This window comes from Ylistrum balloti, unplaced genomic scaffold (assembly GCF_031769215.1).
Source record: "Ylistrum balloti isolate Yb309-2 unplaced genomic scaffold, AGI_CSIRO_Ybal_v1 Utg370078, whole genome shotgun sequence".
Taxonomy (NCBI): domain Eukaryota; kingdom Metazoa; phylum Mollusca; class Bivalvia; order Pectinida; family Pectinidae; genus Ylistrum; species Ylistrum balloti.
The window spans coordinates 1,165,691-1,454,048 of record NW_026782116.1 but is presented as its reverse complement, the minus strand read 5'-3'; the positions used below and the strand labels follow the sequence as shown (position 1 = coordinate 1,454,048).

Below are 288,358 nucleotides of genomic sequence, written 5' to 3'. Positions count from 1 at the left end.
TTGACCCTGAAAAGTTCAAAAGTATCTCTCTTTAAAACTTTAACAACATACATACACTTTAGCAGTATTCAAGAGAATATTTATTTTCTAACAATGTAAGACAATATATCAAAATGCACAATGTCTGTACAGTGCAATTTCATTTATCAATCTTGTAGTAGAGAGAGAGAGACACACACACACGTGTAAATGGTGTCTTAAGTAATGAACACGACATATACTTAATAACAAATTAAAAACCAACATACAACTGTTTTGTCATCCTAGGTCAGATAGAATGAAATTTTTAAAACCTGACAGGAAAGCTTTGAAAATCTTAATAAAGGCAAATAAATGTTTGATTAAATGGAAAAGTGTGTACTTTAATATTGCACGTTATTTTCTTAAATATATATAAGAAACTAAACGTCATTGTGTCATGAACGGGAACTATTATCTTGATGTTCCATGTCCCATATATCAGAATGCATTCAAAGTGTGAATTTTAAGACAAAAAAGTCAATTTATCAACGCAGTGCCCCCGAGAAGAAAACCCTAAGCCACAGGCTTACCCAATAAAATGTTTCCGGATATAGACAAACAACTACTACCTGTTGGTAAAGACAATAGAACCACGGCGTTGGATCTTCAGGCAGAACCAATGTACCATTTAGATAAACATTTGAAAAAAGAGGTTTTTGTTTATCCAATTCATACACATACAAATGCATGTATGAGGTCACGTCTTGGTTCGGAATTCCACCACAGACATACATAAACAATATCAACAACGTATTTGATGATGGTATTTACATGTGTTGTGAATAATCAGTTCAATGACTCATACGAACATTTTTTAGCACATTGAAAGGTATCGAACATAGAACAGCAAACTTCCCTACCGTGCTTAGTAAGTTCTTTTTAAAATTTTTAGTATAAAGCATACCATGCTCGAAATCAATATAAACATTTTTTACTGGAGAAAGACTTTTATTAATCATCTTTTTGTTGATGATAACTTCCTGAAGATTGTTAAATCACTGCACTATGTATATCATTTGCGCCGGTACTTGATATATGAAGCATACTCAGCGAAATAATAAAAATGAAATTATTCCTGTACGTTGTTATCACATCATATTCATATTATCCAACAGTTCAATTATTAAACGGTAACGCCAAATATTTACATACTTATACTCACCTATGGAAACTGACAAAACTTTGTTAAGTACATGCTTGCAGTATACAATGGATACAGAGGAGGTGATACCTGAGTATAGTATGCGTGTCTCTTTAACATATCTCATTGTTTAAAAGTCAAACAACACAGACAAAGCTATTGTCTTCCCTTAAATCCCTCATAATAATTCTCTCTTTGTTTCAAAACATAGCATTAAAAAACATCTGTTATATTCACTGTGGAACGACAAATAGAATGGAATTGTGTTTCGGTGTTGTGGATATAAGCAAAACAGGTGTGATCTATATGCTACAGCGGGGCTGTTGGAATCCTAAAATCACATGCCTCGCCATTCAAGGCAGATGGAGTATAATTCAGGACCGAGCACAAAACTTGTGATTTTGAAGCAAGAGCTTTAGATGTGTTTAGCGTCGTTTCAGGAAAAGAAATGGATTATGAAGTATGAGATATCTTAAGACTGATACTCTTCATTCTATTGATAAAGTCTAGACAAAAAAACAGTTCGTTCCGACATTGCTTTGATAGTCCAAATGTTTCAGGGAAGGTTAGGAGCTGTTCAGAGGCTAGAGGATCGACATCGCAAATATTACTGCGTGATGAACGATGTGGCAAAATACAAACAAGAAAATGCCGTAGGTTATATCAGGAAGGAGAAACAGGACTTTGGTATACAGAGAGAAAAATCAATGGCTAAAGTAAGAAAAAAAATTGCCAAAAGAGTTGCTTTGCAAAAATGTCTTCAGGAAAATCGTGTTGATAGTTCAACGCTTCGGATTCGGCCAATATATGGACATTACAATGGCCGATCGTTACAGTCGTTTAGTAAGGAAATCGACACATTTTTAGCCGAGAGACACCCAAAGATCAGAAAGAAGAAAATGTGTGAATCATTGTTGGAGGAGGGACAGGACAAGGGCAAGATTCTGGGTTCGGACACAATGAAAGATAAAGTTAAAGATTACATGACAGAGAGCTGGGGTGTCAAATACGCTGAAGCGAAAGAAAAGAAGATAGATTATTTTGACGAGGAATTAGTTGAACAACGACGTAAACGAGAACGTGCGGCAAGGAATTTACCGCCAATATTCAGTTTGTACAAAATATCATTAAAACCACTGGAACATTGTAGACGCGATTCGTACGTGCATGGGTCGTTACACCGTGATCACAATATGACTGAACAGCACCAAAGAAATCCACAAATTTCGCAATCGGAACCAGACTTCAGGAAACTAACGCGAAGAGAGAGACTTGAACAGCTGGCACAGAAAATTGCCTGCACGAAGCCCGCTTGCGCCGGTTACCAAGGGGATAGAACGAATCGATCAAACTATGGATTAGTATCATTGCCAACAATCAATCAAAATTCGTTTCTGGTAGCCCAAGTTGCCCCATAGAACAAAGACTTCTGATGTCTTGAAAGCAGCATGTGCGACAGGTGATGGAAACAAGAACCTGGTGAATATGGTGAATGATTCACATTAATTATGATTCCAAAGTGCTGTTCTCTTATGGTATAGAGATGTGATAGTGCATTCTGATTTGTTTCAGTTTATGGGCCAATGGGATTACAGGTGATAAAGAGGACCATCGGCCCGATCACACATCACATTATATATAACATTTGATACTTATTATTTGGTAATGGTTCTTATTGTCGACTGTCTTTTAATGTTAACCTTGATGGAAACATTGGACTACTTTTTCGTACTTGTATAAACTACAGTAGTTTAAATCAAATGGCGATATCACTGTTAATGAATCATTATTTTATTAAGAATTAAACTAATATAATTAACGATAAGATAGGTGTTAAATCTATCATCTAAAGCATTAGACGCTAATTGAAGGTCATAGCATATCGTTCAGTTTATCAAAAATGAAGATAACATCGGGATTTACAATTATCTTACAAACATGTTAATTGGTCGATCAATCTGTTCTGATATTAAATGTTTAAACCGTTTACATGATATAATTATGAAAAGAAAAATATGTCATTGAACTGATAATAGTATTATCAAAGACGCTTAATTATATACCAGTTCATAAAAGTAATATTCTGAAATAAGTGTAAAACAATGAAAAATAAATTATATTCCTAATATTGTTTCAACTACAAAGATTTCAGGCGTTATAACGATTGGTCAAATTCCTTTATTAAGGAAAAATCCGATGTATGTGTATTTCAAACGGGAAGTGCACTTGTGTGCCCTAATCAAATGGTTTTCAAGGGGTCAAGCCGATTTGATGGAGGGACATGTAAGTTCAGTTCATTCTTTCGGACTGACTTTGGTACACTTAACATAGAGTGTGTTTGGTTAAGTTACACACTTAACTTCATTCAAAACAACTGGTGTTATTTTTTTTATATCTGTTGTATTTTAAAAGTTTATTGTTTATTATTTACAAACCGAAAGAACCATTATATATGAATTTAGTAACAGATACATTACACATCGTATACCGAATCATGAACTGTAATTCATCAAATATAGAACAGCTGTTTTGTCCTTTCGGGAATCTTTACAGATTATAGGCAGCATAAAAGTGGAAATCTATAATGGTTTGGTTTTCTTTTAATCACTTCACTTAGTACTTAAATCCTGTTTGAAATAACCATTGTATCTTATCTAAATTCTAATTAAAATTTGGTATTCACTTGACTTGTGTGTCATTTGTAGAATCATCAATAAGTTGTCTTCCCATGCCATCATACAAGAATGATGTTTTTCAGAACATCGTCTTTGACTGGCTTAACAAGTGTTGTAGTAATTTCTCAAAGAAAGGGTTCGTAAGAAGTAAAATACCGTATCGACGTTATTTAAATCATAACCATAATATTGTATGATTTTACATATTATGGAGCCATGCCATGAACACTAAGAATGCATTGTAATTAAATCACTTATACGTGACTTGAGAGAGCATTCCTAATATATATTTGAGAAAGAAAATGGTATGTTCATCTCGTATGATAACTTCAAACGGATTTTAAATTATATTTAATGTCCTCTAGTGATGTCATTTCACTGACATGTCACGCGTACAGTATCACATGATCTTTATAATATCCATTGTAAGTAAAAGCTAGACATCGTCCCTAACTCGAAATATCTGACCGGTCTGTCCATAGTGGTCAGTAATTACTGTGCTTTCGTATTTATTACTCAGGATTTAGTCGCCTGAATCTGGCGAACTGGAAAATAGTTATTTTATGTATATCGATGGGCTGCTGAATTCTTTTCACAATCACTACATGACCTTTGTTACACCATCGTGTTAAGCGAGCTGTTTAATTCCTCTTGTTAATGAATAATCCAATTAGATGTAGTTGATAATGTATAATGCTTATTCCATATGATGGTGGATAGAAAAACAACCCAGTCTGTTTTTGAGTATTCATACATTAAATAATAATGTTTTTATTTCTGGAATATATCATCCAAATTGTTTCATCCAAAAATGCACTATTTGAATCTTACACTCTCCTGCCGTCGACCTTGATGATTTTTTTTTTTTTTTATATGAATTTTCCATATCAAATTGCCAATTGTGTATATAGTTGATAAAGTCTCCTAAATGTATTATATTTTCTTTTGTCCTAATTTTGTTGTAAGCATTAATATTCCTATCAGGACGCTGATACCAAGAATTCTGCATTAACATCGTCAATTAGAACAGAATGCATACCCACACCTGACAAGCTGTACAACCAGTGTTGTCACCCAATAAAAGAGCATCATATTAACTTAATAACCGCCATTCATACGGACTAGCAATAAGAAAGTTAATTTGATATATGCTTATTGAGAAGGTTGAGCAATTATGGAGGACACAACATCAATAAAGTGACAAGATATTGGAAAACATATCCGTTACATTGAAAGTTTGTGGTGTTACCTCAGTGCAAATGTCTTGTATTCGACCAATGCGTGTGCATTATTAAAAAAATGTCAGAAGTAATTATTGTATGTGGTACTAAATATTCGTTTGACCTTTTGGAGACCACTTCTTCGAAAATATGCTTTGATGCATTTCATCAATTCACGAATAACAGCATTCTCGAGCAAGGTAATAAATATGGTTTTGTTAATCACAGAATGCAATGCAATTTGATGAAATTAAAATATATCCATTACATGTGTACATATACTGCTTTCATAACTTACAGCACATTTGAATAAATTTGATTTTAATTTAACCTCATGGGTGAGAATATCTTGAAATAGATAGAAGTAAACATTTTACATTATTGTTGAAGCTTCATTTAGTGACAAAAGTGACACATAGGTTCTCACGCATCATAATGAAGGTGTGTGTAGCTTTATAAACCGGGAGCGATCCATCCTTGACAGTCAGAAGCTGAGAGAACTCCAACGTTCCATGATGAGGTCATTGGCTACAGTATCATTCTTTGGTATGCTGGTGCTTGCTTTGTGTGAAAGCGAACAGACTAATCTCCAGGGAGCTGGGCCAATACCACAAGATTCTTCAGAAATGTAAGCCTTTATATTAAAAAAATACTGTTTCGGCGGTTTAAAAACGTTCAAGATTCATCCTTTTTTATGTTTATAATATATTTATTAATGCTTTTTCATTTATGTATTCATCTATCTATCAACTTTACTTGCTTACCATGAATATTTCAAGTCTGCTCATATTAATCGAATTAATTAACGCACAGAGATTTGAGGCATATAGAGCGCTTTAATTGCTTTCTAGAAAAGGTTTGCTTTCGAGGTTTGAGGGTATACTCAAACGTTGAAAACAGGAAAGTTACGTTATAAAATAATACCGAAAATATCGATGCTGCTTTCGGAATTGTGTGATACTTACAGTGGGATGTAATTACATATTCAATCCCTTCTACCTGTATAATACTTGTCTGCCATTGCAATTTATGCTTGTTAATTAGATACAGCCCCTCGCGCACTTTGGCAGTTACATGGTTACTGTTTAAAGAGAAAGTTTCAACGAAAATCAAACAAATAAAATGCGTTTGTTAACAACTGATGATATTATACTTTAAAGTATATTCAAAGAAAATATAACGTAAATATATTTCAATGCGTTCATCCAAAGTTAACCGTTGACTGAGAGATCCGGCTATCAATTTTGAACATTGCTTCAAACATACGATACAAAAGATTACTTTCGACGCAAACTTTGCTAGAGACGGATGTAGAGTCTGTCTTTGCTGTGTTGTTGTTAATCGAATGCACCAAGAGAAAAATTTAAATGGTGAAAAAATTGTGTAAATTAGAGAACAATGTTCATAGTGATATCATTGAAAAATGTGTGTGAAGGATAGGGACGTGTCTTAATTTACTTTAGAAAAAGCTTGTGTTCTGAATGATTGATACTCGGAATAATATGCCGTAATCTTAACGTAGAGTATATATTTTTGCTTGTTCGTTCTGTCTTGTTATCATATTTCGAAAGGTTCCAGACAATGAGGCAAACGGATCTTTTCATGGTGTTATGTATCACTAAATTGTAAGCATAAACAAATAGAAAACATGTATATCATACAAATTTGAATTGAAATAGGATTTTTTTTTATCATCCAGAATCCCTCCTGGACTTGATGACCCAATCACAGAATCCGATAATGACGATGATAAACGATCAAAGGCCTTGGGGCTTACAGCCAGACGACAAGTCAAAAATATCCAAGATGAACAAAGGTAATGAGAAAACTATAAATAATCCCAAGCGGTGTGATTTATCCATAAAAGAACTGTTTCACTTCTGATGAAGGTGTGGTATGCATTCTGTAGACCTATTCTCAGATAGTCCACATATCTCTACAATGTTTTAAGGTATCGCCACTCAGGACTTATTGCATCCTTTCATAATAGTAAGCATGTTACACTTCTTTTAAATATAACAAGAAGGGCTTTTGTTTTTTCTTGCAAGAAGTCGTCAAATGATGAACAAATGATGAACTCGTAACACATGGTTTCAAAATACACAGGTTGATGGAAATTATGGGGATAACTTTAAAGTCGTCATGGTGATCTCATTGAAACATGTTCTATTTCTTTGTGCGATATGAAGCTGGCCGTGTCTGATGATCGTTAGTTTGCCTGTTGGGTCCATTGGGATCTCTAAATTAAAATGTCTTCATTGTCATCAGTGTAAAAATCGAACGAAGGAGAAAATACTCTGTCATTTTGTTGTGGTTTTAGGAAAATGATAAAAGCGTGTATAAATTTTATCGTAATACAACGCAAAAGTATGTCTATATATATTCAAATCAAGCTCCCTGTCAATTTTAAAGACAATCCAAGGTCTCATGAAGCAGTTAACGTGACGCTACCCAAAATGGAACGCTACCAATAATGGAACACCTCAAATATACGATGCAGAATCTTTGTTTGCAGTGCAAGTGATTATTAACAATTCTTAGCAAGAAATAAAGTATTTATTACTTATTATGTCATTTCTAACTGGACCATATCTTATATGTTGCTTATCATCTCTATTTGAAATTTTAGAAATAAAAATGATACCATGCGACACCACAAATATTGTATCTTGTTTTAAAACGATGAAAAATATTACCGAGATTAACATTTTACAGATAGGAGATTGCAATTAATAAGAAAGTGAGTGAACTTTTTTTATAAAATAAAGAAAAATATTCCACGGTATGTCAGTTACTTCTATAAACAAACATAATGTAAGACTTGTTATATTTCGGGTAGCCTTACCAGTATAAAAGCGTTGCTGAACCTGGCATGCCTTGCTGCGTTCTATTAATAGACACGTGCGCTACTAACATGTAACCCAAGCATGAAACTGAAGGTATGTGTTAATGAAATACAAAGGTAGAAAATTTGCACAACTTTCTTCAAAAAGTGTTCCAATTTGTGTAGCATCACTAAACGATATACACAGAATTGCAGGATTTTGATTAAAGATAACTTGTCCAAAAATAATCAGTTGTTTCGATTCTATCGATATTTAAAGTTGATATTTTATATGTAGTCAAATCAAGAAACAAAAACACGAAACTTTATTCATCTGTTTATTTATTTACTTTTAGGTCGGAAGTTGATGGATTGGACAACAAAAGATCCAATACAGTCAACGATAAACGATCTCAAGATTTGGAGTTAAGAATCAGAGGACTTGTTAAAAATATTCTTGATCAACAAAGGTATGAGTATATTGTGTGATATTTTCTTACACATATTTCCTGTTTATTCGACACAATAATGTCTAGTTTTGGTGGGCAAAAATATGACAACAGTAATTAACAGAGGGCGAAAGATCAGTATAGTTGAAAAAATCATGAGTTTTAGCTCTAGTCAAAATTATTTTCGTGATTGGGAATAGTCGGAAGAGTTTGAACAGTTCGATAGAAATACATAATCATTTATATCATGAAAGTATAAAATAAGTCATCAAAGCTCATACCTCTATATATCAAATAAAATCAGCAAATACACCCCCGGAAAGTAAGAAATAATCATTGAAAGTTACGTAAAAAAACAGGAGTGAAAATGATCTATCAAAGAGGGAATATGAGGATGAGGAGGAGGAGGAAAAAATCACACCGGAGAAAAGAGGCAACCGACGTGAGAAACAAAGACGCGAAAAACAGCAACGCAAGAAACAACGGAAACAAGAAGGACCCGCACAAAACTCCCTAGAACACTTCTCAGTAAAGAGTTTGGAAGAAGCCAAGGATCTGGACATAAAGGGCGAAGAGAACCCGACACAAGTTACTCAACAGCAGATCAGAGACACCGTCGATGTCCACCAGATGTTCCGGATGAAGGAGGAAGGGTCAGATATCTGGAAAATAGTATGTGATTTACTGTTGTTTCCAGACGATTTTCCAATTCATTTCTTCACTTTTCCTTTGTTTGCTTGTTCTTTGCTTATTTGTATAACAAACTCGCAGTACCATATGCACACAGTGCCTTGTAACCTTGTAATAGAATTATCTATTTGTTCAACCAATTCAAAAATACATATCAATGAAGAAAAAGATATAGTTCTATGAACGGAAAATATCTTATTTCGTTTTCACGGGATTTTATGAGAATGAGAGATTAAGGATGGCAAATAAGTGTATTTCATCAGTTTAAGGAAGCGTATTCTATGGCAAGAAGGACCTCACCCAAAGATCCCCTTAATGCACTACATGCATATTCAAATCTTCCACTTACTTGCATCAGATGCTTTTAATTCAAAATTCAAAGTCTTTTACTACAAACATGGCCTACAAGCATGAGCATCGTCTTCTCTTATGATACTTTAACTTCTAGTACTACTTTATTCACATCTTTATATCCTTTCATTGTTATTCTTTATAAGTTGATGAGATTCTTTCTAGATATGGAACCCGCTCATTTTTTAGCATTTTTGAGCAGTCTCTCTCGGAAATGCGTTGCAATTTGTATTTTCATTTATTAAGAAATAGATAAGATTTCTGTTAATATCAAAGTGGTGAAGTAATTCGAGTGTAAGAGAGGAAGTAAATACAATATCTCCCATTAATTCTTTCCGCAGTAAATATGACCTATCCAGATGTATTGATAAAACCAGTATTCCTGAAATGAAATATAATTATTTGGTTCTCTTACTGAAAACGTCCGCGACCATGGATATATCTATTCCTGTGTAAGAGTTTGGCTGATCAGGCAAGCCGAGCGCTGAACAGCAAACTTTTTACACACGGTTGAGATGTCCCTGTCAACGGAACAGAGTCAGGTATGATTATATTAAAAAAACATATAAAGAGGCTCTATCTATCAAACATATTTTCTGTCGTATTTTATAGTACACGTATGTCGCTGATGATCATCAGGTATCAGCGTGTTTGTAACAGATATTGTTTATGTTTATAGAACTGGGATGATTCACTTGCTCGTCTTGCACAGGCCTTGGCGAACAAATGTGTCTTCAAGCACACCAATCTATACTTGTAAGTAACTGTTACCACTTCTATGACTTTTTCACAGTTTTATATCTACTTGATAAAAAACATATGATACACAATACAGTCTGGGTAAAAAAGAGATATGACCGATCGAACCACTCGCACCAAATGATTATTTCTTTGCCAATATGTTTCGTTCCAACATTGGCATATTTGGTGTATGTGCAATTTTAAGCTTGTTTGTTCTATTTTGAACTTCAGAATATAATGTAAGTCTTTTATGAACTGCAACAGATATATCTAAATGAAAACGGAGAATGTTCGTCATCAGAATTCATGTACAAAATACTTCCATCATATCATGTATGTATTTTCTTAATGGTAATAAATCAGTAATATCCGGATCGAATCTAAATTTATATGTTTTTAGTGGCAATGGCACTAGGGTTGGACAGAACCTCGCCATAGTAAAGGGAAGTAACCATTCCATAGAGAAGGTCGTACAGCTGTTCTATAATGAAAAGAGTTTATATGATATAGATGGACACTCCACAGTAGACTACAGCTTGGTGGGACATTACTTACAGGTAAGATTTTTTTTCTTCGACTTAGTACATATTTATAGGAACGTTTTGTAAGGCCAATATAACTTTTGGTGGAAAATCTGGTACTTGCCCGAATTAACCCGTATCGCCTTCCAGTTTGTATTATTAGTTTGTTTTGTCCTTCCCGTTTGCATATCTTTTTTTCATTTGGTGTTTCGTTCATCTCTGACGGCTTTGACATACTGGATATAATATAACAGTAACTCTCATTTGTTACAGTTGGTGTACTGGGATACTGTTAAGGTGGGATGTGGTGTCACGTTTTGTGACCAGCTTTTCCTGCCTGACACTGGAGACACGTGGTACAACACGTGGTACTGGGCTTGTGATTACTGGCCGTCGTAAGTTAGGAGTTCGAATTTGATGCATCACTTTCACCAAATTACACTTACACCCTCCCTCCGCTACTTCTGTTTGAAACACCATACTCCCACTTCCACATTACACATTCGTGTATGATATATAACGGTAGCATTATTCACCAAACAAAAGTATTCGAGATTAAAGCAAGGACGCTATTTATCTTCGAAAGAACAATATGCGTATAGCTAGGATTTATACGTTTACTAGTAATACACGTGATATTTAACCCGGATTACTTTCAAAATTAATTATACAACGTTTCATCACTGAAAACTGTTTGAAACACAGACGTGTAACAGGTGTAACATTTTGAGATGTTCTAACACACACACACTCGCATATGGACGACCTCATGGAGGCAAATACAAAAGAAAATCAGCAGAGGAGATTATTTTGAGTATGGTTGTTCTCGAAATCTTAAAGCAGTATATTTGCGAAGTAAGTTTCTACACTCACAAGAGAATTCAACCCAATTACAATTGAAAGCAAGTACCATTATAGTGATATTTCATATCATTTAAACAAGCAGCGCCATGAGTCATTCTTTTGACTGTAAAACAACAATGCTAGAAATAAGATTAAACATACCGGAGTTGCCCTCCTACAAATTCAGAAGCAATCACTACGTAGTATACACAAAATCGATAAAATATTATATCAGCAAATAGCAGGCTACAAAAACGTTATCTTACAAGACAACACGTATGTATCAAACCATAGTTTGAACAATGATGTATCCTAATCTATCAATTGCTCCTTTTTCAATTCAGTCTTCATGCCAATATCCCCCCGTACCATGTAGGAAACCCGTGCTCGGAATGTGTCGTTCCATCTGGCAAGGGAATTGGTTGGATGTGTGTGGATAACACCTGTGGTAGGTCATCATTGTAACAACAAAGGCTTACTGCAGATAAAACAACGATAGTTATGAAACTATTTCTTAAATGCTGCCGAAATGTATATGGAATGAATATGGTTTTCCAACGAAGTCCCAACGTTTGGGTCCTCTGAATTACGATAACAGAAAAACAAACATGTGTGCTATGAAACTATTCTTGGTAAACAAATTATGTATTCACCTGTTTTATACGAAATTACATTAGAGAAAAAATGTGTGTGTATATATATATATATCCCAGCAGCTGAGTGTCAAATTGTTTATTAAAAGACGTAATCGGTCACATGGTCCAGGCTATTTACAGTTCGCTACTTCTATATAAAGTATGCCTTTATTTTGCGATTGCCCAACCTTGTCATTGATGTAGATCACATAGATATCGTAAGGATTATAGAATACATAGGTAAGTCTTACGAACTGAAAACACCTGTGATCAACTGAATTTGTAGCCGATGCACTAGGCTATTCCACATGGGCACAATAGTCAAGGGATGCCTGAATAAAATATTGTTTAGTGGCCACAGTCATTAACATAAACAATTGTTATTTTGATAAAAATACTTATTTAATATAATTGCTCATTTTGATCATTATTGTTTGGAAAAAATTACAATTTATGAAATTTCGGGAAGAATTGGTCAAACAATGCGAAGACAAAGACTAACTCTTTGTCAGAGAAATATCCACTGTTATAACTTAAAATTGCAAAAACAAGCATTCCTGATAAAGTAGGCGGGGAGGTAGTGCATGTAACGTTCTAATAGAGGAAATCGGTGATAAATAATGCCGAACAATATAGACTTCGGCTTCGGTTATGAGCAATACCCAATAAGGAATGAATATCATTATCTAAAAGCTTCTCACTACAATCCTTTTCCATGTTATACCGTCAATCCGGACATTTTAAAATTTTTGTTCTCGATTTTTTTTCAGAGGAATGTAACATTGGCGATCCTGGCTGCAGTAAGTAACACAAACGGACAACCTTAAATACATTTCCTGAATAATTCGATTGTGCTCTTGTTGTGTGAAAAAGAAAATGAAAAACAATACTATGGCATGCATGTATATTGATTATGTTAAATATATTGCCTTTTTTTCCACTAATTTTGAATACATACAAAAATATATCTGAATTACCTTTATCCTCGGCGTGCTGTAGAACTCCGGTTTCTCTCCCAACAGACGAACCAGAACCATGTACCAAATTTGACCCTGACGTCCAGTCCAAGGCCATGTGTGACAAGGTGAAAAAACACAAGTTCTGTGAGAAAGGATCGAGAGGATACAGGTTTGCCAAGTTATACTGCAGGACAACGTGTCAGTAAGTTCAACCTGTTTTTTATCTACACCGTTTGTAATATGAATTAAGTTCTTTTTTCACTGAAATCACTGGAATTGTACTTAAGATTGAAATTAATACATCTCAATAAGCCTAGCCAATGAACAGAGCTTATATCACACTACTGTCACTTGGTCTTTGTAATTTCATTGATATCAAACTTTAATGTCATCGAGTAAAATCCACTCGGTATCAAATATCAGGTTTTTTCTGTCTTTTACTTTATGTATGAACATGTTATCTCAACTCTTTTGTATTTTTCAGTGTAGCATGGATTGACTTGTTTACAACATTAAACTCTATCAGAAATTATAAACAAAAACAAAAATTACAGATAAATAAGTGTCCTCTCTTTATTTGATTTGAAGATATTTTATCGTTTTAGGTTTTGTCGAGGTATCCCTGAATCGATGGGAGGCGGAAATTGATTTAGTAAAAAAAACTAGCCAGAAAAGACCGGACAATGAACTTTGTGTGCTTAGATTAGAAAACAGCTGAAACCTATCGTCACTGTGTTGATGTAACCGTGAATGATACATCAAACGACCTGCTTGGATCTGTCTTTGCCTCTTTGTAAAACTGACAATTTCACTGCGAACATTTAATTATGGTTTTACATAGCCACTAATCCAGAACGAATTCGTATGTTCTTTTAAATGTTCTCATTACAAAATAAACGTAGCTATGCGACATATGTATGATTTGTTGTTTATATTATTATTTTGTTATTTTGCATCGCACAATTGGTGTTTGTGTATATTGAAATCGACGGAATGGATATTCTGTGATACAATATCGGAAAGCTTACTTGTGTTTTTGTTATTTAGCCTATGGAATGTAACATGAAAATCAATGCTTACTTATATGTAATGAATGAACCTATCTTATACAGCCTGTGTTAACATCAGCATCAGATGAAATGACATCAAAATAATGTGATAAAAAAGTCTTCAGTTCATTTTTATTTCAAATGTGACCGATTGTTTTATCCACATTGTAATAGCGACTGAAGAAATTCGATTTTTTTTCTTATTTATTTTGGTCAACCTCAAATTCTTGATATACGTACTTATGACCGACACTACACGGAAAAGGGGGGGAAACAGCATCCCTTCGGATGCCAAATGAATATCAACATTCTAGTGACGTCATTCCGTAAGGGATTTTTATCAAATTTTATACAAAGGCCAATTACTGCAATTTATCGGATGAGTTCGTGTTTCAGAATCACCGTTCCGTTTATCAAACGTTTATTGTAACATGTATACTTGTACAGTCTGTAACTGAACGGCAATATATTTGTTAGAATGTTGCCTTTTCTCAATATTCAGCGTGTAAGTAATGACCATACAAGGTTTTCTTTCTACTTTACTTGCCTGTGTTTTCAGGCACATTTATCTACGCCGATGTCTTTCTTCTCCATTTTCCAGAGCTCTCTTTTACGTATCATTCTCACATCGTTCAGATCTCCAAATCTTCACTTTTCGTCCTCGCGTCTTGTATTTGATGAAAGACCTTCAACATCTTTCAACTAATCTCTTTAAAAATGGATGACGTGATCACTATGAAATGAAGGGGTTTTTTTCTTTCCTAAATAATTTTTTTTTATTCACACGATTTAGGAAGAGCTTTTTGCTTTAGAATTCCAAACGGTTGCTATGGTTTTCTTGATACATCTGTATTTGACAACCGCGTGATAGTATAGTGTTTTATGCCCATGATTTTATCCATTTCGATACAACAACGTATTTCACTGACTTTTTTTTTATATTATTGTTGAATGTGCGAAGAAAAGATTATAATGTACGTATTTATCCATCGGGATTCCAATGTCTTTTTCAGATACCCTTTTTTCGAGATTATTACATTCTTCACGAAAGCAAGAGATCCCGGAGATATCTTTACACCCATCACCGATTGGTCGTTATTTGTTCTATAAAAATTGGACCTTTCCACTTCCTTTCTCATCTTAATAATATGCATGTAAAAAAAATCTGTTACAAAATACCGATAACAATCTTTATCTGCCGAATCCAAGATGGTCGCCTAATTTGTTTTTCTAATCATTCCCAAAATCAAAGGAACACAGCTATGGACCAAGAGGAATCTACACATATGAAAATTGGAAAAAGATCCATCCATTTCTTCTCAAGAAAAGCCGATAACAAACTTTCATTATCAAAATCCCAGATGACCGCCTATCAGTCTTTTTATTTCTAAACAGTCCCAAAGCTAGATACCAAGTGGAGCCTACAAATGAAATCTAAGAACAATCCGTCTAACACTTCTCAAGAAACAGCGAGAACAAACTTTCATCGTCGAAATCCAAGATTCTGATCAGTTCCAAAATCAAGAGTTCAACAAGGGATCAAAAGCAGCCTAAATATGAAATTTGAGAACAATCCAATCAGTACTTCTCCAAAGATAACAAATGACGTCTCTCAATACCGAGATGGCACAACAAGGGACCAAGAGGTCCCTTTATGTGGATTTAAAAAAAGATCCAACTCCTTTTATAGAAATAGCCAAAACAAACCATTACTGTGAAAATTCAAGATGACCGCCGTCGGCCATCTGGTGATTTTCATAACGGTCCAAAGATAATGTACAACAAAGGACCAAGGGTCCCAACTTATGAGATTTGGCTTTTTCAGAAAGAAATAGCGATAAGGGGTCCTTATATGTGGATTTAAAATAAAAGATTAAACTACTTTTACGCAGAGAATTACTGTCGATATCCCTGGCCATCCGTCGGCCATGTGGTTTTTTGGTTGTTTTTCCCCTTGAATCAGTCCGAAAATGGAACAATACACAACTAGTGAACCTTCATACATTGGTGTATCACAAGAAACAGCGGTAACAAGCTGACAGACAACGGACCAATTACGCAAGACGATTTGAAAAGCATTGATGACTACGAACAGGAATATCCACAAGTATTTGACGTTGTTCTAAAATGGTAAGACACAGAAAATTACAGAATTTATTCAATAATGGGACTAATGCACCTCCCTATCCGGATTTTTGACATTTCTATCATTGTTATGAGCTCTCATATTACTGTATTTAACTCTAATTTTGTATCCAAAAATGTTATTCATAAGTGTCTTTTTACAGTCATCGCATTTCATGTAAATATAATTGTCCTCGTTTTAGTAAGTGACTATTTCATTTATCTAATCATATCAGGGACAAACATATACTATCCTCGTCCGTGATCACCGTCTTTCTCGCTTTGGACAGCTCAGCTGGGCCTTTGCTATGAGCTCTCTAATTTGAAGGTAGAAAAGTACATATTTCCCGCTATTGTAAACATAACCAAACGTTATCGCGACATGAGCATATATCTAGAGCAGTGCAATGAATTACTGTCCTGAGATAGCAGTATTACAGTCGGCTCTGTTGCTGACAAATAAACAGGTATGATGTTTACCTGTACAGCTGATGTAGTTGTACTTTTCACAATTCAAAAACATTTTGAGACCGAATTGTATTTTGTCGATGTGCAGTAACTGTCCTTTCGTCATGAAGTAACTTTCAAACGAAGCAAACATACACTTTTCATCGCTAGCATAAAACACACTTCCAAGTGCCTGTATCTGTTGTTACTGAGAATAAGATTACTTACTGAATAAAGTCATTTCATGATGAGTGAGTGCTCTACACTAAACAATGGAATCTTATAGTCACTTTCAGTCACAACAGTGGCCCTAAAATGTTCTATAGTTTTACAGGTGATTATGTGCGATGGTAGTACAGTCGAGTCTTTTATGGTAGCTTGTGCAAATGAGCTTTTACATATACCGGTGTTATAAGTGAGCAATTTGGTGGATTTACCGTGCTGCATATGTACATATAAACAGTATTAAACTGGAATATAGAGAGCCAACGGGTATGACAACTAGACAGTTAAATTTTTTGTAAAGTACTAAATATTGGTTTCATCTGTGTTTGAGAGCGGTTGCCATTCCAAGTTCCTCTGTCATTTTGGATACGCTGCTGTATCTGCTGTAGTCATTGCACACAAAGCACGTGCACATCGCTGTATCCCTTTAAGCTTCTAGACTGTCTGTATCGTTTTTCTGGTACAGATCCTTTTCAACAGAAGCATAGTCGAATATAGTTTGAACAAGTGAAATGTAGGCCGAATCTTTAAGGGTTGAGAAGATTACTTTCAGTTCCTGGGAATGAATCTAAAGTATCTATTTGAATGAAATTTTGTTGATGTGTGCACGTGTGGTCCACTTTAAACTAGCACTGAATGTAACTCCAAGATAAGGGTTGTCCTGCACCTGTTTGAGAATATGGTTTTCTAGTGTTAAAAGTGATATTGGTGCAGGGAATTTCTACTAGAGACTGATATGAGATAGCACTTCAAGCATTAAATCCCATGCCCCAGCATTTTATCCAGACTTCAATTGGCTTAAGACCACGTTGGAGGCTGAACTGGTCATTATTGCTCTTTATAGGCTTGTGTAACAGACAGTCATCCACAAAAAGATGAATTTTGAGAAGAAAACACAGTTAAGTAAGTCAATGATGTGACAGAGGAAAAGGAGGGGCCCAAGTGTAGTCCCCTGAGGGACACTGGAGTCCACAGTACATGATGATAGGGCTTGTCAGTCAATGAGGTTCCTGCTTTCTCTGTGTCAGGAATGATCTAAAGGTCCCTGAGATTCCATAGTTTTGTAAGGTAGCCATCATTTGTGTGGCACAGCTTCAAGTACCTGGCTAAAGTACCTTATACACATTTTGTGTTCCATTTTGCAGTAACCAGATCTACTGTCTTGTAGACTCAACCCATTCATGTTTTGAATACATACATGTGCCATGCAGTAATCAAAACCTTCAGTAAGAATCGACAAAATAGAATTGTGTACATTAGATAATACCTTGAAACTAGTGAGCAGGAATCCTTTCCATTAAAAATTAAGATATTTTGAACAAATCTCAGTTTGTTAGTTGCTTACAGCTTGAATATTATTTCATTTGTAGATTGGAATCAAAGGAAAAGTGAAGACTTCAAAGACTGATGTTGGACTATGTGTGTCTATTCTGCATGGGGCAATTCAAGAGATCTGTAGTGGTCTGGAAGAGGACAGAGAACAACAAGAAGAGGTAACATCTACCTGTACCAGCTGGGACCGGATACATAACATAATATGAGGGATAGACCTAGCCACTACTTATATTTCTTTGAAGTGTATTGAATTCAAGTCAGCTTGCCATGCTGTGTTTATTCACTATTTTTCTCCTGATGTAGACAACTAGTCTTTTTAAAATGAACAGTAGTGAAAAGCTGAGAAATTTTCCAATTGAACATGCCAACATTTATGATGAATGATTATTTCTTTTAGCTTCTAGTGTTTCAAAAAACAAAACAAAAAACACACATTTTCAATCATGTTATATTTGTTCTCAGCTGAAATAGTATTTGTATCATTTTTGTGATGAAATGATCTGCAGATTCTCTGCTATATTATAGTTGATTTAGAAGTTACATTTGGATAGAAAAAAGAGTGAAATTTAGCTGGTAAATCTTTAAACATTCTCATCTCAGACCTGTACGAAATAATCAGATTTGAACAAAAGTGTGATTTGTGTGTATCAGTTAGATGTGTGAATGTTACACATTGTTATTTAACAGACAGTAAACTTACAACAATACATTGCTGGATTCTGTTATGCATCGTACGTAAATGCCAAAGGAATGTTTCTCTTTTTTGTACAACAGGAAACATGGAGTCGACATTTATACAATATCCTTCTATACAAAGTGATAACAACACACTACAAAGAACTCCACCCAGAAGAAGATAGAGGATTGAGTCCAGGAAAACTGGTCGATAAAATTGAGGCCCTGTGTTCAGTACTACCACCCGTCAACAAGACAGTGTTTATTGAAGTGGTAAAACGTTGTGGTTGGTTTCAGCTGTTCTTTGATGTGAGTAGTAATTCCTATGTTACCTACCCATACACATTGTATTTACCAGTAACAGAACTTCATTGTAAAGAAGTGAAATCCAGACCATTTAGTCAGCAGTCATCAGAAGTTAGTGCAGTAGCCTATTCTTGTTTGTCCCTCGCTTGAAATGCAGTTACTTATGTAGTTGTATCATTACCTTTTGAGAAACTCTAGATTGATCTTTTTTTGATATTATTTAAAAGATTCCTGGCTGTTGTCTGATGAAATAATATGGTGGAAAAGCACCATCATGATTTTTTTAATATTTTTTTGAGAAGTACCTTATTGAACAATCCATAAAATTGGTATGGAGGTTTCTTGATGGCACTTTAGGTATGCTTGTCAAATTTTGATAACAAAAACAAAGTGATGCAACAGACAGCCATCTTGGGCTTGTCATCTGAAAGTAATTGTTGTTGATCAGAAAGTACTTGAGGGATCTTCCTTCCATTTCATGCGAAAGTTCCTGAAGTTAATGAATAATGTTTTCATTTGATCCATGTACTGGTCAATACAACAAATAAGATTTTACACTGTAAGAGTAAAGAAGTGAAAAGAACACATATGTAATTATCTTAGGTCCCATTAAGATGGACTTCAAAATCTCTGGGTTTTTTTTGTTCTATTCTAAGACCATTTGGTTGTTACATAATGTTCTTTTTCAGCTTATCTATTTTTATCAGTGGTAGTACTGGGTTTCTTTTAAATACACCTATATATGGTTTGATACAGTAAAACATTGGACTTGATATGTCTACTTGAAATATTCATAAACTTTTATAAAATGTTTAATTTTTTCTGTGTAGATGGTAATACCATTTGCAGAAACAAAACTCTAACCTTAATCACCATGTACTTTTTAAGGAACTACACAATGAAAGAATTAAATACATTTGTACTATTCTATACAATGTTCTACCATTGGATTTTTTCAGAGCTTGATTTCTATCCAGGAACAAGTTGCCAGGTCTCTGCTATATGACACTGTCAGCCATATTTGTGAGGACCAAATTGATGGTGATGACCTACTGTGGGGAAAACTGTTTGTTGACTATTTTGTTAGTATCCTCATCACTTCACTAAGACCTGATGAAAGTAGCTATAACAACAAAGACAAAACTAGCCAATCAGAAAGCATTCAAGATGTAACAATGTCCACCCGATCAGAAAGATCAAATGAAGTTGAACTTTCCAATACCAATGGAGACATTGGTATGACTGGAGGACTGGATGAAATATGTAACTCTGGAAATACCATTGCTAGTGCTTTTACACTTACAGAAATGTGTTATGCATTCAAACAGATCATGATGGTTGATAGACAAAAAGCTGAAAAAATCAAAGACCATGGTAACGAAGAGCGAACGCTTTCAGAGTTGTGTCAGTGGTTGATTCTAGGTATTTGTTTCTGTCCCAAATCTCCAGAAATGTTCAGTCAGATTTCAGAATGGATGAAATTTAATTCTTTTGGCATTGATATTGAGGATGATTCTAGGGTTCCAAATTTACCATCGAAAGCATTTGGGAGATACAGTAGTACTATAGTACTAGAAAGTGACACTGGATTAAATTCTACATTGAGAGATGCTCCAAGTAGTAAATTTCCATGGAAACGTTGGGTTGATGAGATAAAAACTATTGTTTCTTCGGAAACAGTTCTGAATGTATCAAAAGACAAAGACAAGAATCTTCAAGTTGATGCAACTGTCTCATTGTGTAACTATGTTCCTTTGGTCTCAAGCAGACTAAGTTCTGGAAAGATGAGTTCCAGCTTTATGTCCCTAAGGTGTTCTCTAATGAGGTTCTTGAGAATGGTTGTCAAGGTACTCACAGGTATCACAGAATGTTCCTATGGACAAAATGTTATTCTGGATCCAGAAGAAAACTTGTCATTTAGTGAAGATCTGAAGTTTATTATAGGACATCTCTGTGAAGTACTGCAGATTTCCTATTCAGATGGCAACAAACAATGCTGTTTTGAGAAAGACTGGTCATTGTCAGCTATTTTGTGGAGGATAGAGAATAGACAGCCTGATTACACCGGTAACACTGATATAAAAGTTTTCTCAAGTGAAATACAGTAAAACCTGTATTAAGGGTAACATGTCTATAAAGGCTGCTTTTTTGGTTCCCTATGTAATGCAACCATTAGTTATTGAACCTCAATATTAAGGCCACTTAGGAATAAATGCCACTTTTTTCTGTTCCCTGGATTGGCTTTACAGTTCTGTTTTTATTTACAACAAGCTGATCTGTATTGATATTATCATGCAGATTGATGACCTGATTAAAGGGATAGATGGAGAGAAAATAATTTTTGGTAAATTGTTTTGATAAATTTTAGATATCCGGGGTCCATAAAATGAAAACAGACCAAATAGTAACAAATCAAAGTATTCAATAGATGTTTGTTACATTTTTCATTTACGTTTAAAATAGCTATTTGAAATAGAATTAATACCCACCATTATTCATAATTTCAATTATGCAGGACTAGTCCTTGAGCTCTTTTTGAATTTTTTTTTTTATTTTTTTTTTGCAAAATTTGCTACATATTTTCATTGACTTCAAGCACCATGAGTTGTTCATATATCAAATATTTTTGTATGTACAGTTGGAGTGTGATAGACATTGCTATTTTGGACATAACATTCAACTGCCGATCAGTGTTAAACATTTTAGTTCTCAACCTTTAAAGTATTTTCTCTCTTTTTTACTGAATTGAAGTTTTCCTTAATTTTAATTTGCAATCTATGTTTCCAGACTTTAAGTTAATCAATACACTTTCATTTTCTATACAAATTTCAGGGATTCTTCATATGAATGTCTACAAACTATATCATTATTTCTAAATAAAATTTCAGATGGTTTGTTAAAACTTGTGACAACTTTTGATGCTGAAGTTTGGTCAAATTCAAGGTAAGTGTGTTAATATGTACTTACGCAAAATATATGTTTGTATGAACCTCATGAATCTGTGCTCCTTATATTATAGTGATAAAAAATGGTAGACAGGCTGTTGTTATTACAAACAAACATTTATTGATATTAATAGCCATATCACTGATGTGTAAGCGTAAAACATGCTAGTGTATCTATTTTCAGTGAAAAACCTGAATTCGAGATCAGTTTTGTTAAAAGCATAACTGCTAGAAAGTTACAATGTATTTTGTTTTATTGATGAAATATTTAATTGAGACACTATATTATAGCAGTAATTGTGTTTTGACAGTTTGATAAAAACTATACAAGAAGACATGGCTGCACTCCTAACAACTGATATAATGGAAAAGTTTTATGAGCTAGTGGCAAAAATTGCAGACAGTATGGATCCAGAATCACTGTGGCAGCTTAAACAGGTAAAGCTTATGAAACCATTACTTAAAGTGCAGTAAATAGGCTGGAGATATAGTGTTATCTTGTCTAACTATCCCATCCAGCCTGTTCCCAGTTATTGTCATTTTTTGTAAACCTCTCTACAGATTTGGCCCATATGTACTCCATAATGTCATCATGATCTACACTTTGTCATATTCTGGATGATCTTCAGTCAAGGTTAAAGGTTCAAAGGTCACATTTGACAACTGCAGCAAATTCATCAAACAATTTTACTACTTATTGTATATGCATCGGAAGGTTTGATGGGGGAGGGGCACATATCTTACAGATAGTTATGCTTGAGAATCATTTGCTACATAGAAGGCTATTCTAAGCCTTATCCTCTCCAAGTGACTGAGTAACAATGTAACAGTTGAATTTAAGGTCAAAGTAGTTTTGACTTCAATTGTAGCTAGAAGGAAAGGGGGGATAATCAGGATTAGATTGGGACTACTCTTTTAGAATATACAGAGAACTTGTAGCTACAAGGAAAGGGGGGATAATTGGGGTTAGATTGGTTCTACTCTTCTAGAATATACAGAGAACTTGTAGCTACAAGGAAAGGGGGGTAATCGGGGTTAGATTGGTACTACTCTTCTAGAATATACCGAGAACTTGTAGCTACAAGGAAAGGGGGGATAATCAGGGTTAGATTAGTACTACTCTTCTAGAATATACCGAGAAATTTTCAAATAAAATGAAATGTATTTGTCACTGAAACTTCTATGTTTCCCTCCAGCACTATGATGATATTGCACAAGAATAGAAATTTAATAATAACAACAATTATTTCAGGTCTTCTAATTTTACAAAAAATATGTACTACTTAAGCTTTAATGAAAGAAATTTACATGTGAAATACGACAAAAAGGATGCAAGCATTATTTTTATGTTAACTTTTATTATGATAGTTAATGTTAAGGGAGATGTATAGCTTCATAAGGAAAGAAAATCATTCTACTGTTACAGTTGGTGCTGGCTGGTTTTAGTAGTCTCCCTTTGACTGTTCAAGATGAACACATTGCCACAGTGTACTCAACTTATAGACATTGGCCTCATCCTCAAGGCAATCAGTTGGATGGAATTGTAACAACAACACTTAACAAACTCACCATGGAAAACCGTGAAAATGAGAAGGTATTAGTGACATGAATTTCTGTGTATGTATCATGGGAGAAAATCCTTTCTCTGTATTTCCTGTATTTCTTCGTTATAAACATTATCGAGATGTGTTGAGTAGTGTGCTGATGAGGAATTTAAATGATCTAGCTACGTTGGCATTAAGGTATACTGGAACCTCCACACTAGAACCTTTAGGACTTTACTTACAGTTTTCATAATTTTATTTTTCACAAATGATAAAGCTTATGTCATATAAGTAATTTATAAAAACAATGGTCTGTTTCATGACTTTGGTAAAAGCAAAAAATGTTCACTTCTGCTTCAAATTTTTGGTAAAACCGTAAAAGTTTAAATCATTTTGAATACTTTAAATGAATATGTTTTTAAGGTTATCATGTTTTAGTGTTTTTTGTGCTATAGATATTGCACTAAAATAGAATCTTATTTATTGCAGGTTTCGTATCTCGTTAATGTCACAATTAGTATGAATGCATAAATTCATCATTGTTTTCAAAATGGACATTGGGTTAAAATTTCATTGTTCTATAATAAGAACATTTACAATAATAGTGCCGTGTATAAAAGTTTCGAAAAAAAAAAAGAAATAAACTATTGTAAAATTATATGTTTAGTAAAACCAGTAATGTCAAATAGCCAATCATTCATTTATCTTTTTTTTGTCAAAGATCTTCAACAACATTTATAAACTGTGTGCTTGTGTTTGAAGGTTATACTGGAGCTATGTCAGCTCGCCCTGCAGGATGTTGAGCTTGTAATCAAAGGCATTGTAAGCCGGGCTAGTAGCAGTGCACAACAAGCAGAGATAGCTATCAAGGTTTGTACAATGACAAAGCTGAGTGTCATGGTGAGCATTACTACCTATGTGAGATCTCTAGGCTTCCTTACTTGAAACTAGCAACTTTTTGTCTGCAGTTAAAAAAAGTGTAAATGTGAATTTTTATGACTTAAAATATTTTGCTAATAACGTACCAAATATTTTCAGAGTGGAACACTCATCATATGTTTTAAAGTGATAGATTTGAATGAAGTAAGAAAATTAAGCACCCTCATTTCGTTTGTTGATGACTTTTCCAATGAAAAACTGATGTGTTTCTGCGTTTAAGAAGTTTCATTCTAACAGATTCTTATACAAGAGAGGTGAAATAAGATATGAATTGCCTATGACTTTTGCATTTATTGCATTTATTTGATGGGTTTTATGTCCACTATTACAGCCTTTTGGCCTATCAGCAGACCAGAACTTTTATATGTGAAAGTTTTCCTTATATACAGGTCCTAACAAGGATGTCCAATATGGCCTCAGGAAAGACAGAGGGCTGTAGTGTATGTGATAATTTTCATCAGTTCATTCTATGTAATAAGCTGTCTCCTAAGGAACGTCGTAATGCCTTGTACTTCATACAGATGGCAATCCAGGTAAGGTTTCTTACAGATATATCAGAACGTATAAGGTGCCAAGATTGTTAGGTGTGTTGTCTGTAGTCTATTGTCCTTAAGTAACTCATGCTATCAGTGCTCACAGTATTTCTTAATCTTTATTATCCCCTGTGAAATGTGTAAATGGGGGATATTTGGGCTCCGTCCGTCTGTCTGTCCAAGGGCTTTGTTGTACCTTTTGTTATTAACGACATTTCATTTTTTATATTTTTTCTGTTACTTTGAGAACATACTCAAAAAACACAAATATATATATATTTATATATATAATGTTTGTGCCCTAGTTGTGCCTTTTCTTATTGCGGACATTTTATTTTTCTGTTACCATCAAATTTTTCATTTTCTTGTGACTCCTTGTATTACTCTGGAGCTTATAGAGTGTTGCATAAATTTGTTTATGAACAATACCAAGCTCTATTCAAATACCAACAGTCAAACATACAGGATCTACATCAAGATATGTAAACTCTTACCATTAGGTTGAGATCTAAGATAATTATATATATATATAACATTGACGTTGAGGAGATGCAAGGAAATTGATAATTGACAAAAGAGGACGTTACGTTTTGCACTAGCATTTTCATTGTATTAGATCCTCAAGGGATAAAAGCAGTACATAATTGAGTGACATCACAAATTGTTATACAGGTATGTATATGTTTTACACCAACAGCTGGGTTTGGGGGATAATACCATGCTTTGGGGCTCCTTGTCAGTATTTTTTATATAAAATCTTCCTTAGTTCCTATATATGTCACAGGTGTATGTTCAGTTGTAAAGCTATAAGAAACACAATACAGCTATGACATACATTATAGCTGTGGTGTCAATACTTCTTCTTTCCATCCAACTGGATCTATCTGTTGTGCTTTTGGTGTCGGCTATTTCCTGTGAACCATTACATACATCTCAATAACAAAGAAGCAAATAGTCAGGGCGATGGGTTATTGATTATCAGTATCTTTCAGTAGCTTTATAGCTTTCTCCTGGATAACAAAGAGGCCAAGTTTTATGATATTTTACCTGTAACACACTGGAAAGAAGGAATTTTAACTTTCGGATAAACATGAAAGTCACATAAAATAAAGAAGGTCTTCAAAATCGTTTCCTTTAAAGCTGCTGAAAAGGGAATGGACACAGGCCAACTGTGCCTCTTGCTTCTCTCCTGAGATCACTGCCTTTGAAAGAGTGAGAGGTCTTAGGTTGACTTATGAACCTTCTTAATGTAGATAGATTGCAGGGTTGTTATGGGACAGTGATAGTTACACAGAACCAAATATACATTCAATATTAGTTAAATGCATACAGTTTGTTTTATTTGAAATATGACATGTGCAATATATGTTTAGGGGATTTGAATATACCATCCTTATTCATATTTTTTTTGCCGCAGAAACCATTCAACAGTGAAGACATTATGAGGACACCACTGCTGAATTGTAACAAGTTCATCCAGAAAACTGTTCTACCATTCCTCAATGTTTCATCTCTTAGTAACCAAAATCAAGGCATGGATACCATTTTTGCATTAGAGATTTTCATTAGTATTATTGAAGCAATGAAACATCATAAGGCCTTTCTGACTAGCTTAGTGAGGTCCTTAGCAACCGAATCTGCGCCTTGGTTACTGAGTGTGGCTGAACTATGGCAGCATAGTGTGGCTCTTTGGGAATCGGATGAAGATGCAGGAGTGAGGTTGAAGTTGAAAGAAAATTTGGTGAAGTTTTCAGCTCTACTTAAGTTGATGAATGCTTCTGGTGAACTGTGCACTTATGGTAAGCGAAAGTACATTTCCTTCATTGGCTTCAATTTAACTTTAAAATGATTTCTTCTGAAGAAACAGATTTTTTAAAACAGATTTTTTAAAAGGTGACAGTAATACAGTGATATGAACCGTTAACACAATAGCAAAAATTCTTTTTGCAAAAACTTATCATTGTAGTACCAGTTCAGTTAAGATCGAATTGGAAAGGGGCCATGGTTTAGTCTAGGTATTGGAATGATAAAATATGATGTAATTTTAATGGACTGTACAGAAATTTTCCAAGAAATATTTCAATTTCTAATAATTATTACAAAAGACTTGTGTTACAACGCATGTAAAGCATGATATTTGATTTATCCACATGTTTATTGATAAGGACTTAGACAATTCCTTTACTGACTCTCATAATCAACTGTTTTACAGGCCCTGAGACAAGTGTGTGGCTCCACAGTCATCTAGAACAACTGGACTGGTCAGTTCAACTCCATATGGCAGAAATACTAGGTCCAGTAACATACACACAGGTCAGATCCAAATTCATTCCTTCATTGTATGGTGTAAGTGTAATCTTGAATGCTCAATGGATTGCTGAGTGAAATGCCATGTGTAGCTGACTTCTGAAGAAGGAAGTGTGATACATTGTTGGAGATAGTATAAATATTGTTTTAGTGAATTTTTTTCCTTTGTTTTTGATATGCAAAAAGATTTTTAACCAATATATACTAATAGAAATGTAGATCAAGTGCCTTTAAATACCACAACATGTATAGATCGTGCAGATTCTCTATTTATTTACCGGTATATACTTTTTACACTGATCAAACTGAAATATACATGAAGGAGTGACAGGCAGGTCCTGATGAAAGAGCTTTTGTAGATGTAGAGAAGGGGTCCTTTAACATGTGTCAGATCCTTTGTATACTCAGTGTTAATACAAGTCTGGATCAAAGTAATTAAAACTTGAAATCTAGAAATTACGAAAATTATCTGGATCCATGCATCATGCATAATAATCTTAAGTTCTAAATACTTTTGATATTTTGATATTTCTATATGGTCTTAGCACTGTCAGCTTGATATCTCTATTATTCTTTGAAATTATACTCAAGGTTTAAAACCTAGAATAACAAACTAAAGGTAGACACAGCACCTGTTAAGGATTTTGGTATGCCATTGCTTTCATTTTCCAAGTGTAATGGTAAATTGTTTTCATTTTCTCTTTGAAAGGTTATGAAAAATAGATACAATAAAATTGTAATGCAAGTATATATAAATAGATCTAATTTATTCGTTATTAATAATCTGGACCGTGATGCTACTGGCATTGTTTTCTCATGCTGAAGGTCCAAGTCTTGGAGATATAAAAGATACATACACAGTGTATCAAAATGCTTGATTTGGCTTTCAACAGAAACTCGAGTTTTTTGACAAGTGTTGAATTTATTATCCACTCAGTGTTACTTAATTCTGCTATATGTGATTTGCCGTTTCACATCAGCAGTTCTTTTGCTGCAGTTTTAACTTCTATATGGTGTCTGTTTTTGCAGGAATGTGAGCTGGAGGAACTCTGTCTAGCACTGATAAACAATTCAGGTAATAATATAGCTTGCTTGGTGAGAACAGATTTGTTTGAGCAGTCTATGATAGACATCTTATCATAGCCTAAATCATATAATAGATATAAAAGACAATAAATATATTGTACTTACGCAATCCTTTGGAAGACATCCAATAGTCACATAGTACATCTATGTGAGAGTTCAGATTAATGACAGGAAGAGAGATAACATCCTTATTTTTGAAAAAAATGTTGTTAGCTGTTGACTTCATTAGTCATTGAAACTATAGATATTTGATTATATTTAATGAACAGATGTAGGTATACTTAGTTAACTTTGACAGGTGACAGAGTTTACCTGGATCTGCTGCGAGCAGCTGCTGTTAGTGAACCAATGATGCATTCTGTGGCCCAGATGTTTACAAAAGCAGACTCAGGCCTGGTTCTGGTATATGAGGATATGGTAGTGACATTAGCACAGGTATGGTATCTCTCAGTTTCATGTGTTCATAATAAAAGATGGTTTCTGTTTGGCAAAATGAGCTTAGACCATGTCTTTCATCAGCTTTTCTAAGAACAGAGCCAGTGAACCATATTTTTTTGAAGAATGTTGTCAACTTTATTACAGGATCCAGTGTATCTAAATTAGAATAAAAAAAAAAAAGATAATAAAAAATTCAGTGAACCTCCAGTCAGTTTGAATTGGCAGATAGTTCCAACACATGATTTTTTTCAATAAAAACAATAATTTTATGTCTAATGATAGTTCCAACCCCTTCTAGTTTGTTTCACTTCCATTCTGAATTGTTCAAACATATCGCTAGACCACCCGTCTTGCTATTGACAAAGTCATTGGCGTTGCAATAATCCCTCCATGTTGTCTCTTCATATCAACATTACACACAGTATGTAGCAAGCTGTAAATGACCATCGTTAGCAATTGATAGCGTCATATTACACACATACATGTCACTTAATTAGCACTGATGTGTAGTGATTTATTTCATGCCGTAACATTTTGCACACTCTAGCTGACACAACTCAAACTGTGTATTACAAGCTAAGTGATTGGTAGATATATACAGACCATGGGATGTAGGTATATGTTTTGTCAAAGAACAATTTTTTTTTCACTTCATAAGAAAATCACATCAAGATGGCCGCAATAATGATTGTAAGATTTATTTACAGTAATCCATAGTCATATAAAGTCTCCATCCACACTCTGCGTACCAATAATTCAATGCTAACTTCCATCAATTTACAAGCAGAAAATTATTGACAGCACTATTCTAGAGTGATTTTCATCAAGGTTTCACACTTTTAAAGTACTGAAATATCTTCTCGGGTCATGGTCAAGGTCCTTTTTTAGAAAATCATATTCGACACTAGCAGCTTCATTCCTTACAGGATTTTGATCAAATCATACTTACAAATGACCATAACACATTATTACACAATGGTGATGGAACTGAATTGTCAGATTTTCATACTTGTTATTCAGTTGTTACATAAAAATGCAGTTTCAAACTAATTGTATGTTTTTTTTTATTTTTCAAAAATAAGATGAAACAGCACCATCTTTATAAATAATTTCAGTGTTATAGCATGCAGGAGCCAGAAGGGTACATGTGTTGCTTTAGCGAACTCTGTATGCTTGTTTTACCTGTTTTACTAAAACATCAGATAATGCATCTTTTTTTTGAGAAAGAAAACGGAAATTAAGATGATCATCTTCAAAATGAAAATACCTAAATCAGTTGTAAGGATTTAGTATGAAAGAACAGTATTATGTAAAATGTCGGCAGTTTTATTCACCTGAACATTTAATATTTTTCCATTTATTTCATTCAGTTTGACAACATACTGTGAAATTGAAATTTTAACTATACTTAATCAATTGCGTTTAAAATGTGTTTTTGCCAAAGATGCTACCACACTGTGTGTTTGAAGAGTGGAAGAGAGTTACACAGTTAATACAAAGACTTTTTGATCAGGAACATCCAACTCTCCAGCACAACAATAGATATGGACTAGAGAACTTTGGGAAGCACTCAGAAGGTACAGGTTAATATACAGTACATTGTAAGGTATTCATTTGTATTCATTTGTGATAAACCTATTCTTATTTTAAAAACTTGATCAATTTTTTACAGATTGTAAGTCAATATGTATTGATGCTAATGAATCAGTTCAGTCGTAGCGTTGTTGATAAATATATTGTACATATATATATATACTTTTACCATTGCGTGCTAATACATAGCAGAAATAATTTCAACTGAACAGTTAAAGAGTTCAGTCAGTGATCAAGATTGATAATTAATTAGTACCACAATCTTTACTCCCTAGCTGTGTTGCAGTCATTGAATCTTTCTCAATTGTTGCATGATGTCATGGTGGTCCTTCAATATACTACGCTAACAACAAATATGGCTGGCTTGTTACACTGCACCAAATGTTACGTGGCAGTTCTTAAGGTAAGAATCATTTTTTTACACTTGAATCACCTTGTCTGTTAATTTGTTACTCTGTCTGTAACTATCCCCGAAATCTTGTCCTTTGCTGCATCAGTTACAACAATGATAATATTGATTGTCTCATATTGTTGTCATGGTAACCAAAAGTGCAGTCTCTGCTTAGTAAAAATTTATTGTCAACAAGAAAATAAAAAGTTCCAGGCATGGTATCGAGAGAATGTGAATACAACATTATTAAATGACCACTTATGGTATATGACAACACTGTTATGAGGGGTTTTGCAGTAAAATTGTAATATGAAGAAATGTTATTAAACAGACATTTTATAGTTAGAAGTTGGCTTTTGATCTTTTATTAAATGATAAATAGATAAGTTATCCTCTTAAGTAAAGGTAACACTGTCGGTGATGTCAGATTTACTCTTATTGATGTCCAACAGGAGTATGTCCTTGTTAAGGAGAGCACCCTATCTGCATCAGAACATCTATTACTGCTCACAGAAGTGTTTTGTCATGTGTGCAATGCAACTTATTGGATGCCAATGGAGACTCTCGATCCCTTGGACGTTCTTCAACTCGACATGGTGTGTTCTCTAGAACTGGTCAAACGTGAACTGGATATGAATGCATTTACGACTCTCTTTACGCACAGCATCAAGCATGTCACCCAAAATTTACAAACTGTCCAAAATGCAGACACAAAGAGTATGCTGGATAAGAAGATCACAGCATTATTACAATGATAAAACCCGTCCTTTGATCATATCCAAGTTAGTGACACATTTAGTGTGTCAATTATCTCTCTTTAAAGGGTAAAGTTGACATGTATTTGAACTATTTCATTTCAGGAGGAAATGAGGAATTTGAAGATTGAAGCAAAATTGATTCTTAAGTGTCCGATTAAAATATTGCAATAATTTGTGGAATTTGTCATAATTAAAGATTCTAATGATCTGTTTTATACATACATCCATCATATGTTTCAGTCTTGTGTTGTGGCATTTTAAAATTCAGACACAGGACTTCCTGTTGACTTTTTTCATCTTGAAATTTTGTTTAAAAAGGCACAAAAAATATATTGAGTTGATTGTGTAAGTTATGTTTAAACAGGTATAGCTACACAAGGTACTGATGTTGGATCAAAATCATAATTAATATGCCTGGTATATAGCATTTCTTATAATGGGGCAATTAATGATAGTCTATTAGTCTGTGGAATGTAGAACCTGCATGCATCAGCCGTGACAAAGATCTCTTGTGCTACTTTCTGAGTCTGTTTATGACAGTAACCAGTTTCTGGTAGTCATTTAGCTCATTGTACACCTGTGCTGACACTCGTATATACAAATGTCCTTGTACACAGAACATCTGGGTCTGTATGTCATACTGGGCATACAGATCATTAACCAATCGGCCAGCATCTTCCTGTAAACCAAAATACAAAAGTGTTGTATGTGAAATACGTACATGTATAAAAGAAATTGAATTAGTTATAGTCCAATTGTGCAAAAAAGATGTAAATGTTATTAAAAGTTAGTGTTGTACACAAGGCACACTAGTGAAACCAAATTTATTTGTAGTAAGTTGAAATTCAATAGTTAGGAAAATCATAGTAGTCTGTTTAACCAAATGTTTAATTTTAAGTAAAAAAAGTACAGTAATCTCCTTTGCACAATTTGAATTAAACATCTAGTTGTTTTATAAGACTTCCAGGTTAATATCGCAACCAAAAAACTCGGCAAACGCTTCCGCTCAACAAAGTTGGATAGTCATGTCAAATACATAGTAGTTACTAGTTCCATTAAACCAGAATTTTTTTTATATATGCATTATACATATGTATCTCATGTGCAGTTACATGTAACAAAGACATGTTGTGTATGTAATGAAGACAAAGTGTTTGAAAATACATTCTATATCATTGCTGGTTAGGAGAGATAAGAATGACATTACAGTAGAATTATTATGAATTGATGACAGCTGATTTTTACAGTGCTGTGAAGTGCAAAGGATTGTATGTCACATTCCAAGTCATTGACATGACCTACTTTGTGTAGAGACAGCTGGTTACACATGAAATAGTTAGTGACAATTGTTGTTTGATCTGGTATACTCACGGAACAGTTACCGACATCGTTAGTATGTTTAATTTTAATCTTGTGTAAAATAGAACAGTTACCGACAACAATAGTATGTTTGATGAGGAGTTGACTGGCAAGTTTTTACAGTCACATAGATGATAAAACGTGTTACTGACCGAATTGTTTCCATAGGCCTTGAGCTGCGGTAGTCTGACCATCCTAACACATGGCGCCTCCAATGACTTTGGAATAGGCAATGTGTGCGTTTCCCAGCTAGAGGTAATGAGGTCGACTGCTTCTTTCAGTAACGCAGTGTTATATTCCATAACCGTTTCCTTATTTGAAACAAAGTTACATAGGCTGAATATAGCATACATTTTATTAACGATTTTTCTGTGATGAAAATATCAGGGGGAAAAATTGATAATTTTTGTCAATTTGTTGTTTTCGCAGCAGATGAATATGATTAACCAAAAAAGTAAGTTTTAAGACATAAGTAAGTACAACAAGCATCTGATGCAGTTGTGAAGACTGTATTTTTGAATTAGGTGTCCATTAATTACCATTCCTCCGATGTCTTTATAAAACTGGAGGGCGTGTTGTACGGTTATATACGGTGTATCATCCCGGTATCCCTGCATGAAAAATTCATTGGTCATATCTTGTTCGTAGTTGTGTGACGTCACTAATGGCCTGACCAGTTGGCGATAAGATTTCTTTACATACAGGAAGCCACACCCTCTTGGTGTGAACGCCCACTTGTGGAAGTTCCCTGTAATGTAAGATATGGAGATAAATTTTCCGAAAGTGTTCACAGATTAGTCTTTCCAATTTATATTCTTATCTTTCATTTTATTTTCATTATTCTTTATTGTTTTGATATCAGAAATACCGACTGTACCACTCTTGTTGGCCCTTTTGACGTCTGTTCGGACACTCGAAATCGGACGTTTCAATGAAAGATGAGTGCTTTTCCTCTGCGCCATCCAACTACTTTGTGATCAGGACACTATCATCAAATTGCTCAACGTCCGTGGTCTTTCGTCAGTAAACAATACTTTATATTGCTATTACTTGACAAGTACTGAATGGATCCCTTTGGTCCCAAGTTGTGTCGGTTTGATTTTGGGACTGACCCGAAAAAACAAAACATCTTTCTGATAAAACGTACCACAGTAAAAATCCGGGTCCAAACTCTTCATGTCCAAAGCCACCTGCCCAGGCGCGTTGGCGCCATCTACAAGTACCATTACGTTCATATCCTTACACAGTTTGACAATCTTGTGTACGGGAAACTTCAGCGCAGTCTGACTTGTTATGTGATCTAGAAGGATGACCAATAAAAGTGATGTACATAGCAGTGGTTTGAAGATTCAGCTGTTATGTAGGCATAAGGTTTAACACAAACAATACTCCAGGTTCTGTTTTCTCAAAACAATCGATTAAAGAATGTCCTTTTCATATTGTTCGTGATCATATCTATGACTATTAAAGTTTTTCCCCATACTTCAATATATTTTTCATGACTTGCATTAGGACAAGAGATTCTAGATTTCATGCTAAACGACATATTCTTCTTATGTATGAATGTGGTTTGAGTGGCCGCAATCTATAAGCTTTGAATACATCTTAAAAGTCCCTTACTCTAGGTAATAAAAACGTTCAAATCTATAATAACTTATAAATACATACCTACAACGACTAGTTTTATATCTGGGTGCTCCATTATGAATTTGCGATGCTCTTCAACTAAATCGTCTTCACTTTCGATAGGAAATGATATTTTCATAGTGTGCGCTTTCATACCTGGAAAATATGACTGACTGTGCAAATTGAAAAGCTGTAAAATATGAACTGCTTGGACACAAGTATGGGTATTCCTGTTTATAAAAGGCACTAAACATGCCAGTTCAGCTATCATTGTTTCAATGATAAGGCAACACAACACTATTATATGTAATTAAATATACGTTCTCAACAGTTATTTTGGAATAATTTCTTCAGGTTGGTAATGCCATTAGAATAGAAGTTCTTAAAACACAACCAGTAGGAGATAAAAGTGTGACGTTTCGATTACACGGTCACCTTCATCAGACCGGACTATATAGTGCAGCTGAAAAAGTTGGTCGATTCCGTACCATCCCGTGCCTTACGTACTTCAGTGTCTAGTACGCTCCACACTGGTAATTTGTCTGATGAAGGTGACCGTGTAGTCATCGAAACGCCACAGTCTTATCGTCTACTGGTCGTGTTATAAGAATTTCTATTCTATGTTCCCAACAGTTCTTTTTTTAATCGGTGATCGAAGGCATGATAAATGTTATAGAAGAGGTATGGATCATTTAAGTCATGCAATCGAAAATGGACCAATCAATCATATGGAAATACGGTCATGTATAACAGATGTATGTATGTTGGTAGTTAGTTCGAAGTGTATGCCATAATAACAGTGTAATGGTACTAATCTGATAATCATTACTGTTGTGGTTACCAACTCCAGGAAAGAAATGAAACAAAAGCCTTCATATCGTAACTTTACAAAGTCTGATTCTGAAAATTCCTCGCTCTCATGGTAATGGCTTTTCCATACGAAAAACGGTGTCCAGCATTGACTAGTGGTATAAATTCCACCAAGTCAATCACTAGTGTAATGGAATTTGCATGTTTTCATTATATAAGAGAATTATATATATATCAGTAAAACGCCATTCAGGTTGCTTTCAATGATGTATACACACAAACAACATCTGACTTTACTGCATGGATATATATAGAGGATTGTATACATTAAAATAACCTTTTAGATTGGTTGATAGTTGGCGGCATGTGTTCTGTACTGCTCCGAATGAGTTGTTTGTAAACATCAAGGCATCCTCATGTGTAAACGGAAAGGTCTTCAGGACAGAGTTAAAACCTGAGGTACAAGAGTTAATCAAATTTTCGCTGTTGCGAGGATCGAATGATATCGTAAAAAGCAGATGCATCATGTACCACGAAAAGAAAATTTCAGAAAACAGTAGTTTGTATCGTGACTTCCGTGAAAAATATTCCCTGTGTGTTCTCAACCTTTTTGTACAACCATCGAAAGAAAACATTTATAGTGTACGTTCTGAGAATACCAATGCGTGGACACCTCATTCATCTTAAATGTAATACTGTGTTGTGCTTAGAACGTTTTGTATCTGGAAGTTCTGACTTTGTAGTAACTAATCAAAATCAAGAAAAAGGCAAAAGTATAAGCTTTAAGTATAAGTTTTAACTGAACTTTTAAACTAACACTTAATTTACGAAAGATGAGCAAAATGTCAAAAGAATCAAGGAAAGCTTTCATCTTAAAGAACAAGAAACTAATGTTTTCTCATGATATCCTGATTAGGGTAATAAAGCTGTGTGTTCATCACAATATGATTACCTGTTGTTGCATTCTGGACAAAGACGAAGTCCTCAGGATCAGCATTGATAAACCTTGCTGCACAGTCTCTTGCTGCAATCCACATGTTTTTTAACTTCCTTCTCATCCAGTCGTCAGGGTGATCGTCGATTTCGTCAATGTATCTAGTAAACCATTTCATTTACAACACGGTTACAATGTTTACCAAATGGGATGGTTAGAATTTATCTCTAGTCTGAAAAGGACGTGTATGCGTGTACTACGTCGCAAGCAATATGAGAATCACATAATTGTTCAATTGAGAATTTTACGGTGTTAACATCTGGTTGCTGATTTGGTACTTACTATTGTTTTATGAAAAAATTTCACGATTTTTTTTCAAAGATTTAACAAAGGACACAAAAGTGAATAGCGCCTTTTCCTGATTTAGAGTGAGATACAGTAGAGCCAAACAATGAATTAAACTGCATCATACAGCTGTTTCGTCTTTCCAGGACTCGTCAGTGATGCTAAGACCTAAAAACCATATTGCGCCCAAATATGACCTTTATACCTTGTAGTTCGTACTGGCATACCTTAAATGAATTTCCCGAACTCGTCTTGGAATACTTCCTCTTGCAGCATTGTTAAGAAAGGTAGAGCCTTTCCTCAGTGAGAATTCTGCCTCTCTGATAGGATGACCGAATTCCGTTACAACAGGTGATGAATAATCAGATGTGCTAAAAAAATTATGCCAAAGTTATTAACATCAAGTACAGACAATACACGTGGAATTTATACTGCGGTGGTATTTCTTAACTCGAATCTTATATTAGTATTCAATTAATTCAAAATAAATGTGTTGGTAAAATTTACAAACAACATTGCCTTTATTAGAACACCAATATACATAAAGTTTTGTCTAATATGAGCGATCACATGGGAGTACTATTTTGTCATCATTTGTTTACTGTTTACAATACTACATAAGAATGCAAAGCAACATAACGATCAGAAAAGTGTACACCTTGTGATTGTTTCATTATAAATGTCTATGTCTTAGGTGAAAACCTCTGGTGTCAAGAAACAAAATTTCGTTGAAATAAAATATATTTACATCTTTATTGGAATTAACGTCAAACATTTAATTTTTGTATTTTGATGCTATCTGGGAATCCTAATCAACGAAATTTTTTTTTTTTTGTTTTTAAGTTCTGCTATAAGCATCTTGATTACATCTTTCAATACAAAATCAGATTGAATTACAGTAAAGCAAAATTTAACTGCATCATACAGCAGTTTCGTTCAGCTAGGACTAGTCAGTGGTGCTGGAGTCTAAAATGTGAACACCTAGAGTACGGGGTATTGCACTAGCCCCTAAAAAATCAGCATTTTGTATGAAGATTCTAAAACTGGCTTCTAATCCAGGATTGTCGGTATCTCTCATTATCATTGGAAATATTTACAAAAGTTGGGGTGTCAATCTTACTCTCGCATCTGTGTAATGGCCTCCAGAAGTTTGTCGTAGTCAGCTGCCGTATTGTAGACATTGGCAGAGAGTCGCACGTACAGATTGCAATCAACGTACAGTGTTGCCGTCTGTATGTTCCATCGGCTGTATATTTCAGACATCAGTCTAACCGATTCACTCTGGAAATGTCATGCGAACTAAGTTTATATCTGGGATTGATTGGAAAACACGAATCGATTGTGTTCTCATAAAATGACAGGTCTTTTTTCTCTTTCTTTTGTTCCCAAAATACATAAATGAATAACAATTCAATTTTAATTCATTACTTATAGTATGGTTCTGATCATGAACTAAACTACAACATGTAGTTGTTTTGTTCTTTGATTCGGACGAGAACTCATCAATAACACTAGGGTCTTTCTAGGAGATTCTAAATGGACTAAACAAATGGTTAAATAAGGAGGGAAGGAGTCCACTAACCCCGTAAATCATTTTCGCAAATTTCCAAATGTATGAAATTGATAGAAGATTGCACCATGTTCTCCCCATATCAAATCCAGTGGAAATCCATCGGTTTAGGTAGATGTTGGTGTGATAATTAAGTACTTGTGTATCCATATGTAAACCATGTTCTGGTGGTGAAGAAGTGACGTTGTTTAATTGATCGGACCTACAACTCGGTACCAAGAGGTCTGATGTGATTGGATTGCACTTGTATCATCAACTGACAACTGAAGTGGTTAGGTTATTACTAATATCTGCTGAGAACAACGAAGTTTGGATACCTAATGGATATCTACTGTTGACAAAAATTTATAATTAATTATCTACTTTTTATATAAATGCATGGCCATGGCTGGATTATCTGATGGAGACATGAGTGAACAATACTAGAGTCTAAGTTTTTACGGATGAGGCTAGCCCAATTTTTTTTTCTTGTGAAACATATTACAGTCAGTTTCCTCTATTTACGTATATCAAACTTTGTCCCTTTATCAAGTTTCCGAGTGGGATCACATTAATGAAAAGTAACCATTGCTACCAGAAGGAAATTGATATAAAGATATCGGCTGTCACTTAGATAATGAAGACCAAAACATATTAATGAAGTATCTAAAATGAAAAGTTTGACCGCAGATTTGACTGAATTATCAATATCATAAAAATGAAATGTCGGAATCGCACTTTTTCAGAAACTAGAATTAATATTGTCGGTGTATTGATTTGAAGTACAATTTGCGGTATTTTTATTTCAGCGATCTATGATCAAAATATAAGTGAAAATTATTGTACATCATTTTCTACTTTTATGTATTGATTATGAACCAATTTTTATTTTATTGTCTTTTATATTTCCAAAGATTTGGTCCCTAGAATCCCAGAAGAACCTAAACATCTATGTTGTAATATGGTTTAGTATTTGTTAGAGACATCTTAAACTGCAGTAAATTACTGTAGACGGGATGTATCCGGTCAACTTCGGTAGTTTGACCATTCTCATATATGGGGACTCCATCTTTCGGGGGACCGGAAGTTTAGCTGTTCCCCATTCCGCCACCATCTTACTTGCAGCCTGGTCCAGTAACTGGGAGCAGTAACGTGTGATCGCATCCTGAGAAAGAAGAAAATTCAGAAAGGTCATGAATCAAAAGTAAAACCGACAGCGTTAAAAACGCACTGCAGCTAGTCATGTTGAAATTTACGGAAGTTGACAAAATGTCAATTCTTATCAGGTAAAGGTTAGTGTAGCGAGACAAACCCCACTCAAAACATTTAAGAATTAAGAAACAGATACCTTGAATATAAAATTGGTATAGAAATGTAGCATTCTTCTTGTGATTTCTGTGATTTATTCTATTCAAACTTGTGGCAAAACGAGAAAAACTAATAAAAAAAAATAGAATCCAACTCGCGTTATGGATTAACATTTTTTCAGTTTTCATTCAAAAACATGCTCTTTTTGTATAGAATTAAATTATATACCATTCCACCGATGTCGTTGTAGAATTTCAAAGCTTCTGGTAAACAGAAATATGGGCAGTCATCACGTGTTCCTTGCATGAAGAACTGTAGATCCAGACTTTTGCTATAATTGGTTGATGTAACTAATGGAGACACCCATGTCTGGTGGTCCTTCTTAATATACAGTAAAGCGCATCCACGGGGTGTGTAAAGCCATTTGTGGAAATTTCCTATTGATAAACAAATATGAATAGCTGTTACACGTACAAAGTTTACAAACTTTATCATGCAGGAGAATATAGAAGTTGCCGTAAAAGTCTTCTTAGATCATAAAAAGTCAAACAATTAAATAGCACCTTTCAGCACAAATTTAATATTAGTTACAGAATAGCGAAATAATGACTTAAACTGCATCGTCTTTCCATAACCCGTCATTGATACTAAAGGTCCAAATAGTTACAACGGAGGTGATGACCGAAGAAAATCTTGATTAGTCGTCCAAGTACAATATATAGCGAGACTACCTTTATATAAATACAGTTGTTATAGATGTTTATATATAAGTCAATAAAAATAAATGAAAGATAAACTATGCCACAATATTCATATACAAATGTAATTGGTACGGATGAGTCTACAGAAGGACAACAGGTAGATTTGACTCGATATTTTTTTTTATTTATATATTTACTTAAGCAGGGCATTTTGGAGTGCTACTTCTTAGGAAAGGTGTCCTACACCATAGTTTTTTTTTTAAAATAAAATTGAAGATGTGGAACTCTAAAACGTTTTACCTGTATAAAAATCTGGATCAATATCCTTCATGTCAATGGGAACCTGTCCCGGTGCATGTGCACCGTCAATCATGGTCAGAACGTTATGGTCCCGACATGCTTCAATGATCCTCTTAATAGGAAGGTGTAGTGCAGTAATGCTTGTGATATGATCTGTGAAACAAACATAAATATTAATAGTACAGTTGGGTTTTTTTTTTTACAAAAGTACACATCGGCAATGAATAAAATAAAATGTTATTATTGCATTTGCCAGTAACTAATATATGCTTGTATTTGTTAATTTTTTTAAATTAAACATATTTTTTGCAAAAATTATTACAACAGGATTAGGTACAAGTTATAACAACTTATGAGACACCCTGCCCCAATATATAACAAAATATAGTTAGACAACGCAATAGCCATATGGCAACAAATACACTAACTACATATTTTAGGAGAGAGAGAGAGAGAGAGAGAGAGAGAGAGAGAGAGGAGGAGGAGGAGGAGGAGGAGGATTGAGGGGGTAGTTTAGGCATATTAACCATAAAGTAACTTACCAACTACAGCAATTTTAATATTTGGGTGCTGGCTGAGGAAAGTGTTGTATTGTTGTACAATTTCGTCTTCTGATTGGATAGGGAAGCAGATATCCATCACAAGTAATTGTCCTCCTACAGGGGAATGTTATCCGAGGTCAACAACGTCATTGTGTTTATAAACAACTTTAGGTACATGTAGACAAAGTATAACATATGTGTTTGTTTTTAGCACTTATTTACATCCTTCATCTAAAAATGATAATTGATGTTTGAGAGGAATATATCATATATCAGTCAGGGATCGATACAGTACAGATATCATGAAATCCTAACTCATTCTCTTTATGATTCAAGATTTTTTTACCAATTTTTTACATTACATAATCCGGCACCTGTGTTGCTGACTGATCGCTCAAACCTTTATATTATGTCTAGATCGAATCAGGATCAATGTCTAGCAATATTGACTCTATCAATACATAAATGGCTATACCACAACCGCCCGTGGAAATATGGTGGGCTGTATTTCTTATTGCTGCATATGTGTTGCTTGTGACCAGAATTGCCTCAGTTTCCTTCAGCTTGAGTGCCTTTAATACTGTGTTGATACCTTGTAGAGGGAAGAAAATGTGTATTCTTTTAAATCATCAACATATCATTACAAAACTAAAAGATTGTTTCGCCAATTATATATTTCCAGTCCTCTTATACTGTTCTTCAGGGGACAAACATTTCAGCTGAGAATTTTTGTTCAGTTTAGAAATCCAAGCGATACATAACATTTAGATTAACTCTTAACATCTTTGTATAAGACGCCTCCATTGGCTAATATTTCATTATACATGTGAGGAATCACTTGAATAATTTATTTTCTTTTTATAGATGTACCCGTAGTTGCATTTTGGACCAGCACAATGTCGTCAACGTCTGAGTTGACGAGTGATGCAGCCAAGTCCCTCGCCGCCATCCACAGCCCCTTGCTCTTTCTCTGGAACCAGTCATCTGGATGTTCGTCTGTCACGTACAAATACCTGAAACACACTTATATTTTCTAAGCTCACTGAGGCTATTCCGTGTTGTGAATGACAACTAGTCTGTTCGAATATAGTGAATCTTTTGTCATTGTTATATGATATCTTATTTCGTTCCCACGTCTTATACTGCATGACGCATAGTCAATGTATATTTTGTCCATTTTAATTGTAATTCTATGTTATTCTTCGATCCTGTCAGTTGTCTCCTGTTCACACGTACGTCTATCTACTATATATTGATTATAATTCTGTTATTCTTCGATCCTGTCAGTTGTCTCCTGTTCACACGTACGTCTATCTACTATATATTGATTATAATTCTGTTATTCTTCGATCCTGTCAGTTGTCTCCTGTTCACACGTACGTCTATCTACTATATATTGATTATAATTCTGTTATTCTTCGATCCTGTCAGTTGTCTCCTGTTCACACGTACGTCTATCTACTATATATTGATTATAATTCTATGTTGTTCTTCGATCCTGTCAGTTGTCTCCTGTTCACACGTACGTCTATCTACTATATATTGATTATAATTCTATGTTGTTCTTCGATCCTGTCAGTTGTCTCCTGTTTACACGTACGTCTATCTACTATATATTGATTATAATGCTATGTTATTCTTCGATCCTGTCAGTTGTCTCCTGTTCACACGTACGTCTATCTACTATATATTGATTATAATTCTATGTTATTCTTCGATCCTGTCAGTTGTCTCCTGTTCACACGTACGTCTATCTACTATATATTGATTATAATTCTGTTATTCTTCGATCCTGTCAGTTGTCTCCTGTTCACACGTACGTCTATCTACTATATATTGATTATAATTCTGTTATTCTTCGATCCTGTCAGTTGTCTCCTGTTCACACGTACGTCTATCTACTATATATTGATTATAATTCTATGTTGTTCTTCGATCCTGTCAGTTGTCTCCTGTTCACACGTACGTCTATCTACTATATATTGATTATAATTCTATGTTGTTCTTCGATCCTGTCAGTTGTCTCCTGTTCACACGTACGTCTATCTACTATATATTGATTATAATTCTATGTTGTTCTTCGATCCTGTCAGTTGTCTCCTGTTCACACGTACGTCTATCTACTATATATTGATTATAATTCTATGTTGTTCTTCGATCCTGTCAGTTGTCTCCTGTTCACACGTACGTCTATCTACTATATATTGATTATAATTCTGTTATTCTTCGATCCTGTCAGTTGCCTCCTGTTCACACGTACGTCTATCTACTATATATTGATTATAATTCTGTTATTCTTCGATATTGTCTCCTGTTCATACGTCTATCTACTATATATTGATTATAATTCTATGTTGTTCTTCGATCCTGTCACTTGTCTCCTGTTCACACGTACGTCTATCTACTATATATTGATTATAATTCTGTTATTCTTCGATCCTGTCAGTTGTCTCCTGTTCACACATACGTCTATCTACTATATATTGATTATAATTCTATGTTGTTCTTCGATCCTGTCACTTGTCTCCTGTTCACACGTACGTCTATCTACTATATATTGATTATAATTCTATGTTGTTCTTCGATCCTGTCACTTGTCTCCTGTTCACACGTACGTCTATCTACTATATATTGATTATAATTCTATGTTGTTCTTCGATCCTGTCAGTTGTCTCCTGTTCACACGTACGTCTATCTACTATATATTGATTATAATTCTGTTATTCTTCGATCCTGTCAGTTGTCTCCTGTTCACACGTACGTCTATCTACTATATACTGATTATAATTCTGTTATTCTTCGATCCTGTCAGTTGTCTCCTGTTCACACGTACGTCTATCTACTATATATTGATTATAATTCTGTTATTCTTCGATCCTGTCAGTTGTCTCCTGTTCACACATACGTCTATCTACTATATATTGATTATAATTCTGTTATTCTTCTATCCTGTCAGTTGTCTCCTGTTCACACGTACGTCTATCTACTATATATTGATTATAATTCTGTTATTCTTCGATCCTGTCAGTTGTCTCCTGTTCACACGTACGTCTATCTACTATATATTGATTATAATTCTATGTTGTTCTTCGATCCTGTCAGTTGTCTCCTGTTCACACGTACGTCTATCTACTATATATTGATTATAATTCTGTTATTCTTCGATCCTGTCAGTTGTCTCCTGTTCACACGTACGTCTATCTACTATATATTGATTATAATTCTATGTTGTTCTTCGATCCTGTCAGTTGTCTCCTGTTCACACGTACGTCTATCTACTATATATTGATTATAATTCTGTTATTCTTCGATCCTGTCAGTTGTCTCCTGTTCACACGTACGTCTATCTACTATATATTGATTATAATTCTGTTATTCTTCGATCCTGTCAGTTGTCTCCTGTTCACACGTACGTCTATCTACTATATATTGATTATAATTCTGTTATTCTTCGATCCTGTCAGTTGTCTCCTGTTCACACGTACGTCTATCTACTATATATTGATTATAATTCTGTTATTCTTCGATCCTGTCAGTTGTCTCCTGTTCACACGTACGTCTATCTACTATATATTGATTATAATTCTGTTATTCTTCGATCCTGTCAGTTGTCTCCTGTTCACACGTACGTCTATCTACTATATATTGATTATAATTCTGTTATTCTTCGATCCTGTCAGTTGTCTCCTGTTCACACGTACGTCTATCTACTATATATTGATTATAATTCTGTTATTCTTCGATCCTGTCAGTTGTCTCCTGTTCACACGTACGTCTATCTACTATATATTGATTATAATTCTATGTTGTTCTTCGATCCTGTCAGTTGTCTCCTGTTCACACGTACGTCTATCTACTATATATTGATTATAATTCTGTTATTCTTCGATCCTGTCAGTTGTCTCCTGTTTACACGTACTTATATCTACTATGTGTTGATTATAATTCTATATTGTTCTAAATGTGAGCTAATTCTTAAAACGAGATATTGAGAACAATAACAACATTTATATATAAAAGATTATTTAACGCAATGGGGACAATAAGCACAGTTCATATCCCCCACCCACCAACCCTCCACCTCCTCCTGGCCTGCAGAGCCTAGGCACAATGAAAAACTTTAAAACAGTTCGTCATTTTATGTTAATTATCAAAACAACAGGAGCTTATAACTAACAAAGATTAGACAACTCATTTCCAACGAATAGTAATTACTTTTTCTGGAGTTCCTTGACGCGTCGAGGCACCATTCCATATGAACCATGATTAAGGAAAGTCGCACCTTTTCTCATGCAGAATTCTTTCTCTCTGATGACTTGTCCAAATTGTATACTTTCCATGCTGAAACTATCACGTTTTCACGTGTGTAATATACTTTGTCGAATGTTGTGAAAACATCAATAAAGTAAATATTTTTGTCAGATTTTTTTTCTTTACTTCATTTTCGGTTGTTGATCATACATTTGTTTTTAATTACATCAACAATATCGCAAATAAACGCATACATCTGAGAGACTTTCATGTGTAACTCTGGCGCTCTGCCTCCTTTTAATATAGATCTTTATTTGTCATTGCATTCACGGTTACAGCTCACAAAATTAACATTTACTTTTTCCGCACTCTAACCTCCTTCTCATCGTTTTCGAGAGAAAAAGATTCTGCATTCCATCGAAGAAGAACATTATCCTCATAGAATAAGAAAACAATTCATTCCAAGAACACTCTTGTTTACTTTTAATTTGTATTTCTTTATATATCTTCCCAGCAGTAAATCCAATTAATTTTCATATGCTATATATTAGTCATGCGCCAGATCAATATTATATAGTTCTTCACTACGATAAGTGGAATATATCTATAAACATTTCTATCAGTAATTCTTTAATTATCAAATACCTGCAGAAATGCACAATGTTTACATCCCATGTTATATACTGTATATTTAAACAAGTATGGTTATCTTTCAATATCAAACTATTTCAGTAGCACAGTATATATACATTACAACAAGAGGCCCATGGGCCTTAACGGTCATCTGACAAAAAGCAAGCCAAACCTAGAAAGTGGGTTGAGGTCATTCATTTGAACAAACTTGGTAGCCTCTCCTCCAAGCATCTTACAGGCCCAATATCAGCACTCATGGACTTTTGCTTGTTGAGAAGAAGTCGTTTGTATATTTTAACATATTTGACCCCTGTGACCTTGAAAGTGGGTTGAGGTCATTCATTTGAATAAACTTGGTAGCCTTTCCTCCCAGCATGCTACAGACCCAATATCGGCACTCATAGACTTTTGCTTATTGAGATGAAGTCCTTTGTATATTTTAACATATTTGACCCCTGTGACCTTGAAAGTGGGCCAAGGTCATTCATTTGAACAAACTTTGTAGGGCTCCATGCCAGCATGCTATGGGCTAAGTATTAGCCCCCTAGGCCTTCTAGTATTTGAGAAGAAGTTATTTAAAGATTTTGACATATTTGACCCCTGCGACCTTGAAAGTTGTTCAAGGTCATTCATTTAAATAAACTTGGTAGCCTTTCCTCCCAGCATGCTACAGACCCAATATCGGCACTCATAGACTTTTGCTTATTGAGATGAAGTCCTTTGTATATTTTAACATATTTGACCCCTGTGACCTTGAAAGTGGGCCAAGGTCATTCATTTGAACAAACTTTGTAGGGCTCCATGCCAGCATGCTATGGGCCAAGTATTAGCCCCCTAGGCCTTCTAGTATTTGAGAAGAAGTTATTTAAAGATTTTGACATATTTGACCCCTGTGACCTTGAAAGTTGTTCAAGGTCATTCATTTAAACAGACTTGATAGCCCTTCATCCCAGCATGCCACAGGCACAATATCAGCAATCTGAGCCTTTTGGTTATTGAGAAGAAGTTGTTTAAAGATTTTAACATATTTGACCCCTGTGACCTTTAAAGTGGGTCAAGGTCATTCATTTGAACAAACTTGGTAGAGCTCCATGCCAGTATCCTCTGTGCCATGTATTAGCCCCCTAGACCTTCTAGTATTTGAGAAGAAGTCGTTTGAATGAAAAGTTTACGGACGGCGCACGGCCGGCGCACGGCGGACGACGACGGACGAAGCATGATGACTATAGGTCATCGGACCCTTCGGGTCAGATGACCTAAAAATGTGAAATAAATCCCCTGTAGTACCACCTGGAAGTATTTCTATTATAAAAAAATGTTATTTTGTGTGTTTTTCACGTTGTCAATTCATTTCTATTGAAAAATTCATCTTTGCTTGAATTTACTTGTTCCGTATACTGTTTACATACGTATAATTCAAATGATCTTAAAGCTTTGTGGTTGTCATAAAGACACTTACTTCGACACAATGGTCGTTGTTTCTCTGTGTGATTGCCCTGGTACATTAGTGCAGCACCACGGTTGTTATCAATAGGAACACATTTATACATGGTACAACACATGTGTATATAAAATTATCTTGTCGGAAGGATAAATACGTGTAGATAAACTAACCTTGGTGGAGAGGTACAAACTAGCCACAAACGACAGAAGTCGGTCAATCAATGCACAAAGCACTACATAGCATCCATCCGGAATTAAAAATGTATATCTTGTATTACCATGTACTAGGAGGACGCTAGACTTTGACTCCTACACACACGAGTTTACACAAGATGAAGGTCGATTTCTCAATCTGTCAGTTGTTCTAATTTTAGAACCGTGAGGTAAGAAAACTTTAAACGGTCAACAATTTCCCCAACATTCGTTCTTTATCAAAACGTGGTAAACACTTTAGATTTTTTTCAGTTTTGTTATGAGAATTAAAACGGTCAACAATTTCCCCAACATTCGTTCTTTATCAAAACGTGGTAAACACTTTAGATTTTTTTCAGTTTTGTTATGAGAATTAAAACGGTCAACAATTTCCCCAACATTCGTTCTTTATCAAAACGTGGTAAACACTTTAGATTTTTTTCAGTTTTGTTATGAGAATTAAAATCAAAGACTTGACCTCCGTGCCCAGGTTTTCCGTCTCCTTGAATCGTTCTAAAAGGTCTAGGCGTTGTCTCACCCACGAACGCCAGTGTTCTGGTGAGACAAACGAAGTAGAACAATGATAACACTATAAATGAGCATAGCAAGCGTGCACAAACCATCAAGTGGCGAGATATACACCTACTTTTGATAAAATTTCCTGCATTAAGTCTCCGTTTCTTCTTCGAGCCAAACTTCAGTGTTTATTTGATGACACTAGAACCTTACAAAGTATACTGTGCCGAAACGTAATTTATTCTTAAGATTGATATAAAGAAACATGTATCATGGAGTGCATCAATCAAAAAAGTTGTGTACGTTCATATAAAGGAGGCAACTTTACCAGTTTCACTCACTTAATTAATTAATTATACATTAATGCATTAATCATATTTTTAATCATGTTTTTTCTTCCAACGTAAAGATTTCCAAGAATCAATGTAATTACTAACACACGTTTCAGTGCGTTTCCGTATATTCACCTCAGTGCAAGATTCAAACCCAAGATGAAACGAATCACTACACTAACTATCATGGAGTAACTTTTACAATATTTTTTCTGATTACAATGAGTATTTGGCTAGGTTATTTTTCGAGATTTCCCCCTCAAGTTTCAAATATTCATCGCAGTAAGTAGCGTTTGCAATGTTGGCATTTTTCAAACGTTTGCGGGCATATGAGCGGGATATCCACCGCACCGTCGAAGTCAAGCGTCCTCGGGCACAGATCTAGATTTAGAGGTCGCTACAATCGCTCAGCATAGCGTTGTTGACAAAGAAAGGAGGGAATTCGAATTTGAAAAAAGTGTTTGAAGTCATGGAAGCGACAAGAGATTGGCTAGTTTCAATGTTCAGGGAACATGTCGATATTTTTACCTCAGACACGACAGTGGCAGTAGCAACAGCAATTAGTGTAATATTAATGCTCATTCTCGTACCGTTTGGAGCCAAATTCATGGTGAAGGGGTTGTCACTTGTTATGTTTTTGGAGGGGATATTCTTCCTCCTCTTTCCGGAAGTAGGCTTCAGACTTTTCGCTGCGGTAAGATGTAAACCTAACATGCCTACTTAATTCAACCTAGTTACACAATCTAGTTTATCTCAATGTGCTGCGGTCTCGCTGACTACAAGATACAGCTTTTCCTTGAGAGTTCCATATGAAGTCGGAAGTTCGTTTCCTTAACGCTGTACTTCAGTTGTTTTTATTTATCAAAAAGACATGAACCCCTTGCATTATTTCATAACAAATGCAACCAAAATATGCAAGTGTACCCATTGATAACATTTTTGCTTTTCATGAACAGTGTTCCCGACGTCACATAAGAGGCATTCCTTGTCCAGCAGACACAAAAGCTTTTTTTTTCATTTTCAAATTTAATGAATCTTATAGAGCAGTCTTAATATTTATTTATTTCTATGAACATGTTTAATAACAAAATTACCACTAGACTATTTTAGCTTACCTGGAGAAAACACATTTGCTACCGTTTAACTTACTAATGACTTGACTGTGAATTAAACGGCTCAGGACACAAAGCAAACATGCTAATCTAGCTATTAATGTATAGTTGGTGCTGATTACGAAAAAAACAAGAATTACTGACTGGTTAATCTGTTCTTGTTGCAATAACCTTCTTAATTTAATATACATCCATGAGGTTTTTTTTTTCACTTTTCATCCAAAGTGTGTTGCATAAATTACGTCCTTCAATAAATGATAATCATAAACATGCAAGTTAAATAAAAATTTGAATTCATTTCAAATGCATACCTCTGCTTCATCACATTAAAGTGTTGAAATATAAATGAAGACATAAAATATCTTTGTATGTTTTTTTTTTTTTTTTTTTTGTTAGTGTGTGTGGGTTTTTTTTTCTCACAAGTTACATACATGTACAGATTAATTTATGGAAAACAAGTACCATTGGTTGGTACAAAATAAATGCCCTTTCCTATGTCATAATAAAAAAGAATTGTATCAGAGAGAAATTAAGATTTTCAAAAAACAAAGAAATTCTCAGCCTTTTGCATGACAAAACATGAAAAAAAGGAAATAATCTTCAAGAAAATGTCAAATATAAGTGCCTCTGAGGAAAACAGTGCTACATGAATACGCATCGGGATAAATCCAGTCAAATTTCAAAGTTTGTGGTGATCTTGTGAGAAAAAAATTGGATGTTGAAAAAAAAAAATTAAACTTTAAGGGAAATAACTTGTTTAAACAACAACTTTGTGTCATGATTAATGATTAAAGTGTATCAAGTTTAATAGGAATCGCATGAAAACTGAAAGTTGCGATCTTTGGACAAGTGTTTGATTGACAGACTAAACTCAACACCATTATTTGTCCCAACTAAACTTTTCTGTGAATATTCAAACACTGATTACAGAAACTTGATACAGTATTTCTATACCTAATGCATCTGATTTGTTTGCTTTTAGGAAAATGTAGAGCCTGATGTCCTCCATCTTCAAGAAATTCGCTCCCTTGGTATTATTGATATTGCAATTGCCATGACATTCCTCTTGACCATGAAGAGTTCAGATAGCACTGTGCATAGCAGTTACTTCTTTTCCATAACTCTGGTGTGTATGTTGATTGTAACATTAATAGATCAAATTATATTTACACCAAGAATCAGATATATGAAGAAAATTTTGGATCTTGAAAAAGAAAAAAAAATATGTGTAGGGAATTTGATTTGTTTGATAAAAGCTGCATTTTATGAAAGTAATTATTTGATAGTAAATACATATGTAAATCTGACTTACAGTTGCATCCATCACATTGCTCTAATATATAATCAGTACATAATATACATACAAACTGATCTATCAGTTACTATAATGTATTACAAAATGGTTATTGTTGTTCTAGTGCATTGGATGTTGTCTGATGGTAGAAGGTGCTGGATTGTTGAGAGGAAATGCTAAAGTCAATCAGAATGTAAGTGTTAACTAATATACAAAACTAAACATTAATTAACATACTGGTATGAGATATTGCCTGTACCCAGTAAAACATGCTAGAGCTAAATCTCAAGAAAGTTGAACATTTCACTAAAGATACCAGAGGTAAAAACTGTACAGTTTTTTATTATTCTTAATAGGTTGGTTTGGTATGCATTGTCATCCTTGATACTCCATGAGTTATAATCATTTCATTGCAAAAGTGAAAACACAAACTAAGTATCTGTTTGGTCTAGAGCTGGTTTCAGGAGAAAGGAAAAAGGATTCACAGACTGGTACGCTCCTTTGAAGATCACAAAAGCTAGTACAACATAACATTTTATGACAATGAGATTTGTTTGATGTACATCAAAGGATCAAACTATTCTCATCTTATCCACAAAGTATCACACATGGAACCTTTAATTTTTCCAGGAAATGTTCCAGGGTTGGAGAGAGTGAAGGGGATAACTCCAGGAGGATCAAGGATGATATACTGTATATGCTTTTAAAACTTGTTCAAAATCATTTTGTTCACATCTATTTATGAGAACCAATGCATGAATGGCTCAGAGACATTCATCTTAGATTTCAGGTTTACAGATATTTACGACTATTTGTTGGCTGTAACATCATTGTCAATAGATTATCTGCTATTCATGTCAAGAAACCAATGTGAATGTCAGATACTGTTTTAATTTTGCAGTCTACATCAGCACTTTAACATATGTACTTTTTTGTTAAACTTTTCATGTGTGAAATGACCATAGTGTTTCTATTGTATACATTTTACAGATGCAGAACTTGGCTGTACACAACCTTCTGATATGGTTTGGTTTGTTTGTTTTCCACTCCATTAGACAGAAGGAGTGGGGAGGTTATGTTGAAGTCTCTACTTCCTGTCGCAACACTCACCTTCGATTGGACTTCATCATCTGGTTTTTATGTGGAATCGTAGCTGTAGTCTTCCCACAAAAAATATACTCTTGTCAAGTGGTGAGTTCTTTTTCTAGGCTTTTACACAGAAATACTCAAATCAGAAATATACAATTGTGCTTTGATATTTATGTCCAAGGACCATAGACATTGCAGACTACCTTACAGATAAGTGTATGGAGTCCATACCTATGCCAGGTATGTGTTTTAAAAAATTAATGTTCCTAAGATCATTCACAGGGTCTTAATAAGAAACAAGTCAATGTATTATACAAAAAGTATAATTGCTGTTGTGCCATCATTTAGTGTACTTGATCGGTGAGATATTCAAAGATTATTGGTGCTTGATAACCACATGTGCATTCATTTGACAGGTCAATAATTCTTCATACACAATAGCAGCATATCAAATTGATAACTACCTGTAGCAAAACATAACAAGGGTACTGGGGTCCTTGGGTTATGAATGCTATACATTGTTCTAGCTACCATTTAAAATCAAAATATCAAGTAAATTCACTCTTTGCTGTAGTATACCACTATTCTGCTGAACTAATGTTCGTTATTAAGGCTTCACTTTGTCACTAACTCAATTTCTAACAGTGCATCAGCTTGGTTACAAGTGTGATTTAGAAACATGCTAATCTAAAGACCAAGATATTGGTTAAGTATAAGTTATATTTTGAAAAATGAAAATGAAAAGTTTCAGTTTCCAACAAAAAGGATTGTCAAATCAGAACATTCAAATGAAATATGTTAACAATATACATTGGAGAAAAAAAAATACTCAAAACAATAAGGCCTTCATATGATTTCACCAGGTGTTGCCAGATCCACGAGTATCTTTGTATCTTTTTGATTATATACAAGATGTAGGGGAAAATAGTCCCATTTAACATGTATGTATTTACAATTTTGTACATAACTTTCTAGGCTTCAACGTTGACTTTGGATTCTACCCATGTTCACCATGCCAGACTAATGGGTGTAGGATTCATTACACTGGCCTTCATGTCGGGCAGGGCCTCCAATTTCTTACGGGAAGACGACAAGAAAGCTGTTCTTCTTAGCCATGCATTGGTACGTGTTTTATCATAAAAATTAATACTTATTGTTACTTAATTACTGATAAAAATATCAAGAGTGAGAAATGAATTGTGGTACCAACTATTTGGTACTTTATTTTAATCTATTTCTATGCTCATTGTTATACCATTTACTAGTCGGATTCTTTTTCTTTTACCCAAATATTTGAGTCCTGGATTCATGATTTTACTAAGTAATGGAACTCGCCAAACGTTTGGAAATGTTGTTCTAGACTAGTTTGAAAAAACAACCTTACAAAAATTACAGACTTGTGCAGTATCAATAACATATTAAAACATGAATGTCAATATATTATGAAAATCATACTAAAGTCATTACCAAACATAGCTTTGTTTTCTTTTTAAAATTTGTGTAATTGAATTTCCAAGTTTTATAAGCCTCAAGATTAAATTAAAATTGTACATATTACTTTTGTAATCCAACATTATAACTAAGTTTTATATATAACAGGCATGTGTCCTACTGTTGATCACCATGGGTTTGAACCAAATCCTCACCACTTCCTTCACAATATGGCATGTAGCCTTTGGAATGACCACAGTGTTCCTAACACTGGCCAATGCTCTTCTAGGATCTGACCCAAAGCAGTTGGCAAAAACTGCCAGACAACAGCTGGGAAAGCTTGTACCAGTGAAACAAGAGTGAAGGTGTTTTTTGTAAACTACGTACTATACAACCATGGCAGCAATACTGACATTATATTGACTTGGCAGCAGCATTTGTATCATTGACTTTTCAGCATAGGCTCATTGATTTTATAACTTACTTGTAACGGTATATGTATACCTATATGTGTAATTATATATGGTACCAGTCAAAGTGCAACTGCATTTCTATAATGAATTTGTAGTTTAAAGAAAGTAGAATTTCTCAGGAAAACCTTGTATCTGAAGTTGTTTTTGAGCGGGCCATGTCATGAAATATAAGTTATATTAGCATAATAAAGAAATGTTTTTGTAAACTGCAGATAAAGACATGGTGTTATCTTGTATTGTCTGACTCACTTACTGGTCATTAATGCTGTACACTATACAATTATGATATGACTAAACAAAAAATTGAAAAAGAAATTAACAAACAATATTTAGACTTTGTAGGGTTACTTGGTGAAGATAAGCATATTCACTAGATTTTCTTGATATGTGCTACCTGATGAGTTATTTAAAATGTAGCTGAATTGAAAATTATGATGAAAGAAACTCTGTATGACCATGATTATAAAAAATGTTGAGTAAATTACTATTAAAACTGAAGAATTTACCAATTGAAAAGAAGAAAAAACAATTTAGATTAAGGCAGAGAAATGGAAGATTGTGTGTGATTCCTAGTCAGAGTGCAGATAATAACCACGCAACATAATTCCTTTGTTTTCTTAACAAGGCACCGACTATTTCAAATCACTGTAAGATTAATTTGACTTTTGAAATTCGTCAGAACTGAATGACAGAAATTTTCGGTTTCCCTATTGTCATTTTGATTCAGTTCTATAAAGTCGAGTTAGTTCATACAGTTATAAACATTTCACAGGCTATGTTCTTGGTCAAGTTCATTGGATAATTCTTATTGCCATTTTTTTAAAAAACTTTTTTCTAAATAATCAATTTTACTGAATTTATGCCATCTTTTACTGGTTTATTTCCTTGAAATTTATAAATAGGAAGATGTACAAATGTTTATATAGATAAGCTATGATCTTGTGTATTTGATTGTTAAGTTATTAGTAAAAGGTGACAAGGATAAATTCATTTAAAGCAATTGCCTGTGTTAATTGAAGATGTCATGTCCCTGCCATAAAGGAATATAGAGATCAGTCAATCTTTTGTGTATCAAAATATTGTAATGTATGCCTGTTACTTAGTCAATATTTATGTTAAATGAATATTACTATATACGCAACAGTTTTGCTTCATAGTATTAATATATATGCCAACTGTTTATGCTGCATGCATGTCAATTATGTAAACAGCTTTGCTGCATGTATGTTAATTGTATTTACAACTACAGGTGTAAAAAAACAAAATTTGCTATGTCTTTATATTATTTTATTATATACAAAGTATATAATGGTGTGAATACTTCCAACATTTTTATACTCAAGTAAGGTAGATAATAACTACCTTTGACACAGTAGAATTTTACACATACTGGTTTACATGTGTGTTGCAATTAAATGGCCGTGCTTTGAGAGTTTCATAGGTTTATATTTCGTATGACTTGTTTGTAGTGTGTATTAGAATATTTTTTTACCTGTCTGTACATCATGGCTGTAGATTTAGTCATTAATATTATCATGCCTTAATCTGATGTCTAAATATTTTTAAGTGCACTAAATGTATTGGTAGATTTAGATACTAATAAAATATACATTTCATATGGTTAGCTGTTTGTTTCGATTTTGCTATAGGAATTTCAGACACATTGTCTGAAAACTAATTATGATGTTATATTCATGGCTGTTAAGTATGTAGTTATTAAAAAGTAAGGGAGTTTATGTTCCTGTCATTTTCAGTCAGCAGAAACTACATACACATTGTACTTAACATCAATCTGTAAGTATGACTATCCATTAATGGAACAGGCTCCTTTCAAATCTGGCTAAAATGTCTACGATGTGTAAAATAAGAACTTTCTTCAATGATGTTTCAATATTTTTTGACATTTTTTTGTGTCTTCATATTTTCAATGAATTGTGTAAATGTAAGTTTTTTAATTATTTTGTCCTTGTCGTGATGAATCATGCTACCAGTACAACATTTCCACAATCAAAAAATGGATTTACAATAATAGCAGGACCGATGGTTTCTATGTCTGTGTATTGGCTTTTTAGAATTTTATTGAGTCTTGACCATATATTGGTAGGGCATGGATATTTTAATTTTAGAACTCTATCTGTGTAATTGATATGATGAGCGAGCAGTGCTTCACTCATTCAAAAACTTTTACTAAATATACTTAAAACTCTTTTCAATAGTGATACCATTACATTACATACTCCGTGGACAAACTCAACAAGCAGATTCCGTGTATTATTCCATATGTTCAACCTTAACAATAATTGAAAACTTTACATGGAATTCCCAAATAACATATCAAACAAAGCCAATTGGTGATGGGACACGCAAAATAGTTTGCCTATTATGTTGCACGTGATGGTACCCTTCATTCCTTACTTTGTCCCATCCCAAGAACAAGCAGAAATAGGAACAATTTGCAATTTTACACGGCCAACAGTGGCGACCTCATGATTCCAACAGCATCACTCGATTCATTGTCTGTATGACAGAAATGCTTTAGGATCTGGAATTTCCAACACTACAATCCAGAAAAACAGCACAACACCTCGTATTCATGTACAAAGTGGTTGAGGAGTTGGAACCAGTGTACCTTCATCGGTCTTTTTACAAAAATCTAGACCTAAAAGTCATCAAGACATCAAGGCATTTAGGTAGTTATATAACCAAAAATACTGTAGACACATATGCTACCAACAATAACAAACCATTCCAAGTACAGATTGCCACCACTCTAAAACACAAGAACTGTTTTTTATAAGAACTGTGGTAGACTGGTCCCACATGGAGAATAAAATTGTGTTCGCCAACAATCGAGGGGTTTAAGTCATCCCCCAACAAGCACTACCGATTAAGGCACTAAACACTCTCTCTCTCTCCTGTCACTGAAAAAACCAGGCTTCGGGATCTGCGACGTACATATACAGACTACAGGCCGATATATTGATTCCAGACAGATTTAAAAAGGACGATAGACTGTTAAAATAGTTCAGACTAGGACACAACCATGGTAACACAGACCATTTCTCCTGATGGAAGGAAACCGCAACAAATAGATGAGAAGGAAATAAGACGAATAAAAAACCCAAAACAATAATTCATTTTATGACTGCCGTGGTGGAAAATATATATATTGGCTCCTAGCTTGTAGTAAAACCTCGAATATTTGAATCATCAAAAATACAATCTTTACAGTATGCCGAAACATGAATTAAATGACATTTTACCAATGTGTTACACCCTATATCAACGTCACTAATATCACGCCTCTGTCCACATCTATCAATTCCTATCGCCTTTACTATCACACCTCTGACAAAAACTATCGGGCCCTATCACCTTTAATATCACGCATCTGTCCACAACTATCAATTCATATCGCCTTTAATATCACGCCTCTGACAAAAACTATCGGGCCCTATCACCTTTAATATCACGCATGTCCACAACTATCAATTCCTATCGCCTTTAATATCACGCTTCTGTCCACAACTATCCATTCCTATCGCTTTTACTATCACGCCTCTGTCCATAACTATCAATTCCTATCGCTTTTAATATCACGCCTCTGACAAAAACTATCGGGCCCTATCACCTTTAATATCACGCATCTGTCCACAACTATCAATTCATTTCGCCTTTAATATCACGCCTCTGACAAAAACTATCAAGCCCTATCGCCTTAAATATCACGCCTCTGTCCACAACTATCAATTACTGTCGCCTTTAATATCACGCCTCTGTCCACAACTATCAATTCATATCGCCTTTGATATCATCCCTCTGACAAAAACTATCAAGCCCTTTCGCCTTTAATATCACGCCTCTATCCACAACTATCAATTCATTTCGCCTTTAATATCACGCCTCTGTCCACAACTATCAATTACTGTCGCCTTTAATATCACGCCTCTGTTCATAACTATCAAATCCTATCGCCTTTGATATCACGCCTCTGACAAATACTATCGGGCCCCATCGCCTTTAATATCACGCCTCTATCCACAACTATCAAATCCTATCGCCTTTGATATCACGCCTCTGACAAAAACTATCGGGCCCTATCGCCTTTAAAATCACGCCTCTGACAAAAACTATCGGGCCCTATCGCCTTTAAAATCACGCCTCTGTCCACAACTATCAAATCCTATCGCCTTTAATATCACGCCTCTGACAAAAACTATCAAGCCCTATCGCCTTTGATATCACCCCTCTGACAAAAACTATCAAGCCCTTTCGCCTTTAATATCACGCCTATGTCCACAACTATTAATTCCTTTCGCCTTTAATATCACGCCTCTATTCACAACTATCAATTACTGTCGCCTTTGAAATCACGCCTCTGTCCACAACTATCAAATCCTTTCGCCTTTAATATCACGCCTCTGACAAAAACTATCAAGCCCTATCGCCTTTGATATCACCCCTCTGACAAAAACTATCAAGCCCTTTCGCCTTTAATATCACGCCTCTGACAAAAACTATTGGGCCCTATCGCCTTTAATATCACGCCTCTATCCACAACTATCAAATCCTATCGCCTTTGATATCACGCCTCTGTCCAAAACTATCAATTCATATCGCCTTTAATGTCACGCCTCTGTCCACAACTATCAATTCATATCTCCTTTAATATCACGCCTCTGACAAAAACTATCAAATCCTATCGCCTTTGATATCACGCCTCTGACAAAAACTTTCAAGCCCTATCGCCTTTAATATCACGCCTCTGTCCACAACTATCAAATCCTATCGCCTTTAATATCACGCCTCTGTCCACAACTATCAATTCCTTTCGCCTTTAATATCACGCCTCTATCCACAACTATCAATTACTGTCGCCTTTAATATCACGCCTCTGTCCACAACTATCAAATCCTATCGCCTTTGATATCACGCCTCTGACAAAAACTATCAAGCCCTATCGCCTTTAATATCACGCCTCTGTCCACATCTATCAATTCCTATCGCCTTTACTATCACACCTCTGTCCACAACTATCAATTCATATCGCCTTTAATATCACGCCTCTGACAAAAACTATCGGGCCCTATCACCTTTAATATCACGCATCTGTCCACAACTATCAATTCCTATCGCCTTTAATATCACGCTTCTGTCCACAACTATCCATTCCTATCGCTTTTACTATCACGCCTCTGTCCACAACTATCAATTCCTATCGCTTTTAATATCACGCCTCTGACAAAAACTATCGGGCCCTATCGCCTTAAATATCACGCCTCTGTCCACAACTATCAATTACTGTCGCCTTTAATATCACGCCTCTGTCCACAACTATCAATTCATATCGCCTTTGATATCACCCCTCTGACAAAAACTATCAAGCCCTTTCGCCTTTAATATCACGCCTCTGTCCACAACTATCAATTCATTTCGCCTTTAATATCACGCCTCTGTCCAAAACTATCAATTCATATCGCCTTTAATGTCACGCCTCTGTCCACAACTATCAATTCATATCTCCTTTAATATCACGCCTCTGACAAAAACTATCAAATCCTATCGCCTTTGATATCACGCCTCTGACAAAAACTATCAAGCCCTATCGCCTTTAATATCACGCCTCTGTCCACAACTATCAAATCCTATCGCCTTTAATATCACGCCTCCGACAAAAACTATCAAGCCCTTTCGCCTTTAATATCACGCCTCTGTCCACAACTATCAATTCCTTTCGCCTTTAATATCACGCCTCTATCCACAACTATCAATTACTGTCGCCTTTAATATCACGCCTCTGTCCACAACTATCAATTACTGTCGCCTTTAATATCACGCCTCTGTCCACAACTATCAAATCCTATCGCCTTTGATATCACGCCTCTGACAAAAACTATCAAGCCCTATCGCCTTTAATATCACGCCTCTGTCCACAACTATCAATTCATATCGCCTTTGATATCACCCCTCTGACAAAAACTATCAAGCCCTTTCGCCTTTAATATCGCGCCTCTGTCCACAACTATCAATTCCTTTCGCCTTTAATATCACGCCTCTATCCACAACTATCAATTCATATCGCTTTTGACATCACGCCTATGTCAAAAATTATCAATTCCTATCGCCTTTGATATCACGCCTCTGTCAAAAACTATGAATTCCTGTCACCTTTCGTATGACTCCCCTTTGCTTGAGAATAATCATGACAAGCAATAATCGTGTAAAAATATAATAATACTCACAGCAATCAGTTTGTGAAAAGAAGATAATCTATTTTTGGTGTTAATCACGTCTACTTATATATGCTCTCGTTAATAGACCATAACCAGTCAATGTGTTATATTATAATTTCGAACAAATAATACTCGAAACAAAACCTGATCAATGTTAGGTAACTAAGGGTAAGTGATACTATAATGGCCCAGATTTGGAACTAAACAGTAGTAATGTGACCTTTGAACTGAACTAATGTCTGAATGGGGTACTACCTGGACTTATAAATAGACGCAATATAGGAATAATATTTACATAAGACATTGTGATACTCACTAGGAGATTAACACATAGTGAATATTGCACTGCGATGTACATATTAAGGCTACAGATTACAAGTAGTAATCAACACGTGCTGTAAAGACGTTGGCGTATCCTCTAAAGCAGTAAGTATGAACTAATGTTCCCCTGTACTACTGTCTCTGTGTGTCTCCTTGTCCATAAATGTTACTGTGGAAGAAGAATCGATCTTTGGCCCGTCACACTGATAGTCGTCAGTGACAATCTTGCAGTCTATGCTGGGTCTAAACTCACTTATTTGTAATTCGTGCACTTTGAGATACATATATACCGGGTACATTTGTCTTGCAAAGTCTTGTGGTGTCTTACCAAAAGGTCAGTCTTTCGAAGTAAAATGATGGAAAATGATTCTGTTTGTTTTGAAGTTATTTTGATCGCTTGTATCCAGGTGGTACACATGTCCATGGATATTCCATAAAGGTAAAATTAGATTGCGGCTCAGTTTTGTTTTATCAATTTTCATTGTTTCATACTCAACGAACTTTCCACATTAAACAATGTTCCAACAGATATATATATATATATATATTATCTGAGTATCTCTTCAAAACATTTATTCACATAACTTGTTGCAGATAATTATAATAAAGAGTCGTATTTTTGTTTATAATCAAAGCTAGTGGCATGTTTGGATTTGTATTTGGAGGTTTTTCGTGTTTATTTACATAGATATATATTATACAGTATTGGACGAATATTTCATAATCGCTGTTTTATGTTTCCTTAAAGTTTTACCATAACTACATATCTGACCAAATATCTATGAATGCAAGCATATGAAGTTACTGTGAAAGCATTAATTTTCGTGTTTGTTTGTTTTTTTTAATTTTCGTTCATTTCGTGGGTACTAACGGATTCACGAACTGATGAAATATCATATGTATAATATTCTATATAATATCATTATGTTCATTATGTGCCTCAATTGGTTAAATGAATCTTGAACTCTTAGAATGAGACGAACAGAAAAACAATATGTTGATGAAAGGTATATATTTGTGTATCGCGAAACAAATTATTCCGTGCACGTCTAAACGTGTGTATGCATGTGCTTGTCAATGTATATCCGTACGTGGGTTTTTGTGTAAGTACGTGCAAATACGTGTTTCTTGTTGTCATATCTTCTCTCTATTTCTGTAACTCTCCATCATTGGAGGAAATACATATATAAAATGTAATAACAAAAATGTCAAAACGTAGAGCCATTTTATACTACCGCTGTCCTTATCAAGACGCTGTTTAATTAAATGTTAAAGCGGAACACATTTGTGTTGGGGAACAGTTATTTGACATAGACGAGGCTGGAATACTTATATTATACATTTAAATCGAATATCCTGCCATCAAATTTAAGGTCGTTGGGACTAAAACCTTTTTTTTCATTAATGGAATCAGATCATTTAGGGAAAGATGAATTTTCTCCAAAACTTTTCCATTCATTCTGTTGCTTGAAGTAGATTTACCAAAAAACAGTAGTTATCATTGCAATTGATATCCACAGAACACATCAGTTTACAAATTGTTCTTCATCAGTTTGGCAGTCTATAGTTCAGGACATTTTTATTATTTTTCTGAAACGGCTGCTTGGTTTTGCTCTTAAGACGACAGTAGTTAATTTGTTGCACTGACGTCGAAATTCAATTAATATATTTATCTTTTCTACTGTTGGAGCATTTGCGTTTAACACGCGTGTATATATGTTTACACCATTACGTAAAATATTGATCCAAATACGCAACAGTCTGGGAAACGCAGTACGGTGTGTTGTTGCGGATGCATAGCTAAATGTCGACATTATTGTCCTCTCAATTCTCTGACATAAAACAAAATATATGGTGATGTTCGAGATTAAAAATCGTTTAATTTGATAATTTTCTTAATAAATCACATATAGGTACTTTCTATAACGTAACACATTTTAAAACGGGAAATATATTTCTTTATGCATATGTTAGCTGTGAGATATCAAGTTATCCATGCATTTTACCTTTAGATACCTCATTCACTAAGGGAGATAATCGGAAGTGTACAACTGAAATGCCTGAAAGAAGACATTGTTTTAACAATTGTACATCTTAGTGACGGTGAAATAGGTCATCATACCAGATTTGTCTTTATTTACCGGTTGTCCTGTAGTACTGTGTACCATCTCTAAACCTGGGACTGACAGATCGTACCACACGGAACATTGGTAGGTAGAAAGATCTATATACCACAGTTATCTCTCTTCCACTATCACTTAATCAACTCCTAGTCTTTATAGAGTTTTAACCTCAGCATCTATTATTTTCTTCTATTTATTATTATTATTATTATTTTTGGGGAAAAACAGGTATATATGACATAATATACGTTTTTCAGGTAACACAAAATATAGTTTCTATGGAAACCTGGGTTATGAAAGTATGCTTTTATTGTATATTTTTTGTATAATCCAAAAATTATCAACATGCGTCAAGGTACATCAACAATATTTTTGTCTTTTATTTTAATATTAGTTCTTTAACTTTCTGTTTGCAGAATAATGAAAGCCTTCCAAAGTGGTTATTCTTGATATCAAATATCTTAATAAGTCTATTATTCTAAACATACGGATTTTTTCCAAGTGGTATTCCCCTTTTAATGTTATTCGTTCATCTAATACCAGGCCCTAGTTTCACGAATCTTCCTTAACTAAAGAAAATGTTAACCACCATAGAACACACATTACGTATGTTAAGGAAAACCTTTAATCTAAGAACATTTCCTTAACGTAAGTAATGCTTTTCCGAGGGGAATTTTAAGTTAAGGGAGATTAATGAAACTGGGTCATGTCTCTCTTTTTAAATAATTTAATTACATAGGTTCTCGAGCGTATAATACCATGTATCTCTTTTTTTCAAAGAATTAAGTGATATAAGTTGTCTCCTTGTACATTTGTTTGATTCGCCGTTAGAAAACATGGGATGGCCTGGAAAAATATAAAGGCGTTCAACTGTTGTTATTCTGTTAACTGTAGAATCTTCAATATCCTGAATCTGATACCTCTAATATTGTCCGACCTTCAGCTCAATATCAGCATAATTTTTCACTATTACTTTTTTCTGTTCCATCATCCCCCTCATCCTTATACTCACTTAATATTGCTCTCGGTTACATTTTTTTCATGCTAACACCGAATTAGATAAACATTGAAATATATACTTATTTTTCAAACGAAAGGTTTTCATGAAAAATGTATTATACTTAATGTTTAATTTCATTCAATCTATTGACAGATACAACCAGCTATTTAATTAGCACGTGCATATTATTAATTAACCTTCTGATGCCCCTTAATTCTTATGATTTGGTGCATTTTGTCAATACTGTTTTGTCTGTTTATGGATCATGTTATTTTCTATTTTTCATGGTCCACTTAAGAAAGAAATGGAGAAGGAAAGAGACGACACGTTTTGTACGCCTGCTAAACACAGCAGGCAAACAAAGACAGATATTCACCAACAAGAAATTTCCACATTTGTGTTTGTTGGACTGACTGGCAGCGCTCTTCTTCCTTTAAATCCAAGTATCCTTGAGATCAGTTTGCTGGCCATCGAGCGTTCAGACATCCTTCTCTTGGCCGGACAGGGGCTCCCTCGGGCTCTAAACAGGTTGACTATGACCTTCAAACCCCACAGATCACCAATACCTATCCGCGTCATGGAAAATACAGGTACTTTATATCTGAAATTGTAAAAGTATGGAAAGTCGTTAAACACTTTTTGACCATTATTAATTCAAAGCAATATAATGTAATAACACTAAAAAGGACAAAATGAGAAAAAAGGGAAAAACGGGAATATTGACAATGCAACGTACTTCATTTATTCATTGCGCCCCCAAAATAGGGAAAAACAACTCGTACAAATGTGGTATATCATTCCTTTACATATCTCTTGAAAGGCTTACGTCTGTAAAATTAGAGGTAATAAGGTGTGTTCAGACCTTCCGATGGAATATCATTCTGTCAAGATTGACCAGTTCAAGCATTTCAAAAAGTATGACTGACGTAAGGAAACCTTTTCTTACCTTTGACTAAGAAGTGCGACAGAAATATATTTCACACTCTAAGGTTTTAGATTCATCACTGACAAGTCCTAGAATTTGTCTCTAACTAATTTTAACTTTGTATTGTAAGATGCCATTCAATTGTATGTCTTTTAAACAATCGTGGATTAAATACCTTCATCACACAAACTTTATTAAAATATAACAACAATGGGTTTTACAAAGTCTTCATTGTTGATATGCTGCTGAAACATTTCCAAGTTTCTAACTTCCGTTGTATATCGTATCCCCGAAACGTAAATCTTGCGTCATTTTCTGTGTTACAGATCTTCTGGACAGTTCTGTTGAGAGCAGTCACGCTATAAATGACGAAGATTTTACTATAATCAACAACTTTATAGAACGACTTCCCAAACCAGTTTGTCTGGTGTCGTATACAGCAGAGATATACGATTATAAAGTCATTCGAAAAGAACTGAACAGGTTAGATAGAAACATCAACAACTCCGGGCTACTTTGTACAAGCCTTCGTAAAGCTGTTCGTCAATTTCGACCAAACCTCGAATCATATGAATTGAACAATGTTTACAGAGTGGTCTGCAAACGAAAAAGTGAGATCACAGAAGAATCGGCGGAAAATGTTGTGCGCATGCTCACAGAGATAGTCTCCTGTATACCTGGGACAATAGGATGGATAGACAGAAACTTTGAACTGTTTTAAGGATGTTTGGTGTATTACCAATGTGAATAAACCAAAACCGTCATTTACCGGCTTGTTTAATTGCATGGTCTAGCTATTGTTGGTTCCCTAACAACCTTTCAGAACGAATTTAAGGCCTACAACTGGCCGCGTTCTGGAAATATAAACTTCATAGACGACACAGTTGTTTCATGTCACGTTCTCTAAAAGTAATCTATGGGTGTGACAGTACTGAACAAGTCGACCTTCATTTTACAAATTGTAATATACTGCTGTTGGAGATCTTGAATAGACAGATAAACATGTACTTATTTACAAATTCATGTCAGTAATTAATTGATATTTTGATATGTAGGAAACTCCACCCATTTCTGCCTAAGGTCTCTGTACCGATGTATATAGATATATATATAATGCTATTGAGAGTATAGGTACCCCACATCGAAACTTTATCGCGTTTTCATACAATAGATAACTTGCTATCAACATTTCGTGACGTCATATTTTTTTGTTGAGTGTCATAGTTCATTATGGAAGTCCTCCAAATTGTTATATATTTGCAATGTCCTATAAATGAAATTATCACATTTTACCATGAATTCAGTAGCAACAAATACAGCTTATGTAAAATATTTAGCAAAGCTTGCTCGTACAGCTGTTTCCAGTTTGTTTATAACAACGAAGTACGGAAACCCATAGGGAAAGTTATAGAATTTAGAATGTACAAGAAGTCGTAAATAATAGTAGATTGATATTTTTGTGAGATTTTTGAGAGAATACATTAGAATATTAAAGTCGTTTTGAATTGAAGAAAGATAAAAGTGCTATAATTGTGTATAAATGGAACATAATTTCACGATTGTCTGTCAAACATCCACTGAACACACATCCTATCACTGACGTATACTAATGTTAAACCCATTCAACATTAAGTTTTAGAATAACTCTTAATACTTGTATAATCGATTTAAATTATGTACACTATATATATATGTATATGGCTTTGGTCGGATTTAATCATGTCTTCATGCTAAGAGTATACCACATAATTTAAGAAGTATTTATTCTAACACACACTTTAGAACTCACTATTAATGACGATCGTGAAGACTTGTATGTATAGTAACGGTTATGTAATTCCTTATCTTACACTGAATGATCAATAGGACTTTAATACAGAAATGATTTCTTTCAGTCTGTTGGCATAACTACTAACACTATATACCAAGATACAAACTCACGAAATAACATAAACGTGATATTAACATTAGCGTATATCACCATAACACGATACATCGACACGTAATATCATTTTGTACATGTAGTATTGGAGGAGTGTATCAAATATGTTTACTTATATTTGAAATACCTACATACTTATATTTGAAATACCTACATACTTATATTTGAAATACCTTCATACTTATATTTGAAATACCTGCATACTTATATTTGAAATACCTACATACGGAATTCAATGGACACAATCAGTTAATATGATATTCTGTTAAAAGTGTTTTTCAAAGAAATATTATTTTAGGGACAACACATTTTCATTCAGACTGATTTTTCAAACCCTTTCAAACAATTTATTTCATACCTAGTAGGAATTATCGAAGTTTTTATCGAATTAAGATTATTGTTATTTAAATAGTTTGTCTGTTAGCACTATGAGTACTATGTTTGAATTATCCAGAGTTCTTGTCCTTTCCGATGCTACGATTTTACCATATAAAACACTAATGACGGATACTAAATCCGATTTAAACGTAAAGCGTAAATTAGTCAAATTAGACAATGAAATATCTATAATGAAAAATTGAGTTATACGTTGTAAACAAAACAACAAATGGACGCACTTTCGTGCGAATGAACACCTGACATTTAATTTTGAATTTGTTGATCATTTGAAATAAACAATTAACACAAACTGTGTCTGTATGTTATACTTCCTAGATATACAAAACCATGTAACTGGTGTATGTTATAACTTCCTTGATACTTGATAAAGTTTAAAGCATGTCAGGTTAGTAAGCCTATTGCTTATAGTGGTCAGATACCTTTATATTCAATATATTGGTCTAAAATGATTCCTGTATATACATGTTTTATTCAGACTGGTTCAGTTATTTTCATTTGATAAGTCTAAAATGTAATACTTTTTACTATATATATATATATTCAATTTCATGTTTTTGAAATGTTCATTTGTATAAACGTGGTTTTGGTACAAATGTCTTGTTTTATACATAGGTTTGATGAAAACCTGTTTACGAAGTATTACGTGTTGTTACAGTAAAATATCACGCCATGGATACAGGTATGTTTGCTATTTAGCGTCAAACGCGTGATGATATATCGCATTGGTGTCCTCTGGCTATGACCACTGGTAACTTCCGCGCACTTTGTATTACAAGTGATGTAATTTGACCAATTATGGCGCGAGAGCGTGATGTGATATATTTCATAATGTCCACCCAACTGAGTGGCTAGTGCGGGTTGTGCACCACATCCGGGTTCTGGCATATAAATAGGAGCTATTTTTTCGCCCGTAAAAACTAATAAAAGAATCCAAGCTACGGAACAAAGGTGAGTTTTTGCTATAAAAATAACATCATTTATTAGTGTCATTTTAACATTGTTTAAATGATTTTTAAATTTCGAACACCTAACCAGCTGTCTTGAAATTATGAAATGCTCGGAATTATCCAATACTAATATAGACGGAAAACCCATTATTCGATATTCATGTCACACATTTTCTAAATAAACTGAATTTGTGAGTATATCAAGCGTATTCCCTAACAGATTAAATAATCACAATAGCTAATTTCGTTTTCGATAATTTGGAAAGTCAGAAAATTGAGATTTTCAGTTTGAATTTACAATACAATATCTATGCGAACCTTGATCTAAATGAAGATATCTATTTGCTAATGTTTCAGATGAAAACTGTAATAGTTGCCGTTGCGGTGGTCGTATGTTGTGTGGTGGCGGCCAGAGGCGAGGCCTATGGTAACTATGGGGGAGGGCTGGGACTTGATTACAAAGGCAGTCAGTACCTACAAAAGGGACATATCAGTCAGTACAGTGCGGGAGGATATGCCAAGGGATACTCAACATATCCAACGCATTCTGGATACTCCGGATACGGGAAAAAACCTGTGGTTAAGAAGGAGGTTGTAGTGAGCGCACCTTACTCTGTTCCAATGTTTATCCCCCCTCTTCCAGTGGCAGATACCAGTGACTCCATTTTCGGCGGTGGAACATTTCAACGTAAGCATTCTTACTGCCGAGCATATTGACAGATTTCTGTACTTCCGTTCTTGATATTGAATATAAGTAATTTGATTATAATGCCAATTATATTTATGACGATGATATTCACAAAATTACTGTATATACGTATATGCTTCTGAAAAAAATGATACTTTTTGAAACAAGATTATCAAGATAATGTGGATGGTTGTGTTAAATAACTCCGAAACTGGAAAAAATACTGAACATTTTTTTGGTTACTTCACAAGCTGTTATATATATAGACTTTCCAATTGTTTTTCAGTGTTTCTCTTATTCCTGGTCATCCAGCTTTTGAATAACAACTCTGGTTAAATAGACTCACCTGTCACAGTAAGTTTACTATTCGTATTAATGCTTTACTATTAATCGATAATCATAGGTTAAAGAATTGTTCTCAAACAAAAACGCAAATATTTGTCAATATTATCTTTAATACGTTTGATGGTAAACATAATGGGATGCTTGCATTTATACTATGAATAAATTTTCATTCGCTATATTTCTAAAGACATTTTAGTTTACGAAAACCAGCTGATTCTTCAATTAAGTATTTAACATTCACTATCAAATACATTACGACCAGTTAGCGTCAAAAAATATATAATTTTAGACTTATACATCATTATGGGGTAGGCGTATATTTATTTATATATATATGTAAATATCATTGTGTCTCTATTTCAGAAATCTCATTCTTCGTCAAGGATGGAGCTGTATTCATGGGGTATTTTTATTTTGTTTGCTGTTTCGATAAGAAATAAATGTTATGTAAAATTGAAAGTTTATGCTTACTGTTTTCATTTCAACAATTGTTATCGACAAAGACGTTATCTGCTAATGGATTGAATAACAGTCAATCCATACATCACAAATCCTTTTCATTCAGTGAACAGACCACTTCATCAAACGATTAGCGCGATAGTTGTTTATTTATTTATTTTTTTTGTTTTTTTTTTTTTTGCTTTTTTTGTTTCCATATTAAATAAAACTCATCACTTAGCAACTACCATACATATATTTTTTTTGTTTGCGGTTTGTTTAAGAAAGTGCTGATATGTACATCTAATGTGGGAAGTGGTTTATAATCGTTTTCAATAATAAACAATACCATACTCGGATATTCTTGTTCGCAGTATTAACTTCCTGCTGATACCATTTGATGTATATTCTTTCTACGTGACCGTTACGACAGACTCTGTGGGAAGGGAATATTGACATGTTCTACCTAAATGTTTCTGAATCTTTTCTTAAATAGATGGAATCTTTACTGAACCTATTTCCTATTTCTTGACATAAATTAACGAAAATCTAATGAGTCAAATAAGAACAGAACGACAATCATGTACAAGTAAAACAAATAAAAGTTAATTTACAGCAGAGCTAAGCAATGAAGTAAACTGCACGATGCAGCTTTTTCTTCCTTCTAGGACTCGTCATTGGTGCTAAAGACCTTAATTTTGAAGCCTAGGGGACGACTAAGGAAAATGTAAAGGGATCGGAAGTGCACTAGCCCCATAATTGAATATCATTATTTTCAAATATATCAGATGATTTTAGAACAATGTCAAGTACATGTATATATTCTGAATCGTGTCTCTATTCAGATTAATTAAGATATGGCTTGCAGCATCATTTGAACACAAGTTCCACAAGAATTAAAAGAAAGATAACATTGAAACAAAGCAGTGAATTGTGGGTTATATTATTATCATTTAGTGGGACTCGACTGCCGGAACATTGTACTTGTTACCCCTCCAACAACAATAAAGCATACCATTTATTCAAGAAACGAAATTATCGTGTCACTTCCACAGTAAGAACAAGGTTAACAACAAGCACTGTCGAAGTAAACAGAGAAGAGTTCAACTTTTGTTTTATGTTCAATCAATGTCAGAGGGAGGTTGCTGATGTAGGTCATTTCTATGTTTGTTTAAACTTATTCACAGAGTAAGCATTATCTTGCACATTTAGAAAAATATTGACCAACAAGAAGTTAAAATTGAAATTGTCATGTAACTTATTATAAATACGTATGATGAGTGATAACTATAGGTATACAAAATCGAACTAGTGTTAAAAGGTAAGAGTATAAATATGTTCCGTAAAATAATATAGATATTTATACGGTAATAAGGAATGTATTTCGCCTTATTTAGATACCGGTATATACATTTCTCTATTTTAACACACGTGGATTCCATATACTCCATTATTACTATAAAATAGTTTCGGATTTCTAGTTGAATAGTGATATCTCATGATCATGAAAAGCAAGGTAGTTGACGGAAACCCGCATTTGATTTCAAGACGTTTGGTGTTATGGATTATTTTTGTCAAGTTGTGTATAAATATTGCCTTCGGTCGTTTGCCATGCTGATTTGAATTTTGAGAATAATGGTTCAATACAGAAATCAGACAATATGAGGTTTGGTCATGAGAAAAAAAGACGAATGACAGTTTCACTCCGATATGAAATTATGAACCTAACACATCATAATTCATTCAGTGTAGACATGGCTGTCGTGGTTGTAAGGAATTAAGACATTCATTTAACTTACATAATTATAATGAGTATACTAAGATGGAGAAAAAAGATTCCTTGGTTGTTTTTTGATAGTGTCATAGAGATGTTGATTTTGTGTATGAAATGCCTACATCAGAGAATTTGCAACAGTATTAATTGAAAATTGTTTTGAATCCTGCAATACAAAACAACAATCGTAAAACTGCTGCGTGGAAATCTAAAATTAAGGAAAACTTACCAATACCAATGACATGTTTTCCGTGAGAGATATCAAGAAAGGCAGGTTGATCAGGGCAGATTTTCGGCTTGCCTTCAAAATAAAGATTGTACAAAGTCAGAAAAGTACATAACAAAATTTTAATCAAAACATAGACTTTGATACAGTAGAACCAAACAATGAATCAAACTGCATCATACAACTGTTTCGTCCCTCTAGCACTCGTCAGTAATGCTTAAGGCCTAAATAAAGGAGGAATATTGCACAAAAGATAAAATGTATAGCAAATGCAAATAAAGAATCACACTTCAGATAAATATAGTCATATAATGTATTAAACTGTATCATACATAGAGATAAATATAGCCATTATTAAACTGTATCATACATAGAGATAAATATAGTCATATAATGTATTAAACTGTATCATACATAGAGATAAATATAGCCATTATTAAACTGTATCATACATAGAGATAAATATAGCCATTATTAAACTGTATCATACATAGAGATAAATATAGCCATTATTAAACTGTATCATACATAGAGATAAATATAGCCGTATAATGTATTAAACTGTATCATACATAGAGATAAATATAATCATATAATGTATTTAACTGTATCATACATAGAGATAAATATAGTCATATAATGTATTAAACTGTATCATACATAGAGATAAATATAGTCATATAATGTATTAAACTGTATCATACATAGAGATAAATATAGTCATATAATGTATTAAACCGTATCATACACAGAGATAAATATAGCCGTATAATGTATTTAACTGTATCATACATAGAGATAAATATAGCCATATAATGTATTAAACCGTATCATACACAGAGATAAATATAGCCGTATAATGTATTTAACTGTATCATACATAGTGATAAATATAGCCATATAATGTATTAAACTGTATCTTACATAGAGATAAATATAGCCGTATAATGTATTAAACTGTATCTTACATAGATATAAATATAGCCGTATAATGTATTAAACTGTATCATACATAGATATAAATATAGCCGTATAATGTATTAAACTGTATCATACATAGAGATAAATATAGCCGTATAATGTATTTAACTGTATCATACATAGAGATAAATATAGCCGTATAATGTATTAAACTGTATCATACATAGAGATAAATATAGTCATATAATGTATTAAACTGTATCATACATAGAGATAAATATAGTCATATAATGTATTAAACTGTATCATACATAGAGATAAATATAGCCGTATAATGTATTAAACTGTATCATACATAGATATAAATATAGCCGTATAATGTATTAAACTGTATCATACATAGATATAAATATAGCCGTATAATGTATTTAACTGTATCATACATCGAGATAAATATAGCCATATAATGTATTAAACTGTATCTTACATAGAGATAAATATAGCCGTATAATGTATTAAACTGTATCATACATGGAGATAAATATAGCCGTATAATGTATTAAACTGTATCTTACATAGAGATATATTAGTCATATAATGTATTTAGCTGTATCATACACAGAGATAAATATAGCCGTATAATGTATTAAACTGTATCATACATAGAGATAAATATAGTCATATAATGTATTAAACTGTATCATACATAGAGATAAATATAGCCGTATAATGTATTAAACTGTATCATACATACAGATAAATATAGCCGTATAATGTATTAAACTGTATCATACATAGAGATAAATATAGCCGTATAATGTATTAAACTATATCATACATAGATATTAAACTGTATCATATATAGATATAACTATAACCGTATAATGTATTAAACTGTATCATACATAGAGATAAATATAGCCGTATAATGTATTAAACTGTATAATGCATAGAGATAAATAAAGTCATATGACTAAACTTCATCATATAGTTAGATTATTATCAATCTGCATCATATAGTTGATTTGTTCATCAGGGTCTCGACAGTGATGCTAGGGGTCTAAAGGATTATTAGTCGAAATCAGCTCTGAATTGTGAAATTATTCGAATAAATAATAAACTTAGTATACAGGTTACTGCAAACCTATGGGACAGTATTATTTTCCACTTTCAATAACAAAGATTTTATAAAAGACGCAATTTCCAAATATATGTTAGAATTAGATAAAGAAGTCAATTACTAAACTTATTTTCGAGTAATTTCGGAAACTGTTGAATTGAATTGAAGCCTTTTCTAACTTTAAATGCCTAATCGTCTTTTACAATACTAACATTGGTAGTTAGATGCCTTGGACATGGTAATTGGTGTCGTCGATGAAGCCAGAAGACTCATACTCTTCCAGAATACATTCTCTTATTCTCCTTGTACCTTTTTATGAGATTTCGAGTAAATCTTTCTTTTGCTCATATTTTGCCATAGTTTATGCTGACCTGTTGCTATTTTCTTTTTCTTCTTTTTTACGACTGATTTAAAATAGAAGTCATTATGCGGACAACCGTTCAGTCCTCATAATATATAGAATCTCTTTACATCAATAGCATCAGTTATGTTGATATTCCAGGAAAAATAATAAAGAGTTGGTGTAAGTGTTAAAGTACATAATTAATTGCCACACTGACAACTGTGTCACGGCGCTTCATGTATTATGTGTGTGGAAATTCAAAGTAGTTAGAAATTAAACAAAATATTGCGTACGTTATCAGCTTTGGATGGCTAGCTCGCTGGAACTACAGAACGGACTGTGACCTTTTGACATATCGACTGGTAAAAGATTACTCCTTTCTACATAATATCCCTTCAAGGATTCGCGTGGAAATATAAGCACTAAAAGATTCACAAAATGCAAATAAGCTGAACAATTATACATAGTACAATTTTAACCATGTAAAGTGAATACATGTTCGAGAAAGAAGATCTTAGCCCATTAGGATGAATGTACATTTCATTTCGTGTTGACCTAGGAACACAATTATACTAAAATACGGAATAGAGAAAAGTTAACCCAGTCTATATAGAGGATTATCACTAGCCTGCGAGCATTACAAAGGGTGCCTTGCATTCAACATGGCATCAAATTGACCAATATTAAAATATCGACGGGTAACACCTTGCTAATTTGCATATTGAATTGTAGTTATCAAATTGCGTTCGCTCTCTGGCATTGTTTATTTCATATTCTATGCACAAGTATAGATCATACAACAGATAACGATATTACACACCGTAGTTTAATACTACACTAATTTTACTACATTAACGTATTTGGGCGTATGATATATGTTTATAATTACGACTTGCTGTAGGCTCCAGCATACAACCTAAGGCAGGTATATTGATAACATGTTACAATCATCAGACCTACATAAGTAATATACTCTGTTTACTTTACCCTGCGGCACAATTTTTAATAGATGTGTTCAGAAAATATAAACACAAATCTCAAACCCTATGAAAGTTATTTGAAAAATAAATTAGAGATACATATAGCTTATATGCTTGTTGTTTTTCTCGCTAATATGTGATTATAATTGGTTTACAAACTGTTTACTCGTTATAAAACATCTTCTTAACATAGATAAAATGTTTAAACGCGTTTGTCATCTCATCGAGATGATTATTTCATTAAGATGCGCTTATTACATCCTGTAAATTTTCGGTGATTTTTAGTGAGATAATATTGTGTATTTAATCGGTAAAAAAGTCATGAATTTTAACGATCACAAGAGTAAATTAGATTATACACTTCATGTGGACAATACCGTTGAATTGTTGTCCCTACTGTTGCCAAATAGATTGGCAAGTATTGAAAACCAGAAAGGCGAAAAGTAATAATTAACAAAAATAATTTCAACTTAGATATGTATTTATCAAACAAAAATCATACTAGCAATTTGGAGGAAAGAAAACTTACTCCTTATATTCTTAATTTGAACTGATTGGATTAATTCAACCACCGGAAAATCCCAGATTTATTATGTTTATTTCTTTCGGCTTAAGAAAGGGTTCAAGCCAAATTATTGTGTTAACCTACATCAGAGTACAATGTTAAAATGACACAAATAATTTGGGTAATGTTAATGCTATTGTAGAACAAAAACCAAATTAGCAAAAAATGATCATAAGAACAAATCGGAAATGCATTGGTCCAAAGAGATAAACAGAAAGACTGAGTACCATTCAGACCCCTACAGATCGAGAATGAGTTAATGCTTGCATTTTGATATTTGAAAGATCTTTTCTGTTGGACAGCAGATGATTAACTTATTATAACTACATTGATTTATCATTGTCAACGAGGTAATGATTGATTTTTGTCTATGTGGTAGGGGGTATCCTGTTGGAAGTTTCCTCCTGATTTTCTCTGCTTAGTCTCTGTATGTCCCATCCCAACAACTTATGATCAACTCAATCATTCAAATGGTGTATGAACTGGTGTCGTCATCTGATATGCTTTTCAAATGTCCATTACCAGTTTATAGCCATACATTTTTTCTGATGAAGGTGTCAGACATCGAAACGTCACACACTAATGGTGCTTCACGAAAATTCAATACATGAAGTATGTTTGTTTTGAGTTCAATCTATTTCGTTCGACAATTTTCCAAAATCACATTAATTATGTGAAACTAGTGTAAACGAAGGCTCACATTCGTCAAATATCTTTTCAATCTGACCACGAAATTTGTAACTGATCAATTCAAAGTGTCTCATTAGGATAATTCCATGAAGACTGAGAACTTTTTGAAACTACTACTTAATATGAAATGGTTATTTATCGCAATACACAGACTGCTTTAATCTGTCTATTTTGTGTATCTATGACATATCGATAAAAATGTCCAAGGTTGATATTGGAATATCTCACCGATCCCTGTTTTACTATTAGACACGGAAATATGTCAGGAACTTCGTACGTCTCCAAAATGTGAATGGCATATCATCGACAATAAAGTTATGAAAACATTAGTTTTCTTTATATTTATTTCAAACGGTTGAAATATCATCCATATGTATCAGTATTCAAAAGGTGACCACTTCAAGCTGTCAACTTTCACCTTGAAAATACTATTATCAGTCGGGCTCACATAGGTAATTACACAACAGTTTGTTTTTACATGTGTAGATGTACAAAGTGATATTTACATAACCGTTAAAGGTACCGTTAGATCAATACATATATTCCTTTTCTATAAAAACACCTTTTTTCAATTTTACATTTACGAAACAAATTTTAGAGTATTAACATCTATGAAATATAATTTTTCATTGGCTACAATAAAGTAGAAAATAACAACTCACCGTATGTATTTATTAATTGGTTGCACTTCTGATTAAATCGCACAATTATATTTCTAATTAACAAACCCATATGTTGATACAGAATAATATCAAGGCAGTAGATAAAAATAAGAAATAAACCTTAACAAAGACGTATATAACATCTAGGTCTCTTATATAAAGCTAATAAAGCATCCACATAGACAGTACTGTTACAGGGCCTTACATATACACTTGACATGAAATGCGAGGAGACATATTTGAGAGTGATAAGCGCTTTTACCCATGAATTACCACACTGCTCATATATGCATAACGTTGCGTTGCTTCCTGATTCGTGTTCAAGATGGTCTACTCAACAGACTAAGATACAGACGTCCGTCTGAGGTGTTTACATCATCACGGGTTCACCGTCTCGCCCATTAAGGGTATGCCGGAGGCATCTAAGACAGGCGGAAGCTGTCTGTCTCAAACACGACTAAGGTCGGATCGGGTATAAAAGGACGTTACCAAAGTCAATCGTCAGTATTTTGCAGCTCACAGTAAAGTAAGTACTTACTAATCAAGCTCAGATTTTTTTCTGGAAATATTCTGACATTAGGAAACATTTTGGTGTTTGGTCCTTACTTTGATCAACTTTCATATTAATATATATATTGGAAATATTTGAAATTTTCAGAAAAAACCTGTTGGATGTCATGTTTTGAAATGTATTCCTATTTCTCTGTATAGATATTCAGTCAGAATGAGAACCGTCAGTGTCACACTTTTCGTCGTCGTCGTCGCATTAGGCCTCAGCGCCTGTCTTGGTGATGACTTTTTTGATGACGACTACAGCTACGGACAACCCCAGTACTCCGGCGGATACGTGATGTCATATCCCCAGTACGGAGGAATGTCATACGGAAAGGGTTACGGAAAGGGGTACGGACACGGATACGGAAAGGGATACGGAAAGGTTGAGAGCACTGTTATCCGAGCCCCCTACGCTGTCCCTTTTTACCCACCACCACCACCTGCAGCTTTAGCCGCCGGAGGAGATGATGGTATTTTCGGAGGAAACGGACTGTGTAAGTAGTCACGTCTTTGTATCAGAGTTAAATCTAACAAGCGATTTCCATTATGTCAGTCATGATTTGTATCAGAGTTAAATCAAACAAGCGATTTCGATTATATCAGTCATGTCTTTGTATCAGAGTTAAATCAAACAAGCGATTTTGATTATATAAGTCATGCTTTGTTAATGACTGACACATATAGCCTAATCCTAAGAGAAATCTGCTGATATATCTATATGTCGAGGAAACTAGTGATCGAAAACGCAAATTGGGAAAAAGTCATTTGTTTCAATCTTGAAAACTGACATTTCACAAATGGTATACTATATTAACCAATTTCGTTTCGTATTTTTCAGTGTTCCTGCTTTTGTTGCTGCCATTCCTCCTCAATAACAACGGAGGACTGCTCGGTTAGATTGATGTCCATTATGTTATTTATGTGTCTGTAACTACAATATATGTAAGTATTATGTATTATGTATCTAAAGTGCATGCTACCTGTTAAATATATCACACATATAACAGGGTATTTATGTATTTATTCATTGACTGATTATTTCCTTATCTTTTCTCTAAATCATTGATTATTTGTTAGGTAAAATGTTTTATAGTTTAAAAAGTTGATATTTATGTTTATAAATTTATAAAAATACTACAAAAATCGTACAAACATTGATGTACTTTTTTAATTCACATTTGATCAGCAAATTTCTTGGAAACATGAATTTTTGCAAAGCGATATATAAAATTATGAAATTTAATTGTTGTAGTTTATTTGAAAAAAAAAAAAAAAAAAACGAGTCGATCTTAAATGCATTTTCTTCTCATTTCAGATATCGCGCAATATCAAGTTATGACTGGTCGTTCTGTGGAAATCCATATGTTCATTGTTATATTTAATTCTTATTTATGCTCCACCTTTCGTCATTCACTAATAAAACTTTAACCATTAACTGTTGTCTACTTATTCCATTTAAAGTCAAATATTTCATTTGGAAATATAATGTACAAGTTTGTACGATGAAGAAATCGTTACGATTTACAACAATGATGTCAAGATATATCTGGGGAAAAAAATGCTACTTGATGAATAGACATGTAATGACTAGTGAAGCTTGTTAGATAAAATATAGATATCGCAAGATACTGTCATGTGACAGTGTGAAAGTTGCACTGCAATTATGATTACTAGTACTGAAAAAAATGTAGGTGAAAGCAGACTGACATGATTGACGCCGGACAGAATGGGAAGGGAAGCCACATGTAGCCTAAAAAACAAACACACAGAAAACGACATGACATATGATATTTAAACCTTTTCTGTATATACAAGATTTTTTAAAACCATATGTTATTACAGTTTGGAAGCTAACGAATAGAACAGTAGGATATTGAGTATATGGTGATATCCCCGGGAAATATACATGTATTTATAATACATTATAATTATATTTCACCCAGGGTATACTTGTTTTTATTAATGACGAATAAAATCATGTCATCGGCTTACTGCAAGGGTCTAGGAGATCACACGAAAAGAAAATGTAATCTTAAAGGGAACACCTTAATACACTTTCATTCCCAACAATCACCCCAGGATTGGACGCGTCCAAACTATTCAAGACATCCAATAACTTCCTCGTCTGCAGACGTTATAACATTTTCGCATACAAAATACATCTAGGCTTGATTGATAATGAAGGAAAGTCTACCAAGATATTATATAATCTTTATAATATTCATCTAGATTGCTTATTTATGATATGGAATGAAAATACGGACATACTTCGTTTACATTAGATTCCAAAATGTTACAAGAAACCATATAAACAGACAGCGTTTCGTTACTGGCTGGTCTAGTTGTTCAACCAACCTCATGTGCTATCAAATCGGGGTTAAAGTCTGATTATGACATTGTTCATTCAATATGTTGAATGAATGGTACGTGGATTTTAAAGAACACCAAAGCACTTTTTCACTAGTCTTCAACAACCTCTTCTTATAGTTTTTTGAACATTTATTTCTATAAAAACCTTTTATTTTCCACTCTGTGCCCGAGAACGTTTTTGTTTTATTGATATTAGAGTTTCCTTTTCCAGGGAAGGCGAACGGTGGTATACATATTTGTTTGTAAAGAAACGTCCAGATGAAAGAAGAAATAAACGGACAAACCATAAAAATTGTCAGAAATTCCAACAAACGATTGATGCAGCTATAGGGGGAAACTGTGCTCCATTGTTGTCTAACTTGCTGTTCCTTACGAGGCTGAACATACAAAACAGGTCACAAAGACATTTCTAAGTCCTTCATTTTTACTTTTAGCTTTACGTCCTGCGTTTGAATATTGATCTTTTTCACAGTTTATATCCAGCAAAATTCAAAAGCAAGGACACGACGGACTGAATACATGACTATTACATCAGTTACAGTGTAATGCTGAAATTCAGACGAATCTGAGATATACAATGCAATTACTGATAATATACATTTGTAAGTAGTAAGAAATGGTCCTGATATAGACAATGTCAAAATATATAGAGATAGATAATTAAAGACCGAAAATTTCAGTACTTATTCAGAATCATAGCCTAGCTTATATTTACAGATATGGTCGTAATAGATACACGTCAAATCACAACTAAAACAGTCACAACTAGATATTGTTTTATTTCAGAAAAATTACTATCCAGTGTAAATGAAATCTGAAAAAAATCGATATCGTTCTCGTCATTCCTTTTCAAAAGTAAATGTTAAACTTAGGCGTCAATTTAAAACCAGGTAAAGATTTAAAGGTGAATTACAATGCCTTATCAAATTATACAGAATATATATAGTTAAACCGTACAGTTGAAACTAATAAGAAATGATGTCTATAAATTTATGATCTGGAAAATGATGTCATGAACCACCATAGATGCAGTTTAAACCAGGAAGTGAGGTAGCAAAAGGTGTTTTCTTTATTCCCAGGTTAGGGAAATTAGTCTATAAAGAACATTGCTTTCTTGTTTCATTATTGGCTGTACAACAGACATCCATACACTCTCAACACAGGGTGCTTGCACTTGGAAAAACAACAAGAAAATGCCCAAATGTTAACATAATCACAACCCAAACTCAAATTCAACACACTGAACCCCAGACGAAAACCGTCAAGTAGATCTTGGGCAATCCAGTTAAGTAATGTCACGTCTTAAATGAGATAAAGTTATACAACGACGGAACCAGAAGGCAAACTTACGAGCATCAAACACGTAAGAGTCTTGATACCATTATCGGTAATCAGATGTCTAATTTCTTCAAAGATGGGCGACAGGACATCCCATTAGCATCCTCTAATTTCGTGACAATTCTTTAACCCGAGCTAAGTTTACAATCGAGGAGATTGAAAGTCTGTTTAATGGGAATATGGAACGTTGGATTTTAGTATTAGTCTTCATGAACTAATCAAGATGAATTTTAGATTTTTTTTAAAAAGTGAAATTTTACTCCAAATAAAATCATAAATGTCTTTACCATTTAATCACTTATCTATTTCTCTGCAAAGTCCAATTACAAAAATAAGTTTAAGAAATACATGTATATTATTTGAATCGAAGTTGATAAGTCGAAATTTAGATTTTTGTTAAAGAATATGTTCGTGATTGTTAAAAAGGCTTTATATCCATTACTTATTTGAAATTAAGTTGGATGATATGTTTGTATATGTGTTAAGGCAAATGAAAACAAATGAAACGAAAATATTTTACGTTTTATAATGTCGGAGGATAAAGTTATGTTGGGAGAATTGACATTATTTTCTGGAGAGGTGTACTAGGGGTTTGGTTTAGATTAGAATACTTAGATAACACGGAAACGCTTAAAGGAAATTCAATCTTGCAACCACCTGTATAGCACAATGATAGTATTGCCATTTCTTGTAAAACAGTTTTTTAACCCACAAGTGCATTCATCTATTTTGTGACTTTATCAAAGATTTCAATAAATCACATTGTTTCCTCATAATGATAGAAATAAAATCAGATGGAGTACAAGGTCCACAGCTGATTCGATCAGTACCGAAAGTTTTGAAATATTCTTCAATAAAACACTAATTTTAATCAAGTATACACTGATGATATTATTATGATAAGAGATATCCTGTCCGTTTCTCAGTGCTGCGTCTGAATAGGCCATTCCTAAATATATATAAACTATATACACATGAATGGCCGCTTAATACTAATGGAGTATTATCGTCATATTTTTCAGTCATGTCACATGTTGTACATGTTGAATATTTCCTTCATTTGTTCCTTCAAATGGGACAGACGTATTGCTATAATCGAAATAAAAAAATCTATGTGCATTGCAATGTGGTTAGGCCTGCTACAAATAAAATAATAAACGAAATAATACACGAACGCAAATGTTTTTCATAATCTGCTAATTGTGGATCAATCAATTCATCAATGCATTAAGGACGGACTTACAATAGACTAAATTAATCTAATCATAACAATGATAAAACACTTGACCGTTTAAGAAGTACTCATGAAGCTTATCCTGATTAGAGTGTGCTGTTTTTTACTGTCAACTTGTAAACGTTGCCGTGATTAGTCCTTTTGTGTGGAAATTTTGTTTGAGCTGGTTTTCAATCAAGCTGACTTCCTGACTAGTTCTTGTAGCAAATATCTAAGTGACACCATAATAATCACTACTGTTAGTGATTACAACGTATCTCAAACATGTCTGTTTTATCTAAATCTATGTCAGTTAATTCACTAATTGTTTGAAAAGTAGAGTGTTGCCTTATCCTATTCGGCTATATGATCATGACAGTAAGATAATCTGAAAAGGAAATACATAATTAACAAAACCAACAATTATCCTAATTTGACAGTTTCATAACCATTCTTTTTTGGTTGATTGCAATAACAATATTTTCTTTTTATATTTAAACATGACATTTATACGGCAGACATGCTATTTTGAAATATGTACAGCATTTCAGTTTATGCTATTGGATATTGTAATATATCACACTGCGTTCTCATAAATATCTTTCTATATCCACGTGGCAGTATTTCTCAGATAAAATATACATTGACTGATTGTTAATTAATTAATCTCACGCATACTTACACATTGCTCAAAATTTTAGATTAATGTAACGTATCTATAAGGTTACGAATAGTAAATGGTAATCCAAAATTACATCGACTAGCGAATCTATACATAACATTGCAATACTTCCTGATTGACGGCAATTCTCTATCCGACGTGACCTACCTATACTTTGTAAGCTACAACGCCAGACATCTGTTTGGCGAATGAAAAGTATGCCAAAGGGCATTTTAAAAACTGAAAAGCGGAAGATGCCTCCACGTCACATGACTACTGAAGAATCACCATGTGTATATAAGGTGCACCACGTTAGTAAGTCAACAGTCTTCTGCAGCTCACAGTAAGGTAGGTGATCAGTACCTCTACAATTTCTTAAAATAGTTGGGTCTTGTACTAACCAATGTGGTGTATACTCAATCGATTTTTTTCTCAATCAATACACTTCTTCGCCATATTCGATTAGATTCTTCTTGGATTGATTTCTTGAATATTTTTCATATATATATACCTTATGTTAAGCAAACAGCAATATTTCAAAAGATTCTTCATTTTCTACCATACAGGACAGTCAGAATGAGAACCGTCAGTGTCACACTTTTCGTCGTCGTCGTCGCATTAGGCCTCAGCGCCTGTCTTGGTGATGACTTTTTTGATGACGACTACAGCTACGGACAACCCCAGTACTCCGGCGGATACGTGATGTCATATCCCCAGTACGGAGGAATGTCATACGGAAAGGGTTACGGAAAGGGGTACGGACACGGATACGGACACGGATACGGAAAGGGATACGGAAAGGTTGAGAGCACTGTTATCCGAGCCCCCTACGCTGTCCCTTTTTACCCACCACCACCACCTGCAGCTTTAGCCGCCGGAGGAGATGATGGTATTTTCGGAGGAAACGGACTGTGTAAGTAGTCATGTCTTTGTATCAGAGTTTAATCTAACAAGCGATTTCCATTATGTCAGTCATGATTTGTATCAGAGTTAAATCAAACAAGCGATTTCGATTATATCTGCCATGTCTTTGTATCAGAGTTAAATCAAACAACCGATTTTGATTATATCAGTCATGCTTTGTTAATGACTGACATATATAGCATAATCCTAAGAGAAATCTGCTGATATATCTATATGTCGAGGAAAATGGTGATCGAAAACGCAAATTGGGCAAAAGTCATTTGTTTCAAACTTGAAAACTGACATATCACAAATAGTATGCTATATTCACCAATTTCGTTTCGTATTTTTCAGTGTTCCTGCTTTTGTTGCTGCCATTCCTCCTCAATAACAACGGAGGACTGCTCGGTTAGATTGATGTCCATTATGTTATTTATGTGTCTGTAACTACAATATATGTAAGTATTATGTATTATGTGTCTAAAGTGCATGCTACCTGTTAAATATATCACACTTATAACAGGGTATTTATGTATTTATTCATTGACTGATTATTTCCTAATCTAGTTTCTAAATCATTGATCATTTGTTAGGTAAAATGTTTTATAGTTTATATAAATATATGTTGATATTTATGTTCATAAATTTATAAAAAAAATGGTACAAAATCGTACAAACATTGATGTACTTACTGAATTCACATTTGATCTGCAAATTCCTGGGAAACTGTTGAATTTTTATAAAGCGAAGTATAAAATTATGAAATTTATTTGTTGTAGTTTGTTTGAAAAATAAGATGAATCGATCTTAAATGCATTATCTTCTCGTTTCAGATATCGCGCAATATCAAGTTATGACTGGTCGTTCTGTGGAAATCCATTTGTTCATTGTTATATTTAATTCTTATTTATGCTCCACCTTTCATCATTCATTAATAAAACTTTAATCATTAAATGTTGTCTACTTATTTCATTTAAAGTCAAATATTTCATTTGGAAATATAATGTACAAGTTTGTACGGTGAAGAAATCGTTACGATTTACAACAATGATGTCAAGATATATATGGGGAAAATGCTACTTGATGAATAGACATGTAATGACTAGTGAAGCTTGTTAGATAAAATATAGATATCGCAAGATACTGTCATGTGACAGTGTGATAGTTGCACTGCAATTATGATTACTAGTACTGAAAATAATGAAGGTGAAAGCAGACTGACATGATTGACGACGGACAGAATGGGAAGGGAAGCCACATGTAGCGTAAAAAACAAACACAAAGAAAACGACATGACATATGACATTTAAACCTTTTCTGTGTACAGTGGATTTTTTAAAATCATATGTTATTACAGTTTGGCAGTTCTCGATTCCTTAAACAATAAAACAGTAGGATATTGAGTATATGGTGATATCCCCAATCCGCTCTCCCCCTTTTTTTTGATTTTGGTTTTTTGTTAAGATACGGATGTGTTTTTTAAGTCGAATGCTTGCTATTTTCCCCTATAAGAATGTCATAAAACATGCTCTATATTTCATTCGTATAACGGAATATATACTTTGTCATACTTGTGAAATATGTATGATAACAAACAAGAATATATATATTTACAATAAATCTAACATTTCATATTGGTGATTTTAATTATATTTGAACCAGGAAATACTTGCTTTTATTAATGACGAACAAAATTATGTTATCGGTTAAATGCCAGGATCTTGCAGATCACACCAAAATAAAAAGGTCATCATAGAGGGAACACCCTAATACACTTTCATTTGCAACAATCACTCCAAGCCCATTGCGTCCAAACTATTCAATACACCCAATAACTTGAACTTCGTCTGTAGACGTTATAACATTTCTGCAAACAAAATATATCTAGGCTTGATTAATAATGAAGGAAAGCCTACCAATATATTATCTTATCTTTCAAATAAAGTAATACTAACTAATTATTCTTAGTATCATGCTCATTGAGGTTGCTAATTTATGATATGGGAAAAAAATACGGACATACTTCGTTTACATTGGATTCCAAAACATTACACTAAACCATATAAACAGACAGTGTTTCGTTACTGGCTGGTCTAGTTGTTCAACCAACCTCATGTGCTATCAAATCGGGGTTAAAGTCTGGTTATGACATTGTTCGCTCAATAAGTTGAATGGATGGTACGTTTATTTTAAAGAACACCAAAGCACTTTTTCACTAGTCTTCAACAACCTCTTCTTATAAACATTTTTTTCTATGCGTACCTTTTATTTTCCACTCTGTACCCCGACAACGTTTGTGTTCTATTGGTATTAGAGTCTCCTTTTCCAGGAAAGGTGAACGGCGGTATACATATTTGGTTGTAAAGATACGTCCAAATGAAAGAAGAAATAAACGGGCAAACCACAAAAATTGTGGAATTTCTGGATGACAAGCACTTCGTCGTGTGTGATTTTGTTGTTTTGGTCAGAACTTCCAACAAACGATTGATTAAGCTATAGGGGGAAACTGTGCTCCATTGTTGTCTAACTTGCTGTTCCTTACGAGGCTGAACTTACAAAACAGGTCACAAAGACCTAAGTCCTTCATTTTTACTTTTAGCTTTACGTCCTGCGTTTGAATATTGATTTTTTTCACAGTTTATACCCAGCATAATTCAAAAGCAAGGACACGACGCACTGAATACATGACTATTACATCAGTTACAGTGTAATGCTGAAATTCAGACGAATCTGAGATATACAATGCAGTTACTGATAATATACATTTGTAAATAGTTAGAAATGATAGGGCTACCATTTGCGGGTCTTATAATCTTTTAATTGATCATGATTTAGACAATATCAAAATCTATTAAAAATAGATAATTCAAAACCCAAAATTTTAGTACTTATTCAGAATCATAACCTTGCTGATATTTATAGATAGTATCACCCTGGTCGTATTAAATACACGTCAAATCACAACTAAAGCAGTTAAGACTAGATTTTGTTTTATTTCAGAAAATTCACTATCCAATATAAATGATATGACTGGAAAAAAAAACTTTCCAAAAGTAAGTGTTAAACTTAGCCGTCAATTTAAAACCAGGTAAAGAATTAAATGTGATTAACATTGTCTTATTAAATAATACAGAATATATATAGTTAAAACGTACGGTTGAAACTAATAAGAAATGATGTCTATCAATTAATGATATGGAAAATGATGTCATGAACCACGATAGATGCAGTTTAAACCAGGAAGTGAGGTAGCAAAAGGTGTTTTCTTTATTCCCAGGTTAGGGAAATTAGTCTATAAAGAACATTGCTTTCTTGTTTCATTATTGGCTGTACAACATTGACAGACATCCATACACTCTCAACACAGGGTGCTTGCACTTGGAAAAACAACAAGAAAATGTGCAAATGTTAACATAATCACAACCTAAACTCAAATTCAACACACTGAACCCCAGACGAAAACCGCCAAGTAGATCTTGGGCAATTCAGTTAAGTAATGTCACGTCTCAAATGATATTCAGTTATACAACGACAGAACCAGCAGGCAAACTTCCGAGCATCAAACACGTAAGAGCCTTGATAACATTTTCGGGAATCAGATGTCTAATTTCTTCAAAGATGGGTGACAGGACGCCCCATTAGCATCCTCGTCATGAGAGTTAGGACTATTTATGATGTGAACAAAATAAATTAATTAAATACTTTCGCAAGTACTCTATTTCTGGATTCAAGATCATAATGGATAAAACACAAAGTGTTCGTGACAATTCTTTAACCCGAGCTAAGTTTACAATCGGGGAGATTGAAAGTCTGTTCATTGGGAATATGGAACAGTTGATTTTAGTATCAGTCTTCATGAACTAATAAAGATGAACTTTGATTTTAAAAAAAAGTGAAATTAAAAACGCAAAATTTAACCCCAATTTTGGAAGCTCATTTTATAAAATCATAAATGTCTTTATCATTTAACCACTTATCTATTTCTCTGCAAAGTCCATTACAAAAATCAGTTTAAGAAATATATGAATATTATTTAAAATTTAGATCATTGTTAAAGAATATGTTCGTGACTTAATATTCATTACTTTCATTATTTGAAATTAAGTTGGATTAAATTTTTGTATCTGTATCAAGGCAAATGAAAAACAAATTTAGCGAAATCATTACACTTTTTATAATATTGGAGGATAAATATAATAATGTACTAAATGCTAATGCTTTTTTCATAATCTGCTAATTGTGAAATAATTAATTAATTAAGGGTGGACTAACAATAGACTTAATGTATTTAATCACAACAATAATAAAACACTTGACCGTTTAAGAAGTACCCATTAAGCTTATGTTGGTTAGAGTTTGTTGTTTAATACTGTCAACTTGTAAACATTGCCGTGGATGGTCATTGTGTATGGAAAGTTTTCAATCAAGCTGACTTCCTGACTAGTTCTTGTAGCAAATATCTAAGTGACACCATAATAATCACTACTGTTAGTGATTACAACGTATCTCAAACATGTCTGTTTTATCTAAATCTATGTCAGTTAATTCACTAATTGTTTGAAAATTAGAGTGTTGCCTTATCCTATTCGGCTATATGATCATGACAGTAAGATAATCTGAAAAAGAAAAAAAAATTGATCGCTTCAATGCAAACATTTGTAAATATCAAAACCAACAATTATCCTACTTTGACAGTTTCATAAGCATTCTTTTTTAGTTGATTGCAATAACAATATTTTCTTTTTAATTTAAACATGACATTTATACGGCAGACATGCTATTTTGAAATATATACAGCATTTCAGTTTATGCTATTGGATATTGCAATATATCACACTGCGTTCTCATAAATATCTCTCTATATCCACGTGGCAGTATTTCTCAGAAAAAATATACATTAATTGATTGTTAATTGAGTACTCTCACGCATACTTACACATTGCTCAAAATTTTAGATTAATGTAACGTATCTATAAGGTTACGAATAGTAAATGGTGATCCAAAATTATATCGACTAGCGAATCTATATATAACATTGCAATACTTCCTGATTGACGGCAATTCTCTATCAGACGTGACCTACCTATACTAAGTAAGCTACAACGCCAGACATCTGTTAGGCGAATGAAAAGAATGCCAAAGGGCATTTTAAAAACTGAAAAGCGGAAGATGCCTCCACGTCACATGACTACTGAAGAATCACCATGTGTATATAAGGTGCACCACGTTAGTAAGTCAACAGTCTTCTGCAGCTCACAGTAAGGTAGGTGATCAGTACCTCTACAATTTCTTAAAATAGTTGGGTCTTGTACCAACCAATGTGGTGCATACTCCATCGATTTTTTCTCAATCAATACATTTCTTCGCCATATTCGATTAGATTCTTCTTGAATGGATTTATTACATATTCTTCATATCTTTTTTATATATACCTTATGTTAAGCAAACAGCAATATTTCAAAAGATTCTCCATTTTCTACCATACAGGACAGTCAGAATGAGAACCGTCAGTGTCACACTTTTCGTCGTCGTCGTCGCATTAGGCCTCAGCGCCTGTCTTGGTGATGACTTTTTTGATGACGACTACAGCTACGGACAACCCCTGTACTCCGGCGGATACGTGATGTCATATCCCCAGTACGGAGGAATGTCATACGGAAAGGGTTACGGAAAGGGGTACGGACACGGATACGGAAAGGGATACGGAAAGGTTGAGAGCACTGTTATCCGAGCCCCCTACGCTGTCCCTTTTTACCCACCACCACCACCTGCAGCTTTAGCCGCCGGAGGAGATGATGGTATTTTCGGAGGAAACGGACTGTGTAAGTAGTCATGTCTTTGTATCAGAGTTAAATCTAACAAGCGATTTCCATTATGTCAGTCATGATTTGTTTGTGTAGATAATATAGATATCATATGACGTTTAGTGGAGGTGATATATAATGTCTTGTAATGTGATATATTTTGATAGAGTTTGCTGATGTATATACGGAGAACAGGTATAATTTCCTCTCGTTTTTGAGTCGATATCTCGTACGCATTGGTGTATTATTAAAAAAATATTTTTGTGTAAATAAGAAAATTTTAAGAAGGAATCCATTATAGCTATGACGGTATGATTCTTACATGTTTTTATAAACACACAGCCTCTTATCAAATATTCACCATGAAATATAGCTAATCAACTTGTTTAAAATGCTGTTACCATCGGCGCATACATGTTTATAACTATGATCGTTATCACTTATTGTTGTTAATGTCTGCGCATGTGTCGTTTAACTCGAGGAAATGAGTAACAAGATTACTTGATTTGTTCAGGTGTTCTCAAAACAAAAAATGTCCATCTTGCCACATGAAATATTTCTTTGTGTCGGTAACTAGACATGGAACTGTTGATCTAAGATAGGTTATAAACAGCAGCATTTAAGAACGTTTTCTTTACTCAGTTTCGTTTCGTATTATTTAGTGTTCCTGCTTTTGTTGCTGCCATTCCTCCTCAATAACAACGGAGGACTGCTCGGGTAAAGCGTCGGCCATGATGTCATTCATCTGTCTGCAGCTACAATACATGTATGTATCTTCTCTATCCGTACAATTTGCTATCAGTAAAATAAAATATAACGATATTCGCATTTGAAATTTCTCAAATCAATTAATTAATGACATGTAATATTGAATTAATGAAAACATTTACATAGTTGATCGTTTGATGTTACTTTCTCTGTGTTTATTTATCTAATTGTTATTTTCAAAAATAATTTAATTTTTTATTCTTAAACACGTTTTCTTCCTTTTCAGATATCGCGCAATATCATGTTATGTTTGGCCGATCTGTGGAAATCCGGTTATCCTCTATTGTACCTGGGTGTCATTGGTGCTTGTCATTAATTATTAAAATATGTTTGATTTAACACTTTTCATGTACTTATTTGTATGATAAACGTGAATCATGTGATCCATAAGTATCACATATCAACCCATTCAGCCACTATTATCTTTAATGTTACATAGTTTATGCAAACATCAAGAATTAAACCTTTGTAAACTACACAAAATCTTTTTACAAGACGAAAAACAGTTACCATTTCGAGAAAATTCGGGAAAAGTTATGGCTTTTGACTTATTCCAATGACAGGAAATCGATGGTTAATCGAGACATGCGCATTGATGATATTTATTTGTAAGCACGGTACTTTTCTTTTTCTCAATTACGACGGCACTGTTGACTAACTTATTCCAACTAGTACATATTCGGACTAATTTACACTCACACAACATCAATTAATTATTTCTCATCATCATCCGATGTGTTTACGTCTTCTTTCCCTTTTTAAAAACGTTGTGATATTTCAAAATCTTCTCATAAAATTATATACAACATTTCGGGAATTAAAAGTAGACACGAGATGACAGCAGGATGACAACCCCAAAGCAAAAGGTGTTACAACATGAAAGCAAAATAGAAATAAGCCACAGCTAAAAAATGAGACGAGATATTCCGTGTTTCAAAAATGTCTTACAATTACCCTGACTGTTCACGGGGTAATGTTAAGTGATATCAACGAGTCTTCATTTGTGGTTTCTATGTGATGGTACTCTGTAACAGAAACATTTACCAAGAAGGTCACTTTTTCATTTTTCCCGTTTGCGAAAAGCAAAAATGACAGAAATTGACCTTTTATATTTCATGGTAAAATCGACGCCTTATACAATACAACATACGAAAGAAACAGTGGATAGTATCCAAGCATTAAAACTTATGGTATGTCTTCATAATGACAATTTGTATTGTATTAGATGAAATGGGAACGTCCGTATTAATACGTGAAATGTGCGCACAGTCCTATGTCTCTATATTTTTATGCTGATGTTCCACACAGATATTTGTGTAATTTGATGCATTCATAAAATGATATTTTGAAAATAAGATTGCAAATACTGATGTTAATTATGAAATCACTGATAGAATTCTTAAAAACAAAAACAAAAACGACACCTGTCGCTGATATTCCGTTGATGTAGTAAGAAATTAAAATGATAGAAATATTGAAAATTCTTCGTCCAATTATCTTTTTAACGTCACAATGTCCTGCTATTATTCACTTTCAATTTAGCAATAACATTTGATAATCAATACTTAGTACTAAATAACCTCCAAGTTATGTACGTTTCCTCGATAACTACTGAGTTATCAAATCTTAGTTCACCGTGCTTGGTTTTTTTATATATCTATGCAAGAGTTGTGCCCCTTTTGTGAAGCTCTTCACATATTTTCTTATTGAGGAGAGCGTAAAATGAAAGTAAATATGGAATATAATTTTTGTTTTCCGCCTTTCCGTCCTCGCCGTTTTGTGTAATAGTAAAGATTTGTGTACTTTAATTGCTTTAATTTTATAGTGCAACAATTTCTCATAATGTTCTACTCGTCATAGCTTCTATTTTATCATTGCCTAGGCGAATCGGCGGAATTTGTATGAACATCTGAAATGCTTCCCATAAGTTATGGACTTTTCTGATAAACGATAAATGACTGACATTTTTCACGGCTGTCCATATCTATGGGTTGTCGATCTTGTGGTTAATTCTACTACCCATATCATGGGCTACTGTTCTGTTCCTCAACTCATATGAGGGTTGTGAAGCCATGACAATTATAGGTCATTAAGGATAGCGCTGAAAACCAATCAACGACATCAAGCTTGTGTACCCTGGTAAATTCAGGTAATGTCACGTTCATCAAATTAGAGGCAGGTCATATGCTACGACACACTTGTACTGAAAACGAGCATCGAATATTTTAAAAAATTATATTACACAGGGATTTTTTTCAATAAATCCATGATCGTGAAGGCCATAAAAGTCTCTCTCTACCTATACCTCAATGACAATGAGCAGTTCCGGTTTATCGAATCGACTTCGGTATGTTAATACCATGGATTGGAAAATCATGAATACAACAAAGAACACTCCCTATTTTTAAGGTCCTGGAAAGTTAAGTCAATTACACCTCATAGACTACCAAAAACAATCCGTAAATTTTACAGATATAACTTTGGCAGGAGTGTAAATTCTGTATTCTCAGCAAAAAATCGAATTTATTATTCATTCAGAATTTCGAATAAGATGGTACGTTTTCCGCTATAAAATCAAGGACAAGCCCTGTTTCTAAAGTTGATTGTACGGCTATGTAAAATCACTTTAGTTTACGATACTTTCGGTTTGTATAAATTTAGAACTACAACATCAAATCTTACTGGTTGATATCGACGAAACACGATCTAATTCAAATAGAGAAACGAAACGCGGAAGACAATGCCAAATTTAATCAGAAATAGAATCTTACAATACAACATGTTGACTTCCAACTCTGATTCATACTTACTGTTAAACATTAACATAGATTAAGGAAAATTAAACATATGCCACTTCATGTATGCTTGATCATTACGAAACATGGCGTAAAAGATCGAACATGAAAACGGATTTAAAGATAATTGAATTTTCTTGATAAAAGGTATGAACACCAGTTTTCTATTTAGTAAGCAATAGTCTATATTTTGACCTTCAGACCCTTCAGAGTAACACTCAATCATCATTATTCCTTTCTTTATTTGAAACACTTTATGCCAGTAATAGAGAAATTGTAACAATCAAACACAGGCTGAATGTCATGTGTGACAGAGATTTGGCAGATGGAAGAGTTTTATTTCAGCATGAGGAATGTTACACTGTGACGTTGACATTAATATTGGAATTACATGATATCCTATAGCGATTCATTTTATTGATAAAATTGTTCAAATGGAATTTTATTACTGCAATCATCAGTTTTCTGATCAGAGGGACATATAACGCGATTTTACTACTCTAGAAAGTATCAGCTTTCTGTTCAGAGAGACATATAACGCGATTTTACTACGCTACAAAGTGTCAGCTTTCTATTCAGAGGGACATGTATATAACGCGATTTTACTACGCTACAAAGTATCAACTTTCTGTTCAGAGTGACATATAACGCGATTATACCATGCTACAAAGTATCAACTTTCTGTTCAGAGTGACATATAACGCGATTATACCATGCTACAAAGTATCAGCTTTCTGATCAGAGGGATATATAACGCGATTTTACTACGCTACAAAGTATCAGCTTTCTGTTCAGAGGGACATATAACGCGATTTAACTACGCTACAAAGTATCAGCTTTCTGTTCAGAGGGACATATAACGCGATTTTACTACGCTACAAAGTATCAGTTTTCTGGTCAGAGGGACATATAACGCGATTTAACTACACTACAAAGTATCAGCTTTCTATTCAGAGGGACATGTATATAACGCGATTTTACTACGCTACAAAGTATCAGTTTTCTGGTCAGAGGGACATATAACGCGATTTTACTACGCTACAAAGTATCAGTTTTCTGGTCAGAGGGACATATAACGCGATTTAACTACACTACAAAGTATCAGCTTTCTGTTCAGAGGGACATATAACGCGATTTTACTACGCTACAAAGTATCAGCTTTCTGTTCAGAGGGACATATAACGCGATTTTACTACGCTACAAAGTATCAGTTTTCTGTTCAGAGGGATATATAACGTGATTTTACTACGCTACAAAGTATCAGCTTTCTGTTCAGAGGGACATATAACGTGATTTTACTATGCTACAAAGTATCAGCTTTCTGTTCAGAGGAACATATAACGCGATTATACCATGCTACAAAGTATCAGCTTTCTGTTCAGAGAGACATATAACGCGATTTTGCTACGCTACAAAGTATCAGCTTTTAGTTCAGAGGGACATATAACGCGATTTAACTACGCAACAAAGTATCAGCTTTCTGGTCAGAGGGACATATAACGCGATTTAACTACGCTACAAAGTATCGGTTTTCTGTTCAGAGGGATATATAACGCGATTTAACTACACTACAAAGTATCAGCTTTCTATTCAGAGGGACATGTATATAACGCGATTTTACTATGCTACAAAGTATCAGCTTTCTGTTCAGAGGGACATATAACGCGATTTAACTACGCTACAAAGTATCAGTTTTCTGTTCAGAGGGATATATAACGCGATTTAACTACGCAACAAAGTATCAGCTTTCTGGTCAGAGGGACATATAACGCGATTTAACTACGCTACAAAGTATCAGTTTTCTGTTCAGAGGGATATATAACGCGATTTAACTACGCTACAAAGTATCAGTTTTCTGTTCAGAGGGATATATAACGCGATTTTACTACGCTACAAAGTATCAGTTTTCTGTTCAGAGGGACATATTATCGGATTTAAATACGCTTTCTTGTACATTGTATTTTGTCTCTGAATATGTATTGTATGTCAGTATATATAATATCCGATACCTGTTGGTGGAAATTATTGAAACTAATGAACGCTTATTTTCTTGTTCAATTAAATCAGCAACATATCAGTTTATACTCCGGATGTAATCAATGTTTTCTTGGATTTCGATTCAAAATATCGAATTTTATTTTATTTTTTTTTTTATAAAAACTTTATTGGATGGGAAATGGTAAATAAATGGCTTGAGATAACGTTGATCGTTTTGTTCTGTATACGTCATGACCATTTATACTGTCGTATTCGATTTGTAAAATCCGATGACAATATTTTTCCAAACAAAAGGATAATTCGTGGAGTCTAATGTTGGAAAACAGGGAAAACATACATCGATTTAGTGAACTTTGTATGATCTAGATATAAAAGTGACTCAACTACAACTTTTGAAAGTTCAAATTAAATTCTTTATTCCTTTGGCCTTCCGGCCAATCATATTCTTTAACAACATAAACTTGAGCCATCAGTGATACAAGATTGTGGAGAATGATACACCCTTAAGTATAAAACTATTTTATAAATTACACATTAAATATAATGAAATAGTAAGTAAATATGTCAACATTGACTCATAACATTTATACAAATATATACATGTAAATATTTTGTAAGCAACAAGGATGATATCAAGAATGAACCTCGAAACCATAGATGTAGAGAGTATAGCACTACACAAACTCTAAACAATCATACATATATGTATAACGGTGAATATATTTAGTTAATGAAATTATCATCCCGTCGCTTATTAGCCAGAAGTAGATATTTTCACAAACTGTTCAATTCTGATACATTATCAGAAGATCTGAGTTGTATGAATTTAGATACACTTGGCTTTCTTCTGTAATCGGGTTATAAAGGTTTTGTCGAATATCTAAATAATACGGATAGATAGTTATGAAAAAGTATTTATCTTCAATCTGGTTGAGATTACACTTGGTAAATTTTCTTTCATTTCGTACAGTATTTCTAAGTCGGCCACTCTCTATATTAAGTTGATGTGAAGACATTCTTATTCTGGTAAGTTCTCGTTTACTTACTGTTATTTACTTTCATTATATAATTATGTAAAGTGAAACATTTATATTGCAAAATACGATATTTTAGGATGACGTTATAGTTTCTTGACATTTCTGTTGAAAACTATCACATAATATATCTTTAATTATATTTTAAGAAGTGTTGTCGACAATATCTGACTTCCAGATATATAACCAAGATAAATAATGAATAATTCTTGTCGAACATCCATTAAACATTTATCGCCGTTCTTTGATATATTATCATAACATGATTTTAAAATACAATCGTCTGTATGCCTCAATTTTATCCAATATTTAAAAATTCTAAATTCCAAGGGTGTCGTCCCAAAACCGTATAGATAAAGCTGCTACGTTTACTTTTTTAACACCTAATATTTTTTACATCCTTTGTGGGGAAAAATACCAACTGTGCAAATTTAATTAAAAACTTTTCGGGAATTGATGAAAATACCTTGTTCACGAAAAGAATAATAAAATGTTTAATTTTTGAAAATGAATGTGCTATCTTTAAAACTTGTTTCACAACATGTCCATTTCGGTAATGATCTGGATCGTTAGCACTAATCCGTCACTCTGACCTAATTACGACAGGTTACCGTTCCTTGGTACCCTGGACTGGTCTGACCACGGGCAATTATCATCGGCATAAGTGATATTACCTGTGATTATATAGACCCTGTCGTTAATTGCTCTCACGTTTAATGGTAATGAACTATAATCTCTATGCGGAATAGGGATGGAAGTCTAGCTACCTACATGTATGAGACAGAAGACAAGTGACGGCAACCACGTATGACCGGCGGCGGTAATAACCTAACACACGGAAGTTTGAAACATTCCAGTCAGTCTGTTTTTAAAATGGCGTCTATTACATCAATGTTTTAAGGTATAAGAAGCCCTGGTCTCAGTGAGAAAGTATTCATTTGGAATCATCTCACTAACAGTAAGTACCGGTACAGTATTTACTAGTTCAGAGGGTCTGCCGTGGAATTATCGCATATTTTCTAATACTCTAAATTCAGATAGTACGAACCATGAGCTTTTTACCTACTAATGGAGATGAGGCTAAATAATTTGTTCAAATTGATACATAGCATGTTTAAGCCAGAGATAATTGTATTTAAATACTTGCTAAAACCAGGACGACTCCTTTAAAAAAGCCTTAGAATTGATATTGATGTGCTGACTTTGAATAACAGCGGATGGGCCTTATATCTAAATTCAATTATTTTTCAGGACAAGATGAAGAACGTCTCCACCACATTGATTGCCGTCATTTTCTGCCTCGGCCTGACTGCATGTCTTGCCGATGAATTTGATGACTTCGGTCATCAATCAGCATATTACCCACAATACAGCAGCGGATATGTCAGTGGTGTTTCTTCCGGACTCGGAATGACACATGGATACAGTGGATACGGAAAGGGAGGTCACGGATATGGCAAAAAATACGCCGAAGAAACCATAATTCGTACCCCTGTGATGCCTATGCCTATGCCTATGGCCTTCCCACCTCCACAACAGACTGGTGGCATCGGCAACGGTCTGTTTGGAACCGGAACCGGAAGCGAAGAGATTGCACTAATCTGTAAGTATATTCTGAAGAAAGCCTAAAATAACATATAGAAAATGTAATAAACAAGATATGTTTTTGATCTATTGAAAATAATATTTTGTCTGCATAAAGTGAATTAAAAAAATTATGTTTGAAGTAAGCAAAATAATGATATAAATGTAGATTTTCGTATGTACATATAACAGTTCGTTTATTTGTCTTCTATAATGTATTGCTATAGTACACTGTACTAACTTGAATAAGTAACTTATATCCGGCTTTTATTAGTTACTCGAAACATGTTCATAATTCAACGATTTCTTCTTTTAAGTGTTTGCCTTATTCGTCCTGCCAATCCTCCTGAACGGTGGTAATGGTCTCTTAGGATAAAATCCAGATGATGACGCTATCATCTTTGTCTGTCAAAGCAACAACACTTGTAAATGTATGTATAATTTGTTCATGATATATCCGTATTGTCTTTACATATCTACTGTCAAGCTCATATTACTCGTTATTTTGTTCATTTTAAGTGAAAATAATAAATTCAAATGGTTACGTTAAGAATAAACAGAAATGGTACTGAAACAATATATAGTAAGTAATATCGACATTTACTGCATCCTAACAACAAATGCCTATACGAGGTATTTTGAAAACATATTTTGATTGTTTCTTTTTTTTTAGTTTCGTACATGTTAGCTCGTTTTTTATGTTTTGAACCTTGAACTGAAGTTAATTGATAAAACCACACACAGAGTAATTGTATCTCATTTGTTCTCCTTTCAGATCGCCCCAGATATCGCGCAATACCACCTATATACCATGACGACTGTGGAAATCCTCTTATATTGTTTTTGTTAATAAAAAACCATAACTCTAAAGAAGTCGTTGCTGAATTTTTATGTATCTAGAAGACGAAAGGGATATCTTTGTTAAATATATATAGCTATTTATTCCTGCTTTTTCAATGTATTGTCAGATTCAGATCCAGATTTATATCGCTCTGTCACGCGTATAGCGTGAAACATGAGGTCATTTTACAAAGTCAGAACAGAAACATGGCTGACAAATTAAGTTTTGGCTCATTACATCGTCACACATAGTAATGCATGTATTCCTAAATTACAAAAATTACCTTCCTCTAGAAATCTACTACATGTAAGATATACATACTGTGAAAACCGGAAGCAGTGCATGAAATCAATAAAGTTGTTGTACATATAACTTGTAATACAGGTAAACAATTTGGACAGATCACTTAATAGTAAGTTCAACTCTCTAAGAAACTATAAAACATCTAAAATCAAACGCTTGTTGAAAACGGAAAACATTCATTTCATTTCTATACAGCACCTTTGCCAAACATAGCTAATCCAGGATCTTTACCGACTGTCGGATAAAGACTTGTGGGTTATACACTAACTTTGTGATAATCCTTTATCATACACTTTTTTTATTATTTGTAAACGGCAGAATATGCATTAAGACGAAACATTGTGAGAATTAAGGTCAATAAATCTCCAGTGTTCAACTAAACAAATTGATAATTGGTCGTTCCGAATGGGTTTATATCATTTAGAAAACCGTTTAAAAACAAACAATTGATACATAGTAGAGACTGTTAAAATATCCATGTTTAATGTGTTAACAATGACGCGGGCTGTTGATTAGAATACAGATTGACGTGTGAATTATTTGCTTTGTAATACTTGTACTTTTAAATCTTGGTCAGTCCAAATAAGTAATGTCTCGTTCTCAAATGAGAACACAGTATACAACAACGGAAGTAACAGGCAAACTGTCGAGAATCAAACACGTCCAGTTTCACAGAAATTTAGAATATTTCTTAACGTGTCACTATGACGACCGTAAAACTTCCCCATAATTTTCATCGACAGCATCTTTTGAAACTCTGTGTTACCAGTTTGTCCGTTAGATGCCGACTTCTTGCATTAAAATCGACATGTTAACACCATAGGTTGGGGGTGTAGGGATGTTGCTATGCAGAAAATGAATATTCACTACAGGAAAATTGTAAATATCACGCTCATCAAATAGCATGGTGGGAAGAAGTCCACTTTGGTTTCGTTGTGTGAAGAGGTATAGATAAGCGGCTGATGTAGTAGAGTATATCGCGTCCTCGATTTCCATTTCTGGTGGGTATATACCATGGACGTGGTCAATAAATCTCTTCTTTTTTTAAAGTTGTCATCAATATACATGTATCAGTACATGAAAGTAAAAGACCTGTTTTGATAAGCTCTTTAATATATCCAGCCTTGAATGAAAACAAATCAGGTTGACCAACAGAGGGTCACAGCTAGTTCCCCAAACGTATGCCAATGTTGGAAGATCTTTGCACCAAAATCAACGAAGATGTTGTCAAACAGAAACTCGAATAATTTCATGGTTTCGTCTTCCGTAAATAACTTCTTTGATTTGGATGTAATTTTCACGAAATACGCTTCACTATAACTCACAACCATATATTTGTACAGGCGTTCACCTTTCTTGGCAAAGAAAACTATCATAACAAGAGAACGAATGCTTCAGAAAGTTCAGACTAGGATATGTCGGTGAACAGAGAAGAAAGTCAAACGTTCTTATAGAAGAAAAAAATTTTAAAGCGGAGTTGAAGATTACTAAAAACAAAAGCACATGATATGTTTCTATTTTTATTGAAACAGTTTCAAATCTACCGAATCACATATTTATCAAACAATCTGCTTTCACATACACACAGTCCGGCTAAATATCGAAAAGTATTCCATTTAACAGTTGGGCGTAAAACTCCGTGTGAAAGGATATTTTTCTCGTAAAGACGTGTTGACTTCAAATCATATGTAAAGATGAGGTCTTACTTTTTAGTTCGATTGATTTTTCAAAAGCATTTCTAATAAATATTTGATTCTTAAGATTTTGTGTCCAAATGATAAACACGTAAATAATAACTACAAAGAGTAAGGATGAAAAAAATCAATTGAATAATTGATATAACTTTGTGAAATATTCATTGTGTAATATTCCTGTTTCAGACTGATGATTGTTAGTGACTCGCACAGTACACGGTGTATGTACAAAAATCGTCAGTAAAACATCACAATTATGACTGGTAGAATGAAGTTTTCAAATATGAAAACGGAAGATAATGATATAGTATTCAAACATGAATGTTAAGGATAATGTCCTGAAATACTGTAACATAGCACAGCAATGTTTTGTAATCAGTTAACAGTTTATACATTCATACAAATGCAATTGGTTTAAATTGCCAGAGCAAAAACAAATACAGATGGTGTCGTAAAATGACGGCACGTCTATAACAAAACAAAACGAGAAAAATCAACTTGATTCTACCAATAAAACGCATAAAGCCATTTCTCAAAAATGATAACATTTTTCAACATATATAACAAGACAATAAATAATATGATTAAATTGAAACCATGTTCCTTGAATACAGCTCATTTCACGTGTTGTTGTTGTTGTTGTTGTTGTTGTTGTTGTTGTTGTTGTTGTTGTTGTTGTTGTTGTTGTTGTTAGAAGGCGATCGAAAGTTGTATTTGTAGATAACGTGGTTCATTCCTTCAGACAGATATTGATAAACTAATGTGCAACACCAAGGGAAATAAGTAATCACAATTTCGAAGGGTTATATCATTTTATGAAACAATGACATAGATGTTATGATTGTCGGGCTTGCGTACCGTTGCCTCAGTCCTCTAAAGCACACGAAACCGAATCTAAGGGAAGAGGAAAAATCGACAACGCGATACAGACACAAAGAGTTTGATTATCAAGTCCTATATTCCATATAATACAAATATTCAATGCTTCTATTTACAATTCATTTGAGAAAGAATCTAATATCACAGTCATGTTTGTAATTTCACATCTACTTATCGTTCCTTCATAAAGCACTTGGAATCAGATACAGTTGCCACTAACAACATAAGATTCAAAAGTTATTGGATGCTCCAGCTCCTTTCTTCTGTTTGTCACTCATAATGACGTTTTTAACCCCAATCACTTTCATCAACTCCTTACTCATGAAGTAAGGTTTCTCAGAAGATCCGTCATTCATTTCAATATCTTCCACTGTAACGAATTCAAATTCAATAAAAGGTCATATCAAATTGTCGACATTTTTTACATAAATTTTCAACTCAGTATCTAAATTTTGAGTCGGCAAGTTCTTTATTACTATTTTATTTCATCATTTAAAATAGTCAAGGATCAGAAAGATATCATTCAGTAACATTTGAAACATTTTACTATAAAGTTAGACACAGGAGGACTAGGTATGCATTTTTACTACCAAGTCAAGAATAAATTTCGGTAAATTGATTAAGAATATATAATACGTACAGAAGCACATGAACAGCGTTGACAGTGCCATTGAGAAGACATCGAAGAAACACGAGGCGATGGCATAGGAGCACCCCAAAATAATCTGTTAAATAAAATAATACTCATTTATGTGTTGATACCTTCCTCATTTGTATTTATTTTAACAGTATTTTAAGCGTTAGAAGTTGTTTCCGTTTAACATTTAAGATATATATCACTTTATACATATAAAACATATGAAGATGACAGTATCTTATCAACAGGAACAGCGATATAATTTCAATTGAAGTTAACATTTCAATTTACCACTATATGGTAAACATATATTATCAATGTTAGACTATTTAGACTTGTCAGTATCAACAAAGGTTTAGTTATCAACAAGAGGTATGTGGGACTGAACAGTCATCCGACTATAAAGACAAACATATGAAGAGTCCAAATGGGCCTAAATTGCTCCATTATTCTACAGCTTACATTTTATACAATTTTGAAATGAATCCTGAACATGATACTACACACCATGACTCCTTACCTATTGCTTGTTAGAAAAGAAATTTTACAATCTCAACTCATTTTACACAAGATACCCTGAAAGTGGGTCAAAGTCTGTCATTTGAATACATCTGGAAGCCCTTCATCAAATTATGATACAGAAACAGTATCAACTGCTTCGAACAATTTATTATTTAGAAGTCGTTTGAAGATTTCAACATATGACCTTTAAACAAAGGGACAATTTCATTCTTTTAACCAACTCGGTAGTGATTAAGGTCAAATATCAGCAACGCAGGTCTTTTCGTTATTGAAAAGTTGCTTAAAGATTTTGACAAATTTGACACCAGTGACCTTGAAAGTGAGTCAATGTCAACAATATTAACAAACATGGTAGCCTTTGATACCAGTATGTTACAGATTAAATACCCACACATTTGGCTTTTTTGGTTTTTGAAAGGAAGTCGTTTTAAGATTTCAACACAATTGACTCCTGTGACCTTGAAAGTAGGGAAAGGAAATTCATTTTAAGAAACTTTGTAGCCCATTATCCCATTATGCTACAGACCAAATATTGGAAATCTGGGGCGTTTGATTATTGAGAAGAAATCATTTGAATGTAAATCACGGTGGACCGCGCAGGGTGCACGACGACGGACGAAACACAATGGCTTAAGGTCATCCTGACCCTTCGGGTCAGATGACCTAGAAGATTAAAAATATATCAAAGAATAAAATACATATTTAATATGACAAATATTGACAAAATCATACCAAAAATGGAAGAATGTAAACATCTGTCACGGAGTCATATCCGGTAATTAGGTATTCTGCAAGGTACTCAAAGGCATAAAACGCCAAAGCCTCTGCAACAATCACATAGAATTTCATCGTAAAACACTTTGTAATTAATATTATTCAGAACCGATATGTAATAATTAATTGGTATGTCATATTTCATTACTAACTGATTAACTCAGTGTATATATTACGCCGTTTGTCACGGTTGTTCGAATGTCACTAGAATAAAGTTCCACGGAATGTAAGATAATGTTTGAAAAAACTGAAGATATTTCTACACTAAGTATGATAATCAGGAAAACCGACATATAAATAATATTAATAATTACTTACCCGTAAGTCCGATGACGAGAAGTTTACCGACAAGAAGGACGAAGTCTGCCACTTTGTCTACTACAGCCACCCTGCCAAGATTTGATAAAGAAAATGATGATTGTTTTGAATACAAAAAAAAAACAACAACAACAAAAACTAGAGAAATCCAACCATATATTTAGTATGAAGTTGAATAAAGATTATCTCCAACACTTATTATTGAGAAATACAAGAATTTGATTTCGTATCTCTTAAGTGGACAAACAGTACTTCAGGAAATAGTATACACCTCTGGACATAAATCATACACAAAACCTTACCTGAGAATGTTTCGCATGATAGTGAAAAACGCATCTTTTGCAGAAAAACAGAAGTTCTTCCCGTGAATGGACATCTACGAAAGCAATGTAAAAATATATGAGAACTACATATGTGAAACCATACAATTTTGCCGATTGTATATGTAGATACGATACTGATAATCTTTACGTCGTAGGATGTAGTTCCTTAACTAAGATTACAAATATATCGACATATATGGAAAAGAGTTTTGATTTCTGAATTGATTTCTGAGGAATTATATTTTGTTTATATCAGACTTTTTACGCAAAAAAAAATTAATTTAACATAAAAATGATTATAAAAACACAGCAAGTTGATCTGCTGAAATCTATAATGTTAACAGTGTGTTGTTTTACCTGTATATATGCATTTTTTGTCAGGAATTTCAGGCACTTCTCCAAACACCAGAAACAACATTTCAAACACCTTAATGAAAAAACAGAATTACTTATATTATTCATTGTAATTTTCGTTGGTTGATTTTGTAAGAAAGAAATGAAAAATCACCAACTGACATCCAATTATAAAAAAAGTAAAACTTTCATAATTACAAATTCATTTTAACATAAATTTGATAACTGTGGGAGTGCTATATACAGTATTGGTGATAAAATGCACAGAAATGATAAGATAGGTATTCATGGTATCAAGTAGATATAAATTTATGGGAAATTAACATTCCTAATTGCAAATGCATCACATGAAGTAAGTTTTAAATTGGGAAAAACATTTAAAATTCGTAATGATAAATTAAATTTCATTAAAAGATTTTTTTCACATAAACGCTTTCGAGAAAAAAAGGATTTGTAACCATATCACATTACTTTCAAATAAAAAATTCCTGAGGGAGTATTTTGAAGAAGTGAGATAAGTATCATAAGTAATACTATTATATATATAGATGAGACAAATCTAAGTTAAAGTTAAAATTGGAATCGTGTATATCTTCTAAAACTGCTGTACAGAAGTCAGTGTTTAAACGAAACATCAGACTGTATTCGAATAAAATTCTACTTATTATTATTTATTATTTATAATCACACATTTGCTGTTAAACTTGAATTGTACTACTGTATCAGAAGTTGTATTATAACTGATCACGTAATTAAAGCCATTTTTCCTTGAGTATTGGATCACTCTTAAGAATTATGTTAAAATTTATACGAGTAAATTCCTTTTAACGAACCAATCGTGAAGAAAAAGACAACTTACTTGACAACGAATTTCGCTACCACATTTTCTCTGCCGCCCAGTTTGTGATCAAGATATTCCAGTATAACCCGGATCAACGCCACTACGGCAAGAATAAATGAGCCAAATGCCAGAGATCCTAGGTGGTACCTGTAACCAGTGAACGTATAAATTTTTTATACGAAACACTATGTGATTTTTTTGTTGTTATATTACTTGACTTGTCTAAATTATATTTGCTTAATCAGTGATCAATCACTAAAATAATATAGTAAAAAAGACAGAATAGTGAAGATTTCAAAAGTGTTATGGGAGGAAATAAAATTATTTTTAAATTAAAAGTGTTGTAAATGATCTTCTCTGTGATAAACAATAAGTATTGGGGATATTTTGTTTTGTTTCTTAAGACCTACTCTCCACTTTTTTTCTAGATTATGTACTGTTACCTGATTGCTCTCCACATGGCCGCAGCCAGAGGAAATACTGGAATATCTTTCGGCTTCTCAAATGCCCAATAATACGATGAGAATGCACCAGCTAACGTCAACTGCCCCAGTGCAATCACGAAGTTTATCATCCAAAAAAACATGAAGAGGGAAAATATTGCGGCATAAAAGACGAACCTGAAAGTGGAAAGAATGATTGATGCTATTCAACAACTTAAGTACAAAGTTTAAAATCTTGTTATTGTACAGTTTTATCACACTTTTACCTAGGTTGCTTATATTTCTTCATAATTCCTTAGTGATTCCATGGCTACTTTTTCTTTGCTACCATCCATAAGCTATCTAGATAATTAATTCGATATGACATTTTTTGGACAAAGCAATTAAGCTTGTTGTTTTTGGTAGCTTTTGTTGTGCAAATATATGTGATTTAGTTTCTATTTTCTTAATGTGAAATATTATATTTATTCACATGATCATTTGTCCTTTGCATTGTTGATATTATTTTCTCCTTTTTTAAAGTATGCTTAATGATTATCATTATTCTATACAAAGAATAATAATATCATAATGTCAAGCGTTTAAAAAAAGTTTATATAATACTGACACATTATTTTTTATCTTGTGTGCTGTAAATGTTTTTTGATGACATTCGATACGGATATATTTAATCCAAAATGGTGAAAAATCATTATCCATTCTGTTTTCAAGCCAGTAACTTAAAGGTCACTGGCGACAATATTATGCGTAGATATAATAGGGGTTGTACCTTGAATCGAGTTTTACCTTTCGATACAATTGCCGCCGAGAGCGTTCGGCTATAGGTGAGTTAGATTACCTGTCCGCTCTTCGGCTTTTTCCGAAAGCTTTCAGGAATCTTTGGAACCAATAATATGTGAGGTCAATTCCGCCACTCGGCGGTAGTAACACTTGTAAAGACAGTGGAAGTGTTATATAATGTGGTAGTTTTATAATCGGTCTTATTTCAGCAGTGATGGTACACTGTGTTGCATAGGGATATTATAAAACTAGTGAAAATCATATATGCAAAATTCTTAAATACAAAAGGATATGAAAGAAAATGCGAAACCAAACACAGCTGAGACAAGCAACAAGTAACGGATAAATCAGGTAGTCTTTTCAATATCTGCACAAAATGTTAATTAGAAGACACAAATCAAGTGCTGATATCCATTTCATGTCACTCATATACCTGGATGAACACCTCGACACACTTGGACACAAGTGTGGGACCAGGGTTACTACTTGGTCTTAAGACTTTCTAATATTTATATAGTTACCTGTATATTTTTATACAGTCGAAGCTAGCTTGGAAAAAGAATGGATATGGTACCATTATTATAAACCCTTTTGTTAACCATTATTTGTATCAGAATATAATTATTATTTTGCAGCCTTACCAGGTAAATTCACAATTCAATTAACTAATTAATATCCTGTCACGACCACTACCCCTTCGACCGGTAGATCTCTGGTGAATATTCGGATGGTCTAGGACAGTTGGGATTTAACAGAGATGAATAATGTGATTGTGTACCGAGAACATACAATTGGTATAAAACTTACACATACACCGAAAGTATGCCTCCTATCTGGATTTTAGACATAGACAATTTAAAATTAAATTTTGGGTCAGGCCGGTATTCTCGCCATAAATGACTGTTAACAGATAGGGTTTGTTCAATATGGGACTTAAAATATATAGAGGACGATCATCATTTTTAATTGTTTATCAGAGCTCATCTTTTTATAATAGATGAACAGTACTGACCAGGTTTTTTTTACCATTTATTAAATTACTGTACGCCTTTTATTTTTGCTGGCGTCGGCCAAACCACGTTACGATTACGATTCATCGCCTGAATCAGCAATACGTTGGGACTTGATCTGTTGTATTGTATTAATAAACTCTAACTCTCCGTTATCTTATAGTGCTGCACATGTTTATTTAATCAAATATATCCGATTTAATATACAGGGCCTTCATATATAACCAGTACTAATGAATTTGTATCTAGTGGCAGAATTGACGTCACAAACAATCGACCAATGATAATCCTTGGTTTTCAGAATAGAAATAACTCTAGATATTTCAACTTCCCCTGGTATTTACAGGTAATACTAGTGCTATCTGTACATCGCTTTATACACCAATCGCTATCTTAAGATATTATCTAATAAAAAAAGAAATAATGACCTTTTGTTTTCATTGCCGGTGATAAGTGATACTGATTAATGGTAATAAATCATGATGCATTGTTTTTGTTTATTGATGCAAAAATTGAAATAAGAATGTTTTATCTTACATCTCTTCATTATTCTCGAAGTAAGCGCACATGTCTGAAATGGAGGTGGTATTCTGAAAAGAAATACAGAAAATTGTATGATGACAAAAAACATCTAAAAGACTTGGATTCAGGTATACAAGATTAAGACAAGCATCAGATACCACAAAACACTTCACAAAACCAGAAATGACACTATAATGCTGCGGATTATTCTAATTTGTTAAAACCAAAAGAAAATGTATCTCTATGAAGAGTTTTACACAGGTTATCGTTGTCGAAAGTTTTGTTTTTACTTTTTTAGAGGAAAGGTTACAGAAAATAAAATGCATAAACGAATTTGTAGTCATTTTTAGGTAAAAACCCACAATATTTAGTCTCTCATACTATGTATAGATTTTGAAAAATTATATTTTCTTTTCCTACGAACTTGTGTGAATTTTGTATGGAATATATGATGCATACCTCACATGTCGATCCCATAAAGTTGTTTGCTTGACTCATAATCGCCTCGGTATTCCATTGACCATTTGTCCACGTGGTTGTCGTATTCTCGACACTCGTCATAGCCCGACCAGTTGAGGCTAGGAAGCTGAGGCAGAGGTTAAGGAATGGCCTCTTCATTTTTATCGGACTTTTTTTAAAAACTTTGATCAGGATTGAGCAGCCCCCAAATTGCAGTTACAATGATGGGAATAGTGGATTCGAAATGAGGGTAAGTGTTATGGAAAAGATACGTCAAGAAAGTGAAAATATAGGAACACAAGTGAAGCCTTAAATTGTTTGCCGTTAAATATCTCTAGAGCAATCTCAAAATGCTAAATAAGCTAGCTACAGTAACGCAATATGACACAACGCATTCTTTACTGGAAGAAGAATTTCAATGAGATGACCAAACGGAAGTATGGTACCGGTGTAGCAGGTATTGTGAATCACGCTGAAATTAACCAGATCAAAATACCATAATGGTGCTTCACTTTATCAAGCTGCACCGGGTTATCTCTCTCTTAAAAGAGCAGGAAAATTCCACAAGTTTACTGAATATTTCTCTGGATAGGAGGTATGATCTAAGGGGGGAAAACAAGAAAATACCAAAATGTCAACATTCAATCTCAAGTTCCATAAAACAAGGACAGAAAAACGCGACGAAAGAAATATTTCACAACTGAAAAAGTACTTCTGGAAAACGAAAATAAGACCCAGAAGAGTAAGCTTTGTCTGCTTCATCGACGCACGCGATATTTAAACCTCGGTCAATCCAGGTAAGTAATTTCATGTTTTTGAATGACTAAACGGTATGAAACAACGGAAACAACAGGTATACTAAAGAATATCAAACACGCCAAGCTTTTTATCGCAATAAGAAATAGAAAATTTCTCAGTGAGATTATTATGACGACCGCAAAATTTCCAAATGAATTTTATCAACTTGCATTTTTGAAACCATGTCTTACGAGTTTGTTCGTCAGTTGAGGACTTCTTGCAAGAAAATCGTGATAATGGGAATAGGACCTAGAATATCGAGTCAACTACGACGTGTAAAAATGATAGGTTGGGGATGAAGGGTGGTTGCTATCTAGAAATGGAAAATTCACATTAGGGAAACTGAATTTGAAAGATCTCAGAAATAAACTCAGATGTTGTCAACCAGAAACTCGATCATTTTTATGATTAAGTTATCCGTAGATGTTCCTTTGATTTGGACTTATATTTTACGAAATATGCTTCAGTATAGGTCACAACCATATTTATACCGCTGTTCACCTTTCTTGGAGAAGAAAGCTCTCATAAGAATATAACGAATGCGTTCTTTCACCTTAGAATGGTGTGTGGTAGTGCATATATTGGGAAAATATAATGTTCTTATATAAGAAATGATATTTTAGAAGAAAGAACACTTCCACTGCGTAAAAAATATGACACGACGAATGTTTAATCCTACAGACTATTTTTGTTGCTTTTTTTCCAGAGTGTTAACATATTAAAATATTTAAAATGCATCTGTTTCTTAGAAATAGTGATATATTTTTAAAAGTGTTCCAATATCAGGGGAAAAGTAAAATGTATCGCTGCTGAGCTTCAAATCCCAAGCCATAACTGACATTTTCATTGTTTAGCTACAGTACCGTTAATTTGTCGACTGTTTAATCCACAGTACATGTAGCAAATAGCCTGAAAACAATCCGTTAGAAGCTTGTTAAGTTTCTGAAGTAGCTATATATAGTCGTTTAAAAACTTACTTTTCAAACGAAAATGAAATCGCGAGCCATGGGGAACAGATAATTGGATCTTATAACGTATAATTAAGTGAGTAACCCTTGAACAATGTCCCTAAGTGCTCAGATCATCTCGGTGACTGTTTTAACATTACGGTATAAACATTCGGATCATTCTATAAATAATTATTTAACAAATTAAACGTTTATAAGTACATATATATAACCGTATTTTTGGGGTTTGTTACACATGATACAGTGGTCGGGGTGAAACATTTCATTAAAAAAAAATACTTATCATTCTGATAACTTTCCGATCAAAGTAAAAGTCTGTGTAAATCTGTTGCAAAGTAAAGCTTTTTCATACCGGAAATTACCTGTATATAAGCATACATCATTTATTCAACCATCAGGAGACATCTTTACAGAAATAATATCAATATCCATTCTAAGTGATTATTAATATATTCTGGAAATATTTAGCGGGGGGTGGGGGGGAGTTATCAACCCAACTCAGTATCAGTAATTTGATAGTATCCAATATATATTAAAAGGTTATTTACAGTTTGTTAAAGAGAGATAACTCATGACAGCTAGGATTGAAATTTAAATAGCGTATTTCTCTGTGTGATCATATCATCTTATTTAACCAAGATGTACTCGGATCAGTTGTCGATACGGTCATTAACATAGAAAATAGTATCAATATAATATAATAACTTACTTACATATTTTTTCTTGACCTTGGTTTTGATCTTCGAATAACAGTAGTAGCGACTGAAAAGTTACATGTGAACAGAAAGAAAGGACACTATAAATCACAATAACATATCATAGAAATACAGAATTCCCCACCAATTTTGCTTTCAATTTTTACAAAATAATCTAGCCTTACTTGATTTCTGTTGAAATTCATCAATATCAAATAAAAAGGATACGCCGCAAATATCATGAAGTAGGCAACAACTAAGACTTGAAGTCCCATTATTAATATCGGGAAAGCCAGTGTTGTCAATATCCCGCCGACGGCTCTGAAAATAAATCAACATCAAAAATATGTTAAGCTTATTCTTTTCAGTTTCAAAACCATTTGATATTTGTTCCATATAGTTTCTTAATACAACATTTAGTCATGTCTAATCGCATTTATGAATATCGTAACTTATAACCGATGTTTATTTGGAAATGAAAAATTACAGCTGAAGTTATTCATTTGATACCAATTTAATCATACTTTTACTCTTACAGATGGTTATATTAATAAGGTTTTGATTTCATGGTGTTTTATTACTACGTGATATATAAAATTCCTTAAGTACATCAGTATGGAATTCGGTCATGATGTTCATTTCATCCCAGATTGGTGAAACGAAGGATTTTCAGTTCTACCGAGTATCTGGCGAGAGGAAAATCAAAATGAACATGGAAATAGAATTTGGTTGGGGTTTCTTTTGGCTTTGTTCCCATGGTAACACAAAAATATGAAAAAATGAAATGTCAGTAGCAAAAGGCACGACTAGGGTACTAACTTAATATATACAGCAAGATCTGTGTAGTTGGGTCTTGATGTTAAAGCCCGGAAAAGCCATCGGACGGATGGACACACACACGCACGTACGAACGGAGCCCAAATTAATATCCCCCGAAAACGCGTTTCGCATTGGATAAAAAGGATTCGAGTTCAATCTCTTATTATTTAATTCTTATCATTATTACATCATTGTTTAAATACGTTTTGCTGCATATGTATAGTCTTTATTGTGACTTCATAACACTAACTGTAAATGTTTAATACTGATCCATAAGCACCTTATGTCCGCTAACATAACGAAATATTTTATACTGCTCTGATGTTGTTCTACTGTAGCATTATCTCCTGTTTTCATCTACCTGCTAGCTTCTTTCATCAGACCGATAGCTATCCTTATCCTCGTAAACAGGAATAAGACCATAACCAGTACAATGACGAATAACACCATGGCCACAATAGCTGTAAAGAAACAGAGCGTGATAAATACAAAACGTGTGAAATACTTATGACATGATAAATGTGAAAAAAATAATTTCCATTATCTTCGCGTCATGAAATACTATACTATATAACAAATTACCAAAGCTTAAATCTCTGTTATCAGGGAAATTAGTCAAATATCAAAAACGTTGCAAGTCTCTCATTCATCGCATTCCTATCAGGCATAACATGGACGGTATCAAATCTGGAATTGCGAGAATTGTTTTGATTAACATCGCAAAAAATTCATAATCATAATCCAAACTCAAATTTTATCAAACAATGACAAAATAAGAACAACAGAAAGATTAAACGGAGAGTCCTGAAATAGTATTAGGAGAAAACGGACATGTGTTCCGGAAGAGTACGCATATTTTGCTTCATCGACGACACAACGGAACCAACAAGCAAACGTGCATCAAACATATCCAGCTTAATATCACACAAAGAGAATATTTCTCGTTGAGATCACTATGGCGACCATATAACTTCCTCATAATTTTCATCAACTTCCATCGTCCCTGTGTTACAGGTTTGTCCATAAGTTAACGATTTCTTGACAAAAATCATGATAATGGGAACAGGCCTTATGTAAATACTAAAAGTTGGAGATGCAGACGAAATAATGATATTTTACTTTCTAAATACATTTTTTTTATAAACAAATGATATCATTTGATTTTTAATGGCTAAATATAGCATCGAAGAAACAACAACTTAAAGAGTTAAAAAAAAATGTCGAATATCTAGGCAATATAAACCATCCTTGTCTACAAACAAATAAACGAAGAATTTCACTTATAAAACATCAGAGCAAAAGAATTTAAGGTTTCTTGCCCTTGTCACAAGACAAAGCCATTAATAATTAATGAACGACATGTGTTGAACAAAAATGCTTCTCCTAGATTTCTCTGGACTGATTAGGATTCCGATGCTTATTAAATAAATAATACATCATGGTTTACCATGTAGATGAATTTCAGTCATTGAAAATCAATGTAATTGAACATACCAAGCCCGAGATACATATTCGATTTCGAATAATATATTCCTCCTTCGGCGATGGCGATGAACATCTCATCATTGTCCCCTTCAGGGTCGACGTAAGCCATCAGGAAGTAAAAAGACGCTGAAGAATATAACCGCAACATCAACAAAGCAAAGAAATCCTAATTAAGAATCTTATATAAATGTTTGGTAAAAGAAATTAAGAATCATTATCAATTTTCTGAAACGAACACTGTATCAATTCAATTAACCAGAGACTGGAGGCGAATATTTCAGACCTGAGGTGAGTATTTGAGACCTGAGGTGAGTATTTCAGACCTGAGGTGAGTATTTCAGACCTGAGGTGAGTATTTCAGACCTGAGGTTAGTATTTCAGAAGCAAAGATTACTTTTGTTTAACTCTTACATTCTAGATGCCAACATTGAATTCTTCAATTTTAGAATGAACAATGATGTACTCAAGGGATAAAGAAACGCAGGGTGACATTATTTGCAATATCTTGCGAACCCGTTGTTCAACAATAATTCTTGGAAGAATGGGCCAACATCCCAATGAAGAGGATAAAGTCACTAATGAACTCCATGCCTGTGGAGAGAGCGAATGGGGAACATACCCGATATTGACTAGCCAGCTCCATAAATCAGTCCATTTCGATCTCAGATTACAGAATCCTCTTTCAGTTCCTTTCATTTACTTCTAAATCACTTACCAGATACATTTCGTTGATTTTGCAGTTTGTTCTGTATGGATTCATCTTCATTCTTACTTTCAAACATTGAACATTATACTCAGCGTCTTGCCTAGAGGCATCTTCAAAGTTTAGCCTGCGTTTCTTTATTGCTTGAGTATAGATTTCCAAAATAGTATTTCTACGAACCCCCTCAGTGAAATGTTTATACTGTATTACACTGATCACAAAAATATGTCAAAAAAAAAAAAAAAAAAAAGGTAAGGTAAGTAAGGTACCATATCCAAACGCTCCCAACATTCCGAAGATTGTGAACCACACGATGAAACCAGCCATTAAGCGAAGCAACACGATGTAAATCAGAGATAGTATCATGGCAATAATCATGAAACTGAAATGCAGAAGAAAAACATATTTTTTTATCATCATTTTCTCAAAATTCCCAGTTGAATCTCACTTGTAGGAATCAAGAGGGAACCTATGTACTTTTACTTACTCTCTAAACCAAAGCTATAGGTAATTAACATGATAAAGTCGTGTTTAAGTTGGTCGTTTAAGCCTCTCATTTAGGTCATGGGTGACATAAATTCAAGATCCGTGTAATAAGAGTAACACATAGTATAGTATGTAAGATTTAAGCGTAGAACACTTACATAATGATTATCCACCATGTATTCAATATATCAGCCATAATCTTCTCGGCATACTCCTTAGCCAATATGAACGCACCAAAAACACTGCCAGAAAATGAATTATATATTAGTTTACATATGTTTTTCTTTTTGTGTTTTTATTCTGTGAAATTCCAGTACTAGAACTAATTTTCTGTTTTTTTAAAAGTATTGATTGCGTTGTTCGTTTCTGTAAAGTATTTTCTCATATCCGATTCCTTTTTCAATGGCAATCATCTTTTAATAACTATGGTAACTTCAGTTCCATAAAATCCATGCTTCAACTTAAAATTGAGGAAAAACTGAGATAAGGACAAATATCAACAAGACAAAAGAAATTTTATCACGGAATACGTTTAAAGAAGATAAAATTGTGCAGCCTGTATAGCGATTGGTAAATTATCAAACTACGGAATCATGCAACGTTTTAAACAGTATGTGTTACATTTGTTATACATACTCCAATCCCTCGGCTAATATACTATTCGTCAATGTTGTGCCATCCTTGTCGGTCAGAACAGTGGTGGCACTACTGTCAAGATTTTCGTTAAGGTTTCCGATGCCAGTTAAAACGTCCAGCAGCACATTCGGCACACACCGGCGGATTACTGCACATCAAAAATATGGTTCACCAGGTAACCCTTTTTTTATTAAAATGTAGTTAAAACATTATTTTAAAATCGAAATAATCACAATTTCTAATAATTTTTATTTTTACATTCTTTACATTGATGATTCATTAATACACAACTTTTTTTCATATTTTTGAATATATGATTCTTATGATTTACACAAAAGAGAAATTGTTGAAGATCAAGGTAGAACACTTGCTTGGAGAGCTGGCGAGAAAGTAGGCAGGGCACGAGTCGTCAGATACCAGCTGGTAAACATCTTTCTGCAATCGAAACGTACTATCAAATTGTCTTTGTTACATTAAAATATTGGAACTTAAACAGATATAAACAATCAAATTATTTAACTCAAAAGAAGTTTGTTTCCTTAAACAAAAACCCAACAAAACGTCCCAATAAGGAGATTTTTTATTGTGTATATGTGAAATTTGAGATTGGGGGTGGGGGTGGCATGTGCGTGAATGCTGAATGAGGTTTTGTATCTAAATAGAAACACAATTGAATCGAATCAGGAGTTTTTATACTGAGATCACCAATACCGTAAACCAGAACAACTAATATTTGGCAATTCACAGCCATGACATCTATAGTTCAGCATCTAACCATAGGATCATTAATATGTTAATTGATGCCTTTAACTTTAAGCTCGAAGTTCGCGCAAATATCTCCGATATTACTTACGGTCATATCAGCGGAGGTTTTACAGTATCTCAAATCAGTGACGCTTTGCACATCTGTTAATACCGAATAGTAGTTGGATGGACACGTAGTGACGCAAATCTGAAAGGCCAAGAAAAATACACCATTTACTGTTCCCCTGATGTGACATTTTAAAGACAGCTGTTTCCTTGACGTCATTTGATTACAGACAATACTTAAGCGTTGACATAAATAAACAGTATAATGAAAGGAAACAAAATGGTATTTTGAAATATATGGTTACATTTCTACATGAATTGTGTTTTGTTACATACCTGTGGTGAAGGACAACCGACCAGGAAGGCGGCTATCCCTGACTTCGCACACTGAATGATATCGAAATAGAACAGATATTCTTTCCCTCTGAAAATAAACATAGCATAACAATTATGAACTTCGAGCAATTTTACTCTCAGATCGCATTGAAAAAGATTGGTTTTAGGTTTGTTTGTAGTATATCTCAATTTTATGACCAATCAATTAGGTTGATAATCGTATCAGTATAATATCATGAGAAACATTATCAACAATATAACCTTGCTGACTTAATTAAACAGTTTATTTGTTCAACATTACACACTGGACTGGACACGTGAGCACGACTTCCTCTGACATTTATTGACAGCTTTTAACGTTGTTTATATACATCTTTTATTTTTAAATATAATAACAAATTCCTTTTTACATAAAACTATTACAATTTTAAACTAATATTTTTTAAATTTTTCATCAAACCTAGGAAGCGACTGAAAAACTCTAAAGTGACAGAAATGACAATTCTAGATGGGGTTTCGGTGCACTAGCCTCTTATGTTACTTCGTAATTTCTTTATATTAGTAATAGATAACAAGACTTACTTGATATCTGACAACAATATTAAATATTACACTTACGCATTAACTCCCGATCCACACATGACGCCTTCGGAATCCACGGGATATAATAACAACAATGGATTGCCGTTCATGAATGCTGTTACAGAGAAATGTTTTATTATGGACATATGATTCAGATGATTTACAAGACGACAATATGGAAATAACTTTATCTGTTGCTATTTTGATTTGATGACGTCTTTCCTACTGATCAAGTTGTCTATCTTTGTTTATTAAGTTTTGTGTGTGTGGAGGAGAGGGAGGTGTCTGTAGTTTCATTTTCAGATTTTGCGTGAATGGTGTGTTCAGAGAGTTATCATCAATATAGAAGAGTAAACAAAAACATATCCTTTGTCACACACATGCAAATGACATATAAGTAATAATCCGGTCAGAATCCATAACTGTTTTTAAAACTGAATATATGACCATATATTATACAGCAAATGTGTATCACCTCCTGATTAAATTTGCAATATTTGTTTCCGCATTCACACAAAGCATCAAGTTTTAAGATTGTTTCTTTACCTCAGGAAACGGAATTTATCCTTACATTTGAGTTCACTTAATGTTGATTGTTCTATGTTGACCTCTATAATTCCTGAATGCATCGCTATGTACAGACACTCACAATTGCAATGTATATGTCGGATTTCTAAATGAGCAACTACTTTATTTTGCTCATCAACGATCACTTACTCTCAGTATTGTGTATTATGTAAAATTGGGAAAAGCATGTTTTTCGTATTTACTGAATAAAATTCTATACTATCAATGTACTTAAAGCATTCTAATCGTCAGAAAGTGATATCGGAGTATTTTCCTATCATTATTTCAAAAACTCAAGTTTTTCGTCTTTTTTTAATTTCAGTTAACGAATAAGTAACCTTCGCATTTGCCTCATAAAGTTTTACGTTGAGCGCATTTGTATGACTTATTATACATTCTATGTGCAAGAGTTTCTTTTTTATCTACCAGCATCAAAACAGTGAAATATATACTACAATATAGTCCGATTTATGTATTATCATTGATCATGAGCATGCTTACCATAAGCAGATATCAACAGGAGTAGGCCGAAGAAGATGAGGAAAATGAGACAACAGATGATATCTGTGCAAGATCTGAAAATAATTAATATATAAGTAAGTGGCCTTTTCTTCTCAAATCTGTTCATTAAGTACTCATATTTCCAATCATTCTCTCATTTTGTCCATCAGTTCGAAAAAAAGTTGTAAGATTTGAGCGGTATAGCATCATTCATACAAAGATATGCAACATGCTTAAGGAATATGTTACACTTTTATTATATCGAACAGAGACCCCTTTACACAATAACCATATTAAACTTCGCTTTGGTATGGAAAAGACAAACAAACATACAAACAAATATGTTCTACTTCATATCGAACAAGGATATAAAGTATTTTCCAATGAGATGAATCCCCCCATTTTTCTTATGAAAACTAATCCTACCTTTTTTTCAATGGTCCTTTGAAGCCAGGATCATGCTGTTTTGGTTTACCTGAAATCAAAAAACGCGTCCAAAAAGGTAAAAAATGTTTTAACAAACGTAATTCATATCCATACTTTTCTTCTAAACTCTGATGTTATTTAGCGCAATTAAAATGACGTTTTGCCAACAATGATAACTTGAAGTTATATATGGTGAAATCATGTACCAACAAGAATTATGAAGGATCGAGGGAACTCAATATCCACTCTATCTTATAGTAAATGTATAGCAGCATGAGTATTTTCATTCTATTTTGTAACCATGCCGATTTTTTGTTATACAATATGAGTATATTACTCATTTTACAATAAATGTTAAACAATTGTCTGTTTGATATCGTGATATAAACATAAGATTCTTCTGTTCCTCGCAACGGTACAAATTATGGAAAATCAAGTATACATCAGTGGAAATATTTAATTTAAATAAGTACGACATCACAATGGAGAAAATGTACAATCTTACATCATATTAATAATTATGTTAGTGAGACACTTTAGGATGAATTAAATATTCAAATATAGGAAGATACCTAGTCGTATCTTGTCTTGATCCAACTCTTTTTACACTAAACTATTATACTAGATTTGTATGGATTTGAACATTGATTATTTACTAGAAAACATTTAACATTGCCATTGTCACATAAGAGTTATACTTGGAACGAAACGTCACACCACGTGATTAGCTGTATTTGATAATTGGTTTACTTATTGATTGATGTGTGACTAGAACTATTATCTGTATTGGTTATGTAAGAACTGTACCATCATCTAGTCCGGTAAAATATTATAATTAGTGCTTGGTAAAAAAAACGAACGACTGATATTGCTTAAAGAAAATAAAGCAGTAGGTCTCGATTTGACTAGGAATTTCAAATGATACTACACGTATATTTATTCATTTGTAATTACAGCCTTACATGCAGATCATGCCAATTCTTTTGTGCGTGTTTTAAGTCTGAAGTATGGTTATTCTTCATTTTTGCAAATGAGAGCTCTATGTTGCTAAAACAGGTAAGTCAAAACCATAACACATGGCTTTGTTAAGGTTAACAATATACAATTCACGTTGTTTTAAATATACACAGTGATCGTGACCTATATCCCATAACCATTACGTAGGTAGACGATTTTATATGGATAAGTACAGTAAAGCTTGATAGTGAATTAATTTAATCATACAGCTGTTTTATCCTTCTGATGCTAAGAGACTAAATTTTGAAACCTGGAGAGTATCCAAACATGAGAGAGTCTTTTGAAAATTAAGTAGTTATTACATCTATAAGCTATTGATACTTGTACCTAATGTTAAGTTTGTTACACTAGATAATGAAATTCCATTACATTATCACTAAGACTAAATGTTAGGAAATATACTCTACACTTATAAAAATTATTGTAAAACCGACTCGGCGTATTAGCAGAAAGTTCACAAAATACTACAAGCTTGAATTGTGGGTTAAGTGCACCTCTATTTTTGTGTGAAACATTTCAATTTCCTAATTTCCTTTTTATTACATGATTTCTTTGTTATGCAGTGAATATACTCACATAGTGTTTTTGCGTATTACACATGAGTAATATAACTTATTGTGAAGTCACTTTATATAACGAAACGACGTTGCATATTCATAAGAATTAATTGTACTTATGACAGTTTCATCATCTGCGCTTCTGTGCATTTTACTTTGAAATGCTTTATATGGGGGAGGACGATTTGCCTTATACTGAAATAAAATCAATTTAAAGTTGAATCTAGATTTGATATTGATGTGATAAAATTTTGTTCATATTAAATGGTTTTCAACTTTTTCCAATAAAATGACATTTTAGATTTGTATTATATTGGATAGTTATAGTTTATGCTTTAAAAAACACACAAGTGAATAATTAATCATTTGATACATTAGAGACAGATAATGAACTGGACTGCATTCTTTAGCTGTTCCGTCCTTCTTTGGCTTGTTCCTTTGGTGTATTTTTATATCCAGGAGGCAAAAAAAGAAATGTGGAAATCTAGATTGAGAGATGTACGAGCCCCATGATTAAGTAAATCTCCCGATTGTTATTACAGAAATACAGATAGATTTGGACAAGTATATCATTGCCTATAATATGACTAGTTGGTTGTTAAAATTTTTCATTATAACAATTTTTATGAGTTCGTATGTAGTTTTCTTAATGCGTAATATTATTCACAATAAGTAATGAGAAATCGTCAGTATACAAGGTTACTTAAAATAAACTTCTTTTATGTGCGCAGTTTTAGGTGCTGCAGACGGGCAAATAACACAAGCATGAACAAATACTAGCCTTGTTATTATGACAGCTTTCAGAGCAAAGCAAAAATGTCACACGAAACAAAACGTTATCTCAAAAACGTCAAGTCTTACCATAGTCCTTTGTCTCTCCCCCTGAAATAGTAATAAGATTTTTTCCCAAAATAGGATTCAGACAATAGTGTTATAAAAACACATACAAAGGAAGATATGATAGTAAGCAATAGGCGCTCACTCCATATCGTTTTTCGCGTGAAATCAATTAAATGTATCAAGTTTCACACAAAAAACCAATGCATTGATGTCGCAAGTACCTTCAACCCTTTGAATCTGATTGGACTCTTCAAACGGCAGTTGAAAATTTGCGTAAAATCTCGTTATCATACAATTATTATATACTTTGATCAGTTAAAGCATTGCTTTGTCGTATAATCAATATTCTCCTTACTAATATTTATCACCATCAGTTACAGAGTCAACATTGTTCCTACTCATGTTATCAACATCAGTTACTGAATCAACATTGTTACTACTCATTTTTATTGTCAGTTACAGAGTCAACATTGCCCCTACTCATGTTATAAACATCAGTTACAGAATCAACATTGTCCCTACCCATGTTTATTGTCAGTGCCAGAATGAAGATTTTCCCTACTCATCATTATACCTAGTCAGAATTGTACTCTTATGTCACAGAGTCATAATTATACCTAGTCAGAATTATACTCATATGTCACAGAGTCATCATTATACCTAGTCAGAATTATACTCATATGTCACAGAGTCATCATTATACCTTCTCAGAATTATATTCATCGGTCACAGTCAACATTATACCTAGTCAGAATTATACTCATATTTCACAGAGTCATCATTTTACCTTCTCAGCATTATACTCATCGGTCACAGAGTCATCATTATACCTAGTCATATTTATACTCATCGGTCACAGAGTCATCATTATACCTACTCAGAATTATACTCATCGGTCACAGAGTCATCATTATACCTAGTCAGAATTATACTCATCGGTCACAGAGTCATCATTATACCTAGTCAGAATTATACTCATATGTCACAGAGTCATCATTATACCTAGTCAGAATTATACTCATCGGTCACAGAGTCATCATTATACCTAGTCAGAATTATACTCATATGTCACAGAGTCATCATTATACCTTCTCAGAATTATACTCATATGTCACAGAGTCATCATTATACCTAGTCAGAATTATACTCATATGTCACAGAGTCATCATTTTACCTTCTCAGAATTATACTCATATGTCACAGAGTCATCATTATACCTAGTCAGATTTATCCTCATCGGTCACAGAGTCATCATTATACCTAGTCAGAATTATACTCATCGGTCACAGAGTCATCATTATACCTACTCAGAATTATACTCATCGGTCACAGAGTCATCATTATACCTACTCAGAATTATACTCATATGTCACAGAGTCATCATTATACCTAGTCAGAATTATACTCATATGTCACAGAGTCATCTTTATACCTAGTCAGAATTATACTCATCGGTCACAGAGTCATCATTATACCTAGTCAGAATTATACTCATATGTCACAGAGTCATCATTATACCTAGTCAGAATTATACTCATAGGTCACAGAGTCATTACACAATTGTTATACCTACTCAGAATTATACTCATATGTCACAGAGTCATCATTATACCTACTCAGAATTATCCTCATCGGTCACAGAGTCAACATTATACCTAGTCAGAATTATACTCATATGTCACAGAGTCATCATTATACCTAGTCAGAATTATACTCATCGGTCACAGTCATCATTATACCTAGTCAGAATTATACTCATATGTCAGAGGTCATCATTATACCTAGTCAGAATTATACTCATATGTCACAGAGTCATCATTACACCTAGTCAGAATTATACTCATCGGTCACAGAGTCATCATTATACCTAGTCAGAATTATACTCATCGGTCACAGAGTCATCATTATACCTTCTCAGAATTATACTCATCGGTCACAGTCATCATTATACCTAGTCAGAATTATACTCATCGGTCACAGTCATAATTATACCTTCTCAGCATTATACTCATCGGTCACAGTCATCATTACACCTAGTCAGAATTATACTCATCGGTCACAGTCATCATTATACCGTCTCAGAATTATACTCATCGGTCACAGTCATCATTACACCTAGTCAGAATTATACTCATATGTCATAATTATACAGGTCATCATTACACCTAGTCAGAATTATACTCATATGTCACAGACAGTCATCATTACACCTAGTCAGAATTATACTCATCGGTCACAGTCATACCTTCTCATTATACCTTCTCAGCATTATACTCATCGGTCACAGTCATCATTACACCTAGTCAGAATTATACTCATCGGTCACAGTCATCTTTATACCTAGTCAGATTTATACTCATATGTCACAGAGTCATCATTATACCTAGTCAGAATTATACTCATATGTCACAGAGTCATCATTATACCTAGTCAGAATTATACTCATATGTCACAGAGTCATCATTATACCTAGTCAGAATTATACTCATATGTCACAGAGTCATTATAGTCATAGGTCACTGAATCGTCATTACACAATCGCCATGTTACAGAGTCGTCATTTTTCCTTCTAGAGTAATACTCGTCGGTTACAGACATCATTGTCCCTTCTCAAATTTGTCAGACTAAGTCACAGAATTATAAGCAATCGTACTCATTTCTTTTTTATAATAATCATTGCCCCTTTTTACTGTGTAAAAAAAGTTATAATAATAACAAAAATGTATTTACCTTGTCAGATAATACATACAAAAATAAACATAATTTTCTGATAAAAAATGACAAATTTTAGATATCTAGATATCAGATTATAAGGGTGTGTCTAATACTGTTAATCCGGGACAATAGATGTATCTAATAATATTGGTCGGGTAGCGCAGAGGTAACGGACTCCCTTTCATCTAGGCGTTCGTGGTTCACTCCTCGAGGAAAAGTGAACACGTATAGGGTCAATATGCCCGACCCTAGGGATTTTCTCCGAGGTACTCCGGTGTCACTACCACAGTAAATTCCTCATGCTTCCATGCAGGCCAACAACAATGACTGATTTAGGGTGATATCTTGTCCCTCAATTTTGGTGAATTTATATTTACTTGTTTATTTTTATAAATAGACAGTAAATGAAGGAACATAAAATCAAAATATCAATGAATGAATGGAGTATATAGACTTTGTAAGTAAACCCATCAACGTAGGATCAAATATTTACTTTATTCCTCTTTAAATAAGTTTCCAGGGTCCATTAAACTTGATATTTATTTCGCTTCATTGTGCAATCAAAGACACATTGAAAACTTACCTTTTTCATTTAACCTGAGTATGTTATATTTTGTAAAATAAACATATTTATTTAGTTATTTAAAGCAGTAATTAAACAAAAAGTAAAATAAATTGAATGTTGGACACAACCAATTAGCAAATGTTTTTATTATGGCTGAGGTTCATACCCCAAAATTCATAGTTTACATGTATATTTCTTACGTGATTATTTTACATACAAAATAAGATCGTTATTAACTTACCTTCGGGAGCAACCTTCGACATTTTTGTTTGTTGTTAATATCCGTATTCTTATATAAATCCACCACACTTTTTATCTATATAATATACGACAGACTCACATCTAAGATGGCGACTATACAGGTTGTACTTACTTATATATACCCTTACATTAGCCAAAAACTAAATGACATGCGTTTTAAAGAATTGTTTTTGAATTAGGGATTTTGATAGAAACACAATGGTTTAGACTAACTTAACTGACTATCTGATGGTATTCAATGTGGATCTTTTAAACGCATCACGCGTGACGGTTCAATGTATAAATCTCCATTGTTATAAACCGCTGCGATAGATTGTCGTCATATGTATACATGAACTATAGAATGGTTAATTCGCCTTGTCTTTAACACAGGGTTTAGTTTGATTACACACAATAGGAAATTCAGTATTTCTTTTTATGATGTAGTTTGAATTCAAGTTACGTCGACGTGGCGAATCTTGAACAAGCAATGGAGTTGATAATATATTCCACGAGTATTTTCAAACTTCACATTTCTTACAAGTCGCTAATGTAAGTTTTTTCCCGTGTTTTTCTTGACTAATAGTAAAATAGTAACGGTAGTTTTGAGTGCTTTATTACGGTACAAAAGAAATATATATCGAAAATCAAGGACCTTGTGTCATTGAATTGCACAAGGGAAATAACTCCTGCATCTAAACATCATGGTAAATTTAAGTTATGACTTATTTTGGAATTACTTCCGTCAGTATTGAAAGATTTTTTTATTATTTACAGTGTCCTATACAGTGTTAAGTTTTTTATTTTGCTTTGAAAGTCCATGTTTGTCTGACGAACAAAACGGATATGTTGTGTTCCCATTCGGTTCAAACGTTCATAAAAGCAATAAATCATGTTATGGTCAATGGCATAAATTAAGTAATCATCTTCTCTTTTCTGTTTTCCCCTTCCCAGTTCCCTGTCGGTTTCTAATTATCTCCTCTCATTCGAGATTGAAAACATGAAGAATGTGGACGATGCAATTTCCGGGAGAAGCCGTTGTGATAAGTTATGTCAACACTTTGTTATACTTAACAAAATATCTTTCATCAATCAAATGCGCTCGCGCTATCTTCTGTTATATCATCTACTTTTATAGACAACCCTACACCCTCCCCGACTCTCAAACAAATCGCAAGGTTTGTATGTAAATGGTAAATGTACCATTATGTTTTAACACATCTGCACATCTCAGTGTAATGCTGGATATGACAAATAAACTTCTCATCCGTTTCAAGAGATTATAATTCAGACACACACAAGCAATCAATCGGACGCAAAACTAAAGATTCTTGAAAATATACAAAGAATAGAACAGACGTCGAGATCATAAAACTCGACACGCGATGCAACTCAATAGACACGAAGCCAAATGTACAAATAGAACAAACAAACCTTAAGGACGTCATAAGTTTAATAGCACCAAAGAAATGTCTATGAAAAGTCAACAAGAACATATATTAATAAAATTATTATACAATTAATTTAAATCCGTGAATAGGTAACAAGAATTTATGCAAACAAATGATATGTTGATTTAATAAAAATAGCATTATACATGAACAGTATACATATATCATGGCAAGAATCAATTTCCTCTGTATTTAAAACAATACACACAGTATTGTAATGACGTTGGATTTCTTTAAAGTGCGATGAATAGATACACACTCGAGAACTCTAGCAATGGATTTACTTTTATCACTGGTAAAACAAACAAAATTCATTTTGTTTTTCAAAGTTGTAGGTTTTGTGAAACCTGACTTTTCCTTATTACTGTAATACAAGAACTCTAAATTTTGTGCATTTGAAGAAAATCTTCATAAAATTATACAACTCAAATGGTTGATATACTTCAAAATGATATTATGTTATGAATTTCATTGGATCATTCCTGCTTTCAGTGTAACATACTGTATATTATAGGTGTTAATTATGACGAAGGAGAAATTGTTCATTTGAAAAATCATACCATTTGTAAAATTATAACATATTTCAAGACAATATTTCCTTTTTCAAAAGTAAAAAACGTGCAGTCAAATGCAAAATCGGAGACAAATCACAATTAATGAAATACAGACAAAGACTCCTGTTAAACGAGCTTCCTGTTTCAAAATCATATAAGCGAGATAGTCTGATCTCGTTTTGATAGAATTTCTACAATACACGGGTTGAAGCAAGATGGCTGACACAAAAAATATTTATATTGTGACATACATTGAGTGGTTAGACCAAGGACAATAAATGACGACCGTGGTGCTACAAAGTTTTTTTTGTTAATTTTGAAGAATATATATGTAACAACTCAACCATCCATAATCAAACCCAATCACGATTGGTTCAATCCAAGACAACAATATCACAGTATATAAATCAATAATTCCAAAATCACTAACCTGAATTCAATTTTTTGAAGATTTTGTCATTCTGAATTTTAACAGACAATATTTCAATATAAGAGGAATTGGATTATCCTTTAACATTCTGTAATCCTTTAATTATCATCCACCTGAAGGTTAACAGGCACGGTAAGGTATCAAGAAATATCAGAAGGTCAAGAAGGTTATATAAAAGAAGGTCATATAAAAATAGCATTATTTCTTATCATAATAACAAACATTGTCAAAAAGAATATTATCACAGCTGGTCCTGTATCATTTCTTAAATATGCTTGCAAACTTTTGGGATTTTCATGGGAGTGATCACACATGTCTAAAACTTCAAGGCTCAGAAAAGTTGCTTTAAATAACTCAGTCTCTTGCACAAATTAGATTTTTTTTTTGAAATAGTGAACAATTCGAAATATTTACTAATAATTTCTAAAATGGGGTGGAAATCGAAAATCTCGTTCCTTGACAGGAAGGGGTATGGCAAATATGTATGCAAGATTTCTGTGTTTCAAAATTGTATCACTAGACTTATCTAATCACAAATAATGACAAAATGAAATAAAATACAATGTGTTTATACCTAGTCTATACCATCATTGTAGCTGTTACAAATTAAGGTTGTAAAATGAAAGCGTTTAAGACAATGTATTTCTTCAATCTTACATGGATCTCTGATAATGTTATACAGGGGTCTCCTGATCACATCACACTAAATACTCTTCAACACAGCTCAAAAGAAATACTATGTACATGTGAATAAAGAAATCAACAGAAAACAAGAAATGATTACATATTCTTTTCTGTGGTTACAACAGAATTATCCAACAACTGGATACAAATTATAACAAACAGAAAAATGTAACATTCTTGCATACTTTTGGTAAAAAGTAGAACGGCTCAGTGGAATAAAACAATTTGTATTTAAAGTAATTTAAAGACTATCCTAGAATGTTGTTGCTGCTTCTGGACTTTTTCCGTGAAAGCTTGTGCTATATTTGCCACTTCTACTACAGTTATAGAATAATTTTATATGATCCTAGAGCAGTGCATATAAGTTAAAATACACCACAACTGGATATGAACATACTGTTTGGTGTCATTACAAAGAGTGTTTTGATCTCAAGCACAATGATAAATTGACATTTAACTGGCATTTTGTTTTATTATTTTTTCTTATTTTTTAATGTTTCATCACATTTCCTGTGAAATACATGAATGTCAAAATATTCTGACATGAAAGAAAAATGAGACAAAGAAGTTTGTGTATCATATGGCATATAGGATTCATGTCTTGCAGATAACTGTCAGATTGTTGAATTTTACTAACAAATTCATGTGAGCTTAATCAGATAATTCATGAGACAAAGATTTCACAATGTTTTAACATATGTATCGTAAAATTGAACAAATTTCATTTAAGTAACAAATATGTTGCTCTTAACATAACTAACACTTTGTCTGCAAACAGAATCCTACTTCTGTATTTCTATATATTATGATATATTATGTATTTAGGAAATTGATTCCATGTTATGCTTTTAAGATCACTGTTCATCAATTGTATTTAATCTTTGAGACATTTGGCAAGACATTAAAAAGTTTATAATAAATAATACACATGGGACTTAAAATAAAGACTATTATTCCCATTGTTAACTCTGATAGTCTTTGAGAAGGGAAATATCCCTAGTAATATAATATATGAAATTACATTGTATCACTTACAAATTTTTAGTGCTAACAGCAATTATCATGGAGTATGGTAACATATATTACCATATTATCTTAAGAATAGATTGCCAGCATCTTCATGAGAATCACAATACATTTCTATGATCTATGAAATTATATTGATTGAATATGGCAAAAATGTTCAATTTTTAAAATCCGTTCCTCTGAAACATCATTTAATGACAATATTTTTGAAGTGCTTTTAATTCCATCCATATCAAAGTTTTCTCCCTTATCAAGCAATTTTCTTGATTCATGCCTATAAACTGTTAACCAGGAGGTTTTTCAAGCTTTTGTGTTTGTATTGTCTTATTCAGATTTCTTTCTCCTATGGGTTTTAAAGTATGATGAAGGATTACCACACTCACCATTACTTTGATCAAACTAAAACATAATTGTTGAGATTAGTCCCTAAGAAATTGGGAATCATTCAATACAAAATTAATTTGGATATATGTTTGCTTAAATCAATTTTCCTGAAAACCAGTCATAATTACTAACAATAAATACATGTCAGAGTTTCAAAGTGTAGTCCAATTAGGGAATAATGTGTTGTCTGGCATGTATCAAAACGTGAACATGATTCACAGCAGTTCAAACCTGGATTTATATGTACAGCTTAAGGATTGTCTATCAAATGTAGACCCAGTATTCAATAAGGATTATTCAACATTTTTTGATAATAAATACTGTTCTTTCTAAGTACATTTATGTAAGTAATCATTAAACATTCATTATGTTAATCATTCACAGCCTCCACTTCTACCATCAATAAAGGATGTCTTTCATCTTTGAATACAAACTTTGATTCAATTCAATCAGACTATTTGATTGACTGACTTTGATCACTGTGGCCTGGGACTCTTGAAGTTCTAATATCCCTGCAAAAAAGGTTTCCATGCCAATGTTTTCATATCTGTACACCCAGCATAGCACATTGTTCGGTAACTATGGTGATGGTGTCTTTAAAAGTTCTCCCCGTGTGATCCCTTCTTCTTCTTGTCAGCCATAACTTGATTTTTCTTGCCGAGGATGTTCATCAGATCTTTACTCATATAGAATGGTTTCTCTGTAGTCCCATCATTTCTTTCCAAATCTTCCACTATAAAACATGAACCATACAATTATTAACATGAAAATAGTTTACTTAAGTTCCATACGTGATCTTAACTCTCAGGCTATTGTGTCTCACATTTAAACATCTGGACCCCATGTATGTACATGGTAAAGTGAGTGCATTTAAAACATGGATATGTACTTATATTCTTGTAATATGTCCATGCATCTAGTTTTGCGTTTTGCATGTGTTGTATGCATCTAAATTTTCATGATGGACTTTGTATGTCCATTTATGTATCTATACAGGATGTGATGCACTAGTGAATTTCTATGTCTACTTACGTACCTATACAGGATGTGGTGCGGTAGTGAATTTCTATGTCTACTTATGTATCTATACAGGATGTGATGGTCCAGTGAATTTCTATGTCTACTTATATACCTATACAGGATGTGATGCGGTAGTGAATTTCTATGTCTACTTATGTACCTATACAGGATGTGATGCGGTAGTGAATTTCTATGTCTACTTATGTACCTATACAGGATGTGATGCGGTAGTGAATTTCTATGTCTACTTATGTACCTATACAGGATGTGATGCAGAAGTGAATTTCTATGTCTACTTATGTATCTATACAGGATGTGATGGTCTAGTGAATTTCTATGTCTATTTATGTACCTATACAGGATTTGATGGTCTAGTGAATTTCTATGTCCATTTAATTACCTATGCAGGAATATGTATTTTTTCATGTATGAGTAAGAATTATCCTGTTTATTTGCTGGGTTTAACACTTTGTGAACAGGCAGGGTCATTTTCAGACAGAATCTCCTAGTAGTAGCTTGTGGCTACCTCAATGAACAACATACAGGAGACCCATCACATACTATCCAGAGCAATTAGGGTAAACTGTCTTGCCAAAAGACACAACCACATTAGCACAGACCTGTCGCTTTCTCAATCTTCCTAAGAAACAACTACCACAACAGGTAGGGAGCATCGAATTACAAACCACAGATCTTCACTAGAGGTTACGTATGTCAGCAGTCTTAGCGACTGACCTATCGCGAACCTGAACCCTGTGCTTGGTATCTGAATTACTTGTAGAAACTGATCTGTAGCTATGTATTTGTAAATGTGTTACTATTTGTATGTTCGCACAAGGATGTACCTTTGACAGAAATTTCAATAATAATATACATGGGCAATAGGAATCAAAACAGAATTGCATTTTTAAAACTGTTATAAAATCACTATTCTTTGTTCTGAAAAAAGAACAAAACCTTCATGTTTTGTGGGGTTTTTTTCACTCAGAGTGTACTAGGTATAGGGGGAGTATTTTTTATGCTACTTACAGAAGCAGAGAAACAGTGTATCCACAGCCATGGAATAGACACTGAAGAAACAGCTAGCCACCACATATGACACTATGGTCACAATCTGTTCATACACAAATATAAAGGTTTATAATTAAACCAAAAAAATAAATAAAATCTTTTTTTATATATACCACATCAAACAAAATAATAAAAAAGGTCATTAAAGGAAATTAATGTTTAGTTATTATTGTTGAATAATATACATGTACATTACTTAATGACATATAGTCTTTATTTTAAATAGAGTTACAGTTCTTTGCGGTCAATCTGATCCACCTCACTATTAAGCCCACCTCGCTATTAAGACCACTTTTGTCCAGTCCCCAAAGTTGTCTCAGTAGCAAGGTTTCACCGTATTACTGATTTAATCAAAATATCATAGCCAACCAGGCCCAAATTCTTAATACTGCTGTACATATATGATAATTTTAAGGATCTAGTACATATAGAGACCACAGATGACCTCAGAGGTATTAAACATACATTCAAGTGCTTTTCCAGGAAAACAGAAATTAGTTCATCCATGTACTCACCACAATAGGGACAACATAAAAGTTCAGAGTTGGTGTGTAGTCCTTCAGGAACTCTATACCACCACTAAAGAAGAAGTAGGCTCCAGCAGCTGAAAGTAAGGATTCAGTCAAGATGATATGTCAGAGAAATATTAAGTACTAGGAAAAGAAAGTCATCACTTTATAATTTGTTCTTGAGAGGATATAGGTTTTGTCTGTCCTTATAACTAAGTGTCTTTGTTTTTACATTCTATATAAATACACATAGAAATGTATCTTGCTGACAATACATTTTATCTTTTTGCTCTGCAGTCTGTAATGTCATACAAATGCATATTGTGATAACTTAACAACTGTGCACAAAACTATGTAAAAAGACAATTTAAGGGAGAAAGAAAAGGTGACCTCTATAGTCAGGTGGTCATTATATACAGGTTCAATTTCTATGAATTGTGCTTAAATGGGACCCAAACACAATGGCCTCAATAGAAAGGTATTTGTTACCTGGTATATGCAGGTGGCCTTTAAAGCAGGTTTGACCATATTTATTTACAATTTATCATATTAACATGATATACAGGAAGCCCTTTTAGTTAGTATAGTAAGTCCAGCTGGCTACACATATACAATATATACACCATCTGCAATCACTACACAGATCACATTTTTATTGCTATGAATCTCTATCACTACAGATAACAAACCAGTTGCTCCAACTATCACCAGTTTTCCCAGCAGCATTATGAAGTCTGTGACTTTGTCCACGACAGCAACTCTGCAACCAATTAATAAGTGCAATTAATCTAAATGATAAGGGGCTGGGGGGGAGGGGTTGGAAATACCAACAAGAAGAGGATTTTTTCCCCAATCAAAATTGTAGACTTCAAGTATGTGCTTCGTTATAAATCTTAATCAAAAGACTCATTTTCTTACCTAACAATATTTCGCATGATCAGCATAAAGGCATCTTTGGCAGAAGAACAGAAATTCTTTCCATGTATGGCGACCTAAAACACAACAAATATATCCCTCAAGTCACCTCAAATTAACACAAAACATTTTCAAAGCAAGGTTATTTATTTACTTATTCAAAAGTGAATGTCTAATGTGAACCATCTCACCTGATTTCTTCAGGTCAATGTTGCATATCATAACCTGCTCCAGTCATGACAAATGCTAGAACTGTCTGACATTTCTTTTTTTATCAGGATTAAGAAAACATCCAAATCAATATTTTTTCAATTAATACAGTCAAAATAATGTTTAAACGTAACAAAGAACATCATTCAATACACTTATACAACAGATTGTTTGGTCTTTTTATCTGACGACCCTTTAAAACACCCCTATCATCCTTGAGTTTGAAAGGCTATGACCAGATATTAGGTTTAAAGTTAGTGATACTGATGAACTAGAATGGATCATTTAAATACAGTTTGTTTGATCCATGTCTTGTTGAATTTATGATTAACAAAGAAGAATGATTCCTGAACTTACAAATGCAGTTTAACTACACCAACCTGCTGCAGATCAGAACATGTATCGCGAATTTAACACAAGTGTCCATGTCATATTGGACAAGTTATGTAATTTAATAGAATCTTTGAAGTGTGTCATATTAGTTTATTAGACTCGGCCACAAATTAATATTTTATTCCATGCCTAACTTAAATTCATATAAGACAAAACCCTCGAAATGGACAGGTACATTTTTTTTCATTTCTGTGGTAATAACTTGTTTGGTGTCACTTATTTATGACATGATAATGTCACCATATATCTTATGATATTTATAACAGTCACTATCTCATGACAAACCAAGGTAGAATTTTGATCAAATTTATTTTCCCATTATGTGTGGCTTTTAAATACAATACACCCATTTTATTATTTATCATATTAGAGAAACTAAATTCCAACACAAATCATTTTTTGTACATAAGTTTAGTAATTATTTTATATAAAAATTCAGGGAAATGAAATAGAAACTGAAACTTTTCAAGAATGAATTTTCGATTGAATTGTTTAAGAACATAAAAATAGATTGTTAAAACATTATACTTACCATGATGTAAGCATTTTTGGTTAAAAACTTGAGACATTTCTCTAGACACCAGAAACAGCATTTCAAACACCTGGCACAAAAACAAGATTAATATTTTAAGAATTGTTTTTAAGTTTTGAGAAGAAGTGATAAAAACATCCATATTTTACATTGATTATAGAACTAGATTGTAATTCTTTGAAAGATATATAGTTAAAACATGCTCATTAACATCATCACATACATTCTACACAAATATTATCAATTTTTGTGGAAAAAAAACAAACTTATAAACGCATTAATCTACCAAATAACATATACATTTGACCTGAAATGTGATTTTTGTGCAAGTTTGGTAAACATACATGAGTTTTCACATTTTCAGTGTTAATTGTGAAATAAAAGTCCTATTAATGCCTCAATTTTAGATATGATCCAAATTAGAAGCAAATTTCCATTTCATTCTGTAATATACCAATGTATAGTAACATATTTCAGCCCACCCTTACCACCTACAGTTTTATCATTGTTAGGAAATAATGCCAACTACATGCTTAGGAGTCAGAAATGATTTAATGGCTTATAACTAATGTTTCTAGCAGTTCAATAAATCAATACAGAGAAATCCAGCAGTAATTTTGTAATAAAGTATACTTACTTGAGCAAAAACTTTCCTACTGCATTTTCAGTGCCTTTGAGTTTAGCATCAACATACTCCAACAGTACACGGATCATTGCCACTATGGCCAGGATAAGGGATCCAAAGGCCAGAGAGCCAAGGTGATACCTGTCAATAAGGTTTTATTACAGTTATTGATACAAAAGAAAATGAACAAGTATAAATCATCACACATAGCTGCTTCCTATAGTACTAGATACCTATGATGCTGAAGCCAAATCAGTCAGATTTAAATGTTTCTGAGCATGCCCAGGCAACGTTTCGAATAGTCGATTATTTTCGCAGGGATATTTTCACAATTAGCGATACATTTACATGATTGCAAAAATTTAATCCTTGTAATAATGAGACACATGTGTATTAAATATCATTTTACATCCAGATCACAAGATTCTAATACGTTAAATTATAATTTGTTGTTTCAGAAAAATTGTGAAAATTTTTAAGCAATGAAAAATTGCCAGCTATATGGTAATTACCAGCTATATGGTAATTAATTTAAACAGTACTTTCAAGTCAAGAAATATCAAGAGGGTTAAATACTGGTTCTTTGATGAACAGAAATATTAAAAGGAGGTTTATAAATGATTACCTGAAGCATCTCCAAATGGCAGCAGCCAGTGGAAAGGTTGGTATATCTCTGGGTTTCTCAAAGGCCCAATAGTACGAGGCAAAAGCTCCAGCTAAGGTCATCTGGCCAACAGCCACCACAAAATTCATCAGCCAGAAAAACATGAAGAGGCTGAATACCTGTCCATATATCACAAAACTGAAACAGAAACTTACCATTATTATTTTATTACAGATTCCACTATACATAGTTATTTGGAAAGTGGATATTCAACCAGTAGGTATAGATTTAGGTTCAGAACTAATAGGACACATCTATCTGACATAGGCACACATGGAAGTATAACTTATTTCTATTCTAATCCAAATTACCTTCTCCTCTTTCGACTTTTTAAAGCAGAGCTGCACATAAACACTTATTCCAGCTGATAAGCGGAAAACTGGGCATAACTCTGTGTTATGAAAAAATTGGCTGGAAACTGAAGTCAAACTTGGGATAATAAAACATGGATTATATTGTTGTTTGAAGAAAACACAAACGATAATTTCAAAAATAATAAAATCTTGCCAGTCACATGGACAGGGTGAATACTAACTAGGCACAACATTCTCCTTTCAAGCCTGTTAATAAGTTGATGTACATCTACAGAATCATTTTCTTTGTTTTCTACTCATTCAATTAATCTGTACATTTGCTTTCCACTGAACGAATTTTAAAATCACATACTTTTTGTATAGTGACTAAAATATTAAACATCACTGCTTTCATAAAACTGACTGCTACTTACTTTTCTTCTGCATTCTTCAAAAATGTGCAGAAATCACTCGTAGTGTTGGTCTGTAAACAAAGGTTCACATGTTAATCTAAATGATTCCATTGAAAAAAGGAGCAGTAGACTTAGCAGGCAATTTTAACATGTCAAAGTTCATAAGTACATGTCTATATGTCTATATTTTCAATCTAGCACATGCCACCTCTACACCCTAGAATGCAAAGAAATGGACTTTCCTTCATAGTATGGCAGACAATACTCACCATATTCAAAAATAATTATTTTAATGCTGAAATGCCTCAGAAATTGTTTGAATCTTTTGATTCTCCTAATCTGATACCTAATGTTAGCTTGAGTGCTGTTCAAAATAATTCAGCTGTGCTAAATTAATAAATGATACTAACCATCTCTATCTTCTATAAACATGTAACTAAAACATCCATGCTATCTCCAGCTACCATAAACATGTAACTAAAACATCCATGCCATCTCTAGCTACTATAAACATGTAACTAAAACATCCATACTATCTCTATCTACTATAAACTACCATAAACATGTAACTAAAACACCCATACTATCTCTAGCTACCATAAACATGTAACTAAAACACCCATACTATCTCTATCTACCATAAACATGTAACTAAAACATCCATACTATCTCTATCTACCATAAACATGTAACTAAAACATCCATACTATCCCTAGCTACCATAAACATGTAACTAAAACATCCATACCATCTCTAGCTACTATAAACATGTAACTAAAACATCCATACTATCTCTATCTTCTATAAACATGTAACTAAAACATCCATACTATCTCTATCTACCATAAACATGTAACTAAAACATCCATACTATCTCTATCTACCATAAACATGTAACTAAAACATCCATACTATCCCTAGCTACCATAAACATGTAACTAAAACATCCATACTATAGCTACCATAAACATGTAACTAAAACATCCATACTATCCCTAGCTACCATAAACATGTAACTAAAACACCCATACTATCTCTAGCTACCATAAACATGTAACTAAAACATCCATACTATCTCTATCTACCATAAACATGTAACTAAAACATCCATACTATCCCTAGCTACCATAAACATGGAACCAAAATATCCACACTTTCTCTAGCTACCAAACAGATTTAAACAAATTTCGCTAGTGTAAATACAAATGTAGTTAAGTCACATTATTGACAACATTAGTCATCCACTCCTATCTAAATAACACTTCATGTTTAGGCCTTAAAGTTCTTTATTACGTTCTATTGAAAAATGTAATTTTAAATCAGAATGACAGAGAATTTGAAACAAATATATCATATTTATCCCTCAACAAGCCCATGTTCAGTGACAATCCCATATATCCTTATTTACAGTGTATTGCAGTTGAGTAAAATTACAAACTAATGGAAAAATTGATTAGCCTGTGATAAGCTTTCCCTTAACTTTTGGTAATCTATAGGCTTTACAAATGATTAAAGTCATGATTGATATCACATGAAAGTTCATACATTATTTGGTATATTTCATCAGCAGTTTCTTCAACAAATACTCACATTTTCATTACAAGTCTCTCCAAATAGTGAGGATGTGTCTGCTACAATTTTGAGATAGTTCCAATCATTAGCTGTTTGATTCCAGTAGTCTGTGTTGTTTTCATTCACAGAGAAGTCCTGCTTTCTCCCTGTAGATGCCAAGAATCTATGCAATTTGTCAAGATCTTTTTTTTATTTTATTTATAAAGAAGACATGCACCTTATTCCTATTTCATGAAAAATGGTTGTCTTTTCTCCATTAGGAAGCAAACTGTGAATAAGGCAATCATTGGTAATTAATTTTGACCCATCAAGAACAGGCACACTGAGGAGTGCATAGAGTGGAGTGACAGTAGTATTATGCTTGAACTTTCCCAAAAATTGGATAAATTGAAGATTTCTAAAAAGATATGTATAAGGTAATTATTTGATAAAACTAGCAGCATAACTTCCAAAAATTTAGCTTGACAGAGAAGGAAAGTTCAGAACTTTCATCTACAGAAAGACTCAAATGGTCAGACAGACAGATGGCAGAAAAAGACCACATGATTCTAGTATATGTGTTATATATATCTCCCTAATTTTGTTGTCAAGTAATATCAAATTTGGCAATATTTTAGCTACTGTTGCCATCACTGTTATTATTTAACAGTACATAGTAATAAAGGATACGTGGCCACAGATAGCCAGTATGCCACCACGCCCAGTTGTAGAGCAAACGGAAATATTGGGAATATTAAGGTAAACATCATTTTCCCAATGGCTCTGGAAAAAAAGAAAATTACATTTTAAAAGCAAATAACACTTGATATAAATGTCTTAATGACTCTTGTATCTTATAAAAAAAAAAGAAAGAATATTTATGTTCTATTATGCATGCCATAAGTTATTTCAAAAATGTTACAAATCCATGAAAATTTCTATATATTTTCAATGCTAGAGAGGAGAAACCATGTCAAAATACTCATGAACCCATCTTCATAATCAAGAATTACCACTTAATTTGCCTACACACTAAAGATTTGTTTTGAAGCTTCATTGTGGTAGTTACAAGTTTCATCTTGTAAAAAGTTTAATAATTTCCATGTAGACAAAAAAAATCTGACCTGCTGCCTTCTTTAATGAGTGACACAGCAATTCTGATCCTCTGACACAGAAACAACAGGATAATCAAAAAGATCAGCAAAATCACTGCCGAGATGATGCCTAGAAATAGGAATTATAAAAATTCAAAAAACCATTCCATTACAACAAAAACTTGTATATATAGCTGAGCAATATATAGCTCGTATATCTACAAATAGAGGGCTTATTCTATGATGTATATTTAGACTTGTTCACCAACCATCATTTAAATTATTAGTAGCATTGAAATTTTCAATATCAATAAAAACATTTAGAGAGGGATGTGTGCACACTAGATTTATTTATGAACTAATTCACTTCAATTCCATGCCTGCCAATTTCTGTTCTTGAGAAACATAAGGTATAACAACACAAAATCTTCTTACCAAATGCTAGAAACATATCAGGTTTGGACCAATGAAGGACAATGGATACAATATGGATGCTGAATTCCTCATCCCCATCCAAATTAACGTAGGTCCAGAAACACCAGTAGGTCGCTGTAACATAAGAACTCTGAAGGTCATGAAATCATTTTAACTTGTCATTATAGAGGAATATATACATGAAGATGCATATTTCTATGATACAAAAAGCTTCTCTGTTATACTCACAAAAAGCAAACAGTCCTAGGAAGGCAAATATTGTGATCCATACCATGATACCAGCTATAAACCTCATAATAGTGATCCATGTAAGGGAGACAATCATGCTCAGGATCAGGATTCTATAACACACCAAGGAAAGGTTAAAGTTCACATACAACAATAAAACTACTAAACCTATATACATATTGTAGTTTGATTATCATAGGTACATGTCGACCTTGCAAAATAGTCAAAATTGTACCATAGCATATATACATATCTAACTTTTGATGTCCTTTTGGATTCCTATCACAGTGTAACTGGCTTAAAATCATATGGTTCCTTTACATATCAATTGTCATCTACCTAGGTTACAATATTTGTATACTGTAATCTATTATTTTGCTATTTATTATTTGTCTATATTTATAATTTACCACAAATAATAAATGGGAATTTATAGCTATAGCTTACACAAGCATCATCCACCAGGTTGCCACTATGTCTGCAACAATCTTCTCTGCATACTCCTTGGCTTTCAGAAATATTCCAAATATGCTGAATGAAATAGATATAATTCATCATACAATTTCCAAACTAAATGCTTGAAGGAATGAAATACTGTTATCTACACAATAACATAGGCATACCTATCAAATTTTCAAAATCTGACAATAGGAAAAATTGTAGTGTAGCAATATTGCTGATTTATCAATGGTATTTTCCAATAGGTTAAAAGAACATCTGTTTTGGACACATTAGGTTCAACAATTTCTTAGATTCCACGTAAATACAACATACTGAAGTGAAAATGAGAGAGATTCATGCCATTAATAAGAGGTTTGATAGGAAAGGTTTGTGAGTTCATCAAATACATTGTTCATCAATAATCACTTCTGAAATTTATTTTAGATTCAGATGGAATTGCTCTGCTGTCAGAAACTTTTTCTTATCATTCTGGAGTTACCTGCCTTTAGTAAACACAAGTCACGGTCAGTTAAAGTGACATTAACTTACTCCAGATTTTGGGCCAGAGACTCAATTGAGATGTCGTTGCTGTTGGAGTCTGTGATGTTTTTATTTCCAACATCAGCCTGTATATTGGTGAGAAGGCTGCCTCCATCTTCAAGGAAATTAACCAAAACTTCGGGAACACATCTGTTAATAACTGCAACAGGAAAAAAAGGTGTTAAATCCTTTTATTGTCATACTTATTAATGTCACTTTTCAGGTATCATCATGTTTTCTGGGCACACAGTTGTGTTACTACATTATCTAATAGATACACAATCAGAAAAATGCATTCTTCAAAAAATGCTAAATGTATTAAGCTTATTTTTTGTTGATATCAATTAAACTGTCATTTACATGAAATATGCAGGGAAATTACTTTAATTTCAGTAACGTTAAAGTGGTGACCATAACTTAAACATTTTCTTTGACCTCAAAATTACTGGAAATGGTACAGGTATATAGAGCAATACTTATTTTATATCATCCTCACAAAATTTGTGTGAAACGGGGAAGATTGGAGTTAATATTAGTTCTACCTTGTAACACTTGAATAAGAATGCACCAGAAGTTCTTTGAAATAGTTAAAATACAAGACTATTGCAGAACAACAATTACAGCACAGTGTAAGACTTTGCTTTAATTAAGATACACTACATTTCGTGGGTGGTGCTATATCATCCATATTTAAATGGTAGCCTTTATCATATTACCAAGGTGTTAATGACTTTCACCTTTCAGCTTGACTTGGTGATCTTGTTTTATCTGGTCACATACCAATTGAGTTAATTGGAAAAGAAGTTACAATGGAGAAATAAAACATGTCAACTTTCTTAACTAAGTACAATAAAGGTATATCAGGAAATTGGACCCCGCTGGATTTCTTTCACAACTAAACGAAACACCTTAAAAGGTCATGAGATTTATTGATGAACCTTGGGTTTAGCAAAGATTTTTTTAGATTTTCATTATTTTCCCCTGTTAAGACCCTTCTTATGCACCTTAAACATGGGAATATGTCATTATGATAAAATTTTGTTACAAATCATACAAGTGTTTACAAGAAGAAGCTTTTGAAACCAACATCCCTTTATCACATTTAAGGTCCCTGGAATCTACAAGCGATATTCATGATGTTGTGCATTAAACAAAACCTCTGACTTTCCCCTAATGGACCCTGTCCTTCCTGCTAAAGTGGTGCCATGGTATCATCTTCATTCATATAAGAAACCATCACTTTTTCTTAACCATGGTCAAAACCAAAGGTGGTTAGAAACTGCATAGGCATTTAGGAGAAGAAGTGTTCACAAAATCCCAAACATTCATGGACATCATTTTTTTTTCTTTTTTCTGAACTCTTATCAGTGAAAGTGCAACAGTATAAAAACCAAAAAGCATACAAAATTTTACAAAACCTGCAATCACTGCTGTTCTGGAGAAGTTCAGTCTTTCATTTCTATAAGGGAACTTAAGAATCACCCAAAGATATCAAGTCTGTTATTTACATTGTATATTTTTGAAGCCTGGCCAGATAATTAATATGATGGTTGTGTTACTGACATAAGTAACTTAACTGTTAAAAACATTCTGATTAACATCATTTTTTAAGCTCTGGAAATGTGATAATTAGGCTACAATTATACATGGTTAAGTATTAAGTTGATGAGTCCATGTACTTAAAATCTGTCTTCTCCATATGACTGACACAACATATAAAGCATTGTGATTAAGTAAACTGTAAAAGCTGAATAAAAATCCATGACACGAGACACAAATTATTGTAAATAAAAAAACTGATACCAATTACCTTGATACATTGAAACGAAGTGATATATTTTAAATTAGCTCAAATAATAAAGGTGGACATACATATTAAACAAAAATCTGATACACATCTATATATCTATGTCTCAGTACTTACAAAACTTGTCTTTGAGGAAAAGACAAAACAAAGTGATAAGAAAATGTCAAAGATTAAGAACCTCCACATAGGGCACCTCATGATCACAGTATGTATCCTGTAATAAGCCCATGGCCAGGGGCCAACACACGACACATTATCAATGACTAGAGATCAGGGGTGGGCTTATTACAGGATAGTGAAATAGCATTGTTGATAGATCTACTAAAAAACATTTATACGAGAAGGTTTATTATACAGTAATATTCAGATAAAAAGATAACTGTTGTGTTATAGATGTAGTCTACATAAACAAAAAATACCAGAAAACTGAATATAAATATAATGCAGCATCTCAATATGTTATATCTTAGAAATTAATGTGTGGCAACACATGAAATGAGAAGAAAAACACTATATTTCATATCGTAAAAAAAACAAATCAAGGGTTTGAAACACTAAATATCTGTTAAAAAAGTACAAATAGAGAATCTGTTAAAATAGTATGAATAAACCAAAAAAATATTAATAACCAGACAAAGCCTGAATTCAATTATACTACTAGATTTGAACACATTAAGACATATATGAAAACTATCAAGAATTATAAACACAAGTTCGAAAATTAAATATGAAGTAATCATGTACACTTGATTCTCTCCTTGAATATCTCTAATTAGAGAGACTTAACTGAGAATTATATACATTGTATATATAAATATGTAGAAACAGTATAGAAACTCTGTTGTTTTAGACATCGAAACACATTCTAAAAGATAAGATAACCAAACTTACGAGGAGAACTTTTCAGGAAGTAAGCAGGACATTGGTCACGTTCCACCAGAGCAGTCCTTGACAACTGAAACAAAGAAAATCAGTGTTGTCTAATATTCTGAAATTGATATCTGTTTATTTGTATATCATTGTAGATCTTAGTAACAGAATGTACCTAGATTGCTCAAAAACATTGCTGTTTGCAAAAAAAATGTTCACAAACATTCTGATGTTGTTATCTAACAATCTGTAGTCTCAAGACTTTTAGAAGATAATCTAGAATAAAGAAGTTCAGGAGATTTATCATCAGCAGTCAGAACAAATGATTTTGACCTTGACCTACTGTATAACATTGTATATCACATGAAGTGCTTGTGGATTCTTTCTTTTGTGGTTTTAGCCAAGGCATCCTTTCAAGGGTAACAACTTCTGTAGATATTACATAAATATACTAAAGTTCTTCTGTTGAATTTTACTTTCATTGTTTTTCTAGAGCCACAAAAACTACACTATAAACATTTCTAGTTATACTATAGCTCATATTGGAAATGTCTAATGACTTTGAGCAGAAATGACAGGTCCATGGATATTTCCCTCAGTTTTTGTGTCAAGTAAAGATAATGTTAGAAAATATGACAACTAAATAAACTGTCAGCTTAAAAAGTAAAAAAATATGAACGACGTTAAAAAACAAGAGGCCTAACGGCCTTGACGGTCACCTTAGATAAGCTATATTGAATATAAAGGTTATAGGATAGTTATCAAGTGTCATGAAACAGAAATTGTGACACTGAATATAGATATTGGCAATACACGTATACCATTAAAAAAATATCATCCTATACTAATAATTCTTACAAAGTTATTTCCAGTGTGAATAAACCATGCTATGCTCAAAAATACAATTTTCCTATGAAACTTACAGTAAATTCTAAAAATATATTCCTCCCCAGGAAGAAATGTAACTTATTTTGGTAATTAAAGTACCTTAAGATGCTTTCATTCATGAAGAGCTTTTGATTCTACCACATCTTGGTGTTCAGAAGAAGATTTTTGAAATGTAAGTCAATTTGACCCCTTTTGACACCGCCCATCAGCCCCTAGGGGTCAGTCAGGATCAAAATGGGCATACCATCAAGCCATCATCCTTCACTTATAATTCTAACCAAGTATGAAATATTTCCAATGGAAATTAAACAAATTATGCTAAAAAATCTAGTTTTCATATATAATCTATAGTAAACATTACCCCCTCCCCACTGGGAAATGTGACACCCTGGGGCCATGAAATTCACAATTTTGGTAGAGTATCTTAAGATTCTTCCATTCATGGAGAGTATTTGATTCTACCATATCTCGGTGTTGAGAAGATTTTTGAAATCTGAGTCAATTTGATCTCTTTTGACTGTATAATTCACAATTTTGGTTCATCTTAGACTAGGGAAGGTTTCTGCAAAACGTAATTTAAATTGGATTAGGAGTTTTTCAGAAGAAGTCGAAAGTGTTAAATTGTTAACAGATGCATGATGCCAGATGAAGGGTAGTAGAATAGGTCACCATGAGACTTTGCCTCAGGTGACCTAATCTCAGGTGACCTGATAAAAGAATGGGCCCAAATAAAGATGAGTTCTTGTTAAAAGTATCTGTATTCAATACTCAAAATAAATACAAAATATGAAATTAAAATCACTGTATAACAATTTGATATCCATAACAAGTTTTTATCTGAAAGAAAATGTATACTCACTGTTGTGTCATATCCTGACTTACAGAACTGCAGGTCAGCACTTGTGGCTGCATCAGTAATATAAGCATAGTTTGTATCAGGACAAGATGCGACACACACCTACCAAAAGTAGAGAACAATTGTTGACTCCATGTATATCACACATTTCCTGAATGTGCTTTTGATATCATTTATAAATAGGTTTATATTTAAAGACTGCCTGTACATACTTTTTTAACCTATGTATTATATCCTGTCTCAGATGAAGACTTTTCTTTCCAACATTTCTAAGATTTATGAAGTCTTTTCTCCCAATCAACATTTGAAATTTAAGCAACCTGACATAAAGTTGTCACTCTGAACCATACCCGTATACTTCCCTGTGGAGAAGGACATCCTGACACAAGGTTTTTCCTCCCTCCTGTACTCCCATACTCACCTGTGGAGGAAACCCTCACACTAAGTTTTCCATCCAACCTAGCCTCTTATACTTCTTATATGTGGAGGACACCCTGACACAAAGATCTCCCTCACATCCAGTTTCTTATATTCACCTGTGGAGTAGGACACCCTGACACAAAGATCTCCCTCACATCCAGTTTCTTATATTCACCTGTGGAGTAGGACACCCTGACACAAAGATCTCCCTCCCATCCAGTTTCTTATACTCACCTGTGGAGTAGGACACCCTGACACAAAGATGTCCTTCCAATCCAGCTTATTAAACTCACCTGTGGAGTAGGACACCCTGACACAAAGATCTCCCTCCTATCCAGTTTCTTATACTCATCTGCGGAGTAGGACACACTGATACAATAATGCCCCTTCCACCCAGCCTCTTAAAAACTCAACTGTGGAGTAGGATAACCTCACACAAAGATGCTCCTCCTGCCTAGTCTCACATGCTCATCTGTGGAGTAGGACATCCTTACACAAAGATACCCTGCCTCCTATACTCACTTGTGGTGTAGGACATCCTGACACAAAGATACCAACTCCCATCCTTCCACACTGAACAAGGTCAAAGAAAAATAGATAGTCCTTTCCCCTGGAAAAGGAGATTGATTATACAGACTAAAGTTAGGTTGTCCTGGAAAACAAATATTTCAATAACATGCAAAATTTCCTTCATTTTAATTTCACAAGAAAGCTAAATACTCAATTCTTAAAGTGACTTTTCTTCAAACTTTATGAAAAATAGTTGTACAATACAGACAACCCATGGTTCCGGATGTAAGAATTCTCCCTTTCCATCCCATCCTCCCCTTATTACCCTTAACAGGTACTGGTATCTCTGATTTCATATATACCTAGTACAAAAGCTTTTTACTTTAATAGGGGTCAAGTGTAATATTTGACCCTTCAAACTTGACTGATGACCACCAAAATCTGTTAGGTGCTGAACTTCATGTTTGTACTAAACATGCGACATCTTAAAACAGTTGAATGATTTCATAACTTCAAATTGACATTCTTGTGCCATTCGGGAGGAAAGACGATAATCCGAAGTAACATGCACACTTTAGATGATCTTACTTGTTATTGCCATATCCACACAGTTCTCCATTGGAATCCACTGGGTACAGCAGTAAATAGGGATCCCCATTAGCAAACGCTGAGGAATATCATACAATGTATACACATGTAATTTAACTGGAAGTTATTTAAGTTCTAAATACCAAAAAAGAGTACCACAGATTGGAACAATATATGCTTGTTCCAAGATAAACTTGTTAAAAATAACATCATAGGGCAGAAACTTTTGCCAAAATTTCAAAATCACAATGCCAATAAGGCAACCATAGTTTCATGAAGTGGTTATAATGCCTACCAAATTTCAGATAGTATAGTGAAAAACTGAGGAAGGAGATCACTATACAAAATTAAAAAGCTTAAAAAGACGGTAAAAAACTGTTGATTCAATCTGCTATGTACAGAAACACTTCTTCATGTCAAAGTGATTTAAGTTGGGAACAATTTGATAGAAAACTTGGAAGGAGATCTCTGGACAATTTCAACAGGCTGAAAACAATAATTGGCAGTAGTTCTTCCAAATATAGTCAAATCAAATAACTGTTCTGGCAAACACAATTTCATGTCATGGTGATAAAGCCTATAATTTTTTAAGGAAATCAATGGAAGTGAGAGAGGAGATCTCTAGACAAGATTAATACATGCAGTATGAAAACTAACAAGGGCAGTAACTCTCCATAATACAAATGAATCAAACTGCTCTTTTGGGAAAAATTGACCTCATATCATAGTAATTACTACCACATTTGAGGGAAACTGGTTGAAAACTATGGGAGATCTCCAGACATCTAAAAGTTTACTACAAAACACACAATGTACACCATAATGTGTCCTGTTATTGTACGGGCGCATAAAAATATTTACTCTTACAAATGTCCTTTTGAGAATGAATCAATATGAAAATAGTGCTAGTACCTCTCAGATTTTTGACACACATTAAAGTCAACTTTACAGAGTTCAAATATGTTGATAATAAGCCACATCACATTGCAAACACAAGCTTTATTGACCAAACTGCTGTAATTCAAGGTTTCTGAGTACATCATGAAGACATCATCACAACAGAATTATCAACACAGTAATCCTTTTATGACCAAACTTATTTATGCGAAACGATATATCTATATTTACTTATGATGACTCATTACCTAAGTAAGACACTCCAGCAAAGCCACCGATGAATATGATGAAAATCAGACAGCATATGATATCAGTGCAGGATCTGGAATACACAAATTGATAATACACTTCTTACATTATCACCAAGGTTAAGGATGATATTGAAGCCAGACACTGAAGTTATTATGGTGTTTGAAGACCTGGTTAACATGATGAAGCTGATTTTCAGATTAAGCATATGAAATCTTTTCCTTACACATCAGGCTTCCTGGTTTGTGAATTATGAGAATATTAGAATTAACACACTTATTGATGTAGAATTTCATTATTCAAATAACATCATTTGCGCACTAAAAGCTCTTCCATACAGTCACTTGGTATGTAAACTACATTTACCTTTTTTTGATAGGTCCATTGAAAGTTGGATCATATGTCAAAGGTGTACCTGAAAAAGACAGAAATCATCTAAAATGTCAGGTATAATTAATACTACCTGAAAACAGGTAACAAATAATATTTTAAATATGTCAATGACGAATGTCAATAAATTAATCATAGGGTCATTCTAAAATACCTTTCAATTGGATGACTATATGCTGATTATTGTCTAAATGGTTACAAAAGGTATCACAAAATATGAAGCAATCACCTGTCAATAGTAACATATGATTTTATAGATAGACAATTACATGTTATCTATCAATCAATCAACAAAATGCTTTCTGTGACAAAGATATAATTTCCTTACATGCTAATTCTGATTAAATCATGACAAGTGACCACAATCTGGAAATCAATAGGTCAGAACTTTAAAGAAGGTCAAGGTCATTCATTAAAATTAGATTTGTTAGCTCTTCACCCACAAGCATGTATATCATGATCCTGGACCTTCCAGTCTTGTGGAAGATGCTGTTGAAAAATATGTACAATTTTGTCTCCATCCCCCATGTTGTGAAATGGGGCCAAGGTCATTCATTTTTTAAAAAAAACTTGTATGCTATTCATACCTGCAAGGTGCTGACTGAATACCTTCACTCTTGGATATGGCTTATTTGCGGTGAAATACAGTAATATTGAGAACTGAGAAAGCAAATGTTAGCAAACAGGCAGACACTGATACTACAGCACAAGATTACTTGACCTTAGTGTAGGATAGTTCAAAATATCAGATAAATTAATGTGTACATATTTCTTATTCTTCATGAATACATTAACACATCAGGTTTTATATCTGGAATGCAGCAGTTCTACTACACAATGATGTACAGTATAAAGTGTTAACTCTTTGCACTAGGCTGTGATACACTTAAGGGAGAGTGTCCCACTGATGTTCTAATGTATTCAAGAACTCAAAATACATTATAATTAATGTTTCTGCATCTGCGATGAGAGGTCAAAGTTCAGAAGTGATTGTTATACTGGTAACCTTATTCTGGTATGTCAAATCTCCATTTCATTTTCTCAGCATTCCCACAAATTTTTACCATAGCAGAATCAGTGGAAATAGGGAAGGAGTATGAAATGTCTAATTCAAGATAGCGCAGCAATGGCAACCATTTTGGATTTTTCACTGACCCGAAAAAATAACAATAATTGGTAAGTACCACCTCCGGATCTTTTTTGGCAAGTTTTGACTAAATCCCACAAGTGGAACTTGAGAAGTTTAAAATGAATGTTGTTCAGGGAAACCATTATTGTGCAATCATGTTACAAAATGGCCATCATCGCTTCGAAACTTTTAATACGTCTGAACAATGAACAATATCAATTCCTTAATATCCCTTCCAATTTTCAGCCTGATGGCAGTCGTAGAAGTTGAGAGGAAGATAAAAATGTGTTTTTCAAAATTGCCATACGAGATTTTGAACTGACCCGAAAAATAACAATACTCTGTCAGGACTGTCTATGGATCATTTCAAGCAAGTTACAGCCCAATCCCATTGATGGAAATGGGTTTAAAGTTTAAAGTGTAAAATGTTGACACAGAGTGGATAGCAGACAATAACTGACAAAACAAGGGGTCTTTGCATTGTCCTGATTGTTTGGGCCAGATTAACTAATCATGATACATGTAGACAAATTATTGTAACTTTTCTCATCTCTTTATTTGGAGGCAATGGATTACAAAGGTTATTTAATAAAATTTGCTTTTTTATGTGTATGTAAAATATAATCCACTAGGAAACATCAAAAACAAGGAAATACTCTCTATAACAAATGATATGATCTTCAAACTGAAAAAATTATATTTTTTTGAAAAGATCCAAATAATACTCTCATTTATGAATTGATCCAATGATAGCACAAGATTAAGTTAATTTCCTTTTTTATAGATATCCAATAAACTTATACACATACAACACTTGATCTGAAAGTGAATCATGACGAATGAAAAGTTTCAATATCAAATATTCTGTCTCCCAGTAAACCTACCATGTTCTCCATCAGTCTCAAATACACCATCACTTTCATCTTTACTTTCTTTCTCCTCCATTTGAAATCGACTTTTTGTTTTAATAACCTCTGAAGGGTCCTTCTTATGATCTCCCAGTAGTTTTTCTTCAGTCGCCTTTTCCTGCTCAAACTTCCGTTTGTTTGAGCGAGGCATGTTGACTTTTTAGATGTATACACAGTAGGTATAAATATAAGGGGTAAATGAGGTTGTCTCTTGATTAACTAATGCACATTTCAAAAATATACACACCAAGTTTTTCTTTCAAACTGTATTGGTGTGTATTAAGTATAAGTTTGTCACAATGAGAAGATACATTTTAAATCCTGCTGTAACTGAAGGTATTCTGCCACAATGTTCCCTTTACAACTGTTTTTAAACTTCACAACTCCTTAATCAAATCCAAATATTCTATCCAGAAAACCAAGAAATAGGACTGTAAAATTTCCTATGTGAAAACCAGTAAGCAAAATAAGGTTGATCAATTAAACATGTCAACACTTTACACTTCAGTGCTTAAAATACACATTACATCAGCAGTAGATATTCTGCCCTAGTACATCTGTCTGCTGTCTACAGATTTCCTTCACAATATAATTATGTATAAATATGTTAAGTAGGGATATCTCTATTACATTATATTTTCAAATGGCATCATTTATGTAAATGACTTCAATTTGGAGAAAACCCAACAGATACAATTTCTAAATGCTAAATCAATCTTTTGTATATATGTATCTATGGTGAAATTTGTAATATTCTCTGTCACATCTCATATTTGTAGTATTATATACACCACAGCTTTCATGAATGAGGTTAGTTATCTCTGTAAACACAACATATACCAATACTATAGAGAACTGTATGATCAACCTACAAAGTGCACTGTATTGATAGAATTATGACAGATATGTATATACATAAACCATTTTATTCACTACATATATTACATATATTTATGTTAAAATACCTGCCTCACTTCACTTAACCCTATGATATAAACACTTGTAATAATTATTTATGTTGCTATGTTTTTCTTAAGAGTTCCTGATATATGACTACCTTTGAAGGACTTTCTTATGACCTCTAAGAAGCTGTGTCAATCAACCATACCACATATCCTTCTTAAAAATCAGCTTGTAGTTAAGGTACTGATTATCTAATACAACTTAAATAACTTATCCTCCATATGATATTAAATAAAATACGCCTTTAGACTTTCACTAGGTGGATCCTTATTCATACATGATTCTCGGATAAAAGCTGCATTACAATTTTCCTAAGGTATACAAAATGACCAGTCACCTTGCAAAACATTCCTTCATTATCATTTAGTGTAAACGAAATCCTTGATAGCAAGAAAATGAAATCCAAGTGAGTAAGGAATTGTGGCGATAGTCTGACAACTGCTCACGTCCAGTCCACTCAGGTAACAGGGTGACTAACAAAATTTAAGGTGAAGCTTTGGCATCAGTTAAAGTCCAAGTATCCCATTGTTCATGGAAACTGCCATTCAAGTGAAGATCAAAAAGGTATCACATATAGTGAGCAGACAGGTGAGTAATTCCTACAGGTATGAAGTCAGATTACCTGGCCTCTATCATAACAGTCTTCACAGTTATTTGATTGTTAGATTGATTTATAAAATTTATAAGTCAATACTTTAATTATTGTACATTTTATTGTCACAATCCTATCACGAAAATTATCAAATCAAAACTTTTACCTTACAAATAGAAAAATTTTGCACACTTAAGAAGTTCAGGAAATAAACTTTGGTATCTATATCAAATTAAGCATTTTGATTAAGATAACAAGGCTATGAGGAGGTGACAATGTTGATGTATGTGTGTACACACATAAACACTTCATGCTCAGTTTATTATAGGCCTGACTTGCATTGTAACATCACTTACATGGTATTAATATCTGTTACAAGCCCACATCCTTAAAATGGACAGTTATTAAAATCACATTAAACATTTTACTTTGCCTCTCCTGATTTCATATCATTTAACCTATCATAAAATTAATCTTAATGTGTTTCCTACGTAGGCGATGCTTTTTTTACAAAGTAACATTCTCCAGTTTTTGTTGTCCCTAATCAAAATACGACAAATCACTTACCAAATTAGTGACATCACTTAATCAAGCAAGAATGATAATTCAATATAGTGATTTTACTAAATATTGATTACTCAAAGTCTTTTCATTTTTTGAAATTATAGTGACATTACACTGATTTCAAGTACTGATAATCATCACAGAGGTTTAGAATAGCAGTGAATTACAACTGGCATGTAAAAATGCTTTTATCAGTCAGGACTCCAGTTCATTAGAAATTAACTTTACACCTAACCTTTTTTTTCTTAAACAATGAGCATATCATATTTTTATCAAAAAAGTATTCGGGTACTTTTATGAAAGGGGATACAAGTATGATATGACACGCTGTGGTTAAAAATAAGTTTTATCATTGTTGTAAAAATATCTACCAATCGATAGCTGTGTGACAAGTGGCGATAAATTCCCAAGGCTCAATAAACTGAAAGATATGTATCGATTTAATACCAACCAGGAAGTCTGTGCCTTTACTTTGTTTACAGCAGCCATGACAACATCAAACTTAATGAACCATCACTCATTACTTTTCCTGTTTAAGTTTGATGAAAAGTGGTAGCAGGTCCTGTTATGTCTTAATTTTTCAGTCTTGCAGGAAAAGCATGAATCCATGGACAGATGAACAAATGGACAAGGAGGGACAGAGTTTGATTACTCCAATTTCCTGGAGGGAAGCAATGATGGAGTTCTAGAATATAATAGGATTTTATGATAAAATTTTGTGTACTTTCTCTTCTTTTTTTATACACAGTTATTGCATTACAAATAAAAGAAAGAAGAAAAGCACGAACTTAGGCCATACAACCAGGTGTTTGAATTGGATAATGAAGCAATAAAGACTAAATATTGTCAATATAAGTAATACAGAAATTTAGCCTAAATGATAATTGTAACATGTTTGTGTTCATATATCCATGACCATCGAACACATTAAATCATATGGCTCTTTATTACTACTCAGTCAGAATATTGTTATCTTGTCTAATGATGAAGTTTTATGATAATTTTTCTGGTTTGCTCACATAATGGTGAAAATCAAGTCTTATTTAAAATCTGTGGATGTTGAATGTAAATGACAAATAGTGATCACAGATACAATGATTAGATAAATGATAATAGTACCCTCTACAACAATGAGACAGCATATCTTATACAAAGTGTATACAACAGCTGTCTCCATTACCTTATTACCCTTCAACACATACACACAATGTGCATTAACCATAATCTGAAATCAATTAGCTTAGAAGATTTTTGTTCAGATTTATCTCCCTTGGACTAACAATTGAAGAATAACATCACCGTGAATGTTGGAGCTGACAACTTAGGGATGTATAGTGTTCTCAGCCAACTGAAAATGGTTCTATGAACAGACAGGAGACAAAGAAATTGATTTCTGTAGTAAAAACCTTTTCAATTCCATGTTATAGAAAATCAGGCAACTTAATGAAATGAACATAATGTGGAGAAACTCATGATGACATGTCAGTAATTTTGATTATCCTTAATTGATGTATATGTACATATACTTCATACATACATACATACATACATACATACATGCATATACCTCATTAACCGGATTTTTCTCCTTCTCCAAGACCAACTGTACAATGTTACTCTATGTGTTGTTTCTTTTTTAATAGTTTAACATCATTATCAGACGAAAGTCTATTGAACCAATTCTTTATAGATTCTAAGGTCGTTGCACTCACCACCTTGATTGGTAGTGAGTTCTAGACGTTAACAACTCTTTGTGTAAATGATGGTTTCTATGCAGCCAATCTGCTTCATTATTTCAGTATACACAGTTTGCGACATTTTGTTATTTTATTGGTATTCATCTTGGTATAATCTAAATATTGAAAAAAATAAAAGAGAAATAAAATTCCAATATTCATCCTATGCAAATGTGCAGTGGATTCAAAACTATTCCTTTTCAAGATGTTCAATATATATACCCCATCCTGTTTAATATGGCCTTTCTAAATAATTTATTACTCCTGTAGGAAATAGCAACGGCTGAAACAAAGGTACTGTATATGCTATATCTACAGGTAAACAAGATAACAGGTAGATCAATATACCTTGGCACACATCAGGGTACCATCACCCTAGCAACTGTCATTTCCTGAATACTGCAAGGAAAATCAATTACAGTATATTAACATGTACATCAATGTGAGAAATTAAACAATTTTCTTTCCAGTTGTGCAAAATATACCTATCCAACAGCTTTCACCTCACCTGTAAAATGTGATCAAATTGATGACAGAAAAAAGCAAGCTGTTTACTCCAGGGCACCCATATCTCAATGCAGAGCCCTAAATACTACACTAGTATCCATTACATACACCATAAATTAAAGAGACTGTTACAATCAGCCAACAGTCAAATTATCGTCAGCCATTTTGTACAATTGAACAGTTGTATCATTTATTACGTGTATATCCTACAATAATCCCTGGGGGAGGGACAACTTTATCATAAGACTTGGTTGGTTGACAGGTTTTCCGCCGATGTCTGGGTATCGTCTCACCAACGAACATCAGTGTTTTGGTGACTTGTTCATAACACAATACTATAGCACCTATTGACGTGGCTTATAAAAAGCCACAGGCTTATTGCTTGATGTATATGTTTTTGTTTATCTTACTTAAATGGCCACTCTTTAATCAATGCTAACCATATTTAAGTTCAATTTCATTTTTTATCTGCAGTATTGATACTATCAATGTACAAATGTACAACCTTATTAAACTAAATCTGCTACCTTTATATATGTAAATTGTAGTTCAAAATAAAAAAACAAGCACATGTTTTACCCATCCTGTACCCCTGATTTTGACATTTAAATTCATATTTCATTTGATATACCTGCACCAGGATGTAAAGTATGCATGTAACATACATAAACACATATTATATAATCATAACAGACAGCTTCAAACATGTCTCAACACAAGCTATAGAATCTAAATATAAAAAAAAATTAAAATAAAATAAAATTCCAATATTCAATGCCATGCCAGGAGTCATAGCATACATGTTTGCTTGTAAAATTGATTTATTCAGGTTTACAGATGGAGTTAATTGCTTCATTCTTTTTTATAAAAACGTTTATGAAAATTATATGCATATTGCTTTTTCTGAAGTATTCCCAACACATTCTCACTGGTTTAATGATGCAATAGAGTAAAATATACAGCAGCTAGACAGCAGAATTCCAACACATCCTATATTCAATACTAAGCAGCCAGGCAGTAGACACATAACACATCCTATATTCAATAATAACGATTTCCTTACTAAACTTGGACTTCTTTATGGAGCCAACATACACATTTTATGAAGCACAAAGTTTTAAAACACATTTCTGTTACATGATGCCTTTTTCCAAAAATATGCAAATATGTCCGTTTGCATCTATTTCAAGTTCTACCTTCATGTAAATCAACAACAATCCCTCCCATATCTAATGGTACCTTCACTGTTACATATTTAATTGAGTTAACGACACAATGTATAAACCAATTGCCTTTAAAATGTTTCTGAAACAGAAAGCTGAAGAATCAAGGGCCATAACTCCAGCTAAAATTATTCATGAACAAATTTCTCCCTTCATCTCACATGCATAGGATGTACTTCACTCTGCAAAATTATAATACAGTTGCACACAGTATGCCAGATGAGATGGGCTTACAAGGTGTCTTCAACAGAAACTCTGCAGGGAGTGTCAGGGGTAGGAACTCCAGGGAAAAGTGTCAGCAAATATCAATTGGTAACACTCATTCCTACTACAAACATATGATGTACTTTCATGGTAATGGGTTTCATAGACAAAGTGACACACAGATAAACAGATCGACAGAGACACACAAACAAATAGGGTCATTTCCTTAAAACCATAAACCCCTTCTTCATAACCATAATAAATTTGTATACAGGTGAAGTCATCATCAACATTATCTGATGTAGGATGTGATAAATACATTTCAGAAAAGGTTACTGTTATAATGAATATGCCACTTTACTGGTTAAAACATGATGACAATTCCCTATATTCTGTGAATCAGATAAAATTGAGTATTTTATTCTCCTTGTTCAGGAGGAACTAAGAGAAACTGACATGTACAATCGTAATAAAAACATTAGGTCAATTGATACTTACGTTCCAATGGCTCCACTTTATTAGACATTGTCTATCATCTGATGAAGGAGGCAATCAACAGTCTGAATCATTAGCACAAGATATTGATAGACTTAAAGCTTCAGGCCAATTATCACCACCTTCTAGTTATTTTAGTGGATATGATTAAATCCATTGTACTTGTATATATGCAATACATAAAATCCAGTAGTTCATCAACAGCAATAGATACTCCGATATACACTTACGTACTGTGATACACCAGTTTTACCTGGACACTAACAGTCATTCATAAAAATTCACACAGCATGGCCTTGTCATCCAATGGCAGTCATTATTAATGCATGGCTTGTTAAAATCCCAGGCAGAGTTTGAGATACAGAGCCTGACATTTTGTTACTTATTCAGGCAGTGAGGCTATATATAATGGCTTTTATATCCATGCCTTCACCAACACCCTGTGTAAAGCCAATCAGTGTAACCCACTACACAATACCTTTCATTGATTATCTAGAGAGGCCTGAAACAGGGTAATCTTGTATATTCTTAGGAATAGGAAAATAAATGTACCTAGACGAAACTTATATTTTGATGCAAGAAGAATCAATTACCAGTAATCTATCCTGTACATTCGGGAAAAGACAGAAATAAATTCATTATTGCTTCATTACAGTTCAGAAGACGAAGATTTACAGATGTTTTTCAATCAATCGTTTGTAGATTACTTGTACATTAAAATGAAACTAAAAGCTATTGAAAGACCGTAACTGTAAGAGATTTCAAGTGAAATGTGTTGAACACAAAATATCATATATGTTATTTTTCCTGAGGTCACCTCAATTTAAATTCCCGACAGAAGGTATAGATTATGTAATTCTAGACTGAACACACTCTTAAGCTTTGAAGCTTTTAAGTTATACAATGCACCAAAAAATACAATCAAATTCTATTTAGGTATACAACTAACATGTTAAAGAAAACTTTCCTTATTATATAAACTACTTCAAACTGGTGCTTTAATGGTCATATAAAAAGTTGACTCAGTGCTTGTTTTAAAGACTTCATACCTTTTACCTGTCATGCCAGATAAGTAGAAATAGGGTTGATAGATAATGTGTTCCCAAGTTTACAGGCTTGTCAGTGCAAAACTAGGTACTTTGTTGGTAATTTTTTGTTCCTTCATAAGTCAAAGTCACAAAGGTGAATTATTCTTAAATATCTACTAAGGATCAAATCAGAACCTTATAGTTTAAATTTAGTGAAAAAAAAATTAAGAAAAATCCTTTCAAGCAAGGATGATAGGGACGAACTGGTTTTTCACCAAGCCTAGTGTGAAATCATTGTTGCATACTTGAGTATGCAATGACAAAACGCACACCTTTGATCCTTATTAAAAACATTATATGCTAGCCACTTAACCAGATGCCTATAACGTCCCTGTGTGTTAGCAATTCAGTTCCACCTGAAACGCCTACACTTACAGTTAAGGCATAAAGCAAGAATACCCTGATAACAATCGATATGCAGAAATAATTGATGAAGCAGATCTAGAAGGTTTCCAGTTGCATGTGGTATCTTCATGAATATACTGATCAATTTCACACAATGGCTTAGATATTGCTCAATTAATGATTAACATAAAAAGTACTGCTCATGCTACATGTCGATGGATTACTACAGCTTTATCAAAACTTTTTAAATTGTTTAAGTAAACAATATACTTGAGAGATAATTATTCATGATGAGAATGATGGGAAGGAGGAGAAGGAGGTGCAGAGAAGGAGAACCAGCAGCAATAGGTCAGCATAAGGAGAAGTGGGTGGTTATTCCAAAAAAAAATATTTGATAAATTTCTAAAAGTAGTACTGGTAAAACAATGACCTTGACTTTGGAACTTTGAAACAAGAATTCACAGGTGAAACTACTATTGGTTAATGTCACTATCTGGTTAATATCATATTGTCTTGAAACACCATCTTTCTCCCTATATATTATATGTATTCCCACATCTGATGAAATCACTTACTTTCGTGTGGGCAATGCTTAATATCACTTCATTTCAGCAACTATCACAAAAGACAGTAACTTACAGATAGTGAGGAAAACTATGGATTGAAGGCATTTAAACAAAACTGCCCCATTTAACCTGTTAGGTCCAGCTAAATCTAGGGAAGTCTAGTGCTTTTGATTTTTAACTGGCTAGCAAATGTCAAGCATTCAAATTGGTTTTAAAGCCCTTGTCCCTTGGAACTTGTCACAATTGTGATTGTGAATGAGTTTTCTGACAGGATCTTTTTCAAGACAACAATGAATGCTTTTCAAACGATATGATGAGACAAGAGTTCCTCGGAACTGTATGTGTCGCCTGCATAAAGTGTCACAGTCACCCAGAAATTGAACTGGATGTGCAACGATCAACCATAAAGTTGTAATACCAAATTTCATTTCTATAACTTGAAGCATTAAGGGAAAACTGCGCAAAACAATATTCCTGAGAAATTTTCTAAGTAGAAAGGGGCATAACTCTGCCAAAAAGGGTCACAGACAGCTGGGAATCAAACTTAATCTGTACCCTTGCAACAAGAAGCCATATACCAAATTTCATTTTGATAACTCAAAGCATTACCGAAAAAAGTCCGGAAAGCTTTCGTACAGACGACGCCGTTACTACTGACGCGTGACGACGGACAAAGTGATCCCTAAGTGTCCGCCGTCTCCGCAGACGACACAAAAATAAACAAACATGAACCAGATTTTACATAATTTATGATAAATTGTTGGTTTTTGTGATTTTACAACTATCCATAGGACAACAAACGTTGTCACGGCAATGTCGTCATCATGAATGTCACTATCCTTAAATTTATGTAACCCTGGTAAAATACTAGCCACAATATACCACACGGCTAGAGAGAACTTCTCTTTAGCTCGATTGGTTGAGCGTCAGACTAGTAAGCCAGGGGTTCCGGGTTCGATTCCTAGCGGAGGCATTGAGATGAAAAATGACCTCTGTTACATTGGCGCCCATGTAGGGACCCGGGAATAGTACTTAGCCATCCCCATCGGCGTCGCTGTAACCCCTGGAAACTCGAGGACGAGTTATTTCCTGGAGGGGGAGTATGTAACCCTGGTAAAATACTAGCCGCAATATACCACACGGCTAGAGAGAACTTCTCTTTAGCTCGATTGGTTGAGCGTCAGACTAGTAAGCCAGGGGTCCCGGGTTCGATTCCTAGCAGAGGCATTGAGATGAAAAATGACCTCTGTTACATTTACATGAACACACTTCCAATACAAAAACAAATATGCTGAATATTTGAACTTTAAGTTTCACAAAAAAAAGTCTGGATTGATCGCAAATAGAAAATTATCACACATGACCTGAAAAGCTTCACAGGGCTGCTCACACATCTGATATTGTAAACATCTATGTTAACCAAATTTTACATTTTTCATATACAGTAAACCTCGGATAAGTCGAAGTCGATGGGACCAAGTAAAATATTTGACTTATCCGATGATTCGACTCAACCGTGTTTTTGTCTATCACCTGTGATCGAGACATCGTATATTTAAACTGACCCTATTTTCGCCAATCTGCATCCTTCACTAGATTGCTCATTTGAACTCATGATTGAGAGTGTGGAATGAATGACAAATCCCGAATTTTCACCCTAATTTATAGCCCCTTTTGACACTTCCACTCAAATGTTCACATTTTCACTCAAATAAAACAACAACTCACGGGCAAAAAGTAAACAAGAGATGTTTTATTTCAATGGCTGTTTGATCGCATAGTTCTTGGTTAAATGAGATCATTACCTGTGCACTTGTATACACAAAAGGATTAGGTGGATCGATACCGTGAAATTACATTGTGCATGTAGGCCTGTTGACACCGTTACGGCTGACCAATCACACTCGTTACTGACCAGGAAAATTTACCTGAGACAACCTGGCGTCTGAATGTTCGACACAAACATGGAATTTTTTGTACGATTTAGAAGGGACAAACCACAAAATATATTCGACACAACCACAGTATTCGATTCAACAGTGTTCGATTCATCCGTGTTTAATTTACTAAGATAAAGAGGAGAAAAAATCGGGACCGAACGAAACGTTCTACTCATCTGATGTATTTGACTCATGCGTGTTCGACACGAGTGAGTTTTACTCTACCACATGTACTGAAATTTAGAAAATTGAAAAAATCTTTTCCAAACAAATTCAAGAGGAATATCAAACAATCATTCTAACAATCATTATGCAACATACTGTGCAGTACTGTACTGAATGACAGAAAATCAATGGACATTACAACAAAGGGACAGAACAGGTTCAATCAATATGTATCCACCAGGTGCATGTATAATTAACACATCTAAGGAAATTGAACAGGTGTAAACTGTATATCTATTGTGGATGGTTTTATTTCTTCTTGAAAATATACAATATCTACTTGAGTATGGCTAACATATTCAATAAATAATATTTTTAAAATATGACTAACTTCAGAACAGTTCAAACGTTTCTATGAAATATTTATATTCTTTTGATATGTACAAGTACAACATGTAATGTCAAGCTCTCACAGTGATACATTTCAAATTATTCATTTTATGATCAGTTTTGTTTACTGTTAAACACTTAAGTTACTAAGGAGATTTACTCCATGACCAAAATCTTTGTTCATCTGTTTAAGTACATAACTCTTCCAGAATTATCTCCCTTGTATAGATGGGAAATTTAACCTAGGTGAGATTGGTTTTATATGAATATTCAAGTCATTAAATCAGTGAATAGACATGGCCTATTTTAAAGGAAAATGGAATCAAATATGTTAATCAAATCCTTTGGGCAGGACATAGAACTAAAAATAGTTTCACTTTCCCAGGATTGGTGAGTGTCCCTATACAGTGAAATGAATAATACACTGAACCTTACACTGAAGTAATTTTTATTAGTCATAACATAAAAGAGGTTAACATGATAGTTATGGTACTTTCATTTTTTTGCAACTCAAGACTTCCTACTCTGATCCTTAATTAAGTGCTGAGTTACTTCATTTCCCTTTGTGACAATTGTGGCAACTAATTGCATGCCCATGCAGATATTAACTGAATCTAAACATCTAATTTTATCCCTTTTTCAAATTACTTTGCCTAAATATAATCTAAATATATTTCCTAATAATTTATGACCATAGGTGTGGGAACACGTGGGTCCATCTCCTGGGTGACAAGGTAAGTGCCATAGGAATGTTGTTGGAAGTGAAAAACACGTCCAAATCCAGTTAATAGATAAGGCTTGACACATCTACAGTGTAACCGATCTGCCATCAACATTTCATTGGTATGCGGATATAACTCAGGTTATCTCTATGGTCATTGCTATGGCAAAATATAAACAATGAAACACCAGATTAATTCCAATCTCCGGAAGCAAGCAGGTGATTTTCACTGACTAGTACATTATACACCTGCAAGTATTTTAATGAAATGATATTAATTTCACAACAAGAGCTGGGGCTTACATAGGTAATCTGAACATTTGTAAATGCTGCAAAAGTGCTTGTGTCCATTCATAAAAAATCAAATGTTTTGTCCTATCAATAGTAAGCTTGTCCAATATTAAGGATAGGTCAATATTAATATATATGAAAAACACACTGTCAAAATGCACATACAAAATATACTGTATATATATATATTGTTTCATTCTTCATTCAAGCGGTTCATTATCACTTTAAAGAAAATAGATATTCAAATATAATCATAATTCAAACAAGCATTGCAAGTACATCCAAATAAGACGAGATGGAGCAATACAAATGTATGTTTCCTTTCCTGTAAGAAACAATACATTTCTTCTTTACAGAAAGTCACTAAGGTTCCTATGCTTTAAACCAGAAATCAAGATTTTTTTATACAATCAATAGTTCTATTTCTGTGGTACGATTAAAGTGCCATTTACCAGCTGTTCAATGGCTATCAAATATGCCATTTGTTGGTTTTGTTGGGGGTTTTTAACCACTCTGAATTTACACACACAATACAATACCTGTTATATATATATTTTTTTAGTAAAATCTTTTAAAACAATTGATACAAATCACTGACAAAATTGTTTATCGACCTGGCAAATTGGTTACCTGAATTCTTCTGTTTCACCAATTTTTTTTTCATGAATAATAAGTTGTTCCTCAGATTGGAAATAGTTTGTTCTGATCAAACATCAGTCTGGAGAAGAGTGTTTGCTATTCTCAAATCAAATCAAATTAAAACTGAAAAAAAACTACTATGAATTTGAATGGTATGCTACAGATAAAACATAGTTGTTTAATGATAATAATCTATGAATCCATGTGGATCAGAATGAGCTCAATGATTTCCACCCCAAGCACTGAACCTTACACTGAGATATGACCTAAGAGATGTGGACTGAATAGAGCTCAGTTTTAATGATAACTAACTCAAACACTGACCCATAACATGTGGATCAAAAAGAGCTCAATCTCAATGGAGTCATTTTCAATGACAGATAAATATCTTGAATCTTATTTAGTTTTATCTACATGCATTAGTTCTGTTACAGTTGTATAATATTCTAATAGAGTATATATATATATATCTAACTTCTCTACACTTAAACAATTGTCAGCATAAATAGGTTTATGGCACATCAAAGTCAGTTGACAAGTAACAATGGATCTATGTAAATGGAAAGGTATCCACAGCCTTTATTCAAACTTGAAATTTTCTATTCTTTCAAAATTCATGCTCTGGTTATATTCTACAATATCACTTCATAATTTGTTTACAACATAGATATGACTGAAATTACTTTGACCTCAGACAAAGACATCATTACATAATGTCATATGACAATAGCCAATTTGGCTTCTTTCATGTCTAAAGTTTCAGTTCTTTAGAAATAGTAACAATTAACTTTCATTTCAAATTTTATGATTCAAAATGGCTGTTTGTGGCCATCGTAAATATTGGAATAGTCTAATCAATCGATATGCATAGTTACATCTCGTAATAATTATGTCTGACTAAGTTTCATAAACAAAACTACAGAAGTCCCGGAGTAATATTCCGTGTCCACAAACTTTAATGTCAAAATTCAAAATGTCCACCGGCACATATACTGAATACCTCAAATGTTATAAACAAAACTAGGATTACATCCTCTAAATCTCACAAAGACCCTTGTAGTAAGTCCTTCAAAATTGCCATCACATTCAACTTCAAATGTCAAAATTCAAAATTCAAAATGACTGCTGGCAACCTTGTTCAATATATAGCTTACCTCCAAACAGAGAAAACATGACAAGAACCCATGCTGATCACATTCTAAAGTTTTATGAAGGTCCTTGCAGGAGTTTTTCAGAAACATTTGACGAGAAATTCAAAATCATGAAATTTCAAATGTTTACTAGTAGCCATCTAGCATCATGGAAATTTGATCAAGGTCAAAATACTTTATGGAGAAAAAAACTGACAATGTGATGTTTTAGATCTGATCCTATAACAAACCTGATTAATCTACTGAATCAGGTTTAAAAGCAACACAAGTTATATCTCTATGTCATATAACCTTGTTAATTAAAATTTTAAGACAAAATGTTATCTCAAAAATACAAGATAATTTTGTCATTTGTTGACCAATTTTCATTTTTCAATTTTAACAAGATTTAACAAAGAAAAATATTGGAAATTTGTATCAATTTGGTAAAATACGTAATCTGAAAAGTCATACATAGCTATAGAATAATTGCAAGTCCTGATGAAATTAAATGACATTAATGGATTAGTACCAGTATCAGAATCAAAGTAGGATTCTGAAAAGAAAATATTCAAGAGTTATCCCTTAATTAGAACAAAATATTTACCATGTTTAACATCTTCGATTTCCATTTCCTGTGATTTGTCCATTTTAAATGTAATCCTGTAATGTGTTTGATATTTTATGCAGGATAGTATAACATAATTCCCCCTAAACAGGATGTATAATTCTATGTTAACAGTCACATAAAACTGACCTGACTTTACTCCCTTCTTATCTTAACACACATATATCAAACTCCTACATATCAAAAAGTCACGTGTACGTGTACACAAACTTCACAGATATTAAATTGCATGCAATTACATGAATAAAGCACTCAAGGTGCCTTTGGCAATTGGGATGATATCAGATATATTATGTTTATCTATGAGAAGTGACCATTACACAACTTTAATTTATCATACATGAAATCAAGATACTCAGTACTCTAGCTTGGCCACGTAATCCTCCTCCAGAACTTGTGAAAACAGTAATTAATCACCTTTTGTATGTGCCCAAACCCTAAATTTCTGAGGATATAAACGAGAACAAAAAATTGACATTGTTTGCTAGATCCTAAAAATTTACATGTGATGTTATAAGGATTGAATATAAATATACATACAGAAGTTTCAGTATAAAAGTCCATTAAAGCTACATCAGTGTTCTGTAATAGGCCCACATACAGAAAATTCAGTATAAAAGTCCATTAAAGCTACATCAGTGTTCTGTAATAGGCCCACATACAGAAAATTCAGTATAAAAGTCCATTAAAGCTACATCACTGTTCTGTAATAGGCCCACATACAGAAAATTCAGTATAAAAGTCCATTAAAGCTACATCAGTGTTCTGTAATACGCCCACATACAGAAAATTCAGTATAAAAGTCCATTAAAGCTACATCACTGTTCTGTAATAGGTCCACATACAGAAAATTCAGTATAAAAGTCCATTAAAGCTACATCACTGTTCTGTAATAGGTCCACATACAGAAGTTTCAGTATAAAAGTCCATTAAAGCTACATCAGTGTTCTGTAATAGACCCACATACAGAAGTTTCAGTATAAATGTCCATTAAAGCTACATTATTGTTTTGTGATAAGCCTATGTCCCTATGTCAAGACGGAGATTATAATTGTGTTATTAGAATCCTTGGTGTATTGCAGAATAAATACGGTAACAGTGAAATGATATACCACATAGTTATTAATATCCCAGTAGAGATAACACAGTCAGCTCTGTCAACATGACAGGTTATGTAGACAATAGGTTAAACACATCTGATTAATTCTTAACTAGGCTATTGTAAAACACTTAATCAACATCTTGGTCCATTTGTTCACAAACCATTTGCTTTACCTGGTTCTTTGATGCGGCATCTGAACCTTTCACCATGCTTTTTGTCTTACACAAAATGTTTACATCATCCATCAAAGCTGACAGAGCAGTATTACTGTTCCAAACACTAAATAACACATACAATGCTAAATAAAACAGGATTGAAATTAAACGCAAAATCATTTTTCATTACAATGGTATTAATGCTTTCAACATACCTACATCCTTAGTGTTATGACAAATAAAAATCACAGGAACTGTTGTTTCACAATCTTGAATTTTTCATTTTCTTGTGAATTAATAACTTCAAGTCATTGTTTCAGTAGTAATCAAATGGTCCTATTTTTATAGTTTGATTTTACAATTTCTTGCTACATTTTGTATGAATTTATTTGTATATGTTTTTTTAATTTTATTCATTTCGGGTAAAATAATAAGGGAAAGAGAATTTTTTTTTCTGGCTGTAAAAGAAATACAAAACAGGTAAAATGAAACCTTTTAAAACTCAAAACAACATTTTGACATATTCATTTAGATTTATATTAATACACATACTTGATATTCAGTATATACCCCACATACTTATGTGAATATGCGTTTGCAGCGGTAAAGCTCTGACTGTCAATAAATTCATTATCTTCATCAACATCTCTGTCTATGCCAGAAATCCTAGACAAAGAGCAACAGTATCATACATCCTCTCTATTCTCTGTCAAAATATTACTTGCGGACAATATTGCAGTTTTAATTAAACTGATGTCAGGCTTGTCAACCTTCTGAATTTTGAATATACATGTTATCTATCATAGTTAAAGCATGTCATAGGAAATCTATCTGATTTAAACAAAATATCTAAATTTTACTTCACACAGGTGCTCTATGTTTCATTCAGCACTTATCAATGAAGTAATGTATTGAATTTAATAATAAAAGAAATATTGATAAATATGAATATATATATAAATTTGAAAGTTTTTTTAGCTTACAAATGTGGAAAATATGGCATGATGAAATGGATAATTCTCTTATATTAGGTTAAGTGGGTCTAAGGCGGTAAAATGCAGTTCAATTAGTATATTAATCTATTTAAATGGATCATGACTGTCATAACAACCCCCTCTTCCCTTGCCCATCCCTCTGTCAGGGGTTAAATATTGAGCTATACTTATATTGAATTCAGGCTATTGTTTTTCAGAGTAACAAGAAAATAAACACACGTGGAACACAGTGTCACCGAACCTCTCGTCCTTCAAGCCAGTTCTTTCTTGGAATTTTTGAACTCGCCCCTGGTGTGGGACAATTTCACCACTTTAGATTAAGCCGAATAAAAGACAGTGTAGCGCTTGTGTATCCGGTATCATACATAACACTTAAACCATGTAGTAAAATCCTAGAAAGTGACACGTTTTCTGTTACACGGGATGTATATAAAAACAATCAGACATAATGACCTACGTGTGGTGCTGATTGTCACATGAGCATAAAACAATACAAAAACATAAACTATAGCCAGAGGGCGATGGTTTTATCACACACACTTACCGTATTTTTTCCCGTCTGATGTCTCGATGTGGTCCGATTCATCATCAGGGTCCACCTTTCCGTTTCGTTTTCCCATCTTTGGAGTAAATACAAAATGTTAAGTCACGTTATAAATTATCCGCCATTGTTGTATATTCACCTGGCCAAATTTACCTGTATATGACACAGGTAGGATACTTCCCTAATTTACTCTTAGTAGGACTGATAGCACGCGACGCTTAAACTGATATCAGCTAGCTATAAACCGGCAGACGACTTGTCAATCAGGATGGGATCTATACTTCTTTTCCCGCCAAAATATACAAACCGTGTGTGCCGTGCTACGTTCTACATATTAATTAATCTCACTAAAAAATTAATTACTTCTACATAGCAAGTAATCCCAAAGAAGATTAAATTGCACAATAATGGAAAGCTCCCTTTTTCTTGGCGACGTGATGCGATGCACTATTATACTTGTCACAATTGATTTTTCTTACAACGTGCATGTGTTACCTAGTCTGAAATCGGACTATTATCCTAAAATCGGTCACGTACAGGTGAGGAATGACCAGTCTCATTTGATGAACAACTTTTTAAATAATTTGGAAAGAAGTGGAATTTGCACAATCTTCATCCTTCAATAAGATCCATACTTCCCCAATGGTCCTTATGACCAATGCATGAAGATAGGTTATTTGTCTAAGTTTATTCTTTTCAAACCACGACATTTTTAAGATTTATCTCCGCTTACACTCTTTTTCCGATAAAACTATTTTAACTTGTAAATATGTGGCAAGCAACAATGTATCGCGCTGTCAGGTGTCCTTGAAGTTGGCAAATGTCATGCTTGATGGGCGGATTTAGCCCCAACGATCCTCCGGTTTGGAAAATCGACCGATATGCCCTGAATATTGCGATACAAAAAGCCATAATGATCAGCGAAATTGACATGATTGGTATGCAGTCTGAGAGAGATGTAGAATATTTTACTGTAGGCTAACGTGGATGCAATGCCATAAATTTGAAGGCGTAAAAACACATAATATGTACCGCATGTCGTTTTTTACTTTTTTTTTTTTTAGAAATCTATCACCTATTCTCTTCTCTTTTTTTTTTATTCCAATAAGCCTATTTTGCTACGGGCTGCAGTTCTACAGTTCCAAGTTTATATTTCAGTCAGATTGCACAGTTCTTTAATTGGGATAAGTGGTGTTGTATCTTCCTTGTGTAGTCCTCCTGTATAAACTGCTTTGTTTTCTGGAAAACCGTATACGTTTGATACGTATCAAACGTATGTAGTTGAGGAATTTCAACGAAATCTAATGTTTGCAATATCTAGAGAAAGATTTCATTAAAAAGTACTTTTTTTTCTAATTCTGTATTTCTCTTACTTTTGTACAGAGGATAGGTGTAAGAAATAAATCGTTCTCTGTTTCTTTATACTAATTAATCAGGGTTTATAGATATCGTCGTGTCACGTGATGACGGAATTGATATCTTAGTGCGTAGTTATATATATGTTGTCTTATACCCAGTAAAAACAATAGGAACTATGTATTACTAAGATTGTTGAGATTTCTACTCAACAATCAATCTTCCTGACGACATTTCCCACTAACATCGTTCGAACTAGTGACCCTTCGATCTCTAGCCCGACACTCTACCGAACATTCCGAAGGCCGAGGACAGTGAGTTGGACTGTACTCTCAACTTTTAGGCTGCTTGACTGAAATTACCACAGCTGAGACTTGAATATGACCTGTACTGTACTCTTTCCGTACGCATGCGAACCTGGCCCCACTTGTATAAAATATCACAATTTCAGATTTCCTCAAGCCCAGATTTTCCTCAGCTAATATCTCCTTGAAAATATCTTGTATGAAAATTCCTCAAGGAATTTCAGGACATCCTAGCCGATGACTTCCTCCTGTTCCTTGAGAAAATTTTATACAAGCCGTTTTTGAGGAGATATCAGCAGAGGAAAATCTCGACTTGAGGAAATCTCAAGTTGAGATGTTTTATACAAGTGGGGCCTGATATCAAAGCCGTGAAATCTACGTTTACTTTAATATTAATTCGGGGTAAAAATAACGACAATCACCGTTTCCGTTCTCTTTTATGCTGAAGTTGCATCCCGCTTTCATATGAAACGTGCTCGGTTGAGTTAGTTAAGAAATCCACTGGAGATAAAGGATTGATTATTCTACATTTGAGATATGGTATGATTGATATCACGAAATACATTCGTTATGTTTTCAGCGTCATACATACCTCCATAGTGTAGTGATTCGGTGGTGTGATTTGTACCGGTGTCTTGGAAAGAATCAGCCCTGGTAACGATACCACTTGCATAGTAACAGAAGTTGTTACCGAGCGTCACCAAAGTCATACATAAGTTGTCTGATGTCCTGAAAATGGGACTTTGTTCAAGGAAACAGGAAGACATAATGGGAAGAAATTTTCTTAGTTTGCATGTGCAATTCAAGAAAACTCGTCTAAAGAAACAGAGGAAAAGCAGGGAAAGTTTAAAGAGGAGAGGGTTGATAAAGGCTTCGAAAAACAACCAGCCAGACGAACATACATAAAAATTTATCAGAGTACTTGTGAAGATTAGGAGCTCAATGGTAAACATGTCTTATTATTTCCTTTTTGCGTATTGTAGCGACCGTGTTCCATCATTTGTTGTCCGTCAACATTTTCACATTTTAATTAATTATTTGTAATTGTGAAATTCATACTAGATGGAGTTGGTAAATGTTTAGGTAATTCGTTAATATATATAGAAAATGCCTACAATATCTAGAATATTTTGTTCATCGGAAGTCGAAATATAGCTCAAAACCGCCAGTTTTGGAATTCAAAATTAAAGTAGATGCATAAAGATGGGTCTACAAATGCACAAAATAGTTTTTTTAAGACCCAGAAATGTCATAGTGTTGAAACTCTGACGAAACAGGCTCTGTCTCTTGGGGAACGAGTAATGGGGTATAAAAAAGCATATCAGTGGCCGTTTTAAAAACCTACTCTTTGTAAATGCTATCATTTAAGGACATTGCCAGTGTACATCCACATTCTAAGGACAAAAAGATACCCGCGGACTAGAAGTGTGACATTATTTTTGCTAAAAATAGAACTATATTATAAGTAATTTTACCTTTAGACCCACAATCCTCTCGTTATATGATGTTTACGATAAAGACAAATCACATGGGCACTATACATTGCATTTATGAAAAGTGTTCTATGCAACAGTAACACGAACTGTTGTTTATTTTTATATCTTATATATATACTGGACACAAACAGTATCGTTTTTTTAAAAATAGATTTATTTGTATCAAAAGGCAAACATGAAATATGAAATACAAAAATTAAGTCAAACAATAAGAAAAAAATTTTGACCCACTTTGAATCAATTTCATTCAAGGGTGACGTGTATCATTACACCAAATATTCATAACCCTCTAAAACAAAGTCTCGATATCGTTGAAAATCCAAAAGGCTTCAGTGGTTTCAGCAACACTTTCAATAGTGAGTGTGTCTTCCATTGGCACCAATAATGGCACGACGTCAGCTTGGCATACTGCGAATCGTTCTTTTGGAGTGATATATTTTCAGAAGAACATCTGTTTTAGTTTCTATCAAGAGCATGGCATTAACTGTTTTAAATGCACAACTGAATATATACAATATGTACTTCCGTCATCAACGGGAAATATTTTTTTTCGATTTACACAATAGACACTAACATCCTACACTTTCTCATATCAGTGTTACCGGTTAAGGACTGCACTCCTATCAATAGATAAATCAGACCAAAATACCAGTCTGGTTTCCTGTTGAGACTGAATCACAAACCAACAACCACAGCAGACTGTTGTTACCACTATTGTAATAATTATTACATCACGGGCAGGAACTACATTGTAACTACTACCACTATTGTACTGTAAGAATCTGGGTTCTGTTCTCTGGCCAAGAGATACCAGAGTCATTATAAACTAATCCATTGTGTACAGTGAAGTATCAACAATATATTCAAACTGTATCGTTTAACTATAAAACATAAAATGTGCACGTGGATAAACAACACCAATAATACATTCTTTTTCCTAGTTCATTGTATATATGTACATGATTTGAACGAACAAATAAAGAAAACACAGATTTCAAATTCAAACATTTACATATATACCCTATCCACAGTCCATACAGTGAGAAAAATAGATTTGTTCATCTACACTACACTACACTGCACTGCACTATACTACATGTACTAATGATACGAATTGGTGACGAACAAACTACGTTCTGCTTGAAGCAAAATACACTTCAGCATGTCATATATTACACACAAAAAGTAGTTTTTTGTCTCTTTTTTTTCACAATAATACCACTACCACAGATTCATCTAAATCCTTATTACATGATAGCATAAACATTGGAAACAAAACAATCTCGTAATTCATCACACTTGTAACTGTCCCTAGTGTACTGCAGGATTGTCCTCCTTTTTCATACACATATCAGATCTAACACACATTACGTTATCACAGTTCACTGATGATCAGATACAAAAATTCAGTTTAAAAAGTTGATCTTTATATTCTTTCCAAGTCGCATTGCAGCGGCCATCTTGTTTCAGTCAGTTACTCCTCATTTTCGCGGTACTATTAAAAGAAACAAACCAAGTTTATTGATCTCACTGATACCTATAATCACGGTGCATTATTCTTATTAAAATAAACACTATTCTGTCACAAACACATCAATCATCTGTTATAACAGGAGTTATCTTCTATACTCACACAAAAATCTATACCTTTTCCCTTAATGGATTCGTTGAGTTCTACAATCCCTTGTTACAACAGATAGAAATCTATAAACATTAGGACGGAAATTAAAACGATACATAAAATACGATCAATTCCAAATGACAAAATGGTACGCCCAAATGATCATAGTGCTTTCATCAACAATGAGTTAATCCGCTATATTTACTATATTTCATCAGGTAAGGCCGGTACACTGGCCTCGAATTGACAAGTATATCCACTATAAAGATGTCATCAGGTAAGGCCGGTACTTTGGCCTCGAATTGATCAGTATATTTACAAAAAAAAATATATATACTTACGGTATGAGGAGGTGTCGATTTCATCAGGTAAGACCGGTACATTGACCTCGAATTGACCAGTATATTTGCAAAAAAATGTACTTACGGTATGAGAAGATGTCGATTTCATCAGGTAAGACCGGTACATTGACCTCGAATTGACCATATATTCACTATAGATATACTTACCGGTATGAGAAGATGTCGATTTCATCAGGTAAGGCCGGTACTTTGACCTCGAATTGACCAGTATATTCACTATGAATATACTTACCGGTATGAGGAGGTGTCGATTTCATCAGGTAAGACCGGTACATTGACCTCGAATTGACCATATATTTACAATAAATATACTTACCGGTATGAGGAGGTGTCGATTTCATATAAGGCCGGTTTACAATAAATATTCACTATGAATATACTTACCGGTATGAGGAGGTGTCGATTTCATCAGGTAAGACCGGTACATTGACCTCGAATTGACCGGTATATTTACTATAAAGATTTCATCAGGTAAGGCCGGTACTTTGGCCACGAATTGACCCCGAATTAACCAGTATATTTACAATAAATATACTTACCGGTATGAGGAGGTGTCGATTTCATTAGGTAAGGCCGGTACTTTGGTCTCGAATTGATCAGTATATTTACTAAAAAAAATATACTTACGGTATGAGGACGTGTCGATTTCATCAGGTAAGACCGGTACATTGACCTCGAATCTTTCCTGTACTTCATTCATAATGGCAGCCTCCATTTCGTTGGAGATGAAGGTAATTGCCATGCCTTTCGTGCCAAATCTCCCAGCTCTAGCCACCTACAATAATGATTATGTCGAGAAGTTGTGAACACGTGTTTATAATGAAAACACCTTGTGTGTTTACATGCATTGATACGGAAATCTGTCGTCACCATTTAAATATGTAATAAACTCACAAAACATTTTTCAGGTTCAGATCTGTGTTATTAGTTGTTGATATCCTGGAAACTATGTCGTATAGGACTCCCACGTGGTTACCTTAAAATCTACAAAGGCAACCACGTGGGGTGTTATATTTATGTGTTATATTGGTAAGTCAAGTAAGGCTATGTTAACGTGTAAAGAAAAGATGATCACTATATTTTGTCACAGACACCATTGGAGCAAGGTGTCCGAAATATGTAATCTGTTGTATTAATCCCCTTAAAAATACCGGCCAAGATCACCGCTTTATGCTAGGACCCCCTCGGCCAAGATCACCGCTTTACGCTAGGACCTCCACGGCCAAGATCGCCACTTTACGCCAGGAGCCCCTCGGCCAAGATCACCACTTTACGCCAGGAGTACCTCAGCCAAGATCACCACTTTATGCCAGGAGCCCCTCGGCCAAGATCAGCATTTTACGCCAGGAGCCCCTCGGCCAAGATCATCACTTTACGCCAGAACTCCCTCGGCCAAGATCACCACTTTACGCCAGAAACCTCTCAGCCAAAATCACCTATTTATACCAGAATCCCCTCGATCCAGGTCTCCAGTTCATGTCAGAGCCCCTTCTGTACTTACCCTATGGAGGAAGGTGTCAGAGTCCTCAGCCATATCGTAGTTAAAGACTATGTTAACACCAACAATATCCATTCCTCGACCAAACAGATTTGTGGACACCAAGAGGCGCTTCTCGAATTCCTTAAACTGTTTGTACCGAGATAACCTGTAAAACGTGTAATTTTGATTGCAATTAATTGGAAATCGTCATGATACGAGATCAGAATCTGAATTACACTATACGTTTAAATAATAGTGCATCGCTATCTAACCTATTGTAAAACGAATGGATGTTTCGTGAATGAAAAGACCCGCACCTTTCCTCTTGCTTCATGGCACTATGAATGGTTATCGCCGGGAAGTTCTGTTCCAACAACAGTTGTGCCAGGGTCATGCATCTCTGAACGGACTTGACGAAGATGATCACCTGTAAACAAGAAAATATCAATATAATTGTCACATTAACATCCAGTGGTGTCAAAATAGAAGAAGAAAATTTCAATATGTCAATATAATCAGAATCCAAAGTCAATTCAATAAAACTATGGCAAAATATGAACAAAACAAAGATTTACAGGGAGACTCCTGTTGTTGGAACAGAATAAAGCGAGTAGTTATGATAACTTGAACGTAGGAAATAAATAATTTATGACGATGCGTTTCACATAACACTAACTTACCTGATTAAATTCCAGAGCATCGAGTAGCGTCATAAGTTGTCTGTTCTTCTCCTTCTCTGTGACCTTGACATAAAACTGACGAAGGCCATGCAAGGTCAACTTTGAACAGTCATCTACAAAAACCTCTAACGGCTGAAAAGGAAGAGGACATGGTAAGTATTTATTTCGTGTTTAAAAACTTGTGGGAAAAATATCGTTTATAACATTAAATCATTTGAAAAAAGAATTGTAGTCAAAGGGTTTTTTATAGACATTTCGAAAATATGAAAATATATAAAACTGTTACTCAAACTTTCATCTGAAAGCGTTTACATTTAATTGTTATGTATGGAATAAATCCTAAATAAAACCGCCCATTGACAGGATGACAAAGTCGACAGTGTGATGGAGGTCAGCTCTGTGATTCAACAAGTCCAATTCCTGTTGTGAAAGCAATACTTCCTGATCAAAACAACCCGGTCCGCCGTTGACATATTCGCCTCGTGATCACGTTGGCACAAAGTTTGTCATGACGCAAGAACTTCTTTGATCGAGGAATCCATTTGTATAGCAACAGAAATCTAGTTTGGAACCAATCTTTTTTCACACAACACATCCAAATAACAGGAACAAGTTAAGAATGTTCGAAATTAAACAACATGACCGAACTGAACTGAAAATTAAGCAGCATGGTCGAACAGATATTTCATGTCGAGTAGGAAAAGCTCCATAACTAAGAAGATGGTTTGTTTCTCGGATGTGACCAATCTCCATTAATGAGACGCGTGTGTCGTGACTGAATGGTCCACGATAGAAAAAACGGTCTACAGAAAAACTCCTGGAGTCAGAAGGTACTGGAGGCGTGTAAACAGTTCTTGTACTCAATTAAAGTCACTTGTTACTGTAAAGTTGATCATGTTGGATATAGCGAAACGGCTGTCAACATCAGTCTTCGTCTCTTAGTCACTAGTACGATAAAGCATTGTCTTTAAATGGAAGTCCATATTTCTGGTTATTTTGCCCACAATCTATTTTGAGTGACTGATTGATATTTTCAAAAGTTTTAGTCTTTAATTTCAGAGCTTACTGATACGGCGTCAGCCTTTTATATTCTAATTACAGATTATTTTCCGATAGTTAAACATTCTCTTGTTCTTTTAGTATTACACTTCTATAAGTAGTCACCGAGATAGTATACTGTCCTTTAGCATTTTAACAGATCAATATGTATTGTTTTTCTAATGACAAACCGACGACTGACCGAAAATCTATTGTTCTCCTCTGTGTAACAACCAGTCAATAATGTATTTTTTCTACTTTTTTTCCCTCTCCCATATAACGACATACATTTATAGTCAACTGTTAAATCTGTCAAATGATTAGTTCTACTTTACAACTTTCCATATCACGACGTGTAATAAATGGACTGATCTACATCACAACCTCATTGTAGGCTGTTCTTTATATATATCAGCATGACAATAATACGGTAACTTTTGTCTATTTCACACCCATCTTCAATGTAGTATTCTATATTGCTGTCTATTTTTTATAATGTTATCTCTGCATAATGATTTTTTTGTCTGTATTACAAATTAACGATACTGTATTGTTCTCATTTACCATTACTTATAAGAACACTTCTCGTTTCATTGTTTTCTATTATAGCCTATCAATTATTACCTATAAAGTGGTTTACGTCTCACTGGTTTCTTTTTATCGTCCAGTATATGACTTTATCCAATATGATTCACTATACAATAAGACTTTCAGGGGTTTTTTATAGTCATGTCGTTTTGTAGCTAACTGTCCGTCTAAATGTTGTTCAATAACTCACAAGAATTTCCACATATTGCTGAACAATTCACGCGGTGAATAATTTTTGAGGGGCATGACCCATAGTCAATCGCTCTTCATATGATTATTGCATTTGATTACTTTCGCTATCGTCTATTCATCTTCTCGTGTAACATTACAATTTCTTATTCAAAATGTTCCATGGCGCAAATCATTGCATGACGCTGATAGTTCGGTATTTGGAAACTGAAACAATTCTTGCACCGCGAAATGTCATACTTCATACTGTTGTCCTTACAAAGGCTATAAGAGTTGTGATAATCCCAGTGAACTGATGATAGCCGGATCGTTATACATGTAGAGCAGTTTTGCAGTCTTTCTCTCGTTTTGAAATTATGTTCTCTTTGAGCAAAAAAGTTTTGGTGTCCATAGACGAGAAGGTGCGTTGCCTTCCCGAGATATTTGTTTAAATTCCTTTCGTAATTGATAACTGACGAACAGCAGAATGAAAACGAAAGCCAGATCATCCATGAATAAGTTGCTATGACAAACGCCTTTCATTGAAAACCCAACAGATTGGTCTGACAATAATCAACGGACTTTCCAGAGATAACCAGAGATACAAAGTTTTCGAACTTGATTCTTCTCTGATCACTTCACAATCGGCCAAAATTGGAAATTAGACGACATGGTGCACATCCTAGATGGTTCTTTATGGCAGTCATTGGCACAATGGTAAGATATGGAATGATGACTGTAGACGGCAAGTACTGGGTGTGCGTGATATAACAAAGTCTTTATAATTACATCCTGCATAAACCTCTTGCAGACAAGACGGGATTCCTTCCCCAAGGTTGCGCTGAACATCATGACTTGTTTCTCGTGTGGCGTCATCTTGAATATCTCCTGAACGTCTTTCCTCATGCCTATGATTATAGTAATTAAGATACATATACTGATACATTTTAATTACACAGAGAACAAACGAGGATTTATGTATCAATCTCCGTTAATAGGCGTTAAATCACGTATTGGATAGTTCTTTTTGTCTTACCTTATTGAGATTTGTATCAAAATGTAACATTACAGAACGAAGGTCCGTTTGTAAGAGGAAGGCCAACAACAAGAATATCAAAATAGTGTATAATCACCTACCTAATACTTCAAGCATCTTGTCACATTCATCCAAGACAAAATGGCGGATGCTTCCCAACTTCAGTGCTCCTTTCTGAACCAGGGCTAAGATACGGCCGGGAGTTCCTATAACAATGTGAGGGCAGTTTTTTGACAAAACTTCTTCATCGCGCTTGATAGGAATTCCTCCGAAAAATACAGCCACCTTGACATTGTTCAAATGGCGAGATAACTTTCGGTAGTCGTCTGCGATTTGGAAGGCAAGTTCTCGGATGTGAGCCAAAACTATGACGGAAACCTGAACAAAGAAAATAAGATATATCTCATCTACAACGAAACATATTTACATGTAATTTATTAATTTTCTGTTGACTCCGTTTAAATCTACTTAAAAACTTTTGCTTGGTATGGTTGACCAATTGCAAGAAATATCTGTCATTTTTTTTCTATACAATGAGATGAACATGTGTCTTCTAAAAACAAAACAAGACACCAACCAGAAACCCTATACTGGATTGCTCTGCTTCGGTCATACTGTTTTCATATTAAATCATGCATTGGTCTGAAGAGTTTGCAACGAATAAGGGTAAACCTTTCGTTACCATGGTGTGATTTTTATGTCAGTGATACACAACGTTAATAACAAAACTATAACCTAGCAATATCTACCTGGCCGTCTACGGGTTCTAGCTGTTGAAGAGTTGACAATACAAACACAGCTGTCTTTCCCATTCCAGACTTGGCTTGACACAACACATCCATGGATAGCATTGCCTGAGGGATGCACTCGTGCTGAACTGGGATATATAAACCATCATCAATTATTTATCAATCTAAATATCTACTTTATGAAAGAAATACGGGGATATTTTAACACAACAGTTTATATATGCGTTCCAAACAACATAGAAACTCGCTCTTTGTTATTAGATGCTCAGTTAAACAGTATAATTCAAAGTTCCAAGCTGTATCACATGGATTTCTATTCGTGAAAACATCAATAAAAAAACATTTTAAAAAAATCACCATATTAGTTGCTGTTTTCAATCCCCATTCTGAAGCAAAAGATGTGTAAGAATCCGGTAAAATGTTTACCTTGTGATGGATGTTCGAATCCACAGTCAGCTATTGACCTGAGCAGTTCCGGTTTCAGGAGGAAATCCCTAAATCCGGAGCTATGTATAGAAACATATTCCCTTTTCATGCCGCCCCCGGGGGTGAGGTCGGCTTTCTTAGAGATCGTGGTCTCATCCTCCGGGTCCTCTATATAGTCCAGCTCAGTGTCGCTATTTTCAGCGGGATCCATTATTAGTATCAGATGTGATGTATGAAACTGCAAACAAGTGTGTCGTGATATCAACATCGTCACCGACATACTAGAGACCTACATATCAGAGACCCGCATTAGCGAAGGGTATTTTTAAAGTCGTAGTGAATCAAATTAAAATATTTAGTTGTAAATTTAAAACCAAAATTGGCTTGCTGAAATGGTTCGGTTACCAGTATATAGATAAGTTATCTTATACATGTAGAAAAACTGAGACGACGTGATAATTCAGAGCTGATATATAGTGTACTTGATCTAAACTTAAATATATTTATACTTGCAAACATGTTCCATTTGATTCTGACTGGTACCTACACATAATGTACATAAAGAAATATACCGAAATCAATAGATCTCTGCGATGATATTTATATTAAGAAAGTTTCCCTCCAGTTATCATTTCAAGTGAAAAGTCGATTACCTCTTAACTTTATACACTTTTGTATTTATCAGGCATGTCAAAAAATGTTACCGGTTCAAATGAAAAATAATTAAAGATGGGCAGAAGATCACATAAGTCAAAATAACGAGCGTTAGGTGATACGCGTGGGTCATAATATTTGTATTATGTGTGAAAAACTTTATAAACATAAATAAATACCTGTTAAAGTAAATTCTTGTATAATGTGACTAAAAACTCCCGACTGGAGATATTGCGTCAGGTAGTGTGTATTTATTGTTGATAGATGGAAAACCATTACACACTGATTAAATATAGACGTCGCATGTTTATTGCACCACTGCTTTGCAATAGTACATGTAAGAGTTATCTCCGGTGATATAGGAATTTTGTGTTTAACTATTATACAAAACTGAGTCCTTGAGTGCTATTTATAGGTGCTGTGATCATATTGGGGATAAACAAAACAGTTTCACAATACACCCGCAATACATTTATAGCAATAAACTTCAAAATCTCGCGCAGAATGGATTATTACTTTAAGTCTGAAGTATGAATATATTGTATTTTTGTATACCGATCTAATAACATATATAAAACTTGGACACATATCAAAACCACATTACGTAAGATGGTTGGAATCTCAGGGCCATTATACCTATGTTTACGCTTCTGTTTAATTATTGATATGTTATAACATTTCCTGAAAAAGCGAAAGAAAAGCAAGAAAGAAGTTCAAAACGAAATCTGTTCAGAGTGGGTGCTTAGAACTGCATTACCGGGTATTATGTCTGAACACGGGATGGAGCAAGTCTCAGCGAAAAGGACATACTTCATAAACAGTACATTTTATCCAATAGGACATACCTGCTCAACATTCATTTGGAAGATCCTTTCCTAAATCAAACCTGAAATTAATTTAAAAAGCAAACAAGACATGCAATTGCTAATATAAAAAACGACCCCCTCTTCCATCAACACAGTATAACAAATTCGTAAAGTTGTCAGGAGATACAACATTTCTAAAATATTTTATTATTGTGGAATTTATGAAGAGGGGATTCTGTTTTTTTTTTTTTTTTTTAAATATTCATTTGACATTCAAAGTTTAGTGTCATACATGTTCATTGCAAATTCCAGAAATTTGGCACGTACTCCCAACCCACAGACTACTATACATACTATATATACAGAATGTTGATTGGGAATACCTGCCAAATCCATGTGTTCCTTCTTCCCACTAAGGTACTATCAAATTAGCATGATCATTTGTCTTATCACTTTTTTCCCTTTTTTCTACTTATCATTCAGAAGAAATTGCTTTCAATACATTTGCGCTGCCATCTTGAAAGGCGTCTAGTTAATTTATAGAACTAACATGTAAGCATGTTGTCTAATATTCTACTTGTCGTGTATTATGACTGTGTGCGTCACATTTTATACCCTAGCATTATTCCTGAAAAGAAAAAAATAGGTCAAAGCATGTTTAATCCCTGTGATTGGGTCAGTTATTCATTTCAACTGCCCTGATAGTCTGTTCTCTTATCAAATTATAGTGGACTAATAAAATACCTCATTATTTCTTGTCATTTATCACATGACAGGGTCCTTTACCATGACATAAGCTCTTTACTCTGTGGGTTTGTGGGCTAAAAATGTTGGCCAAGTCCCAAATATGTAATAATGGGCTAGTCTTCCTTGCATGAATCAAGTTTGTTGTTTATCAGTTTAAATTTCTCAGACTGCTATTCAACACAGCGACAAGTATGATATTTGGTCATTATTTTATTTGTAGCTTGAAATTAAAAACATTCAAACATACATGAAACAATGGACATTTCAAAGCTTTATAACATAAAATTAACATTAATTGATAAAAATACAAAATTGTAAAACATGGCAATTATATTATACATCATATAACCATTGGACCAAGGAATTTGATCCCTTTCAGTTTTTTTTCAACATATCTGACCTTTTTAGGCAATTAAAGAAAAAGTCAAGAAAAAACTTCATGTGACTTTTGAAGTAAATTGATGCATTAAATTTCAACCATTGCAATATATGAGACCCATTATCATGAATCATTTTCATCAGAAGTTGCTTTCCATGACTTGAACCAGAACCTTGAAAAGGTGATAAATATCATTTATTACAATGTATCTAAAGTACAAAAAGCAAGCAAAATGTCATGACTTTACAGGCAGACACAACAGCATCTATAAAGTTCAATAAATGACACAACAGGCCAAGTTAGAAGTAAATTTACAAACTATAAAAATGGCACTCCAACCATATCTTTGCTGAATTATCATCCATGCAATATGATTCTATTTGGCAATGAAAATAATAATTTTATACTGTATATTGAAACAGACACATGTAGAATGTACCCTTTATATAGTTTCCAGTATCAAACTAAAAGATTTGAAAACTTCTAATCATCAAAAAAGAGATATTATTATATTGTCACTAACTTGAATGAAAATCACAATCACACAATGAGAAGTAACCAGACTGGCATAACTTAAAGTTTAAAACATACACATTAGCCTGGCAGTAAGTCTGTATCTTACTCAAGTTGTTGCATACTTTTGTTTTTGCACTACTTACAAGTAAAATAATTCAATAATTATATCATAGGGCGAATTATATAAAAAACATTGCCTTGTATAGTTAGACTTATAGTAAACAAATACTGTTTACTGGTAGTTACTATACACAGGTACTGGTCACAATTTAAGACCCTACAAATTGACTACTACAGATATTGATTTATGCAGGTAGTACTTTACTATAGTACAAAAACAGCTGTCTACCTTTAGGAAAACAAATTGTGACTGAATCCTGTGCTACCTATATATATTTGTCTGTATACGAATATGTATGTTCTCCTTAGTACTGGTACAACTTGCATAAATATACTACATACATTGGTTCACATTATGTTAGGCCTAGCTTACTGAAACATGTCAACAAATGAAATCTACTAACTAATGGGATCCCTGATGTTGATGCTCCAACTCTTATCTACTTGTTATTCACATCGATAGAAAGAAAAAGAAATCTAAGTAACACAGATAACATGAGTGACCAATGAATAAACAAGCATTATACATAATCAACATCAGCTACATGGAAATAAATGAATACAGAAACAGCAAGTTTATTAACTATATTAATATACCATGTCAGCACTTACCTTACTTTGTTTCATCATGTAACGAAGTATTAAATGAAATGAGATATCTGATTTTAACAGGATTACTACTTTGCTTGATGCCATATATTCATGTGTATACTAAAATTAATATACACGTAATTCATTCAAAGAGGCAAAGTCTTTGATTACATTCCATACAAACTAATCACTTCTTTCCTCAAATGTATAAATTATCACAGATCTACTTTTTAGATCTCTGATAAAACTAACCTCCAACCATTGTTCCCAAACATAAACAAAGTGCAATGAAAGACAGAAAAATTTGGTGCCTTTTACAAACATTATATGATGACAATGTCAATTTTTTATATGCAAAGTTATAAATGTTTCAATACATCAAGACCAAATTTCCATTACATGTCGACACTCTACAATATATGTTTATCATTTGGCACTACAAATAACTAGCTTTTTAACAACTGATGAGCAATTAAATGGTGCCCTATCCCTTTGTTTAACAAGTTCCTTGCTTACTAGATAACAACAAAGAGGACATTTTACTTGTCCTTAAAACTGTCCCGTTCATGTATGGAAGTTTTAAGCTCCTCAAACTGTTTTAATACATAAACTCAAGCTCCTATTGTTTCCATACACATGCTTATCCCTTGTTCCTTTATATATATTTATACATTGTAATTACATTCATTGTGTTACATACTCAAATATTCCATAGCGACTAGTCCTGAATTCTTGTTTTGAGAATGCACATTGTCTCAAACAGTAAAAGAACTCATCATTTTAAAACTGCAAGAAACTTCTAGATTGTTTGACATCTTTTCCATTTTTTATAGACAGTAAGTTGGTTCAATCATATCTCTGTCCTATCATTTTTTATCAGTAATAAAGTTCCATCCTCTTTGCTTTTTGACTACATGTGCAAGCAATTCTAAGAAATCATATTTTAATCTTGGGCTAGATCTTGATACATCACTTGAACTTAAAGTCTTATTCAACTTTGTCCAGATCATTAAGTGTTATGATGTCCCAGAAGTATCTGTACCATCTGACGAAGACAGAGAAACTGGAGGGATAAGCCATGATTTAAGCTCTTGATTCAGTTGAGCAATCTCCTGGTCCTGTTTTTCATAGGCCTTGACTGTCTGAGTGAATCTTATTACACCTGCAAGAAGATGCAAACCAGTACATAACATTTTATGTAAATAATAATCATAAACTGAATTGTTTAGAGATTTATCAAGCATATCATTATGAAAAACATATTATTCATTAATTGAAACAAAAAAGTATTTACAGACCTTGATCTTTATATCAGTGATATACCCATGTATTGGAAAATTCTTTTCTTTTTTTCTTTTTTTTTTTTTTTTTGAATTTCTATTCTTGTAAATGTTTATAAGTCTTTATCAATAAACACTGTAGACATTTTTTTATGGACCTGTGGATGAGTTATGATAAGTGTTTAAATACCATCACCATCTGGAGTGAAGCCATATCTCTCTATCACATCCATCTGTATCTGTGTGAGTGCTGGAAACAAAATCTGCATGGATCTAAGCATATCGTTTCCAGCACTCTCCTTGGCTTCCTTTATCCTGGAAGAATTTTCCGGGAGCAAAAAGGCTTCGAGGACATCGTGTAAGGCAGCTGTAACACATATGTGAACTACTGGTTTCAAAAGTAAGAAAGTTGCAATAATTTGTTGAATATCCAAGTTTAGGTATTAAACTCCATATTTTACATCAACTGAGCAGTCAACAAACAACTTAATACATTTCTTATCCAACTCACATGTACTGTGCAACAGCAGACGTTTTGGAAACTTGTAAGATTTTGTCAAGTCTGACATTTTACTGTATGATTCGGTGATTTACTCGAGAGACAGAAGGTCCAGCCGATATAAGAATACCATATAACCCCATGTTAATGTCACATTGCCGGTTGTAACGAATTCCTATGGCTATGGGCTGTACCTGCACCACTGCGTACTGAGTAGATATTCAATAAGTAACATCTACGCAGTAATATGAAATAAAGGGAACGAAAAACACGTATAGACGAATTATATTATTTTCTATAATCGCTTTGTCAGACCAAGTCAGTGAAATATTACCTTTACAATCTTGAACAGAGAAATTATGTATGGGCGCAGCCATGTTGCTTTATGCAGAAGGTATACATAGTCCATAAACAAAAATAAAAACAAGATGCTTTACCATTTGTTCTCAATATTGTATATATCAAATTCAAATATTTTACTTAACTTTTCATACAGAATATTCTAAATACAATTTCGTTAAAAACTACTCGTGATTGATGATAGCATATCAAAATTATCGCTTATAATTCTAAAATCTCTATTTGCGCATATGCGGAAGTGGGTATTCCAGTCATGCCGTCTCTAGAAGAGTGAGTATAACAAATTGTGTGACATATTTTGATGAATTTTGCATGTTTTGATCATTCATATGTGTAATCAACACTGTTATATTTGACTGACACGTTCTACTTTATCTTCTAGACCCAAGAGTTTCAGCTGGGCTGAACAGGTGGAACAAGGCGAAGATGGTAAGAGCACACCGGCATCTCCCGGTTTTATATGCTATTGCTAGAAATAGACGTATCTGATGCATATATGTGAAACGTACAGGAAAGTAATATACTACTCTCAACCACACTATGATAAACCAGAAGCGTCCAACTTGTAAACTTAGAGTATAGTTCTTTAAACATGTGGCTGGTAAAATGAAGTAATTTTGTGTCGTGTATGGAGCAGGTTGGGTGCAATACTGCATATGGGCATCCTATGTGCATTAGATTTGGACCCTTAAGAACCATTACTCGCTAGGAACAATATGTGAGGGAATGGGCACCAAACAAATATACAAATAAATTCAAATGTGTTCATACATGATTTATTAAAAAATTGATCTGTGAAACACCAGTATTTTTGTAAAAAAAAAATCCACAGATCCGACCTAAAACACAGAGGTGCTTAAGATAGGTTTCAGTGACCCAGAAAAACACAAGTATTACATAAAATCATCATTTGAAGAGGAATGACATTCTGATGACAGAAACTATAATACAAACAAATTAAATGAAGTTAATTTTTCATCTGTCGCTTAACAATTCGCAAGTTAATTCAAATTGGAAGTGAGTCATCAAACGTGATTACTTAAATATCATCAACGTTTGGACTTTCGTAACTCAGAAATTGCAGGAAGACATGGCCTATTATTCTAAAAAAAACACTGGCTTTCAAGGATAGTTTGATTGGTTATTTCATCATATCTGGGAGGATGTTTGAAATGTAAAAATGTGTATTAAGAAAAATAATACAAATTTACCAAAAAAAAATATGTACTCAAACAGTTACTTTATGGTGGATGGTTCGAACCACAATTTTTCATTCTTTTATGTTATAGCAACCAAAATTATCCTGGTGCAAGGTCAAGCAGGTCAATAGTTCAAGTGATATGGTTCAACTAATTGACTATTCCGAAATACATATTGGTCCGGAACTGATGTCTTGACAATGATTAATAGTTCTGTATTTGAGGGATAGTTATCATTTTGAATCAGTTACTCAAATGCAGGACTCATTAGAAAATTTTCAACAAAAAAGGCCATCATCCTTTTAACATGACCTAATAATCAGACACCATATATTTGATTGCACATGAAATATTGAATTCTGTTGTGCTCAACCTGTAGAGTGTGTTCAGAATGTGTTATCCCTATTATGAATAATTTGAGCAGAAATGTTGTCAGAAACAGTTTTCAAACTGGTCTTGACATTAAATTAGACAACAGTCCTGAAGTCTGAAAGTTAATAAATTGCATTTCCTATGAAATTTGAAAGCATGTGAGATTCTATCCATTCTCAAACTTAAAAATGTAAATGGAAACCCACAAAAGTATTTTTCTATGAGACAAGCATACATATAGTCATTGAAACATCACACTCAAATCTTCAAATGGTTTCTGTTGTAAGAAATTCTATTCTGTTGACGTTATCGACAAGCATGAACTCAAAATATAGTCAGTTTTTAAAGTTGAAGCAATCGTTAATCTCATTGTTGAAATATATGAAACCTTAAGATAAATTTGTTCAATGATTTCAGGTGCCCTTCCACCCTCTTCAGAAGACATTGATGAAGCAAAGGGGTTAAAAGTGATCACAGATTTTAAATACAATGAAGAAGGAAAGATGATGAAGGTATTGTTTATATTGTATTGATTTTGTTAATTGTGAACAAGAATGTTGGCAAATAATCCTATTTCTTCTAAATGCATTATTGAAAGTATATTTAAATTTAAAATATACAAGATAAACAACCACAGCAGCTTCGGAGAAGGTTTCTTCAGTATCTCTTGAATGCGGACAAATAAAGAAAATATCATCAATATATATTCACCAAATTAAGTAGTTCTTAAAATCTGTGGCATAATCAGGTGCTCCTTGACTTGTTGGCCTCCTTTCACAAAGACATGTACCTATATCTCTTCACATTTATATCAAATTAATTCTGATTCAATAGTTGTGACTTTTAATTGCTTACTTACATAATCGGTATCATATAAGTGTTATTCACTGAAACAGAGGTTTTTTCAGTGACTGGTGATTATAAATAAAATGGCTACTTATAGGAAATACATGACATGAGATATAGAGTAAATATTTAACTTTAAACTTTGCATGGATTCAGCATTACTTTGTCATGTTGTATAAAAGCATAACATAGTAACATACCATATTTATCATGCAATAAGCCTAGGGGCCAACGCCTATGACTCACAATCAGGAGTGGGCTTATTACAGAACACCACAGAACCAATATATTACTTCTGATATGGACACATCACAGAAATCCACAGGCCAATACATAACTTCTTATTCACAGTCAGGGAGTGGGCTTTTCACAGGACCCCAGGGGCCAACAATTTACGTTTGATTTTTTAAGCGGGCTTAAACATTGGATAAGAAGTGTTTATGGTTTGGTTTGTTACCAGACATAGGCTTAATACCAGATAAATATGGTACACACATATTAATATATCATAATGTTATTCATTTCTTTGTATAATGTTCTTCATTTCCTTGCATCATTTTATTAAAGTATGTACTTGTTTCTTTATTGTAGGTAGTGAAAACCTATAAAATTGAGCACAGGCGAGCTCCAAAGACTGTTGCTAAGAGGAAAGTAAGTCATGATTAACAATGAAAAGTAAAAGATAACCAATATACATGTATTTACATGTAGTTACCATAATAGACAAATGACTATTGTGAAGCTTACTAGCACTGGCACACATAGTGTACAAGATAGAAAGGAATGGACCTCACTTTTTCTGCTGTAAAATAATCCTAGATGTCCATGTTTTTTAACTTAAGTTCTAGATATAAAGAAAATACTGTTGCATTCTCAGCAGAAGTTATGGTTTATATAGTAAAGCAAATTTATGATTAAATAGAATTGGCGAAAGTTTGGTGCAGCTGAGAATGATCCACCTGGTCCAAATTCAGCTAACACTATAGTACAAGTGGAAGAGATCCCGATGCAGTTTGTCCACAATGAAGAGGTATGTAAAGGAGGAGGTTAACTTGTGTAGTTTTGCCTGTTAAAATAATTATTAGATATACTTTATTAACAATGCAATGTAGCTTACTTGTTTAATACAAACAATAAGAAATTATACAGATACTAAATTGCGAGACTGTATTACATATATCGGATACGAAAAAATTAATTGTGACCTAAGTTCAAATAACTGTTGTCAGTTTCTGAAATACTTCATCATTAGATATATGTGTAATGTTCAACAAGATGGTCAAAACTTAAAGGTCTAGTTCACATTCCAATTTCTGTAATACTTGTCAAATAAAACACTCCTACAAGAACATTGACCTTGAATACATAGCCTTCTGTGTTATGCAGTAAGATCAAAATACTATGTACAAGTAACAGATTATTCAGCAGAAATATTTGACCTTCAGGAAAAATGATATTTGGCACTTGCTATATATTGAAGAATCAGCAAGTTTTATTAAATCAGAATTGAGGTTACAGAGTTGAAAATGTCAAATCAGAGAACACTTGATTTCATAAATATCCAAAGTTTGTTTCATTTGTTATAGGGAGTGTAATAATTATGTGAGTACCAGGTATAATGCTTTAATTGTATGTCACATATTTAATGATGAGCTAACCTGAGCTAGTAGATGTTCTTACAATATTCTTTGTCACTTTACAGGAACAGTCAGAACAGGTGGAAGATCCTCTGAATAAGTTGAAGGCACAAAAGTTGGTGTCTTGTCGTATCTGTAAGGGAGAGCATTGGACTACCAAATGTCCATACAAAGACACCCTTGGACCTCTCCAGGAAAAACTTCAGGATGACAAGCCAGCAACTCCAGATGGAGCAGCACCACCTGGTGGCCAGGCAGCAGCTGCAGCTGCTGGAGCAGCTCCAGCTGGGAAGGGACCGACAACGGGTGGCAAATATGTGCCACCTAGTTTGAGAGATGGAGCTAATAAGGGAAGAGGAGAGACAATGCAGAGTAAAAGAGGTAGGTGATGTTGATCTCCAAAGGTAGATATTTTGATATTGCACTCTACCACCCTTTTCAAAACAATAATAGGAATGTACTGTGAAGCAGTCAGCAGACATTGAATAGTGACTGAGTTCATACCTGGAAAATAAAGTGTGGATATATTACATATAGATAAAAAGTATCTGGGGCTTTGAAGAGCGCTTTCAGACCTTTCAGTATTTATATAATCAGTTAACAAATTATTTAATCAATGTGGATAGACTTGGAAAAGAATTTTGGAGATTCATTTTGTATAGGCTAATTATAAGTACTTCATGGTAATAATTTCAATGAACATATGTGAACCACCCTTTAGTTTAAAAATTCCTATTTGAACCATACCCCAGTTTATTTTCTCTTATAACTTGTTTCTTTTACTTTGCCCTAGTCCTGACTCATGCACTACTCTTTTAGATTGAATGACATTAGAATATAATCATAGAGACCGGTATGGAAACTGTTCAGATTAAGGTACATCATGAAAAATTATATCCTAAAAACCTTTGTAAAATTGCTACTTAAACAGGGATTACTTGAAATGGATGTAAGAGTCGTTGACAACTTTTAACATTGATTTTTGCAGATGAGTCGGCCACTATTCGAGTGACCAATCTGTCTGAGGATACAAGAGAATCTGATCTCCAGGAACTCTTCAGACCATTCGGCCCCATACAGAGGATTTACTTGGCAAAGGATAAAAACACAGGCCAATCTAAGGTATGTATTTTGTTGGTACATGTATGTAGTCATTAAAGCATATATTCTATCTTACTAACTGATAATAACCAACTTCCATCTAGTGAATATAATGAAGTTACTTAATCATGTATATTTTCTGGAGGTCAGACCTTTTGCATTCGGTGTTGATTCAGTTACCTGATCTTTTGAACTTCAAGAATCATCATGAAATGTAGTGTCGTTTGTAAGAAATGAAGTTCATTGTCTCTTTTATGATTTTTATCTGCCTTTAGAAAGATGTGTTGTGTTAAGTTATCATGGGTGTGGGCGTGCAAATGCAGTGTCTGCCTAATAACTTGACTAGTTTGCAATGGCTCAACTACAAACTACATAAGAAAGTTCATTACCTTGATAACTTGGACAAGTTCAATGACAGCAATTTTCAGACAACAGTGTCTGCACAATTTCGCAAGTAGTTACCAACAAACCAACTTACATGATAGCTCAGACAGGTTCAATCACTGTAATTTTTGGACAATAATTCATGAATTATTCCCCCTTACTCAATAACCAAACAGTGTCCGTTCGATATCACACAAGTAATTTTCAATGAATCAGCTTCAAACTTCATAAGAAGGTTAATTACCATGATAGCTCACATTTTGTTTAATTAATTTGGCCTTGCATTCTATCATTTCAAAACATCATTTCTTTTAACCACAACTAAAAATTTTCACCATTTTGTACATGTGCACCTTCACTACAGAATTCAGCACAGAGGAACATTACCAACACAACATACGAACTATTAGTTGATAAAACAATTTGAACAAATCATTTAGATCTACATTTGTCAGAATTTGTCAGATTCATACATTTTCAGATGAAAACAGGATAGCAATGCAGACACAAAACGTTTTATTAGAACTGAAATAACAGAACTCTTCTTGCTTAATTTTGCAGGGATTTGCTTTCATCAACTTCCACCGCCGGGAAGATGCAGCAAGAGCCATTACAGGCGTTTCAGGCTTCGGCTATGATCATTTAATTCTCAACGTAGAATGGGCCAAGTGAGTAGGGTTTGGCTTCTTTTTAGCTCCTTGATTATTATCAAATTGTTCAAAATAATGATGGAAAAAGTTGAAAATGTCCAAACCAAAGACAGAAGATTATTTTTTAATCTCTGAAGTTGGAAATATCCCAACTAAGTTGAAGACCTATAATTGTTTTCCGAGATGTCTTGTATCCTTAAACCTCATTCCTGCAATACAATGTCATTGATTTTTTTTCTACAACAAAAATATTTTGTGTACTTTCAGACCATCAGGCACAAGTTAGACTTGAAGAGGAGAGACAACCTTAAACAACTTTCATGGCTAAAAGAATCAGTGCTATGTATTGTATTGACAATAAATTATGGAACTGGACAAAATTTGTTGTTGTGAAATTTGCAATAATACAGTGTAACTTCTCCAAAACAACCATGCATGCAACATGAATATTTGGCCAGTTTAGGGAGGGTTCGGTTTGTAGATATGAAATAAGTTGACAGGTCTTCACTCCAATATAATTGAACCAATTTCATTCTGGACATTTCTTACCTGCTATTCATTTCTTTTTATATGATATTTAAGGTTTTCTTTGAGGAAAAAAGATTTCATCTTCTATCAAACTTCATTTAGTTGTAATTTGTGCATGCTTGATAAAATTCATTTATTCCTGGTATCTATTTCACAAGATTCTTGACACCAGTACAGTAATCTATTCTCAAAATGGCAAAAAGTAAAACATTTTCTGTCAGCAGGATTTGAGGGAAAATTAGGCCTTCAAGGTTAACTTTAATGGTTCCACTTCTCATCGTTTCTTTGGTTCAAGTTATAAATTGGACATTGCCATGATTCAAACTTGACATACTTTTTTGTCCTTAATAGAGAATGATTCTATTCATTTTCAATGTCAATAGCAAACAGTTATTGTCACTTAACTAAGGAAAATAGATGTTGGCATAGTTCGGAGAAGATCTATGTCACCAAGAATGTTATCAATCTTGGCTTTTCCGTCTCCTTTAAGATTACCAACCTAATATTGATTTTTAGAGTAGGTCAGATGTCAAAAGTCTAGGTCAATTTGAGTCAATGTTAACAGGCTTAATCTCATAAATATTACTTCTCTCTTGCAACATTTGATTTCAGGGAAAAAAACACAGTGACAATGTTTTTAACGTTTATTTGATCTTTATAAAATGTATAGAAAAGTATATATAAATGAGGAAGTGATCAACATAGTGTTATGTAATATAAAACAAACACATTTTAACAAATCAAACAATAACACAATGTTATTGATGTTATTACCTTATCCTGGTAACCATAAATCATTCTAGTGCTGAAATAAAATTTGACAATGTTGTCCAGCACATTTACAGGTAACAAGTACAAGTAGAATTTGAAAATTATCATGAAGTTTGTATCTTGACTAAACTTCTTCGTATCTTATTATAACACTAAAACAGGTCTATATGTTTGACCTATTTGTTATCAATTATTAGACGAGAATAAAACCAGGCACATAGATGCCTTTTTTCTAATGCATAAACATTTTCAGGGCAAATTATTTGCAAAATCATTATTTCTTTTCAGCTTTCAGAAGTTTTTGTCCCAAAGCACCTCTAGACTTCACCCCTGAACCCTGAAGAGGGGGACAGAAGCACCCTGTACCCCTAATTCATTCCTGTGTACTCATCAAATTACTTAGCTATGCATTTGAATTCTGCCATATGTTAGATTCTTTGAGACATGATCTGTGGCATTTAGCCATCCTTGCTTATTCAGGGTCACTTGATGGGTTAAATATGTTAGATTCTTCAAACTACTTGACATCAAAAATTATTTTTTTTATCCATTAAATATCTCCAGTCATAATTGAATTCTTTGAAAACTTTCTACCATAAAATAAGGACTGATAGCTATATTGCAATGAACTTTTGAATACAAAGTATGGAAGTATGAGATTATTTGTTTTTTTATTAAAGAGTAAAATCAAAACAATCAGCAACCTAGCTCCAATATTAATCATGATTAAAGAATAGCACTGCACCAAAGTACAATAATAATTGTGGCCACTCAATCCTATCACAAAGTTTAATGTAAACACTTTATAATTTTTTCACTGTATGAAATGTTGAAATTTTGTATTGGAGATTTCAGTTCAAATGTGCTGAAGTTTTAAGTCAAAAGATCAACTCTATTATTATTTTGAGGAAACATCAATATGCTTACTTCAGTATGGCTGGTTATTTTTGTAGGGATTGCATTTCTTTTATTTTGCTGTACATGAACATAAACACAAAAATTTAATCCCTGAAATAATGAGACACTCCTGTATTTAATAACATTTCAATCTAGATCATTAAGTTTTGATTTGTTGAAATTTTGAAATTATTTCTATCTTGTTCAAGACAAAGTGCAAAAATTTGGACCCATGGAAATAACTAGCTATTTACAATATGATTGTTGCCTTGATTTTTAATTTCATAGATGTTTGCAATGGCAAGTTACCATTGCCATTCCAACATAATTTAACTATATAAAAAAGCATCTTTAAAACCCATATACCAGGTTAACAAACCATTTAACTATTCTTATTATAACAGCTATAAAACCAGCTTTATCAATCTACCCGCTGGATTCTACAATTATCAAAATATGTTCATTATTTCAGATTTTTACAATTATTGTCAGAGAAAACAATAACAATTGCCTGTAACAGATGAAGAATAAACACACTTATAATGCTATTTTTGCTATTAAATCTATATAATTTCTATGTTATTTCACTTTAGGATACAATATGTACCTATAACCTGACTGGGAATTCAAACAACTAAAAATTAGTTTCACTAATGCTTTGGAAAAATGGTTTCATAACAGATAATTGGCCGGCAAGCTCATTGATACCCTTTATTACAAACAAGATTAAGATTGGTTGGTTTTCTGGGTTTTATCGTCCTGTCAACAGCAAGGGTCATTTTGAGATATGGTTTCCTTACAGAAGGTGGTGCTATCTGTCTGAATAACATACAGGAGACATGTCACATACCATCCAGAGCAATGTAGGTCAAGTGACTTGCACAAGCACACAACCATAACTGCACATAACATCCACTTGAAACACAAACCCATGTGGGTAGGGAACACTGAACCACACATTATTTGTTGCATTGACATATATTAAACAAACTAACATGAAATATGAGAATTATCTCATAAGTACTTTTCTAGAAATAACAATAATAAACTTGATTTATCAAAATCCAAAATGGCCACCAATCAGTCATATGTTTTCAGGCAATAAAAACTGAAGGAAACAGAGATATGAAATTTCAAGAAGGAATATTCCCTCAAGAACTTCTCAAAAAACTGAGATTACAAACTATGAATGTCAAATCCAAGATGGCCTCCTGTCAGCCATATTGTTTTTACAGTGAATTCTAAACTATACAATGCACAAGGACCAAGTGCCGCCCATATACAGAATCTGAGAATGATCAATCCAGTACTTCTCAAACAATAGCAGTAACAATCTTCACAGATGGCCACTTATACCACTAGACCATGTGTGGAACCTTTCTGAAATTTGAGAAAGATCAATATTTCTGAAGAAATTCGGTTAAGAAACATTCATGATCAAAATGCAAAATTGTTAGCTGTCAGCCATTTTGTTTCTATGATGAATCACAAAATAAAAAGGCCACCAAATGACAATCATGACAATCCTTCCAGTACATTTTAAGAAATAACAATCTATTTGTCAACCATTTTGATTGTCTGATCAGTCTCAACATTAAAATGGCACTTGTATGGACCATGGAGTACCTTCATATTACCTTCCAAAAAGATCTATTCAGTACTTCTCAAGAAAAAAAGATAAACTTTCGTTGTCAAAATTTCCAAGATGCATTAACAGTGCATTCTCATTTCAAATCAAGAATACATAAGTCTCCAATTTATGTAACACTTTTTTCTCTTCCAATCACTTCACAGATTGTTACCAAAATTTCGCCTGCATAATTACTTTAAATAAAATTTCAGCACTTAAATGAACATTTGTTATCTAAGAAAGTTTAACAATCTCAAAATTACATACATAAAAAAAACTTCCCATTCATATCACTTTGAAATTCTTACCTGAATAGAAAATCATACTGAATAAAACAAAACTGTTCAATGAACATCAAGTATTATCTGGAAACTTAACAGAAAAAAAGTCAGCCAGACTTTGATCAAGTGATGTCTGCCTTGTCAAATTAGGTCCACTGGAGAAGTGACCAGACAGTTGCTGGTCAAGAAAATTGTCATCCACAAGGTCCAATGGATCATCAGATGCTGTGAGTTGATTGTTAGCCACTTGGTGATTTCCTAAATGTTGTATGGAATGACCGGTCTTGTGCGGACCACCTGGAGTGTCTGTTCTACTCATCACAGAGTAGTGGCTAGATTGTTCTGATTTTAAACCCGTAAAACCACTGGTTAGCTGCTGAGCCAGAAGCTGTCCTGGTATGGTTGGAGGCTCTGTCTTAAGATTGGCTTCAGCTAACTGGTCTGCCCTAAGCTGTCCTGAATGCTCAGAATTGACATGTACAGGTGACATATGTTCAGATTTGATTTGCACCGTGGAAGGATTCTCCATTTTCTGGTACTGTCCAGAGGATTTGTGCTCTCCACTATTCTGTGATACAGGTTGGTTTTCCGATTTGTAATGTTCTGATTTCAACAGTTCTGATTTGACATTTTCTGATTTGACTTGTTCTGAATGATGATGCCCAGAAGACTCCTTGTGGTGCCCTGAGTGGTGTTCAGATCTATGGTGATGGTGATGATGATGATGGTGGTGGTGATGATGTTTGCTATGGTGGTGTTTTGATGTGTGATGGCCACTGGTTGTCTGGCTACTAGATGTGGGCGTGGACATCTGTCGCTTTATCGCCATCTCCTGCGTGTGTATAATATCCTGATTGATCTCCTCGTGGCACGGATGCCACAGACGATGGATAACCTTCTCCATAGCCACAGAGTAGACAGTGTGAGAGGGAATAGCACTTTTGTAAAGCTGAAAAATAAACAGAAATAATCAGAAGAGTCATTGTTGTCAAAAGTAAGGTTCAGAATCATTTTGAGCAACTGATGATGTAAACAACTTTTACATCAAATGAACAAGATTAAATCATATGAAATTTATCAAAAGCACTACCTGTAAAGACTGGACAAGATCAAAAAGTGACACAGGCCCTTTGAACACTGGCTGATTGGCTGTGGCCAGCTGTTCTGCAGCTGCCCCCTCTCCAATTTCTAGTGGCGACTTCCGACTGGGAATATGGTTACCTGTCTGTGATATCATTGTTGCCTCACTGAAATAAATGTATCAAAAGGATATAAAATCATTGGTTTGATCGTCATCAAACACAGACATCTGATAATTAAGGATGAACTCCTCTGAGAAGTAGAAAAATTCCTGTATTAAACTTTTTTCTGACAAGAATTTTTTGAAAGATTTCATTTTAAAAAGTTGATTAAAATCAGAAAAATCAATATGTTGCTCCACTTCCGTTTCCGTCACATGCCTCAGAATATTTGTAACAGGTAATAATTATATATTCCTATTAAAGCTTAATCAATGATTTAGAAATGATAGACAATAGCACTAAGTCCTATCTTTGGTCTGGAAAGGAAACATTTTCTGTATTTCAATTTATGGTATTTGTACCATATTTGTATAAAACCTACCTTTCTGTATTTTCATCTTCAATCAAATTTGCATGTCTCAAGTATGGATTTTTTACTTGTGTGCCAACAGCAAATCGAAACTTTTTCTCTCTGAGCTTGTACCCACTCCTTTGAGACAGAACTATTGAAATCAAATTTTTCAGTGTGTTCTGGAAAAGAACAAATTTAAGCTGTTGCTCAATTTCATCACAATACAAACACATGTAAAATGTTGAACAATTCTTAAGGTGAGTTTAACAAGAAAATCTTTCTTAAAAACATTGCATAAAATATACATGTCAGTTTAAAACAAGCTATTCCAAAGTGATCTTAAATAGGGTTTAGACATATTGTTACAAAATGTAATTTCAATATTAGTGTATATCAGATACAAAAATCAGTAATCTCAACTGACTGGTTGTAGGATTGATTTTGTCAATATGTAACATCTGGTAGACTGGGTGTGATTATGAATGCATACAGATATTTCCTAACTGTATTTACAGTGGACAGCACTGACACCTACTTCTCCCGGTTAACAAGTATTAGGCAGTTTAATGGCAGTCTAATAAACTGAAGTCCACCCTGATAAGAAACTCAACCAATGGGGCATTAGATCGTGGCATTTTTTTGACAAGATCATACAGAATAGGGATAAAAGGAGGGGAGTTTTTGGGGTATGGGATAGAGCCCTAGGGACAGAGCCCTATGGACAGACAGAGAGAGAGCCCGAAAGATAGAGCCCTAGGGACAGACAGACAGAGAGAGCCCTATGGACAGACAGAAAGACAGAGCTCACTAGCCCAATGGAGACAAAGAGAGGGGGAGCTTACTCGCCCCATGGACAGAGAGGTTACACCATGATGAACAGTATGAGGAGTGAGTATTTCATTGTATACATTAAAAGTACTGTTTTTATACAAGGACAGTTCTGATACGAGACACAACGCGAAGTACTAGTATGAGTATATGAACTCTGAATGTTGATGAGATGTTCCTTTTGTACATGTAAAATTATTATCATTCAACAATTAATAAATATAGTTATTACCAACAAGTATGTGTGTTTACACCTACTGTGTTACACATGTGGTATCAAAACCTGTATATTGCTGCATCTTGAAAGTGTTTTCAGTTGACAGACAATCATACCTCAATGGACTGCATCACCAGTCTGACTGCCATGTCAGAAACATCGTCAAGACCAGATTCCCAAGCACACACTAACATACGTCCATGTACCATTGTGATATCTGGTAGGGATAGCTCTCGTGCAGCAAACACTGAAATAAAGAAAGTAACATTTCCCTTAAAATACATGTATATAACATTATTAGTAAAATCTGTCATACACATTATTTCAAAATATTTTTTCATACCCATAGAATAAATTTGTAATCAATATATCTAGAATTTGTTTTTAAGTATTTCAAACATTCTTTCAGTCTAAAAATGAAAGCTTAGTCTTAGCAAGTGTCATTATTAAAACTACTTTTGGGTTTAAAATAATTTCCTTGTTATTGACCACATCAGTAAATAGCTTTTAGTTGAAAATTTTGTATGGTTAACAGTATGTTGTAAAAGTTACATGGCTTTAAGTAATAACTTGTGAGCACAAATATATACCAAAAGTGATAATGTGAAAATGTCTTGATAAGAATCTGACCTGATCTATTCCTAAATTGTATAATACAAAAATGTATACATTCTCAGATTTAGCAAATTCAGCCTTTCTATCTTACCAATGTCTTCTGCTCCTTTGAAGTTGACCTCTGGAGCATGAGCTACTGGGTTAGCGGGCACAAATCTTTGCTGTTGGTAAAACCAATAAAGAGAAATAAAGTAATATAATCTCACTACTTCATTTTCATATTTCAGAACAGAATATTTCTTTATCACTTAAAACAGAAAACAGTACATGAAGAGTGAAAGTTCTATGGAGGATTTCAATAAATATTTCTGATGTGAGGAGTGGATTTCAATAACAATCCTGATGTGAGGAGTACAAATTTTATGGTGGATTTCAAATACTATTATTAATGAGAAGATTACAAGTTCAATGACAGATTTAAAAAATATTGCGGAATAAATTGTAAAATCATCAAATTGCCATAAAACATTTTTTCATTGTCTATCATTCATGAAAGGCATATACAGGAACTGATGTTGAATTGTGAAACATGCATCTGTCCCTATGTGATGCTTGCTAAGAAAAACAAATATGAAATACTGTAAAAACATCTAAACATCTGAGACTAAGGCACTGTTTTCACTTTCTCAGACCAGCAAAGTGTGTTCTGAGAGAAAAACAGTATTAGAGCAATATGAAAACTCTGACAATGACCTAAAAATACTGTAGGTAAAATATAGTGAAACATTTTAGTGAATATTGAAAGGTAATAATTTCCAAGTCAAATGTTTAATTGACCTACAACTAACACAGCAGTGAAGTACTGCCAAAGATGAATGCACTGGTCAAATTTCATGACTTAATAAATAATACTCAGTTCATGAGAAAATTAAATTCATGTTTCAGATGGATTTAAAGACAGACAAATGGAGAGATTGGGACAAACGCTTAATGACCCTCTACTCTTATGTGGGGGCATAAAAACCTCAATTCTTTAGGACTTGACAGTCACAAACAAATAAATGTGGATGTCAAATTAACTTACCTGGAATGTGCTACGAGAACTAGGAGGTCGTTTCCGAAACTTTTGTCTGAGTGGTTTGGACTGTTTGGAAGGATCACTGGAGGTTTTACCAAGTAAACTGCCATCTTTGGGAACTGTAACCATATATGTACAGTTGTAGTTAGAACCAAAGTAAAAATTATTGAAAATAAATTGTATCAAAAAAAAAAAAAAAAAATGAAATACAACTTCCAGAAAGGTCTCCACATTTTTTAATACACATAATACTGTGTGGTTACAAAAATTGGGGATATAGAACTTATATATATTTCAGTTTAAAAATAAATATCAATAAATTACGTGATAAATAAGGATATACATATAGAACCAATTTTTAACTGCTATATGTATCGACAGAATTACCAATTCTTCACAGCATTTCAATTGATATTTATACATTTGCAGGTTATCAAGATCTTTCAAAATGCTACATTTAATTTATTGATAGTAATACTTTTAAAATTAGATATCATCCAGTTAAAAAACTTCTTTACAATCCATTATTATACAACACATACCTAATGATGAACTCAGAGTTTGGCAGCGAGCCATGATGGCCAAGAGAAACTCATTATGAAGATTGACTGAATAAAAGAAAAATGAAAAAATTGTTTAATATTCCTCATCTATATTTCATAGATAATCTTTAAATGGGTTTCAGGTCCTTGAATTTCTTCAGTTTATGAATCAGTGATTTCTTTTTATAAGCCTTTTGTTCATGCATCAATGATTGATTTTTATTTTAGAAGACTTCAGTTCATGCATCAATGATTTCTGTTTATCAGAAAATATATGTTTTAGCAATTTCATTATTTAAAGGTAAATACTTCAATGTCTTTACATGATTTAATATCATTACTATTGACAGTCTTGCAAATAAATGTAACATCAGATAAATGAAATGTGGAAACATGTAATATATCCTTGAATGAAAAATACAGTAAAATTTACCTGCATCATCTGACAAAAGACGACGAGCTTCCAAATCAAAATCTTCCTTGGAAATCTGCAAAAGAAATTTGTTTGATGTTCAAAAATACTTCTTCTGATATAAATTGTACGTAAATCAGCTGTCACTATCGAGTTATATACAGCAAACAACCACTTTTGCATAGCCCTGTAAGGAGATATTGAAGATATATTTAACATGAGATGATGGGCTCTCAGCCTCTGTATCCATAAATACACAGATTCTCTGATAGGTAAATAAGACCATCTAATCCTCATCCTTTGAGATAGAAGTTAGCATTTCATTGGTGATTCAAAATAATTTGTGCAGTATAATCACATTTAAAATCTTAATCCAGATTAAGACAATAGCCAGCAGTTACCAAGTGAGGGATATCTATTTATAAGGGACTACTTATATTTCTATACATGACAGATATTAAAAACTTTTCCAGACATATGAAACATCCAAATACTGCAATCAAAGTTCATGAAAACAAGAAGAAAACTTACTTTCTGCTTGAACCATGACTTGAGGTTTTGTAGATATCTGTAAACAAATCAAAACACAAATCACAACAAGCAAATCACTAATTCTTAATTCTAAAAGGTCAACTTATCCCTTTTTCCTTATTAACTAAATCAAGGGTTTATCATCAAGGTCACTTCATCTTATCCAACAATAAAAGAGATGCATTTATTTAACAAAAACTTTTGCTAAATGTACATGTAATGGATATGTAAAAGGAGAATAGAAATTTACCAACTGGATTCATTCCAATGATACAAGACTCATAGTATTAATCAGACAGATCATCCAATCCAGCTACCTGAACGAAGTGGTAATTAAGTCTAATCAACTATATATAGCTTTTCTTTTCTATCCCTTCCATTAAAATATTTTTCAAAATGTCAATTCTCTTCACAACCTTCTGTGTGTTCATTTACTTCAAGCAAAATGTAAGGAGGAGATTGAAAGATTAGATTCCAAGATATATAAAGGTTAAAAAGACAATCTAACCAAATAAGTTATCTGTTTGAATATCTGCTATCAAACTAATTTCATTTCCAATGAAGTGTATGTGTGGTTTATCACACCAAAATAATCATCTTTGCTTTGGGTGGGATGTTTTGTTCATTATCACTCAACAATCACCATATAGCTTACTATATACAAGAACCTTTTACTTCATCGTCCATCAAACAACCTTTCACCACCTTTTTGTGATGAGCATTTCACAAATAAATACCTCATTTATTGAATGCTTAAATTTTAATTTAAACAAATTTGTGATCAAGTCCAGTGTATTCTATCCATCAAGATGTGTGTTGTATATATAGCTTTTATTAGCCTATAATTTGTTGTTATAATAATCAATACTGAATTTTAAATATCTTTCATAAAATATCACTTGTATTATATAAATACATTTAATTCATAGCTTGCTGCATATATTTTCAAGGTTTTACTTTCCACATTTTTAGTTTGGATACAGCATGTTCCTTTTTTATTCTTTATAATGTAATTTGTCTTTTGATCTGATGTTGTGGAGTCTGAGGGGCTATATCATCAAGACATCGATTTTGGACTGCTATGTATTTCGAAATGGCCAATTTATCAAACCATATCACTTAAATGATTGACCTACTTGATCTTGCACATGGGCAATTTTGGTTGCTATAATATGTTAGACTTCCAGAAATGATAAATATTTGTGAATAAAACCCTCCACCATAAATTTTTCAGAATATATTTTTTTAGCAAATTTGTGTAATTTTTTCTTGACACACATTTTTAAATGTCAAACATCAAAACTCCCAGATATGATGATATAACTAATCAATCCATCCTCGAATGCCAGTGTTTTGATGTCGCCTGTCCAGTGAATGAAAATCAATCAGGAATAATAGGCCACGCCTTCTTGTAAAGTACAAACAAGGATGATCTTTAAGTAATCGCTTTTGATGACTCATTTCCAGTTTGAATTAACTAAGCAAATTGTGAAGCAACCTATGAGAAATTAACTTCATTTAAATTGTTTGTGTTGTAAAAAAGAAGTTTACCAAGAAAGACGGGTGGGTCATTAAGTGAAAACAAGCAAAAAATAAAAATTTGAATCAAACACTTTAGAAAAGGAACACACACCAACACAGATATCTGTCATTTCCACACCATTATTTTACTTTTATTTTTTTCCATCATCAGAATATCATTCTCATTCAAATGCTGATTTAACGTTATACATTTTTACTTCTGGGTCACTATAATCTATCTTAAGCATCTCTGTGATTTAGTAATGTCATCTAAAAACAGAAGGCACTTACAAAAATTCTGGTGTTTCACTGATGTTTTTAAATAAATCATATAGTATGAACATGTTTGAATTATTTAATGTATTTGTTTCGTGACAACTCGTTGACATAGCGTACCTATCGAGAAATGGTTCTTCAGGGGTCCAAAACGAATGCACCAAGGATATAATCCAACAACCATTTCTCTATCATTCTTTGTCCCTCTTAATGCCATCCCTTAATCATTGATGTCCGTTTACTTTTAGGCCATATTTCTGGTTGCAAACACTAAACAGACATCGACGATGTTACTTTCTTTAGTACAAATACTGCAGTTTCGAAGAGTATGTTTATAGCGAGCGCAGCAAGCGCTTTATGGTATTGTGTGTGTGTGTGATAATTCAACTCCAACAACCTGCCCATACGATCAACTTTAAACGGAAGTGTGGCAGGAACTTCATTACCCACAATACACTTGCCGCAGCACGCAATGAGAACTGCCGACCCGTTGAATGGATTAAAAATTATTTCGACCAACAAAATATCGTTTTAAGCTCTCATGTAGAAATGAAATCATACTAAAAGTCTTAAATATATCAGATGAATTTAACAAACGTATACTTTAATGGTTTGAAACGTATATAACAAATATCTCGTTGAAAAATTGCAATTTTAACCATTCAAGATTTGAGCTCGATTGTGCTCCGATGTACCTGATTTCCGGTTTAATGTTCGGGACCTTTCGTCACTTTCCGTAAACGAGACAATGTGTTTCTCGTTCACGGAAAGTGATGTAACGTCCCGATTTGACGAAAAACTCGCCCATCTCCTAACTATATTAATTCTGCAAGATGAGGATGGTCTTTCGATAACTAATTATGATAATGTTTTTGAATGTTTAGAAAATTTCCAGCAAACACTTATAAGGCACAATGATAAAATAACTATTAGTGGTGATTTTCTTTTTTTTGTGTGTGGGGGGGGGTCCAGAATAATGCAGTTTATGTAATATATTGTGGCTTTCATAAGAATTTTATTTAAACATATATATATTTATATTGATTTTCTTAATTACAATGTATAACAGAATAGTCTCAACAGGGTTTATAACTTTACCCTCTTTTTGCTAGCAGGAAAAGTAAAAATTGCTTAAAAAAAACGAAGGTTCTGAAGCACTTTATGATTTGTTAATGCACAGAAGGAAAACTCTCAATAGCAAAGAGAAAAGAAAACGGCGGGAGAGAACATTGTGATTTTAATAATGAAAACTTGTTAAATATATAAGCACCACCTTTACTAATCCGACTAAAACTATAATATATTGTCTTTCACCGTATTTTGACTAAATCCTTTCTTTTTTTACAGCAAAGATGATAGAAAGTCCTCTCTGCAATATCTGTAACTCTAAAAGGGAAACTCTTATGCATTTATTTTGAAGATCTTTTTATCAATTATTATAGTCTAGAGATGTTGTCAGTGACTTTTTTAATACATTTATTGTTACCATTGAAACCGATGACCCTCATCAAAATTTCTGTTTTTCTGGGCCAATACTCTGACATGGTAATTGCTCAAAACTGTTTACACTTAATAAGCTAGTAGTCTCTTTTGCTATGGGGAAGATTGTTATTTAAATACTTTTTCTGTTACCATGGAAACATAGGCCAAACCACAAAACTTTTTTTTCAAACCAGTTATCTTAAACCATTCAAGGTAATTACCCGATACTCAAAACATTGTACAGGCATCAAGCTAGTACTCTAGTAGAAGTTCTCTATTTCAATACTTTGTACAGGCATCAAGCTAGTACTTAAGTAGAAGTTCTCCATTTCAATACTTTGTATGGAACAATTAGAAATAACAAATAGAAATTAACTTGTTGTAATATTAATATATATATGATTGTGTGTTTTTCATTTAAACAGCTTCGCGAAGGGAAAGTGTCACATTTTGCGTTATCTTGTCGTCCTTGTTTTGTTCTTCTCTGTCTTCCTTTCTTGGTGTATGTTTGTATGTGCATGACTAACTTACATATGGAAACTTTGTTATTTCAACTTATCAAAATCACACTTGTTGTAAGCAAGAGAGGGGTCTAACTTTGGGAGGAAACCTGTATCCTTTCTATCCCTTCGGGGAATCGAACCCCGAATGGCTAGGTGATAGACAAGTGTGTTACAACTGTGCCACCAAACCACCGCCTGATCATGGTGATACAATGTTTTCTAGAAGAAGAAGATGTATTTCTGCTGATGATGATAATGATATATTGGTACATTTGTAAGTGTCGATGTTTTGTTCAAATCTTGCGAAATATACAACAAATTAAAAAAAAAAACTCGCTTCAGTGCAAACATGGATCAGGCTGTTCAAAATGTGCACTTTCTTGACCAACTTGCGCTCGTTTTTAGGCAGTGCCTACTTCATATTAGTGGAATAGTGGATTGTTTACTTTCCAGATACGGATGCCTGTGCCTTTTCATGCTTTGTGTTATTTAGAGCTGGTGAGTCAGACGCTTTCAAAATGACACTATTACATATCTTATCTTAAAGAAAAAAAAGCAATTCCACCTGGTCTGATTGATGAATACTTACACTTTCATATTGTCGCCTAAAGATTCTTGTAAATTCTTTTTGGCCGCATTGAGATCGCAGGCGGCCGCCATCTTTAATAAACACAATTGTTATCGAACCTACCGGATGTGAATTTCCTCTCTCCAACAGAGGGCATTTGTTTTTGGACGTGGCAGGCTGTTCCAATTAACAACGTAACTCCTTCTACTGATGTTATAATAAATTGAGGACGTTGGAAATTTAAAGGAACAAATAACACATTTTAGCTAAATTTGTTATGAGTAATATTTTTTCCAATATGAAGAAATGAGGAAGTGTATACATATTTGCTGTTACCATTCGAAATTCCTTTTAAATATTTTTTCCCAGCGAGGGAGTAATAATTATTGTGTTAACAGCATTAAATTTCATATTTCCGGTTCTGGTCCACACCGGGGTACGTGGCTTCAAATTGCAGGCACCTCGCCGAAGCCAAAATGCCTCAACAAAGTGAATTGATGGATAAAGCAGAAGATGTTGTAGACCAGGTAAACAACAACAACTGTATAGACCTGTTTTTCAGGGGTTCAATGTGATTGTAAGACCGAAAATAGATTCTTATCAAACAGAAAGTATGTTCTCTGTAACAGGTTAGTCTCAATCATTGCAGCTACAGCATCTCCATCAATGGTTTAAGTGATAACATATATCTACCCCATTCTCTCTCACTCTCTCTTTGTTAAAATTCATGATTGATGTTTATGGATGTTATGATAGAATGGATTTGAGCGTTATGATAGAATGGGTTTGAGCGTTTGAAGCATTGAAGTATGAAGTGGTTAGTTGTAGATTTGTACACGTTTTGTAGTGTCATATGGTTGTTCACACCATACGTCAGAACGCGAGGTGCAGTATGGACAGAAAATATATTACTGCAGATGTTTATACAAAGTGTACATCTTTTGTAAATCATGGCAAGCATTTAAATATATATTACTGAAATTGAGATTTGGATAAAATACATATGCAACGTTTTACAAAATTATCTCTGTTTAATACACTTGTGAGAGCTGTAATTATATAAGATTAATACTGCACTAAATATGTAACCCTCGTTAAAGAGTTTGATTATTATTATACCAAATTGTAAACACAAGTTAGAAACTAGTTCCAGAATCTACAAAGCAATCAAAATGTTGTGATTCATCAGAAAGAGTTGTTTTCCTTTCACCAAGTATTTTATCGCACTGCAGACTATAAGTATTAGATTTTTTCCATATACACATATTATTCACAGGATGCTACAATAAAAATGTAACCTTTTTGAAAAGTTTTTGCATCCCTAGATTTAATAATCTGCCATAATATGACTCCTAGTTCTTGTTTTATCTACATTTAACATTAAAGGGATAATTCTAAACAAAAGTGGCATTTAATTAACTAGTACCAAACTAAGTTGTTTTTACAATTGATTAAAATTATGATATCAATAGTCATGCATATATTTTTCTTTTTTCAGATTTTGAGGAAGAGTAAACATGTTCTTCCACATGTAGCTAGATTCTGTTTGATAGGAACATTTTTGGAGGATGGCATCCGAATGTGGTCACAGTGGAGTGAGCAACGGGATTACATGAATTCAACATGGGGTTGTGGGTGGTACCTGGCCACACTTTTTGTATTAGTTAATCTTATAGGCCAGTTAGGAGGCTGTGTCATGGTACTAAGTCGACAGAAGGTTCCCATTGCCTGTGGCATACTCTTCTCAATTATAGCTTTACAGGTAATTTAAACATTTTGAGGTCCTGTATATGTTTTAAATTTGTTCCGGCAAGCACTTTTTTCAAACTGCCGCATACGTACAAGTGTTTTGAGATGGTTCATTTCATACTGTAAATATACATTTTGTTTTAGCAAGTTTGAGCACATTATAAAAAAAAAAGCAATACAATCATTATTTAGCACAAAACTTTCGGCATAATGAGTGCTTAATTTAGTTCTTCACAAAAATACAATAGTTAAAATTCTGTCAAACATATCAAAGGAGAAATAAGTTCAGATGGCCAGCATACATATTTAAATAACCAATCTCAAACAAACCCTACCTGATGCTTTAATAATAATCAGTTTAAATTATTAGCTCTATTTTGATTGTTTTCAGACTGTTGCCTATAGCATTCTTTGGGATATAAAGTTTCTCCTTAGGTAAGTTATGAGTTATCTTTTAATTGTTGATTTTATTTACGTTGTTCACATAGATTGAGGAAAAGCTCATTTTCTCTGTAAAATGTCACAGTATGACAGAAATTCTGTTAAGTATTGTTAATGGATCAATACTTAACACAAAATGTATACAGAATATGGATTCAATATGATCAAATCAGATAATACCCGCAGACTCAGTCCTTACAGATAAGAGTCAAAACTACTGCATAGGTATCAAATGAGGTTTTGTTTGGCTAATTGGACTGAAAGATGATCACTTGGCAGAGGAACTTATTGCTCTGAATTTCTAAATCGTCTTTTTCTATTTCAGAAATTTGGCCTTGGCTGGAGGAGTACTACTTTTATTAGCAGAAGATCGTGCAGAAGGCAAAAGCCTATTTGCAGGCCTTCCATCACTCGGAGAAAATAACCCGAAACAGTACATGCAGCTCAGTGGTCGCATTCTCCTTGTGCTTATGTTCTTAACCCTCTTACGTTTAGAACTTGACTTCTTTCAAATGATACAGAACTTGGTTGGTACAGCATTAATTCTCCTTATTGCCGTTGGCTTCAAAACAAAGTTGTCTGCCCTTGTTTTAGTTGTATGGTTGACATTGCTGAACTTGTATTTCAATGCTTGGTGGAACGTCCCTTCCTACAAACCAATGAGAGACTTTCTGAAATACGATTTTTTCCAGACACTCTCTGTCATCGGGGGTTTGTTGTTGGTGGTAGCTTATGGTCCAGGAGGTGTCAGCATGGATGAGCACAAGAAGAAATGGTGATGGAAGTTGTCTTACTCATACTGTGCAAAACTTTCAAACTAAGTACGAATCAAGATAAACACGGCAAAGCTTTTTCAGGCAAGAATCAATATACATTTCTAGTCTCAGGGTTGGACTCAAAAAAAGTAAAGTTTAATCATTATGTGTATGTTAGTAATTATAAGGGGTGGGAAAGGGCACATTCTGGCAAGTGGAGCCCATATCTGGGCAAGAGAAAATAATATGCTCTTGATATAGTAATAGGATTGCTGTATGATTCATACAAAAAATACCAGTTTTCAGGCACAAAAGTGTGGTTATCTCTGCAAATAATACATCTTTGGTTTTGCAGGAATCTTTATAGGAATTTGTAATTCCTATTTTCTTTTGTTATTAATTGCTGGAATGTATTGATTAGTGAAAGGGAAACATCAGTCCTACTATTTTTTTTCTTGGATGTAAAGAACATTTTTGTAATAAGCTTGACAGAAGTTTTTGGTTGTTATGCCAATTTAATCCAGATATGGTGCAGCTGTAGCATTTTTTTTATGTTAAAATGGGCTCTACAAGGCCAGTTCAGCTAGAATATGCAGAGTTGCTTCCGCCAAGCTGTATTCAGCTTTCCATCTTTGAGTCACGACAGTTTCCTAATAAAATTCATTCTGTCATATGTATTTTCTTTCTAATATATTGTATATATCAACTAGGTACATGTATAAGTAACTGACAGTAGATTCATATACTGTTGCAATCATTAATACAAATAGTAACCGGTATATTTAGTACACAAACTTATTTTTCAAATTTCACCCTTCAGTGTTTGATGTCAGAATTTATGTTTTCCTGATTGGAAATACTTGTGTTTAAGAAAGGTTTCATAGTGCTATTAGCAATGCAAGTGTCTGGGCATCTTTGAAATCTGAGGGTTTCTACTCTTTACCTGTAAGGTACATTTACAAATTTTCTTTGCACCTCCAGATAATGTTAAGGATAAAATCAAAGGCTCTGTATGTAAGTTGACTTGTCAGGACATGACTGCAGAAACATGCACACCTAGGATCTGTTTGATTAGTATAAAAGGAATCAAGCATTACTTCAAAAATCCAAGGTATTCTTAATTTTTGTTAACTTTTTTTATAGTTGGTAGAACGCCAGAATAATTAGGACTAGACTGAAGATAGCACAATTCTAATTTTTGATGGACTTAAATACATCCTATGATTGGTCATCTTTTAAAATTTCAACAAGACAAATGGCAATCCAGAAGCTTTCAATTTCATCCCAACGTTTTCCATAATTAGTGTATGGTAACTAGAGTAGAACTCTTTAATTTCTGAGATGGTGTTTGGGAAACTAGTTTTCTTCCAGTATCAGTATACCTAGTCCAAGTTACCGATAGATTTACTACCAGCATTGAGACCTGGTAGAAAGATTTCCACAAGGAATGTTCAATATTTCATAGAACACCTTATATTGTATAATTAATATAGGACAGATGCCTAACACATTTCAGTTGTTTGCTTTATTATTTTATTGTGAATACTTGTTAGCATTGTTGTAAATTTTTTCTTGTAATTTAAATGCAGATTCCTGTGAATTGAAAAAAAAAGAAATAGTTTACATTTCTCTTGCTGTACAAGTTGTATGTCTCAGCAGACCGGGGAAATTTTACTTGTTTCATTCAGACATTATTATTTACCAGGTAAGATCAATATATAGATTAAATAGGGACAATTATGGACAATTGAATGTTTAGAAAATACTTAAATTATTGAATGAAGTGTTTATTATGGTCACACAACCTTGTTCAAGACTGAACATTCTTTCTTGCCATTTAGACTGATTTAAAAAAAAAAATCCCTAATTAATAGTATAAATTTAGCAAAGAATGATAATTAAAAGCTATATTAAGTACTAGAAAGACTGGATACATTGATAGTAATGTATGATCATCGTTTTTGTTGTTTTGCCTTGGTTTTTCTTTGTTAAAATATTTTTTTTTCAAAATGCACAATCTTTTGTTTGGTAGAGAGATTAACTATTAACCCGCCATGGAAGTTTCTAGCTTTAATTTTAATGTGAAGAAAGATGAATAGAAGTTGATTTTTTCTGCATGTGTAAGCCTTTATATTTTGGGTACAAGTACTGTTTAACTGCTTTTCACAGGCCTTTTTTTATTACATAAATGTGCGAGTTCATGACCAGATCCAAGAGCCAAATTGTGATGTACATTAGTAATTCTGTTTACTTGTTCTAGATGATAGATTTGGCATAGAGCTCACCCTGGCCAAGGTAGCAATCCACCTCACAATATCTTTAATTAGATTATGAAGTGACATTCACAGTGGTGTTACATCATAATTGAATTCAGCACATATTTAATATTCCACAAGTTTATTCTAAACACATTGAAATTATTTACTGTTTAATTTCATCTTTGTGGGATTACTGCTGAAATTTATCAAAAAAATCAATTATTCATATTTCATTTGAATTTCTTAGAATTTTAAGGTATATTGATGAGAGTTTTTGTTCGCTAATTTACAATGAACCAATCAGGATGAGCCTTATCCAACTTTGTCTACTGGAGTTGTGTAGTTGTATGTACTACTGTTGATGAAAGTGACATGCATCATTCATAGTTTTGAACTGTGTTGTCATATATTCTGTTGTCATTTAACCTGTATAAAACATTGTGCATGAGAGGAAATAAAACAAAAAAAAAAGAATTTAGTAAAGAAATATTTGTCTTTTTGCACTTTTGATGTATAGAAGTGATGTTACTGGCCCAGTTTTACAATGAGCTGAATACTGATAAGGAGTGAATACTTAGTTGTTATTGGTAACAAAGAGGTTTGTACAACTGTACTATTAAATTTAACTTGGTTGCTGACCTCCAACTTTGATTAACAATTTCAAACTCACCAGAAGGCATTATCTACTTGACAAGTGTAAAAAAGTGAGATTTCTATTTATTGTTGTCAGGTCAGTGAATCATTGGTAACTTCAACGAATAAGGCAACACTGTAAATGGGATTTAAACACTCTCTTTAGTGCATCTAAAGAGATATACACTTTACTATAACTTAGGGGCCATCGAATTCAGTATTAAAATGTTGATACACGCTTTTATAAAAAATAAACCATGTACTCGGGAGTAGTGTCCCCTTTTGTATTTGGTGCCGTATTCCGCCAAGCGATACACCCATCTTGGCGATAACTCGAATTCAACACTGCTTTGCCACGTAAAACAGCGTTTGCACGTACACATACTGTATTTAAAAATGAAACGTCGAAAATTGTGTTGAAAAAGTGTTGAAAGATGACAGGCTTCTGGAATGGTTCAATGTGGTATGACATGAAGGCAAATAATTGCACGCTTTAATATCAGCCATCTGTTATTCTGTTCTGTCAATGAACCAAATCGGGCAAGATGACGGGTGGCCAGTGTGCCGTCAAGAAGCGCCTTCGATCCACTGGGACATGATCACCGAACATGGAGTATTAGGTCTATGCAAGGAGTCCCCAGGTCTGATGAAAGCTGCTCTTTACTTAGTCCGACCGAAAGCAGTCCGTGTTGGGGATGTTTTTTTCAGTTAACTGTAAGCTAAGTCTTCATGGGACTTTTAATGAACAGAAGTACCGTGATCAGATCCGTCGACCTTTAGTTGTTCCACATTTCCGATGCCTTCCATTGGCAGATCGGCCGATCCTAATGGATGACAATGTCAAACCACAAAGAGCCCTGTTAGTGCAAGACTGCTTCAAAACGAAATGATAGAGACGTTTTCATAGCATGCAATTTCACCACGCATGAGTCCATTTTGGCCTTTATGTGACTATCGGGCAAAAACTCCAAACTGGAGAATTACGGGCTGCATTGATTCAGATGCGACAAAAGTTTCCTTGTGTGGGACGGCAAGCATAAGAATTGTACCAGAAGCGTGGTGGCTAATACCCGATGTTTACATTATCATACCGAATATAACTTGTTAATTAGTTCATCTTCTTGATAAAGTAATATATTCTGGTGATTTGATGACGTATCTGTTAACAAGAGGCAATTAATTTTTTTCTTTAAACTTTGGGAATGCTTTTTTTGAGCACTTCTTTATTAGATTATTAAGAACTCCTGAAAATTTATTCTCCTATCGACTATGTATTGTTTCGTTAGATGTCTAAATCATTCCCATATATCCTGTCGTTGATTCTTTTTTCACACACGACGAATAAGATTAAGTCCAATATGATATATTGGTGGTCCAACTTATGAACAATAGGCTTAAGATAATTTGCAAATGTCAACATCCAAAATAGCTACCAATCCATCATCTTATTTCATTCAGTAAACAAGAATGAAATAAGGTGCCTTCGAATGATTTCGTGTATGAGAACAAATCATTGCAATCGTTTTGGGAAAATTGGCTATACAGAATTTGCATCGAGGAAGGCTGCTTGTTGGTAATATTTACCTATCTGGACAGTCACAGCCAAGCATCAACAGAAACCTATGAATGTAATTTTAAAGAAATCCTAATCTCAGAGAAAATGCAAAAAATTGCTTAATTTCCCAAAAACGGGATACCCGCCTGCCGGCAATGTTGTTTTTCCAATCAGCTTCAAAATTGATGAATCACAACTAAGGTGAGTCACGTTTGAAATTTTAAAAAAAGCCAACCAATTCTTCCAAAACAAATTGTTTGCTTTCTCCGTCAACAATCAGGGTCGTGACTGAAGCTGATGGTTACCTCACTGAACAGTATACGGGAGAGCCGTTGCTTGTCTTTGTGAGTATTACGTCTTGCCCAAGGACACGAGGTCAACACAGACTTGTTCGTTTCTAGGGTTCCTTGAGAACACAGGTTTAAGTTCCATTCGCCACCCACTGAGCTATCACAAGAAATGGCAAAACAAACTTCTAGTTCAAAAACCAAAGGTGGATGCTTGTCGGTCATGCTGTTATTTGGACAGTGCCACAACAATACATGAACAACTAGGGACCAGAGAATCTACATCTGAGAAACTGAAGATCACGTCTAATACTCGTGCTTCACATGCGTGAGGAATACAACAAATAGAATACTGATATGTCAATGCTCGGAATCTGAATTCAAACCAAGATTTTATGAAAGTGTGACAAAATGCTAACAAAGGAAATATTAACACAGAGACTCTTAGAATTAAGGAGTCCCGAAATGGCAAAGGTGTTTTAGCTGTGCCATCTGAATCTTGGTCAATTCAAGTAAGTAATGTAACAAAAACGGAATCACTAGTTTTACCTACCATCTAACGTGTGCAACTCATGTCGTACGCGCCGAAATTACGACATTTCCAAAATGGGATAAATTGACGACCGTAAAACTTTCCCATAGGTCAGTAAAATGAGTCGATATCTTGCACAAAAATCGTGATATTTGGAACAAGTCAGTAACTTGTAAAAATAGTTTGAAGGAGAAATATACTGTCCAGAAATGTAAAATTCACAAAAGGGAAATTGAAATCGGCAGGCTTATCTTAAAACTTTCAGGAAAAAGTGGAGGTAAGCGGAAGATGTAGTCAGTCGTATCCTTTGTTTCCAGTTCTGTGGATGAATTATAGCAATTAAAATCTAAGATGGCTGCTTGTCGGTCATTTTGTCTCACAAAATTGAACAGCCATAGTTAATTAAATTACCGGGGAGAAATTCAGAAAAAAAGGAGAAAAATTAAGAATGATCCATACAATACAATGAAAATATCAACATGTCAACATAATTATAATCCAAACTTGGACTCACAAAATCAAGAATAAACTATGAACAAAAGAAAGATTTACCAGGTGTCCGGAAGTGTATGCGTCTTCTGCTTCATCGACGACATCCATTATGGTCAATTCAAGTATGTAAATGTCACGTTATCAAGCGAGAACAAATGGTGTAACAAACAGACAACTAAAATTTTTTTTTTTACTTCTAAAACTCCAGATACATTCATCAGAAGATAAACCACCTTCGTCACTGGTCCGTTGTGTGACCTTAGGCAATTAATGTTATCGTTTTTCATTTGAACATTTGTATACGACCATCTTCAGTTTTAAAAGTAACAGCAATGAACGGATATTGGTGAACTTTCATTTATGAGATAATTACTTTGTTACCTTTGTAAAAGCACAAAGTATGTACTTTTTGTTAAACACACGTGTAATAAAACTTGGCGGCTTTATTGATTGATGATCTCCATGTTATAATTGTGACATGGAGATATATATATAACAATGTGACGTCAACAAAGCGGAAATATCTATATAGAACAAGAACAGCGTCTGATTTTCTTTTCCAGTTTTAACAAGCTTTTTTTTAACGATTGTGCTATATAGCTTGGGCGTAGAGCAAATGAGCTCTGATCAAGGCCATTCTTTAAAATTCTTCTCCATATCTTTAAGTTGTCACGTCCTGCAGTGGGATGTTTAAGAACTTTCACGTTTATTTATATTAAATATCTAATCCAAATATAAAATTTCTTTACGGATATTTACTCAAACAAATTTGAAACAGTCTTGCTAGAAGGCCCCGTATAACTATCGTCGAGCACTTCAATCTTAAGAGATGATCGGATGTGTGTGGTCCGATCGAACCCAGGACAGACTTCCAATAAGGGAATTTGAATCATGGATCATTATGTGTTGTTGTGTCTTCGGGCACATCTACTCACAGGATCAGACGTTATATGTATGATAGAGAGGTCCAGAGGATAGTACAGAGTCTGCTTGAAAGTTTTGGCATTGATGTTGATTTGCTATGTAACACCACGGATCATTATACTTATCTATGTAGGTAACAGGCCACATCTCGGGTTTCTACAGTTACATTTTTATCACCATTTCTAGAAAAGCACACTCTATGGATCATTCTCAATTTTATTTGGTAGTTTCCCTCGACCCCTGGCTGTTTTGGAACTAATCGAATAAAATAAGATGACCATCCTTGATTTTGAATGGTTGTTTTTTTTTATTTGTATTTTTGAGAATAATTAGGTCCCGATTGGTCTCTAGTTTTTTTTTTTTTTTTTTAACCTGATTGAGGAAAACAATCTCTTAGTGGCAGCCATCTTGGATTTTGACAGCAATGGTTTGTAATCACTATATCTGGAGAAATACTGTATACACTATTCTCATATTCACGAGTATTATGGATTTCAGGACCTGGATTTTGTCTTGCTCACAGTGTTATACCTGACGGTGTCATTTCGAGAGCATCATATAATAACACAGATTCCTCGATAAATAACAGATCTGGCCCCACTTGTATAAAACATCTTAACTTGAGATTTCCTCAAGTCGAGATTTTCCTCAGCTGATATCTCCTCAAAAACGGCTTGTATAAAATTTTCTCAAGGAACAGGAGGAAGGCATCGGCTAGGATGTCCTGAAATTCCTTGAGGAATTTTCATACAATATATTTTCAAGGAGTTATTAGCTGAGGAAAATCACAGGCACTCGAGGCCAGGATATTATTTTTTAAACATTGATTTTTGTTTTAGCACTCATGATTGACGTTATTTAAACGAAATATCAGCAGAATTCAAGTTTATGTGCCGGTTGACAAATCCGAGGTCCACGGTCATTAAAAATTTTAATGACCGTGGACCTCGGATTTGTCATCCGGCACATAAACTTGAATTCTGCTGATATTTCGTTTAAATAACGTCAGTCATGAGTGCTAAAACAAAAATCAATGTTTAAAAAATAATATCCTGGCCTCGAGTGCCTGTGGTTCACTTAGGAAAAAATACGCGGCTAAATACATCTTTCGAGGTTTAAGAATATTAAACGAGGTCCAATAGCTTTACCGGTCACATGAGTTACAATGTTTCTTTTAACACGTCATAGAAATGATTTTGTCAAAAAAGTAAGATAAATTTAACTACATTGTACTCAAAATGCAAATGTAAACTGTGCATAACATTAACTGCTGTCTGATGCTAAGGCTTCTAACCAAGTTTGAATTAAATGATATTACACTAAAAAATATAATTTTCCCATTTAAAATCTTCCATCCATAAACAGTGAAACTTCTTTGAAATTTCAGTCAAGTTGACTTTATGGTTTAGACCAATTTGTGTATCTAATCAAACTGTCATCTTAAACTTATTAATCTAACCAAGTTATAACTATTTCTAAAAGAAAATAGACAAATTATGTTGAATGTAATTTTCCTTTATACACAACAGACAACTTTACCCCTTCCCCTGGGGGAAATGTGAGACCCTTGGTTCATAAACTTACAAGACAGTTCCAACCATGTAGAGTATTTGGTTTCTATATTATATTGGTATCAAGAAGGTTTTTGAAATTTCACCAATTTTACACATTTTGGCCCCGTCAAATAGCCCCTCGGGGTCAGCCGATGCAAACATATGTACATTTCATCAAAGCGTCATCCTATACTAATAATTCTGTTAAACCTGAAACTATTTTCCAATGGAAACTTAACAAATTTTACTCAAAAATGTTATTTTCTTGTATAAACTGAGGAACTTTAACCCCATCCCAATGGGAAATGCGAAACAAGGGGTCATGAAATTTACAAGGTTGGTAAAGTATTTGAAAACTTTTTCATTTCTGAAGAATATTTGTTTCTACCTTACCTAGGATTCGAGAAGCTTTCAGAAGTTTCAATCAATTTCACCCTTTTTGGCACCGCCCCTCAGGCCCTTAGGTGTTTGGCACCATATGATTTATAAATTTTGTAAAATTTCATTGAAATCGGTCAAAAATGTTAAACGTTTACAACGCAAGACGCCGGACGAACGGCGATCGCAAAAGGTCACCCTCTAAAAATGCATCTGAAAGTAAGTTTTAGACCTCGATTAACTTTTTTTTTCTTGAAAAAATGTCCCTTTTCTGTCATCCGTCCGTTTTCCAAGTTTTCATTCATTGGGAATGCTTGGGAGTGGGAGTTACAATTTTGTAATAGCTAGGAAGGAGTAAGGAAAAACACCATGCCACCGCTGGGGTGTGGACTAGTGACCCTTCGGTCTCTATCGCCGAGGCTGCTACACTAACCCTCCTCAACATAGTCTTTGCCTCCGAAGACAACAACAATCCAGGTTCAGTATCTACAAGGAAGCATCTCATTCTCTTATATCTTCTACACTTGGAGTGGTCAACGGCACCAAATCTATAAAGTTTTCATTAAAAGGGTTACCGTTATTTTTTGCTATAAAATTGGGCTGGAATTCCTTTACTCGTTTGGCTTGGCAATAGGTTCATTCCGATTGATTTTAAAACGTATTTGGGCTTACCTTTAACGCGCAAATCACCTGTATCTTGATACTGGTGTGACTGGCGAGTTTACAATCTGAAATCGTCAAATGACAACGGTAAGACGTGATTTTGGATTTATATCAGAAATTGATGTTCGCGTCGTTGAAATATATCGAATATAATATTATTGGTACATTCTGCCTGTCTGTCGAAAAGGTATCTATAACGATTAAATCTGTCTAGATGAAGCATTTTAAAGACAAAAATAAAGAGACAAAGTGCGACAAGAAAATAATGCGGTCGGTATATATTACGTGCAGTCTTTGTATCTAAGTGATATAATTGAGTATGCTACCATTCCTTGAAGTTTTGTTTATTTCTCTTTATATCAATATATATTTCTTATTAGCAATCCACATAACTTGTTATACCTCGGTACTGCAAATACATCAATATTTAAATGGCATCGATACACAATGACAGATCACGCCACCGAACAACCCTTCTTTTCGAATTTTAAACTAGAGAAAAGAACCATTTTTTACAAAAAATAGTAACACAAAACGATACAACCCTTTCTCATTGCAGGATTGAAGCGTGAAAAGGTCAGTGCGTAACCAACGAAACAGAAATGTTTCTCGTTTATATTAATTAACCTGAAGCCTGTGCGAAAGAATTGCATGACTATATCAAATTAGTATCTTTCACTGAAGTGTTTTATAGATACAAAGTTCATGACTGTTTGAAAGCTGCAGGCTTTTCTTTTATTATAGTAATAGTTTGACATTTGACAATTGGTAGCAACACATGGAAATGATGCCTCTTCATATGCTACAGTGAAAAGGTGGGTGGCGGAATTAAAATGGAGCAGACAGAACCACGGGAATGACCCCAGTGCTGGAAGGCCCCTCACTGTTGCAACCCCAGAAATGGTCAATAATGTCCATGATACTGTTATTGACAGGATATAGCCAGTGCAGTTGGGATTTCACAAGAAAAGAGTAATTCCAATCTTTTCTGCAATGAGAAAGCTCTCGGCTCTATGGGTACCAAGACTTCGGACAGTTGATCAGAAGCAGACTTTGCTACCTGCTAATTTAACCTTTAATGATGATGACGTTATCCATGCAGTGGAGGACTCTCTGAATCGTCAAGAAAATGACTTCTTTAAAAGAAGCATTGAAGCCCTTAAACATCATTGGTATAAGTGTAAAGATACTGAAAGGGATTATGTTGAAAAATAATGCACTATGTCTGCCAAAAGTCAAACTATTAAATATGAGGCTTACAAGTTATCAATTAGCTGTAAACATTGCACTGGCTCTTTTTAATGCAAAGATTACATGAAATTTATGTCACCTTTGTTGATATCTCTCACTTTTCAAAACAACACAGTTCTAGATTTTGAAATTTTTAATGAGTCTTTATACAGTTTTGTACACACATTATGTAAACAACTTAAAAATGAACACATATAGACACAACAGTTATCGTGTGAACAGCATTATACAGATTTTGAGAAAAAGCCAAATCTTTTCCTCAGCTGCCCCTTGACATGTATTATATGAACATTCTGCAACAAAATATTTAGATCAAACAGCAGTCCAAATCTGACCTTACCATAATATCAGACACACCTTAATTCGACACAAAACATTAAACAGGTTCTTTTACCTTGGTTAATTCTGTATAAGTCCCCTCTCTTAGTTTAGTTTGTTATGGGGAATTCACCCAACTAGTCTGAATGTTCAATGTGACAGCCAACATGTTGAATACCCTAGTATCTTGGATACTTTTTTTATTCACAATCTTTGACTACAATATTCATCAGAAATATGATCAGAAAACTGAAATGTTAAAGTACCTGATTATATCTTGTGTCCTTAAAAATTCCATGATCAACGAATGTCCCTAACAGTTCCATGATAAATGAATGTCCTTGATAATTCCATGATCAATGAATGTCCGTATAGTTCCATGATCAATGAATGTCCTTGATAATTCCATGACGAAAGAATGTCATTGATAATTTTATTATCAATGAATGTCCCTAATAGTTCCATGATCATTAATATCAGTTTTATTAAAGCTTCAATCTATTTGTTTATATCTTACTTCAGCATTCTTGTATATGAGCTACTTGCACATATTCTCACATAGAAGAAGAAAACTGGTCTGGTACATTTTTCACCTAATCATACATATAAAATTTACCATATCTTTTTTTCTGGACATGAAAGATTTTTTACGTATCATTATTTCCAAACTATGTTTACATGTTCTTCTAATACATGAAAACTAATTACTATATTGCTGACGTCGAAAAACAATTGATGAAATTGAAGTAAAAACTGTCAAAAGTTTCCTCTGTTGTATGGAAAACATAGTCTGATCGAAAACATATTGTCTAAAGTTATCTTCTGAAATTAGAGTTTCAACACTAGAGGCACCCGGTACCCAAAACCTGTATGGTCTTGTACTAATTAGTAATTGGTAGTAACTGTTTTACAACCTTTTGTATAAATAAGAACTGTACCTGTAACTTTCAGTTAAGGATATCTTGTTGGAGATAAATTCTATCTTCTATTGTCAAACTATTTGAAGAATAATAAAAATTGAAATCTTCAAATATTAAAGATAAGTAATGACCCCATATGAGGTATTAAGAACATTTCCAGCATTATCTTGTCACCTATCAAATACAGCAATAAGTTGTTAGGAATGTCACATCTCGCCAAAATAACACTTAAACAAGGAGATCATTCAAGGTTGACAGAGATGAAAATAAGATAAACTGTATTTTAAAAATTTGTTTTTACATAAAGTCAAATGAGAATACATTAGAGGGACTTATTGCTTGCATATAAACTAGGACATTTATTGAGATTTCAACACCTCCTAGTTAGAAGTGGCTATGTACATGTCAACAAACCATTGACATATGTCAAGGAGACAAGCTTAACAATGTGTAGAGACATGGTGATGGAAAAAACCGTAACCAACCAACCATGAGTTTCGATGTTATAAAGAATTAATTAAACAAGTTCAATAATCAAGGTTTGTACATCAAAATATTCAGCCAGTTTGATAAATTCCTCATTACATGGATGCAAGTGCATCATTCTATTTATCATATAACTCGCATCTCTCAAAATGAATTTCCCTATAGGACAAATTTGGGTTGTAGGTATGATACTGACTAAGGATACAATCCATTGACATCATCAAAATACGACTTATTTATGATATTACAATTACACATGATATTTATGATATTGCGGTAGGATATGACACAACAGGCTGTTTATCTGATAAAGAAACATTGTAAGTATCGGAGTTTCAAAATCAGAGTAAACTGTATTAATTAATAAACTTTAAAAGTAAATAGATAACACATCAGACTTGATGTCAGTCTTAAAATGTTACCATAGTAGAAATTAATATAGAACAATTTGTTTCCAGAACTCCCTTCCCTCCCTCAAGATGACCGAGAAAAAAAAATGGAGACACCTTTACCTGCACAGTAGGTTGGAATGGGAGCTAAAAAGAAAACATATAAGGAGGCTTCAGATAAAACTGGGTCGTCCCTTGGCCAAACTGACCCTATTTGACACCATTAATCAGCACACAGGAGAATCAGGTCCTAAACAAGAGAACTTACGATACCCAACACATACCAAGGATGACTGATCAAAATCTAGCTGAAGCCTATTAAGACATTTTGATATCATTTCATGAAAATCAATTGCTACTTGTATGATGTTTAACCTCAACATGTTATTAAGAAGACTAACACCACTAGTTGGTTGAATCTTGACATGTTGTTCGGAGACGAAGAGATGTATTTTCAAAATAAGGTTTTTGTCTTCAGCGTCATTGCCGGGAAAAGTACCACAATAGCCTTGCTTTCGCTACTCTTTTGTCGCAGGTGAGACCAATATTGATTTAACTTATCTTAAATATAAAATAGATGAGAAACTTGTCTTTCATTTCAGCAGTGACCTTTCCAAATGCTGATCTTAACATAACTTCTGACTGTTCTGTGTCAAAAGACAAAATGTTGTTTGTTGCTGTTGTTAGTTGTGTGATGAGTGACCATGAATAAAACCAACACATGCTGGTTGATGGATTATAAAGGTACAGATGATGCAGCATCACACGTCACTTTTCCACAGTTTAATTGTCTTATCATTCTCTAGTGCTGCCGAGGCAATAATGTTTTCTGTTGGATGACATGCACAACACAGTGACACATCTGCAAGAAAAGAAACCATTTCTCATTCTCTTGGAGAAAAAAGCATGGAGTATGTATCATTAAAACAAATTAGTTTTATTCCAACAAGTAAGTTACTTGATGGAAATGAATTTACCAAAGGCTGTCTGATTCCAGATGATTTATCCTATCTGATCAATAGCTGACCTTGAACTCCGTTTTAAATTTAAAGCCCTTTTCACCAAATTAAAGGTAAAAGTTTTGGACAATCTCAGGGCAAATAAGAGGCACTATTGCTCACTATAGTTTGACAACTTATGTTGCAAAAACATCAAAATAAAATGATCTAGTTCTATAACTGGTATATCTACTCTTACCTGTATGGCCTTGCAGCTTCTGTACAATTTCTTTTGACTGGAGATTCCAGATATACACCATGTTATCTTCAGATCCTGACACAATCCACTGAAACATGAAACAAGTACTTATTGATCATACTAATATATGCTAACTTCTGCTGATACACATGAAAACTACCGTGCTCATGGATCCTGGTTCGTCGCAATATCCAGCATGAAGGAGAATAAAAAGAACAATTTCTAAACAGTTGAACAAGTTAGTGTTTCAAAAGACAATCATACAGTAATCAACATATTTTGCAATGTCCCAAACGGGGCACTATCTTTGCCGATTGTTATTTTTCTGCCTTGCTGTTTGCTATCAAATCTTAAACACTTTGTCCTGATATTTCATGATATTACTCAGATAGTTTGCATTAATATACACAATAATCATCTGATTTAATATTGTTGTTCATAACTAAATGTCAAATCCTTTTTGTGTCTGGTTTGTTTTAGATAATCCCCACAAGCACAATGATTGTGGCCTCACAGAATCTTTGATTTTTCCATGAAAACGAAAAAAATCCAAAAACTGCATATAATATGTAGGTTTTTAACAGTATTATCCCCAAACAAACAATTCATCAACTCACAAGTTCAGCTTGATTTTCTATTGTCAAACAAGGATTCATGAACTTGATTATGAAACACCAAGTATTGGTACCCGGTGATCTATCTGATATTTGACACCAAGTATTGGTACCTGGTGATCTATCTGAGATTTGACACCAAGTATTGGTACCCAGTGATCTATCTGAGATTTGACAACAAGTATTTGTACCCGGTGATCTATCTGATATTTGACACCAAGTATTGGTACCTGGTGATCTATCTGAGATTTGACACCAAGTATTGGTACCAAGTGATCTATCTGATATTTGACACCAAGTATTGGTACCTGGTGATCTATCTGAGATTTGACACCAAGTATTGGTACCTGGTGATCTATCTGAGATTTGACACCAAGTATTGGTACCTGGTGATCTATCTGAGATTTGACACTAAGTATTGGTACCCGGTGATCTATCTGATATTTGACACCAAGTATTGGTACCTGGTGATCTATCTGAGATTTGACACCAAGTATTGGTACCTGGTGATCTATCTGAGATTTGACACTAAGTATTGGTACCCGGTGATCTATCTGAGATTTGTTAACATTCATCAAACACTGATTTTTAAGAAAATATCAAACTATTCATTATCTGATACAACATAAGAGCCATTATAAACACAAATTCATCATGCACTTTCAAATCACTTCTTTTACTCTTCAATTTAGTATACTTACTTTCCCTCCAGTGACTGAGAAATTGGCAAATATACAGTACTTCTCATTCTTGTGCCCTGTGTATGTCTTTAAACACTGTTAACAAAAGACAAAATCCATACATTTAGGAAATTTAGAAAATCAGAGAAATAGAAATTTTTAAGTTTTGCTAGGAGATAATTTTTTCTTTCCATCAAACAACCTACTTTTGTAATGCAAGAAAGATACTTTTTTTCTAAAAGGTTGGGAAAAGTTGGACAAACCCATGTGAATTTGTCAATGTAAATATTACAGTTTTTATTATCTAGTTGGTCTCTAGAAGATATAATAAACCCTTAATTCATCTGTGATTTTGATTAAAAATTCAGTAAAATTAACTAAAGTGCACCCCTAATCCATTCTTAAGAAATGGAGATATACTATTGGAACAGATATACCAGTACAAAAATCTATACTCATAATGAGCAGCAACCAATGTATTTTAATCTTAATCTGCAGTATTAAAAAAAGGAAACAATTTAATTAGGTATTTAGTATTTGTGACAGAAGTTGTCTTGAAGAGTTGCAATAATTTGAGGTATGGAGAGATCCTTTTGTTATTTTTTATTCATGTTAAATGTATGAGCCAAATTCAGGAATTTTGCAGAGGGAGAACTGTCCACTGGGTTGATTTAATTAAAGAACCAAATATGCTATATCGTAACTTGTGTATAGTGCAGGTATCTAGAGAATATTTCCAATATACTATTATTAGAGAAATATTCTATCGAAGACAGTGATATAATTTAGCATCTCGTACATTAGTACTGTGAATATAATATTTAAAAAATGCTGACCTAACATAAGAAATGCAAAATGTCATACATTATATTAATCAAAAACAGCCAATGTCATTTTGTAAATATTTTCAACTGATACATTTCTGTATTTTTGGGCATTAGTGGTAGCACAATATACAACTTTGGAAAACAGAAATATGGCAATTTCCACATCAATGCTCTGAAAATGTATAAATGGTACCAAGCTTTGTTCACCCTTGAGTCGTCCGTTTGACTTCAATTAAATTCACTACTAAGATGAGTAAATAATGTGTTGTGTACTTGTGGTCATCCTGGTGAGAACATATTTCACTACTTTATTGTCATCATTATATCAATTAAAGGAATATTTTAATCTAAAATTTTACTACTTTGAATGTTGCGTTCAATTAGGATACAAATTGGTTCAGAAATTCTCATCATACTGCAGAGCTTTTAATCAAAATATCTTCAGATATGTGAAGTTCTTCATCAAGTCTACACAGATTTTTATTTTAATAATTATAATTATTGGAGATATATGCTTGTTTTCACGAGAGTAATTGTTTCCATATGTAAATGTTATAACTATTGGGAGAAGATGTGAAGTTTTAATAACTTGTGCCTAATCCTATTTTCTAAGATTGACAATAAATATATTTAATCAATCAATGTGTGAAAATTCTGGCAATTTCATATGGCTGTTTACTGCCTCAAAACTATAAATTCATTTATTTGCTATCAGTGTGAGTCACCCATGGGCTGATTAATAATAGAAGCACAGGTGAAAATTGTAGATTTCACACCCCAATATCTAAGTAATGGTCTGGCCTGTTTTGATGCAGTTTTTAACCTCTTTGATTTTCAATCAAACATAATAATACTATATTCATTTCTATCTTCACTCTTTGTACACGTAAGAAAGAACAAGGTCCTGAGAGGCAATTATAAGCTGAATGATAAACTACAACTTACCTTTCCTTTGCTGTAGTCCCATAACTTTAAAGTGCTGAAAAGATTAATCACATCTATTAACAGGTGTTGGGTAAAATTTGGAAAATGTGGACGACACAGTTTAATTGATACTGTTAACCTTCACATCAGAATACCAATACTGGCTATGCCTGGTAGTTTATATATTTGCTTGACTTTTAGAAGATCTATTGATCCACTTTAAAGACAAAATCTGAAATGCTTGTCATATTGCATTCAATGATCATTAACAATGATTTCTCTTTTGTGCATAATTTTTTTCTTGTTTACATGTGCATTCAAATTTTCTCTCCACTTTTCAGTAAGGCCTAGTGATGAGATATGATATATATCATACATTTACAAATATGGCAACTCCTGGATTGACAACAGCCAATGCAAAACAGAAAAGCTTGTCTCACAACTGTTTGCCATTCAGAGAATTACAGCCCCCAACCAAATGTAAAAATTATATGTCTAGAAAGCACTGCAATTGGCCGATCGACAGTTTTTGATTGACAGCGCGGTTTAGCCAATCAGATTGCTGGTAGTATTCGCCTCTTTGTTTACATTTCGCTACTCCGACATTCTCCGACAATGGTGAAACGTTGCTGCTGTGGAACTTGCAACACCGATTTCACTACCCAGAGCGATTATAGGGAGGTGTTGTGTTCATACCTTTTCCAAATCTCAGACGAAGCATGAGAAGTGCAAATCTTGGCTCCGATTGTGCAGACGGCCTAATTATCAAATTAACGAGGAGATCCTGCGGTGTCCTTCTAAAGGAAAGCATTTTTTCTTAAAATTTTATGTCTACTCATAAGTGCGTAAATATTCACAGACTTACGTGTACAATATTTCAATGAACATCAGTATTTTTTTCACTCAAAATTTTGCTAGCATAAGTTTTATAATCCTCTCTCATGTGCTAATAAGCAGCATGTTAATGTGTGTATTTATAAACAAGCTTGATTTCGAACTGACCATTTTCGGATATTTATTGACTGAAGGGAAATGAAATTATCTGGACATGTTTCTGCTCTCTTACAATGTTTTACTTTGTGAATGGTCTGTGATAATATGAGTGTTTACTGCTATGGTTAAACAGTTGAAAAAAATCTTAAAGTCTTCCAATAAGGTATTAATTATATTCTTGATGAAAAAAAAAACATTAACATTACATACATGGAAAAAAAAACCCCAAAATTTAAGAATTTAATGCCAGTTTAGAAAATAACCATTAAATCAGTGATGTATCTTGGTGGCCATTTTATAAAGACTTTATATGACTGTAAAAGCAAACTTGTTTTGTTTGTTTTTTTGGGGTTTAACACTTCATTCCCACTTGAAACAGAGGTGAGTGGTGATTTTTTACGGGAAAGATTCAAACCCTCCTGGCCCTCTGCACCCTTCTGGTCGTGGAGCCTATGTTTCTACCAACTGAGCTAACCCTGCATGGCGACTGTTTTTATTTTTATTTCATTAATTCTGCTCCATAGAAAACTATCACACCAATTGAACTTTGTTTTGTTTTTGCTTTTTTTTTTATTATCTTTTTAATTATTAGTAAAAATGTAAAGAGGATAAAAAACATAAACAGATTCAACATTGTGTGGTGTTTAAAGGGTATCCTCAGCGAAAAATATTTTTTATATATGAAAATATAGGTTACGGTGACCACTTTACAAGAAATAAAAATTTTAAAATATGAACCATAAAAGCGAAATTGACTGTTAAAATGGCAAAATGATCGATTTCACGGAAACAGTTGAGTAAAAATCTGAAAACCCAACAAGTGACCAGTGACGTCACAGTTTACCAAAAGAGACTGAAACCGACTCGATTTAGCATGGCGAGTATAGGGAAATGAAAGTACTCGACTACTTAAATGGACTGTAAGTCATTCAAGGAGGAAAATGGCTAATATATGTATATTAGGTTATTAAATTCCCCAACGACCGGTATAATTCTTTATTTAATTATTGCACTGCTACCACATATAAACTTAGTTTAAAAAGTAAAAATCCGTCTCAGAAATACTCGTCTGAAAAACGGATCGTAGTAATGTGGCGACTTACTCGGTTCTGGCAATATGCGTCAAATGAAAAAGACAGTTTTTACTCTTTCAACAACGGAGAGGGCTGTAATTCATAGACACAAATTTAGTATTATGAATTCCCTATTGATTGGTATATATATTGTCTTTGAATAAATGCAGTGATTTGCCATATTAACCTTGTTTGAAAAGGAAAACATCATAAATATTCGACTGAAAACGGGTCGAAGATGGTATATATACCCAAATTTTTTCCCTGACTGGGGAAAACATGGCCACTAATTTCAACTGTATCATCGTCTCTTGTTTGGAAGGACACTCATTGAAAGTATGACACAGACATGAAACCGTTCGTTTTTGTTTTTTTCTTTAACGATACGTTAGAATTATAATTAAGTCCGATATCATCGGAAATGACGTTCAATGCTGATGACATTTTGTTTGTCGGAGATGGTGAGAGTAGCCTCCCTTGATTTTCGGTAGGCGTGGTTAATTTTGCGTTGTCGATCGGCCAATTGAACCTAGGCACCAAATATGAAGCTTTAGACAAAAGTAGTGTTGAAGTCTGGACGAGATAGAGAAAGGATGAACGGTTGGACATAATGCAGAATCACAGTTAAAATTCTGATGAGGGACTAAGAAATAAAGAAAAATATAGTTGTAAACCCAACAAGTACCCTGATTCCAAATATCAATACCCTAGTACAATCATTGACTAGCGATATACTGATGTCTTTCAACACTTGCAAAACTTTGTAGAAGTAGGCAAAAAACATCATTTAAAAAGCAAATTGCGAAAAAAACTTACTTGTCTAATGTTGCTGCTAGAATGTATTTTCCATTGGGAGAGAACTTTACAAAGGACACCGGGGGATTATCGTCATCTGTAAATGAAACATTTCTACATAAAATAACCTTTATTCATGAATTAATCTAGTTCATCAAATAATGTGGGTTTAATGCCCAATAAGAAAAACAAGAAAACCTACCTATTAAGGTTTTGAGGCATTGTCCAGATGCAGTATCCCATATCCGACTGCAATATAAAATGCCTTTCATGTAAAAACAATACAATAAGGATACTTAAGATTAAATTGGTTTCAACAGTGATAACCATATAAGATATCTTAGACAATAAACCTGTCTCTGAATACAGAATACTGTGGTATGTGTGTATTGTAACTTTGACTGGAATAATTCTTCATGGCAGAGATATGAACAATCATTTCAGGAATGGTATGTCAAAGCCAAAACTATTCCCATAAGATTGTTTATGTACTAACTTACACATGTGAAATGTTGAATTATCACACCAAGTTATTACAAATAATCTCACAACCTCCAATGAAAATTCCTGTAAAACACACAAATCAAATACGATGGTTGCTTTCACCTCAAAAAATGGCTGGACTGGCTGAAACTGCAATAGAGTTGCCAGGCACAGACCTGTGATCTATGTAATATTCATATTTTTGTAATTTGAGGGCGGCAGCCGTACCTTTCCAAACTAACTTGATGTATATTATTATTTTTCAGAATTCATGCATAAATTTTATCATCGGAGTGGTGAATTCATTAACAGCATTCAAATAAAATGGAGCAAATCTTATTATTAGTTTATTGTTTTATGTCTAGCAGGAAATTCTGAAACTTTGCACTTTGAGTTGAGCATATAACATTTAAAACATCTGTAACGGGTGTGTTTGTTTATCATGGAATAATTCTGTCCAACCTGGACCATTTTATGTTACAGATCATTTATCTATTAAAGTGGAAGTTATCCCATACCAAACCCAAATAACTTTGTTTTATCAACAGTTTCCTATTGGTAGAAATAACTTCAGTTGATCAAAAACATGAAATATGTTTGAATAAATAAAACAGGAAAAACAGGTTTGTTTATATACTCACCATAAGCCATCATAACTACTGGATACTATCAAAGAACCATCTCTGTTGAAATGCACCTTGAATTTGAACATGGAGCAAGATATTAAAATATCTTGAATCATATTGTCAAGAAATAAGAGTATGTGCAAATTGTTGAAGTTAGCAGCAGAAATCATTCTAAATTTTAGATATTTTATTTCTCAGCCAAGTGAACCCATTTTTTTTTGTAAAAATTTCACTTGAAAATGTACATGTATTATTATCAATAGAAAACGTGGTCATCAACAATCCACCAATCTGATAAAAACATGTTTTCTACACAGATAACTGTTCTAGCAATCTTCATTTGTTTAAGCATGTCACTTAAAATGCTTACATGTTTGACAAGTGTTAACATCCTAATTTTTAGTCTTTGCTTAAAATCAAAATATCTATACTTACTGCAGTAACTGGATCTGAATGAGCAGGTAATGTTTTCAAACACTTGCCAGTTTTCACATCCCATATTCTTACACTCTCATCAAACTGAAATCAAACACATAGCGATGCATTTCATTTTCAAGGATAGCAATAATCAGATGCTATTATCAATACATCACTTAATTAGCATAACAAGAATGCTTTACTTACCAAATACTATATACACAATTATGAAAAGCAATGTCCAGTTCCTAATTTATTTTTCGATTTCAATAAAAAACTGCATCCATGGCAATGCACGGAACCCATGTAGCTATTACTTATTGTCAGGGGACATATTTCAGTAGTAATTTTATTTAAGTTCACCTTCTACATAAAGCATTATGCTAAAACAAGATTGCACTTATTCCTTGTTGTGTTTATATAGTAATTATTGTGAATGCATAAATTCATCATTTCATCAATAAGTTAGAAATTGACAATGCAGTAAACCTGATATGTTTATCAAGGACAAAATAATACCCCTAATCTAACAGAGGAATACCACTTACCGATCCTGAGACAATCAGGTTGGACTGGGGGTTGAAATTGCAACAAAATACGTAATTACTATGGCCTTTCAAAGTCTTCATACATTTCCCCTGAAACAATTAAATGGATCAGTAGATTAAAATTAATCTAACAGTCATGAATATAAATTGTGGCTGTAGACTGAAAGTGCAGTTTCGTACATGTGCATGTAATAGATGATGTGCTATTACTCTGTAATAATAAGCCCAAGTGGCCAACATATTATGTTTGACAAGAGATCGGCTTACAGGAATCATATGGTACTCTATCAAAAAATTATCTTTTGAATGATTGATTTTAGAAAACAATAAGAAAATAAACCACAATGCAAATTGTCTTCATATGATTAATGTTTACACCAACTTTCATTATCCTAGCTAGAAGCAAGCAAACTAATGTTCTGGACAAGATATTGGAGGGGTCAAGGGCCCTGAATATGGTACACTTCACATCATCTTTACATGATCAATGTATACACCATGTTTCATTATCCTAGCTTAAATGCAAACAAAGTTATGCTCTAGACACCAATTTTTAACAAAGGGTAGTAACTCTGTAATTTACGGGTCAAGGTTCCTGAATATGGTACATTGCACATCGCCTTATTATGACCAATGTCACAGAAGGATGCATGGCCATAAATGATACACCAAAATAGTTTTGGGGAGCATAACAATGGTCTGTTTTAATTGGTAATAATGCTTTCAATGAGTCTAGAAAATTCTAGTACAGGGGGTAATACCTACTGTTGCAAAATCCCAGATCTTGAGAGTTTTATCATCTGATGCACTGACAAGAAGGCGACTGTCTGTAGACCAGGCTACATCAGATATACCCTGTGAATGAAAGTTTCATATTAGACAAGGTTATAGCTTATAAACAAGGCTACACCTGTTATAATTATAACAGACCATTTAATATCCACTGATATTTTCTAAAATCTATGAAATCTCTTGTACAGGTTGAACTTTCAAAGATCTCTTTGATTGCAATACCATCTTCAATATTAGCACCTCATATCACAAATTGCACTTACCAACTTGTGTCCACTTATCGTTTTCTCAAACTTTCCATCATAAGCTCCCCAAATCTTTATCAACTTATCTGCAGCTGTTCAAAAATACAATAATATTAATTCAGATACGTATTCTAGATACATGAAATCTTGAAACTGAACAAAACTTTTCCTGTTAACCACTACATTGTTTCGAATGAATCAACATCAGTTATTCCCTGTTTTTTTTTAAAATTTGGATGTGAAAGATGATTTCAGAAGTCTGTTACCCGAGTACATGGGCCGAAAATGTACTTACATGAGCTGGCAAGCCACTCTCCACTGGGACTGAACTTAACTGATGAAACTGCTTTGGTGTGTCCAGCCATTGTAAACTTCAAAGTGTAGTTTGGCTTCTAGACAAAACAGAATTGGTTGCCCAGAACATCAAAATAGTAAGAATTTCAATGAAAAATAAACCTTAAAAGACATCTCCATTAACTTCAAAGCAAAAGTGGAAGGGATTCTTTGTCATTTGTGGTCCTCAGCTCTAAAAGTATATTAAATTACCACGACAAATATGAGACAATTAGTAGCTTCATGGCCACAAGCAAAGTATACCATTAGCGTCTGTCTATTAAATGATACAATCACACCTACTTATTTAAGTAATTTTTACCATAATGATAAAATTTGTATACTGAAAGAAGTGCATCAGTGGGCAGAACAACATACATTGTATGCCCATCAAATGCGAAAGATACACATATCATTGTAATATAATAAATGCAACTTTGAAATGATAAATTTTTCTAATCAAAATACCACCAAGAAAGTAAAATTTTGCATCATTTTGATAAAACCTACAAAGTTTGAAAGAGAACCTTCAAAAACTGAAAGAGATCTCTGCACAAAATCAAAATGTTGAAAAATGCAAAGTCCATAACTAGGAAACCAACAAATTGTTGAGCGAGATCAGGTGAAAATTAAGGGATAGGACCTCAGGAAATGATCAAGATTATGACAAACTAGAAAATGTCTGTAAGACATGAATGCCCCCGCCCCCCCATGTGAAATAATAGTGAAAGGTCCGAAAGAGATGATTTTGTTAATTTGTATGCAACTATGTACAACTTAAGTTTCATACTTAAATTGACAAGTTGATTTAACGTACATGAATTTGGAATTTTGTTCTCTGGAAAAAATGAGTCAGTATATTAATTCCTTATGCCTTAAAACCCACAAGTACCAAATTATGTAGAAATAAGATGATGTTCCTCTTTTTTGAGTTATCTCCCCCTGGTAGCCATCTTTTTTAGAATGCAGAGAAATTCAACACTGCATGAGGTCTTTCCATACTTGATATTTGTATGAAGTTTCATGAAAATTGCCTTCCGAATGAAGTTGTTAGGTGGTATATACTGATTTGGGACGGGATGGGACGGGACGGACGGACATGGGCAACGCTATATGCCCCCAGCCATAAATGGCGGGGGCATAAAAACAGATTTGGAATCTTCGATATTAACGGAAATCTACAGGGAACACCTGAAGATTCTATGTGGGTATAAATAAAATATGATAAATCGTATCCAAAGATTTATTTGCTGAAGATGAAATACAGGAAAATTACCTGAGGTGCCTGTGAGGAAGGTTTTGGTGCACTGACTGTGCTGGTTTGAGCTGCTCCTGAAGGGACTGCCCCTGTGACAGGCTGAGTGGTAACAGGTGGCTTTACATCCCCAGATTCAGGCATCTTGCTGCCTTCTGGTGCAGACATCTACTTGATATTCTGCAAATAAAACAATAATAATTCAGATTTGATGTTAATTTCATTGAACACATTCATCATACCCTTGATCTTTCTTATTCTACATGAAAATCAAAAGAATATGAAAATCACAAAGAAATAGAACAAAATCAGTTGTCACTATGGCAGGGAAGTAAACTGGGGCTATTAATGGAAGAAATGAAAACGTGCAAAAAGGTTTTGTCATGTTATATATATAAATATAATAAAAAATCAACAGCTCAGTGTCCGGTTCAATATATGAGAATAATAATCAGAAACACGATGTGCATTTAAGTGTTAAGCATGAGCGCTTTCATGTATTAATCTTTAGATGCTTTACATCCTGTACTGTCAGGCTTACATATAATATGTCAGTAGATTGTGCTTTGGTCTGTAAGGAATGACAGGCAGTTACCGTATTTTCCGAGCTATAAACTGCACCTAAGTGTAAGCTGCAGAACTGGTTTTTAGCAATTTTAAAAATTTGGTCCACGTATAACACACACTGGAATATAAGCCTCACTCTTTCTTAGAATATGATGACCACTACTACTGACATTTGATATATCGGTAACAGATAACAGAAATCAGATCTTGTGAAGTGATAACTATTACATTGACCAAAGTCTGTTGATATATTAGACAATGGAGGGCAATTTATCAACATAGTCAGTGAAACATTTAATGTAAGTTTCAAATGAATTATACACAGTCCTTTATTTTATTGATATGTTTGAAAAAAGTAAAACAGCAATTATCTAATTCTTTTGGCTCGAGAGCCTTCAAAGATTATCTACACACAGATATAAGGCCTGATGTTATGTAGTTTACTTGACAATATCTCAATTTGTGTCTGTACTGTTAATTACTAGCGAAGGCCCTTGCATGATGACAAAATTCTTACAGTCCCATATTATTTCTTGAAAGTTTAACAAAGCTATTCTTATCATAAACAAGCATGGCAGTCATTCTAGAATTTGACCGAACGACAAATCCATCCCAGGAAGCCACAGGCTATTGAAAACTTCCACTATGACTTCCAACAAAACAAAGAAAGTACAGAAGAAATTATTGTGATTCATGTTAAAAGGTATGACTATTAAATCCACAAGAATATCATTTTTATTTCAATCTTAAAATCATCCTGTATACCGTTGCCAATGACACGGTTCTAGATATATCTGATTCAGTCACAAACATGTGGACAGGTACTGGTAAAAACTTGGTACCAAAGTCTCTTACTGGTATCCTTGGTTTAAATCACTATTTTTTATTCTTTCAGGAAGTGTGATGTGTTACAGCAACCCATATTATCAGGGTACGAGTGCAACTCAATAATGCATGTGGTATGCCTTGACAAAATGGCCATTCTGAAATACGCAACGGTCCAGAACCAATGTCCAGATGAAGCGTTTCATTTATTTTTTTCATTCTGCATTTTTTTTTTCTCATCCACATATAAGCCACATGCCCGACTACCAAGTAAAAAAGCTGCTGCTTATTACTTTGAAATGTGGCATTCATAAGGCACTTGATGCCAAACCCACCTATGTGAAAGGGACAAAAATGTAGTTAGTGAATTACTTATGTGTTGTAGTCTGCGCTATCAAAGCAATGGATATTCAACTCAAGTCATTACAATGTATAATGGCAAATGAAAGTATATCTTGATGTATTTTACCAAAAGTTTATTACTCAGGTACTTCTGAAGATTAAGTAAGTGTACCCAAACTCATTGAGGTACAAAATGTATCACAAAAGTTCAGATTTAACATCACCACAACCCCTTCGACTATCAAAAGAAGACAACTTTTGAGAAAAATAAGAAAGGTAGACAAAGAGAAAGAAGAAGAATGACTGTTGCAATAGGTGCAAGTAAAATCAATTGTGGTTTCTTTAATTGCCTCTCGTGTTAGTTGTTTAACATGAAAAACATGTAGCCTCATGGGATACCACAGGCTTAGTTTGCCCATTTATCTACATGGATGATGTCACAGGCACCTACATATGAAATTTTACTGGTGCAAATTATGTATATAGTGGATCTAGACAAAGACATAAATCCAAGATCTCAACTGAAAACTCTTAATAGATGGATACTAAACAAATTAGGCTTACATACCTGCTCTCCAATGTGAATTAGACCAGTGAGTTCCACGATCAAATGTATTGGTGTAGTACTCAAGATGTATGCACAGCCACATATGAACTTAACACACTGTCAAATGGAAAGTTTAAGCAAAATATTAAAATAGATATACCGGTAAGTATTCAGACCAACTGAAAATGTTAGGTTGCCAAACTATTTCATCTTTAATTCAATAAACACCCTAACATCAAATGTAAGAATGCAACATGTCCACATTTTAGACATGCTACCTTTTCCTGGTGACCAAGAGATGTATATATTTCTTTTATACAGACGTAAAACAAAATAAATAAATACACAGGGACTTGGCACAAATTCCTGACCCATGGTCCATAGATATATGTTATTGTGACAAGGGATAACTCCAGAGAAAGTAAAACTGAACATATTTGATCTTTCCAATGAGTGTTTGATGAATTAGATTGGCAATATATTAACCAAGTTGTGACCTGACAAATTTTGAAATATATGAAGAAATGGAGAGGTAGATGTTTCCTTGTCTGGTTGAACATGTTCTTGTCTCTAATGGGTACCTCAAAAACTATGCTGAAATCGCAAAAAACAACATTCACAGAATGTCCTTTAATATAAAAGGAGCTTATTTGAGTTTGGGTATCAGGATGTCCAACACAACCAAAAATCAAATAAATTTCATTATTCAAAAAGATAATATAGACCTATCATGCATTTACAAATTTGCCTATTTACTTGCCTATATTGCAATTGCCTTTATCCCTTGAGGGATTGATCATTTATATGACTTTCAACAATATCCCTCATCCTTCTTAGGAAACCCAGGAGTCCTCAAGGAGGAATCCCAAATAGGATTAATCAGACGTTTGACAATGTCCCTTGTTCCATAAGGGACATCATCAAACATCCAATAATATAATTGCATCCCAAGGAGGAATAATTACACAAGGGATTAGTCATTGCCTTCACTGACTGGTAGTTTCTTGTCTTACCAGCATGTTTTCGGACAATCAACTCTGATAGTTTGAATTCTAAAAAGTTTACTTTCACAGGCTCTACCTCATAATGTTTGACCATGTTTAACAGTACTTCAAATACTGACAACTTCCCTATGAAATAATGAGCCCGGAAATATTTCCAATATTCATTGTTTTTTAAAAACTTGTAATTTGTTGAATGTTACCAGCCTGTAATTAAAACCATAGACATGGTGAAGTACAATATCACAAAAATTATATAACATATAATGAAAAACGACAGTCTATTTATGTACTCAAATCAATGCCAACTGATTTCGCTAAGAAACCGACTCTTAATTAACTACTTCAATTAAAATTCAATGTGTTTGTTTCTGAGCGGTAAGCCTACTGCATCATGTATGACTATGATGTAAACAAGAGGTACCCATACCTCGTGTTATATTGTTTATCAAAATATCATCATAATGCAACATGTTTAGTAGCATAGAAATTAACTTACAATAATGTCTGGTAAGTATTGGAAATGGAAAAAAATCGTATAATAAACGTTTGAAATGTAAAGACGGTATTCCGAGAAAACCCGCTATCTCTTGTTCTCCATTGCACATGGGATATGATACAGCGCATGCGCAATCATTTCACCTTACCGGTTTGTGGTAAGAAATAGTTTAAGTTAAAGAAATGAATTTTCCTTTTACATAGAGACATTTTTAAAATACAAAACATTTTTGAGTTAATTTTAGTAAGTGTCATAGCTGTTGGAATACTTTGAGAAACTTTAATATTATCATGTGATTTTGTTGACCAATCATGTACGACCAACTTTGGTATCGGACGTAGTCTACATTTGTGCGCGTGAAAGCACCGAAGTTTATGTCGAATATACATGGGATAACTATCGAATTTGGCGTAAAGATTAGAGTTAAACTTTCATGATGACTTATATATAATCCGTATATACTAAAACGTGTTAATTTCGGAGAAATAAGGATATTTTGATACATGTCAAAATCATGTGACGCGTATTGACCAATGAAATTGTCGCATTTTCAATTCTGGCTATATAAACTATTTAGTCAACGGGATGGTTGGTAATGTTATTGACGGATGATAATGGATCCTTGCTGAATCTAGCGGATAGAATGGTCTTGAAGAGCCATCCGACACTGCAAAGGTTTCAGCAGAATGCCCCGGCCAACAGTTCAGGGTACTTAGCGTAAATTTTTGATTTTCAGTGTCTCTGGAACTCGTTGCAATGGCTCTAAAAACGTGACTATGACACTCTTGTGCAATGCCGCCATTGTAAAATACAGTCTCGCGTTTGGGCTCCGTCGATTTTATCAAAAATAATACTAGAGATCGGTAAGAAGCACTATTATTCTTGACCCAATCATCTTTGAAGTATCTATGAATCCGCTGTCATGAAAACAAAACATTGAATTACAAAAATCAAAGCTTAATTTTGAAATAAACATCGTTCCCTGTTAAACGGAAATGCGAACGGTCCAAATAGAGCTGGTATTGCCGACTTAACCGAACAGCGAAATTGTCTAGACCGGTATCGTGGACTGTGTCCAACTAAGGGTACTATTTTGTAATTTTGAGTCATTAAAGCATAATTGAATGTATCCGCATAGCCATGCATTATTTGCTGTTGATCTTTTATTTAGAAGTTGTACCGAGAACTTGCCCATTGCATTACTAGTTCCGGAACCACGTGAGTGTGTTTCTGATTCACTAGCACATGATCCAATTTGTATTCACTCAAATGTTGTAGTATATGGGGGATTGAAGTCATGACAATATGTTGGATTGTGTTTATTTTGTATTGACCAGGTAGAATCTTCGTATTTTTTTTGGTATTTGATTTTGTCGATGATGCTTGATATTTGCTTCCTCTACTCCTAGGGGTTCATTTCACATTGCATGCTTAGAAAGCGAAGTCATAACTATAAGCTTTAGATTATTATGTAGCTTTTAATTGAACTAAATATTTTATGATTAAACTGAATAATTGTTGAGGGAAGTTATTATCTAGCATCAATTAATGGAAACAGGAAGTTTTAAGGAGATAGTTTCCCACACATTGTTCAGCAGGGAGTTGCTGAAGTAGGACATTTTGCTAAGAATAATGCTTTCTAGGCAGTGAATTTTAGCCTCAGTTTTAACTTGATACACTAATGGACACATGTTTAAAGCATGTTCTAAAGGAATCCTGATAGGTATTGTTTTTACCTGCATTGTCCCATGCTAGTATGCAAGGTGTTTAGCCATTCGCTGGCCCTTTTTTACATTAAAGCTACAATTTTTCATAGTAGCTCAATTTAGGGGATGGTCAAATGTTTGTCACCTTGTTTTTCACATTTGGTAGTTAAAGCATTTGCAATATGTGTGAAGATGTATGAAGAATGATAAATCACCTAACCTGTACTGAATAGCAAGCAGCATCAATTCATTTCCAGGTGAAAATTGCACTAACGCTTGTTTATCCTTTGATGATAACTTGACCACTACAATGAAGTTGCCATGAATAACTCCTCAGCAGCATGATCAGTTTTGCCTGACGCTGAAGGAATTATTAAATCGGTTTTGAAAACCAAGTAGTAACTAGATTCTCCATATATTTGTACTTTTTTTGCCTCACATTATTAAATCATTGTTTCAATAACTGTGAAGACAAACAAGTGGTAAGCCCTCAAAGGATGTATTTAAGATGTAAGAGAAACTGGAATACAGTATCTTGTTCTTGTACACAGTCATAGATGGTAGCTGCACAGGACTGTCCAAAATTCCTCTTTTTTGGAAATACAGACCATCTTGTTCAGAAATGAAACTATATATGTTGAAGTTTCATTTGAGATTTTTAAAGTTTTGTGATCGGATGCATGAGCAATTGCTGCCTCATATTTTTTAAGTAAAAAATACTGCTCTGTATGGCTGTTAGCTGAAATTCAGATTAGGATGTTTTCCTAGTTAGCAATCCTTCATTAAAAATTTCATCAATGTTCCCTCACAATTTTTCATTTTGGCATTTTTGAACCCACTATGTTTGAAAGATTAAGCCCCCTTTAAAAAAAACTTGTATGACTATATCTGAATGATTGCTGGAGTGTTATTATATGACAGACACTGCAGATGTTTGAAATAGAATTCATCATATTTCACATTGAGTGTTGCTCACAACAAAAGTGATTGCTATTACCCCTTGCCTTGGAAATTCACACAATTGACACAACAGATGATGGTATTATATATAGTTGGTGCAAGGTGATTTATTGCCATATCTGAAGTGAAAATCAGAATGATTTTTTTTAATTTGGCATAACAGTGTTGGATACATTTCACCAGAAAGAGAAAAGAAGTTAGTTTGTTATATTGAAAACAACTGCTTGATTGACAGCAATTGTAACTGATAATACTTAAAAATACATATTTACTGTGATGGTACCTTTCAGTACAAATCAGTAGTTACCTTTGTTGATTGATACTTAGATATTTTTGCTCAGAAAAGAACCTTCATGTACCTAATACCTATTTGCAACAAAGTGAAAATAAGCAACAAACCATTTTAGAAGAGGGTATCCATATGCAAATCTGATCCCCATTTATAATTTGAACTTGTTCGTATTTCATCATTCCATTTGTAACTGTTACCATTAAGTAACCTGAGAATCATTACATAGGCAATTAAGCAATTAGTACTCTATGGAAGTCACTTAAATAATGCAAGACAAACAAAGCCGCTTCTCTGCTAAGTTTCGTTACTTGCACTTACTTCTGCATTGCTAGAAGTAATGATTTCATTAGGGATAAATTTTTTACATTCACTTTGTGAGAACAAGCTCATTTGTATTCCATTATCATGCACATATAATGCAAACTTTTTTCAGGAAATTTTCGCTTTCAAAAAAGTGATGTACACTAGATTTGGAAGGCATTTTATGATAGTTCATTCTCAGACTTGGACCCATATATAGAACAAATCAAAGCTAATTTGTGTACAATGTTGTCAGAGCGATGTAAACACTTACAAGTAAAACATTTTTCCATGTTTAATGTGTTGGAAGTTTTATCTTCAATTCTGGATTATTGTAAATAGGGCTTATATGTTGTGAGCAAACATAAGCAGCATTTCCGCTGGAATTGAAGTCCTGCATCCGAAAGTCAGTTAATATATGTTCGTTCTGAATAAGCCCGTTTAAAAAACTCAAAATCTCCTCAATCTATTGACAAAGTGAAATACAAATAGTTTGCAATGGCTTGTCCTATTTTTGGAAATGCTGAACATACAAGGAAGTAAGTTTGCTGCATAATTGCTTGATCAAAAGGATGCATATTGTGATGTAAACTATTAAAATTACACATTATTGATGGCGTAATGTTTAGAAATGTTGCTTGGTCATTTTAAACCACGGTAGTGATGTTGTTGCAGAAACATGTAAAATTGTCCCCCATTTGGTGTTCAGGGCAGGTCCATTGTCAAGGTAAACCAGTTTTGTGGTTTTTAATTAGACACAGTTTTGTTGTCCATTGGATATGGAATGGAATATGCTGGACAAGTAGACTTTTCTGGTGTCGGATATTATAATCCACGCCGAAAGATTTGGATGACGCATGCAAATCATGGTTGACATATGTATCTTTCCTTTCTTGATTTTAGTGTATTTAGACTCGCCCAGGATAAGGCATAAATGACACTTAAATCAATTCATGTACTCCAACATTATTTGTGTATATTTCTGTCAGTATTATAAATTGCAACCAGAGTGTTGTTTCTCTGAAGTACCTTCTACATGTATTATGCAAAGATATGGAAAGGAATCAAGTGCCAGTAGGTTTTTAGTGCAGACTTTGTCTTGATTTCCCATTTATCTCTAATAGTTACTGTCCGCTCCAACAGTCATGACAGATCACAGTGAAGGTGTGAAAAGTTAGTTAATATCTACCTGGTAATTACTTTTTGAGATTACACCTTGTTCTTTTCAATTCATGGAGCACAACTTGTGAACACAACATCTTTTTCAGATCATGAGACCCATAATTTGACCTAGCAAGTAGCTATACTAGGTGGCAAGATTTATTCACTAGAAAGATTTTTCCAAAAACCACCTGTATATTAAACAATAGTTCACACGATAGGCAAATATTAACAATATATTCTGTTTTGTTGGCTTACTGTCAGCAATCTTAAAAATGTAGGCAAGTTGGACATTTAGCATTGATCTGCCAACAGTGAATGCAACAAACTTAGCCAATCAGTTTCTTTAAATCATCATTTTTCGTGAAATAAGTTGTCAGGTCTTGTTATTGGGGCAAGTAACTCACAATTTCTGTAGTGTAACAGAAACTAACAGTTGTATAACAAGGTACACAAATTTTGCTTTTTAAATTAATCTGTAGAAATGGAATGATAAATTTAACCACAGTATTTTTTTCTGAAATTATACAGAATAACTGATTATAATATATATATAATCATGCTCATAGACTTTATCATGCACAGTGCTAAATGAACATCTCTGAAATTGAAATGGATTTAATCGGCGAGTCCAAAGTTACCAAGAAAAAAGATGAAAACTTTATAATTTAGTTATCCTGCAATTTGCCCAAGGTGCCAATACATAACTAGAACTCGGGACAAGGCTTATTACAGGACAGGAATTTGATCAAACCTTTGTTTGCAAATAAAATTAATAAGAAATGTCAGTAAAAGCTTGTGGACAAAATAATGGCAAAGTGTGTTATAGTGGATTCCGTTTGACCATGCAATGATACCTGATAATGTGATTGTTTTCAAAGTCTGATTGGTGTATAACCAATGAATAAGTTATGTAATGTCCAGCAATATCTTAATTTCTATTTCTTTTCTCTTTTTCCGTTGCAGATAGATGATTTCACAGTTTTCCACAAGCCTTATGTGACTTGTGATGACTGGGAAAATAAAAGTTTCCCGGGAGGAATTCAGTGTTCCTGACAGTCCCTTTTGTCTGACAGGAAGATAATGCAGACAGACATGACTAGGTAAGTGTCAGTTACTCTAAAATGTCAAATACTTGCAAAGGTTTAATAAACTTGCAATGTAAATTTGTTACAATAGTTTGTTTTAGAAAATTGCGGGATGCACGTTAACTTGTGGTATCCTTTTATACATTTATCTAAATAGCCATGCAAGAATAAACAGGTCAGTTAGTGGCATCTATTTACAACTTTGTCAAGGTAATATATTGCCAATTAAACATTTTATTATGTTGTTTCAGGGAAGGAGGCGACTCCATTCTTAGCCCTGGCAGGCACAACTCTGCCAGTGAATGTAATTACACAAGCGATTCAGAAAGATCTACCGACATAAAAATGGAAAACAACCTGGTATGTTATTTGTTATTATTCCCCCAGTTATTGTTGTTAAGAGATTACATCTGATCCATCTGGTCTGGTAGCTGTTTGTTGATTGAAACTTGTGGATTATTGGGAGTTACTTTATCTAGCATTATAAACTTGTCCATTGAAGCTACTTTGTTGCTTAGAGTTCAGTTTGTGCTGGTCAGCATAGGTTGGCCAGCTTCTTGCACAATATGCATTCATGATTTGGAAAGAAAATGAATCCGTTTTGAATTTTTTATTTCTACACATAGAAGTTATATAGATAGGGGGATGTCACTGTAGTAGTAATTTAATCTCCTATGTTTGCATCGTTTGATGTACTCTTTCACAGAACGATTCCGACATGAATGATGGAGCATCACCAAGTTCCGTAAACCAGAACTCTACTAGCAATGGACGTAGTACCAATCAACTGCAATATCTTCAAAAGTCAGTCATGAAGGCTCTGTGGCGGCACCAGTATGCTTGGCCATTCCATAAACCTGTAGATGCAGACTCCTTAAACTTGCCTGTGAGTAAAGTAAAACTCTATGTGCCAAACCTGAAATATATAATGCATGCCAGTCAAGTTCTTGATAGTCTCATTGCTACTTCTAATTGTAAAATACTTGAATGACAGTTTCTTTTAGTAAGTAGGGCATATTACATGAGTGGTTCTTAATGAAATTTAGATAATTGTGAAATTTAAAGCAAATGAGTTTCTGATATCTTCATCCTTAGGCTTTTCACAATTGGGAAGTGGCCTCAGTGATCCAAACTGAAATATGGTCCAATGTGGGTTGAAGGATTGAGATATTCAACATGAAAATGGAATATCCTTATCCTTTTAATCAAATTGTGAAAGAGGATTTGTATTCACCCAGCATTTCATGATCAGGGCTTTTTTTTGGGGGGGGGGGGGGGGGGTGGCAGTAATTTTACCATTGTACATCATGGTTACTTTTGTCACTGGCTTGGAATGGAGCTTTTTACCTCATTTTGGGGAGGACATTTTCAGTGGTCATTTCACTGAATAATTTTAGTAAGAATATGAGACCATAATTGGAGAGACTTCCTGAACTTGAATGTAAGTTTGAAAACATATAGCCAATAACATTTGAAGTCTCCTTGGTTGCTAGCTGAGACATCAGCATTGTCCAATCCAACACAGTTTTTTCTATTTGATGACTTTTGTTTATATTATTCTCACACACAAACATACTAATATGCACGAGGGGAACATTTCTCAAAGATTGTCCAAGTATTTATAATGTTTTAGAGAATCATACACTATCTAAAGTACTGTGAATTTTTTCGTTAATCATTTAAAATTGTACACTGCAACTTTCACTGTAAGAGATACCTATACCAATATCCCATGAATTGTTGTGGTCAGGAACTCTGGTCCAGTATGTTGTACCAGAGGTGGTAATCATACAGTGCAACACTGGAGGAGGGTTAAGTCAAGTCAAATTGCAAATGGTTGGTATACACTTATTTCACGTATGCTTTTAAATATGTTCACAGGATTACTACAAGATAATCAAACATCCTATGGATTTAGGATCAATAAAGAAGAGACTGGAAACCAATTACTACTTTTCCGCCACAGAATGCATACAAGACTTTAACCAGATGTTTACAAATTGTTATATTTACAACAAACCTGGGGAGGTAAGCAAAGTTGTTGTCTCTGGTAATTTCCATGGTTAATCAAACTGATTATTACCAATCATTGTAATTGACATGATAATCAAGGATTCTGTTGTTGGAAGCGAGTTACGTCACTCATTTGCCATTTATGATAATTCCTAATTTCTAAGGAAACATTTGAAATTGTCCCATTACTGATGGTTTAGTTTTTAGTTGGCTTATGTATGTTATTTTATCTGCGTGCATGTTTACTTGCAGGATATTGTACTCATGGCTCAAGTGCTGGAAAAAGTTTTTCTGCAGAAGGTTGCTCAAATGCCCTCAGAAGTAAGAAAAATCTTTGGCTCATTACTCATGAAGGGCTTTTAAGGTTACTGGTGCAGTGTCCAATCTTTTTAGGCAAAATGTACATATTTAAATTTTTAACTGATCTGAAAAGATGAGACATGGCCACCTAATTTTGACAGCCAAAGTTTGTTACTTTAGTTTTCAGTTTCACATGTAGGTTCATATGTTGAACAATATTTCCACATGATTCACATTTGCACTCTTAAGAACAAAGAACCATGAATAAAGGGAAATATTTAATATTGATAGAACTAAGGAAAAACAGAATTGTGACTGCCAAAATATTTCAGGATCTGTTTTTTGTTAAACAAAAAATATATATACATTTTATATTTGAACTTTACCTTTGCAGGAAAAAGAGATTCTTCCTCAAGCAAGGAAAACTCCGAAGTCTGCCAAACTGTCTGGTGCTGCAGCCAATAAAGCTCTCGGTGCCAAGCCGGTTGATGCTGAACCAGCTAAACCTGTGCCGCCACCTCCTTTACCCACCCCTTCTTCTACTTTACAACCAACCACTGCAGCCGTAGCCCCATCCTCCACAACAGCTGTGACTGCGGCACCAGCATCAATCTCATCAACAACAACCACATCAACCAACACTGTCATGGAATCAACACAGTTCAACACAACACACAATGCCATAGAGCCAGCAATTGTTCCTCCATCACAACCTATTAAGGTATCCCATGGTTTATCAGTTTTGTTTATTATCGCCAGTCACAGCTACAGGGTGGTAGTCTGCTTTTCAGAAGCAGAACTTGGAGGGAAATCTTTCAGTGTAATGCACTAGATACTACATTGTCTATGTATTTGTCATATGGATAATCCTGGAGGGGGCCATGGGCTCTTGAGGTAAAACATGTTATGAGCATGTTAATGTTAACTTTTGCTATTTTTTGTTAATTCTCTTGTTATTAAATAGTTCAGAATCCGCCATTGTTTTGCTGGTGGCACTATCACTTAAGAACTTTCTACTAAATTTTCAGACAAAAAGAGGAGTAAAACGGAAAGCTGATACAACAACCCCAGTTGTGTCCTCCTCACCATATGATCCTGTGTTTGATCCAAGTCCCAAAGTAGAAAAACTGGTTTCCCCAAAGGTTACTCCAGCGAAGGTTTTGTCTACTAAGGTCCTCCCAGCAAAGGTTACACCTGCGAGGAGGGAAAGCAATAGGCAAATAAAAAAACCAAAGCGAGATTTACCATCCGAAGAACCAGTCGGAGAGCAGGTAAATTTCATGATTTGGTTTCATGGGTTTCTTTTTGCTTCTATTTCAGAAATGACAACAATAATGAGAGGCCTTAGTTTCTGACACTGGAACCATTCCAGAATATCCATAACGGACTTTGTTGCGTATACTTTATTATTAATGTTCCAGATCCGCCCATAAAATGTGAAGACCCTTCAAATCTTCAAATCAGTTTGATTGGCTCGAACAAGCTTCAAACTTCCGTATCAAGGCAGTGTAAGGTCAAAAATTTGTCTAGTTTTGATATAGATGGCAGAAAATTGGATGTTTTTTTCCCTCGATGAAATGACAAGTGTCAAACCAGAATTTATATTGCATGTTTTTATTTATTTGTTCATTTTGCAGGCACAGCACAATTTGAAAAACAAAAAGGGAAAACTCTCTCCACAGTTGAAGTATTGCAGTAATTTTGTCAAGGAATTGTTTGCCAAAAAGCATGCTGTAAGTTAACACAGTATCAAATTATTTTTTAACGGGTAGATGTTATTAATGCAGTTTTGCTATTTTTTTGTCGCAACAAGTTGTAATGTAATGATAGGTCAACTTATCAATGTATTGTGATAACTCTCGATAACAAAAGGACAATAAGAAATTTTCAAGTCTATAACTGTGGCAATAGTTTCTATTTACTAAAAAAATGCCACTTGAAAGCAAGATTTTTCATCAAGTTATTACCAAATGACTGCAAGCTAGCCTTCGTATATTTATGAAAGCATCCTTGGGACCTTGATTTGGGGTAGCACTAAGTACAAAAAGGGTGCAATCACCTACTTTAAAATGGAAATAGAATTTTAAGCATGAATTGTTGCATCGATGAGAATTTATATCTTAAGTGTTATATCTTTGTTTCTAATGTGATCTAATTAAATTTAAAAACTATAGTTACTCTGGGATCCATGATTTAGATCCTTCCTTGAAATAACTGGTTTCGGTGAACAACATGGCGCAAGGTAGCATTTTGAAAATTGTTCGCACTAAAAAGGACAAAAACAAACAGTAGGACAGCATTTTGCTTACATGAAAATTAATGACAAAAAAAATGTCTCAAAATTGATCACAATTATACATCCCAAAAGTACATGTATATTTGGTAAATAGCTATAAATGTTACCCTACTTTTACTAGTATAGGCCTAATGACGTTTTTTGACATTGATCTGCCAATGATATCAAAAGTATGTCAAACTTCTTGTCAAAGCCAAATAATGATTTCGGTGTTGAGTTCATAAATCAGTGTTAAATTCATTAATCACCTTTTAAAATAACAAACAAATTTGAAATAAGAAGGAAATTATACTAAATTTTACTATTACACTAGGACTTCAAATAAAATGATATTGTACCATCTTGAGTCTGGCAGAGTATGAGTTGCAAAACAATTATCACCAAATAGCATGTTTATGTATAGAATGAATAACATGAAAATATAAAATAAAGTGTAACGAATATCGCTGTGTAACATAATTGATTGTAAATAAATTGTAAATATTTTAACATTTAAGTTAATTTAGCATTTATTTCAGAGTTTAAAAACATTTTTTGAATATGACAAACTATTGCGATAGTATCGTAATACTAATATGATAGCTTTTTTGGCCTCAATAGTCACCCCAAGCAACAAGGTCTTGTGGGCTTGAGAAGGAAAATTCATTTTAAAGTTTTAGTAATTTACGGACAAAGATTTGTAATCTTATTTAATCACTGGTGTATTAAAACTTATTCCAGTTATTCATTATTCAGACATTTTATGTAATATGTAAGGTGTTTGAATTCACATGTATTCTTTGTATTTGCAGAGCTATGCTTGGCCATTTTATAAGCCAGTTGATGCCAATCTTCTGGGTTTACATGATTACCATGAAATTATTAAAAAGCCTATGGATCTAGGCTCCATAAAAGTGAGTACATAGAATGTATTTGAACTAAAACAGGTCTTTATAATTGACCATTCTTAGACTATGTATGTATGAGTATGTGAAATAGTTTTTAATTGGAGGTAGGGGTTGGCAGGGATACCACCATCCTGACCTGTTTCATCTTGTTCTCTCCCTTATTTACATTTCCTTACACAGTTTTTTTGTTTTTTTAACTGCGGACTCATTTCAAAAGTTGAAATTGGTCTTTGATTTGATCTTAATATTAAGGGAAAGCCATGTAGGGGATTCCAGAAATGAGTTCATGGTGTTAAGGTAAAGGTCATTGTTAACATTCAAAGGAAATACCATCCTGTTCAGTGACATAACTCTTTTCTTCCCATAAGGAATTAAAGTTATTGCAACAAAACAGAGTGGAATATGTTCAAGTGTCTTGGTCTCTATGCCTGTTTTGAAAAGATTTCACAATCTGACATACAAAAACATTTCTAGTTGTGGGACATTTTCAGACCAAAGTGTCTTGGATAACCTGAAAAAATTGGGCAAGGGCCATAGCGTTATTGCAATGATTGAGTCTTTAATCAATCAGGTGAAAGAAAATGCCATGTATAATCCCAGTTTGCTTTCTAAAAGTAAAACTGTTTCATGCCATGGCTACACATTATTTACCATTTGTTTATTGAATCAATAAAGAGATTGTTTTTTTTTTCCAAAGCAGTGGAGAGAATAGAATTGGGTTTTGGGAATTCGTTCCAGTAAACATTGAGATTGGAAATGATTCAAATGTGGTGTAAATCTCTGAAACATAATGCTTTTTGCTTTTTTCCAATTTTTTTTCACAGAAAAACTAAAATAATTCAAATTGAGTTTTTCTCCTTTAAATCAATTTTCGCCTCTGATAACACTTATCCTACTCCATGAGAGCATCTCACTGAGAAGGCAAGAAACAAGTTTTGCAGATATGCTAGGGCTGAAATGCTTTTGTTTCATGGCCTCTGAATTGAAATTACATTTATTACGATGTTAGTCGTAGGGATGACTTTTCCATGAACTTTGTGCGGTCTCTGAATAACTAGTATGTATGAAGTGTATCTCTTGAAAATTTGTCGGTATACATCAGATGTCCCTAAGTTTGGTTGTAAAGGAAAGATTTTATTAATCTGAAACTTTGAAACTGGTTTGTAAATATCAACCGTCATTATTTATGTGCGAGGTTGCACATAGTGCAAATCTGGGTTATAGTATGGTGAATGTTGGGCGGGCGGGGAAAAGGGGTACCAGTTTTGTAGAATCAACTCCTCTAGAGATTTTGACGTAGAAGCTTGATACTTTGTAGGATGTTTATATGTATGTTGAAGATGAGCACCTCTTATTATGGATTAATTCTGGACATTTTTCTGAATTTTCCGGGCTGTGGAACTCCGTCATTTTCCACATATAAATCACCTTGGGGGCCCTAGATGTCCATTATCTATTTTTTGAACATCTCCGAATCAAAACTGGCTGCAACTTCTTTCATCAAATGCCTTTCTTCTGCACCAATTCATATAAACACAACCAAACTTTCTCTCTTGTAACAAATATTCTACATATGAAACGTTTCTAGTTGTGGGACATATTCAGAAGATCAGTGTCTTGGATAACCTGAAAAAATTGGGCAAGGGCCATAGCGTTATTGCAATGATTGAGTCTTTAATCAATCAGGTGAAAGAAAATGCCATGTATAATCCCAGTTTGCTTTCTAAAAGTAAAACTGTTTCATGCCATGGCTACACATTATTTACCATTTGTATATTGAATCAACAAAGAGATTGTCTTTTTTTTTCCAAAGCAATGGAGTGAATAGAATTGGGTTTTGGGAATTCGTTCCAGTAAACATTGAGATTGGAAATTATTCAAATGTGTTTATCTCTGAAACAATTTTTTTGCTTTTTTCCAATTTTTTTTTCATGGAAAAACTAAAAAAATTCAAATTGAGCTTTTCTCCTTTAAATCAGTTTTTCACTTAGAAGGCAAGAAACAAGTTTTGCAGATATGCAAGGGCTGAAATGCTTTTGTTTCATGGCCTCTAAATTGATATTACATTTATCACAATGTTAGTCGTAGGGATGACTTTCCCATGAATGAACTTTGTGCGGTTTCTGAATAACTATTATGTGTGAAGTGTATCTCTTGAAAATTTGTCGTATACATCAGATGTCCCTAAGTTTGGTTGTAAAGGAAAGATTTTATTAATCTGAAACTTTGAAACTGGTTTGTTATTATCAACAGCCGGTATTTATTGTCCAGGTGGCATGTAGTATGGTGAAAGTCGGTCTGTAGAATCAACTCCTCCTAGAGATTTTGACGTAGAAGCTTGAAACTTTGTAGGATGTTTATATGTATGTTGAAGATGAGCACCTCCTATTATGGATTAATTTCGGACATTTTTCTGAATTTTCCGGGCTTTGGAATTTAGTCATTTTCCGCATATAAATCACCTTGGGGGCCCTAGATGTCCCATTATCTATTTTTTGAACATCTCCGAATCAAAAATGGCTGCAACTTCTTTCTTCAAATGCCCTTCTTCTGCACTAATTCATAAAAATACAACCAAACTTTCTCTCTTGTAACAAATATTCTAAACTCTCATAAACTCTGCTGACACTCAGATGTCAAGAAAAGATTTCACAATCTGACATACAAAACATTTCTAGTTGTGGGACATCTTCAGAAGACCAAAATGTCTTGGATAACCTGAAAATATTGGGCAAAGGCCATAGCTTTATTGCAGTGATTGAGTCTTTAATCAATCAGGTGAAAGAAAATGCCATGTATAATCCCAGTTTGCTTTCTGAAAGTAAGACTGTTTCATGCCATGGCTACACTTGGTAAGTTTTTGTGTTGGTTAATTATGTGAGAACTTGTCATTTAGATTGTTATAATTGCAGCAGGTTACACAATTTTGTAGGTAGGGTACATTGTACCAGGTATTAAAAGTATGAAGTGAGACGGGGTCAAATTACCTTCAGATTTTAATACTTAACTTCAGTTGTAAGATTATTTAGGTTAACTGAAATACAAAATTTTTAGTACTGCAAGTATAAAAAAAGATATGAATGAGTCTTAATCTCATTATGGACAGAATACTCATCGATGAAGTGTTCATTCTTGAAGAAATAAAATCATGTAGTTTTCTAGCCTTGAAGAAAGGAAGATTTCACTGGTAATCATCCTGTTGTTTCGGCTTCTGCTCTTTTGATATACGGTCAGTTGAATGGCATTGATTATTATACAAAACTACTAATTCATGTTGAATGTGAAGTTTGAATTATAGAAAACTACTGATATAAAGTAAGACCAATGAAGGGTTTCGAGTCCTTAATGTAGGAAAACGTCTTTCTTTACCACTTTTCTACCTATTTAAGTATCCTTATACACGTATGATTGTTGTAGCTGGACTTGGGGTTATGGTGATAAAATGGGCCATAAAGAATAGTTCGCTGAACTGGAAGCAGGACTCTCATTCTATTCTTCAGTGAAATGATAATATCTTGCTGTCTTTGTACAACTGGATAAGATGTGCTAAAAAGGAAAACAACAATACTGTATATATATTTTTCTTTTAATTTTTCAGAGAAAATTGGAAACAAGGGAGTATTCATGTCCTTCAGAGTTTGCTGAGGATGTGCGGTTAATTTTCACAAACTGTTATCGTTACAACCCCCCAGATAGTGATGTAGTTATGATGGCAAAGAAGCTACAGGATGTTTTTGAAATGAAGTATGCAAAAATGCCTGAACTTCCTGACTTGCCAGAAACAACAGGGAATGGGGGGTTAAAGAGTGATAGTGAAAGTTCATCTGCAGAGGAATCACCTACAGATGATGATGACAGTGAGGAGGAGCGAGAGCAGAAGATCAAGGAACTGCAGGAAACAGTAAGTGATCATTGTTTGGAAAGATTTCAGAACTAATGTTGCTGTCCAAGAACAGTGTTTGCATTTTAAAATAAATGAAACATGAATGTTTTTTCGAAGAAAAGTCTTTGTTATAACAAAAGGCTTAAGTGGTTCCCTTCATCAAAGTTAGATGAGGATTTATTTTGTGGCTAAAGATAAAAAGGTAATTTGAAATTAAATTGTTGAAGTGATGAAACTCTTTTAAAGTTTCAGGTTTGACTGCAAATAAAGCGCCCTGTGCATTATAAGTTTTTACAATAACAAAGCTTATTGTGTTCAATTTCAAATCAGACTGATTTTCCCCCTATTTCAGATGAAGCAGATACAAGAACAGTTGCAACAGTTAACAGAAGAACATATGCAAAAATTAAAGCAAAAAACTGAAAGACGTGAAAGAAAGGAGAAAAGACTTGTTAAAAAGAAATCTAAAGTCAAAGAAGATGTGAAAGATAAAGTGACAGAACCTTTAAATGTGCCATCTCAGCCACAACTTGTGCAATTGCCGGCTGCAGACACCTCTAAGCCTGCTAAAAGTGTCAAGACAAAGGCAAATAAGCAGAAGTCGCCTTCTGAATCTAAACGCAAGCGAGCAGGTCGCTCACAAAATAGTTCCAAGAAAAATAAAAGTGCAACGGTGGCTGTATCTCAGTTACAGCCACCAACTCCAGCATTTGATAGTGATGATGAGGACAATGCAAAGCCAATGACCTATGATGAAAAAAGACAATTAAGTTTGGATATAAATAAGTTGCCTGGTGAGTTAAGTGAAAGTGGTTGAATTTTCTTCTGGTGAATTTGCTATATTCTGATAGTTATTATGCTATCGTGAATTGGAAGAATCTTTGTGTAATTAAGATATTTATAAGACTTGAGCAAATCTTTAGATGTAAGCAACTTCTTGAAAATTTTAGACATAAGCAAAGTCTTTGACATATTTGAGCAAATCTTTTAAAAAGAAATCCTCAAAATAGTGTTTTCCTGCAATTTTCAATAAATCAACTATAATACTATATTATATTGTATAAGGATGTCTGCTAAGTTCAAATTTCACTATTTTCAGTGGTACTCTCTCCTTCTACAAATTATGTAGAAAATTAAACTCTAGACACGTGTTAACTATTAATGCATTAAGTATAATTATCACCAAGTCATCGACCATTAAATTACATTGCTGTCCTCAAGTTTGCTTTTCATAAAAGAAAAAAAAAGGCTGGTCATGAAAGATCAAATTTACCCAACTTCACAGTCATAACAGATGCATGCATATTTTCACTAGTTTTCTGAGACCACCCTTTTAAGATCATTCACTTGATTTAATAAGTATGCAAGAATATTACAAAACAATAATCTATCAACAAAATTAAGATGTTGATGTCAAAAGTTAAATTAAGCAATAGCTTGTCTCAAAGAAAAGAGCTTCACAAAGTAAAATTCAAATATTTTTCTTTTCCATAAAGATTTTGGTCATCTATATATAATTTTGATCACTATCAATTGATCATTATGTTACAAGCTAATTGGTGATAAGAATATATATATTACTGTATTTTAAATGCCAGTGTCCGCAGTATTGGGAATAGGGGTGGGAGGGACTTATCAAAAAGTTCAAAAAGAAAATTAGAAAATTTATAAATAAAAATTGTCTCCGCAGCTTCAGACCCTCCAGTCATATGTAAAATCAAACCACCACTTTATCAACTATTTGCCCTACAGTTCTGTAAGCAGGTGACCATTAAATAATTTGGTAGTTGCTTGCTACTTCAGGAAAAAGTAGGTGATAAGTTTCTGGTGTTATTACAGTAGTAAACTATAGATTGATACTTCAGAGTCTTTCAAACTATTTGTTAATAAAATGGGAGGCCTTGAGCAGATTGAACCTAAAAGTGGAGCTCGAAAGCTTTCAGCAAGTAACTATTCAGATTATATAAATATTTAATTTTAAAAGTTGCCAGGTGTTGAACTGTGCTGTGCCTTGGTAAAGGTTAAGATCCCTACTTGTAATGATTTGATTACCGGGCAAGAAGATACAGAACCATACACTTAACTATCAAAATTTGTCACCGAACTTGGTTGCCATCCTCTTGCCATATAGGTACCTATACATATATACTTTCTGGGCACGAAAATAAAACATACTATGATATTAAGTTTGCACTAGTTTTGTATTTTAGATCTCTATATGATTGGCATTATCAACTCGGTGTAATTGTTCTGTCATGATAATATCCTTACTTGTAAAATTTTGTTTTACAGGAGATAAATTAGGAAGAGTAGTGTATATAATACAATCCAGAGAACCGTCCTTACGAGATTCCAATCCAGATGAAATAGAAATAGACTTTGAAACTTTAAAACCTTCAACATTACGGGAATTAGAAGCTTATGTGATGTCTTGTTTAAAAAAGAAAACAAGAAAAACATACAGTAAGTATATGTATTGTGCAGATGAATGAGTGAGCAAAGAAATGTAGTTATGTTCACAAGGTGTCATTTTATGTATTGCAATTTAAATGTCTATCAAAAGTTTAGTTTCAGTATAAAAATGAGTGTTTTTTAACCATTGTTTTGAAAGTTGTCATTCAGTGCTGAATTTTATGCATATGTAGCATGCATATCACATTTACTTTCATTGGACTTTGATGAATCAGTGTTTCCCCTATAAATAATAATTTGAAATTTGGTGTAAATCAGCGAAAAAAGGAGCTGGAAAGTCTCGTGAAGAAGCCCAGAGTGAAAAGAAAAAGGAGCTAGAAAAACGGTTACAGGATGTTCAGGGTCAGCTAGGAGGATCGCACAAGAAAACTGGTAGCAAGAAAGGTAAGTCTACATCTTATCTTTCAAGCGGTAGATTGCTCAAAATATTGTCCATTAATATGCCAAAAATTTGGGGTTTTTTATTGGGGAAAAAAAAGACCACCAAACTTTGTGAGTGTGTTGGAATTAGTTCCAGTAATTTTGTTTGGGTGATCTACTTTTGAATGATCAGTGAAGCAAGCTGTCTCTGAAGGAATTAATTCCTTGTTTGAACGGAGAAACAGTGTCTTTCAAGGAATATTGCTTTTCTTAACGAGATATTTTTCTCAGGTGCATCAAATACCAAGTATAATGAATTTTCTTGATGATAAAGCTTCTGAATTTTTTAAGAATTACAGGAACAAATTTAGAGAATAAAGTTAGCTAACTTGTCATATAGCTAGTTAAACCAAAGAGCTACTTTTAAGATCTTGTCTAGTTTCACTTAATTTGGATTTGTGAAATTTCTGGGAATTTGGAGGACATGTAGGTGTAGGAAGAAGTTTCTTTAACATGGAATTTGACCTTACTAATCAGTCGCAAAGTTACATAATGATAAATTAATGTATTCAACCATTTATATTTATTATATGGCAGGAGTAGTTGGGAATATAGAGGTGTCATACTTGTTAATAACAACATAATTACAGAAGTAGATTTAAGTAAAAAAAAAAATCAGCTGCTAAACCTGTTGGTCAATATGCTGGCTCAACTGGTCCAAATAAGACTTTTTTATGTCCAACATGTGGGTCAAATGTCCTTGAAAGGGCATGGAGGCATTTGCTACAGAAAGAGCCATGTAAGGGGGTCCATGGAGGTCTCCTTGGAAACGTTTTTAAAAATTTTATGCAGAGACAACATTTCGGTACTTCCTTTAATAACAATTGCCACGTATAGTGATGAAAATAAACATGTTAGTCTAAACTTTAAACTAGCCTGACATCGAGTTAATGGTAAGCCTAACTGTCACAAAGCAAAATAAAGTTACAAGGCTGATGGACCATATAGCTAGCAGCACAATTTACTCCTGGACTATTATTTTAGTAAACCCTACATAATTATTTAAATGACTGATAATATAGACAGAAATCTTTGAGGAAATTGTTTGTAATACTATAAAGTTCACATGACATGGCCACATTTGTCCAGTCTGCAGGTAATTGCATTATCAATTTTTTGTATGGTAAGGCTACAAGTTTATTGATTTACCATTTTGTATGGTTACTTAGATGATGGCAACGCAGCAGATGGTGGGGCCAGTCGCTTGAGTGCCAGCAGCAGTAGTTCATCCGGCAGTGACTCCAGTACAGATAGTAGCTCATCCAGTTCTTCCGATTCCAGCGACTCTGAGTCAGGTTAGACCACCTCTATCCAGTCTTGGCTTGCTCTAGGGGTCATGAATAAGGGGTTTGTTGATGGTCCTGCCTTTCATTGTGGTAAGGCAGGTGAAAGGGGATTGGGTTAAGCTGCAGGATGACATGTTTATCAAGCAATGCTACATAAGCCTGCAAGGATGGAATGGTTAATCACCGAGAGTGGTTTTGGTTATATGCCTCATGAAGTCTCCTCTAATCGAGTCATAATCTAGATTTTTGATTGCAGAAGACATTCAATTTTACTGCAGTCGCGCACCAAGTGGGTCTTGAAATCCGTTGTCGTTGATAAATAATATTGCATCTATTGTTGAAATGGACATTACAAGGTGTTTGTATTTGGTTTGGCTAAGAGTGCAGAATGTGTTTATTGTTGGGGCCAGTTACACAAAACATGCTGGTGTTGAATACTTTGAAATGCCACAGAACATTAATCATCCCACTCATTCATTTTTAAGAGCCATTGAACATAGTCAATCATGTACAGAATGCAGGTTCAAAATGTACAAGTTTTCATTTAAAGATCATATTATATGTAAGTGTGTGTCATTGAATAAGGTGCTTATTGTGTTCATGTGCGGAATAATTCGCAATTGTAACCTGACTGTTAGTTGGCATATGTGAGAAAAAAGTGTATGGTTGTTCAGATTATTTATTGTGTGATGTGATGTGACATACTTTTTGTGTTTGTAGAATGAACACTTGTCATGATTTGTTACTTTTAAAAGAGCAATCAAGTATTGATATCTGAAAATTTTTTGGAAGATGAAAAGATGTAAAGTTCTTTCTTTTCTTCGCATTTCTTATCAATAATGAACAAGGCTAAGATATGAAAGTAGTAACTATGTTGATGAAAAGTGCTGCATTTTTTTTTCTTTTTTTTTATAATTTTTTTTAAAGTTTGTTTCCTTTTAATTTATTTATTGAAGAAAAAATCTATACATTGATATTGTTAAGGCACAGGCCCCATTATTTCATTTAAAGCAAAGTGTCCAAAACATCTCTCATTTATTCTCATTTGTTGTGATAGCTCATTGGTAATAATCTTGGGAGAATTTTATTCCCTGCCAAATATGAATCTCGTTCATCCTGCAAGACTTTTAAACTGCTCTCATTTTGAAGTAATTATAAATCATAGCTGTTCTTAGTTTGATGAAACCAGGAAACACATATGTGAAAAACAATATCCTAATTTGGGAAGGAATGGAAATCTAGTTAAGTAATAAAAGTGATGTTACTTAAGGAAGTCTTGCATGACAGGAACAAGATGAGTAAATGATGGGAAGAAGCATAAGTGAGCTGGCCTCATCTTGAGCAATCAACACATCTTTGCACTCCATGGCTAGAATCATGCTATTAGCATTCCTTTCTGTTGTATTACAATATAAATTCATAGATCTATCTTTTTGGTAAAAAAGTGTTTGGAAAACATGATGCATGAAAGATTTTTAAATGGTTTTGTTTAAAGGTCTCTACCAATAGTATTGATTATTGATAATATTTTGTGGCCCTTTCGTAGTTTTACTGTGTTTGTGATGTGCTCATTTTAATATTTTCTACAAAAGTTGTACATAGATTGGTGATAACTTCACCTAGGTATACACAGGTTCTTTTTGTAATTTTTTTAAGCCATGTAGTCCTGCGTCTCATCAATGTACATAGTAATTTGCATATCTCATCTTGTCTTTAGTACATATTGACTCATGTGAAATAAATAAACATTTAAATAAGATTTTTTTTTACTTTTTTGTCCTTCTTCATGAGCAGCTTGTTTTGTGGCTGTGCCTCCATAAGAAAACATTCTGCACTCCATGGTTGATCTTCCTTCAAACTGGGCTACGGTTAGGCTGGGTTGATATTTTGTTGCGATGTACACAGGTTTATAAAATCTTCATTATTGTCATATTGAACAGAGAACAGTACCGAGACGATGCTTGCAGCATGTGAATGACACTCTTCATAGAGGGATGTTGCATACCTTTTGTCTGTTGTCCCTTAAAGAAGTTTCTATATGGTGCACGAAAAATGTTTGCATGCACAATAATGATGAAGGAAAAAAGATCTTTATGATTTTCACAGGAATTGAAAATCTTCATCCTTGTTCTTCAAATATGAATGCATGTTTATCTATGAAAAACAGTTCATGTGAGATTTAATAGTGTTGCGTACATATTTCAATTTCCAGAAATGAAAGCAATTAAAGTTTGATTGGAATACCATGAACATTGATAAAAAGAAAATTGTGAGGTGGAATGGTTACATGTCTTATATCAAGATATTAACTTAGGCTTGGACAAAAGGGCATGCAATGTTCTAAGTGGAAATTGGCTGACTGCTTGAATACATTTAAAACTGAACATTCCTTCAAGCTATTAAATTAGAATAGCTTGATGGTACACTACAATTTTCTCATTTGATGTATTCATTCAGAAATCTCGTGAAAGAGAGGAATGGTGTTGTCTTCCAGCAAATACTTTGAAAAAAGAGAGAGAGAAAAAATATCAATCTGCAGCAAGTAGCTTATACAAAAAGAAGTAGGGGTTGGAAAATTTACAGGGGCCAAAAGAAACTGATGAGGCAGTCAAATCGGTAATATTCACAAAGTATGCTGAGTGTTGATTTCACCTAAGTTTCAGCATTTGTTTCTATTTTCATGATAAATAGAAGTGAAGTAATTACAACAGATGCATAGGTCTATTGTACTGTGCAAAATAATAAGGTTCACAAGTTGTAAAGAATCACTTACCTAGTGTTGCCAATATTTGTCTCATACGGAGTCAATATAAGCTTGTAGCAATTTCCTTCTCTGACAGATTTTGATCAACCTTTACACAAAGGTCTATAATATTATAAGTGCACTTTGGAGATTGTTGTGTTTCAGGGGGTCAAGGTCACCCTTGCTATGTATAGAAAATCATCAAATGATTCAATTTAAACACTAAGCAACTTCAACTTCATTCTTTCACAGATTTTGGTCAAACTTCATCCAAAGATCAATTAGGAGTATACTTTGAACATTGTTGAGTTTCAGGGGCCAAAAGCCACCTTTGCTATATATAGAAAATCATCAACTGATTCAACACTGAAACTTATTTTATTTTGTGGCAGGGCATTTATGTCTCGTAGACATTTTCTAGTTTTTCCTTAGAAAAATAAAATTGTTTTCAGTACCAGGGTACGTTAATAAATATGCCATATGACATGCTATGTCAGGTTACTGAGTAAATATTGATTGTGTTTACAAATTTGATAAAGTATTGAGAGTTAGCGACTTGAGAACATCTGGTATGGACGAAATATTTCATTAAGTATAAAACAAGGCAAAACTTGGGAAACCATTTAGTTTGTCTTTAGGAACTGTCAATTACATATCTGAAGACAGCCTAGCCATATCAAAGTAAACATGAATACACAAAACTGATGCCAAATCAAAGTAAACATTCACTTAGAATTGTAATCTTGCTTGCAAACCTCTCTCAGAGTCCTATGAACCTGTACACTTGTGCTTCTTTTAAAATACTCCTAGAGAATAATAGGTACACTGGTGTCCAATGTAAAATGAGAGGATTTATCTCTGAACATTGGTCAGCCTCTAGCTTGAGTCTGATTGGTTGCCATAAACATGTTTTAGAATCCGAAGAACATTTACATGATTGCTGTGGTCTGTTTTCTTTAAGAGTCCAAAACTTGTAAATCAATCACACTAATACTCTAACTTTGTAGTGAAGTTCCTGATAGTGTTCTTGTACACACAAAATGTGCACAAACTGTACATGAAGTCTTGGGAACTGGCATTTTATCTTTGTCACTGCAAGCTAAGTCCTAAAGGCTTTGACATTGTTTAATGATTGAACATTGAAAGCAAACTTTTTAAAAAAAAAAAATTTTTTTAAGTTTTCTTGGAGAAAATATTGCCAAATTTCTTCTAGTATACATTTTACTGGGCCATTCTGTTAATAAGATGTTCTATTTTGGAAGCAAAGTGCTATTAAAAGGAAAACAAAAGTTGCAAGAATACATGTTGAGAGAAAAATTCAATATGTCTTGATGTCAAGTTATTTAGTTCTATGTACAAATCTGAATTGTAGTTAGAAGTTTCGTGTATGACAAAAGAGAACAAAGTGTCATCTTCGAAAATATTTGCAGAAAGATGTGGAGCACAAGATTTTCACAAAGAAATCTCTTTGAAACTTTTGAATTCAAATTTAAAAAAAAAAAAAAAAGATCAAATACTTTAGTACACAACAAATGCATCTTGTTTACTCTTTGGATATCCTCTTGGATGTCGACTTCGAACATTTTAAGAATCCAGCTCATTCAATGAGAAACATGCCATGGAACATAGAACCAATGCTTTATTTTTGGTTGAATAAATACAGCAAGAATAAACCTGCTATTCTAGGATACAAGTCTTGATCTTTATATTGAAGAAGACACCATAATTCAAATGAAGAAGACACCATAATACCATTAAAGTAATTTCTATTATAACAAAAATAGATACAGTGGAAAAAGTAAAACTGAGAAAAACTCAATTGTGACAAGCTTATTTAGGAATGGTTAGAATGAATAAAGGTGTATGACTGCAAGCATTGAAATTCAAGAAATTGTCCAAAAATTTCAATTTACATAGGGTAATGCACCGAATAACATCGCTACACACATTGACAAGAGTTTTTTAGTGAGAGATTCTCAAATGACATCTTAAAATGAAAACGCGCATGAGAGATACACAATTGACATTTTAAAAAGACAACACCACCGTGACCAAACTACAATGCTGTAACCTCTTGACAGGGTTCTATTCTTCAAAAGTAACATCAGAAAAATATTGCAAACAATGAAGTGGACTCTCTGGATTACTACCTGAAACCTAGCGTTGTGAAGGAAACCCATGCCCATGTTACCAAGAAGCAATCATATTCACTATTTTAGGATCACCAAACAAGAAGACAAAAGGTCATTCAAAGAGAGGCGGAACTCCAAAACAAGGCAAAGGGAAATTCAATAAGCGGCAGGTAGGTACAGTGCAACATGTAGTTGAAGACATTGAACATTGTAGCAATACGAAATAAGAAATAGTCATAAATCAGAAGCAACCCTCGAGTGATTTGTGCCAGATGTTTGCTGCAAGGCCAATGTTAATTGCATAAGAAAGACAGCTGTTTAAAATGATGCCAGGTATATTCATGGGGAATAGCCATAATTCTGTAAAAACATCAGGCGTTGGTCTTTGAATATTGATAAAGGTTTAACTGTACTTTTCCAGCTTAGTGTTTGATGTAGCAGGGGGTAGAGCAATGCAGCTGGTAAGGAAGAATTGAATTGTCTAAATTCTGGTTGAGGATCGTTAGAAAAAGAGAAATGGTCAATAGGCAGTCATCTTGGGACTTTAAATATTTACAGTTTGTTTATATCATTTTTCAATTCTGATGTGCTTTCCTATTTGTCCAAAGTTATGCTTGATCTTCTTTATATGCCTTCCTGTCAATCATTAAGTGTTATTAGTGCTTGAGATTTCCTCTGGCAGTTTTCAATTGATTTCTTTCAAAATTGGTAGCTGTAATCACCATTACATAAAGTTGTATTTTTCTTAACTTAATCGATTCAGCTGTATTTGAAAATTCCTGAATAGCATTTTGGTTTGACTGTTACTTCCCATTGTTATCGTAATGTCAGTTTTTTGCCCTTTGAGGTTTTCACATCAAAATCTTGTCCAGGGATCAGCTCCATCAGTTTTCAACTTTGTAGACTATAGAACAATGATTGAAATTGTGTATTCTTAAACTCAAAGTTCAATACAAGGGTCTCCTCACTAAGTTTTCAACTAGTTTCTCTTAAACTTGGTATTCTTTTCAGTCATTACATAAAATTGTTTACCTCTATTCTATTGTGATTTTGTTAATACTTATGTATGGTCTGAATTAAATGAAACTTGGTATGTAGGTCTAATGTAACACTTTAAAGTATTGAAGAATGTAAAGGTGATGATCATTGGATGGGTTTTTGGGAGATGGGATGATTCCTTTCTTGCTTGAAATTGCAGTTCTGATTATTATTCATTATTCTTCTTCTACTTTCCATTGTAAAGGTTCTCTCATTTTTCTCCAAAACTATACATTGGATTTTCAACAAATTGAGGAGTGAAAATATGGCTTCTAGTTTTCTAGTTGTGCAAACAACTTCTGTTTTCTGGTATTGCAAGATGGCTGCCATTTTCTGGCTCCTAATTGGCCAGTACCTTTCACCTGTAACTTTGCTCTATTCAGGGCTTTGAGAGGAGAGTAGATGGAAAAGATAACTATAGAACACTCTTAAAGGTTTAAGTCAGGGTTCCAGGACAATGTCAAAGTTTATTGTTTAAAATCTTTCAAAGGTTTACTCTAGCCTGTTCCACAGACCTTCCTATCATGTATTGAAATTCTTGAATAATGGAAGGGGTAGTTTGGGGAACATATGTTACAGGTCCTATTACATATAATACATGTTAAAAAGAGTTATTGCCCTTGGTTTTTTCATCATTTTTATCTTGTCTTAAAATGTGTTCTCCAAGTTTTCAACTGGTCTCTTTAGAACTTTGTATGCTTTTATCATTTAAACATCCTGCACTGTTATCCCTCCAGGCATTTTGAACATAAAAATATTACCATCACCGTAATTCTGCATATTCAGCAAAATGATGAATATTTCTTTAGATCGGATATGCATGTATTGTTCTGCCCTGGGATCTTGTTAAAGTGATCAGCAAATACAATGTTGCAAAGAAAATTCAATGTTTGCTTCTCTTTCCAAATGCCATGCGCAATGGGTAGGTTTCTTTTGTTTAACAATGTTACCATATCATTTAATCATTATGTCGATTAAACAAATAAATAAACCATAAGTGGAAATGAGAAAGAAGGAAAAAGAATCATTTTAAAGGTCTATGAAAACTGGAACATGATAGACATCAAGATCTCTGGTTGAGCACTTTTTAACGGGTAATACAGGTTAGCTTGAAAATGTGATAAAAGCATGCTTACAGAGTAAGCTGAAGCAATTTCTGACCATGTTTGGCATGGCATCATTTGTTGTCGAGTGACACGTGTAGATGACTGACCTTTATTTAAACTTATGAAAAAGCTTACTTTAATTACTAATAAAGGGCTCAAACAAAATTTGAATATCATTATTTTGAATATCATTGTTATTCATATTTTAGAATATTTCAAAATCAATTATCATTTGTCAATAAGGGAAGAGATGAACATTTTGAAGTTTATTAATTGTAATTGGATGTCAGCTCCTCATAACAGTTAAATGACCCTGGCTGTTGAACAAATAGACATGTGCCATATTTGTCTGCCCCAGAAATGAAACATGAATTTGAATATGTAGATGCCACCAAATGCTTCTGGACCCATGTCGCCACCAGTGAAGATTACAATTGGTGCAGGGATGATGTCGCCAAAGCAACCACAGCAACTGCAGTCTCCACCCCCACTGGTTCAGACACGCCCCTCGATGCCTCCAGTGATTCCTCCAGGACAGCAAACTCTTCCACCCAATGACCACTTTTCATCACTTCCTACAGACACTGGTGGGTATGGGCAGATACCTCCCAGAATGGGAAAGTCTGACCCTCTCCAGTTACCTGCCTATCCACCATCTACACAGCATCAGATAGCTCATCAGCCTCAACCAACCCATGTACAACCTACATCAGTGGTGGGCCAGCCAATGTCAGTCATACAACAGAAACCAGCTTCCCCTGGCAGAGGTATGTTCACATTAATTTTTCTATAAATATAAATGAAAACTTGCATGTTTTTAGTGGAAATTTATGAAATATAGTACTGAATTTTCTTAATGGAGAATGATTTGTAATGTTCAAAATGATACAAAAAGAGTTATTTTGCCTTTTTTCACAAATGTACTCTTTTAGTTATCTACCAAATTTAGCAGAAGCCTATCTACAAATGATGAAGCATTACGTTATCCAAGTTATTTGAGAGGTCATAAGTGTTAGAAATACATAGCTCCAGCTATGCAAGGAAACTGTTGTTGAAGCTGAAATCAAATGTCAATATAAATGTAGGTGTAAATGAAAGTGTATTACCAAGACCCGACACTGTCTTGCCTATTGTCATGGTTTCATATATTTATTTTAGTGCAAGTTGTGTTTTGTACATGGGTAGTACTGCTTTGGGTGACCTGGTCTGGTTGATAGTGCCAAAGATTATTTGAATCTGTTAAATGCATAAAAGCTTTCCTCAACAGTACCCGCACCATCAAGACCAGTGACTCATTCGCTGCCACAGCAGCCTAGTCGACCTAGTGCCATGGCCACAGCAAAGCCTCCGTCAAGACCCATAGCTTCTAAACCAGTCTGTAAGTATGCACACAGGAGCATGTGATAGCCCACTGCTAAATTTAAAGAACCACTGCATATGTTTAAGTGTATTGTTTTCATACAAAGCTAACATAAGTTAACATAATGTAGACATACTCAAGTGTTACTATTACTTGAAAAAATTAGTACCTGTACAAGCATGCTTTTTATTAGCCTGTTTGAGTTTGGGACTGATCAGAAGAAACAAAGTGGCTTCCTGGCAGCCATTTTGGATTTGGAAGGTAAAGATTATCCTCGCTTTTTCTGCAAAGGAATGTTAAATATTTTATCATTAAGAGCGAAAACAATGTAGAGAAGAGAAAAGAAGGGAAAAGATCCAACTTTCAAAGAGCCTATAAAGATCAAACAATGGTGGGTGCCTAGATCCCTGTGGGGTCTCTTGTTTGAAAACAATATCTTGTATAATAGCAGCCACCATGCCCAGTGCAAGAACATAAACACATTTGGATCGGTAAGATGATTAACAGTATTGGGTAGGATCACATCTTGTGCGACCAAAATACATGTGTAAGAAATGTTTTTTGCGTGAGCCATTAAAAATATTTCATATTTTATGTTTGACCATTTCAAGTCAAAAAAATGTTCCATAAATACCATTAAAATGATTCCTCTCTTCCTTAATGCAGTTAATCGTCACCCATTGCTGTAAATAGTCTAACCCCATTTGGAAAATTACTGTACCTTGTGTTATTAGGCAATCTGGGTTTTTCATAAGAGCCGGCCGCCGCCCAATTTGACCGGCTACTTTGATCATTTGGCTGCCTACACTAACCCAGTTCCGTAATAATGTTCCGTGCACGACTACACCTACACGGCAGACCAGCCTCCTACTTTCACTAAACAGCCTACTACTAACAAAATTATGGAAAACCCTGGGCAATGCAGTGGACCCTATTTACACTTGCTTTACACCAGACATAAAAATGGTTTCCCAGGACAATACATATTTTCAAACTTCTAGTTCCACCAGTGGGATTGAGCTGAAACTTGCCTGAAATCATCCTGACCAAGTTTTATGATTTTTCGGGTCCGTCTGAAATCCAATGTAACCCCCATTGTCTCCATCTTGATAACATATTTTAGATTTCTCCTTGAATCCACTGGTGTCAATGAGCTGAAATTTTGTGGGAATGTCAAGACACTGAAATCAGGAGTATGCTTTGCCTTTACTTCTAAAATAATCCGAACTTTGAACCATTTAATAACTGTCCTTACTTCAATATCTACTATCTATATACTTTGAACCATTTAATAACTGTCCTTACTTCAATATCTACTATCTATATACTGACCTATGTAGGTCTTAATAGTCTGATGACTGTTGAGGCCCATGATCCTACTGTTTGATAGTCCAGAAGTCAAAGGTTACAAAAAATAATTTTCCTCCAAACATCAAAAAGACTTCTGGACATGATATTTTACCAAAAGCAATGTTGGATTGAAGGATTATCAAGTTTGCTCAAATGAATGACGTTGACTTTTTTCCACATTGTAAATACATTGCACCTGCATATGATATATTTTTAAAATATGAAATAGATGTTGTTTGAACTGCAATTTGATATATCAAGATCATCAAATTACTTCATGTCAGTAACCAAAAGGCCCAGGATATTTGCCCAAAAGTATACTCCTCTAACGTAAGAGGGCAATGGTTTGCTGATTTCTTAACTCGCCTTGCCTGAAGGTCATAGGGGTTGATTGTCTTAAAATGCTCAGATGACACCATTGATTGTTTAAAAATGCTCAAATGACACCAGAAGATGAGCATCATTAAATACTATATGTAGACTGGAATATACCCAGTACTGTGAAAATTATCATATAAATGATAACAGACTGAAATCAGATGGGCAGTAGACTGGGTTACCAGGTCAGATGACAAGGTAACAGTTTAACTATTTTATTGGCAAAGATTTTGTTATGCAATTATTAAGCAAAGGACACCAGAATCAAATTATCAGAAGTTGTAGGTGAATGATGTTTAGTCTCAGGAATGAACATGTTTGTTTAGGAAGTCGCTAGTTGCATAATCCAGATAAAAGAGGATTAGGAAACTTAAACTTTCACATCTCTGCTTTATATTTAGCATTATGTTCAAAAAGCATGAAACGGATTCATTTGATTATATGTCCTACATATTTTCCAATTTCCAAATAAACATGTGCTTGTACTTAACAAAAATGTTTGTTTACAGTACTTCAGTACTTTGATTCTGAACAAGGCCTTTTTCAAACTTTCCAAGTTCCACCTGTGGGATTCAGCTCCAGCATGCCTCAAATGGTTCTGAGATGCCAAAATCCAATATTGGTGCCATGAACGTCATCTTTTAAGCTCACTGTTGCCATTGAGCAAACATATTGGAAGAATGTAGTGAAAATGAAATGAACTGTGTTTTTGTATGTGTAACTGATAAAATATTTAGCATTGTTTTGATTATTTAATTTATCACTGTTCACACTACCACTACTGACGACAGTATCTTGTCATTTCAGCATTAGCAAACCATGTTGGAACCTCACGTCCATCACCTATACAGTCACCTCCCATTATTGTGAGTTCACCTGTCAAGGCATACCCAGATTCCAAACCACTGTCACCCCCAATGATGATGGAACGTTCACAATCTCGAGGATCAGAGCAGATGACACGTTTTTTCCTTAGTGATGAAGACTCGAGCAACAGTCCCAAGCATAGTCCACCAAAGAATGCCCCACCAGCACCTCCAGGAGCAACTATTTGTGAGTGTTCTCTGTAACAAAGTCTCATGGTGACTTATTGAAGCATACGTATACGAAGCATAAGTTGAAAGGAACCTAATTTTGTATTAACCAGAGTCTGATATCAGATGTGGTACCAAATAGGGCAAATGCAAGTTCTAAAAAATCCTTCTTCCGTACATGGGCGTTGTCCCAGTTTGGTCTGAAGTAATTTTCATCAATGATGAAGCTGATTTCTGTTTTACTGAAAGGCAAGGACCCAATAAGGAATTGAATTTCATAAGTTGTTTGTCATATTTGAAATTCTTTGTTAAATGATTGAAAGGAATTAATGATACATTTATTGAATTTTGATATTAAATGTTCACATAACAGACAGGTTGTACTAGAATTTATTTGTACATTTTAGCTGCGAGTGGTGTAGGTATATCGTTTGGAGTGGGCAGCAATAACACAATGCCAGGTGGAGGTGATCCTGGACGTAAGCCAGACAAAAACATGCTTTCTCAGGTTAAAAAGGTGAGATACAAAACAATTTGAAAAAATTATATAAGACTGTTCAAATTTCAATCCATCCTTTAAACAATTCTTATCCTTATTTCTTGTGAAGTACTGAATGGATCTTTTGAGATCAATAGGGAAAAATTGCAAACAGACGACATCTTGGATTTGACAGTTATATGGTCACCTAGCCCATAACATGGGTTTTCACAGGATGCTTGGGTTTTACTCTATATGAAGACCAATTGGGGATTTCCTTCCTTGCCCACAAGAATGATTGATATAAGTTGGAATAACTTAAGTAAGATAAAGAAATTAAGGTTAAAAAAACAACATACTATTAAGGTTGCCGGACCAACAGCAATAAAATTTGTCTTAAAAAAATATGTTGATCCATTATATGAACTATTTATATGAAAATAGGATTACTGACCCTAAATTGTATTACAAAGATGTGTCCCTGAACATAATGAAATCCTATGTAATAAACGGTGTTTCAACGATCAACAGAAAACTTAAACCAGCAAAATAAAAGAAGAGACTTTATAATTGAAATACTGTATGGTTATCTTCTAATGATGTAATTAAATTGAGCTATACAAGTGTGATGAGATATTCCCAGATGCATTATCACTATTGAATTATGAATGATTTTTATAATGCACATGCAAATGTAATTCTTATATTTTGATTCTTTGTTTCAATGAAAATCTCTTGCACTTTACAGGATCAGTTAAAACTGAAGAACGCGGGGTCTTGGACCAGTTTAGCAAACATGGGAGCTGCCCCAGCTTCATCAAAGAAGTATACATCCCAGAGTTTTGAGATCTTCAAAAAGCAAGCCAAAGAAAAGGAAGAAAGGGTGAGGAATGAAATATCTGTTAAATTACTATTAGTATTGAAACTTTAACTTTGTTACAGAAGAATGTCTGATTTGCGTTTTGTTCACTTCTGTTGAACATGGAGCTGAAAATTATTACAGCTGTGTATATTGGTGTTACTGAAGTTTGAGTTTTCTTAATTGCTTTCTATCCTGTTTTAAGTTACACATGTCCTTTCAACCTCATCATCTTTTAATGTAGCAAATGGTTCTGGCTTTTAAGATTATGTGTTGAGCTGAAATTTATTATTCTCAACATTGTCTCGGTGTACCAAGCATTTTCTCAAAGATTTCTCACCTTTTTCATAGTTTCCAATTCTTGTCCTATACTGGTAAATGTAATATATTGTTGATTAAGATTATAACGAAATATTTTAACAGGAACGAGCATTTAAAGAGCAAGCAGAACAATTCAAGATCCAGAAAATAAATGCTGAAAAGGAACGCCATCGGCAGGAACAAGAAAAAATCAGGTATGTGACAATATTTTGGATTGCTTTTTTGTTGATAATGATTCATAACAAACTTCATTACTTAAGTGGAGAGGAGTAAAGGAGAGTAAACACTTGAAGGAAATAGGTTCAAGTCTAGTTAAACAGAGGGCTATCCGGTAAAACATCTACTTGACCCCAACTACCAAACTAAATAATTTTGATATATGGTTTGGTTTCTGGCAGATGATGCACTCCTAAGCAAATGATCAATTTAACTTTATGGTTGGTACTGTTAAACAAAACTTAGAGTCCAGGGGAGGGTAGATGTTTTACTGTAATAGCCTTAATTTTGACTTAAGTAAATAGTGAAACTTTTAAATGGGTAATTTCAAAATGACATGCATGTAACATCATTGAAAAGGAATTGCCAAATTTTCTTTGAAAGGAGGTGCTGACTTTCAGGGGATGTGCATTTTTCGTCAAAGGTTGATTTTTTTAAGTATGGATATATCTGGAGTACTATGCAGAGATGAAAATCTTAGATTGACTGATTTCAGCATTTTTGACTGAGAAAATAGATAATCCCATATATAGTTTCCACTACATAAAATTCAGCCTTTGCGAAAATTTTCTATTTCCATCTCGAGTTTGTCAGTATAGGTCATTGTGACTCTTAAGTCATGAATGCTGTTTTATATATCAGGGAAAGGGAAGAAGAGGATGCTTTGGCAAGTGCAAGACGAGCCCAAGCTCTGCAAGAAGAGATACTCAAACAAAAAGAAGCAGAACGCAATGCAGCAAAGCAACGGGAACGCATGAAGGAACAGGAACGACGGAGAAGAGAGGCTGTAAGTTCTACTTGATAAGAATTTAAAGTTGGAAAGATTCAGTGTTGTTTATCCAAAGTTCAATTGTTTTAGGTCATCTGACCAAAGGTCATTGTGACCTATACCAATAGTTGTCCGTCCGTCATCATGAGTCAACCTTTTTCTTGTGAATATGAACCAATTTTGATTAAACTTTCTATGTAACCTTAGGTGAGTTTAACAATGGAACGAATTAAATCTTAATTTACAATAATTGCCCTTGCAGTTTTATTACTTTGGACATTTTTAACTTAAGAATTTGAGTAATATGAACATATGATGATGAGACTTGGTATGCAGCCTTATGGCAATAAGATCTCAAGAGGAGTTTAACAATGAGACTTATTTGACTTAACTTAAGTGTTATGGTCCTTACCAGCCGACAGTTTTGGCCCATGGGCCTCTTCTATTGCCTGTGCATAGAGGTATGAACACCATGCTGCAGTTTGGCTTTTCTTTGTTATGACATCGAAATTATTTCATTTCCGAAATCATATGTATGATTTATATGGAAATACTTATTTTAAGTAAGTATTTCCATAAATTCTTGAACTGAATTAATTGTGAAGGAAGAAAGTATCTACAAATAAGTTGGATACTATGATAAAAAAGTAATTATAACTACTGAGTAGTCTATAAACGAGATTATCTTAACACTAAATAAAGGATTGAGCATCAACACCAAGGATTCCGTGATTGGTAGTTTTATTAGGTTGACATGTTTCGGCTATCTAGGCTAGCCGTCATCAGAACAGTGGTCTAGTCTAGCTAGCCAAAACATGTCAACCTAATAAAACCACCGATCACAGAATCCTTGGTGTTGATGCTCCATCCTTTATTTAGTGGTTAGTACCTATCGTCTATGGAGCTCTGCTAGAATCCTTCGGATCCACCTAGGATTCTTCTACCGATACATCTACCTACTAGTACCACTCACAGGACATTGGACTCCTTCACCTCTTTATTTTCCCAAGATTATCTAAATGTGAAACAAACTCTTCATAATTACTTTAAAATTTCATTTAAAGATTATTGAAATCATTCATAAATACTTTTAACTGTCTCTTCTTTTCATGTCATGCACAAGGCACATGACTTCTTTGTGCCTATCAATTAGCATGTTAAATCTGTTTTTGATTCCATATTTAATCATTGTGATAAAAATGAAGTTTTCTCAATTAAATATGTATCACTATTATTGATCCAGAGGAGTTGAAATGTAATGAGAGTTAAGTTTCCCCTCTAATGCCTTGCCTTAAACAACAAAATAAGAAGGATCAATCTTGCTCCCTGAAGAAAAGAATCTCTGATTCTTGTATTATAATTAGTCTACAAAAGTTTTGTCTTACTGATCCTACTTGAACTTGCTAGTAAGGTTCTAATGTCATGTGGTTGTTTAGCAACAGTCTTCTGAGGAATCAGCTGTAATACTCAATGTTTTATCTTGATCTTGTAAATATTTTCTAATGAAGCAAGACATCTCGTTATTGTACTGAATATGGATCTTATTGGTTGATTGTGATAATGAAAGGGGTCACAATAGCTCAGTAGTCTGAGTATTGGCCTAGGTATGTGATTTGAGGCACCCTATCCGTGACGGATTGTGTTTCTCGGGAAGCTGATAATTACAGTTAGAATATGCAAAAATATAATAAAATGTTTTGAAACTTGTTAATATATACATTTTATTTGTAGTCTTAGTTTGGTATTTTTCATAATTCATCAATGCACTAAATTACCAAAAACATTGTGATTGCACCAATTGAAGTATATTTTCAGTTAAAAGCAGCATAAAAGAAGAAAATACCAGAGTTTAAAAATTTAACATGACCATATATTTTCCTTTCTTTATTTTAGATGGCACATAGGATAGATATGAATGCACAGAGTGAGCTGATGGCGTCATTTGAGGAAATGCTGTGAGGAATGCTGTTGACATTAATATTGGCACTTGACAATGATGTGAGCTGCTGAGATCATCAACATGTTTCAGACTCAATTTCAAGCTTTAAAGATTTAAAGCAGACAATGGATGCTAGATTGCTCTTCCTGTCAAAGCAGTGTAGTTCATGAAGAGAGTACTTGGATGTTGTGCAGTTTTACTGGCTCTTGTACTGCCCCAAGATGGCTGTGACAATGGCCTCTATGGACAAAAAAACTTGATCCATTGCCAGTGAATGAAATACAGAGAGTAATATTGAATATCAAATAAATATCATGATGGCAATTAAGCACCGTCCATCGTGGTAGAAGCAATACTGAACGCTATGTGTGAAATTGTAGTTTCTCTGTGAAACAAGGCTGAATCTGTTGGTGTTGAAAAAAAGAAGTCTGCAGTAGAAATTTTTGCCTGTTTGTTAACATGGACAAAACATAGTTATGCTGTAGAACAGACGTATATGATTTTATCGTCTTTTAACAGAAACAGCTTGTAAACTTGATGCTGTATATAAGAGTGGAACATTTGATGAGGATGACATGTAATGAACATTACTAATATATCAGTGATGTGGTTTGTTGAAGACTAGATAGATATCAAGAATGGTGCTTTTATAACCTGGTTCAGTCTAAACTTCATTCAGTGTGATTACACATGTTGTATGTAAAAGTAGATAAAAAGTCTTTATACTATTGTAACTCTGAAACTTGAGTGTCGTAAACTTTGTCCTTTATTGTATATTTTCATCGGAAGCTAAAAGCGACACAAGTTCTTATCTGTGGAAAATATGACTGTCTTGTGTATGAAATACATTTAAGGCATTCATGTTATGAATAAGGAAACTGTCACTTAACATGATGGAAATTATATTATAATGTAATCTCTGGGAAGGGCATCTTGCCAATTTATTACATAAATGAAGCAACAATTACGCATATTGTGTTCCCAAAGCAAAAAAATAAATGTTGTGCATTCTTAAATCCACTAGAGTCATGAACTGTTAATCTGGTCACCAACATTCCAAAGAAAAAAATCTGGAAGAAAATGTATGGGAATGGGCTTGTTATGGGAACAAATCCACAACCAGAATCATTAATCAGGGAGATATGTAGTCCAGATTTTGTTTGGAATGTACAAGTGTTCAAATTAATGAGTGCAGACTACATTGTAGGTTTTCAAAATTCATATCTTGTGTAAATCTTAAATGTTGTCATCAGGTTTTATATGTGTGTTTATGTATGTTAGTAGATGGATGGCTGGGTCATTGAGCAGAAGTGGGAACAGGAATTTCCTCTGGTTCAGGAAACTTAAATATTATATATGGTCAGATTTTATTAATTAGGTTGTTAAACTTGGATCGTTTGAAGTTTTGAAAATTGGTATGATTGAATTAAAAATCTCTAGAGAGAGATCGATGTGTACAGATTAATAAAAGTAATATATGAAATCTCGACCTCTGAGTATTGTTGTGTAATTATTTCTGGTAGTTCTTGTTATACCTCCTTTGTTTAATGCCAAAATCCTGTTTTTATGATAAATGATGGCACATCAATAATAAATTCACTTCAAGATTTTTTTATCTCAAATGTCAATCAGCAGTTAATAGGTTTAAATTGTTGAAAGAAATTCATATTTGTAATATTTGTATGTTTTTTAACCATCAATTTGATGTGAAATGTACTCTCTTGGAACTCATCATAAGGGAAGTTGGTTGGCAGGCAGATATTCAGTCTCCAACTCATATCAAACGTTTAAACCAATTCATATGAAGATTGGTTAACAGATTAAAGATTTCAATAAGTTTGACAAATGTGTCTACGTCTATTCAAATAATTGTGGACTTTTTACAACAAAATTACTGAATCCCTGCATCTTTCTGTTAAACTTCTGTTACATTCTGTCTCGATGGTAGCAAGCTTTGTCATTATGGAATTTGAAAGGTCATATCATGGTTTGATTTTGTACTGAACTGTGCTGCTTTTTACTAGTATGGGATGAGAGAGCCATCTCATTATTTCATTTGTTGAATAGGAGGAAATTTTGTTCCTTTTGTAAATTATAGCAACATTTTCATGCCTTCATTTAAATGTTTCTCTTAAATTTTTTTCACAATTGCATCATTTCACATGTGAGTTGTCAAGTCAGTTTGGTGTGACTGTTCATTCATAGCAGTGATGTAGATATTTCATGAACATCTTCATATTATCATAAGATATTATATACATAGTAAAACTAGGTGTAAATGAATCACAAAGGTGCAGTACATGTACATTTTGTTTGTGTAATTTATTCCAATATTGTTTTTGATAGCAGCTGATTGTACATACCCATATAATCCTTCCTCACCAGTGGTCACATTACAAGACTCATTCCATTTTGAGTCCCAAAAAGTAAGTGGGAGTCCATCATCATACATCCATTTCCACTTGCATTTGAGCATAATAATGTTTGATTACATGTTGAGTGATTCTGTCTAGAAGATATTGTACTGGCACATTGACTTTTAATTCATAGCCTGACATGTTAAAATCGCTCTCTAGTACTTCAAAATCTTTGTGCAATGAGAATATACATTAAATTTGAGCTCAAGTATTTGACCATAGTTGTATCTGTCAATTTAATGTTAATCAGGTAAGAAAACCTTTTGAAATTTTCTTCACCATAACAACAGTTGAAATTAATGTCTTCAAATCTTTTGTGATCACAGTTTCTTTTAAAATGCAGCACTGTTTTAGGAAAGAAAACAATTTGTAGTCAGAAGATTTTCCTTTCATCATATATCAACTACATTTACCAAAGATCTTGTCATGCTAATGTATTAATGTGTTTAGTGTTGTGGAATATAATTGGCAACATCATCTTTATTGAAGATGTATAGCCCTTGATTGGCTACTGTGTTTCTCTCTTTTTTTTATCATTTTTCTCCCTTTTTTATTTTTTTATTTTCAAGGACTGATCTATTAATTTTGAAATTGAATCATCCAAAATATTTTCCTTGACAGACTTGTTAGACCAGCCTGTATCTACATTAGTATCAACATTCTATAATGCCAGCTGTTGACAGTCTGTTCCAACTTAATAATGGAAAGGAAACTTAATACTCTACTGGTATATCGTGTGAAAACGGAACCTTGCAGGGTTAAGTCAGTCAGTCCCACACTGCTTCTTATGTCAAATACAAATTTCTCTGGCATATTACTATCTTCAGTAGCAGAATTGTAACTTTGCATACTTGTGTGGTCTGTCATGGCAGAATTGTGTAAAATGACAAGTCTTATATATCATACGCTGTTGATTGTTTTGCTGCAGCTTGTAATCTCAAATCGTTGATCACTTTAATCAATTATCATGTCAATATTACATGAAAAAAAATAAAGTACTTCATGACCTATATTTTTGTTTGCTTGTATAATGTGGTGTAATACGTATTATGATATGCTTCTGTGTCAAACAGAATTATCTCTCTTTAATGAGATTTATGCCGTGATTTAAGAACACTTTTATTTAAGTTGAGCAAATTACTTAGGACATTATGACACCTAGTGAATAAGTGAAATTGCCATAAATCAAAAGAAAACAGATTATATTCTTTGCATTTACCAATTTATTCAGACTGGATAAAACAACATATTCTACATACACATTTAATGAGAGAGGTTTATCCAGACAGATTGGATAATACTTAAATGGATATTATGAGGATAACTGGGATATGAAATATTTCTATACTTTCAGGTGTTGGAGATCACTAAATGAACTCCTAGCCTTTAACATCCATAAATATATTTCTGGAATTTTTGTAGATATCAAATTTGTACTTTCTACACAACACCAGTCCCATTTCATTTACATAGCCATTATATTCTCGTATACAGACAAGGCAATCTTGCACACTACCTAACACTATAATCTGCTGTCCAGGACCTTCACATGAACTTTGATGCGAACTGTATTCATTATTCAGATGACATCATATCCAATGGTCTCTCCTACGTAAAAACCAAAAGCAAAAAATCCAGTGGAATGTAAATATTTTGAAATGAAAAAAATACTACAAGTTTATGTACATTTTGACACCATAATGTATGAAAAATAAGGGCTATTACTGTTAGAAGTAGGAAATTGATTTATCTTCGTTTTGGGCTGACATTATGTAAAATCTTGTTTGCTGCTTTGTGACAGGATGTCTGACCTCAACTGCAATCAGTTGATCTTGACCACATGCAGGTAACAAATTCTTTTAATGTTTCTCAATTGATGCATATCATCCATTTTAAAACAACACTTTGGTTATATTTAAGTTGGATAGCTTTACACTTATATACAACCGTATGTAATGTATTGCCATGTGTGTTCCTGGACTTGATCTAAATCTTATAACTACAAGCAATAACATCCTAAGAGTTAGTTTGAAAATGGATTACCATCAATCACATCGTTAAAAAGATAAAATCATAAAAAAAGATCGAGACGGAGCTTCTAAAACTAAATCCATGCATTGACTGATCTTTTGTCCAAATAGAGTAACATACTGTGATACCAAATATATGATTTGATAGTGTTTGTGTGTATACCCAAAAACCCCAAAACCGTTCACTAAAAAGTTCAGCATAAAGTTGAAAACTTTCTAACCTTGAAAGCTTTTTACAAATTTATTCAAAAGTACTTGATGAAATGTAGTAAATTTTCTTTTTCGTATTGTAGGGGAAAATGCTATTCACTGTTCACAACCGTGTTTTATTATTTTCATATAAAAGATCAGTGAATAACTCATTTTCCAAAATATCTTTACATCACAACCATTCTTTCTATTAATATGTGTAACTGGAAGAAGTTAATCGGCTTATACAGGCAAGAGACAAGCTCAATGCATAACTGTAGAGGTCATGCAATTTGAAAATAACAACCCCCAACACACAGACAAGAAGCTATAAACCAAGTATTAATATAGTTTACAACAATGATCATTCATCCTGGGTATTATGTCTTTCTATGAGTGAAGGTCAAGATGACCATGCAAATAGGCGAGGGAAGGACAGATGGAAAATAGTGGATTAATTTTTATTTCTTTAAGGTTAAGACAGAAAACCCTCTGATTTTGAATGAGCTCCACACCAATTCTAAATTCCTTCTTGGTTTATAAGCAGTGGAATTCAGCAGGCCTATTACTTTTCTAAACCTGAAGAGGACTTCAAACTGCAGAGAGGAAATGTTCATATTTTGACATTTTGAAAATTAAGTCAGGAACAAAAAGTTCAAGTTGTTCAAAATATTCCTGCAATATAGATTTTTACCATTTTTCAATATCTGCCATTTGATGCATCAGTATGATGTGTAGTGTGAATTACACCAATATTAATCTTGAATAAACATTTTACTTTTAAACTATCTAAAATGTATATTACCGAGAAAACCACAGTGGACCAATTGGTCTAGACATCTAACTACTGTACAGGTATGATACAAGAATCCAGTCAAGATATTCACTAAAGCTTGTAATTTTCACAGGTCAAAATTTTCACCTGTTTCTTTAAATAGAATGATCAATGTGTATTTTAAGGAATCAGAATTTTTCATACTCTAGATGTAAAAATACAACTAACACTTCTATGTTTCATTGTTTTACAGATTCAGTTTTTCACAATCATGTTAATGTTCCTCAAAATCTCAGTGAAATACTTCACTTGATATAAGCCATGAATGACAAACATTTTGATTGAATACACATATGTAAGTCATCTTTAAGCTTGGAAACACCATCATGAACAGCATTTAGTATCACTTTGGTTTTCTTGGTATCTTAGGATGTAAGCCATGATATTGTTCTATTAGCATGGATTTTCCTGTAGAAGTTTAGAAGTAACTTCTGTGATAACTCGCCATGCTAAGTTGATATCGTTATTGTTGGTGCCGGAACTACAGATGGCTAGCCTAAGGAAGTATGTGCCCTTGACACTGGATGGCACAATGCTTATTCTACCATCATCATTGATTGCCTTCAGCAGTTTTTCATTACGGTCATTCTTTCCCTACAACATAATTCAGATGGTTAAAAATAATCCCATGGAACAGATAGTCATCATACAACATAAATGTAAATACATTTTCATATGTATTCACTGAATTTTGTTGAAATGCTCAAACACTCCATCATTTATATACTATTCAATCATCATGAAAACTAGAAAAAAAAACAAGCATTTTGGGATACTAGTATTCAATATATATCACCTCCATTGTCTAAAACCAGTACATTTATCTTAAGATTTTCCACTACTGGTAATAACCAATCTTTCTAACATTATTGTTTTTAGCATATAAGAAGTGCGTTATACAGTCCATGTGAACTACCTAATGGTTTATTTTCATAAAAACTGAAAACTAGACACCTTTCCTGCTACATATGATCATTCACTCTATTCAATCTATTTCAGTGCTTTACAACTGTCAGGTTTTAAGCTGCTTACATAGATTGTTTATAAATTATCAATGTTAAAAAAACAGAAACATGTTTAATGAAATAAATGCTCTGATAAATAAGGTAAAACGCACCTTTAATCTGAAGCAGACAAGGCCCATAACAACTTCACCAAAGATTTCAAATCTGTCATCTGCAACCACTAACTTCTCAAAGTCATGGGCTAGTTGGACATCCTGGGAGTGGATGTCAAAAAAGAAAAAAAAAAAACACACAAGTTGTAATTTTGACCTGTAATTTGTTAAGGTCATAATGATACAAAATAAAATAGGTAGACTTCTTATATATTAATTTGAACCATCTTGGATCCTATCAAGAAAATAGTTTTAAACTAGAAAATTAATGCCCCATGCACAGTTTGATAAAATTCTAAGAGAAGGTGACCTTCACCTTGGAATTCCCATCGGAGGTATATCTATTTTATAGTCCTGAAGAAATGAAGTTGTTTCAAGCAATGTCACTAGACAGGCTGATGATTTTATTTATACAGTAATGGTGACTGACCTTGAACTTGGAAATTTTAAATAGAAACAAATAGAAATCATACATAACCTTTGCATATATTTTCATCAAAATATGTTAAGTCCCTAGAGTGATATTACGGTAATGACTTTGATATTTTTCATTAATGGTAATCGTGACCTTGACTGTGACCTCAAACCCCAAAAACATGAATTTATCTTAGGTTGACAGGATGTAGTTGACCTTTGTAAAGCATGATTAATAAATGAAGTTGATAGAGCTACGGCATTGACTTGGAACACAGTGCGGCAGGAGGGCATGTGGAACACTATGTCAACCTATTTAATTCAGGCATGAATACAACACTGATGTTCTGAAGTGTATAAATATTGTATTAATGGTGAATTTGTCAATACAGTATCTATTGAATAGTGTGAAATTACCTTTCGTATATACTCTTGTAAACCTTTCAAACCATAGGCTCTTATAACAAACCATAATTTCAGGGATCTGAAACGCCTTCCAAGGGGAATCTGCCAATGCTGAAATGAAGATGATTAGATTAAATTACCAGCTGTTCAGTAAGATATAATGAGAACAAAAACAAGATCTGCATAAAATTGATAACAGACCGATAAAGATGTTTGATTTCAACAATAAAAGATTACCTAACACTGAAATTTCTGTACGGATGGGAGCATGGGACACCTAACCTAACACTCCTTCATCTAAAGATGCATGTATGTATGATTATGATTACTGCAATGGTCAGTTACAAAATACTGAAGGTATAACAGAACAATAAAATAAAGGGGTGGGGACAATAACAATAAAAGGAAAAAGAGTAAGGGCTCACATAGATATATCCCTAACCCCCTCATCCATTTCTTCTTATCTAAATCTGTTGAACAGTTAATGTATTCAGGGGTTAATGAGATATCTTGTACATAAACCGTTTATTGCAAAAGTGGTCAAGGGTGACCTTTGACCTTTAACCTTGATTGATGACCACAAAAATCTATTCAGGTGTAGACATTGGTGGGGTGATGCTATGGTATAAATACATGAACTTATCTGTGATGAGATATCATATCACAAATGCTCAGACACATGGACACAAGGACACACAAAGTGATTACTATATAACTCCCCTTCACCCATAAATATTTGAAAGAGAAGTAGCCCACAATGTATATCAACTCTAGATTACGAAGTTTGGAAGTTAGAGCTTATGAAGCCTAAATGTCTGGTGATTCTGAAAAAGCTAAGAAGTTTAACTCTGATCAACATAATTTTATTACCCTATCAAAATAAGTCTTGCCACAGACAGGTGTAAGATAACTTGAATCCTTGACCTTGTTTTTATTATCCCTCATTCTCAAATGTACACAGTTACCAAAGTATACATACATAGTAGATACAATACACATTTACCAATGTATACTTACCCTGGTTTTCATATTTGAGATACAGAGTATCCAATTACTGGGGAATACCTACCCTGTAGTCAGGCATCTTGCCTTGGTTTTCATGTTTAAGGTACAGAGGGTCCACGTTGAAAGCATCACTGATTAGGGAGCTATCCTGTACCCTTGATATCAAAACAAGCATTAACTAAGAATGTGAAGCATCACATGTGTTGAACTAGTAGTCTATAAATTTATGGATTATTTTGAATTTGAGAGTAATGTTTTAACTTATATTAACATTACTTGTTTGTGTTACAAAACCTTTGCTGCTAAGGCTATTGTCTAATTAAGGCAAAAAATTCATCTTATTTAACATTAAAATATTAACATTAATCTGAGCATATAACTTCCGGTATGATAAGATAGAAAAACGTTTTAATCATTGTCTTAAAGCACTTTATATTGTATCAATTGAAACAAACAACACAGGGGTGTGAAATTCTTCAAGGAGAGAAAATTTGTATGACTATCTGGGACACGGACTTCAGAGCTCTTGTTAACACTGTTGTAAATAGGAATTATTTTCATTTTGCACCTTCAGCATTAAATTACTTTAGTTTTTGAATTACAAGTTCATACATTCTGGAATTCTGGAATTCAACTGCACATGCAGAAGGTTTTATTTTACCACATGGTAAGTGATGTAAGGACAATAACTATGGAGTTTGATATAGTAAACAATGAATATACATACCACAATGCTGAACAATCGAAGTTTACTTTCAGCCATTTATGTGGATTGAAATTAAAAGACATTGCATACTGAAATGAAATAACAAAAGATCAAATAACACTACTACACATGATATAAGTCACAAGAACATTTATCCTTTATTACTCTGTGTTTCCTTAGGGCTAAAAGGCAAGATATTGTTTATGTGTTTTAAAGACTAAATTTTATAGGAGTGGAACCAACTTTTAGCCTGTAGAAACTGTTTTAAAGCAATTATAGTGACCTTGGCTTTTGACCTCAGGACCTGGAAATCAGTCCCATCCAAGGACTTTCTTAACAAAGACACTCAGAAATATATGATTGCAATTGTCCCAAAAGAACTTATTGTATAAAAACAATTAACAGAAAGATTATTTTAAGGAATTAAAGAAGCAGCTGCAGTGCTGACAAGGTACTAAGTATGTTACTGTACATACCAGAACATCCCTATACCTCCAATGACATTTGTCACAAAGATATAACTAAACCCTGTATGTTAGGAATAACTGTGAGCAGTAAGTAACTAGCTAGGACTCACTTTTGGTTGAAATATTCTAACTAAATCCTGTTTGGCTGATATGACTCTGTGCTCTCTCAAGGCTGGGTTTTACTTGTTTTAGCAATAAGTAACATATTCACAGTGAATTTGAATATTTATTTAGCTAGGGTGACATTCTACAGAGACAAGAACAGAATAATGTTTCCAGAAATTAAATGAAAAAAGGACTCCCAGAATGCATAACTAAGTAATGATATCAATCATTTTATTGAAATCAGAAATCACATCCTCTGCCCCAAATTTGTAGCAGGAGTGTGCAATTAAAACAAACCATCAAACTCACCTCAACACCATTCAACAGAGGTCGAAATTCTGGACAGATGAAAGCACTCCCAGCATATGCTGCATCAATGTGCATCCATAATCCCTCTTTCTGACCTAACCAAATATGAACCAAATGTAATATTTTTGATAAATATACTTTCTAGCCGGACAAATATTATTCATCCAAACGTTTTAAGCAAGGAATTCAATGAAAGGGTTAATAAATCATTATTTATCAGCAATAAAACATAAAACTTTGTTATCAAGATTTCTCAATCAAGAAAAGATGGACTTACACACAGGTCCACATTCCAGTAGATTGTCAAAAGCACAGGATAAGGTTGTTCCCAAGGTGGCACACAGCTGTGGGGAGTACCATAGACAATAATAAACACAGTGCCATTTTAAAATCTTAATGTCAATATACATGTAGTCACTTTCTGTTCATAAAATCTAAAGTCTACACTGTCTGCGTGCATTCAAGGCCAATAACTCACATCTGGTTTGGTTTGCTTTGGTAAATTCAAGAAATAAAGAAGATTGATTTTGGAACTTTTTTTTCTAAATGATGAACTGTTTTGCCAGACTGTTTGAATAACAAGATGACAACACAAGCTGGCTTGTGCTACAAGAAAATATACTTACATAAAATGGAATAAGACCTGCTGCTCTGTCCTTTTCTATTGCTTGTTGAAGAGTTGTTCCCCTTAGCGAACCCTTCTCATCTGTTTCCAACTTCTTCATTGTGACAGCTCCAATAAGTCCAGCCCTTTCTACAGATGAGTGAGCCTGAAATATCAAATTTTGTAATAGTATTTTCTGAGTTAGTGAATGCTTCACAAATACAATGAATGAAATATGATATGTTATGTACAAGCTCATCACCTAAGCCTAATAACCTACGACTGCACCTATATTTTACACATGTAAAAGTATCAAAAACAGGGGGGTGGAGACACAACGTCCAACAAACATAGAAATCAGGAAATTCCTTCCAAGAACAGCCGTGGATCCAAAAGGATACCGAGTACCCACTATAATAAGTAGAATAGACGTCAGGAGTAGTCAAAACACGAAGCTGTTCCGGTCCAATCCACAATTTATTCGAATAAATCGTGGATTGGACCGGAACTTCTTCGTGTTGTGCCTACTCCTGACGTCTATTCTACATATAAAAGTATGAAAGACAGATATACGTGGAGTTCGAAAATAGGAATATCATTAGCATCAATTTCTTTTAAGCAAATTCATAATTCAATACTTAAATTTAAGTGCAATGCAAATTCTAGATATTTATCCAACAACAAAGTAATCACAAAGGCACATATAATACAAGGTAGAAGGCAACAATCAGCACCCATAATGAATCAGGGAGACAAGTGAAATGATTTGCTGATAATCCTAAGACAGTGACTAAATACCAGAGGGCACAACCATGTTAGATTGCATTCTGTAAGTAACACTGACTCACCTGATCAGAGCAGTAGGCAACAAGTTTAGACAGGACCTTTCCATCATCATGATGACCATCTCCTGATTCGTTATGTTTGTGTAAGGATTGTGTGCGGGCTGACAGGAGTGTGACAAGTGTGGCCTCGCTGGCTGTGCCCTGTAATTATTAAAAATTAATTACTCCCACATTCTGTCTTAACGTGGTATATATCTGAACCACCTTCACAGGAAATACAAGGCAAATACTGTTTACAGATGGTAATAGAATAAATGTTGGTGAAGATTATGATACATAGAACCAAAATCAACCATAATTGTACTTTCGATCATGATATTAAGTCAAAACAAACTCTTCCAACTTAGTTAAGCACTTTGGATTCTAGCAATTAACAGAGAAGGAATAAGATAAAATTAAAACAAACACAAGGCATCACAAACAACACAAATTTCTCACATGTTTCCACCTTGACTTAATAATGAAGAAGACTAATTGCTTTAAGTCTGAACAAATAGTAACAGTGACCTTGACCTACAAACCTGAAACTCAAACTCATCCGACAGCAATAAATCTACATCCAAATCCACAGTCCTGTACTCATAGAATTTTGATGGGAATCTTAAAATTTCTGGAAATACTTAATTAAACTGATATCAATTATGGTTCTTTATATCAATTTTTAAAAATTGTAACTGATGGCAAGGATTTAAAAAAAATAGTAATGGTGATTTTGACCTTGACCCTACAATGCTAAAACTCAAACTTAGAAGCTCCTACATGGAAATGCCCTGTGTACCTACCTGTATTACTCCTCCTCCTTTACCACCGGAGGAGAACAGGAAGGATGGGGGCAGGTCTAACATCTTACCTAGCCAGTCCAAAACTACCACTTCCAGCTCTGTACAAGCTGGACTGGATGCCTGTAAATACAACACTACATGTCAGTAATGTTAACACACAATACCACTTAGTGCACAGATATGTTAACCACAACACAGTTCTGCTGCACCCTCATTGATTTCTTAGTATATCAATAATTTTGTTACAGGATAGAATAATTCACACATGTACAACGACACTAATTTTACTCCATAAAGAATGGTGATAAAAAGATCAATAACTCTGTCATCAACACATCTGCATCCAAATGTGGACCACGTTTGGTAAGTCTATGATAGGACCTGTCAAAGTAATGACCTTGACAAGAAAAATTAATAAGAGCAATAACTCTGTGTTTATGGCTGTGAGGAGTATAATTTGAGTAAATGACACTCTTTTATTCTATGTACATATATAAAAAGTTCAATGAATCCAATTAAAGAACTGATAGAATTATAGTCTGGAAAATTAAAAGCTAACAGACAGATGGACAAAGAGTTCCTTATAACAGGCATAAATAAAGTAAATAAGTAAAATATGATGATGATAATAAACATGATAGAAATTACAAAGGGAGATAATAGTGTACTATAGGTAATGCATGTTTGATGTGATACATACCCATGTGAAGCCGATACATCCAATGCCATCCGACAAAATGTCCGCTATGATAGCTGGATAAGAATTGGCAGTGGGAAAGAAGGAATGGAACTGTGGTGAGTGCCAGTGGGTCACCTGAGCAGGAGAGATAACCATCATCAATTTAGAGATCTGAATTTCACGTTAAAAATGAAGAACGTGATTATAAATGTAGGGTTGTCATGGAAACACACATACCTACATAGAATTGTAATTAAACATATATATTTTAAAGACACTATGACATCATGCAGAAATATAATCACAGTTTGAACACATACATACACCAGATGAGATCCAGACATCATTTAATAAAACTAAGACAACAAATTGATTGACAGAGCAGAGCAAGGTTTGAAATGTATCAGGGAGGGAGACTGGACACAATTAGAGGACACTATAATTGTAACAATTTATTTCAGAGGCTAAATCCCTCTCACAATAAACTTACGCCAGGCATTATGACTCTCTCAATATCAGTAAAGATATCATCCCAATTATCTGGATCCTCAGGCGCATGATCTGGAATTAAATCCCTCAGGTATCCAGGAGTAACGGTGGGGAATGGACGACGTTCTCTGATATTTTCTAAGTAATCTGCCACATAGTCCACCATTTCTTTCCCTCTCTTTCGGAACTCCCCTACATCCATCTTGTGTCTTTATCCTAACTGAGAATATCCTGCAAAAAAAGTTATAGAATTCTCTTTATAATGTAATAGTCATGATCTTCACCACAAATCAGAAGATCACAACAAGCATCATATGATTTTTTTCCTTCCTTTTTTACAATGTCTGTTGTACTGTTGTATAGTCGATTCATATTGCTTAGTTTGAATTGTCCTTTTAAAGTGGGGTTGCCAATCAGCTACTGACTGTGATTAGTGATGCACATTAAAGACAGATTTTTGAAATCACATATCTATATATTTCATCTAACCTTTGGGTCCGTCAAACCAGCCCCGAAATCAAATACATATATGCCATTGCAATGATATAGAGTACCCAATAACATGACTTTGTTCAAAGGTATCTGTATACTATGAACGCAGGTGCTTGTAACTTCATGTAGATGTCAGCCACCCAATATCTCTCACCAACACACTACAATGCCCAAACTTGCTACACGTCACCAGCCTCCCATCTCCATGCTGCTCCAACATCTCCAGCATATTCCACATCCTCAGGCTGCTCAATATTACCAGCCTGTCCCATTTTCCAGTTTGCTCCACATGCCCAGCCTGTGCTACAACACCTGCATTTTCCTCCTCCGCCTTCTCCACATGCCCCGTCTGTGCTACAACACCTGCCTTTTCTTTCTTCAGCCTTCTCCACATCCCCAGCCAGCTCCTCTTCTCCAGCCTTCTCCACATCCCCAGCCAGCTCCTCTTCTCCAGTCTCCTCTTCTCCAGTCTGCTCCCAATCCCCTGCCTGCTCCTACTTCTCTAATATGCTTCACATCTCCAGGTTTGTTGATTTATCACCAACCTGTCCTACTTACCAGTCTACTCAACATCCCTAGCCTGCTCCATTTCTCCAACATGCTCCACATCACTTGGTTTTCAACATCTCAAGCATGCTCCATATCCCAGCCTCACCACTTCCCCACCTTATATACATCTAGCTCCTACGTTACCAGCCTGCTCCCACCTCTCCAGTCTGTTCCATATCACCGGTCTGTACTACATCCCCGGTCTGTTCCACATCCCTGGTCTGTACCACATCACCAGCTTATTCCTCAGACTATTCCACATCCCAAGCCTGTTCCACATTCAATGCTTATTCCACGTCCCCAGTCTGTTCCACATCACCAACCTGCTCCACATCACCAGCCTATTCTACATCCATTGCCTGCTCACATTTTTTCAGTGTCCTCCACATCACTAGCCTACTCCACATCCCAAAGTCTGTTTCACATCCCCCAACCTGCTCCACATCACTAGTTTATTCCACATCTAGAGTCTGCTCATACTTCTCCAGCATGCACCACATCTTAAACCTATTTCACATTTCTACCTTTTCCTGCACAATCGACATGCTACATTCGCTCATACATCCCCAACCTATTCCACATTCCTCGTCACTCCACATCTCCCACATAGCCTTTTCTACTCCTACCACCCCTTTCATCCATATATCTTCCATCCATCCTAAAATTTCTGTCCAATCTCAAACTTTCCCCTACTTCCTCCATACTCCCTCATCCCTACTCCCATTTCCATCCATTAAATGTCTACCCTCATGCCTTGTTCTCATTCCCTTACCCATTCCACATATACCAAATTTTCACTATTTCTGCTTTAATTGCCTTGCTGTCGTCATGTGTATGGTATTCTGACATTTTTTTCTCGAATAATACCACTGCAGACGTCAATGTTAATACACCTGTAGTATATATTCTAGTTTGAAGTCAAAGTTTACACAAAATTCTTGATGAGAATCAATGGAATTAAGTAAACATCCATAGAAGTATGCAAATTTTCATTCGTTAGCTATAAATATGTTGTTTACATTATAAATGTTCGGACCTTCTTGTTGTTATTACTTCAGTTTAAGTTGCAGCAGTCACAGTAATGTTAACTTCAGGACTCATATCAATGATAAACAACAAAGGGTCAACAGAAGGCCCTTGTGATACTCTGATGCTGTAAGATTAATTTTGATGCTGGAAAAAGATCCAATTACATATAATGTACTTTAAAAGAAGACAACCAACCACCGAGTAGTTCGTATTTTATACGAGATCAATAAAGATATGTCCGAATTCTTCCTCAAAATTCCAGGGCACGAGATCACACAAAACTTACAAAAAGCCTTGGACTTTGAAGATGTCAAGCCTTCTGTCATAGTAAGTAGATTAATGACAATATTGTGAAAATAAAAAAAAAATTAGTTAACCAGCGAAGAAATATACCACCTTAACTTCAAGTGAAAGTACTGGTTGTCTCCCCTTACATCTGATGTTGCATGTTGACGTCTAGGGGACTTACGATTCTATCACAGGAATCTCAGCATTAACACCAGAAAGATATTAATGTTAATCATAACAGCAGTCACATGGACGTCCCAGCATTATACCAAGTTCGTGGTTAGATAATCATGTTCCAGTACACAAAATAATGAAAACACGTTGCCTCACTCGTGATTTATATACATAAACTTTTCTATTTGCTAATGTTGCACTGTATATCGTGTGCCACGGCAGTTTGGCTTTCAATGACAAAAACAAACACACACGCGTGGTTGGGTTAACTGGCACTTACCGTGCGATTATATCGAGATTAAACAAGCTTAGGAACGCACGGTTATAAGTTCAGCGTGACGTCATGAGCTTCAGGACCGAAGCAGATCAAGCGCATTCTGAATCTCTCAGAATTAGCAAATGGGGGGCGAGAATGACCGAGAGACACCCACCGCGAGCAAATCTGTGTACAGCCTCTTCGAAAGCACGAGTATCTACTACCTATTGTACGTAGCGACTTACTTACGTATCCGGTACTTAAAGATCGTCACGTAGTCTGTCTTAGACTGTGTGTAGTTATACTTACTAGGTAAATCGGACAACTGCACCTCACATGTGACCACGGCGAGTATCAGCTGAGAGAAGTTACTGTGTCGGACTGTTCTTGTCGCAATCAATAACCACCATTGCTGTGCCTATTGGGAATGTTCTGCGACACTGTCAACTTCCACTCCCTGTGCAACAAAAACGTCATACACCACGTTTCATTAATGTTTCACTGTTTACGACAACGAAGCTCATAAAGCTTCACCGCCGTTGATCAGACTTAATGGAAAGTCAGGCTATGGACGAGCAGGATCATTGGAAACATTTACAACATCAAACCAATGAATCGATATTACTGCGTGGTTCTGAAGTCTGGTTAGATTGACCACGTGATTTCTTGATAATGAACGATGCAGCATGAAAACAACTTCCAAACCAAAATATTTATAAAGCATGTTCGTTTATCTTCAACGATATTAACTTACTCGAGCAGCGGTCCAGGTAATCGTAAATCTATTTCCTATTGTGTAGGATAACAGCAAGCCGATGATCGGATCACAAGAACAAGGGCAGGTTCGTTGTGTTGACTTGTCGCACGGTAGGATGGCCCTTAATTACAATGTTAGAAATAACACCACTTAGCACTATGTTCATCATGTCTCTTATTGATTAAGCAGTGCAATATACGAGGTTAAACACGTACTCAATTCAGAGAGAAAAAGAAAAATAAGTCAGTGAACATTACTACTTGACGCCCGCGATCGAGGTCATAAACAAGTACTGTTTTTAATAATCAATTAAAATTATTTAAAACATAGCAATTAAATGTTTTGAAATATAATATGAAACTCCACGTTATTGCTATTTATATGAAAAGTTGGCCTTTTCGCAAATTTACTACACAGAACTACCATGTAATTTAGCAATACATTTGCAACATTAGCAATGTCGTTTTGGTTAAGCTTCGTGAAAATATTTTTGTAGATCTGGAAAGGTGCGGTAGATCTAATAAATACTGTTTTCAGTATCCATGAAGGAAAAGCTATTTTAAACGTGAATATGTTCGAGAGACACAATGGGGGAAGCCGCTCATGAAAACTAGGGCATTCAATTTAAGTGCAATGAACAAATGTATCCGAAACGTCAATAGGAATGCATGCGCAAAATAAGAAAGCATATCCGTAAACGGTATGAAGTACAGATTAGTATGGAGACATAACGTTACAAGCTAAGGAATACGAAATACAACGAAATGTATTTCAGTCCGCCAAACGAACTGGGGGACTTGCTGTATTTACCCATGGGTTTTACTATTTAATTATTAAAGTCCCATTGCTATGGCAAATATTGCTGGACCAATATTGATCTCATTTGAGGCTTCACCAAAATAAAGCAATATACCATTTGGAACAGAATTAAAAAATAATCGATTTCACGAATTTTATAGTCATGTAACTGACAAATGTTCAGAAATTTTGACCAATATCAAATGAATCCGATATCTTGAAGCTATGAAGCAATATACTAACTTTGGTTCAAATATTACAGTAAAAATTTAAGTTGTTTAACAAGAAAAATAAAAAATTATTTTAAAAGTCTTTAAAATCACATAACGCTGGTATAGACTGATTTTGACTAATGTCAATCTCGTCCAAGCATCAAACCAAATTTGGTGCAAATCTGGTGGAAAAAAATCTCAAGTTAAAGACGGAGAAAGAGGCAAACCGACCAAGGAAACAATATGCCACCTATCATCGTTGTCGGTGGCATGAACATTCATACAGAAAATGGCGCTGCTTCTTTTTTGGTCGATTTTGCCTTTTTACCAGAAAGTTCCCTACAATTTGTTTTGTCTTTCTGAATCAATCGTTGGATAGTTAATTCTTATCAGTCGCTATTTCCCAGTCTCTTGTGACAGTTCACAGCTGTCATAACGGGATGTCTGCTCCTTTGTTGTTTTTTTTAGGTCAATGTCTGACGGCTATACGATACTTTATAAAGTTTCCGAACAAAGTGACCGTCGGGTTTGCATTAGAGGGGGCTGTTTCATCTCCGGTAAGGTGACTACTGCAGCTAGACGACGCTGCATCTCTATACTCTTACAGTCAGTCATGAAAGAATCGATAGCTTGGTCTGTCTCCGCCTGTGATATCTTTGGTTCAAGATCAAAAGAAACATGTTTGATATCACACCAGTAACATTAACCGACTTTTAAT

At 33.9% G+C, this 288,358-nt stretch overlaps 19 protein-coding genes across 22 annotated transcripts; 11 read left to right on the top strand and 8 right to left on the bottom strand.

Annotated features, from left to right (window-relative positions):
- Positions 1–5,572: 5,572 nt before the first annotated feature.
- LOC132549834 (cysteine-rich venom protein natrin-1-like) lies at positions 5,573–13,718 on the top strand. The gene is made up of 11 exons (XM_060213808.1): positions 5,573–5,685; positions 6,757–6,873; positions 8,238–8,351; positions 8,690–9,002; positions 10,051–10,127; positions 10,513–10,669; positions 10,907–11,028; positions 11,821–11,924; positions 12,882–12,911; positions 13,134–13,272; positions 13,676–13,718. The coding sequence occupies exons 1-11, from the start codon at positions 5,573–5,575 to the stop codon at positions 13,716–13,718; spliced, it is 1,329 nt and encodes a 442-aa protein (XP_060069791.1).
- A 2,884-nt stretch (positions 13,719–16,602) lies between these two features.
- On the top strand, positions 16,603–31,979 carry LOC132549803 (uncharacterized). The gene is made up of 16 exons (XM_060213774.1): positions 16,603–16,710; positions 18,286–18,408; positions 19,025–19,234; positions 20,191–21,298; positions 22,120–22,174; positions 22,488–22,614; positions 23,603–23,770; positions 24,483–24,590; positions 25,049–25,192; positions 26,610–26,991; positions 27,405–27,505; positions 28,529–28,574; positions 28,884–29,020; positions 30,468–30,600; positions 30,892–31,019; positions 31,460–31,979. The coding sequence occupies exons 1-16, from the start codon at positions 16,651–16,653 to the stop codon at positions 31,760–31,762; spliced, it is 3,333 nt and encodes a 1,110-aa protein (XP_060069757.1). The 5' UTR covers positions 16,603–16,650; the 3' UTR covers positions 31,763–31,979.
- On the bottom strand, positions 31,045–47,836 carry LOC132549804 (uncharacterized). 2 transcript variants are annotated; one of them, XM_060213775.1, is made up of 17 exons: positions 47,738–47,836; positions 45,455–45,586; positions 42,110–42,252; positions 41,715–41,831; positions 41,240–41,353; positions 40,698–40,850; positions 39,925–40,133; positions 39,395–39,553; positions 37,960–38,120; positions 37,067–37,210; positions 36,513–36,655; positions 35,898–36,014; positions 34,793–34,906; positions 34,272–34,424; positions 33,664–33,872; positions 33,277–33,435; positions 31,045–32,444 (listed from the first exon to the last, which is right to left on the bottom strand). In XM_060213775.1, the coding sequence occupies exons 2-17, from the start codon at positions 45,577–45,579 to the stop codon at positions 32,280–32,282; spliced, it is 2,385 nt and encodes a 794-aa protein (XP_060069758.1). In that variant the 5' UTR covers positions 45,580–45,586; positions 47,738–47,836; the 3' UTR covers positions 31,045–32,279. The 2 variants fall into 2 exon arrangements, with proteins under 2 accessions (XP_060069758.1, XP_060069759.1); XM_060213776.1 differs by lacking the exon at positions 35,898–36,014.
- Positions 47,837–49,054: 1,218 nt separating this feature from the next.
- LOC132549795 (uncharacterized) lies at positions 49,055–55,572 on the top strand. The gene is made up of 6 exons (XM_060213760.1): positions 49,055–49,300; positions 50,701–50,844; positions 51,137–51,205; positions 52,003–52,203; positions 53,077–53,223; positions 53,701–55,572. The coding sequence occupies exons 1-6, from the start codon at positions 49,076–49,078 to the stop codon at positions 53,893–53,895; spliced, it is 981 nt and encodes a 326-aa protein (XP_060069743.1). The 5' UTR covers positions 49,055–49,075; the 3' UTR covers positions 53,896–55,572.
- Positions 55,573–63,986: 8,414 nt separating this feature from the next.
- On the top strand, positions 63,987–65,328 carry LOC132549833 (three-prime repair exonuclease 1-like). Its single transcript, XM_060213807.1, has 2 exons — positions 63,987–64,272; positions 64,934–65,328. The coding sequence occupies exons 1-2, from the start codon at positions 63,987–63,989 to the stop codon at positions 65,326–65,328; spliced, it is 681 nt and encodes a 226-aa protein (XP_060069790.1).
- Positions 65,329–77,371: 12,043 nt separating this feature from the next.
- Positions 77,372–78,099, top strand: LOC132549766 (sulfur globule protein CV1-like). Its single transcript, XM_060213724.1, has 2 exons — positions 77,372–77,696; positions 78,041–78,099. The coding sequence occupies exons 1-2, from the start codon at positions 77,372–77,374 to the stop codon at positions 78,097–78,099; spliced, it is 384 nt and encodes a 127-aa protein (XP_060069707.1).
- Positions 78,100–83,360: 5,261 nt separating this feature from the next.
- On the top strand, positions 83,361–84,100 carry LOC132549764 (shematrin-like protein 1). Its single transcript, XM_060213723.1, has 2 exons — positions 83,361–83,697; positions 84,042–84,100. The coding sequence occupies exons 1-2, from the start codon at positions 83,361–83,363 to the stop codon at positions 84,098–84,100; spliced, it is 396 nt and encodes a 131-aa protein (XP_060069706.1).
- A 5,084-nt stretch (positions 84,101–89,184) lies between these two features.
- Positions 89,185–90,212, top strand: LOC132549767 (sulfur globule protein CV1-like). Its single transcript, XM_060213725.1, has 2 exons — positions 89,185–89,509; positions 90,154–90,212. The coding sequence occupies exons 1-2, from the start codon at positions 89,185–89,187 to the stop codon at positions 90,210–90,212; spliced, it is 384 nt and encodes a 127-aa protein (XP_060069708.1).
- Positions 90,213–97,343: 7,131 nt separating this feature from the next.
- On the top strand, positions 97,344–98,046 carry LOC132549779 (uncharacterized). Its single transcript, XM_060213742.1, has 2 exons — positions 97,344–97,689; positions 97,988–98,046. The coding sequence occupies exons 1-2, from the start codon at positions 97,344–97,346 to the stop codon at positions 98,044–98,046; spliced, it is 405 nt and encodes a 134-aa protein (XP_060069725.1).
- A 3,571-nt stretch (positions 98,047–101,617) lies between these two features.
- Positions 101,618–124,139, bottom strand: LOC132549832 (choline transporter-like protein 2). Its single transcript, XM_060213806.1, has 23 exons — positions 124,118–124,139; positions 118,183–118,231; positions 117,757–117,830; positions 116,725–116,803; positions 116,107–116,194; positions 115,814–115,912; positions 115,332–115,395; positions 114,961–115,108; positions 114,483–114,566; positions 114,108–114,220; positions 113,145–113,261; positions 112,622–112,653; positions 112,012–112,154; positions 111,017–111,152; positions 107,927–107,979; positions 105,600–105,776; positions 105,175–105,303; positions 104,319–104,388; positions 103,941–104,014; positions 103,639–103,709; positions 103,279–103,370; positions 102,028–102,112; positions 101,618–101,757 (listed from the first exon to the last, which is right to left on the bottom strand). Exons 1-23 carry the CDS (start codon positions 124,137–124,139, stop codon positions 101,618–101,620), a joined length of 2,139 nt encoding a protein of 712 aa, XP_060069789.1.
- A 1,501-nt stretch (positions 124,140–125,640) lies between these two features.
- On the bottom strand, positions 125,641–149,242 carry LOC132549786 (choline transporter-like protein 2). The gene is made up of 23 exons (XM_060213750.1): positions 149,068–149,242; positions 147,031–147,079; positions 146,664–146,737; positions 145,519–145,597; positions 144,943–145,030; positions 144,004–144,102; positions 142,269–142,341; positions 139,589–139,739; positions 139,046–139,129; positions 138,599–138,711; positions 138,371–138,484; positions 137,966–138,065; positions 137,532–137,624; positions 136,881–137,025; positions 135,312–135,361; positions 134,546–134,722; positions 133,933–134,061; positions 133,296–133,365; positions 132,164–132,237; positions 131,935–132,005; positions 131,252–131,340; positions 130,695–130,779; positions 125,641–129,378 (listed from the first exon to the last, which is right to left on the bottom strand). The coding sequence occupies exons 1-23, from the start codon at positions 149,240–149,242 to the stop codon at positions 129,242–129,244; spliced, it is 2,319 nt and encodes a 772-aa protein (XP_060069733.1). The 3' UTR covers positions 125,641–129,241.
- A 21,340-nt stretch (positions 149,243–170,582) lies between these two features.
- On the bottom strand, positions 170,583–177,590 carry LOC132549788 (spliceosome RNA helicase Ddx39b-like). The gene is made up of 9 exons (XM_060213753.1): positions 177,380–177,590; positions 176,954–177,081; positions 176,306–176,582; positions 175,958–176,076; positions 173,375–173,506; positions 173,012–173,121; positions 172,716–172,860; positions 171,842–171,989; positions 170,583–170,726 (listed from the first exon to the last, which is right to left on the bottom strand). Exons 1-9 carry the CDS (start codon positions 177,588–177,590, stop codon positions 170,713–170,715), a joined length of 1,284 nt encoding a protein of 427 aa, XP_060069736.1. The 3' UTR covers positions 170,583–170,712.
- Positions 177,591–181,110: 3,520 nt separating this feature from the next.
- Positions 181,111–183,348, bottom strand: LOC132549773 (protein C10-like). Its single transcript, XM_060213735.1, has 3 exons — positions 183,306–183,348; positions 182,663–182,839; positions 181,111–182,354 (listed from the first exon to the last, which is right to left on the bottom strand). The coding sequence occupies exons 1-3, from the start codon at positions 183,346–183,348 to the stop codon at positions 182,209–182,211; spliced, it is 366 nt and encodes a 121-aa protein (XP_060069718.1). The 3' UTR covers positions 181,111–182,208.
- A 236-nt stretch (positions 183,349–183,584) lies between these two features.
- Positions 183,585–189,900, top strand: LOC132549772 (eukaryotic translation initiation factor 3 subunit G-like). Its single transcript, XM_060213734.1, has 9 exons — positions 183,585–183,601; positions 183,714–183,760; positions 185,320–185,414; positions 186,340–186,399; positions 186,671–186,778; positions 187,451–187,766; positions 188,374–188,507; positions 189,432–189,538; positions 189,788–189,900. The coding sequence occupies exons 1-9, from the start codon at positions 183,585–183,587 to the stop codon at positions 189,804–189,806; spliced, it is 903 nt and encodes a 300-aa protein (XP_060069717.1). The 3' UTR covers positions 189,807–189,900.
- A 3,599-nt stretch (positions 189,901–193,499) lies between these two features.
- On the bottom strand, positions 193,500–203,825 carry LOC132549809 (transcriptional adapter 1-like). Its single transcript, XM_060213781.1, has 10 exons — positions 203,755–203,825; positions 199,384–199,420; positions 198,874–198,928; positions 198,441–198,506; positions 197,905–198,017; positions 196,972–197,041; positions 196,382–196,512; positions 195,251–195,399; positions 194,718–194,874; positions 193,500–194,576 (listed from the first exon to the last, which is right to left on the bottom strand). Exons 1-10 carry the CDS (start codon positions 203,823–203,825, stop codon positions 193,701–193,703), a joined length of 1,725 nt encoding a protein of 574 aa, XP_060069764.1. The 3' UTR covers positions 193,500–193,700.
- A 301-nt stretch (positions 203,826–204,126) lies between these two features.
- LOC132549849 (surfeit locus protein 4-like) lies at positions 204,127–209,425 on the top strand. The gene is made up of 4 exons (XM_060213825.1): positions 204,127–204,260; positions 205,232–205,495; positions 205,874–205,917; positions 206,249–209,425. The coding sequence occupies exons 1-4, from the start codon at positions 204,210–204,212 to the stop codon at positions 206,700–206,702; spliced, it is 813 nt and encodes a 270-aa protein (XP_060069808.1). The 5' UTR covers positions 204,127–204,209; the 3' UTR covers positions 206,703–209,425.
- Positions 209,426–217,319: 7,894 nt separating this feature from the next.
- On the bottom strand, positions 217,320–234,995 carry LOC132549850 (WD repeat-containing protein 5). Of its 2 annotated transcripts, none has more exons than XM_060213826.1 (15): positions 234,901–234,995; positions 233,422–233,517; positions 231,141–231,299; positions 229,827–229,923; positions 229,550–229,623; positions 229,260–229,349; positions 228,495–228,584; positions 227,965–228,048; positions 227,545–227,600; positions 226,623–226,669; positions 226,442–226,517; positions 223,581–223,614; positions 221,830–221,904; positions 220,515–220,602; positions 217,320–220,179 (listed from the first exon to the last, which is right to left on the bottom strand). In XM_060213826.1, exons 3-15 carry the CDS (start codon positions 231,285–231,287, stop codon positions 220,079–220,081), a joined length of 1,059 nt encoding a protein of 352 aa, XP_060069809.1. In that variant the 5' UTR covers positions 231,288–231,299; positions 233,422–233,517; positions 234,901–234,995; the 3' UTR covers positions 217,320–220,078. The 2 variants fall into 2 exon arrangements, with proteins under 2 accessions (XP_060069809.1, XP_060069810.1); XM_060213827.1 differs by having other exon boundaries at positions 229,827–229,920.
- Positions 234,996–235,330: 335 nt separating this feature from the next.
- LOC132549794 (bromodomain-containing protein 3-like) lies at positions 235,331–273,114 on the top strand. Its single transcript, XM_060213759.1, has 24 exons — positions 235,331–235,608; positions 240,286–240,422; positions 240,659–240,767; positions 241,114–241,293; positions 242,289–242,435; positions 242,673–242,741; positions 243,115–243,441; positions 243,749–243,991; positions 244,358–244,453; positions 245,808–245,909; positions 249,502–249,804; positions 250,139–250,580; positions 252,079–252,249; positions 252,517–252,642; positions 253,848–253,973; positions 258,927–259,009; positions 261,369–261,750; positions 262,251–262,361; positions 264,879–265,124; positions 265,513–265,622; positions 266,332–266,466; positions 266,866–266,957; positions 267,622–267,766; positions 269,642–273,114. Exons 2-24 carry the CDS (start codon positions 240,403–240,405, stop codon positions 269,705–269,707), a joined length of 3,831 nt encoding a protein of 1,276 aa, XP_060069742.1. The 5' UTR covers positions 235,331–235,608; positions 240,286–240,402; the 3' UTR covers positions 269,708–273,114.
- Positions 273,115–273,332: 218 nt separating this feature from the next.
- LOC132549789 (aromatic-L-amino-acid decarboxylase-like) lies at positions 273,333–285,955 on the bottom strand. Of its 2 annotated transcripts, none has more exons than XM_060213754.1 (13): positions 285,898–285,955; positions 283,087–283,316; positions 282,618–282,731; positions 281,918–282,037; positions 281,139–281,276; positions 280,313–280,456; positions 279,964–280,030; positions 279,687–279,781; positions 278,827–278,894; positions 278,164–278,254; positions 277,107–277,205; positions 276,276–276,377; positions 273,333–275,752 (listed from the first exon to the last, which is right to left on the bottom strand). In XM_060213754.1, the coding sequence occupies exons 2-13, from the start codon at positions 283,285–283,287 to the stop codon at positions 275,552–275,554; spliced, it is 1,440 nt and encodes a 479-aa protein (XP_060069737.1). In that variant the 5' UTR covers positions 283,288–283,316; positions 285,898–285,955; the 3' UTR covers positions 273,333–275,551. The 2 variants fall into 2 exon arrangements, with proteins under 2 accessions (XP_060069737.1, XP_060069738.1); XM_060213755.1 differs by lacking the exon at positions 285,898–285,955 and adding an exon at positions 285,625–285,658.
- Between the last annotated feature and the right edge of the window lie 2,403 nt (positions 285,956–288,358).

What these genes read in the sequence shown, in the direction of transcription:
- LOC132549834 (XM_060213808.1), top strand. Translation starts at nt 5,573, where the DNA reads ATGAGGTCATTGGCTACAGTATCATTCTTTGGTATGCTGGTGCTTGCT. An exon ending in AAGCACACCAATCTATACTT is followed by an intron (nt 10,128 to 10,512) that starts GTAAGTAACTGT and finishes ATATGTTTTTAG; the next exon opens with TGGCAATGGCACTAGGGTTG. An exon ending in GTGTGTGGATAACACCTGTG is followed by an intron (nt 11,925 to 12,881) that starts GTAGGTCATCAT and finishes ATTTTTTTTCAG; the next exon opens with AGGAATGTAACATTGGCGAT.
- LOC132549803 (XM_060213774.1), top strand. Translation starts at nt 16,651, where the DNA reads ATGAATTACTGTCCTGAGATAGCAGTATTACAGTCGGCTCTGTTGCTG. An exon ending in TGTTGCTGACAAATAAACAG is followed by an intron (nt 16,711 to 18,285) that starts GTATGATGTTTA and finishes TTTCATTTGTAG; the next exon opens with ATTGGAATCAAAGGAAAAGT. An exon ending in GAAGTTTGGTCAAATTCAAG is followed by an intron (nt 22,175 to 22,487) that starts GTAAGTGTGTTA and finishes GTGTTTTGACAG; the next exon opens with TTTGATAAAAACTATACAAG.
- LOC132549804 (XM_060213775.1), bottom strand. Translation starts at nt 45,579, where the DNA reads ATGGAAAGTATACAATTTGGACAAGTCATCAGAGAGAAAGAATTCTGC. An exon ending in TATTTCCACGGGCGGTTGTG is followed by an intron (nt 41,354 to 41,714) that starts GTATAGCCATTT and finishes ATTCCCCTGTAG; the next exon opens with GAGGACAATTACTTGTGATG. An exon ending in GGACCCGGATTTTTACTGTG is followed by an intron (nt 33,873 to 34,271) that starts GTACGTTTTATC and finishes CTTACATTACAG; the next exon opens with GGAACTTCCACAAGTGGGCG.
- LOC132549795 (XM_060213760.1), top strand. Translation starts at nt 49,076, where the DNA reads ATGGAAGCGACAAGAGATTGGCTAGTTTCAATGTTCAGGGAACATGTC. An exon ending in AAATATACTCTTGTCAAGTG is followed by an intron (nt 52,204 to 53,076) that starts GTGAGTTCTTTT and finishes ATAACTTTCTAG; the next exon opens with GCTTCAACGTTGACTTTGGA. An exon ending in TTCTTCTTAGCCATGCATTG is followed by an intron (nt 53,224 to 53,700) that starts GTACGTGTTTTA and finishes TATATATAACAG; the next exon opens with GCATGTGTCCTACTGTTGAT.
- LOC132549833 (XM_060213807.1), top strand. Translation starts at nt 63,987, where the DNA reads ATGGAGAAGGAAAGAGACGACACGTTTTGTACGCCTGCTAAACACAGC. An exon ending in CCGCGTCATGGAAAATACAG is followed by an intron (nt 64,273 to 64,933) that starts GTACTTTATATC and finishes TCTGTGTTACAG; the next exon opens with ATCTTCTGGACAGTTCTGTT.
- LOC132549766 (XM_060213724.1), top strand. Translation starts at nt 77,372, where the DNA reads ATGAGAACCGTCAGTGTCACACTTTTCGTCGTCGTCGTCGCATTAGGC. An exon ending in TTTCGGAGGAAACGGACTGT is followed by an intron (nt 77,697 to 78,040) that starts GTAAGTAGTCAC and finishes CGTATTTTTCAG; the next exon opens with TGTTCCTGCTTTTGTTGCTG.
- LOC132549764 (XM_060213723.1), top strand. Translation starts at nt 83,361, where the DNA reads ATGAGAACCGTCAGTGTCACACTTTTCGTCGTCGTCGTCGCATTAGGC. An exon ending in TTTCGGAGGAAACGGACTGT is followed by an intron (nt 83,698 to 84,041) that starts GTAAGTAGTCAT and finishes CGTATTTTTCAG; the next exon opens with TGTTCCTGCTTTTGTTGCTG.
- LOC132549767 (XM_060213725.1), top strand. Translation starts at nt 89,185, where the DNA reads ATGAGAACCGTCAGTGTCACACTTTTCGTCGTCGTCGTCGCATTAGGC. An exon ending in TTTCGGAGGAAACGGACTGT is followed by an intron (nt 89,510 to 90,153) that starts GTAAGTAGTCAT and finishes CGTATTATTTAG; the next exon opens with TGTTCCTGCTTTTGTTGCTG.
- LOC132549779 (XM_060213742.1), top strand. Translation starts at nt 97,344, where the DNA reads ATGAAGAACGTCTCCACCACATTGATTGCCGTCATTTTCTGCCTCGGC. An exon ending in CGAAGAGATTGCACTAATCT is followed by an intron (nt 97,690 to 97,987) that starts GTAAGTATATTC and finishes TCTTCTTTTAAG; the next exon opens with TGTTTGCCTTATTCGTCCTG.
- LOC132549832 (XM_060213806.1), bottom strand. Translation starts at nt 124,139, where the DNA reads ATGTCGAAGGTTGCTCCCGAAG. An exon ending in TCGGTTGTCCTTCACCACAG is followed by an intron (nt 115,913 to 116,106) that starts GTATGTAACAAA and finishes TTGGCCTTTCAG; the next exon opens with ATTTGCGTCACTACGTGTCC. An exon ending in AACGCTGTTCATGTGCTTCT is followed by an intron (nt 101,758 to 102,027) that starts GTACGTATTATA and finishes AATTCGTTACAG; the next exon opens with TGGAAGATATTGAAATGAAT.
- LOC132549786 (XM_060213750.1), bottom strand. Translation starts at nt 149,242, where the DNA reads ATGCCTCGCTCAAACAAACGGAAGTTTGAGCAGGAAAAGGCGACTGAA. An exon ending in AATGGACCTATCAAAAAAAG is followed by an intron (nt 146,738 to 147,030) that starts GTAAATGTAGTT and finishes TGTGTATTCCAG; the next exon opens with ATCCTGCACTGATATCATAT. An exon ending in CAGGATGTCCTACACCACAA is followed by an intron (nt 144,103 to 144,942) that starts GTGAGTATAGGA and finishes TACTTTTGGTAG; the next exon opens with GTGTGTGTCGCATCTTGTCC.
- LOC132549788 (XM_060213753.1), bottom strand. Translation starts at nt 177,590, where the DNA reads ATGGATCCCGCTGAAAATAGCGACACTGAGCTGGACTATATAGAGGAC. An exon ending in GCCATGAAGCAAGAGGAAAG is followed by an intron (nt 172,861 to 173,011) that starts GTGCGGGTCTTT and finishes CACGTTTTACAG; the next exon opens with GTTATCTCGGTACAAACAGT. An exon ending in CTGACACCTTCCTCCATAGG is followed by an intron (nt 171,990 to 172,715) that starts GTAAGTACAGAA and finishes TCATTATTGTAG; the next exon opens with GTGGCTAGAGCTGGGAGATT.
- LOC132549773 (XM_060213735.1), bottom strand. Translation starts at nt 183,348, where the DNA reads ATGGCTGCGCCCATACATAATTTCTCTGTTCAAGATTGTAAAG. An exon ending in CTCTGTTCAAGATTGTAAAG is followed by an intron (nt 182,840 to 183,305) that starts GTAATATTTCAC and finishes TATGTGTTACAG; the next exon opens with CTGCCTTACACGATGTCCTC. An exon ending in CTTCACTCCAGATGGTGATG is followed by an intron (nt 182,355 to 182,662) that starts GTATTTAAACAC and finishes ATCTTCTTGCAG; the next exon opens with GTGTAATAAGATTCACTCAG.
- LOC132549772 (XM_060213734.1), top strand. An exon ending in AGTTTGTCCACAATGAAGAG is followed by an intron (nt 186,779 to 187,450) that starts GTATGTAAAGGA and finishes GTCACTTTACAG; the next exon opens with GAACAGTCAGAACAGGTGGA. An exon ending in GACAATGCAGAGTAAAAGAG is followed by an intron (nt 187,767 to 188,373) that starts GTAGGTGATGTT and finishes TGATTTTTGCAG; the next exon opens with ATGAGTCGGCCACTATTCGA.
- LOC132549809 (XM_060213781.1), bottom strand. Translation starts at nt 203,825, where the DNA reads ATGGCGGCCGCCTGCGATCTCAATGCGGCCAAAAAGAATTTACAAGAA. An exon ending in TTAGGCGACAATATGAAAGT is followed by an intron (nt 199,421 to 203,754) that starts GTAAGTATTCAT and finishes ATTTGTTTACAG; the next exon opens with ATATCTACAAAACCTCAAGT. An exon ending in AACTCTGAGTTCATCATTAG is followed by an intron (nt 198,018 to 198,440) that starts GTATGTGTTGTA and finishes ATATGGTTACAG; the next exon opens with TTCCCAAAGATGGCAGTTTA.
- LOC132549849 (XM_060213825.1), top strand. Translation starts at nt 204,210, where the DNA reads ATGCCTCAACAAAGTGAATTGATGGATAAAGCAGAAGATGTTGTAGAC. An exon ending in TCTCAATTATAGCTTTACAG is followed by an intron (nt 205,496 to 205,873) that starts GTAATTTAAACA and finishes GATTGTTTTCAG; the next exon opens with ACTGTTGCCTATAGCATTCT. An exon ending in GATATAAAGTTTCTCCTTAG is followed by an intron (nt 205,918 to 206,248) that starts GTAAGTTATGAG and finishes TTTCTATTTCAG; the next exon opens with AAATTTGGCCTTGGCTGGAG.
- LOC132549850 (XM_060213826.1), bottom strand. Translation starts at nt 231,287, where the DNA reads ATGTCTGCACCAGAAGGCAGCAAGATGCCTGAATCTGGGGATGTAAAG. An exon ending in CGATAAGTGGACACAAGTTG is followed by an intron (nt 229,350 to 229,549) that starts GTAAGTGCAATT and finishes TTTCATTCACAG; the next exon opens with GGTATATCTGATGTAGCCTG. An exon ending in GAAGCTGCAAGGCCATACAG is followed by an intron (nt 220,180 to 220,514) that starts GTAAGAGTAGAT and finishes CTTTTCTTGCAG; the next exon opens with ATGTGTCACTGTGTTGTGCA.
- LOC132549794 (XM_060213759.1), top strand. Translation starts at nt 240,403, where the DNA reads ATGCAGACAGACATGACTAG. An exon ending in GGAAATTCAATAAGCGGCAG is followed by an intron (nt 259,010 to 261,368) that starts GTAGGTACAGTG and finishes TTGAATATGTAG; the next exon opens with ATGCCACCAAATGCTTCTGG. An exon ending in CATAGCTTCTAAACCAGTCT is followed by an intron (nt 262,362 to 264,878) that starts GTAAGTATGCAC and finishes TTGTCATTTCAG; the next exon opens with CATTAGCAAACCATGTTGGA.
- LOC132549789 (XM_060213754.1), bottom strand. Translation starts at nt 283,287, where the DNA reads ATGGATGTAGGGGAGTTCCGAAAGAGAGGGAAAGAAATGGTGGACTAT. An exon ending in AAGGAGGAGGAGTAATACAG is followed by an intron (nt 281,277 to 281,917) that starts GTAGGTACACAG and finishes TAATAATTACAG; the next exon opens with GGCACAGCCAGCGAGGCCAC. An exon ending in CAGGTCTTATTCCATTTTAT is followed by an intron (nt 280,031 to 280,312) that starts GTAAGTATATTT and finishes TACTCCCCACAG; the next exon opens with CTGTGTGCCACCTTGGGAAC.